Raw genomic sequence first — 288358 nt, 5'->3', positions numbered from 1 at the left:
AGAGGGCCATGAGACTTAGACCTGAGTGCAAAAATGGAGGCTCTAGCCCCTTCCAGAGCTGAGATATCGAAACTCAAAAATTCGGCCTGAAAAAAAAACGACAGTGGTACCCCTTACGGTTTTTTTTTTGGCCGAAAAATTAAGTTTCTCCAATCTTCCCAAATTCTGATAGAGGGCCATGAGACTTAGACCTGAGTGCAAAAATGGAGGCTCTAGCCCCTTCCAGAGCTGAGATATCGAAACTCAAAAATTCGGCCCGAAAAAAAACGACAGTGGTACCCCTTACGTTTTTTTTTTTGGGGCGAAAAATTAAGTTTCTCCAATCTTCCCAAATTATGATAGAGGGCCATGAGACTTAGACCTGAGTGCAAAAATGGAGGCTCTAGCCCCTTCCAGAGCTGAGATATCGAAACTCAAAAATTTGGCCCGAAAAAAAAACGACAGTGGTACCCCTTACGTTTTTTTTGGGGGCGAAAAATTAAGTTTCTCCAATCTTCCCAAATTCTGATAGAGGGCCATGAGACTTAGACCTGAGTTCAAAAATGGAGGCTCTAGCCCATTCCAGAGCTGAGATATCGAAACTCAAAAATTCGGCCCGAAAAAAAAACGACAGTGGTACCCCTTACGTTTTTTTTTTTTGGGCGAAAAATTAAGTTTCTCCAATCTTCCCAAATTCTGATAGAGGGCCATGAGACTTAGACCTGAGTGCAAAAATGGAGGCTCTAGCCCCTTCCAGAGCTGAGATATCGAAACTCAAAAATTCGGCCCGAAAAAAAAAACGACAGTGGTACCCCTTACGTTTTTTTTTTGGGCGAAAAATTAAGTTTCTCCAATCTTCCCAAATTCTGATAGAGGGCCATGAGACTTAGACCTGAGTGCAAAAATTGAGGCTCTAGCCCCTTCCAGAGCTGAGATATCGAAACTCAAAAATTCGGCCCGAAAAAAAAAACGACAGTGGTACCCCTTACGTTTTTTTTTTTTGGGCGAAAAATTAAGTTTCTCCAATCTTCCCAAATTCTGATAGAGGGCCATGAGACTTAGACCTGAGTGCAAAAATGGAGGCTCTAGCCCCTTCCAGAGCTGAGATATCGAAACTCAAAAATTCGGCCTGAAAAAAAAACGACAGTGGTACCCCTTACGGTTTTTTTTTTTGGCCGAAAAATTAAGTTTCTCCAATCTTCCCAAATTCTGATAGAGGGCCATGAGACTTAGACCTGAGTGCAAAAATGGAGGCTCTAGCCCCTTCCAGAGCTGAGATATCGAAACTCAAAAATTCGGCCCGAAAAAAAAAACGACAGTGGTACCCCTTACGTTTTTTTTTTTGGGCGAAAAATTACGTTTCTCCAATCTTTCCAAATTCTGATAGAGGGACATGAGACTTAGACCTGAGTGCAAAAATGGAGGCTCTAGCCCCTTCCAGAGCTGAGATATCGAAACTCAAAAATTCGGCCTGAAAAAAAAACGACAGTGGTACCCCTTACGTTTTTTTTTTTGGGCGAAAAATTAAGTTTCTCCAATCCTCCCAAATTCTGATAGAAGGCCATGAGACTTAGACCTGAGTGCAAAAATGGAGGTTCTAGCCCCTTTCAGAGCTGAGATATCGAAACTCAAAAATTCGGCCCAAAAAAAAAACGACAGTGGTACCCCTTACGTTTTTTTTGGGGGCGAAAAATTAAGTTTCTCCAATCTTCCCAAATTCTGATAGAGGGCCATGAGACTTAGACCTGAGTGCAAAAATGGAGGCTCTAGTCCCTTCCAGAGCTGAGATATCGAAACTCAAAAATTCGGCCTGAAAAAAAAAAAACGACAGTGGTACCCCTTACGTTTTTTTTTTTTGGCCGAAAAATTAAGTTTCTCCAATCTTCCCAAATTCTGATAGAGGGCCATGAGACTTAGACCTGAGTGCAAAAATGGAGGCTCTAGCGCCTTCCAGAGCTGAGATATCGAAACTCAAAAATTCGGCCTGAAAAAAAAAACGACAGTGGTACCCCTTACGTTTTTTTTTTTGGGCGAAAAATTAAGTTTCTCCAATCTTCCCAAATTATGATAGAGGGCCATGAGACTTAGACCTGAGTGCAAAAAGGGAGGTTATAGCCCCTTCCAGAGCTGAGATATCGAAACTCAAATATTCGGCCCAAAAAAAAAACGACAGTGGTACCCCTTACGTTTTTTTTTTTTTGGGGCGAAAAATTAAGTTTCTCCAATCTTCCCAAATTATGATAGAGGGCCATGAGACTTAGACCTGAGTGCAAAAATGGAGGCTCTAGCCCCTTCCAGAGCTGAGATATCGAAACTCAAAAATTTGGCCCGAAAAAAAAACGACAGTGGTACCCCTTACGGTTTTTTTTTGGGCGAAAAATTAAGTTTCTCCAATCTTCCCAAATTCTGATAGAGGGCCATGAGACTTAGACCTGAGTGCAAAAATGGAGGCTCTAGCCCCTTCCAGAGCTGAGATATCGAAACTCAAAAATTCGGCCCGAAAAAAAAACGACAGTGGTACCCCTTACGTTTTTTTTTTTTTGGGGCGAAAAATTAAGTTTCTCCAATCTTCCCAAAACTCTGGATTCTGATAGAGGGCCATGAGACTTAGACCTGAGTGCAAAAATGGAGGCTCTAGCCCATTCCAGAGCTGAGATATCGAAACTCAAAAATTCGGCCCGAAAAAAAAAAACGACAGTGGTACCCCTTACGGTTTTTTTTTTTGGGCGAAAAATTAAGTTTCTCCAATCTTCCCAAATTCTGATAGAGGGCCATGAGACTTAGACCTGAGTGCAAAAATGGAGGCTCTAGCCCCTTCCAGAGCTGAGATATCGAAACTCAAAAATTCGGCCCGAAAAAAAAACGACAGTGGTACCCCTTACGTTTTTTTTTTTTGGGCGAAAAATTAAGTTTCTCCAATCTTTCCAAATTCTGATAGAGGGCCATGAGACTTAGACCTGAGTGCAAAAATGGAGGCTCTAGCCCCTTCCAGAGCTGAGATATCGAAACTCAAAAATTCGGCCTGAAAAAAAAACGACAGTGGTACCCCTTACGTTTTTTTTTTTTTTGGCCGAAAAATTAAGTTTCTCCAATCTTCCCAAATTCTGATAGAGGGCCATGAGACTTAGACCTGAGTGCAAAAATGGAGGCTCTAGCCCCTTCCAGAGCTGAGATATCGAAACTCAAAAATTTGGCCCGAAAAAAAAACGACAGTGGTACCCCTTACGGTTTTTTTTTGGGCGAAAAATTAAGTTTCTCCAATCTTCCCAAATTCTGATAGAGGGCCATGAGACTTAGACCTGAGTGCAAAAATGGAGGCTCTAGCCCCTTCCAGAGCTGAGATATCGAAACTCAAAAATTCGGCCCGAAAAAAAAACGACAGTGGTACCCCTTACGTTTTTTTTTTTTGGGGCGAAAAATTAAGTTTCTCCAATCTTCCCAAAACTCTGGATTCTGATAGAGGGCCATGAGACTTAGACCTGAGTGCAAAAATGGAGGCTCTAGCCCATTCCAGAGCTGAGATATCGAAACTCAAAAATTCGGCCCGAAAAAAAAAAACGACAGTGGTACCCCTTACGGTTTTTTTTTTTTTGGGCGAAAAATTAAGTTTCTCCAATCTTCCCAAATTCTGATAGAGGGCCATGAGACTTAGACCTGAGTGCAAAAATGGAGGCTCTAGCCCCTTCCAGAGCTGAGATATCGAAACTCAAAAATTCGGCCCGAAAAAAAAACGACAGTGGTACCCCTTACGTTTTTTTTTTTTGGGCGAAAAATTAAGTTTCTCCAATCTTTCCAAATTCTGATAGAGGGCCATGAGACTTAGACCTGAGTGCAAAAATGGAGGCTCTAGCCCCTTCCAGAGCTGAGATATCGAAACTCAAAAATTCGGCCTGAAAAAAAAACGACAGTGGTACCCCTTACGTTTTTTTTTTTTTGGCCGAAAAATTAAGTTTCTCCAATCTTCCCAAATTCTGATAGAGGGCCATGAGACTTAGACCTGAGTGCAAAAATGGAGGCTCTAGCCCCTTCCAGAGCTGAGATATCGAAACTCAAAAATTCGGCCCGAAAAAAAAAACGACAGTGGTACCCCTTACGTTTTTTTTTTTGGGCGAAAAATTATGTTTCTCCAATCTTTCCAAATTCTGATAGAGGGCCATGAGACTTAGACCTGAGTGCAAAAATGGAGGCTCTAGCCCCTTCCAGAGCTGAGATATCGAAACTCAAAAATTCGGCCTGAAAAAAAAACGACAGTGGTACCCCTTACGTTTTTTTTTTTTGGGCGAAAAATTAAGTTTCTCCAATCCTCCCAAATTCTGATAGAGGGCCATGAGACTTAGACCTGAGTGCAAAAATGGAGGTTCTAGCCCCTTTCAGAGCTGAGATATCGAAACTCAAAAATTCGGCCCAAAAAAAAAAACGACAGTGGTACCCCTTACGTTTTTTTTGGGGGCGAAAAATTAAGTTTCTCCAATCTTCCCAAATTCTGATAGAGGGCCATGAGACTTAGACCTGAGTGCAAAAATGGAGGCTCTAGCCCCTTCCAGAGCTGAGATATCGAAACTCAAAAATTCGGCCTGAAAAAAAAACGACAGTGGTACCCCTTACGTTTTTTTTTTGGGCCGAAAAATTAAGTTTCTCCAATCTTCCCAAATTCTGATAGAGGGCCATGAGACTTAGACCTGAGTGCAAAAATGGAGGCTCTAGCCCCTTCCAGAGCTGAGATATCGAAACTCAAAAATTCGGCCCGAAAAAAAAACGACAGTGGTACCCCTTACGTTTTTTTTTTTTTGGGCGAAAAATTAAGTTTCTCCAATCTTCCCAAATTATGATAGAGGGCCATGAGACTTAGACCTGAGTGCAAAAATGGAGGCTCTAGCCCCTTCCAGAGCTGAGATATCGAAACTCAAAAATTTGGCCCGAAAAAAAAACGACAGTGGTACCCCTTACGTTTTTTTTGGGGGCGAAAAATTAAGTTTCTCCAATCTTCCCAAATTCTGATAGAGGGCCATGAGACTTAGACCTGAGTTCAAAAATGGAGGCTCTAGCCCCTTCCAGAGCTGAGATATCGAAACTCAAAAATTCGGCCCGAAAAAAAAACGACAGTGGTACCCCTTACGTTTTTTTTTTTTGGGCGAAAAATTAAGTTTCTCCAATCTTCCCAAATTCTGATAGAGGGCCATGAGACTTAGACCTGAGTGCAAAAATGGAGGCTCTAGCCCCTTCCAGAGCTGAGATATCGAAACTCAAAAATTCGGCCCGAAAAAAAAACGACAGTGGTACCCCTTACGTTTTTTTTTTTTGGGCGAAAAATTAAGTTTCTCCAATCTTCCCAAATTCTGATAGAGGGCCATGAGACTTAGACCTGAGTGCAAAAATGGAGGCTCTAGCCCCTTCCAGAGCTGAGATATCGAAACTCAAAAATTCGGCCTGAAAAAAAAAACGACAGTGGTACACCTTACGGTTTTTTTTTTTGGCCGAAAAATTAAGTTTCTCCAATCTTCCCAAATTCTGATAGAGGGCCATGAGACTTAGACCTGAGTGCAAAAATGGAGGCTCTAGCCCCTTCCAGAGCTGAGATATCGAAACTCAAAAATTCGGCCCGAAAAAAAAAAACGACAGTGGTACCCCTTACGTTTTTTTTTTTGGGCGAAAAATTACGTTTCTCCAATCTTTCCAAATTCTGATAGAGGGCCATGAGACTTAGACCTGAGTGCAAAAATTGAGGCTCTAGCCCCTTCCAGAGCTGAGATATCGAAACTCAAAAATTCGGCCTGAAAAAAAAACGACAGTGGTACCCCTTACGTTTTTTTTTTTGGGCGAAAAATTAAGTTTCTCCAATCCTCCCAAATTCTGATAGAGGGCCATGAGACTTAGACCTGAGTGCAAAAATGGAGGTTCTAGCCCCTTTCAGAGCTGAGATATCGAAACTCAAAAATTCGGCCCAAAAAAAAAAACGACAGTGGTACCCCTTACGTTTTTTTTGGGGGCGAAAAATTAAGTTTCTCCAATCTTCCCAAATTCTGATAGAGGGCCATGAGACTTAGACCTGAGTGCAAAAATGGAGGCTCTAGTCCCTTCCAGAGCTGAGATATCGAAACTCAAAAATTCGGCCTGAAAAAAAAAAACGACAGTGGTACCCCTTACGTTTTTTTTTTTTGGCCGAAAAATTAAGTTTCTCCAATCTTCCCAAATTCTGATAGAGGGCCATGAGACTTAGACCTGAGTGCAAAAATGGAGGCTCTAGCGCCTTCCAGAGCTGAGATATCGAAACTCAAAAATTCGGCCTGAAAAAAAAAACGACAGTGGTACCCCTTGCGTTTTTTTTTTTGGGCGAAAAATTAAGTTTCTCCAATCTTCCCAAATTATGATAGAGGGCCATGAGACTTAGACCTGAGTGCAAAAATGGAGGTTATAGCCCCTTCCAGAGCTGAGATATCGAAACTCAAATATTCGGCCCAAAAAAAAAACGACAGTGGTACCCCTTACGTTTTTTTTTTTGGGCGAAAAATTAAGTTTCTCCAATCTTCCCAAATTATGATAGAGGGCCATGAGACTTAGACCTGAGTGCAAAAATGGAGGTTCTAGCCCCTTTCAGAGCTGAGATATCGAAACTCAAAAATTCGGCCCAAAAAAAAAACGACAGTGGTACCCCTTACGTTTTTTTTGGGGGCGAAAAATTAAGTTTCTCCAATCTTCCCAAATTCTGATAGAGGGCCATGAGACTTAGACCTGAGTGCAAAAATGGAGGCTCTAGTCCCTTCCAGAGCTGAGATATCGAAACTCAAAAATTCGGCCTGAAAAAAAAAAACGACAGTGGTACCCCTTACGTTTTTTTTTTTTGGCCGAAAAATTAAGTTTCTCCAATCTTCCCAAATTCTGATAGAGGGCCATGAGACTTAGACCTGAGTGCAAAAATGGAGGCTCTAGCGCCTTCCAGAGCTGAGATATCGAAACTCAAAAATTCGGCCTGAAAAAAAAAACGACAGTGGTACCCCTTACGTTTTTTTTTTTGGGCGAAAAATTAAGTTTCTCCAATCTTCCCAAATTATGATAGAGGGCCATGAGACTTAGACCTGAGTGCAAAAATGGAGGTTATAGCCCCTTCCAGAGCTGAGATATCGAAACTCAAATATTCGGCCCAAAAAAAAAACGACAGTGGTACCCCTTACGTTTTTTTTTTTGGGCGAAAAATTAAGTTTCTCCAATCTTCCCAAATTATGATAGAGGGCCATGAGACTTAGACCTGAGTGCAAAAATGGAGGTTCTAGCCCCTTCCAGAGCTGAGATATCGAAACTCAAAAATTCGGCCCAAAAAAAAAACGACAGTGGTACCCCTTACGTTTTTTTTGGGGGCGAAAAATTAAGTTTCTCCAATCTTCCCAAATTCTGATAGAGGGCCATGAGACTTAGACCTGAGTGCAAAAATGGAGGCTCTAGCCCCTTCCAGAGCTGAGATATCGAAACTCAAAAATTCGGCCCGAAAAAAAAAACGACAGTGGTACCCCTTACGTTTTTTTTGGGGGCGAAAAATTAAGTTTCTCCAATCTTCCCAAATTCTGATAGAGGGCCATGAGACTTAGACCTGAGTGCAAAAATGGAGGCTCTAGCCCCTTCCAGAGCTGAGATATCGAAACTCAAAAATTTGGCCCGAAAAAAAAACGACAGTGGTACCCCTTACGGTTTTTTTTGGGGCGAAAAATTAAGTTTCTCCAATCTTCCCAAATTCTGATAGAGGGCCATGAGACTTAGACCTGAGTGCAAAAATGGAGGCTCTAGCCCCTTCCAGAGCTGAGATATCGAAACTCAAAAATTCGGCCCGAAAAAAAACGACAGTGGTACCCCTTACGTTTTTTTTTTTTGGGGCGAAAAATTAAGTTTCTCCAATCTTCCCAAAACTCTGGATTCTGATAGAGGGCCATGAGACTTAGACCTGAGTGCAAAAATGGAGGCTCTAGCCCATTCCAGAGCTGAGATATCGAAACTCAAAAATTCGGCCCGAAAAAAAAAAACGACAGTGGTACCCCTTACGTTTTTTTTTTTTGGGCGAAAAATTAAGTTTCTCCAATCTTCCCAAATTCTGATAGAGGGCCATGAGACTTAGACCTGAGTGCAAAAATGGAGGCTCTAGCCCCTTCCAGAGCTGAGATATCGAAACTCAAAAATTCGGCCCGAAAAAAAAACGACAGTGGTACCCCTTACGTTTTTTTTTTTTGGGCGAAAAATTAAGTTTCTCCAATCTTCCCAAATTCTGATAGAGGGCCATGAGACTTAGACCTGAGTTCAAAAATGGAGGCTCTAGCCCCTTCCAGAGCTGAGATATCGAAACTCAAAAATTCGGCCCGAAAAAAAAACGACAGTGGTACCCCTTACGTTTTTTTTTTTTTGGGCGAAAAATTAAGTTTCTCCAATCTTCCCAAATTCTGATAGAGGGCCATGAGACTTAGACCTGAGTGCAAAAATGGAGGCTCTAGCCCCTTCCAGAGCTGAGATATCGAAACTCAAAAATTCGGCCCGAAAAAAAAAAACGACAGTGGTACCCCTTACGTTTTTTTTTTGGGCGAAAAATTACGTTTCTCCAATCTTTCCAAATTCTGATAGAGGGCCATGAGACTTAGACCTGAGTGCAAAAATGGAGGCTCTAGCCCCTTCCAGAGCTGAGATATCGAAACTCAAAAATTCGGCCTGAAAAAAAAAAACAACAGTGGTACCCCTTACGTTTTTTTTTTTGGGCGAAAAATTAAGTTTCTCCAATCTTCCCAAATTCTGATAGAGGGCCATGAGACTTACACCTGAGTGCAAAAATGGAGGTTCTAGCCCCTTTCAGAGCTGAGATATCGAAACTCAAAAATTCGGCCCAAAAAAAAAACGACAGTGGTACCCCTTACGTTTTTTTGGGGGGCGAAAAATTAAGTTTCTCCAATCTTCCCAAATTCTGATAGAGGGCCATGAGACTTAGACCTGAGTGCAAAAATGGAGGCTCTAGCCCCTTCCAGAGCTGAGATATCGAAACTCAAAAATTCGGCCTGAAAAAAAAACGACAGTGGTACCCCTTACGTTTTTATTTTTGGCCGAAAAATTAAGTTTCTCCAATCTTCCCAAATTCTGATAGAGGGCCATGAGACTTAGACCTGAGTGCAAAAATGGAGGCTCTAGCCCCTTCCAGAGCTGAGATATCGAAACTCAAAAATTCGGCCCGAAAAAAAAAAAGACAGTGGTACCCCTTACGTTTTTTTTTTGGGCGAAAAATTACGTTTCTCCAATCTTTCCAAATTCTGATAGAGGGCCATGAGACTTAGACCTGAGTGCAAAAATGGAGGCTCTAGCCCCTTCCAGAGCTGAGATATCGAAACTCAAAAATTCGGCCTGAAAAAAAAACGACAGTGGTACCCCTTACGTTTTTTTTTTTGGGCGAAAAATTAAGTTTCTCCAATCTTCCCAAATTCTGATAGAGGGCCATGAGACTTAGACCTGAGTGCAAAAATGGAGGTTCTAGCCCCTTCCAGAGCTGAGATATCGAAACTCAAAAATTCGGCCCAAAAAAAAAACGACAGTGGTACCCCTTACGTTTTTTTTTTGGGCGAAAAATTACGTTTCTCCAATCTTTCCAAATTCTGATAGAGGGCCATGAGACTTAGACCTGAGTGCAAAAATGGAGGCTCTAGCCCCTTCCAGAGCTGAGATATCGAAACTCAAAAATTCGGCCTGAAAAAAAAACGACAGTGGTACCCCTTACGTTTTTTTTTTTGGGCGAAAAATTAAGTTTCTCCAATCTTCCCAAATTCTGATAGAGGGCCATGAGACTTAGACCTGAGTGCAAAAATGGAGGTTCTAGCCCCTTCCAGAGCTGAGATATCGAAACTCAAAAATTCGGCCCAAAAAAAAAACGACAGTGGTACCCCTTACGTTTTTTTTGGGGGGGCGAAAAATTACGTTTCTCCAATCTTTCCAAATTCTGATAGAGGGCCATGAGACTTAGACCTGAGTGCAAAAATTGAGGCTCTAGCCCCTTCCAGAGCTGAGATATCGAAACTCAAAAATTCGGCCTGAAAAAAAAACGACAGTGGTACCCCTTACGTTTTTTTTTTTGGGCGAAAAATTAAGTTTCTCCAATCCTCCCAAATTCTGATAGAGGGCCATGAGACTTAGACCTGAGTGCAAAAATGGAGGTTCTAGCCCCTTTCAGAGCTGAGATATCGAAACTCAAAAATTCGGCCCAAAAAAAAAAACGACAGTGGTACCCCTTACGTTTTTTTTGGGGGCGAAAAATTAAGTTTCTCCAATCTTCCCAAATTCTGATAGAGGGCCATGAGACTTAGACCTGAGTGCAAAAATGGAGGCTCTAGTCCCTTCCAGAGCTGAGATATCGAAACTCAAAAATTCGGCCTGAAAAAAAAAAACGACAGTGGTACCCCTTACGTTTTTTTTTTTGGCCGAAAAATTAAGTTTCTCCAATCTTCCCAAATTCTGATAGAGGGCCATGAGACTTAGACCTGAGTGCAAAAATGGAGGCTCTAGCGCCTTCCAGAGCTGAGATATCGAAACTCAAAAATTCGGCCTGAAAAAAAAAACGACAGTGGTACCCCTTGCGTTTTTTTTTTTGGGCGAAAAATTAAGTTTCTCCAATCTTCCCAAATTATGATAGAGGGCCATGAGACTTAGACCTGAGTGCAAAAATGGAGGTTATAGCCCCTTCCAGAGCTGAGATATCGAAACTCAAATATTCGGCCCAAAAAAAAAAACGACAGTGGTACCCCTTACGTTTTTTTTTTTGGGCGAAAAATTAAGTTTCTCCAATCTTCCCAAATTATGATAGAGGGCCATGAGACTTAGACCTGAGTGCAAAAATGGAGGTTCTAGCCCCTTTCAGAGCTGAGATATCGAAACTCAAAAATTCGGCCCAAAAAAAAAACGACAGTGGTACCCCTTACGTTTTTTTTGGGGGCGAAAAATTAAGTTTCTCCAATCTTCCCAAATTCTGATAGAGGGCCATGAGACTTAGACCTGAGTGCAAAAATGGAGGCTCTAGTCCCTTCCAGAGCTGAGATATCGAAACTCAAAAATTCGGCCTGAAAAAAAAAAACGACAGTGGTACCCCTTACGTTTTTTTTTTTTGGCCGAAAAATTAAGTTTCTCCAATCTTCCCAAATTCTGATAGAGGGCCATGAGACTTAGACCTGAGTGCAAAAATGGAGGCTCTAGCGCCTTCCAGAGCTGAGATATCGAAACTCAAAAATTCGGCCTGAAAAAAAAAACGACAGTGGTACCCCTTACGTTTTTTTTTTTGGGCGAAAAATTAAGTTTCTCCAATCTTCCCAAATTATGATAGAGGGCCATGAGACTTAGACCTGAGTGCAAAAATGGAGGTTATAGCCCCTTCCAGAGCTGAGATATCGAAACTCAAATATTCAGCCCAAAAAAAAAACGACAGTGGTACCCCTTACGTTTTTTTTTTTGGGCGAAAAATTAAGTTTCTCCAATCTTCCCAAATTATGATAGAGGGCCATGAGACTTAGACCTGAGTGCAAAAATGGAGGTTCTAGCCCCTTCCAGAGCTGAGATATCGAAACTCAAAAATTCGGCCCAAAAAAAAAACGACAGTGGTACCCCTTACGTTTTTTTTGGGGGCGAAAAATTAAGTTTCTCCAATCTTCCCAAATTCTGATAGAGGGCCATGAGACTTAGACCTGAGTGCAAAAATGGAGGCTCTAGCCCCTTCCAGAGCTGAGATATCGAAACTCAAAAATTCGGCCCGAAAAAAAAAAACGACAGTGGTACCCCTTACGTTTTTTTTGGGGGCGAAAAATTAAGTTTCTCCAATCTTCCCAAATTCTGATAGAGGGCCATGAGACTTAGACCTGAGTGCAAAAATGGAGGCTCTAGCCCCTTCCAGAGCTGAGATATCGAAACTCAAAAATTTGGCCCGAAAAAAAAACGACAGTGGTACCCCTTACGGTTTTTTTTGGGGCGAAAAATTAAGTTTCTCCAATCTTCCCAAATTCTGATAGAGGGCCATGAGACTTAGACCTGAGTGCAAAAATGGAGGCTCTAGCCCCTTCCAGAGCTGAGATATCGAAACTCAAAAATTCGGCCCGAAAAAAAACGACAGTGGTACCCCTTACGTTTTTTTTTTTTTGGGGCGAAAAATTAAGTTTCTCCAATCTTCCCAAAACTCTGGATTCTGATAGAGGGCCATGAGACTTAGACCTGAGTGCAAAAATGGAGGCTCTAGCCCATTCCAGAGCTGAGATATCGAAACTCAAAAATTCGGCCCGAAAAAAAAAAACGACAGCGGTACCCCTTACGTTTTTTTTTTTTGGGCGAAAAATTAAGTTTCTCCAATCTTCCCAAATTCTGATAGAGGGCCATGAGACTTAGACCTGAGTGCAAAAATGGAGGCTCTAGCCCCTTCCAGAGCTGAGATATCGAAACTCAAAAATTCGGCCCGAAAAAAAAACGACAGTGGTACCCCTTACGTTTTTTTTTTTTGGGCGAAAAATTAAGTTTCTCCAATCTTCCCAAATTCTGATAGAGGGCCATGAGACTTAGACCTGAGTTCAAAAATGGAGGCTCTAGCCCCTTCCAGAGCTGAGATATCGAAACTCAAAAATTCGGCCCGAAAAAAAAACGACAGTGGTACCCCTTACGTTTTTTTTTTTTGGGCGAAAAATTAAGTTTCTCCAATCTTCCCAAATTCTGATAGAGGGCCATGAGACTTAGACCTGAGTGCAAAAATGGAGGCTCTAGCCCCTTCCAGAGCTGAGATATCGAAACTCAAAAATTCGGCCCGAAAAAAAAAAACGACAGTGGTACCCCTTACGTTTTTTTTTGGGGCGAAAAATTACGTTTCTCCAATCTTTCCAAATTCTGATAGAGGGCCATGAGACTTAGACCTGAGTGCAAAAATGGAGGCTCTAGCCCCTTCCAGAGCTGAGATATCGAAACTCAAAAATTCGGCCTGAAAAAAAAAACAACAGTGGTACCCCTTACGTTTTTTTTTTTGGGCGAAAAATTAAGTTTCTCCAATCTTCCCAAATTCTGATAGAGGGCCATGAGACTTACACCTGAGTGCAAAAATGGAGGTTCTAGCCCCTTTCAGAGCTGAGATATCGAAACTCAAAAATTCGGCCCAAAAAAAAAACGACAGTGGTACCCCTTACGTTTTTTTGGGGGGCGAAAAATTAAGTTTCTCCAATCTTCCCAAATTCTGATAGAGGGCCATGAGACTTAGACCTGAGTGCAAAAATGGAGGCTCTAGCCCCTTCCAGAGCTGAGATATCGAAACTCAAAAATTCGGCCTGAAAAAAAAACGACAGTGGTACCCCTTACGTTTTTTTTTTGGGGCGAAAAATTAAGTTTCTCCAATCTTCCCAAATTCTGATAGAGGGCCATGAGACTTAGACCTGAGTGCAAAAATGGAGGCTCTAGCCCCTTCCAGAGCTGAGATATCGAAACTCAAAAATTCGGCCCGAAAAAAAAAAAAGACAGTGGTACCCCTTACGTTTTTTTTTTGGGCGAAAAATTACGTTTCTCCAATCTTTCCAAATTCTGATAGAGGGCCATGAGACTTAGACCTGAGTGCAAAAATGGAGGCTCTAGCCCCTTCCAGAGCTGAGATATCGAAACTCAAAAATTCGGCCTGAAAAAAAAACGACAGTGGTACCCCTTACGTTTTTTTTTTTGGGCGAAAAATTAAGTTTCTCCAATCTTCCCAAATTCTGATAGAGGGCCATGAGACTTAGACCTGAGTGCAAAAATGGAGGTTCTAGCCCCTTCCAGAGCTGAGATATCGAAACTCAAAAATTCGGCCCAAAAAAAAAACGACAGTGGTACCCCTTACGTTTTTTTTGGGGGGGCGAAAAATTAAGTTTCTCCAATCTTCCCAAAACTCTGGATTCTGATAGAGGGCCATGAGACTTAGACCTGAGTGCAAAAATGGAGGCTCTAGCCCCTTCCAGAGCTGAGATATCGAAACTCAAAAATTCGGCCCGAAAAAAAAAACGACAGTGGTACCCCTTACGTTTTTTTTGGGGGCGAAAAATTAAGTTTCTCCAATCTTCCCAAATTCTGATAGAGGGCCATGAGACTTAGACCTGAGTGCAAAAATGGAGGCTCTAGCCCCTTCCAGAGCTGAGATATCGAAACTCAAAAATTCGGCCCGAAAAAAAAACGACAGTGGTACCCCTTACGTTTTTTTTTTTTGGGGCGAAAAATTAAGTTTCTCCAATCTTCCCAAAACTCTGGATTCTGATAGAGGGCCATGAGACTTAGACCTGAGTGCAAAAATGGAGGCTCTAGCCCATTCCAGAGCTGAGATATCGAAACTCAAAAATTCGGCCCGAAAAAAAAAAACGACAGTGGTACCCCTTACGGTTTTTTTTTTTTTGGGCGAAAAATTAAGTTTCTCCAATCTTCCCAAATTCTGATAGAGGGCCATGAGACTTAGACCTGAGTGCAAAAATGGAGGCTCTAGCCCCTTCCAGAGCTGAGATATCGAAACTCAAAAATTCGGCCCGAAAAAAAAACGACAGTGGTACCCCTTACGTTTTTTTTTTTTGGGCGAAAAATTAAGTTTCTCCAATCTTTCCAAATTCTGATAGAGGGCCATGAGACTTAGACCTGAGTGCAAAAATGGAGGCTCTAGCCCCTTCCAGAGCTGAGATATCGAAACTCAAAAATTCGGCCTGAAAAAAAAACGACAGTGGTACCCCTTACGTTTTTTTTTTTTTTTGGCCGAAAAATTAAGTTTCTCCAATCTTCCCAAATTCTGATAGAGGGCCATGAGACTTAGACCTGAGTGCAAAAATGGAGGCTCTAGCCCCTTCCAGAGCTGAGATATCGAAACTCAAAAATTCGGCCCGAAAAAAAAAAAACGACAGTGGTACCCCTTACGTTTTTTTTTTTGGGCGAAAAATTATGTTTCTCCAATCTTTCCAAATTCTGATAGAGGGCCATGAGACTTAGACCTGAGTGCAAAAATGGAGGCTCTAGCCCCTTCCAGAGCTGAGATATCGAAACTCAAAAATTCGGCCTGAAAAAAAAACGACAGTGGTACCCCTTACGTTTTTTTTTTTTGGGCGAAAAATTAAGTTTCTCCAATCCTCCCAAATTCTGATAGAGGGCCATGAGACTTAGACCTGAGTGCAAAAATGGAGGCTCTAGCCCCTTCCAGAGCTGAGATATCGAAACTCAAAAATTCGGCCTGAAAAAAAAACGACAGTGGTACCCCTTACGTTTTTTTTTTTTGGCCGAAAAATTAAGTTTCTCCAATCTTCCCAAATTCTGATAGAGGGCCATGAGACTTAGACCTGAGTGCAAAAATGGAGGCTCTAGCCCCTTCCAGAGCTGAGATATCGAAACTCAAAAATTCGGCCCGAAAAAAAAACGACAGTGGTACCCCTTACGTTTTTTTTTTTTGGGCGAAAAATTAAGTTTCTCCAATCTTCCCAAATTCTGATAGAGGGCCATGAGACTTAGACCTGAGTTCAAAAATGGAGGCTCTAGCCCCTTCCAGAGCTGAGATATCGAAACTCAAAAATTCGGCCCGAAAAAAAAACGACAGTGGTACCCCTTACGTTTTTTTTGGGGGCGAAAAATTAAGTTTCTCCAATCTTCCCAAATTCTGATAGAGGGCCATGAGACTTAGACCTGAGTGCAAAAATGGAGGCTCTAGCCCCTTCCAGAGCTGAGATATCGAAACTCAAAAATTTGGCCCGAAAAAAAATCGACAGTGGTACCCCTTACGGTTTTTTTTTGGGCGAAAAATTAAGTTTCTCCAATCTTCCCAAATTCTGATAGAGGGCCATGAGACTTAGACCTGAGTGCAAAAATGGAGGCTCTAGCCCCTTCCAGAGCTGAGATATCGAAACTCAAAAATTCGGCCCGAAAAAAAAAACGACAGTGGTACCCCTTACGTTTTTTTTTTTGGGCAAAAAATTAAGTTTCTCCAATCTTCCCAAATTCTGATAGAGGGCCATGAGACTTAGACCTGAGTGCAAAAATGGAGGCTCTAGCCCCTTCCAGAGCTGAGATATCGAAACTCAAAAATTCGGCCCGAAAAAAAACGACAGTGGTACCCCTTACGTTTTTTTTTTTTTTGGGGCGAAAAATTAAGTTTCTCCAATCTTCCCAAAACTCTGGATTCTGATAGAGGGCCATGAGACTTAGACCTGAGTGCAAAAATGGAGGCTCTAGCCCATTCCAGAGCTGAGATATCGAAACTCAAAAATTCGGCCCGAAAAAAAAAAACGACAGTGGTACCCCTTACGTTTTTTTTTTTTGGGCGAAAAATTAAGTTTCTCCAATCTTCCCAAATTCTGATAGAGGGCCATGAGACTTAGACCTGAGTGCAAAAATTGAGGCTCTAGCCCCTTCCAGAGCTGAGATATCGAAACTCAAAAATTCGGCCCGAAAAAAAAACGACAGTGGTACCCCTTACGTTTTTTTTTTTGGGCGAAAAATTAAGTTTCTCCAATCTTCCCAAATTCTGATAGAGGGCCATGAGACTTAGACCTGAGTTCAAAAATGGAGGCTCTAGCCCCTTCCAGAGCTGAGATATCGAAACTCAAAAATTCGGCCCGAAAAAAAAACGACAGTGGTACCCCTTACGTTTTTTTTTTTTGGGCGAAAAATTAAGTTTCTCCAATCTTCCCAAATTCTGATAGAGGGCCATGAGACTTAGACCTGAGTGCAAAAATGGAGGCTCTAGCCCCTTCCAGAGCTGAGATATCGAAACTCAAAAATTCGGCCCGAAAAAAAAAAACGACAGTGGTACCCCTTACGTTTTTTTTTGGGGCGAAAAATTACGTTTCTCCAATCTTTCCAAATTCTGATAGAGGGCCATGAGACTTAGACCTGAGTGCAAAAATGGAGGCTCTAGCCCCTTCCAGAGCTGAGATATCGAAACTCAAAAATTCGGCCTGAAAAAAAAAACAACAGTGGTACCCCTTACGTTTTTTTTTTTGGGCGAAAAATTAAGTTTCTCCAATCTTCCCAAATTCTGATAGAGGGCCATAAGACTTACACCTGAGTGTAAAAATGGAGGTTCTAGCCCCTTTCAGAGCTGAGATATCGAAACTCAAAAATTCGGCCCAAAAAAAAAACGACAGTGGTACCCCTTACGTTTTTTTGGGGGGCGAAAAATTAAGTTTCTCCAATCTTCCCAAATTCTGATAGAGGGCCATGAGACTTAGACCTGAGTGCAAAAATGGAGGCTCTAGCCCCTTCCAGAGCTGAGATATCGAAACTCAAAAATTCGGCCTGAAAAAAAAACGACAGTGGTACCCCTTACGTTTTTTTTTTTGGCCGAAAAATTAAGTTTCTCCAATCTTCCCAAATTCTGATAGAGGGCCATGAGACTTAGACCTGAGTGCAAAAATGGAGGCTCTAGCCCCTTCCAGAGCTGAGATATCGAAACTCAAAAATTCGGCCCGAAAAAAAAAAAGACAGTGGTACCCCTTACGTTTTTTTTTTGGGCGAAAAATTACGTTTCTCCAATCTTTCCAAATTCTGATAGAGGGCCATGAGACTTAGACCTGAGTGCAAAAATGGAGGCTCTAGCCCCTTCCAGAGCTGAGATATCGAAACTCAAAAATTCGGCCTGAAAAAAAAACGACAGTGGTACCCCTTACGTTTTTTTTTTGGGCGAAAAATTAAGTTTCTCCAATCTTCCCAAATTCTGATAGAGGGCCATGAGACTTAGACCTGAGTGCAAAAATGGAGGTTCTAGCCCCTTCCAGAGCTGAGATATCGAAACTCAAAAATTCGGCCCAAAAAAAAAACGACAGTGGTACCCCTTACGTTTTTTTGGGGGGGGCGAAAAATTAAGTTTCTCCAATCTTCCCAAAACTCTGGATTCTGATAGAGGGCCATGAGACTTAGACCTGAGTGCAAAAATGGAGGCTCTAGCCCCTTCCAGAGCTGAGATATCGAAACTCAAAAATTCGGAAAGAAAAAAAAACGACAGTGGTACCCCTTCCTTTTTTTTTGGGGGGCGAAAAATTAAGTTTCTCCAATCTTCCCAAAACTCTGGATTCTGATAGAGGGCCATGAGACTTAGACCTGAGTGCAAAAATGGAGGCTCTAGCCCCTTCCAGAGCTGAGATATCAAAACTCAAAAATTAGGCCCGAAAAAAAAAAACGACAGTGGTACCCCTTACGTTTTTTTTTTTTTTTTGGACGAAAAATTAAGTTTCTCCAATCTTCCCAAAACTCTGGATTCTGATAGAGGGCCATGAAACTTAGACCTGTGTGCAAAAATGGAGGCTCTAGCCACTTCCAGAGCTGAGATATCGAAACTCAAAAATTCGGCCCGAAAAAAAAACGACAGTGGTACCCCTTACGTTTTTTTTTTTTTTTTGGGCGAAAAATTAAGTTTCTCCAATCTTCCCAAAACTCTGGATTCTGATAGAGGGCCATGAGACTTAGACCTGAGTGCAAAAATGGAGGCTCTAGCCCTTTCCAGAGCTGAGATATCAAAACTCAAAAATTCGTCCCGAAAAAAAAAACGACAATGGTACCCCTTACGTTTTTTTTTTTGGGGCGAAAAATTTAGTTTCTCCAATCTTCCCAAAACTCTGGATTCTGATAGAGGGCCATGAGACTTAGACCTGAGTGCAAAAATGGAGGCTCTATAGCCCCTTCCAGAGCTGAGATATCGAAACTCAAAAATTCGGCCCGAAAAAAAAAACGACAGTGGTACCCCTTACGTTTTTTTTTTTTTTTTTTGGGCGAAAAATTAAGTTTCTCCAATCTTCCCAAAACTCTGGATTCTGATAGAGGGCCATGAGACTTAGACCTGAGTGCAAAAATGGAGGCTCTAGCCCTTTCCAGAGCTGAGATATCAAAACTCAAAAATTCGTCCCGAAAAAAAAAACGACAATGGTACCCCTTACGTTTTTTTTTTTGGGGCGAAAAATTTAGTTTCTCCAATCTTCCCAAAACTCTGGATTCTGATAGAGGGCCATGAGACTTAGACCTGAGTGCAAAAATGGAGGCTCTAGCCCCTTCCAGAGCTGAGATATCGAAACTCAAAAATTCGGCCCGAAAAAAAAAACGACAGTGGTACCCCTTACGTTTTTTTTTTTTGGGCGAAAAATTAAGTTTCTCCAATCTTCCCAAAACTCTGGATTCTGATAGAGGGCCATGAGACTTAGACCTGAGTGCAAAAATCGAGGCTCTAGCCCCTTCCAGAGCTGAGATATCGAAACTCAAAAATTCGGCCCGAAAAAAAAAACGACAGTGGTACCCCTTACGTTTTTTTTTTTTGGGCGAAAAATTAAGTTTCTCCAATCTTCCCAAAACTCTGGATTCTGATAGAGGGCCATGAGACTTAGACCTGAGTGCAAAAATGGAGGCTCTAGCCCCTTCCAGAGCTGAGATATCGAAACTCAAAAATTCGGAAAGAAAAAAAAACGACAGTGGTAAAAAAAATTTGGAAAGTGGAAAAATTAAGTTTCTCCAATCTTCCCAAAACTCTGGATTCTGATAGAGGGCCATGAGACTTAGATCTGAGTGTAAAAATGGAGGCTCTAGCCCTTTCCAGAGCTGAGATATCAAAACTCAAAAATTCGGCCCGAAAAAAAAAAACGACAGTGGTACCCCTTACGGTTTTTTTTTTGGGGCGAAAAATTAAGTTTCTCCAATCTTCCCAAAACTCTGGATTCTGATAGAGGGCCATGAGACTTAGACCTGAGTGCAAAAATGGAGGCTCTAGCCCCTTCCAGAGCTGAGATATCGAAACTCAAAAATTCGGCCCGAAAAAAAAAAAAACGACAGTGGTACCCCTTACGTTTTTTTTTTTTTGGGCGAAAAATTAAGTTTCTCCAATCTTCCCAAAACTCTGGACTCTGATAGAGGGCCATGAGACTTAGACCTGAGTGTAAAAATGGAGGCTCTAGCCCTTTCCAGAGCTGAGATATCAAAACTCAAAAATTCGGCCCGAAAAAAAAAACGACAGTGGTACCCCTTACGTTTTTTTTGGGGGGGCGAAAAATTAAGTTTCTCCAATCTTCCCAAAACTCTGGATTCTGATAGAGGGCCATGAGACTTAGACCTGAGTGCAAAAATGGAGGCTCTAGCCCCTTCCAGAGCTGAGATATCGAAACTCAAAAATTCGGAAAGAAAAAAAAACGACAGTGGTACCCCTTCCTTTTTTTTTGGGGGGCGAAAAATTAAGTTTCTCCAATCTTCCCAAAACTCTGGATTCTGATAGAGGGCCATGAGACTTAGACCTGAGTGCAAAAATGGAGGCTCTAGCCCCTTCCAGAGCTGAGATATCAAAACTCAAAAATTAGGCCCGAAAAAAAAAAACGACAGTGGTACCCCTTACGTTTTTTTTTTTTTTTTGGACGAAAAATTAAGTTTCTCCAATCTTCCCAAAACTCTGGATTCTGATAGAGGGCCATGAAACTTAGACCTGTGTGCAAAAATGGAGGCTCTAGCCACTTCCAGAGCTGAGATATCGAAACTCAAAAATTCGGCCCGAAAAAAAAACGACAGTGGTACCCCTTACGTTTTTTTTTTTTTTTGGGCGAAAAATTAAGTTTCTCCAATCTTCCCAAAACTCTGGATTCTGATAGAGGGCCATGAGACTTAGACCTGAGTGCAAAAATGGAGGCTCTAGCCCTTTCCAGAGCTGAGATATCAAAACTCAAAAATTCGTCCCGAAAAAAAAAACGACAATGGTACCCCTTACGTTTTTTTTTTTGGGGCGAAAAATTTAGTTTCTCCAATCTTCCCAAAACTCTGGATTCTGATAGAGGGCCATGAGACTTAGACCTGAGTGCAAAAATGGAGGCTCTATAGCCCCTTCCAGAGCTGAGATATCGAAACTCAAAAATTCGGCCCGAAAAAAAAAACGACAGTGGTACCCCTTACGTTTTTTTTTTTTTTTTGGGCGAAAAATTAAGTTTCTCCAATCTTCCCAAAACTCTGGATTCTGATAGAGGGCCATGAGACTTAGACCTGAGTGCAAAAATGGAGGCTCTAGCCCTTTCCAGAGCTGAGATATCAAAACTCAAAAATTCGTCCCGAAAAAAAAAACGACAATGGTACCCCTTACGTTTTTTTTTTTGGGGCGAAAAATTTAGTTTCTCCAATCTTCCCAAAACTCTGGATTCTGATAGAGGGCCATGAGACTTAGACCTGAGTGCAAAAATGGAGGCTCTAGCCCCTTCCAGAGCTGAGATATCGAAACTCAAAAATTCGGCCCGAAAAAAAAAACGACAGTGGTACCCCTTACGTTTTTTTTTTTTTGGGCGAAAAATTAAGTTTCTCCAATCTTCCCAAAACTCTGGATTCTGATAGAGGGCCATGAGACTTAGACCTGAGTGCAAAAATGGAGGCTCTAGCCCCTTACAGAGCTGAGATATCGAAACTCAAAAATTCGGAAAGAAAAAAAAACGACAGTGGTACCCCTTCCTTTTTTTTTTGGGGGCGAAAAATTAAGTTTCTCCAATCTTCCCAAAACTCTGGATTCTGATAGAGGGCCATGAGACTTAGACCTGAGTGCAAAAATGGAGGCTCTAGCCCCTTCCAGAGCTGAGATATCAAAACTCAAAAATTAGGCCCGAAAAAAAAAAACGACAGTGGTACCCCTTACGTTTTTTTTTTTTTTTTTGGACGAAAAATTAAGTTTCTCCAATCTTCCCAAAACTCTGGATTCTGATAGAGGGCCATGAAACTTAGACCTGTGTGCAAAAATGGAGGCTCTAGCCACTTCCAGAGCTGAGATATCGAAACTCAAAAATTCGGCCCGAAAAAAAAACGACAGTGGTACCCCTTACGTTTTTTTTTTTTTTTTTGGGCGAAAAATTAAGTTTCTCCAATCTTCCCAAAACTCTGGATTCTGATAGAGGGCCATGAGACTTAGACCTGAGTGCAAAAATGGAGGCTCTAGCCCTTTCCAGAGCTGAGATATCAAAACTCAAAAATTCGTCCCGAAAAAAAAAACGACAATGGTACCCCTTACGTTTTTTTTTTTGGGGCGAAAAATTTAGTTTCTCCAATCTTCCCAAAACTCTGGATTCTGATAGAGGGCCATGAGACTTAGACCTGAGTGCAAAAATGGAGGCTCTATAGCCCCTTCCAGAGCTGAGATATCGAAACTCAAAAATTCGGCCCGAAAAAAAAAACGACAGTGGTACCCCTTACGTTTTTTTTTTTTTTTTGGGCGAAAAATTAAGTTTCTCCAATCTCCCCAAAACTCTGGATTCTGATAGAGGGCCATGAGACTTAGACCTGAGTGCAAAAATGGAGGCTCTAGCCCCTTCCAGAGCTGAGATATCGAAACTCAAAAATTCGGAAAGAAAAAAAAACGACAGTGGTAAAAAAAAATTTGGAAAGTGGAAAAATTAAGTTTCTCCAATCTTCCCAAAACTCTGGATTCTGATAGAGGGCCATGAGACTTAGATCTGAGTGTAAAAATGGAGGCTCTAGCCCTTTCCAGAGCTGAGATATCAAAACTCAAAAATTCGGCCCGAAAAAAAAAAACGACAGTGGTACCCCTTACGGTTTTTTTTTTGGGGCGAAAAATTAAGTTTCTCCAATCTTCCCAAAACTCTGGATTCTGATAGAGGGCCATGAGACTTAGACCTGAGTGCAAAAATGGAGGCTCTAGCCCCTTCCAGAGCTGAGATATCGAAACTCAAAAATTCGGCCCGAAAAAAAAAAAAACGACAGTGGTACCCCTTACGTTTTTTTTTTTTTGGGCGAAAAATTAAGTTTCTCCAATCTTCCCAAAACTCTGGACTCTGATAGAGGGCCATGAGACTTAGACCTGAGTGTAAAAATGGAGGCTCTAGCCCTTTCCAGAGCTGAGATATCAAAACTCAAAAATTCGGCCCGAAAAAAAAAACAACAGTGGTACCCCTTACGTTTTTTTGGGGGGCGAAAAATTAAGTTTCTCCAATCTTCCCAAATTCTGATAGAGGGCCATGAGACTTAGACCTGAGTGCAAAAATGGAGGCTCTAGCCCCTTCCAGAGCTGAGATATCGAAACTCAAAAATTCGGCCTGAAAAAAAAACGACAGTGGTACCCCTTACGTTTTTTTTTTTGGCCGAAAAATTAAGTTTCTCCAATCTTCCCAAATTCTGATAGAGGGCCATGAGACTTAGACCTGAGTGCAAAAATGGAGGCTCTAGCCCCTTCCAGAGCTGAGATATCGAAACTCAAAAATTCGGCCCGAAAAAAAAAAAGACAGTGGTACCCCTTACGTTTTTTTTTTGGGCGAAAAATTACGTTTCTCCAATCTTTCCAAATTCTGATAGAGGGCCATGAGACTTAGACCTGAGTGCAAAAATGGAGGCTCTAGCCCCTTCCAGAGCTGAGATATCGAAACTCAAAAATTCGGCCTGAAAAAAAAACGACAGTGGTACCCCTTACGTTTTTTTTTTGGGCGAAAAATTAAGTTTCTCCAATCTTCCCAAATTCTGATAGAGGGCCATGAGACTTAGACCTGAGTGCAAAAATGGAGGTTCTAGCCCCTTCCAGAGCTGAGATATCGAAACTCAAAAATTCGGCCCAAAAAAAAAACGACAGTGGTACCCCTTACGTTTTTTTTGGGGGGGCGAAAAATTAAGTTTCTCCAATCTTCCCAAAACTCTGGATTCTGATAGAGGGCCATGAGACTTAGACCTGAGTGCAAAAATGGAGGCTCTAGCCCCTTCCAGAGCTGAGATATCGAAACTCAAAAATTCGGAAAGAAAAAAAAACGACAGTGGTACCCCTTCCTTTTTTTTTGGGGGGCGAAAAATTAAGTTTCTCCAATCTTCCCAAAACTCTGGATTCTGATAGAGGGCCATGAGACTTAGACCTGAGTGCAAAAATGGAGGCTCTAGCCCCTTCCAGAGCTGAGATATCAAAACTCAAAAATTAGGCCCGAAAAAAAAAAACGACAGTGGTACCCCTTACGTTTTTTTTTTTTTTTTTGGACGAAAAATTAAGTTTCTCCAATCTTCCCAAAACTCTGGATTCTGATAGAGGGCCATGAAACTTAGACCTGTGTGCAAAAATGGAGGCTCTAGCCACTTCCAGAGCTGAGATATCGAAACTCAAAAATTCGGCCCGAAAAAAAAACGACAGTGGTACCCCTTACGTTTTTTTTTTTTTTGGGCGAAAAATTAAGTTTCTCCAATCTTCCCAAAACTCTGGATTCTGATAGAGGGCCATGAGACTTAGACCTGAGTGCAAAAATGGAGGCTCTAGCCCTTTCCAGAGCTGAGATATCAAAACTCAAAAATTCGTCCCGAAAAAAAAAACGACAATGGTACCCCTTACGTTTTTTTTTTTGGGGCGAAAAATTTAGTTTCTCCAATCTTCCCAAAACTCTGGATTCTGATAGAGGGCCATGAGACTTAGACCTGAGTGCAAAAATGGAGGCTCTATAGCCCCTTCCAGAGCTGAGATATCGAAACTCAAAAATTCGGCCCGAAAAAAAAAACGACAGTGGTACCCCTTACGTTTTTTTTTTTTTTTTTGGGCGAAAAATTAAGTTTCTCCAATCTTCCCAAAACTCTGGATTCTGATAGAGGGCCATGAGACTTAGACCTGAGTGCAAAAATGGAGGCTCTAGCCCTTTCCAGAGCTGAGATATCAAAACTCAAAAATTCGTCCCGAAAAAAAAAAACGACAATGGTACCCCTTACGTTTTTTTTTTTGGGGCGAAAAATTTAGTTTCTCCAATCTTCCCAAAACTCTGGATTCTGATAGAGGGCCATGAGACTTAGACCTGAGTGCAAAAATGGAGGCTCTAGCCCCTTCCAGAGCTGAGATATCGAAACTCAAAAATTCGGCCCGAAAAAAAAAACGACAGTGGTACCCCTTACGTTTTTTTTTTTTGGGCGAAAAATTAAGTTTCTCCAATCTTCCCAAAACTCTGGATTCTGATAGAGGGCCATGAGACTTAGACCTGAGTGCAAAAATGGAGGCTCTAGCCCCTTACAGAGCTGAGATATCGAAACTCAAAAATTCGGAAAGAAAAAAAAACGACAGTGGTACCCCTTCCTTTTTTTTTGGGGGGCGAAAAATTAAGTTTCTCCAATCTTCCCAAAACTCTGGATTCTGATAGAGGGCCATGAGACTTAGACCTGAGTGCAAAAATGGAGGCTCTAGCCCCTTCCAGAGCTGAGATATCAAAACTCAAAAATTAGGCCCGAAAAAAAAAAACGACAGTGGTACCCCTTACGTTTTTTTTTTTTTTTTGGACGAAAAATTAAGTTTCTCCAATCTTCCCAAAACTCTGGATTCTGATAGAGGGCCATGAAACTTAGACCTGTGTGCAAAAATGGAGGCTCTAGCCACTTCCAGAGCTGAGATATCGAAACTCAAAAATTCGGCCCGAAAAAAAAACGACAGTGGTACCCCTTACGTTTTTTTTTTTTTTTGGGCGAAAAATTAAGTTTCTCCAATCTTCCCAAAACTCTGGATTCTGATAGAGGGCCATGAGACTTAGACCTGAGTGCAAAAATGGAGGCTCTAGCCCTTTCCAGAGCTGAGATATCAAAACTCAAAAATTCGTCCCGAAAAAAAAAACGACAATGGTACCCCTTACGTTTTTTTTTTTGGGGCGAAAAATTTAGTTTCTCCAATCTTCCCAAAACTCTGGATTCTGATAGAGGGCCATGAGACTTAGACCTGAGTGCAAAAATGGAGGCTCTATAGCCCCTTCCAGAGCTGAGATATCGAAACTCAAAAATTCGGCCCGAAAAAAAAAACGACAGTGGTACCCCTTACGTTTTTTTTTTTTTTTTGGGCGAAAAATTAAGTTTCTCCAATCTTCCCAAAACTCTGGATTCTGATAGAGGGCCATGAGACTTAGACCTGAGTGCAAAAATGGAGGCTCTAGCCCTTTCCAGAGCTGAGATATCAAAACTCAAAAATTCGTCCCGAAAAAAAAAACGACAATGGTACCCCTTACGTTTTTTTTTTTGGGGCGAAAAATTTAGTTTCTCCAATCTTCCCAAAACTCTGGATTCTGATAGAGGGCCATGAGACTTAGACCTGAGTGCAAAAATGGAGGCTCTAGCCCCTTCCAGAGCTGAGATATCGAAACTCAAAAATTCGGCCCGAAAAAAAAAACGACAGTGGTACCCCTTACGTTTTTTTTTTTTGGGCGAAAAATTAAGTTTCTCCAATCTTCCCAAAACTCTGGATTCTGATAGAGGGCCATGAGACTTAGACCTGAGTGCAAAAATCGAGGCTCTAGCCCCTTCCAGAGCTGAGATATCGAAACTCAAAAATTCGGCCCGAAAAAAAAAACGACAGTGGTACCCCTTACGTTTTTTTTTTTTTGGGCGAAAAATTAAGTTTCTCCAATCTTCCCAAAACTCTGGATTCTGATAGAGGGCCATGAGACTTAGACCTGAGTGCAAAAATGGAGGCTCTAGCCCCTTCCAGAGCTGAGATATCGAAACTCAAAAATTCGGAAAGAAAAAAAAACGACAGTGGTAAAAAAAATTTGGAAAGTGGAAAAATTAAGTTTCTCCAATCTTCCCAAAACTCTGGATTCTGATAGAGGGCCATGAGACTTAGATCTGAGTGTAAAAATGGAGGCTCTAGCCCTTTCCAGAGCTGAGATATCAAAACTCAAAAATTCGGCCCGAAAAAAAAAAACGACAGTGGTACCCCTTACGGTTTTTTTTTTGGGGCGAAAAATTAAGTTTCTCCAATCTTCCCAAAACTCTGGATTCTGATAGAGGGCCATGAGACTTAGACCTGAGTGCAAAAATGGAGGCTCTAGCCCCTTCCAGAGCTGAGATATCGAAACTCAAAAATTCGGCCCGAAAAAAAAAAAAAACGACAGTGGTACCCCTTACGTTTTTTTTTTTTTGGGCGAAAAATTAAGTTTCTCCAATCTTCCCAAAACTCTGGACTCTGATAGAGGGCCATGAGACTTAGACCTGAGTGTAAAAATGGAGGCTCTAGCCCTTTCCAGAGCTGAGATATCAAAACTCAAAAATTCGGCCCGAAAAAAAAAACGACAGTGGTACCCCTTACGGTTTTTTTTTTTGGGGCGAAAAATTAAGTTTCTCCAATCTTCCCAAAACTCTGGATTCTGATAGAGGGCCATGAGACTTAGACCTGAGTGCAAAAATGGAGGCTCTAGCCCCTTCCAGAGCTGAGATATCGAAACTCAAAAATTCGGCCCGAAAAAAAAACGACAGTGGTACCCCTTACGTTTTTTTTTTTTGGGCGAAAAATTAAGTTTCTCCAATCTTCCCAAAACTCTGGATTCTGATAGAGGGCCATGAAACTTAGACCTGAGTGCAAAAATGGAGGCTCTAGCCCCTTCCAGAGCTGAGATGTCGAAACTCAAAAATTCGGGCCGAAAAAAAAAAACGACAGTGGTACCCCTTACGTTTTTTTTTTTTTTGGGCGAAAAATTAAGTTTCTCCAATCTTCCCAAAACTCTGGATTCTGATAGAGGGCCATGAGACTTAGACCTGAGTGCAAAAATGGAGGCTCTAGCCCCTTCCAGAGCTGAGATATCAACACTCAAAAATTAGGCCCGAAAAAACAACAACAGTGGTACCCCTTACGTTTTTTTGGGGGGGGCAAAAAATTAAGTTTCTCCAATCTTTCCAAATTCTGATAGAAGGCCATGAGACTTAGACCTGAGTGCAAAAATGGAGGTTCTAGCCCCTTCCAGAGCTGAGATATCGAAACTCAAAAATTCGGCCCAAAAAAAAACTACAGTGGTACCCCTTACGTTTTTTTTTTGGGGCGAAAAATTAAGTTTCTCCAATCTTCCCAAATTCTGATAGAGGGCCATGAGACTTAGACCTGAGTGCAAAAATGGAGGCTCTAGCCCCTTCCAGAGCTGAGATATCGAAACTCAAAAATTCGGCCCGAAAAAAAAAACGACAGTGGTACCCCTTACGTTTTTTCTGGGGGCGAAAAATTAAGTTTCTCCAATCTTCCCAAATTCTGATAGAGGGCCATGAGACTTAGACCTGAGTGCAAAAATGGAGGCTCTAGCCCCTTCCAGAGCTGAGATATCGAAACTCAAAAATTCGGCCCGAAAAAAAAACGACAGTGGTACCCCTTACGTTTTTTTTTTTGGGCGAAAAATTAAGTTTCTCCAATTTTCCCAAATTCTGATAGAGGGCCATGAGACTTAGACCTGAGTGCAAAAATGGAGGCTCTAGCCCCTTCCAGAGCTGAGCTATCGAAACTCAAAAATTCGTCCCGAAAAAAAAAACGACAGTGGTACCCCTTATGTTTTTTTTTTGGGCGAAAAATTAAGTTTCTCCAATCTTCCCAAAACTCTGGATTCTGATAGAGGGTCATCAGACTTAGACCTGAGTGCAAAAATGGAGGTTCTAGCCCCTTCCAGAGCTGAGATATCAAAACTCAAAAATTAGGCCCGAAAAAAAAACAACAGTGGTACCCCTTACGTTTTTTTGGGGGGGCAAAAAATTAAGTTTCTCCAATCTTCCCAAAACTCTGGATTCTGATAGAGGGCCATGAGACTTAGACCTGAGTGCAAAAATGGAGGCTCTAGCCCTTTCCAGAGCTGAGATATCGAAACTCAAAAATTCGGCCCGAAAAAAAAAAAACGACAGTGGTACCCCTTACGTTTTTTTTTGGGGGGGCGAAAAATTACGTTTCTCCAATCTTCCCAAAACTCTGGATTCTGATAGAGGGCCATGAGACTTAGACCTGAGTGCAAAAATGGAGGTTCTAGCCCCTTCCAGAGCTGAGATATCGAAACTCAAAAATTAGGCCCGAAAAAACAACAACAGTGGTACCCCTTACGTTTTTTTTGGGGGGCAAAAAATTAAGTTTCTCCAATTTTCCCAAAACTCTGGATTCTGATAGAGGGCCATGAGACTTAGACCTGAGTGCAAAAATGGAGGCTCTAGACCCTTCCAGAGCTGAGATATCGAAACTCAAAAATTAGGCCCGAAAAAACAACAACAGTGGTACCCCTTACGTTTTTTTTGGGGGGCAAAAAATTAAGTTTCTCCAATTTTCCCAAAACTCTGGATTCTGATAGAGGGCCATGAGACTTAGACCTGAGTGCAAAAATGGAGGCTCTAGACCCTTCCAGAGCTGAGATATCGAAACTCAAAAATTCGGCCCGAAAAAAAAAACGACAGTGGTACCCCTTACGGTTTTTTTTTTTAGGCGAAAAATTAAGTTTCTCCAATCTTCCCAAAACTCTGGATTCTGATAGAGGGCCATGAGACTTAGACCTGAGTGCAAAAATGGAGGCTCTAGCCCCTTCCAGAGCTGAGATATCGAAACTCAAAAATTCGTCCCGAAAAAAAAAACGACAGTGGTACCCCTTGTGTTTTTTTTTGGGCGAAAAATTAAGTTTCTCCAATCTTCCCAAAACTCTGGATTCTGATAGAGGGCCATGAGACTTAGACCTGAGTGCAAAAATGGAGGTTCTAGCCCCTTCCAGAGCTGAGATATCAAAACTCAAAAATTAGGCCCGAAAAAAACAACAACAGTGGTACCCCTTACGTTTTTTTTTTTTGGGGCAAAAAATTAAGTTTCTCCAATCTTCCCAAAACTCTGGATTCTGGTAGAGGGCCATGAGACTTAGACCTGAGTGCAAAAATGGAGGCTCTAGCCCTTTCCAGAGCTGAGATATCGAAACTCAAAAATTCGGCCCGAAAAAAAAAAACGACAGTGGTACCCCTTACGTTTGTTTTTTTTGGGGGCGAAAAATTAAGTTTCTCCAATCTTCCCAAAACTCTGGATTGTGATAGAGGGCCATGAGACTTAGACCTGAGTGCAAAAATGGAGGCTCTAGCCCCTTCCAGAGCTGAGATATCGGAACTCAAAAATTCGTCCCGAAAAAAAAAAAAACGACAGTGGTACCCCTTACGTTTTTTTTTTTTTGGGCGAAAAATTAAGTTTCTCCAATCTTCCCAAAACTCTGGATTCTGATAGAGGACCATGAGACTTAGACCTGAGTGCAAAAATGGAGGCTCTAGCCCCTTCCAGAGCTGAGATATCGAAACTCAAAAATTCGGCCCGAAAAAAAAAACGACAGTGGTACCCCATAGGTTTTTTTTTGGGGGGCGAAAAATTAAGTTTCTCCAATCTTCTCAAAACTCTGGATTCTGATAGAGGGCCATGAGACTTAAGCCTGAGTGCAAAAATGGAGGCTCTAGACCCTTCCAGAGCTGAGATATCGAAACTTAAAAATTCGGCCCGAAAAAAAAAACGACAGTGGTACCCCATAGGTTTTTTTTTTTCGGGGCGAAAAATTAAGTTTCTCCAATCTTCTCAAAACTCCGGATTCTGATAGAGGGCCATGAGACTTAGACCTGAGTGCAAAAATGGAGGCTCTAGCCCCTTCCAGAGCTGAGATATCGAAACTCAAAAATTCGGCCCGAAAAAAAAAACGACAGTGGTACCCCATAGGTTTTTTTTTTTTTGGGGCGAAAAATTAAGTTTCTCCAATCTTCTCAAAACTCTGGATTCTGATAGAGGGCCATGAGACTTAAGCCTGAGTGCAAAAATGGAGGCTCTAGACCCTTTCAGAGCTAAGATATCGAAACTCAAAAATTTGACCCGAAAAAAAAAAACGACAGTGGTACCCCCTTTCGGTTTTTTTTTTGGGGGCGAAAAATTAAGTTTCTCCAATCTTCTCAAAACTCTGGATTCTGAGAGAGGGCCATGAGACTTAAACATGAGTGCAAAAATGGAGGCTCTAGACCCTTCCAGAGCTGAGATATCGAAACTCAAAAATTCGACCCAAAAAAAAAAAAGACAGTGGTACCCCTTTCGTTTTTTTTTTTTAGGCGAAAAATTAAGTTTCTCCAATCTTCTCAAAACTCTGGATTCTGAGACAGGGCCATGAGACTTAAGCCTGAGTGCAAAAATGGAGGCTCTAGACCCTTCCAGAGCTGAGATATCGAAACTTAAAAATTTGACCCGAAAAAAAAAACGACAGTGGTACCCCTTTCGTTTTTTTTTTTGGGGCGAAAAATTAAGTTTCTCCAATCTTCTCAAAACTCTGGATTCTGATAGAGGGCCATGAGACTTAAACCTAAGTGCAAAAATGGAGGCTCTAGACCCTTCCAGAGCTGAGATATCGAAACTCAAAAAATCGACCCAAAAAAAAAAAAACGACAGTGGTACCCCTTTCGTTTTTTGTTTTTTTTTTTTCGGGCGAAAAATTAAGTTTCTCCAATCTTCTCAAAACTCTGGATTCTGAGACAGGGCCATGAGACTTAAGCCTGAGTGCAAAAATGGAGGCTCTAGACCCTTCCAGAGCTGAGATATCGAAACTTAAAAATTTGACCCGAAAAAAAAAACGACAGTGGTACCCCTTTCGTTTTTTTTTTTGGGGCGAAAAATTAAGTTTCTCCAATCTTCTCAAAACTCTGGATTCTGATAGAGGGCCATGAGACTTAAACCTAAGTGCAAAAATGGAGGCTCTAGACCCTTCCAGAGCTGAGATATCGAAACTCAAAAATTCGATCCAAAAAAAAAAAACGACAGTGGTACCCCTTTCGTTGTTTGTTTTTTTCGGGCGAAAAATTAATTTTCTTCAATCTTCTCAAAACTCTGGATTCTAAAAGAGGGCCATGAGACTTAAACCTAAGTGCAAAAATGGAGGCTCTAGACCCTTCCAGAGCTGAGATATCGAAACTCAAAAATTCGACCTGAAAAAAAAAAACGACAGAGGTACCCCTTTCGTTTTTTTTTTTTTGGGTGAAAAATTAAGTTTCTCCAATCTTCTCAAAACTCTGGATTCTGAGAGAGGGCCATGAGACTTAAACCTGAGTGCAAAAATGGAGGCTCTAGACCCTTCCAGAGCTGAGATATCGAAACTCAAAAATTTGACCCGAAAAAAAAAACGACAGTGGTACCCCTTTCGTTTTTTTTGTTTTTTTTTGGGGCGAAAAATTAAGTTTCTCCAATCTTCTCAAAACTCTGGATTCTGATAGAGGGCCATGAGACTTAAACCTGAGTGCAAAAATGGAGGCTCTAGACCCTTCCAGAGCTGAGATATCGAAACTCAAAAATTCGACCCAAAAAAAAAACGACAGTGGTACCCCTTTCGTTGTTTGTTTTTTTCGGGCGAAAAATTAATTTTCTCCAATCTTCTCAAAACTCTGGATTCTAAAAGAGGGCCATGAGACTTAAACCTAAGTGCAAAAATGGAGGCTCTAGACCCTTCCAGAGCTGAGATATCGAAACTCAAAAATTCGACCTGAAAAAAAAAAAAACGACAGAGGTACCCCTTTCTTTTTTTTTTTTTTTTTGGGTGAAAAATTTAGTTTCTCCAATCTTCTCAAAACTCTGGATTCTGATAGAGGGCCATGAGACTTAAGCCTGAGTGCAAAAATGGAGGCTCTAGACCCTTTCAGAGCTAAGATATCGAAACTCAAAAATTTGACCCGAAAAAAAAAACGACAGTGGTACCCCCTTTCGGGTTTTTTTTGGGGCGAAAAATTAAGTTTCTCCAATCTTCTCAAAACTCTGGATTCTGAGAGAGGGCCATGAGACTTAAACATGAGTGCAAAAATGGAGGCTCTAGACCCTTCCAGAGCTGAGATATCGAAACTCAAAAATTCGACCCAAAAAAAAAAAAAGACAGTGGTACCCCTTTCGTTTTTTTTTTTTAGGCGAAAAATTAAGTTTCTCCAATCTTCTCAAAACTCTGGATTCTGAGACAGGGCCATGAGACTTAAGCCTGAGTGCAAAAATGGAGGCTCTAGACCCTTCCAGAGCTGAGATATCGAAACTTAAAATTTTTGACCCGAAAAAAAAAAAACGACAGTGGTACCCCTTTCGTTTTTTTTTTTTTGGGGCGAAAAATTAAGTTTCTCCAATCTTCTCAAAACTCTGGATTCTGATAGAGGGCCATGAGACTTAAACCTAAGTGCAAAAATGGAGGCTCTAGACCCTTCCAGAGCTGAGATATCGAAACTCAAAAAATCGACCCAAAAAAAAAAAAACCACAGTGGTACCCCTTTCGTTTTTTGTTTTTTTTTTTCGGGCGAAAAATTAAGTTTCTCCAATCTTCTCAAAACTCTGGATTCTGAGACAGGGCCATGAGACTTAAGCCTGAGTGCAAAAATGGAGGCTCTAGACCCTTCCAGAGCTGAGATATCGAAACTTAAAAATTTGACCCGAAAAAAAAAACGACAGTGGTACCCCTTTCGTTTTTTTTTTTTTTGGGGCGAAAAATTAAGTTTCTCCAATCTTCTCAAAACTCTGGATTCTGATAGAGGGCCATGAGACTTAAACCTAAGTGCAAAAATGGAGGCTCTAGACCCTTTCAGAGCTGAGATATCGAAACTCAAAAAATCGACCCAAAAAAAAAAAAAAACGACAGTGGTACCCCTTTCGTTTTTTGTTTTTTTTTTCGGGCGAAAAATTAAGTTTCTCCAATCTTCTCAAAACTCTGGATTCTGATAGAGGGCCATGAGACTTAAACCTGAGTGCAAAATGGAGGCTCTAGACCCTTCCAGAGCTGAGATATCGAAACTCAAAAATTCGATCCAAAAAAAAAAACGACAGTGGTACCCCTTTCGTTGTTTGGTTTTTTCGGGCGAAAAATTAATTTTCTCCAATCTTCTCAAAACTCTGGATTCTAAAAGAGGGCCATGAGACTTAAAGGAACACTCCGACTTTTTGGGACTTTAGCCTATTCACCATATCCCCCAGAGTTAGATAAGTCCATACATACCTTTTTCATCTCCGTGCGTGCTATAAGTCTGTTTGACGCACCCACCGCCAGCATAGCTTAGCACAAAGACTGGATGTGACTGGTTGCAGCTTTCATACTAATCCAAATGAGTGGCAAAATAACGCAAACGTTTTCCTATTTACATGTTGTGATTTGTATAGTCACAGAGTGTGCAAATATCAAGGCCATATGAGACACAGACATCTTTTGACCGTATAAATACTATATTTTCTGAAGGCGAAGCACTGCTACTTGGGCAGAGTGATAACAATCACCTGAGACGCACCGTGACAAGGAGCAGAGAGTTCGCTTCGCTCAGCGTTGGAATAAAGAGTCAGCAATTACTAACGTTAGATAGAAAAGCATAGTTTATCATGGGTGTTTGCTTTATTGTCTGAGCTGTGACAATAAACAGGGGAGACCAGGTAATACAGTATGTTTCATTGATTTCCAACCAAAAACGCACCCAGATTTATAAATATCACATGAATAAATAATTATTATTACAGGAATCAATATATTTTAAATGCAATTTATTAGCTGAACCAAATGTATTCAACAGTAGCCTATATAATATACAGTATTGCATTACTATAGGGTAGAATAAGAGGAAAGTAATAGCACAAATTGTTTTTGCACAATGAACTCACAGCCTACCGTACCCTTTTGCACGCTCAAGTTCGTTATTTCCATGGTTATTTCAAATTTAGGCTACTAGGCGCGCCGCGCGCAGGGTGCAAGTTCAACGCGGTGAACGCGCTCGTTTTTTTTCCCAAGCGCGTCCGCACCGCATCAAGATAAAAACATATTCATACCCTAATCATATAGTAGTGTCACTAACGTTACATTAGCTCTGGCTAATGGCACTGTTACAGTAGGTCATCTAAAAACATAACGGAACACTTACCTCAGCCGCAGGTGATCCACTTGTCCTGTCTGTGCTATCGATGGGATGGCCGTATCCTTCAGCACATTATGGTCCGTGTGGCAAATTCCATTTTTTCAAAATAGTCGTCCTCATTGAAATGTACCGAGCAAACATAATGTCCCTTGATAATCTTAGGTGTGTTTGGATAAATATCCAGAGTAAGTTAGCCATTTCTTCATCCAGTCAGCGTTTTTAGTTGGAATTTTGTGAAACATGGTTACCTCCCCTGTTTACTGTCGCAGCTATTTACAATAGAGCGAAAACCCATGACTCTAAACTACGCTTTTACTATTTATAAATTGCTGACTCTATTACCCAAACACTGAGCGAACTCTCCGCTCCTCACCACGGCGTGTCTCAGGTGATGCGGTTATTACGCCGTCAAAGTAGCAGTGCTTCGCCTTCAGAGAATAGTTCCTAGGTTTTATACGGTTAAAATATGTCTGTGTCTCATTTGACTTTGTTATTTGTACATTATGTGACTATACAAATCACAACATGTAAATAGGAAAACGTTTGCGTTATTTTGCCACTCATTTGGATTAGTATGAAAGCTGCAACCAGTCACATCCAGTCTTTGTGCTAAGCTAGGCTAGCGGTGGGTGCGTCAAACAGACTTATAGCACGCACGGAGATGAAAAAGGTATGTATGGACTTATCTAACTCTGGGGGGTAAGGTGAATAGGCTAAAGTCCCAAAAAGTCGGAGTGTTCCTTTAAGCATGTTTATGTGACATATGCGAGTCTTTCGCTTTCTTTCAGGAGTTCGTACAACGTAATCAGTATTACTTAACTTTTCCTCAATCACATACGGCCACTTTGCTTGTAGAGCTGAGCCAGGCAAAGGCAGCAATACAAGAAATTGATCACCAGCCTTGAATGAGCGTTGAACAGACTTTCTGTCATATCTGCCCTTCATACGGGACTGGGAGGTTGTTAGTGACTGCTGTGCTAGTTGCCACACTGAATGTAAATGTTCACGAAAAGAACTCACATGATCTAGCACATTCTTAGTAGGGGTATCCAACTGATTTCCAGAGAGTAACTGTTCTTGTAACACCTTTAATGGGCCCCGCAGACAATGTCCAAAAACCAACTCGGCTGGACTGAATCCAAGTGATTCTTGTACCTGTTACGTCCCAGGAGTAAAGTTGTCTAGGTGTAAGGAGTAAACAGTGAAAAGGAAAAGAAAATAAACATGCCTATTCCCGTTCCCAGCCCTGTACGACAGACACATCAAATTTTAGTCCAAAAATGTATTAACAGGATGGGTATAATTATTAAACAAAATAAACAAAACGTAACCACTTAAATTACCTCAGGAGGGGGTTAAATGCCAAAATAACAAACACAAGTACCCTCTGGCTAGTCGAGTAAAACTTCTTAATCTGCCAAAAATAAACAAATGAACAACAGAAAGATACACTAACTCCCTAACTAGCCAAAAAAAAAAACAGGAGAAAAAGTGATACAAAAATGAAAATAGGCACCCACCTCCCTACAGCTCCGTGACCGTGTGGTTTTCAAACAAAAAGATAATCACAACCATAAACACAAAACAAAAAGACAATAGTAGCAGGCTACAACAAGCCTTAGCTGGGTGAGCAACTACAACAATCTTAACACTGCACAACAGCAGGTAAATCAACAGTGAGAAACAATCTCAGTAGACAACACTCTGGAAGGCAAATCTTCTCCTTCTTTCTCCCCACCCGTTTGAATGTTCTCTGGAACTTCTTTTGAGCAGGTAGCGTCTCCCGTGCAACAAGCGGGAGGTATGATCAATCAGCTCTCTCTCCTCCCCACTTGGTAGAGCTGCAGAATTACAGAGAGAGAGAGAAAAAAAAAAACACAGATCCCCAGCACTGCCAAAACAACCACGGAACGTAACATACCGTATTGCGAGCGAACAGCAAACAACAGAAGAGGAACCTCCTCATCCCACTCTTTCTTATGCTGGAGACAGTAAGTTCTAATCATGGTCTTAAGAGTCTGATGAAACCTTTCAAGCACGCCTTGAGACTGGGGATGATAGGCACTGGACACACAATGTTGAATGTTTAGCTCTTTCATTACCTTACGGAACACTCTAGACATGAAATTAGATCCCTGATCAGACTGAATAAACTTGGGTAGACCAAAGGTTGAACAGAATTTTACAATTGCTTTCACAATTACAGGGGTCTTCAACGAACGCAGTGGGATGGCTTCTGGAAACCTAGTAGCAGAACACATCAAAGTTAATAAGTACGAGTTACCAGACTTAGTTCTTGGTAAAGGACCAACACAATCAATCACAAGCTTCTCGAACGGTTCATTCATCACTGGGATAGGCTTAAATGGGGCTGGTGAAATAACCTGATTCGGTTTTCCAGCAACTTGACAATCATGGCAAGAACGACAATACTGGGACACAGAGGACTTCATTCCGGGCCAGAAAAAATGTTTCAAGAGATTAGCATAGGTTTTCTTAATATCTAGATGGCCAGAAAGTTCATGATCATGAGCCACACTCAGCACATAGTCTCTGTAAGACTTTGGAAGGACTACCTGAAAAACAGCACTCCAGTCATGCTCCAAGTTCTCAGGACTCCATTTTCGCATGAGCACACCGTCATCTAAAAAATAAGCAACAGCGTGATCTTGCAGTTCAGATTTATCCACCACAGCAGAAATAAGGGAAGTCAAAGTATCATCAGCATGTTGTGCCTCTACCAACTGTTTTCTGTCAAAAGGAAAGTCAAATCTAGGTTCAAAGCTCAAATTCTCTGTACAAACATCTACAGAATTCTCAACATCTGGGATTTCTGAACTCATGAACGAGTTAGAAAGATCAACTTCATTTTCAAACTTGCAAGCTTGCGCTCGAGTCACAACACAGGAGTGAAATACATTGGGAAATTCCTGAGTCAACACATCATTTTCTGATGCACAAGGGACATCAGTGACCTGGGGAAGACAAGAAACTTTACTTCCGGCCAAATCATTCCCAAGAATAAGAGAGATACCTTTCAATGGTAACTGAGTACGTACGGCCACTTTAACTAAACCAGTCACAATGTCAGAACTTAAATACACAGAATGCAAGGGAACTCTGACTACCCCAAGCTCAATTCCCTGAACTAAAACATCTAAGTTACAGCTAGACTGTGAAGAAAACGGGAGCACATTTGCCAGGATAAATGATTGTGCGGCACCCGTATCTCGCAAAATACGTACTGGCTTGGGTTCCGAGTCAGATTCAGAAAATGACACTGTACCTTCACATACAAAAGGTTCAAACGAGGGATCAATAGATAGCAGCGAATCGGAAGAATGAGTACGCACAAAGGCTACGCTTTTACTCTGATTTTTCCGTTGTAACACAGGACAAGCAGCAATCAAATGACCCTTCTCATGGCAATAGAAACATTCCTTCGACAACAATGAAGAATCATAAGTCTGATCTTTTTGAGCAGTCACTGCATTTTTAGAACTGTGACGGCGATCTACTGCAGTGTAAGGTGAAGAACGTGGAGGCGTACAATAAACTTTGTCTGTGAGCACAAACTCATCAGCAAAGACAGCCGCCTCTGACAGTGACAAAACTTTCTGTTCATTCAAATAAACTACAATCTTTTCCGAAATGCAGTTTTTGAATTCTTCCATTAGAATAAGCTCTTTCAATTGTTCAAAAGTTGTAACTTTACAGGCAGTACACCATTTTTCAAAAAGTGTGGTTTTTTCATGTGCAAATTCAACAAACGTTTGACTGCGGGTTTTCACATGTTTTCTAAACTTCTGTCGATAAGCCTCCGGAACTAATTCGTATGCCCTTAACACGGCCGATTTAACCGCGCCATAGACTTTGCTCAAGTGTCAATGCGGAACATACTTCTTGCGCCTTACCAACAAGTTTGCATTGCAACAATAAAGGCCAAATATTTCTAGGCCACTTTAATGTGGCTGCGATGCGCTCAAAGACAGTAAAATATATATCAACTTCACTTTCTCTAAATATAGGGGCTAGTGAAATTTGCCTACTAACATCGAATTCATGACTTACCGGCGCCGTATGCGAAGCTGAAGAGAGAGGAGGCATCAGCTGGGCTTAGCACAGGAGAGTTTCCCCGTAAATCAGCAGGTGGATGCCGAGCCTGCTCGAGTTTTAGCTCAAGCTCTTTCAGCCGGATGTCTCGTTTTGTCTCAAGCTCAACAGCTCGGACATGTAACAACTGACTCTGGTATTGCTGTTGGCTTAATTCCACTTCCAGTTCTTTCAACCGGATTGCCAACAATTGGTCCTTTGGTGCAGTGGCGGTGCCAGGGGGGGTCTTGGGGGGTCTTAAGACCCTCTCAAAAAACGCTGTGACCCCCCCATTCGACCCCCCACATATATAAATTATAAATAATCCCCCTCATAAATAATTTATTCGACATATAAAAAATATAAACACAAGAATCAATGCCACGCCCCATGAACGTCGCTGCTACACCTTGCGTCATTGTGTTCAAGGCGCTACCGCGAGCTGCAACGAAGCTAAAAATGGATCGCTTTATATAATGAGAGCTGACGGAAATTATAGCAATAGGAGTGAAAATATACCTGTTGCCGTGGAGGGCGAGGCCTGCTTGATGGAGACTGGAGAGTTAAGAGGAGAGAAGTAGACACAGGAGGAGACTGGAGACTTAAAGGGTTAGTTCGGTATTTTACTCTTAAAGCCCTGTTTTAAGATCGTTGCTGATGAAATAGAATACAAAATCATAATAAAATCGCTGTAAAAGATGCTTTCCATGGTTTTATATCGTAGTTTTGTCCCAATACAAGTCAATGTAGTTGTACAAAAACTATGATAAAACCTTTTGGAAAACATCTTTTGCAGCGATTTTTGCGTGAGCATTTCAGTTAACACCTCAGACCACTCGGTAAGTTTCACGTCTTTGTAGACGAAAGTTTATGCGTTTTATGAATGATTGTTCCAGTGCTAACACAAGTTCTCGGGACAGCAGTAGCTAATTTGACCAAATTTCAATCTTAACCATTCTATTTCATCTTAAAACAGGGCTTTAAGTGTAAAATACCGAATAACTAACCCTTTAAGAGCAGCAGAGAAGAGGACATGAGGAGACTGGACAAAAGAGCTGTCAATATTGGTTAGTGAAGTAATTGAGGTGAATCTCTTCATATTGTATTGCTGTTTTTATCATAAATACTATCCTATTCATGTGTACTAAAAATTCATATGTTGCAGTAAATAACACATGTGGAGACTGAAGAGAGCAGAGAAAACGCCAGGAGGAGACTGGACTTTAGATGAGCAGAGAAGATGCCAGGGTCCAATTGGACAGAAGTAGGGCAATCAAAAGGTGGTGAGAATATGAGAATAGATACTATTTTGTGTTTTGTTCATTGTTGTGCTTGAAATAAACTGCAACTTTTTCATGAACATTTTCTCTGCTGCTTTATTCATCCATGTTCGTATGTATCACCCCCCAGCCACCACTACTGACTCCCTCTGAAATTACAACCAATCATCACATTTTGTAAATATGTTTTCTGTAATGGGTGTGGTGTGGCTATGGCAATTAAAGTTCGAGCATATTGTTTGCAAACCGAAATTAATTAAAAACAAAGTAGTTGATATGCTGTGTTGTTTTTGTTGTTAAGTAGCAGTAATATGCAGTTATTAGCCGTGTCAACTGTATTTTTTTGTTGGTTTTCATGAGACCCCCCCCCCTTGAAATGACCAGGACCCCCCATTGCCCCCCCAATCAAAATTGTCTGGAGCCGCCACTGCTTTGGTGCAGGAGGGTTAACAGGATCTATGCAAGCCCCATCATCAAATTTGAACTCTGCCTCCACAGCATCCATATTCACAGATGGTGCTAGAGATGCAACACCCATAACCTCACTTTCAACACCAGGCAAGATCTTTTGTTTTACAAGCTCCATGTGCAGTATGTCCTTAATCTCTCTCTTAAGCGCATTTCGCGGTACGACAATATCAAAGAAATCCGCGATCAACAACAAATCGTCTTTACGACATTTTTCAAATTTCTCCTCTGTAGGAGCGATCGTGAAATTTTCAAGTTCAAATTTTGATGCCATGCCAATCTCTATATTTCCTCCCACACAAAAAGAAAATCCCCAGGCAAACACTAGCAAAACAAATTCGGCTAATAGAACATATATAGCCAAGGGACGAGCCCCCAATTTCATTTTAATTAAACCTCTTTCCTAAACCTTAAACCAAAAGAAACGAAAAAATATTTTTTAAAAAAATACAATCAATAAACTCCCTAACCAAAACAGAGATTAAATGGTTTACAATAAAGAAAATGATGGTGTCAAGCTCCTTACTTTCCCAAAAATCAATCAGTATTTACAATATATACAACCAGGCAAACAAACTGAAAAGGGCAGTCCAAATCAGTATCGGTAAACAGGCAAAGGGTCAAATATACCAATGAGGATATTCGGATACAAATAGTTTAAAAAAAAAATAAACAAACAGTACTCACAGTCTCAATACACTTAACAGTCTCAAATTACAAACTCTCTCTTTCAAATCAAACAAACAAACAAAAAGTCTCAAGTAACCAACTCTCTCTTTCAAATCAAACAAACAAACAAAAAGGTTACTCAGTCTTAAAACTCTTAACACTCAAATCACAAAGTCTCACTCTGCTTCAAAACATAAGATCTCTCCAACACTTCCTGTAAAGGAAGTGATGTCTCTTTTAAACACACGCTGCACCAATCAGGATCGAGCAGCAATCATCGTGCAGGAACCAATCAGATGGGCGTTCCAATCATCCGGCAGGGACCAATCAGATGACGTTCCTAACCAGTCACACTGAGAGACTGACAAAACAACAGAGATAACAAAATACAAACCATAGGGTCGTAACACCCCCCCAAAAAACTACAGTGGTACCCCTGTCGTTTTTTTTGGTGCGAAAAAATAAGTTTCTCCAATCTTCTTGAAACTCTGGATTCTGATAGAGGGTCATGTGGCAAAAATGGGGGCTCTAGACCCTTCCAGAGCTGAGATATTGAGATATTTACAATGGCATAAATGCTACGTGGGATCTCAATATCTCAGCTCTGGAAAGGTCTAGAGCCTCCATTTTGCACTCAGGTCTAAGTCACATGGCCCTCTATCAGAATCCAGAGTTTCAAGAAGATCAGAGAAAATCAAAATTTCGAGATTAAACGGTTAACAATAAAGAAAATGATGGCGTTAAGCTCCTTACTTTCCCAAAAATCAATCAGTATTTACAATATACACAACCAGGCAAACAAACTGAAAAGGGCAGTCCAAATCAGTATCGGTAAACAGGCAAAGGGTCAAAGAAGATCAGAGGAACTAAAAATTTCAATCCCCCCAAAAAAACAACAGTGTCAAAAAACGACAGTGTAAAAAAACGTATATATATATACAAATGTATGCAATATATTTACAATTATGTTTCATGAATCGTAATCGTTTTACTGTCCCTTTTAATGCAAATATTGTTCCATTGTGGCAACATGCCCTGCTTCTTCTGGTTAGTAACCGTAGAAATGTTCAATAGGGTTAGTGAAGTTTTAAGGTATGCTTGCACAGAAATTGACTACCCTGAGAAATATTCACTGGAGATAAACAAATGAAAACTAGCTTCAGCCACTCCTAAATATTTGGATCCAAATGAAAAACAATCTAATTAACCGTTAAATTAAGGTGGGACACAACTCCTGTGCCTGTCACGGAGCAAAAACATGTTTTATTTCACTTCATTTGTCACTGTATGTCACATCCACTCAAGGAGAGACTACAACTTTGAGTATTCAAAGAACGGGTTTTACCTTTCAGTTCGAGGTAGGAAACAAATGCATCTCCCTCATCTTTCAGCTCATGTATACCATTCCTCTGTGGCCTCCTTGGCAAACAATGGAGAGTGATTGCTCAGACAAGCAACCTTTGTTACACACCTTCCTTTACAAGCTCAAGAGCCGTCGCTCAGTTTGTTCCACCACACAATCTCATCGCGGGATGTCAAAAGATCTCATTTGCATTAACACAAGGACATGAGCTAAGGTGTAGCAATTAACCTCGCACAGAATGACATGGACGCGGGGGCTGAGGCATTGGTGGACTGGCCAGACCGAATAACACAGAGTAATGCGAGCTGCTCAATAAGGCATGCAGCCCCTAATAGTTCAGTCTAATTAATGTAGAAGAGCTCTTTTTCTGGCATTTTAATGTCGGTAATAGTCCCTCTTTGTATGTTGGTGTCTTTGCAAAGGTCAAGCAAAAATGGGCTGTAAATTATTTTGAGTCCACCCCAAAATTAGAATTCTGTCATCATTTACTTACCCTTATGTCGTTCCAAACAAGTATTTATTTATTTTATTTTTCTGTAAAGCACTAAATAAGATATTTGGAATATATATATATATATATATATATATATATATATGTGTGTGTGTTTTTATATATATTAAAAATTATCTTAAAAATATCTTTAAAATATCTTTAAAATATCTTACTAATTTGGAACAACAGAAGAGTAATGAGATTTTGATGGTCCCTTTTGAACATCCTGTTGACAATAAGTAACTTTGCATCTACATGTCAACTAACTTACATTAAAGTATTAATAGACTGTCTGCTTAAAGGGTCATGAAACCCCCCTCTTTCAGCTCAAGTCTAGCTCAAAATCTTTTTGAAAAATGCAGCTGAAATGGGCGTGGCTAGCTGTGAGAAGAAGGGAGGGAGTGGGTGTGGTATGACCATCACTGTCACTCTCCCATGCATTTCCACTGTCACTAAAAAGCAATGGTAAAACGTGAGGAAATGCTAGATTTTTATATAGCTGGCAAAGTTAAAGTCTTATGAAGTACACTGACACTTTTTGCATCTGAACTCTTCATATTCAACGCACTTGGACTTTGCACCATGAAAACAAATAGTTTGCGTCCCATGATTGCCTCTCTCATCTAACGTTACTACGCGATATCACAGTTTGTCATGTCTGTCGTTGGAAAGATCCACGTGGTGTCATGAATAATTAAGAGGCCATGTCTTCTCATAGGATAACACCGATGAGTCATCAACGCACTGTGCAGGGCACTGCCACGTCACCCGCTACGATGAAGATTTTAAACCCGGAAGACGAAAAAAGCGGAAAAAAAGAGATGGTGCTCACTGCGGAACATGAAATCCACGGGGAGGAGTCGGATCCAGATCCAACTCCTCCCACCTTACATACACCTAAACCTAACCAACTCCGCCCCCTGATCCCTAAACCCAACCCTAATCCTACCCATCTCCACCCCTTGGATCGTGATCCGACTCCTCCCCGTGGATCTCATGTTCTGCATTGAGGTGCTACTGGAAAAAAACTCAAATTTAACCATTTTAACCTTATTATTAAATCTAACAGATGCTAACATTGTCTCCAATGATGTTCAACACACATACCTCTGTTATAATCTCAGAAAATTTGGTTTGGGGTTTCATGACCCTTTAATATCTGCCAACTCTTTATTGTTATGCTCCTCCAACAGACAATCTACTCAATATAAGTAACTTTGCAATTGCATGTCAACTTATTCTATCCCTAACCCTACCAGTCTACTAATACTCTACTAACACTCTAACGAGAGTTAGTAGAGATGTATGTGCAACGTTACTTATAGTCAACAGAATGTGTTAAAGGGACCATCCAAATGAAGTGAAACCGAGAATTTTTTTTTTTTTTTTTAACTGTCCCTTCAAGTTTTAAAAGGAGGTTTCCCACTCTCAAACACTGTATCCGTCCATCTCTGAAATTGTTGTCCTGTGATCAAGTGCCAATCTCAGAGCCCCTTGTGTCCCCTGGTGACCAACTTAATGCATTACGAAAAAAATTGAAAGGACTCAACCTTCCAGAAAACATTCTAATAAAAAATGTTCTTATTTTACAGGCATCCCACCCTTGTTCAGATAGCCCTTAGGCTGCTTTAATAAACTATAAGTGTGTTAATTAATGCTACGCTAATTGCCATTCACCTTTCATAAACAACTTTCTTAAACTGCTTCATTTTGGTTGAGTCTAGAGAAGTAGAGAATCCAAAGACAATCACAAAAAAACCAACATACTTCTCCCCCTTCAGAGCATCAATTTAGATAAGGCTACAGTTACCTGTCTTTGTCCCATCCATGTAAAGTGCATGCTTTTCTTCAACTCATGAGACGATTATCTCATCAAGCTCTGCAATGATAGACAAATATTGAAGAAAAGTGACTGTATGACATCTCATTTCAAAACAGACAAATTGAGAAACAAAACTTATATAGTACACTGTTATGTGCTCGGTTATGAAATTTTTACACACCTTCCTAAGCTTCAATAGATCTGTGATGAAGAGGAATGGCCAAGGTCCTAAAACATATTGTCCACAAAAAGATAAAGCAATACAACTGTTTTCAGCATTGTTATTAATAAGAGTTTCTTTAGGACCAAATCAGCATATTAAAATAATTTCTGATGGACAATGTGATACTAAAGACTGGAGTAATTGGTGTTGAAAATTCAGCTTTGTCATCAAAGGAATAAATTATATTTTAGAATATATTAAACCTATTATGCCCATGTACAATGTTTTGATTTTGTTTTGGGGTCTACTAGAATAGGTTTTCATGCTTCAAAGTTCAAATATATTTCATTGTTTCCACATATTTGGCATCATTGCAGCACCTTTCTGTCTGAAATCATCCCTTAATTAGGGCACTATTTGAGGGAACAGCCATTTGTAGTGGTGTCCAAAACCATAGTGGATGTTATCGAGTGCACTCATTCAATCCCACACTGTACTGCAATAGCGAGTGTACAACTGATGTACACTCAATGGCTAGAGAACACCCATAATGCACTGATGTAAGGGTTTTGCTGAATGAATTCATGGATGGTGCTGCAGCTGAATCATCTATTCATCCATTTTCCAAACCGCTGGTCCAATGTGGGTACGCCGTTAAATCATACAGGTATAAATTTATTTTTTTATTGATTTTTTAATAGTTTAATTTAAGTTTTTACATGCATGTCTCCATAACAGAGTTCAAGATAAATCTTTTTATTACTTCTGGAGCTAAGTTTGCCAAGTTTCAAATGAATATTAAACAGCACACACAAGCCATACTATGCAAAAGTGGTAGTCCTTCCGAACGAATTCATTCGCTCAGTTGTTTTTATTCACTCCATCGAGTGGACTATATTAGCGTAGTAATCTAGGGAATAGTGAATGAGGGTAAAGGGGTATACGTAGGGGGCGACTTCAAACATAGCTCCAGTCTGTTTAGTTCCTGTCTCTATGAAGTCTCTTCAGAGATGTATAAAGTGCTAGAAACCCAGACTTGAGTAAAAGTACAAGTGCTCTATCAAAAAAAGTGACTTGAGTAGAAGTGCTCTTATAAGCACCACACTTAAGTAGAAGTACTAAAGTATTCAACATTTTTTGTACTTAAGTATTGCAAGTAGTTTATTTTAAAATTCACTACTTAAGTACTAAAAAGTAAAAGTATTGTTTGATGTAATTATTAAAGAAAGAAGTCAAAAGTTTGAACTAGAAATCAAATAAAGTGCTTTGGCGGGATACAAATTTGCTTAGGTGGCCGTATGTCATTGCAGGACAACCCCTGCATTAGTTGTCAATGTCAATCAATACCATTATCCTATAAAACTGGCGTGTGAGGCAGGATGAAAGCCAACTTGCAATGAATGATTCGTACAATTTTTAGAATTGTAACAAGCAGAACATTAAAAAAATATTGAAGTAAAAGTATTAAATTCATCGAAAATATCTACTGAAGTAAAAGTAGAAGTATGAGGAAAAACCAATACTCTGATACAGCATTTTAGTACTTAAGTAGTTCAACTTCGTTACGTTTCTGAGTCTCTTCTTCAGAAATGCCCAATGTGCTCTGATTGGTTGGCTGGACTAGTTTGTGTTGTGATTGGTCAACAGCTTTGAGCGTGTTTCGGAAATGTCACCCTCACCATAACTACGAGTTTGCTACAACTCAACTGACAACTGACATGGTGACACCTCAGTGTGTGTGTGCATTAGACAAATGTAGCATTGAAATTGAAGAAAAATATAAGCAAATATTCAATTTACATATAACTCATTGCCAGCTTAATTAACACAGAGTGATGCCCTCTGACGCAACCATAACCATATAGCTAACCATAATGTTTGCAGTGCCCTTGGTTTCCTTGAGCATACACATATTGTGTTAATCCATGGTTTGTTGCCATTGTAGAAAAGTCTTTCTGCAGTCATCTAATGTATATTCAAATGTATGCTCTTGTCTTGAGCTCACCAGCAGGTTCAAAATATAATTACATGGTGTGTGTGTGACCCTGCAAACAATGCACAATCTAAAGATTTCCCATCTCAGCATAATACTGACTTAAAGCAAGGCCAGGGCCAAGGTAGTCAGCTTTAATACATGAGCTAAGCTGTATTCCCAGGCACTGGGTGTACAATATGGAGACACCTCTTTATTCAATTTGCACTCATAAATGAAAATTCTGTGAGATCTATTTGCATCAATATAGTCAAAAGGATGTGTGTGCAAAAGAACGTTCTGTCATATATTTAATGAGATCTTTTTACAGCTACAAACTTTAAAGTAATAGCATGTTTTCTTAGCATTTAGCATCATAACATGTCACTTCTAAAATGAAATCTTGAGCCCAAATATAAAATAAACCAAGTGTAACATCTCCAGAGTTAGCCATTGATTTTCCCATAATGAAAAACACAATTAGCATTTCTTAATTATGATTCACAAGCGCTGATGTGTTTTCCTGCTTTTTCATCATTCTCCCATGACTGCAACATATGGGGTGAGTTAATCAAGCTAATGATCTAATTCAGTGACTTCATTATTTCATGTAATTCATTTTCCAGGAGGGACTCCTGTTTTCTGCCGGAAAAAAAGACGTGGAACAAAATATAAATAAATAAACACCATTCAAGTAATCAGCCATCTCTGATTCACAAAAGCACACAGGCTTAGACAGGTATTTTTGAGGAAAATAAAAGGAACTCAATGTAAATGGGAAGCACGTTACACAGACAAAAGATACATTTTATCGGCATCACTAATTTGCATAATGAAAGTCTAGCAAAAAGCAGCCCAGCATTAACTAAATACACTACATTAAAATGATGGCCTGAAAACGTATTAGAATTAGTGAATCATCACCTTTAATCGGCTCACTTTCATGAACCAACCAAACGAATCGATTCACTAGAATAAATCCGACTTTCCATGTGGGGAAAGAGAAATTTAGGATGGACCGGTTTATTTGCGTGTATTGGACTTGACAAAGCATCTAAAAAAAGACACATCCATTTAGAATGTACCAACTCAATCGAATAAATGTCTATCCACCTTTTAAAGTAAGAGTGGGTGCAGTCATTTGCAACTTGCTTGTGTGGCTTCCGTTATCATCCACTTCTAGTTATTTCAGCTGTACAAAGCCAGTCCTTATGCTGCTTGAAACTGCAAACTTATTGGTTATATTATTTTAATGTATTATAATAAACACAATGTTTTGTTGTGCAAATTATTTCACCATTTAGCCTAGTTATTCTTTCAGTTATTTACATAGCGGCTAGTTCACATAAAAGCTTACTTCTGCGAACGTATAGTGAATCAAAAGTTATCCAGGGGTAATTCGATGATGTATTGTGTGTGCGCTTAAATACATTTGTTTACGAGTCCTAAAACCACTCAGTGCTCGTGACTTTTTAGCTCTGCCCACGACACGCCTCCTGGAGCTTGACTGTTTTAGGAAAGAAGCGGTACAGCTGTATCTGTTTGTTTATATATATATACTGTAATTCTGATAAAACTAAATACTCTTCAGATATACAAAGGACACAATACTATTCTTTAGGTAAGATTAACACGAAATTGTCATGTGTTTGTGTCAAGTGCCTTTAGTAGTGTCGCTGATGTAGCTGGCCTTCATCACCAACTTGCTTGGTTTTGGAATGATAGAAAGGGATTGCTTGCTGTTTTGATTTCTGCCACCAAGACAGTTTTACAGTTCCTGATAAAAGCACAGTAAACACTCTTTAGCCACCATACTTCAGTTATACATGGCTGGGCAGACATTTCAATGATGTAGCAAACTGCAATCTGAATAAAGCTTACAAAATGTCTTTTTGGCATACACGTATTCTACATGCACCTGGAGAGCATCTGAACATTCAGGGGATGAGAAAGAAATGCATTTGTCAGGGGACTTCAATTTTTTTTTTTAAGTAAACATGCACTTAAAGGAAGTGAAATTAATTTAGCAAAAAGAGGTCTCTCAGAAGAGACATTAGCCACGGCAGAGGAATGATACCCTTCATGTTCAATCTCCCACCGAGTGTCTGAGAAATGGGATTTTTCACTTCGGCATTCAGCGACGTTCTATACATGCCTGCTCGGAATATCTGAAAGAGATAAATACTCTGCTAAATTTCTTTCTTTACCTCTCTTTTTAAGCTTGCTTTAGAGTTAACAGTGCAAAAAAAATGGGAGAATTAGTCATGTACATGGTAATACTCAAACAATGCTTTCTTGCTGGAGCAGTTATCCAAATATGAAAATTATGATTTACTCACCCACTTGACATTCCAAATCATTTTCTTCTTCTTTTCTTCAGACCACAAAAAGGAGAAAAATAGGCAAAGAAAATAACAGATTTGTAACCAAGAACCATCTAGTTTAATTGGTTAGCCAGAAAACTTAAAGGAGCATTTCACTCATTTCAACATTAATCTTTATTGAAAGTCAATTATATATGTAGTCTAAATGTAAAAGAATTTTTGAATTTGGTGCCCTCTTGACGAAGAAAATATAGATATATATAGATAAATATATATATAAGAAATATCAGAAGGGTGCATTTGTATGAAAGACTACAACACCCACAGTGCATCACATTGCACAGCTCTGCAAGCCACACCCACTAACTGCACGCAATCAGAGAAATTATTATTTTGTCAACAAGGCTAACATTAGCTGCCACCAGAGTTTAAAATTCTTTTCACGCAAAATTTCTGGTTAGTTGGCTGTGGCGAGCAGGACAAGGGACATGAGAGCAGCGCGAGAGGACAACGCGAGGCCGGTGGCATGAGTTATAATGAAAGACAGAGACGCACTGACCGGTCTCGCATCTCTCACGGAGGAGCGGGAGCATAAACGGCAGATCGAGAAAGAAACAGGCACGATTATATGTTGTGTGTGGACATCAGTTGTCAATGAGGGGCTGTTGGCTTATATTTTCATTTTGTATTTGTTCATTTTACTATTAAAATGTTTAAATGTTCGCCGATTCCCGCCTCATACTTCCCGCAACAACAAAGCCTGTTAACGTTACATTGGCAAACTCATGAATTACTCCTCGTTTGTATTTCTTTCTAAATATGGTAAATTACTGCATGATACCTGGATGTTCAGTCAGGCGAAACTATGATGGTTCACATCACAACACAAATGTCCATGTGCTCATCTTATTCAGAGATTTCGTCCAGGAGAAATTGCCATCGCTGAAATTCTCTGCAGCAGACAGACTCTATCTGTGTCCGTAGCACGCAGAGAAAGCACATTCACAGCAGTCCACCTCAGCTTGAGTCAGTCCATGATCCTCGATCGCGACAGGCAGCCGCCTCCTGTTCTTCGATCACCCTAAGCTGCTCTTCACTATACTACGGCTCGTAAAGATAGCAACGAACATCGGATTCGAGTAGCAGAATTTCAAAATCCTCTTCTTCCATATCATGTTTTTTCTTCTGTCATTGTCATACAGTATAAGAAGTGGACAGAGCGACCTCACTGGAAATCCATTGAGACGATTGAAGCCCGTTTTTGGCGATTTTTTAGCACTTCCGTCCCTGACGCGCAGACTCAAACAGAGCTTGACGACATAGATGTGACGAGAACAACCCGTCTGTCTTCTAGTGGCCGTGGCATGAGAAATCTGAATCATTCCCTTCTGAAACTTGCAGAAGCGGAGAGTGTGAATAGGAGCTGTCCATGAGCTAGGAGAAGGAGACAATTTTGCTAGGTATTCTGATTAATTATTTTGTCATTTTGCCTCCACGTTTCCCCGATAGCGTGCAAGCTTCTTCTCCTGTCCATACGGTAATCTCTCTACTGTGCGACAGAGAGTCGCATGGCTATGACGCAATCGTTAGCCTACTTTCACTAAAACTGCTTCTACGGGGCCATAACATAAGCTACAAGGTAATGGAGCATTTTATACATTGTCATGTTTCTTTAGAAATAAATAAAAGACAAATGGGGTCTTCAAACGTCTCAGATGTAAAGTTATTCGCTGTCAAAGTGACGCCAAAATGAATGGGAGTCAATGGGAATGCTAACGTAAGTGAAGTTCTGCTAAAAGATGACAGCTCCCGCGAGGGAGCACAATGATATATTACAATATATCATTGTAATACTTCCTATCTCCACAGCACTTGTTAGCTTAGCTTCCAAAAACAAGATGGTGGATATTGATTTTAGCTTCTGCAAGTGAAGTCCCACCTACTGATCTGTAATAGGCCTATAGGGTGAGTGGGTCCCACACCCTTGAATAATAATGAGCTAATGTTTGTAGTCTCTACAGATTTCAACGAAATGTGACTTCCTGCTTATTATGACGCAAAATGACGATTTTTACGTCATAATAAGCAGGAAGTAAAACAAGTCCTAATTTCTCCCATCTCAGGGGAAAATAAGGGAATAAACCATGACCATTCAAAAATATGACTGGGTTTCTAAAGATACAAAGCTTAATGCAAATGAGTGAAGTGTCCCTTTAAGGATAACGTGGCATAAACGTGTGAAAAACATGCTTTGATTACATACATGGGAAAACCTAAAACTTGATTTGAAGAATGGAAAAACTTTACAGGCCAACCAAGTAATCCAACACTAGAAGAACATGACCAAGGATACTCCCTGCATCAGACAGTTCAGCAATAATAAAACATGCTAAATAAGCTGTTACCTCATTATAAGAGTAAACAAAGTATTCAAAGGGGAGCAGATGTCTGAATCACTTCACGACCACAGCTGTTGTTATTATCACCAAATTGTACTAATCCATGTTTTTTTTTTTTTTTTTTTTTTTTTTTTACAATGACTCATCATGATTCATCATTGCTGTCATCATCATCATCACTCTTGAATTCCTCTTCATCAGCACATACCGAATCCCATTCTTTCCGTCCCCGTTTCTGTGCCGGTCTCCTGAAAGTTGCATAAATCACAAAAAGGGAATCGTACGTTGTTTTACAAACCATTTAGAAGCGGCATGAGGCAGCTTAATGTTCCATTGCTAATGTCCCTACCCAGTCATATTCAGTAATGATATAAAATTACTGCCGTCAGCCTGATGATGTTTGCTTTAGGCGCACTTAGACGGCACTGCTTACACTGTAATTATGGGAACAGCACCTCCACCAGGAGGATGAGATGAGAGGAGTGGAGCTCCTGACCTTTCCTGTCCACCCTGGACTCTGTTGCCAAAATTATCTTCCCTCCAACATATGTTCTAAACACATCTGTACTACAGTGCCTCAGTATACAGTCAAACTGTAAATGTAGACATTTTTCCTGTGGAAACTCTATAAGGTCCATTGACAGTTTCTGCAGTGAGCATCTGGCAAGCTGAATCCACAGTACAGTGTCATATTTGGATAGTTTGGGGCATTTAAAGGAATAGTTCACCCAAAAATGAAAATTCTGTCATAATTTTTTCACCCTCAAGTTGCTCCAAATCTATATGAATTTTTTTCTTCTGCTGAACACAAAAGAAGATATTTTGAGGAATGTTAGTAACCCAACAGTTGATGGACCCCATTGACTTCATATATATATATATATATATATATATGAAGAGTTCAGATGCAAAAGCCTCTAAATGCCATTTGACATTTTCTCCTTCAATGATGATTTTTATCAAACTTGTATATTTAAGTTCAGTAATTTCACTTAAATAACAATTAATAGGTAATTATCATTGCCATTTAAGTGAAATTACTGAACTTAAATATACAAGTTTGATAAAAAATCATCATTAAAGAAGAAAATTTCAAATGGCATTTAGAGGCTTTTGCATCTGAACTCTTCATATATATATATATATATATATATATATATATATATATAGATTGTGTTCCATAGTATGAGAGTGGGGCCCATCAACTGTTTGGATACCCATATTCTTCAAAATATTCATACAGGTTTCAAACAACGTTGTAACTTTCCAACTGAGAACTCTCAGAAGGATGCCATTACAAATTTATAAGGGAGGACTTCATTGACTAAAATTAATTTTAACCAGACTCAGAAACACTCAAACCAAGTCCAATCACCAAGGTAAATGCAAACATATTTATATCAGATAAGTCACACCACATCATACAACTAGTGAGTCAACAAGTGAAGGTATACATGTCTGTTTTCTAGTTTGGTCCCAGTTAAGAGCAAAAAGTCCAGTAAACTCTACGTTTCCTTAAATCCATGTTTCATGCTTAAGCCCGGAACACACCAAGCCGACGCCAACTAACTAGCGCTAATGAAAGCCAACTGTGTTGTCGCCTCTCGTCCGCTCTCGCCGAGGTAAAAAGCTGCATTTGAACACACCGAGAGAACTACAACCGACTGTCAGCTAGAATGTGCGTTCTGCGCCTGCGTTTAATGAGCCAACTGTCTATTTCTGTGGATATATTTTAGTCTAAATTCGTCATTAAAAAAGGAAAACCGACGCTGCCGGCTGCAGATACACATAACGTAAACAAAGCAGCGCGTGCTTACCGTTTCGAATATCAATCCTGCTATTCCACTCCACTCACGTTAATATTGAAATATTCGCTAATAACACTCAGGTAAGAAGACGCAACATAAGAACAGCCTTCTATCTTTACCATTTTGACTTCTTTGCTTTCTGTTTTGCTTTTATTACCATGTCGAATCGGGAAAAACAAAGCCAACGAGGACTATTTATAGCCAACGGCACGGAACCGTGCGTATCACACCGAGGAGACTAAGTTGGCCAATGCACAAAATCTGCCAGACGGCCGACCGTCGGCTTGGTGTGTTCCGGGCTTTAGGGTACATTGCAATACTGGTGTCCTTGCAGCACTCAAACATCCCAGATCTCTGTTGATCCACTATATCCAAAGAGGATATTGGCATAACCAAATAGTATCTCCACAAGACACAGTACAGCATAGAAAGGAAGATGTCTCAATCCCATAGCACAAGAAAGATAACTCTGTGGACGCGGTATATCCAAGAAGTCTTTCTAAACAACAATGTACAAGCTAACATTAACACCACACATATTAAATGAGATTGCAAAAACCAGTAAAACCAATGAGTACAACACAAAATGAACAACACTTACTTGGATGAGCTCAAAACAACAGTTTCTCAACCCAATGAGGTTAGCAAAAGGAGGCCATGCTTCTCTCCAACCAAACATACCCCAAATCTACTTCTCCCTGTTTTTTATCCAGAGGAAGAGAAGTCTGGAGACCCCCTAGAGCATAGTAGTAGTACTACTGCTCAAGACCAGAGTAACTGCTCTAAAGGCCGTTACAACGTGAGGGTGAGTAAATAGTGAGATAATTTTAATTTTTTGGGTAATTATCCCTTTAAGTCATACAAAATCTATCATGAATTTCATTGCAGATACTAGTAATTAAAGGGATAGTTCACCTCTGGAAAGATGAATGTGTATATGGTTCATTCATGTAGAAGATATGTGAAAAATATTTTTGAATTTAGAGCTTTCTAGACTGAGAAAAGCCAGAAAATGTATTTTTTGGTTATGTGGATGAAAGACAACAACTCCCAGAATGCAATTGCTTCGCTGCCCTAGGCCTACCGGTAACAGAGCGCAGTAGTTAAACAAGAAGTCAAGGCTACTAGTGAGTCTCTGTTATAAATCTGCCTGAAAATGTGTTTCGAGATCGCCCAAAATGTCTGTGATTCGGCTTTTGCGTTCTACAGTCGCCATTCATCATGTTTACTGTGATGAGCAGGACGAGACTGAGGGCCGTGGGTAGAACGGCCGATGAGCGATACTTGTGAGACGCACAAAAAAATGAAAGAAAAAAAAAATATATAGTTCAAATATTATTTTTTTCTTTTCTGAATTTGATTTTGGATAAGTCATTCAAATAAATGCCACTTGGTTTGATATTTTGTTTTAATGCATTTTAAAGTGCGGGTCAATTGGCCAAATACTTTCCGGGGCCAATGTCTATTACATGTTCAAATGTGAGCTTTAACTCAAGGACTCCAAGACACTGCACTTTAAGAGGCCTAATTAGATCATGTTTGGTTTCTGTGACAATCAATCATTTTTTTTATATATTACCTTCTGATATCATTCTGTTTTCAAACATTCCGTAGCTGGTCTTCTTTCCTCAATACATTTTCTTTCATCACACCGTGTTTCCAGATCAGGTGGTTTCTATATGATAGCTTTCTGCCATCTCAAAAAAGAAAAAAATAATTAAAGTAGCACAATACCCCAAAGAGAGCTGCAGTGCTTTGATGTGACAATAGTCTGAAAAGTGCCCTTTAAAGTATATCTTTCATGACAGCTGCAGTGGAACGCTTTCATTCTACAGCCAGAGTTTCCACATAAACTCGGATAAAACTTTGACTGTTTCCAAAGGACCAAGGAGTGTTTTTCTCTTTTAAATTCTTCTCTTTTTTTAGCTTTCTTACAACATGGGACATATCACATGACCATGGATTGTAAAGTGACCAATGTACTCATTTGATTTGAATACAATTTCAGTGGGTACTGTTAAATGAGTACTATAAATACTATGGCCCTTTTTTTTCCCTTAAAAGCCATTTAAGATCTCTTCCTGAGTGATATAGCTAGCATTTTATGGAGAAACGTATGCTTATTGTTTGGTTTATTGTAGCTTGTAAAGAGGGTCCTATTTTCATTTGAAGATTTCAAGGTTTTTATCCTTTGGTAAGGAAAAGGCAATTACCCTTTAAAGGTCAAGTTGGCAATAATAGAACTTCCTCTGCGTCCAATTTTTTAATGATATATAAAAAAAAAAATGTAAATGTCCGAAGAGGGCAAGTGTGATGGGATTGCTTTCGTGTATCGTCTGTCTGACTAATTTAGCATTAAGCAGTACTGTTGAGATCTGCAGGTTTTTTTGTTTGTTTGTTTGTTTTTTTGCCATTTCTAATTCTATTCTATTTCTAAACATTTGTCTTATGCTGACTTTGTTCAGTAAAAATAATATTCTGGTTTAACATCTAACAATAGTCCTCCAACCCCTTGTTTAATTGTTTCTGAGGGAAAATTAGACTGCACACTCAAAATATGCCACACAGCATGTAGCTTGAAAATACAACATTGGATGAAGTAGAAAAATGAAATTATTAGGTTGCATTTTGTTTTGATAGCCAACTTATATTCTACTAGTACATGTTAACTAACTATCATTAGAGTATTAGTAGACTGTAAGCTTAGAGTTTGGTGTTATGGTTAGTAAGTTGACATGTAGTTGCAAAGTTACTTATAGTCTGTAGAATGTCTGTTGGGGGAGCATCACAATAAAGTGTTAGTGGGTATTAAGCAGACAGTCTTCTAATACTCTGGTAGTTGGCATGTAGTTGCTTGTAGTATGTAGAAAGTCTAAAGCCCTTACAGGTTGATTGAACTTAAAAAAATTATGGAAACTCGTGGCCCTAAAAAAGTTAATTTTGTATCGTTGAAAAAACAGCATATTTTAAGTTTAATGTACTTAAGATTTCAAATGCATTTAATTGAAAACTTTTAGTTCATTGAACTAACAGTTTTAATGCAGTGATTGTGTTTAAAGCTAGGATTGTGTCTTTATTACATGCGAGAAAATAAATTATCTGAAAGAAAAAAAAAAAACATGTTTGAGAGAAAAGGTTTTCATACCAATAGCAAAAAATAATACTATTTGACACTAAAAAAATTTTTGAGAGAAAGTATTTTCTCAGAACATACATTTTAAAATTGTAAAATTAATGTTAATTTTAACTTATACGAAGACTAAAGCTTAGACTAACACTGTTAAGACTTACATATGCAGGATAGTTCATGTAACATCAGGGTGAAATACTATTTAACAAGTGTATGGTTACAAACTGTGGCACTGCTGGTTGCCCCCATGCTTTGTGAATAGGTTCAAATAAGAACTCTACAGCTGTGACGGTGTGTGAAACATGTTTAAAGTTGCATTGATGGATGATTGCAGGTTTACATTTCACTGTAATACCCTATCACATGTTGTGTAAGTGCGTTACCATTGTTGAAGTATATTGCATTTTTATATTTTCATAATGCTATTTGCGGCTACCTGCATTCACCAAGAGACATTGTCATGGCCATCTGAAATAGAACAAATATGTTTGATGTTATAGTTACAAATACTGCTGCATGTTAGGCAATATGCAATGCACAATCTTTGCAAGTATTCCATTGCAAGAATATCCAAAACGAGCAGTCTTAATATAACAAATGACACATTCAAGGTCACAAAGACTCTGGAAGAGAAGTTATGAATAGCAATCTGTCCTGTTGTTTTTGAATGCAGTGAGAGCACCTCTGTTTCTCTGCGAGGGTTAAGGGCCAGCCTGGCTCATGGGATGAGAAGCAGAGCTCGCCACTTCAGCGCAACACCTGCTAAGAGCACAATTAGAGGCAATTAGCCGGGCATGAAAAGGCCATAGCTGGATTTCCAGGCTCAGCTCTAAAATTAATGATGCCTGGCAAAGTGTTTATGCACGTGTATGTGTGTGTTTTTTCGTTAAGTGTGACACTGAGTGTGGCTGGAGGCGTGCCGCTAATTTCAGGCCTTTGTGATCCTCATTCATGGCACTGAGAGATTAATGGCATCATCACACAGAAGAGCGAGGGATCACCATGACGGCAAGAGCCAGACACCACAACGTCCAGCTACATCTGTTCAAATGATGCATTAGCAGAATTGAGAGGCTGCTGATAGTAAGTGCAGAGATGTGAAGCTCACAGACTCCACAAATACATAAATGTAAAAGAAAATGCTACATTTAGTCCTGATTTGCTTAGTGTTCATATTGTCATTTTTAACAACGAACCTAAATATACAAAACAAAACAAACAGCTTTTATGATATATTGCAACGGAATTTGTCGAACATCCTAAACAATGCTGTGTGCTGAGCTAAATACATTATGCACTTGATGTATACATACATATGATAGTATACGATGGAGCTGAGAGCTAATGAAGAGCTTATAAAATGTGTAAAGAGGTCTATGGTCCGTGTTGCGTCCATATTTAGAGCCACGTAGAAGTTTGTTTGGAAGCAGTCTGAGACCCATCGTTTCAGGGGTCTCTGTCCACTTGTTTGGTGCAAACCAGGGCTCAAGTGGTAGCGTTCTCACTTATCTAAATGAATCGCACTGACACAGCTTATCGCACCGGGGTTCATTTTAATCGAACCAAACATGCCAAGAGTGAACACAACCCAACAGTCTTTTGGTAGCATGCAACATACAGAAATAGATACAGATTTGGGATGATATAATGGTGAGTAAATATCAACAGTATTTAAGTGCTTGGAGTAAACTTTAGAAGAAAAGTATAAGTTATGATTCAACATAAAATTGGAAATTTACATTCACAGTCACATTTATGGCCTAATTCAGTATGATATATATAACGGCTGTTTTCACGTTCCCATAAATTCCCAATGGATAAAATCAACTTGCAACTTATAGTATTTTGTTCTAGAATATAGTGGAGAAATTATGGAAGTACAATGGATGGAAAACTTTTCATTTTTAGTGTCTATAATTTTCTTTACTATAAATATTTTATAATTTTGCAAATTAAATGATTATTATTTTTTTTAAATAAGAATTGCACTGTTATACTGTACAATCAACAACTTACTGCAAATAAAATGATAAAATTATTTCTGTTCATAATGTATGCACACATACACTACAGTTAAAACGTTTAGGTAGCCTCTTACGCTCACCATGGCTGCATTAAATTGATCAAAAATACAGTAAAAACAGTAGTATTGTGTAATATTATTACAATTTTAAATTATATTATATAGATAAACTCAGCAAAACAAGAAACATCCGCTGACTTTCAACTGTCTTTACTTTCAGTAAACTTAATGTGTATAAATATTTGTGTGAACATTAAAAGAGTCAACACCATAAGATATAAACTACAAATGTTTCAGAGACATGTGACAAACAGAAATAGAATAATATGTCCCTGAATGAAGGGAGGCTCAAAATCAAAAGTACCAGTCAGTATCTGGTGTGGCCAGCAGCTGCTTGAAGTACTGCAGTGCATCTCCTCCTCATGGACTGGACCAGATCTGCCAGTTCTTGCTGTGAGATCTCACCCCACTTTTCCACCAAGGCACTTGTAAGTTCCTGGACATTTCTGGGGGGAATAACCCAAGCCCACACCCTGCGAACCAACAGGTCCTAGACGTTCTCAATGGGATTGAGATCCGGGCTCTTCCCTGTCCATGGCAGAACAGTGACATTGCTGTCATCCAGAAATTCACGCACAGAACGAGCAGTATGGATGGTGGCATTGTCCTGCTGGAGGATCATGTCCGGATGAGCATGCATAAAGGGTACCACATGAGGGAGGAGGATGTCTTCCCTGTACCACAAGGCATTGAGATTGCCTGCAATTACAACAAGCTAAGTCCGATGGTGATGTGAGGCCTCTGGGGTTTAATATGATTTGGAGGTGGGGGGTCATACACTGCCCTAGACCATGACGGACCCCCCACCTCAAAATTGAACCCGTTCCAGAGTACAGGCCTTGGTGCAACGCTCATTCCTTCGACAATAAACACAAATCCGTCCATCAGCCCTGGAGAGACAAAACCGTGACTAATCAGTGAAGAGCACTTTTTGCCACTCCTGTCTGTTCCAGCGAAGGTGGGTTTGTGCCCATAGGCGAATGTCTGGTAAGGACATGCCTTGGCCTAAAAGCCCTCAGTCCAGCCACTCTCAGCCAATTGCGGACGGTCTGAGCACTGATGGAGGGATTGTGTTACTGGTGTGACTCGGGCCGTTATTGTGGCCATCCTCTACCTGTCACGCAGGTGTGATATTCAGATGTACCGGTCCTGTGCAGGTGTTGTTACACGTGGTCTTCCATTGCGAGGATGATCAGCTGTTCTTCCTGTCTCCCTGTAATGCTGTCTTAGGCAGTGTGGACATGGCAATTTATTGCCCTGGCCACATCAGCAGTCCTCATGCCTCCCTGCAGCATGCCTAATGCACGTTCACGCAGATGAGCAGGGACCTGCAGCATCTTTCTTTGGGTGTTTTTTTCACAGTCGGTAGACAAGTCTCTTTAGTGTCCTGCGTTTTTAGAACTGTGACTTTAAATGCCTACTCTCTGTAAGCTGTTAAGGTTTTAACGACCATTCCACGAGTGCATGTTAATTAATTGATTATGGTTAATTGAACATGCATGAAAAACATTATTTAAACCCTTTACAATGAAGATCTGTAAAGTTATTTGGATTTTGACAACATTATTGTTGAAAAACACAGTCCTGAAAAAGGGACGTTTTTTTTTCTGCTGTGTTTAGATCTTAGCCTAATATTTTATGGAAGCTAATTTCAGGATTCTTTAAGGGTGTTTCTTTTGCAACATTAAAAATGTTTTTACTGTATAATATAATATAATATAATATAATATAATATAATATAATATAATATAATAAAAATAATAATAGTGACATATAATTATTCCCTTTTTTATACTGATCCCAAACTTTTGCATGACAGTGTGCATTTGTTCACAGTTTTAAGCAAGAAAAGTACTAAGTGACTCAAATCTTATTGGATGTAAACTATAGCAAGAGACCAAGTCATTTCGGTTAAAAGAAACGGAAGAGCCACCTGGGCCCCCACAGTCCCTCCCTGTCTATCATCATTAGTCGTCACGGCTGATTCATGAGGCTGAAGAGGTAGCGTAGCTGTAATCAGAAGGTCCTCTACTACTCGCTGCCTGCAGAGCGCGTATAACACTGTGAGTGGGAGTCTGCTTTCAGCCATGCAGGCCCAACACAGGACTCCCAAACCTTCAGCCCTGATGAGGGGAAAGAATGTCAAAGCATTCTGATTACCAGAGCTCTTCAATCAAAGCTCTATATCCGTCTCTGAACCAGAGACGTGATTGGAGAGCCCTGGCTTCCCAGAGATTCTCTCTGATTGTGATTGTGAAATGAAGTGAGCCTTGTGTGGCATGGCTGCAGCTGCAAATTTAAAATGTGTGGCCAAAAAGCCATTTGGGAAATTATTGGTTGTGAATTTCTGACTCAAATTATCAAAACAAGCCGAGTTTTTAACAAAAATTCAAACAAAATGGGTGTGATAGATTGGGAATTTGGATTGGTGTCAGGTGGTGCAGTGATCTAACAAGCCTTTGATGACCAGTCAAAAGCAGCTGAATGCTTGTTTTACATGGATTTTATCAGCCAAAGCTATTCTTCTCCCTTTTAATGCCAACTATCACTGTGTGGTTAGAAAAACAGGGAAGTTACTGGTCTAAATAGTTGATGAGATAGACCAAGAGCTGGTGTGACCGGGGTAGACCCAGTATCACTTTTATTAAACTTTTATGGTTGGTAGACCACCTGAGACCAGCACTAAACTATTTATCATGTTCTAAAAACTACCTGGCATTCATGGTCTTCCCTGTTAGAAGAAAAATAGGCAAAGCACATTGGTACAAAGCTGGTGATCACCAACCAGAAATCCATTTAGCTGCAGGTAATTGGCTTACACTTACAATGATTCCCATGACAATGAGGAATGTATGAGTAGAGAGAGAAAGACACTTAGTTCCCACGTTAATTGTCCCACTGATACTTGTAAATAATGAAAAAAGCTTACAACTCCCAGACCTCCAAGACTGTTGAACCTTGAGAACTTCCTGCTAAACGATTGGATGTAAATGGAAAAAAAAAAAAGAGCAAGGTAAACTTTTAGAAAATGAAAAAGCACTCACTCTCTTACAGACACATACAGTCAAGCCCATTATATGAATTTGAATAGAACATATAATCTCTCCTCATTTTGTGTGGAATAAATGGCGGTATAAATCAACAGCTAGGTTGTCTGGAGCATGATAAATGGATGGGTAGGAAATACTGGCTATACTTAATGGGGTGATTCAATAATATAGGCTATATTAAAGTTTGTTAGGTCATTAGAGCCCATTCTTTAAAATAATTTATGGCTTAGATGCCTTTATTGCTAGTTCTTCAAGCAAAATAAGACATGTGCACATGAAAAGAATATATTCCTGTCTGCAAAGCCGGAGGAACAAAATCAAAAAGAGACAAAAAGCTCTGCTATTCATTGTGCATGGCAGACGGTTCATGAAAAGGAGGTGTTTTAAACGTACATACTGTTAATGGAGTTCCATTTGGTCTTCGTCATGTCCGAAGGAGATGTGCATAACAGAGTGATAAAAAGGATCCCCAACAACTATAATATAAAGGGATAATGAATTGATTAGACTTGCCATTAGTTACCTTCAGAGCTCTTTGAGAATATCGCAAACTTTCCAAAAGCTTGGTGCCTTCCTCTCCCTCTTGGCAGCTGACTCATAACCATTTCTCTCTGGCCAGCTGAGCCTTTCCATTAATACTGAGGGGAAAATTGCCAGAATGTGACATCTGCTTAAGGGCTCTGGAGAGGAAACATGAAATTTCAGCCTTGTTCATCAGTCACTCTCAGACTGTGACTTCGGCAATCAGAGCTCCTCAGCTCGGTTCTTCACGCTGAGAATCAGGCGTGATTATGCCAAAATGCATTAGACAATGTGAGAGTGTGTTTTAGGGACAGATTTTAATCGTATAATTGAGACAAGTTTGTTTGTGAGACTACAAAATGGAGTAATTCCTTTAAGTATGAGGCACTTTATACCATTTGTTTTGCTCTTTGGGTAGTTTGAATGGCAGGTGAGTAAAACGGCAGTTTGTTTTTTTTTTCCCTCTGCAACCTGGGTGTGTTTAGCTGGTTTCCCACATTGTTTGAGAGTTGTTTTGGGCACCAAGGAAACCTGTTTTGGGAAGCCAGCTTACACTTCTGACCACAGGGTTAAAAGGGTTTTTTAAATGTTCACCTTATTATTAACAATTATGGTGGAAAGTAACAAAGAGGGTTTACCTGCATGGGTTTTACCACTGCACCACAAACTTCGTTGAGTCTTTTTTTCCGTCCTGGAGAAGGGCGACAAAAGCACACACACACATCATTTTCAAGGTGAGATGACCACAATTACACAAAATGGATAGCGAGATGCTTCGGTGGCCACCTGCCTCTATAGCATTAGCTCTCATTTCCTGGCATGCGGCACGCACACACACAGCAGGTCAAGGCCCCGACATGTGCATCCACACTCGCAGAGGAAGGTGTACAGGGTGTAGGGTGTTTCAGACCTCAGTAATTGATAGTGACTGGACAGATAGTGGTGAATCGGCCGGGGGGAGGATGCTGTCAGACCCGGAGACAAGAACTCTGCTGAGGAGAGCAATACTTCACTGACTCGCCCTCCCACTCTCATCTCATTCATTAGCAGCCACCTGATGGAAGGCCACTGATCGATCCACAGGGCTTCCTCTACACAGAACCAGAGAAAAAAAGACACCCTATCATTTCATGGAAGCCACTGAGACGAGACCTTTGGGTCAAACGGTGAGAGGAAATTGTATAGAGGGTTTCAAAACAATGAGGCTACATTGAAAATCACATAGATTTTTTTTCTTATTTTAATCTTTAATTTAAGTTTTTAAGATTTTGAACTATTTAAAATAAGGTTCTGTCATAAAGTAAAATAAATTACGACTGTGGCGCCACATCACTGCTCGGCCTCGTTCTGCTCGCCACAATGACATAAGAAGCTTTTTTCTTCAAATCATACTTGAGAACATGATCATCTGGTTTTGCAAGCGTCTTATGGTCAGCATGCAGGACATGGCTTTACCACCGAAGACGGGCTTCATGTAGCTTGTCGGATATTGAGCCAACACCATACCGATGCCAATTGTCATCATTACAGATGTGGTCGAATCGTGTGATGGCAGAGATCCATTGCAGCATTTTTGTTTCCATGACACCAAGGCGGCGTTCTACTTCTTTCATCGCGGGCCAACCCTCAGCGCCATAAAGAGCAACAGGACGAATAATGGTAGATCTTCAACTTCACTGGTCACTGGTCTTCCTATTCCATGAGAAGCTGGTCATCATGTCCAACTTCAGCCAAGCAGTGTTAACACGTAAAGGAACTTCATGGTTCAGACTTCCATCAGCTGCGATCATTTAGCCAAGATACTTGAATGTTTCGGTTCTTGGAAGGTCAGTGCCGCCAATCCTGATCATACCATACTCGTTCATGTCTGTCGTTATGTATGTACTCCGTAATTTTAACATTGAGGTGAGGCCAAAAATTTCCAACCAATTCCCTCCTGCCTGGACATATTCCAGCCCGTTCTCATCCTTTAACATCATATAGAACGCTATATGCAAAAACGGCGCTATACTACGCACATGGCACCCTTTATCGTTAATAAAACACGCGAACCCAAGACGTTATAAATCCTTTAGCGTGAATATGACACGCACACCCTACCCCACACCTAAACTTAGCCCTAACGGGTGCCATGTGCGTAGTATAGCGCCGTTTTGTCATATAGCGTTCTATATGACGTTAAAGGATGAGAATGCGTTGGACATTCTGCTAGAGGCTGGCTTTCTCTTCAGCAGTCAGCAAAACGTCATCCGCATAGAGTTTTTGTTTTTGTTTCTCTTGATGCTTCTCAAACAGGAGCCGGGTCGCGTGAATTGCATCAGTCCTACAATTCTTCACAAATCTGGCTTGATTGACTGAGGCGAATGATGTTACTAAATCGCTCATTCAGGACCCATTTCAAGATCTTCATGGTGTGTGAGAGCAATCGAATTATCTGGTAGTTGACACATTCAGCTGGGTTGCCCTTCTTCTTCCAGACTGGGATGGTTGTGCTGACCTGCCATTCGTCAGGAGACTTCTCTGAAACGACCTACGTCCTGTAAATACCAATGTAAATATCAATATTTACATGTACTGTATGCATTTGGCAGACACTTTTATCCAAACTGACTTACATTGCATTCAAGTTACACATTTGATCACAACATGCATTCCCTGGGGTACTAAACCCATGACATTGGCTTTGCTAGCACCATGCTCTACTGTTTGAAATACAGGAATTTCAATTTTTAAATTGAAAAAATTGGTTCGGGGAAAAAATAAAGGTCCATTTCAGTTCTTTGCGAATGAAAAAAAAATGGCCAGGCATGGTCCTATCTTGGGTAGAAATGTACATTATGTGGTTGTATGGGTAGTGGAGGAGACAGAAAGGCCCATGAGGGGTTTCCATCAGGGAGAAATTACACTGATAGAACATGGGACACAGAAAAGGGAGAAACAGGTCACAGTGCCTGGGGTCATAATGGAAACCAGAACAGGCGAGAGGAGCATTAGTAACCCCAAAACTAATGGTCTGAGCAGAGCATGCTGCAGGCGAGAGAGAAAGAGAGATAAAAAGCAAAAGGAGGGTGAAAAACAGAGGACATTGTAGTGACGGTCTGTTTCTGCTGTGGGCTTTAACAAGTGCTGTGAAAGATCTAAGCGCCAGTGGTTTGCTGTGATGCATGCAAGGTGTTTAAACACTGATGGTTTGCTGTAAATTAGAAAGGAGAGTTGAAAGGAGCAGAGCTCATTTGGTTTGTTCTACCTGATTGTGTCCATTTCAGCAATCACAGAGGGGAGAAACTGGCGCGATGCTGAAGGCAATGTACAGTGCACCGTTGTCGTCAGGGGTGATTAACAATGCTTCATCTCAAGCTGATGAGTGACACACAATACAGCATGGTCAAATCCAAGTGCCTTACGCCTGTTTCACACATACTCCGTTTGCAGTGCGTATGCGGTGAGTGTTGCGGTGCCTGTTCGCTCCAGGAGCAGCACGCGCTAAAGTGCTTTCACATATGCTGCGTTTGCAGTGCATAACTGATCCGCGGCTGTACCACAAACACATAGCCTACTTACTATTTTTATTTCAAATTCAGAAGTAATGCAGCAACTTTTATTCAAATAAAAGTTGTCAGCATTGCGATTCTCTTTGTACACTTTTACAAACTTGAATGGACATATGCTTTAAATGTTTAAACACAAACAACGTAGGCCTAATTCCATGCATTCCTTCTATATATTAAGTTGCTCAAACAAGTGGTCAAATATTTAACCATGTATTTATATTAAAATCGCAAACATTTCAAATAAAAACTTAAAATTGACAAAAAAGCTGCCTTTTCTTTTACATTTAAATTTTAATACAATAAATCCTGCATGTCACAAAGAACTTGTTTTTCTACCTCCACAAATGAGACGAGTATCGTTCATTATGTCCTTGTTGAGGTAAATTGTTCTCCTTCCTTAAAACCCCGGGCTTAAATTAAAAAGATGAAAAGTAGTATTAAAATAAATGCATTTATGGGGAGATTACCATTTTATTGAATTAAATGTATTTATGGTGCACTACATTTTCAAGTCAATCTGTGTTCATTTTGACCACGAACCATACGCTGTCATTTTATTTCTGTGTTTGCAGCACAGCAAAAACAGACTCTGTGAGTGTGCGGAAACGATCTCTGCACTGCTGTAAAAAAAAAGATTACGGACCGCATACGCACTGCAAATGGAGTATATGTGAACCGGGCGTTAGAATGTAAATGAGTGTCAGTACTAAATCTGTCAGTTTATTCAGTTGTATCAAGTGTCTTAACATGTATCAGTTATTTGGCCTACAAACTAACAAATACTAACACTAAACTAAACTAACTGACACAATTATCTAATTAACTACACTGTTAAAAGTAATCAGTTGACAACTTAAAAAAGTGAGAAAACCCATGACCTTAAAATTAGTAAGTAAATGAACTTCATGAGTAGTAAAAATTATGTGAACTTGACGATTCCACAGCTTATTTATTTATTTATTTATTTTAATTACACATGAAGTTTATTTACTTATTTTAAGGTAATGGGTTTTACTCACTTTAAGTTGAGTCAACTTAAGTCAATTTAAGTCATTTTTAAAGAGATAGAAGCTCAACTTTTGCAGAAATTAATTTATTTGGCTCTACTTAATAGCTGTCTAATTAACTGATAATGGAATTCATTTACATTATAAGACACTTGGCAAAATCATCTACCTAACTACCTTACACTGATGCTCATTTATATCCTAAAATACTTGGCACAATTAAACAAACAGCTGTCTAACTATTTAACTAACTTACAGTAAAATGGAATTCATTTACATTTTATGACACTTAGCATAACTAATTAACTAACTTACTGTATACTAATGCTTATTTACATTGTGAGAGATGTGGCATTTAGTATTCAGTTACACTGAAATGGATTAATAGTCTAAGACACTTATTATAATTATGTAATTAACCAAATGGTATCATTTCAAACACCCATTTCCATTCAAAGACAATTGGCACAACAAACTAACTTTTTTTAACTAACTAACTAACTTTAATTAAAATTAATTTCCATTCACTTCCATTCAAATGCATTTACAAATATTTGGCACTATTATATGTCTAAGACCCAACATCTAGCTACTGGGGTGCCTCAGAGCTCAGTGCTTGGACCACTTCACTTTTCCATCTACATGACATCATTAGGATCTGTGATTCAGAGACATGGGTTTTCCCATCACTGCTATGCTGATGACACACAGCTCTACCTCTCATTAGCTAATTAGCTCTCATTAGCCTCTCAGGTAGCTGCTCATATCTCAGCCTGTCTGACAAACATCTCTGGCTGGATGAAGGACCACCAACTAAATGTTGCGATGACAGATCTACTTATGGTCCTGGCCAACCCAACACTTCATCACAACTTCTCCATTCAGCTATAGGCTCATCATATATAACTCCATCAAGTTCAGCCAGGAATCTTGGGGTTATAATTGATGATCAATTGAACTTCACAGACCACATTCCGGGAGAAATCAAAACTGCCGGGTCATGTAGATTTGCCATGCACAACATTAGGAGTACAGTATCAGGCCCTTCCTAACAGAGCATGCTACACAACTCCTTGTTCAAGCGCTTTTTCTATCCAGACTGGACTATTGTAATGCTCTCTTGGCTGGTCTTCCAGCTTGCTCTGTCAAACCTCTACAACTGATCCAGAATGCTTCAGCCAGAGTGGTCAATGAGCCAAAGAGAGAACACTTCACTCCTCTCCTATCAAAATTGCACTGGTTGCCAGTTGCCTTTTGCATTAAATTCACGTCACTGACATTCGCCTACAGAACAACCACTGGCACTGCTCCCTTTTACCTAAACTCATTACTTCAGACTCATGTGCCATCCAGAAACTTGCGCTCTGCAAGCGAATGTCGTCTTGTGATACCATCACAAAGAGGTACAAAATTTCTTTCTCGGACCTTTACCATGTCTGTTCCCTGCTGGTGGAATGATCTGCCCACCTCAACCAGAGCTGCGGAGTCAGTAGCCACTTTCAAGAAACAGCTGAAGACGCATCCTTTTCGGCAGCACTTGATCCAGTAACACTAACTCTTTATTTTCTATTCTATATAACCCATTCAGACCCTGTGTCCATTACAATGGACATCACATGTCAGCCCCCTTTTTTTTAACTTCTGGAGCATTTCACCTAGTTTAAAGCCTGCAGTCCATGAGATTGGACGTTTGTCATCCAATCAAATGCCAGAAAAGCTCTGCATGTGGTAATTATATATAAAAAACACTACATTGAAGAGAAGCATGTCAGCACTTCACTCCAAACACAGAAGCAAGCAACATTTTCTAAGTTATATTTACATTTTGTATATATTTTTTCCAGTATTTCATGGTTTGTATGTAAAATAGAAAGATTGAACTTATTAATTAAAGTTAAAAATCGACTTTAGAATTGCAGATTTTAAATCAGGATTTTTTTAAATGTGTCTGTCCATTAGAATGGACAGTAGGTTTGAAAGCCTGTTACTGAAGTCACATTTTCAGTAATGCTGATTGAAATTTCTTTTATAAAAAAAAAATAATATCACAGTACCGATACATTTTTGAATTTTTTTCATGTGCAGAATATTTAGTTCTGAAGTGCTTGAACATATAGCTGATGAAAATATCTCAGATGTTGACTTTATGTGGAGTAACGAGGAAGATGAAGATGTAAGAAAAATATCCATATTTAAAACTTTATATAGTAAAATAACTTCTGGCCAAAAGAACGCATGGATTTGACTTAAATCTAAAGCACAACTTAAATATTAATATTTTTAATATTTTATATTAATATATATATTTTTATAGATAGATGCACTTTTATGATGCATAGATCTACTTTTATCATGGATAGATGAACTTTTATGAAGGCTAGATGCACTTGTATCATGGATAGATGCACTTTTATGGACTTTCAAAACAAAAACAACCATTTACAGCCAATATAAAGCTTGGAAGGGTCAGAACATTGTTTAATATAACTCTGATTGTTTTCATCTGAGAGAATGTAATATACACCTAGGATGGCTAGAGGCCAGGGTGAGAGGCCAGGTTAAATCATGGGGTAATTAAAATTTTTGGGTGAACTATCCCTTTAAAGGTATAGTTCACCCACAAATTATATTTGTCATCACTTACTCACTCTCATGTTGTTCCCAACCTGTATGAGTTTCATACCATTTTTATTCTGCTGAACACAAAATAGGTATTATAAAGAATGTCGGTAACGAACAGCTGACAGTGGCCATTGACTTCAATAGTATTTTGTTTTCCTATATATTTTCCAAATAACTATATGATATTATTATAATATAAAATTATCATTATTAGTAACTATTTAGAAAATTACAATAATATTTAGCAGTAATGTATCAATATATATTACAGTACAATGCCGTATAATTGATTACAGCAGTAATCAAATTGCGAAATTACGAAATACAGTAAAAATACAGTAAAGTACTATTTTGTAGTTTGCATTACTGATCTTGTGCACTGTAAAGGGAATTACACTAGGTACTGGAAATCGAAATACAGTGACTTGCTGGCAACCGTCCTGCCAGTACTGTAAAAATACAAGAAAACACAGGATGCACACCGGAAATGACTCTAACATGAATGCATTGATTGATTCCTAGGTTTATTTTGTTATGAATCAACAAATGTGCAATATATAAAGGAAAAACCTTATGATTAAAGTTGTAATGTTATAATGTTCAAGTTTTTGATCTAAAAAAAGAAAGATGCACACAGAAAATGACCAGATTGATTGATTCGAAGATATTTAGTTTGTTACAAACAATGTGCAATCTGTAAAACAAAAACCTCAAAATTATAGTTGAAATGGTATACTGCTGGAATTTTTTTGACCTTGAGAAAAAGCTTAAAGTATAGACCAACAAATTTTATGTTTATTAATTTATTTTATGTTGGTACATTTTTCGGAAGTACACCTGTTTTGACCTGATGTCCATTGGAATGGACAAAAAAAATCACAATGAAAGCCATCATATAAAAAAAAAATTTTCATTTGTTTTCATTTATAGAAGCCTCATGAGCTGGGAAAATGTACTTTTATATTTTTCAGAAACTTGAAACATAATTCAGGTCTGAAGGGGTTAACAAATAAATAAATAAATAAATAAATAATACTAAAAATTAATGGAATTGTGTTAGGTGAACCTAAAAGGGGTCATAGCACTTGCATATTGTTGTCCTACTGTTAGTTTCACTACTTTTGTTGTTCTCAATTGTGAGTCGCTTTGGATAAAGCATCTGCTAAATGAATGAATGTAAATATTATCTAATTAAAGGGATACTCCACTTTTTTTGGAAACATGCTCATTTTACCACTGCCCCAGAGTTAAACAGTCGAGTTTTACCGTTTTCGAATCCATTCAGCCGATTTTTTGATATTTAGTAGAATACAGTATCAGTAACCAGACAGTTTCTGGTCTCATTGACTTCCATAGTAGGAAAAAATATATACTATGGAAGTCAAAAAGACCAGAAACTGTCTGGTTACTGATATTCTTCTAAATATCAAAAAATCAGCTGAATACATTCGAAAACGGTAAAACTCAACAGTTTAACTCTGGGGGAGTGGTAAAATGAGCCTATTTCCAAAAAAAAAAAAAGTGCATCCCTTTAAGCAACTTATACTGGCACTCGTTTACATTGTCAGACACTTTACTCAACTACATAACTAACGGTCTAACTCACAAACTAAAAAGTCATTTTACTGGATTCTCATCCTGCACATTCCAAAAGTACATCATTGTCTGATACCGGATTCATTCGGTGTAGTTTACTGCTGGCTGAGCCAAAAAAAAAAGTGCAAGTGCCTGGCTGGGCTTTGTACTAATCTGTGAATTCAGTCAACACAGATCTGCACCAAACTTTATCTGCCTCACTATTTCCCGTTGCACCTCTCCATCTGTCTTTCCAGCCTCATTCTGTCACGTGAAGTGACCCATTCCTCCTCTAGTCCATTCAATCACGCTGAGCCCACACAACAATAACTGCAATATTGGATTTTCACAAGCTTTATCCCTCAGGACAGAAGCTTCAGCGTGAGTATAACACAAACCAGACCAGGTGGGAGGGCAACCGGCCACACACTAGCAAAAGTTATTGACTTGGGGAGAAGACTTCAGGGGACAGTGACATTCACAGAAAAAATATGAACCACAGGACCTGAACAGACAGAATGAAAGAGTGATAGATGTATTTAGGGCTCCATCAATGTCACTGACGTGATTTCTAGATAACAGCTTCACTGATCAGCTATTATCATCACAACATTTATGTGCTGGTTATCTGGATGTTGCTGCATTGTCATTGTGCCATTCACTTAAAGAGAACAAAAGAATAATATATCGTATGGCATTAGGAAATAGGATAGGATCTACAATCTTGTACAATCTGCATTCTCAGCAACATCACTGATAAGATGAAGCACGTCAAGGTGAATGCATTAACAGGAGGGTGTTAATTTTTTATGTGCATGCATTCATGGGAGATTATCCACTTTAGATATACTGATTTTGTTGTGTACTTCAAAACATTGTTGCCAGTTTCTAGGCAACAAGACATACGTAAACATTTTCAGTCGTCCAACAAGCTATCCTTTATGACATCCAGATTTATGACAGTCATAACTCACACTTTGTGAACAAAGCACCACAACTTAAATAATACATTTTGTTTATAGAGGGAAAACGCCTGCTGAGAAACAACACAATAGTGAGATGTAGAATACAGAAAACAGGAAATAAGAAAAATGTGAGATTTCTGTCAAGGCTTCGACTGATCCAGGGGCTTTATAAAATAAGATTATGTGAAGTTAAAAGAAAGAAGAACACTTTTCTTCAAGAAAGAATAATACTAATAGAAGAAGCATTTTCTTCAAGATGAAAATTGTTGTGAAGTTGGATAGTGAAGATGTCTTCTCTTTAGTTTTTTTTTTTTTTAAGCTTGAAAAGAAAGAGAAGCAAGTTCTAAAAACCTGCAATCTTTTTTGCAATCCAATTTGGAAACATGCCTATTTATGAATAGCCTCATCATAGATTGTGATCTGTTCACAAAACTATTATGGAAAGCAAAATAATTAAAAATATGGAAACACTTTATAATAACTGCATGCTATTAATCATTTGTTAAGCATAAGTAAATAGTTAATTCATCATTTATAAAGCTTTAATAGACATTAATAAGCAGTTTATAAATACAACTATAAATGCCCTTTTCTTGATTTATAAGTATATCTATAATACGTTTAATAATTGTATTTTCATACTTTGATAACAATCAAATAATAATTTCTAAATGAAGTATTTGTAACATTTACAAACCAGTTGTTTAAGAGTTGTCAGTCATTCATAAGATCACTTAGAAAGTGTAAGTAAATGTAGTAAATACAGGTAGCTACAAAGCATTTAGTAGTGGTCAGTTAACTATTTTGTGAACTCATCTAAAGTGAGGACTATTCATGCCTTATAAATCATTTATAAAGGAGATTTAATGGCGCATCAATCTTCTAAACTGTGAAATATACCAAACACAACACAGTGATACAGAACATAGAAATATTTACAGCCTTTAAATCGCCTTTATAAATGCTTTATAAGGCATGAATAGTCCTCACTTTAGATGAGCTCACACACATGGTTAACTGAGCACTACTAAATGCTTTATATCTACCCGACTTAACCCTGAATTACAGCATAAATACATGTTAATAAAGCATTTATTAACACACTAAGTAACCATCACTATATGTCTGAATAATAAGATGTATGAATGTACATTTAAATAGTTTATTAATCATTTACTTACACGCTCTAAGTAATCTTATGAACCACTGAAAACTCTGTTATAACTGGTTTATAAAAATGCAATTGTTCATTTAGAAATGATAAACTGATCATTACTAAAGGATGAAAATACAATTATTAAACAAATTATTGATATGCTTTTGAATCAAGAAGAAAGCATTTATAGCTGTATTTATAAACTGCTTATTAAAGTCTATTAATACTTTATGAACGATGAATTAACTGTTTACTCATACTTAATTAATGATTATTAGCGTGTAGTTATTATAAAGTGTTACCAATATATATATATATATATATATATATATATATTTGATCACACATGTCAAAATTTAAACAATTAAAACCGCACTATGCAGGATTTCCATTTTTGTCAAACTGTGACCCCTAGAGTCGCTGTGGAGTACTTATATTGTCGTAAATAGCACTCATGCAGAGATGTCTCTGCACTCAAGGCCTGATCCCCTCCCCCTGTATACCGGTAACTGTTCAGTAGGATGGAAGCTGTAGCGAGTGGAAATAAGGTGTGGCCCCTTTAAGAGCTGCGCCCTGTTGAACTGTCGGCAGTCTGCATTGTATGCGCCCTGAACACCGCATGTATACGGCACCGGGTTGCAATAACGCCCGAAGCTATTCAGTTAAGGTAAAAAAAAAAAACTGCATAGTGCTGCTTTAATATTTAAAAATAAAATCTAATTTATTCTTGTGATGTACTATGGAGCCTCTAAAGGGACGTGGTGATGTAAAATATATGAGATGGGAGGAAAAAAATATATTTCTATGTTTCTATGTTCACTTGCAAAAGTTGTGTGTCCCCTCAAGAAACCTTGCAACACCTTCTCAACATTTTGTGAGAGAACGCAAAAGCATCGATAGATCATTTTTTCTCCCATCTCATATTTGTTTCCTTCACCACCATATACTATCCCATTTTAGATGTTTTTATGTGTTTTTCGCAGCATTCAAACTTAACACCAATGCTGCCATTCAGTGGGTGTAACCACATCGCTTACAGTGATGTGATGTCCATGTTTTCTCTATATAATATATCAAAGTTTTTAAGTTTTTAACAATCAAATTAATATTGAATTACTAGAATGAATAAAAAATTGCATGATCCTTAGATGGTGTTTCAGTGTCAACAGAATCATACAAAAATGTATGTGCGCTAATACAGAATTTTATATTCAGATATTAATTATAATATTAATATATATATGTGTGTGTTTTTTTCATTCAATATTACTAATAAGATCTCAATAATATATATTGAAGTGATTGAAATGCCTGTGCAATAAAAAAAAAAATAAATAAAAAAAACTTGGTTTCCAGTGCAACATGAGTAATCTGAGGGTGTATGTGCGTTTCGTGTGGCTGCTATCAGAGGCACTGTGGAGAGGACAGCAGTCGGGTTATGCTATTCCCCTCTGATGTGACGAAAAGGTCAGTACGCCCTTCCTTTGAAGCCAAGACCACACACACTCTCAGTAGGGTACAGTTCTCTTCACACATCCCCTATCCTATCTGAAACCTTCAAAGACACGCACGTCCTGCCCTTTAATGCCCTACATGGGCCGTGAAAGGAGTTCTGCTTTGGACAGACAGGAACATGATAAGAACAAATAAAAACCAGCATGAGACTGTAGACTGGCATGCTCGCTCGCAGGGGAACATGTGTAGAAAGGACGTTTTGTCAAATCGTTGTTAATGCCACACGAGGGGGAGAGTAATGAATACATTTATTTAGCTTTGAAAGCTAAATGAAGAACTTAAAGCATAGTACAGTTCACCTAAAAATGAAAATAAAAATCATAAACTCACCGACATGTCACTTAAATCCCATGTGAATTAGCGTCTGAGGATCACAAAAGGATTTTTTTCTTATTTTATAGTGTTACATGTTTTGTCTTAGGGTCACCATCCTCTTATCCTATTATATAATACAACAAAAGAAGAACATGACCTGTCAAGTTTCTCAAAGGACAAAAGAAGTGGCCATGTGACTTGTGCACCAATATATTATTTAATCTCACACTAATTTTTGAGGGGGAAAAATAAAAAAAATCAACATGCTTTAAAGAGATTTTTTATCCATGGGACAGTGTATTCATCATTTACTCACCTTCATGTCATTCCAAACTGGTATGCATTTCTTTGTTTTTCTGCGAAACACAGGCGCATGCACACACACACACACACACACACACACACACACTCGCGCAAACACACACACATAGATTTTGAAGAATGTCGATAACCAAACTGGTTGACTTAACTTAAAAAAGTGAGAAAACCGGTTGTCTTAAAATGAAGTAATAAACTTGACAATTCCACATAACTTTGAAGTTTATTTACTTGACAGTTTTAAGGCAAATGGTTTCCTCACTTTTTTTATTAAGTCAACTGATCACTTTTTACGGTGAAGGTGCATACATAGATGAATATGGCACAAAACTAATCTTAAAATGCTTCACTCACTGCTTTTCTCCAAGGTGGTCTTGGCCTGAAAAGGTTTGAAGATCCCTGTTCTGTATGAGGAACAGACAGATATGCAAGTAGATTAGATGACAGACCTTTCATTTTGGGGTGAACTATCCACTTAAATTCAAGCCATCAAGGCTAGTACTTCATAATGTTCTTATCGGTGAAAAGCAACCCATTATTCTTTAAAGACATTCTAAGACCTTCAATTACCTCAATCCGCAATTGAGAGTCCAAATCAGTAAAAACTGAATGGCAGTTGAATGTCAACCGTCTGGGTTCCCATGTGCTTTTCTTTTACCATTGTGTGATGGCATAATCCACACCAGCCTCTCTATAAAAAAGCAATCCTCGTAAAGAGACCCTGAGCTGTATATAAAAGCCCACCCTTATCTTACTTTAGCAAACACAGGGCATAAAAAATTGTCAGACGCAGAGAACACATCTCGCTAATGATGGAGAATAAATACAAGCAAAAGAAACCGCTGCACCCAGGTCTTTTCCATAATGTTGTATTATATTACATACATGGTTCATTTGTTGTGCTGAGCAGTGTTATAATTGCTAAAAATCTTTTCGAGTGAGGAATGGCGGCTTTCAAAAGCATTCTCTTGCTCATCAGATTAACAGATTCCTCTTACAGTAAGTAATCTTAAAATGAGTTTTACAGCAATACAGTGGATGCCTGCCAAGTATGAGAGTTACATTTTTTTAAAGCCGCTCGATGTCACGCTGGTCTTATTGAGCATGCCAAACTAAAGCTTTTCTCTGGTTCACTTAGCTTTTGACAAGCACATAAATGGCAGAGCAAACACATTAGATGCGAACATAAGCAATAACTCAGACGTTCTCTATAGATCTGAAGAAAAATCAATATGCAAACAAAATGATTCAGAGTTACTGCAGTGATGGAAAGAAACTTTAATGAGAAACATTTGAACTTGTGTGGCTTTTGCAATCTCCAAATCCAAATATCTCACATTTTAGAGTAATCTAAGTTGAATTTAGGAGGCGATTGGGGAAGATTCAAGGAGCAGTTTAAGAAAATACAATGTTACAGCTGTTCTATTTCTCCTGATTAAGAAGAAGTTCTGATCGCTTACCCGGCTCGGCTTTGATCTGTCTCAGCGAGTCATTGCCCTCCTCCAGGAATCTTTTCTCTCCCTCACCGGGCCCCTGATGCACAGATCAATTGTTGTTTTTTCTTCAAAGTCAAAGTGAGTTAGTGCTAATTCAATGGAGAACAAGAGTAAGAAGGCCTCTTGCGCTCCTCTTGGGATGTTCCCTCCACCTTGCTGCATACTGCAATCACGTCTCCGGAATAGCAATGCAAGAATACTGTAACCTTCAACATAGTGGAAACACATCATAGATTTATATTCAGACACGAAATTTCATGGATTTGTATTTTATTAGGCATCAGAGTGCTGACAACGACAGGAGGCCGCTGACAGGCTCACTTTCACGTGGGAATATTTTAAAAGCATATAGTTAACCTTACAGTTTAAAAAAAACAAAACAGTCGTCGTTTTAATGCCCCCATGTTGTAGCCAAACTTTGATCTTTTCTCTCTCATTGAACACAAAATGAGATGTTTAATGTTAAGACTATCTCGCATCAATCAATACGCTCACTGTGCTCTCCCAGCTTATTAGGTGTGGAGACATATCAAATCAAAAATGCAAAGGTCTGCAATATTATTATTGACAGGAGATATTGACAAAAGTTTTGGCTCTTTGTCTTCGTCAGTGTGACAGTTTCACTTATTCTCAATGATTATATAGAAAGCACGCTGCAGATATTCAAGGTTTAGTTCACCCAAAAATGAAAATTCTGTCATTAATTACTCATCCTCATGTTGTTCCGACCCTGTAAGACTTTCGTTCACCTTCGCAACACAAATTAAGATATTTTTGATTAAATCTGAGATCTGCTTTACTCCTCAATAGGCTTCTATTGTAATTAAAACCTGCCGGCCCAGAAACTTAGTAAAAACATACAACAGTGGCTCAACTCTAAAGGAATAGTTCACTTTAAAATTATTTTTTGATATGTTTTACCTCAAGGGCATCCAAGATGTGGGCGTCTTTTTAATTTTGATATCTTTAGGTCAAACCGTTGTTGTCTGTCAGTCATATAACGGAGGTATAGGGGGTCCTTCTCAAAGAGCATGCACAGAGAAGCCCAAATTGAACATGATTTTATGACTCGTAAATGTAAGTACACATTGATGGCCTAAGTAATGGAATGGAGACCCCAAATACCTCCATTATATGACTGACAGACAAGAACGGTTTGACCTAAAAATATCAAAATTGAAAATACTGTGAAAACAAAGACACCTACATCTTGGATGCCCTTGAGGTAAGCTAAAACATATCAAAAATTAATTTCAAAGTGAACTATCCCTTTAAGTTTATCAAGCGACGAGATAACTTTTTGTGCGCAAAAAAACAAAACAAAAAAAAAACAATGACTTTTTGATTTCTTCTATGTGGGCCTCTGAGTGAGTTCACATAGTGTAACTGCGCAGCGCTACGTCAGAACATAGGCTCACTATTGGCCGACGCTGGTCACAAGTGTGATGCTGGCCAATAGTGAGATTACGTTTTGACGCATCCATGTTCAAACGACAATGTAAAAATGAATTTTGCATAATAGGTCAGCTTTAAACACGGAATGTGAAGACATGTCACACCAGGGGCCTCATTTATAAAATGTTGCGAACAATTTTACAATTTTATATTTTATAAAGAACGAACGTATGCAAAACATAAAAATAAAACGTCTACGCCTCTCTTCCAGGTGAGAATCGTAAGTTATCTTGAAAATGTGCGCAGCTGAATGGTTTCAGATCTCCGACTTGAAAACGCCCTCTAAATGACACCATTAACATATAAAAGAGCAGCAGTCAACGTCCAAATCCTTTACTTGAGAATGGCGAGTGTCAAGAATTGCTTAGATTTCCAAATACCTCTCCGCCACAAGGAAAAGTGCACACACCTCCTCAAAACCTGACGTGGTTTCCATGTCAGATATTTTTATAAATATGAACGTTGACATGGGATTTAGTATACAAACACTCTAAGATCAAATTTTGCGTACACATGTTTTATAAATGAGGCCTCTGGTTGGAAGTCCATCAAGAATATGCACATATTAAGAAAAAATATGCACAATACAGAGCATAAGAAAAAAAAAAATTCTGGTTAACATTTACTATAAAAGAGCAGCGTGAACATCCTGCAATAGCAGAAAGAAAAACATAAAGGGTTTGAATAGCATGTGGGTGAGGAAATGAGGACAGAATCTCTCATTTTTAGGTGAACTATTGTAGATTATTTAATGAGAAATGAAGGAAAAACGATGAGCTGATTCATAGCCTGAAAACTGAAACAGAATTAGGATGTATGCCAAAATGAGAGCTAACAAATCTGATAGCTAAGACGGGTGGAACAGATATCTCTGAGAGGGAAGCTATTTTTCAAACGGCTTCAATCCACTGAGTGGAAGGATAAAGAAATCTGTGCTTGTCACTGCCAAGTTGATTTCTTATAAACAGGCTTCCCAGAGTATTTTTTCAATGAGGCAGACTACTTTACTACACTAATACTATTATAATAGATTCCTTCATGACAGACGGAATGTGAGTGCAATCTGCAACTAATATAGTATCATTAGCATTCAGAATGTCAATTATATTGTTCAGAGACAAACAGCCAGTGACTCGTATATAACCGCCTCATAGAATTTAAACTGGTCTGAACAAGCACATTTTAAAAAGCAGCACATCACCCTACAGCCACTTTCTTAGTCTCTCGGTTATCCAGGAGGCCTTTCAAGATACGAACGGGGGGAAAAAAAAAAGAGTTTAATAAAGGATCAACACAACCTTATCTGCATGTTCAAAGTGATTTTTTTTTTTTTTTTTGCATGGATCTTTGGTCCCTGAAATGAGGAAACATGCAAAGCACTACTGTGATCTATGAGTTCTATTTTGAACTAATGAGCATAAATGACCCTTCACACGCAACAAGAGAGTGAAGTGTTCAGCCGAGGTCACGTGTGTTAAAATACATGGAAATTGGAGGCTATAAAAAGCAACAGGCTTTCCAAAGTGATGCTGCAACCAGAATGAAGGATCCCAGGGATATCTCGAAGTGATGAAACACAAGCACTGACATGAAAGTGCATATAAACACTCAACAGGTAGCAGATGGATATATATATATATTTCAGAATTGCCTTAAAAAAATGTTTTTATAGTATGTTTGTACTGTATTTTAATTTCATTATGGTTACATTTTGTATAAATTGCAGGGAATTATTCAGTGGCATATTACGTATGTCAACAGAAATATTGGGTTTCTTCCTAAAGCAAGTTTCCTTCTCTGTGGTGTGTGCATAAGAAACCTTTCGGTGCCCTGATTGTAGAATTTGTCAGCTTTCAGAGAATATAAAGAATAAAATAAAGATATGCTATACTAAAAATTACAATTTTGCGTGATTGCAACTGAACCTGTCAATCTAAACCAAATCACTAATTCAATAAAAGGAAACAATTCAAAAGAGTGATTCATTCGCATTTGTACTACACTAGATTTCGTTCTAAACAGTGCCAGAAATTACCAGACATGACTTGCAAATAACTACTTTTTCAATCGAATAGCTTTGCTATTTCAGCCTGTTCTCATCCCAAGGCAACATATCCGATACTTTTGCCAAAGCATAGACATCCAATGCACATGGCACCCTTTAGCGTCAATATGAGATGCAGATATATATGGGGCAGAAGGTGCCTCCTAGTGGTCTACCCTAACCCTACCCCAGACCTAAACCTACCCATACTCTGTGCGTGTTATATTGACGCTAAAGGCTGCCATGTGCGTTGGATGTCTACGCTTTGGCAAAAGTGCCGTATGTGCCACCTTGGGAAGAGAATGCGTTGACTATTTACAATAACTTCACTAGTTGTAACAAGACAATTGTTTAAAACATTTTGACAGTGCTGATAAATGGGTAAACGTGCTTACGGTAAAGGTGACTATTCAAATTAAAAGGGATATCAATCAACTGACATTCGTCAAACGAGAAGAAAGAAATTCATTCAGGCTTTGGACAACTTGAGGGTGAGTAAATGACTTGAAAGATTTGGGTGAACTATGCTTTTAAATACAATGCAATTTTGTGTACGGAAGGAAAAAAAATGTTTAGTGTCTATGCATATGTCAGTAAAAGCATGTGTGGTAAAACTGCTTTTTACATAAAATACATACGAACAGTCATGCGTTTATTGAAATATGGCAAAAGTCTTGTAACGAAAGGCTCTGTATCTAAATCATCTGTATCAATGTTGACATATTTTCCTTCACTTTACTGAAAAATGTTTGCAATACCTTTGTGATCTATTCAAATCCCATTTTACGTGCTACTTTAGAATGGCGAATCATGTTTTCATTAAAAAAGTCTGAAATTTGGCTCAAAATGTGACTTATGATTTTCCTCTAAAAACCTGGAGACTTTAATTAGACTCTCATAAAGGCAAGTCTGAAAGCACAGCTGTTTAAAGACAATCATTTTACTTATGTGACAGCTCTGCACTTCATTTTTGACAGCATTTGTGAATTTGCCAATTTTTGACCATGCACTGTAGCTCCAGCAGTTGTTGGAAGCATCACGCATCTTTTTTCCCCACAATGTAATTGGACTGACCTTAAAAAGACAACTGTATAATTATATAATCACATAATAATGTCACTCTGACACCAGAAAAAAAGTGTCATTTCACTCAAAGCAGAAGAGGGAACTTGATTATGTTTGCTTTTCCTCTACAGCAGGCCAAAGGTAGCCTAACTAATTTAATGAATTATCTAGTGCTGGGAATTAAAATAATTTCATTATGATGAACCACATTTCTTAGCACAGTGTGCTATTCTGAACCATCGAAACAATCAAAACCAATCAAACCACACAAATACTGTAAGTCATTCACATCAGTACACGGTCATTATTAAGGAATTAACCACTGTCTTCATATTGCAAGTCATTAGCAATAGTGTTCTTCACAATAAGTGACTTTTAAGCATGTTACAGCGCACATTATGTGCAGATTCATGGTAATCAAGCATTCATTGAGGATGCAAAGTGTTTGTGATTTGGCTCTTTACAGGCACTTTATTTGTGTTGGAGAAGGCTCAGGAGAAGAGCTCTGTATTTCTCTCAGCCTTCATGGGATAAAACTGTGAAAAATCCATGGCTTACATCATTTAGATTAGTCTGTCCCATTCTACGGTCCCCCGAATCAAATATTACAGCCTGACCATTCACTGCTCCGACAGCCAAGGTCAAGAGATGAGCCGCTTAACTTGATGATGTTTCTCTCACAGAGAGAAAAACTGAAAGTGAGAGAGGCGAATTTGATATATTTAAAATGGATCCACTTTATTACGTCAAACAATATACCTTTTCTATTAACAGAACTTCTACATACATATTAAGTTTTTCAGATGCAAATAGCATATAATGTGAAAAGTATTAAGAAGGAAATATGCGCTCAGCAAATCTGCCTCGCCCCTCTAACAAGTGTTAGCCGCATGACTAGAATCTATAATAGGCCTCATTTGTGTGATAAATCCTTGCTGGATCTCTGGCATTCGATCATTATTCATTTGTCCATAGAATATTGCAGAAATGTAAGACCGCATAGCAAGCTCAAGCGGGAAGCAGGTAACTCATGAATATCATGCAATCAATAATATTCCAACAATATCCCTGCATCTTTAGATAGTGGGTATACAGTAAAGCTTTATCCACAATCCCACTAGAGCAAACAAAATAGCTTACAATACACACACAGAATGCTTTCTGATGAGAGAAGCAAAGGAGATGTGGAGGTCAACTCACCAAGCTCTCACATACCAATCTGAAGCTGAGGTACCATAACCTTGAAGGGGAAGAAGAGGTGGGGGGGAAGATGGAGGGATTGGTTCATCTTGAGGTAATTTCTGATGTCTGCATCTGTCACTGAGCCTGGACTCTCGTCTGGCTTTTGTCACCTAATCATTCAAGCTAACGTTCAGACTGTCATTTACAGAACGTGATCTCACATGGCCCCGTTCAGTCATTTCTTCTCCAATTGTCAGATCTGAAGGTAAAGGGTAGAGACGGGGGCAATCATTCCCGTTTCCAGCTCACCTAATTGGAAATATAAAATGAGGAAAATTAACAGATTGCTCTGAGTAGCAGCGTTGTAAATTTAGCCGTGAACTCCCGGACGCTAATATGGACCTTGGCTCTGAGTCCGGTGTACGAATCCAAGAATGACCTCAGAGAATTACCTTCACCATTTAGGGACTTCTTTAACAAATGATTTCCTTGAAATAATGCGAACTTAATCATTTTAAATGACTCGCCATTTCTTCATAGCTATTGTTACAAAGTCACCGTAGACTATTTAAATGACCTGGGGCCGTATTCACAAAGAATAGGCTAAAAGTAGCTCCTACAGGCAAATTTAGGGGCAACTCCTGAAAAATAATGGGCGTGTCACTCCTAACTTTAGGACTCCTAATGTTTTTCACTAAGAGTAATTCACAAAGCATTTTAGCCCCAAAAGTAGCACTTAAGTCTGGGACAGCTTAAAAGAAGTTGAGAGGACTCCTAACTCACTAAGACCTATTCACAAAGGATTGTAGCGCATATCACCGCCTCAGGGTCCGCGACATAAGCGGGAATGCTGCATTCATCTGCAAACAAATCCTCTCCCATGTCTCACGCTTAGTTTTGCTTGATATCCCAGTGCCGAATTTCCCTTTTTTTATGTTGTTGTTGTTTTTTTCAGCACCAACTAGGCCAGCAGTAGTAGCATAACTCTTTCGTCCAGTGGGCTTTCTTTTCCATTTTGGCGAGTTCATAATCCACCGTCATTCAACTATTACATTATTTCAATAGGAGCAACATTGCTTTAAGTGGTCTATTTAGGCTAACAGGATGTCAATTTACCAAGCAAACGTTAATGCAAGTGTCGTATTTTCATTATTAGGCAAGTGGCGGTTTGCATTAGGGTATTAGGCTACCTTGATTTATTTTAATTGAATTCACGACTTTTCTCTCTCTCTGCCATTTTAGAAGTACACTTCACTGCGGCCTGCACAAACATGTCTTTATATATGCATTTAGATGACATTACTATTATTATTTTGTGTAGGACACAGACACATTTAAATGTCGTAATTCCATGATTTGTTGCGTCTGTGTTATGTTCTGCATGATGGCCCTGTCATCTAACAACCAATCACCATGATTATTGCGAGGAAGCTCGTGCATGCGAATTGACGTCATTTATAGCAACGAAGACTCACTCTTATATAGGAGTTGTCATTTTTCCTTACTAAGAGTAGGTAAGAAAGGCGTTGTGAATAACTTTTAAGAGAAAACTCCTAGTTAAAATATTTTAGTGCGATTTAGGAGTACTAGTAAGATAAAATTCTTTGTAAATACGCCCCCTGATGTGATATTCAGTGTTCACTAGCTTAAAGCGTTAACTAGCTGAAAGCGAATGGTGTTCATTGGGATGATGTGGTTGGTTGGATGGATTTATTTTATGAAGTGAAAGGTAGCTAATTCTTAACATTATTCTCAACTCTTAACTACTTTAAATAAAAGCTCCTCCAACACTGGTGATCTCAGTCAATAACAGAAAATAAATAAAAAATTATAAAGTGTTAATTAACATTATAAATTTAACTAGCATGAAAAGTTAAATAAGGGATGACAACCGTTTTCTTGGCAGTGTTGTGCTTTAAAAGTTTTGCAGTCAAACTTTTGCAGTTTAATTATTGAAATTTGCAGCAATTATTGGGAATAACTCAAGGATTCTTACCCTCATCCCTTTAAATTCATGGACATATTTGTCCTCCTATCAAGCCCTTGGAATACATGTTATTTCAACAATTAAGTGAACTTTCAAAACAAAGTGGCTAAATTAATTCACTCATCTAGTATGTGAACTGTAGATGCCAGATGCTCATTTGGGAGTTTACCAACTGTCTTTTCATTTAGCGTTTTTACAGAGACACACAATCTAATATAGACTAATTAACACATACTGACAGTAAAACCATGGAGAAGGTATCTGGTCTGTTCCGAAGAGAAGATAAAACTATTTAAGCAAGGTAAACAAGCGCTCTCAGGTCAATGCTGCCCATCTGGTTTTGAATAGGCCACAGACTGAAGGACACGTTTTATATGTAAACCATGTGTCGAATTATTTTTGTAGGCAGGCTGCACAATGCAGAAAGAATGGGAACTGAGGGACAGCATTGATTGCACAGTTCCTGTGAGACTTAGATACCGATGGCTGAATTTCCTGAGTAAAACAGTACAGGCACATGGCACAATGAAGAAGAGTCTGACAGTAAATGGGAAAAATATATATACATAAATACAAATCATCATCATATCAATACATAATCTATGGTTGGCCGATGGACACGAATATAAAGTTGGACCAAATTATTTACGGAGAAAAAAACATTGTTGTTTGTAGGACTAATTTATTTTTACCCAACTAAAACTAAAACAACTCAATAGTACACACAGCCCAAAATGAGTTATGCAAGGCTTCTTTATACCAAGTCTGATGTCAAAGAAGTTAGGGTTTATTTAGAACAACTGAACAGTAATTGACCTATAGCCTCTAAAACAGATGAGCTTGGTGTGCAGCGTCACATTTGTTCCCCAAAAAAGTGCCAAAACTTTACACTATGACTCTTTTCCTAATCATCGGAAACACCAAGAGTCCACAAACAAGCTGATTTTAGTTCATGCTGACAACAAAAAAGCTATGACAAATCATTATCAGAACCCTGACTAAAATCTGAGCTCTCACACACAACACACTGTACTGCTCAAAAGTATTCAAAACTAAGAAGACATAGCCTAGCTTGTTTTTTTTTTTAGGTTTATATGTTACATTGTGGGGACCAAACGTCCCCAAGGACCTGAGATCACATACACACACGACACGAGGGAAATGAGTTACTAAACATAATAAATTATATATTTTTTTTGTAAAACAATTTAAAAATGCAGAAGGTTCTGTTTGATGGGTACACTCTTAAAAGAAATGGTTCTATTTAGAACCAGAAATGGTTCCATCCCCTGCTTCATATATGGAACTCCAAAATGGTTCTATATAGAACCATCTTTTTTTAGTAAAAGTTTCTATTGGCCAAGTACGAAACCCCAGGGTTCTATATAGAACCCAGAGGAACACTTTTTTAAGAGTGTTTAAAACCTTTTAGGGGTCCCAAATACGTAGTGCTGATAGAACCTTTTCTTCTAATAGTGTAGGGTTAGTGTAAAGAGACAAAATAGTTTATCCAGTATAAAAACCATTGCATCAATGGAGAGCCCCCACAAAGTTAGCGAACCTATGTGTGGGGGTGTATGTGTTGCTCATTTTATAGTTTTAGATGTCTTTTTCATAGCTGGTTAAAACCACATTTTGAATAAACATGGAAAAAGTTCTGGCTGCACAAGACTACATGCCCAGAAACATGCACTCATTCATTCAGAGTTCGCACAAAACATTTTTGGAAAGTCGGAAAGAGAAGCAAATCGTAACTTCATGGCACCCTTAAGGATTTACAGATTTCTTGTGTTATTTGTTTTGAAAGCAAATATGAATTAAACTCTTGACTTCTCCAGCAAATCAAGTCTAATCTCCATACCTCACAGCAGGATTGTTTGTTGCTCCCAGTTGGTTTGTCCCTGGTTGAACAACTGCTCAGCTCATCTGCATAGTCATCCTGAAGGGAACTTCATGCGCTTTTAGCAAAAACCAGCCCCGCCAAACTTCTCCCCACCTTCCAAATGAGAACCATCCACTTATGAAACATTCATTAATGTGATTCCAACTAATGAATCCGAGTCAACAATGAATTATGTATCGTTTTCTAATTATTCACTGCTTCCCTAATTACGGAATCACACATTGAGACAAAGCATTAGATTACAAGTGTGTTTTTCTCTTGCTGTTTATGAAGACCCCCCACCCCGCCCTTCAATAAAAACAAAACAAATCAAATAACAATGAATATCAGACCCTTCGCACTGAATCACAACCTCAATGAGATCTTTCATTAGAGCTGTTTCTTAGAAATTTTTCTTAGAAGAGGCAAGGAATATTAAGCAAAAGATTCTATTTGTTCTCGCTGTATTGGAGAAACAACTGAGATTTTGAAGAGATCTCATTTGTATTTTATTTCCTGTGGGAACTTAAAATGTAAACCAAACAGAATGCTGTCCTTTATAATATTATTTAACTGAGAAGGAACGAAGCATTTGACGGTCTTAATCAGCGAGTCATTTATTCGTTAATCACATAGACAGTATAAGATGTGGACAGAGCCATCTCATTGGAACTCACTTGAGACAAGAGAAGCCAGATGCGTTTTTGTAAAGTGAGGGATAATGTCAAACAACAACACGATGTTATCGCAGATTATATATATCGCACACCCCTATGTGAGCTATGAAGTCATGATTATGAGAAACTAACTTACAATTGGGAGATATGGTCACAATAACCTTTTTATTGTGTTACTCTGATGCTGAACAGGTTTCTATACATGCCTGTGTGGCAATGATGGACTGAATCTCTGTATTGCTGCTTTCACTGTTTTTGTCCATGTGTGAGTATCAGTATTGATTGGTTGGCGCTTGTGGATATCTCTTAGCATGATGAAGAGTGAGGCGTTACAGCTGGGGAACACTTCTCTAATCACATTTTCATTTTGTTTTACCTAATGGATATTTCATGCTCCCGCTTTTTTTTTTTTTTTTTCGGGCCGGCATTACAATGATTTAAGTGTTTCTTCTCGCCTTCAAAGTGTCTGCTTAGCATTTGCTTTCATGACTGGCTTTATTTATCTCCCGGTTTTCAAAAGTAATTTCAAGTCTTAATGAAATGCATTGGGTTGTCTAAATCCCTTTTTAAAGGGGAGTGATGGATGGATTGATGGGCACTTGAAAGAGTGTGGCCATACGGAGGGGTGTCAATAACTCTATTAGCCTGATCACGTTGCACTGGCCAACGCTTGCACGCATATCGTAATAAATCCTTCTCTAATGCATAAAAGCTACCTTAAAGTGCCAATGATTCTCTAAAAGGCATTGCAAAAGGCATCTCCACCTTGACAAGAGCCATGACGAAATATCCATATGCTCATTTCCATTTCAAAACGATTCCTTGCGCTGGCAAGGACAGAGTGTTAGTCCTCTTAACGGGTGTTTTAGATTTATGTTTTGTGCAAAAACACTGGTATTATTATTGTCATCGTTGCAACATAAATCATTAGAGAACCAGCACTGAACTAAAGGCGTTTTGTGCACTAAATCCTTTAAAAAAAGACCTCTTAATCCATCAAGCTTGTGAAGTTATTAGCGGTACAACCTGTGATGGAAAGAAGCGAGAGATTTCAGAGGGAGGAATAAACCGTCGGCTTCACAGAACAGATGGAAGGGTCCCGTCTTCACAGCCTCCCACATCTTTCAGCTTCACCTCTACTTTCTGATTCCTGTGCTCCTCCTAATGATATTTTCTCAAAGCTGTGACAGACATTAAAGTAGGAAGTGCGTCCGTGGAGGTGGCGGACCCCCCCTCGGACAACAGCTATATTGATGTCAGGTTGATCTAAGGGACGGATGAGGTATTCTGCCATGGCTTGTCCTCTGTGAGAAAGGGGAACAACGTTAGATTTATACCTGAATTCAACCTGGTAAATAATACTGAGACATACACAAACATCCTTCGTACTACTGTACATAAAACAAGTTATTGTGATGCTATAAGCGAAATGACTGGAAGAGGCAGGCAATATCAATGGTTGTGCAAAGGTTCCAACTGTTCTCTGTTAACTTCCACATACCAATAGCCAAAATTAACCTGACATTTTTTTTTTAGTAGTAGTATTTTATGGCTCTTATTTGACTGAAACACACAGTCTCATGCCGGGAATGACTCTTACAGACAGATATAAAGCAGTCTGAGAAAAACCTGTGAAATAGGCCATTAGTGCTGATTTTCCATCTTTATATGAGTCGTGTGCTTTCATTTAGCATCTAAGGGTAGGAAAGAAATGCATGTTTCATGCCCTCACACTTCCTCTTCTGTGTGCCACCGCATCACCCGTCTGATTCCATTTTCCCTTTCATGTCTTGCCAATTTCACTTTTTCCCTCCACACACCTGTTAACCTGCATCTCTTCAGCTCAATTCTGGTAATATCCTTAAAGGGATACTCCACCCAAAAATGAAAATGATGTCATCATTTACTCACCCTCAAGTTGTTGCAAACCTGTAACACAAAGCAAAATATTTTGAAGAACCATTGGAACTTTGGCACCATTGACTTCCATAGTATTTTTTTTTTTCAACTATGGAAGTCAATGGTGCCAAAGTTCCAATCGTTCTTCAAAATATCTTGCTTTGTGTCCGGTAGAAGAAAGAAACTCATATGGGTTTGCAACAACTTGAGGGTGAGTAGCCTAAATTATGACAGAATTTTCATTTTTGGGTGGAGTATCCCTTTAAAGGGTTCATGAACTGGCTTTTTAAATTTTTAAAAAGGTTTCTCATCACGAGGTAGGCCTATGTTATTTAGCTATGCGTGTAATACCAACGCGTTCTCATCCCAAAGCGCCATATAGGACGCTTTTGCAAAAGCGTAAATATCCAACGCACATGGCACCCTTTAACGTTTAATGAGACGCTTCGGTTAATGGTTAAGTTTAGGTATGGTGTAGGGTAAGGGTTAGACCACTAGGGGGCGCCTTCTGCCCAAATATATCTGCGTCTCATTTCACGTTAAAGGGTGCCATGTGCGTTGTATATTTACGCTTTTGCAAAAGCGTCCTATATGGCGCTTTGGGATGAATCGGTGGGAGGGGCTAAACTGGCCGTGTTGAAGTAGGCGTTGATCTTCTTCTGCGGGGGAGGGAGGGGTGTCATTTGCTTATAATCTTATAATATGATGACCTCGTAGATGTCAAAAGCTCAAGGAAAATTTGATTTCTCAGTTCATCACCCTGGATAAATGGAGAAATTATTTATACTTCGTATACTCAAATATTTTAAAATGTCAAAAGAGTCTGTTGTAGTTCTACAAAGATTTGCCTATGCTTAAAATAATTGACATAATGCTTTGAGTCCTATACTACAAGTTATACAAGTCATACCTTACTCAATGGTTTTTTTTTTTTTTTTTTTGTTTTTTCTGATTTTGTCTCTCCAAGAGTTTTTAAGAGAAAAACTATTAAATTGATACTTAAATATTAATGACAACTCCATTAGCTCTCCTGGAAATCAAATTTTCATCTGGGTTGAAATGAGAGCTAAACTCAACATCTTAACGCTTAACATCCTTTCCTCAGCCTAATTCAGTTCATTTTTATTTCGCAACATTACATTGACCAGAAGCACCTTTCCACAAGCATTAAAGATACTGATAAAACAATTGTCATTGCAGACATGATTAATTCAAATAAACCTCCTGTTTAACCCTCTCTAGGCTGTGCTGTGGTGGGGAAATAAAAGATATTTCAATTCAACTCTCCTCAGAGTTGGGATGTCATCCAGTATAAGAAACAAAAATCCATATTTCATTTAAGTACTTAAAATGCTGTTGTGCCGACAAGGCTGGATGGAGTCATTAGGCTGAGGCCCCTGGTTCCTTCGTTCTGGAGAGCGAGCGGGACAGCTAGAACACACACCAGGCAGGACACAGGGGATCAAGGGCAGGGAACGCGTGCAAACACAAGCTCAGGGCTGAGTTATCAGTATTGACTGTGCTTCAGGCAGGACGCCGGAGGATAGAGGGGGCTGTGTGTGTGTGTGTGTGCTAAACGTGTTTGTGCAAACCTCTTTATTCTTCCAACACCTGCTGAAGGTCAGTCAGATGCAGTAGCGCCAATCACCTGCTGGGCGTGAGGTTGCAAAACACATCCCACGCCACAGCCTTCCTTACCCACTGTTAATTGACGGTTGTCACTTCTTAGAGGATGTCAATCAATGCTAATCAGATTTTCTCTCTAATTTGAATCCGTTTATATTTTTTTACGGCGGATGCATTTACAATGTCCTTTTGTGTACCTTCATAACATTGACAAAAGGAATCACGCTGGGGAACCCTGCCATGCCTTCGATTTTCCAAAATACTGTGGAAACACACACTAAATACATTTTACAAAAAACACACACACTCTTGTTCTCTGTGGACTGAATTGTATACTTGTATAGAATATCACTAATACTTTCACGGTCATATTATGATTCTCTTGTTTGATTACATCTGATCTATTTATATAGTTGGTCTGAGCGTAATTTACACTCTTGAAGGGATAGTTCACCCCCCCCCCCCCCCCCCCAAAAAAAAATAAATAAATAAATAAATAAAATAAATAAATAAAATAAATAATCTGTCTATCACCCTCCCTCCAAACCCATAAGACTTTAGTTCATATTTGAAAAAAACAAATGAAGATATTTTTAATGAAACATGAGAGATTTGTCCATGTTCTTACATAATAAAAAAAAGTGTATATTAAGAGAAATACATGTGAATTGAGCGGTTTAATCAAGTTTTGGGAAAAAACATGATCACTTTATATGATAAACAGATTAAATTTAGGCTTTTATTCAGTGCACATACACAGAGAGTAAACAACTACAGAATTCTCATTAGGGGGTAAACTAACCCTTTAAGGCACAGTTCAAATGTATGAGTTTTCTTTGCACTATATTAATAATTAATTGAATCAAACTGCAAATTATGCAAGATCAGAACAAACTTCACTTTTCTGAGCTATTTTTTGTAAAGTGTTTTCCTTGAACATAGTATTTTTTCTTTATAAAATAGTATTGAAAATAGTATTTTTTTACTTTATTTCTTTAAATATATTTTTTTAACTTTTATTTCTTTAATATAAATGTCATTTGTTTTGACATTTTGTTATTGACTGCAAAGACATGCAAACAATACGTGTTGTGAATACTTTTTGGAGCTTCTATAAAGTCATATAATAATCTAGTCAATCTGAACAAGGTTGAAATTACCTTAATCGGCGGAACCTGGTCTGTGTATTTTCTCGCTGCTACCTGAGTGAAACATCACATGCAGTCTCTGAATAAAACAAACACATAATTTTAGGTCCTTTGATTCATAAAAAAAATGTACTTGCTTTGCAGGGAAATATGAACATGGTAAATTCCAAATATGTTATGCAAAGATGCAATCATCTCTTTAACAAGGCATGATGTATCAATGGGGAAGATCTATATTTCTGGAAGTGTTCACAAACCTGGTTAATTAGCAGTCAGATCCTGAAGTCGTCAGTCGTCAACAGTGTTGTGCAAGTTACTTCCAAACTGTAATACATTAGGTATTACTTGTTACTGTTATTTAAAAGTAATTCATTACCTTACAATATTACTGTCCCAGAATTGTAATGCGTTACATTACTCATGTATTACTTTTTAGTTACTTTCACCAAAATAACAAAGTAGAACTTAACTTTTGGACTGTAACGATATGCAATATGAAACCGAAATCGCGATTCGCCACACGACTCAGATCAACGAACCTACAGAATCTTTAAATTAGGCTTTTAGTATTATTTGAAGTTAACATTATAAAGTACGTAGACCTACACCACAAAACTAGTTGAGGATAAATTATTTAAAATTGGGGAAGTCCAGCATTATGGACATGATGACATTTGCAGTCAAAACTTGAAATAAAAATTCTCAGAAAATACATGTATTGAAACGTATATAGGCTACTTCCTTAAAGGACTCCAGACATTAGACAAATATCAGTCTATGTTTTATTTTTAATATCAGGGAAAAGACTCACATTCATGCGTGACAAAAAAAATAGGAGGCAAAATCGATTTTTTGTAATTCTGTTAATTACACTGCGCAAATCGGATGAGGAACGGTTGGCTCTCCAGTCTTGTGGAGTACCGAGGGCACCCCAAATACTGGGATGTGTAGGCTCACTGACTTTAGGTGGTGGAGGTGGAAAAGACGGTTACCACAACTCAATTGGTTCCAGAAAACAGAATAAAGTTTATTTAGATTTTAACTCAGAAGTCAATAAAACAAAAAAAAATCAAAAATCAAAACAGCATAATGCCTCTGGCTTTCACCAATATTACAGCCAACACTTTGTACATAGCCTCACAACAAGCTAGTACTCCTCTCTCTTCCCAAAGGCAAAATGAGGCTCTCTTAAATAGGCCAAAGCATTAAGCCAAATTGGACCATACCAACAATCAGGGTATAACATTAAGCTTAAGGCCACAAATAAGCTCTAATCTAAATAGTAAATAAACATTACATGTAAATAAAATAATAATCATCATATCACCATCATTTTATACCTCATTGATACCATCTACTCACACCCACGACATACATACAAAACATTATTACAAACAAACACCCCTGTGAACAATGCTCTGCACCCTCTGTCCCATGACACGGATAAATACTGCCCCTACAGCGGCGCGCGCATCCGCATAGGAATCAGTTGAACCGGACCGGGATGCAGGAAATGCGTGAGTCACAATATGTATGAATTTACTAGGATTTTAGACAGAAACATTGAGTAAATGGGACATGAACTAGTGGGTACCGCACTATATGTCATGTAGATGGAAAAATAGGAAATTATAAGCAGTGACAAATTAGGTTTGAGTTTTATGAATGAAATTGCGGACTACCCGCGTTACAAACACACCAACTCGAATGAGTTAACGGCGCCTAGCCTCGCGCCAGCCTTCTCTTTACACACACCCCTCCCGACCGTGTTCACTAGCGATCCTTACACCTTCACAAAATAATATAATTAGCCCGGCATCATTTTTATCTAGGAGCATGTGTGTGTGTGCAAATGTGTATGCAAATGTCCAGAGTCTCTCCCGCTCTCGCGTATAATCCTTCAGTCAATGCGGGAGCGCGCAACAGTGAGAAGTGAGGTTCACTTTCTCACATTTCCCTCCCCCTTTGGAGTCTCGACAACAGGGTGGCGAGACAGAAAGTCTGCAACAGTATTCTGCTTGCCTGCTCTGTACTGCACCGTGAACCGGTAGGGCTGCAGGGCTAAAAACCAGCGGGTTACTCTAGCATTGGAGTCCTTCATGCGCCCTAGCCACTGCAAGGCGCGGTGGTCAGTCTCTAGGGTGAAGTCTCGACCCAGCAAGTAATATTTCAAAGTGTCAAGTGCCCACTTCACAGCCAGACACTCAAGTTCTATGGCCGCATATCTGGTCTCCCTCGGGAACAGTTTCCGGCTTATATAAGCCACAGGTTTTTTGTCGACACCCTCTCCTTGGAGCAGCACCGCCCCAAGACCAACACCAGATGCGTCAGTCTGGACAGTGAAGTGCTTTTCAAAGTCAGGGCTTTGGAGAACTGGATTTTTGCAAAGAGTCTCTTTTAAATCCACAAAGGCTTTGTCTTGCTCCTTCCCCCATTGGAGCTGGGTGGAGCTTGACTTCCGAGTCAAGTCCGACAAGGGAGCTGCTCGTCGAGCAAAGTCCGGCACAAATCGGCGATACCAGCCCACCAGCCCCAGAAATGACCTGACCTCCTTCTTTGTCTGGGGCCTTGGACAGTCTCGTACTGCCTCGACTTTGTCCTTTTGAGGCCGGATCACACCACGACCCAGAACATGGCCAAGGTATTTGACCTCATCTTGGGCTATGGCACACTTTCTTGGGTGGATGGTCAGGCCCGCTCGCTGAATGCGCTGCAATATCTCACCTAGATGACGCTGATGCTCTCCCCAAGTGGCGCTGTACACCACTATGTCATCCAGATATGCAGCAGCAAAAGAGTCTGTACCTGCCAACACAATGTCCATAAGTCTTTGAAAAGTGGCTGGCGCCCCCTGAAGGCCAAATGGCATTACCACAAACTGGAACAGACCCTGCGGGGTCCGGAATGCCGTGTACGGCCGGTCTGTCCTGGCCAACGGCACCTGCCAGTATCCCTTGCATAAATCCAGAGTAGTGATGAAGGACGCTTTGCCGAGGCGCTCGATCAAGTCCTCGAGCCTAGGCATGGGGTAAGCGTCAAAGTGGGACTGAGCATTTATCCGCCGAAAGTCAATACAAAAGCGCATAGTGCCATCCTTTTTGGGCACTAGAACCACCGGATTACTCCACTCACTGGAAGAACGCTCAATCACCCCCAATGCCAGCATCTCCTCCACCTCGGCTTTGAGAGACGGCAGAAGACGCTCCGGCACCCGGTACATCCTTTGGCGTATTGGAGTCGTATCTTTGAGTGGAATGGAGTGTTCCACCACAGAAGTAAATCCCGGCTTTTCCTGAAATAGATCAGGAGGGATGATTGCTTCTAGCTCCCTCTGCTGGTGGGAGTTCAAGTGTGATACCTCCAGGGTAGCTGCGGGCTGACTGGTGGGAAAGAATTGTTCGGGACTCTCCTCTTCCTCCATCACCGCCTGTACCCGAAGTTGTAATCCTGGCTGTCCGGCCCTCTCGTGCCATTCTTTCAGGAGGTTGACATGAAAGGTCTGCCTGGGTTTTCTTCTCCCAGGCAGGTCAATTTCATAAGTGGCCGGTCCCATTTTCCGCACCACCTCGTACGGACCCTGCCACCTAGCAAGCAGTTTGTTTTCCGAGGTGGGCAGAAGCAGCAACACTTTCTGCCCGGGGTTAAGGTTCCTCTGCCTGGCAGCCTTGTCATACCAGGTCTTCTGGTGCGCTTGGGCCTGCTCCAGGTTAGCCCGCACCAGCTCCGTCATTTCCTCCATCTTGTCCCTCATTTTGAGGATATGCATGAGGACGCTGTGAGACTTGGGGGTCTGGGGTCCCTCCCAGGACTCTCTCAGGACATCCAAAGGCCCCCTCACCTGTCTCCCATACAGAAGTTCAAACGGCGAGAAGCCGGTGGAGGCCTGGGGGACCTCTCGGTAGGCAAAGAGCAAGTAAGGCAACCAGCGGTCCCAGTCTTTACCATTCACTGCTACAAACTTCCTTAACATGCCCTTTAAAGTCTGGTTATAACGTTCAACCAGCCCGTCTGTCTGAGGGTGGTATGGGGTGGTCCGGATGCCTTTGATGCCTAGCAAGCTATACACCTGTTTTAATGTCTTTGACAGGAAGGCGGTGCCCTGATCGGTTAGAACTTCCTGGGGAATGCCTACCCTAGAGAATAGCTGCAACAGGGCTTGTGCAATTGGACCAGCCGTAACCTTGCGCAAAGGAACTGCCTCAGGGTAGCGGGTGGCATAGTCACATATGACTAAAATGTATCTGAACCCCGTTTGGGTTCTTTCCAGGGGCCCTACAATGTCCATTGCTATGCGGGAGAAGGGAACTTCTATGATCGGCAGTGGCTGAAGGGGGTAAGGGCTAGTTTTCCTCTTGCTGGTGAACTGGCACTCGGGACAGGATTTACAGTATTGCTGCACCTCACTATAAAGCCCTGGCCAATAGAACCTGGCTGCAATCCGCTCAAAGCTTTTGGTGTTGCTCAAGTGCCCTGCCCAAGGGATGGTATGCCCCATGGCTAACACCCTTTCTCTTAACTGCCTAGGAACCACCAGCTGCTCTGCCCTGCCATCTCCTGGCTCATGGTAAAGCAATCCTTCCTTCACTACATAGCCTTCTCCAGACAGTGAAGTAGGCATCCCAGTGGACATACCATCTATTTGTGTGACCCTGTCATATGCTTTCTGCAAAGTTGGGTCCTCTCTCTGCAGCTGCCCAAAATTATCTGGGACCTCACCCCAATCATCCACTGGCTGAGTAAGTTGTCGTTCTTCATTTCTCTCCAAGGTGCCCAATAGCCTAGCCTGCCTCCGCTGTCTTCTGGTTTTCCGGCACCTTGTTTTGGCTGGAGGGGTATTCTCCCCCTCCAAAAAGGGCAACTCTAACAGGCTATTTGGTTCAGTTGTCTCATCTATCTCCCTTTTCTCAGGGTCCTGTGTTTGGCTCTGGGATCGAGTAATGACCATATTCACTGGTCTGCTGGACTGCACTAACTCTGGTAGCACAATAATGTCCTGGCCTATTACAACAGGATGGCTCAGCCTCTCCACTACACCAACCATCATCTGGTATGTCTGTCCTCTAATATATAGGTGTACTTCGGCTGTCGGATACTCATGTGCATCCCCATTGACACACAGAACCTTCAGCTTCCTACCCTGCACAAAGTCCCTATTCTCCACTAAGTGGGGCTGCACAAGTGTTTGGGTACTTCCTGTGTCTAGTAGGGCAGTAGCATCTTTACCATTCACTTGAACCGGCATCGTCTGTAGCCTTCCCCTTACGTCCTCTTCTGGACGAGGAATACAGCTGTGGCTGGAGTGCTTTGGCTTCCTATTCGGACATTCAGGCTTTATATGTCCTTCTTGACCACAAAAATAGCATACCACCGGAGCTCCGGTTCTTGGATCTAGGCTATCTCTGGGCTTAGTTGGAACAAAATAGTTACGGGCAGGCATTCGACTGGGCTCACTAACTTTTGCACCACTCCCCGGACCAAAGCCCTCAGACCTTCCACGGGCTACCGATCTTGTCTGTGACTCCAGACGGAAGTGTTTGTGGGTCTGTCGGGCCGCCATGAAGTTCTCCACCAGTTCAGCCGCCTTCTGACCATTTTGGGGATTGTGCTCCTTAACCCAGACTCGAATGTCTGGTGTCAGAGTGAGGAGGTACTGTTCCATTATAAGTATCTCAGCGATCTCTTCGACCGACTTATTTGCCGGCCTAATCCACTTTTGAAATAAATCCTTGAGGCGGGTGTACAGCTCACGAGGGGTCTCTCCCGGTCTGACATCCGGTTCACGGAACCTCCTCCGGTACACCTCCTCGTTGATTTCATACTTGTACAGTATTGCCTCCTTCACCCTGTCGTACTCCATCGATTGATCCATACCCATGGCCACATAGGCGCTACGGGCCTTCCCAGTGAGGTATGGCACCAGAACCACTGCCCAGTCCTCTCTAGGCCAGCGGTAAGCTGTGGCCAGCCTCTCAAACGTAGTGAGGTACTGTTCAATGTCGTCCCCTTCCTCGTACCTTGGAATGGCTGATCTGGCCCAGGCCGCTGGAGCCGGTGCTGGTGCTGCCGGCTGAGCTGGCACTCCTGGTTGAGGCCCCGGTGGAGCTGTAGGTGGGGACCTCCTTTCTGTCTCCACGTCATCCCTCAACTGGTTCAGCTGCATCTGCACACTCCTCCAGCGCTGCTCCTGCTTGTACGCTTCCCTCTCATGTGTCTGCAGAGTCTTCTCAAGGAGCTGTCGTAGGGTTGCTAGATCAGTACCCTCTGTCTGCTGGTCTCCGCCCAATGCTTGGGCCCCAGCCTCGCCATCTGGGCATTCATCGGTATCCTCAACCTCCTTCGGGTCACCTTTGGCTTTCCGCCTGCATGCCATTCTCTCCCTGGACTGGCACCGTTTTCCTCCTCTATTAGCCAGTGTCGGTCAGCGTACCATCCCACCGCTGCCACCAAATGTGGAGTACCGAGGGCACCCCAAATACTGGGATGTGTAGGCTCACTGACTTTAGGTGGTGGAGGTGGAAAAGACGGTTACCACAACTCAATTGGTTCCAGAAAACAGAATAAAGTTTATTTAGATTTTAACTCAGAAGTCAATAAAACAAAAAAAAATCAAAAATCAAAACAGCATAATGCCTCTGGCTTTCACCAATATTACAGCCAACACTTTGTACATAGCCTCACAACAAGCTAGTACTCCTCTCTCTTCCCAAAGGCAAAATGAGGCTCTCTTAAATAGGCCAAAGCATTAAGCCAAATTGGACCATACCAACAATCAGGGTATAACATTAAGCTTAAGGCCACAAATAAGCTCTAATCTAAATAGTAAATAAACATTACATGTAAATAAAATAATAATCATCATATCACCATCATTTTATACCTCATTGATACCATCTACTCACACCCACGACATACATACAAAACATTATTACAAACAAACACCCCTGTGAACAATGCTCTGCACCCTCTGTCCCATGACACGGATAAATACTGCCCCTACAGCGGCGCGCGCATCCGCATAGGAATCAGTTGAACCGGACCGGGATGCAGGAAATGCGTGAGTCACAATATGTATGAATTTACTAGGATTTTAGACAGAAACATTGAGTAAATGGGACATGAACTAGTGGGTACCGCACTATATGTCATGTAGATGGAAAAATAGGAAATTATAAGCAGTGACAAATTAGGTTTGAGTTTTATGAATGAAATTGCGGACTACCCGCGTTACAAACACACCAACTCGAATGAGTTAACGGCGCCTAGCCTCGCGCCAGCCTTCTCTTTACACACACCCCTCCCGACCGTGTTCACTAGCGATCCTTACACCTTCACAAAATAATATAATTAGCCCGGCATCATTTTTATCTAGGAGCATGTGTGTGTGTGCAAATGTGTATGCAAATGTCCAGAGTCTCTCCCGCTCTCGCGTATAATCCTTCAGTCAATGCGGGAGCGCGCAACAGTGAGAAGTGAGGTTCACTTTCTCACAAGTCTCCATAGAACTTAAAATATTCATTTTATTTTAGTTTTCGTGTTCGCATTTATGAGGAAAAAATAATGTTACAGACGCGACCGCTCTGAACTGGCACTAAAAGACTGCTTTAAAACTTTCACATCTGTTGCCTTTAAGAAGTAAAAGCAGACAATACACTGTAATACAACTGTAATACAAGCCTCACTGAACATGTAACGAGTAAAATATTACTGAAAATTGATTAGTAATGCCTTACACTACTGCGTTACAGCAAAAAGTAATATGTTACTGTAATGTATTACTTTTGTAATGCGTTACTCCCAACACTGGTCGTCAACATGCTGTGTTCTAACTTCTGACGGAAAATGCTTCATGATGATCATAATGAGACCTCTGGCACCAAACCCTATAAGTCTTGGGTAATCAAGTGAAAGACTATACGGCCTGTCTAATCAAGTGTGAGAACTGTGAGAACTAAATGTGTAAACCATGCAAGGAAACAAAGTTTGACTGGTTAGCATGACCCCGTGAGCTTCTGCTGGTAAATGTGGTTATAAAAAGCATCCCTCTAACCTGAAAGATATTCAACATTAGCCATGTATTGTCATATAATGGAAACTTTTCCAAACAACGCACGAATTGTTAATATTTTAGTAGCTGGGAATGTTAACTGGCACCTTTATTGATTATTTATAGGCTTTCTTGGTGTGAACACACTTTCACTGACCTCGTGCAGGCTAATGATCTAAACATAGAGCAGATTCTGTGCTGTGGTTAACAGTAGCCAAAGGCTACTGCTACAATGAACACCAACTTGTTAGGTTTTGTCAGATCATTGTGTTTGTTATGGCAGTGTGTAAATGACTAAACAAAATTCAACAACTTAGGAGGTTGCAAATGTCAGGGTTTACTGGGGCATGTGTGAACTAGCCAATCACAAACCATCAAGAAACAACAGACATCCTTCACCTTGTCTTAAGATGTCAATGTAGAGGAGCACGGGGCACAACGTAACACAGGGCTAGTTGTAACACACTTGTTTTAAATACTTCTGCACATGCCAGCTTGACAAAACTTGTATTTAGTTGCCACTGTATAGAGAAAACATTGCACCAAAATTCAGAAATCTTTGTAAGATATCACAGAACATTTACTTAACCATAGCAAAAGTATTTCTTAAGTTAATTGTCCATCTCTATTTTTTGTTTATTTAAAATGAGACAAATCTGATATTATTTTAATCTCCGACCGGTTGTTTAACAGTAGATATAGTACTTTAATGCTTCGCTAACAAGCAGAAGACACTAGCAGGGTTTAAACCCCAGTTGTACAGTTGGGGCATGTTGTCACACTGCGTTACACTGTATCCCTATTGGAAATTTGCTATTATATTCTATACTTTTATGAATTCTATTGAGAAAACTTGATAAACATGTAAATAAAGACTGAGAGTCAATGTTCAGAAATCATTAATTATTATTTTGTTTTGAACTATGCTGTATAGCTGTGTTTTCCAGTGTGATTGTTGTTAAAATCAAATATTAGAATATTTTTTAATTATTAAAAAATGCCATTATTTTATATGAAAACGTTAATAATTGTATTTTATTAAGAAAATATTTTGGTTTGACATGTATATTTTTCTGATTAGATGAGATAGCATTTAAGCTGTCATATTGTGATGTTACAATGTGCCCCTATTAGAAATATGCTTTTATGTTCTATACTTTTATGACAAGTTTATTTCTATACTTTTCTATTGAGAAAACATGAGAAACATGTAAATAAAGACTGAGAGACAATGTTCAGAAATTATTAATTATTATTTTGTTTTGAACTATGTTGTATAGCTGTGTTTTCCGGTGTGTTTTTTGTCAAACTCAAAAATTTGTTTATTTTTAATTATTAAAAAATGGCATTATTTTAAGCTATATTAAACAAGTTATTAATTGTATTTTATTAAGAAAATATTTTTTTAAAATATTTTTTTATTAGATCAGATAGCATTTTAAGCTGTCTTATGGTGATGTTAGGCTACAATGTGCCCCTCACATGTTACAATGTGCTGTGGGGCATGTTGTCACATTTCACTTCCATTCTTTTGGGGTATATCAAGAAAAAAAGAAATGGAAAAAACACACAATTGTACTAGACGTGGGAAATTAATGTGGGGGGGAGAGAAATACTCCTTAAACCCTAAGTATTTACACAAACTGAGAAAGTCAAAAAGTCTTACGTTGTGCCTCGCTCTCCCCTACACTTAATTATTTAAAAACTTACACCCAAAAGCGATGAATGGATTTCCTTAAAAGAAAAATACTCCAAAAAGAAAAGCTTTGTTCCCTCTGCCTTTGTATCTGAGAATCACTTTAAACAATTAACTATTAAAACCTAGCACGTTCTAGTCTGTTTGCTGTCAGTGGCTCGTAGAGTAAGAGCGCCACCCAATGGCTCACCACATTACTGCAGCATGAACATGGCTGCATGTTAAACAAGCAAAACAAATCCGAGAATGCTGCTTGATCATCTGTTACAAAGAAATGCCATCAGTAGGTTTTGAGACAGGTATATATGGATATTTTAAAATTAAGGAATAAAACACCTTCTTTAAGGGTCTTTTAGTTTACTGAGAAAATTGACCAGAACAAAATGTCTATAGAAAAGACAATAGGACACACAGAGCCAAACTTTGAAGTGAGAATGACAGAAAGGTTGTGGAGGAGTGCATCAATGGTGTACCGTCACCTGCTGACCCAACCTGCTAAAAGATGAAGGCTAGAAACAGAGGTCAAGGCACCTGTATGGATGAGAGACTTAACAGGAAGGCTGGGTCAGAACAGTCATGGAATGAAATGCGATCAGATGACACATTTTGCTCCTCAAGATTTACCACAATGGGTAGTTATCAGCTCAGAATTTCTCTTTATATCAGCATAACAACTCACCCACTTAATGGCTGTGGCCGAAACCTGAAAAAAAAAATGGTCATTTGGTCATTCATCATTTGGATATCCTTTATTGAACAGAAAAGCTTTTTTTTTCTATTTAAAATACAGATTTTTACCATTTACATTTTATCATTTAGTGTGCCAAGAAAACAGGACCACACCTCTAAATGCATTGAAGCAACTGCCATGTGATTGGTTGATTAGATAATTCCATTAATGAGAAATTGAACAGGCATTCCTAATAATCCTTCAGGTGAATGTGTGTAATACTAGGCTATGATGGATCAAATTTGCACAATCACATAAAACCTACTAAATCAGATTGTATCTTGCAATTTTGACAAATCTCTTCCCATGTGTGTGCCATGAGCTCAGACTACTTGGCTGTTGAACATTTATCAATCACTCTGTGAATTCACTGCAGCAAACGACATGGGCACAGGCGGCACATGGACGGACAGCCTCCTGGCCGACAGCCGTTAGCGAGATCAAAGCGAGGGCAGAAGGCATCGGGATGCCTGTATACCCAGACAAGGGACGTGGCTTAACAGATGTGGGTGTTGGTCATTACTATCAGTGATCCGTTTTAATGTGCCCGCTGAGTAAGGGACGGCGGACCAGTGCCATCTGGATAGAGATTCGGAGGCACGCACTCCCACCCTCTGTTTCAGCCCTGGAGCTCAGGGTCTCTCTCCCCCAGCAACAGGAGGGATGCCCAATTTCTGTCCGTCTCGCTCTCTCTCGTCCAACACTTCTCTCTCTCTTTCTCTGCTTCAACTGACCATGAGGAACGAGACATCAGTGAGAGACTAACCGACGGACTTACGTTAAAGGTCAGAGAGAGAGAGAGAGAGAGAGAGAGAGAGAGAGAGAGAGAGAGAGAGAGAGACGGGAGTGGGGTAAGGACAGACAGCACAAACTCATCTAGATGCAAATTCGTCCTCCTAAAAAGAGGTCTGAAGAAAAAAAAGCGGCCAAAGCAGAGGACGAGCAGTCTGCGCCTAATGTACAGAAATAAATGGCATGCGCGTTGCCATGGTAACTATGAAATGACAGAGAGAAAGAGTGGATCCAGGCTAAAACTATCATCTACATGTAAATGATCCTCTTTCTGGCTCCACTGCTCTGCTCTCAATTGATATATTGACGGACTTTTTGTTTTTTTTCTTCCACTGTAAAAATAAACTATGTACCCTGTCAGGAGATTTCACCTCACACACTTTCTACGGAAACCGTGATGCATTTGTTTCACGACTCACTTTATTGAATATTATTGAGTAACATTATAAATGTTTTACTGCGTCCTTGCTGAATAAAACTGTTAGCTTGCTTTTAAAAAGTCATCCTACTGAACAAGTATATGTAATATATGATGTTAAAGGGATAGTTCACTTTAAAATGAAATGTCTGCCATCATTTACTCACCCTCAAGTTGTTTCAAACCGATACGATTTTTTCTTCTGCTGAACACAAAAGATATTTTGAAGAATGTCAGTATCCAAGCAGTTAACTGGACCCATTGACTTCCATAGTAGGAAAAAAAAAATACTATGGAAGTCAATGGGTCTAGTTAACTGTTGGGTTACTGACATTCTTCAAAATATCTTCTTTTGTGTTCAGCAGAAGAAAGAAATCCATACAGGTTTGAAACAATTTGAGGGGTGAGATGACAGAATTTTCATTTTTGAAGTGAACTATCCCTTTAACATGCACACTAGTATTTACTGTACACCATTAACAATATCATGGCCCATGTCCAAATAATAGGAACACCATGGGACTTTGTTGTAGTTAGTCAAAACTGAAAAATGGAAACATTGGCACAAATTAATTAAACCATTGATCCGAGTCAAGGACGATTTTGTAGTGCAATAATGAGGGTTTGAGGGGTTTAATTGACTTCATCATCACTAAGAGAAAAATGCACTGGGAAAAATAAAAATAAATAATAATTATGTCACAAAACTGAAAAGAACATCATATATATATATATATATATATATATATATATATATATATATATATATATATATATATAATTAAAAATAAATAATAATTTTATATATATATATATAATTAAAAATAAATAATAATTATGTAATCACAAAACTGAAAAGAACAAAGAACATGCATATATACATTTTCTAATGTTCTTTTAAGTTTTGTGATTACATGCTCACAAATGTCATTTAACAATGCATTTATGTAGACAAATTCAAGCTCATTTTCTCTTAGTGATGATGAAGTCAATTAAACCCCTCAAACCCTCATTATATATATATATATATATATATATATATATATATATATATATATATATATGCCAAATATTGGTCACGGACAGACACATGTGAGATTACATTACAAATATGAGAAAGCCACAACAGTGAAATCTAAATTTCAATTTGAAATCAAAAGTTAGTTTAATATTAATTTTTAATATGCATAAAAAATAAATTAAAAATGGCACATTTGACACTGAATGAACAATAATTATGTTGAGAAGACACAGATAGGAATCGAAAACCTTAGAAAAGCAAATGCTAAAAAAAATGGCTGGTTTTGCTTGTGCTTAAAATGTATAGACCAGTTTTATGATAAACTGGAGAATTTTTAGTTATTCCATCTGTTGAACGTCACAGAAGATATTTTGAAGAAAGCTGATAACCAAACAGTTAATGAGCCTCATTGACTTTAGTATAGACTAGAGAAAAAAAAAATCAGCAGAAGAAATAACTTTATACAGGTTTAGAACAACTTGAGGGTGAGTAAATGATGACAGAATTTTCACTTTTGGGTGAACTTTAATCGCCAGAGACAGAGCATCTAAAAACAAGATAATAATCAATCTTTCTCTTTACATTATGGTCATAGTTTAACTACTGGATTGTGCTGCCATCACTTGGTAGAATAATGTATTGCAATGAGTGGATTTTATTTGGCTTTCTAAGTGTTCAAAAGAAGTGGGGAAGGAAAAAATCTTTAAATAATAATACTAATTGAATAAATATTATAGAATTGTTTAAACAATTGAAAATAACTGAATTATTAGCACCAGACTAAAAAAAAAAAAAATGCTTCCATTTGGTACAATACATTGTTTTATTACAAAACATTGTCATCCCGCAATTAATCTTACAGTAATTCCAAAGGATCATAGTTTTGACTGAATTTGTCATTTTCCCCCATATTGAGAGTAACTTATCCAGTAAAAGAACAGTAGATAAACCACAAGACACTGTAATGTACCTCTCAAACAGAACAAAGCACAAGGCACTGTACAAGCCCAGCTTTTCACCTTAAAATTCAGACTCTTGGATCTATTGGCGATTTCCAGGTAATAACCAGAGATGAAAAAGTCTGCACACATCTATATTACCGGAGAAAAAAAAGAAAAAAAATCCCAGCCCATGGATTGTGATCAAATGTATGTACTGTAGCTAGTGGTCATTCTCAAACTGACAAAAGCATTACCACAGAAATGGACGTGGACCAAAAAAGGGTAACCACATCAATGAGTTATTGAAATCCAGTGATGCATACAAAAAAAAAAACAAAAAAAACTTGAATTTCAGCAAAAAACCTGTAATTACCTGCTAGCAGCATCTCTGGAGCAAGTTTCTTTGTTTCTCTGCCCCCTCGCAATCTTCTAAAAACATCAATTTAATCCTGTAGAGCCAAAAGGACCATTGACTGACTTTCATTAACTGAATGCCATTATGATTATCAATATCATTATGAATCATGAGTAAACATGAACCAACATTGGGCTGTGACAACACTACATGTTGAGCTTTTCAATGCACACAGAGATTTTTTCAGTTAATTAACATTTCCTTATCCAGAACAGAAAAAAAAGCCAACTAAATCAACCGAATAGCTTGTTCCTGAGTTAAAAGGTCTTTTCATATCACTTTGGAGATTTTAACATTGTGGAATCACCAGAATGACTGGCTTGTTTACCAAAAGATGAATCTGAATTTGTAACAGTCTCTTAACTGAACTGTGATGTGCATTGAAGTCTAAATATTATTACATCAATTTGTTGCTGTGGCATTTTAACACCATGGGGGTGGATTTTAAATAAACAGTCTGCATTTTATGTTTCATGATTTAATCATCATTTTCATGAGAAAAAGTCAGTGCCTGATATTACAGCTAAGAGTAACGTTTATCAAATCTTCTTTAATATTAAAATTCAGCACATGCAGTTTCTTATTCAATTAAGTTATTCCGTATGGTACTTACTTGAACCAATCAGAGACTGTGCTAGTCTTTTTGCTCAAGTGGAAATTATATTGTTTATGGCAAATGCAAGTGTATCAGGCCCAGAGGGGGTTGTAGGGGGGTTAAACATCAAAAGTGCCTGGAGAGAGGAGATGTCCTCCGCCTGTGTCGTTTACCCAGAACCCCAAAACCTCCACAAACATTCAGGTACAAAAGAGGGAATTTTGCAGTAATTCTGTTCAAGTCAAGTTTAGCACGAATGTCAACCCATTCCTGGAGGATAGGCTTGTTTTAAAAAGGGTGAAAAAAAGACAACTCTTTGAACAGAGTCCCCTCTTCTTCGTTCGCAGAGCATCAGCTCAAAGCTCTGTGTGTTCGTCACCACCTGACAGAGAGGAAGAGTGAGGAAGAGCAGAAAGATGAGCAAATTATGCAAAAAATTAGAAGGTATTTGCCACTTTCCACGATTAGGCTAAATTTACACTTCTAAAGACAAAACTAGAGATATGTTGGGCAAACTATTACATATTTATACACTACCAATCAAAAGTTTGGGGTCATTGAGATTTGTTTTTGTTTTTTGAAAGAAATTAATACTTTTATTCAGCAAGAATCCATTATATTGATTAAAAGTGACAGTATTGACGTTTATGTTCAAAAAAATTGTCTGTCAAACAAATGCTGTTTTTAAAACTTTGTACTCAAAATATTACTGAAGAGAAAAACAATATATATATATATATATATATAAGGAATAACTGATGACAGGCCGTTGAATTATTAGAAAAATAATGCACACCCGAGGTGGTAATGCAGTCATGACGTGAAGCGGAGTATATATATATATATATATATATATATATATATATATATATATATATATATATATATATATATATATAGTTCAGTTCCCACAAAATATATTAAATAGCACAACTGTTATCAACATTGATAATAATAATAATAATAATAATAATAATAAATGTTTTTTTGAGCACTAAATCTGCATATTATAATGATTTTTGAAGATGAATCATGTGAAACTGAAGACTGGACAAATGCCATCACAGAAGTTAAATACATTTTAAATTAGAAAACAGTTATTTAAAATAGTAAAATTTCACAATATTACTTGTTTACTATATTTTTATTGAAAATAAATGCAGCTTTATTGAGAAAAACTTCTTTCAAACGCAATAAAAATCTCAGACTCAAAACCTTTGAGCAGTAGCATAAAATAATGTCATAATTGTGTTGTATGTTGAATAGACATTCAATTCATTGTAAGGAAAAACTGAATTGAATTAAATTACTGAACTGCTGAATTATTAAGTCATTTTAATAACCAAAAATGACCCCCCCCCCCCCATCAAAACAAAAGCATTGTTATTTATTTGAAACTAATAAACACAATGTGGACCCTGTATATCTCACAAAATAATAATAAAAAAGTCAAATACAAAGCAATGTATTTATGTGATTTTAATATTTACATTGTTATACATTTTACTTTAATTTGTTTATTGTAAAAGCACATGTATATTAGATTGTTAATCACATCTATACACCACATTAAATTGTGTACAGACGTGCCCTAAACATTGACAACAGGATTGCAAAATAAATAAATAAAGCTGAATAATTATTTTCCCCTCATGAAGTAGACGGACAACATTTACAAGAATTTAAATTCCTATTTTGGACCATAATCATGGACAGAGCCATTCAAAAGATTAAAACATCTCAGTGACAATCACTTCCAAAAGACACAAAATGGAAAAGGCCAGATTGGTCTTACCTGGGTGTTTTCTGTCTGTTTGCTGAAAGCTGTCTGTGGTGCCTCTCTCTTTCTCCCCCAGGAAGTTGTTGTAGATTCTCTTTAACTCTTGGTCATAGCCGCTCCACTCGGCTACTATACGCACAGCAGCCTGCAGCTTCGGCTCTTTAGTCTGTGGGTTGTTGCACTAAGACAGACGAACACAAAGTGTCGATTAATGTCAACAAACATAACATAAAAATCAAAAGAACTCTGAAAACATGAGTTCTAGTTGCTTTTTATGGCAGAAATGTACAATCATTGGGTCACTAAGCATGCACACGAATCGGGGTGAAATATGTATATGAAAGTTTTTACAAACAAATCATGATTAATAAATCAATACCTTTCTTTCTAAAATGTACTGAACTAATACACTCATATGTTAAAAAAAATAAAGAAAATTCACATACACTTGGCCATTTAAACATGTTACAATTTTATACACAGATATAGGTTTTAAATACATATATACTCTGAATACTCTGAATTCATCAACATTAGAACATGGTAATGGACAAATTCATGGGAGTCTGCCTGTGTTCTGTTCAAATGTGAGTATAAATATGAATAGTGTACGCAATTATTAGTGAATGAGACCAATTGTGTGCAGAAAGCAATGGACCTACCAAATCTATAGTCTTGGCTTTCTTTTTAGATGCTTCATCACACCAGGTCTCACACCAAAGCCACTCCTGAGGAAGTGACTTGATTGGCACCTGGTGGATCATGTTGTTGGGCAGATCCTGAGAGAAGAAAAAAAAAAAAAAAAAAATCAATCAATGAAAGGCACACTTGATTGCACTGCACACTAACAACGCCTTTTCTACAGTATGTGGGAAGTGATACAGGAGAACAATTTAAGAAAGAATGTCCCACCTGGTCCAGATTGGACAGGCTATTGGGGTCTTGACTCAGACCCTGGTACTGGCCTCTCAGTCTGTCTCCGGCTGCGATCTTCCTGAACTTTTTCAGATCGACCACATATAGAGCACTGAGGAGCACAAAAAAAAAAAAAAATCATGTCGCATTTATTTACATAGCACAATACAGATTGCTTCAAAGCAGCTCTGAAGTAATAAACAGGGAACATAATTAAAAATGTTCACCCTAAAATGAAAATTAAGTCATCATTTGAAGACCTCCGATGCAAAAGCCTTTAAAAGCCACCTCTGTCAAAAATGAGAAGATAATAATATTGAGCGATTGCTCTCCACACATAGTATACCTTCATCAAGTACTTTCACTTCAAACTCACTAAATCCCAGCCTCAGTTTATTCAGAAATTCCCGTACTTCGGTAGAAACCAACATAGGAGCCTGATAAAAGTTCATATTAAACAAAAAAACTATAGATGGACTTTGAGGCTTTTGCATCTGAAGTCTTCATATACTCACCCTGGCTTTTCTCTAATGCCGTATGCTCTTCTTTCTTTTTCGGACCACAAAATGAGAATACAAAAATAAATACATATAAATAAATAAAAACTCATGCATCCATTCAATGTCAGTGAATAGTGACCAGCATCAAGCTTTTTTTAAAAAAAAGATGTAAAAGTATCACAGACTAATCCCATGTGACGTGCCAAGTGTTTGAGGGGTATATGATAGGGTTTGGTGAAAAAACAAGCTGAAATTTAATGTATTATTTAATGAAAATCCTGATCTTGGTTGTTGTTCCTCTGTGAACAACTGTCTGTTTATGAAACATGAGACACTTTTACTACTAATGAGTGTGTCTCTAGTCAGGATGATACTTCATCAAATTTTCTGATGATACAGCAATATTGAGTTTATTGAATAAGACAATAAAACCCTTGCAGTATTTTTCTGATGTTGACCGGTTTTGTTGGCTGGTGCGACACTAATTCCTCGACTTTAAATGAAATGAAGACTGTTGAAATGATTTTTGATCCTAGATCTGATGTGGACCATAGCCCTGTAATAATCCATGGTAATATTATTGAACAGGTTTCTTTATATAAATACTTAGGAGTTTATATGGACAATTCATTATGCTGGTCTTCTCACATCAACACTCTTTGTTGTAGACTGCAGCAGAGCCTATATTTTCTGCGAAGGTTAAAAGTGTTTGGATTGAACCAGAGGATCTTGTTTCTGTTGTATCAGTCTGTTTTTGAGAGCTTAATAAGATATGGTATCACTGCATGGTATGGAAACCTGACTGTTCAATCAAAATCAAAATCAAAACTCGCACGACTGGTGCACGCTGCTCAAAAAATTATAGGGTGGGATGAAAAATGAATCATACAAGAGCAGTACGAGCAATCTATTTTAAAGCAAGTTAAAAGAATCGCATTTTACATACGAATTTTGATTAGTTACCATCAGGGAGACGATTCAGGGTCTTGATGTGTTAGTCTAATCTTTATAAAAACTTGTGCCAACTGCGGTTCAAATTTAAAATAGAGATTTTCAATGCTGCTAGTTTTTATTATTGGAATGTTGTTATATTCCAATTATTGTATGCTATGTACCGTGTTGAGTGTGATCGAAGTTGTGTACTGGCCGTGTTATGTTGTCCAAGACAAATTTCCCAGGAATGGGATAACAAAGTATAAAGTAAAAGTAAAAAATAGATAAGAACTTTTTCAGATAAGAAAAAGTTGTGAAATATCAAGATAAAAAATTGAACATGAAATACAGTTTACTTTCTTCTCTGAGGTGAAAATATCTGTTGTGTTCATCTCAAGAAGTGATGGAGCTCACTATCAGCTGTCATTCTGACTGTCATCAGACAACTGGAGTTAAGTTCCGGAGATATTCAACTCAGTGATGAAAATGCACAGATATTTTTGGGGATTTCTAGTATTTCTAGGAGAGTGCTGAGGCAAATGCTATAAAATACCTGAACTCATGAGCATCTAGACTGCTCTGCATTTTTAATGACTTTCTTTGAGCTTTTATCTATATTTATTGTATTTATGTACTGTGTGTATTGATGTTGCTTTTGTCATATTATGTGTTACCACCATGGGAAGTACAATTTAAATTTCGTTGTTATAGGCAATGACAATAAAAGGCATTTCAATTCGAATTCAATTCTATTTTATGTCATGTTTTTATTAATCTTGATTTCTCACAACTTATGTGCTTTTTCTGAGTGAGTCAGAGTGAACTGTGGCACTTATAGAGTCACATGAACGTGCAGTCGAGCACGGTAGTCCAACGGCAAAGGTTAGTATTTTCATTAAATAATACATTAAATTTCAGGGGGTTTTTTGTTGTTGTTTTTTTTACAAACCCTAACATATACCCCCAAAACACTTGGAATATATGACCCGTGTTGCATGGGACCATTTTGTGATATATACAATATATGGACTTTATTTTTTTTTTCTCCTTTTGTGGTCTAAAAAAAACAAACAAAAAAAAAACCCCAGGATGAGTAAATGATGACTTGATTTTCACATTTGGGTGAACTATCCCTTTAAATGTTGCAAAATTCTTCAATTATGGAACCAATTCCATTTCAGCGGTAAAGCAACTCTATAGAAGAAAATCACAGGAGGCACTGGACAGGGCTATCATGACTCAACCAAAAATTAGTCAGATTTGATATGTCTCATCATTTCAATTAAAGGTAGACAGAAAAAGCCTATATTTCTTACCTGATGTGGTATTTACGTCCTGCCAAGTGACTGGCCCAGTATCCAGACTTCCAGAAACGGTATCCATCCATCTCTCTTCGGCTCTCACAGAAAGGCGTGTAACCGTACGGCGCCCCCTCCAGATCAAAGTCCCGCAGCTCCTTCAGGTCTGTGCGAACTATCTGTAGGAAAAAAACACAACAACAATCATCAATCCTAGACTGGTCTTTTCATTCACAGACTAATCGACGGAAATAAGGAGCGAAAGGAATCAGGACATGATATGGTAAGACTTAAACCTGCATTTTCCGCAAGAAACTTTTAAATATTTATTGTATATATTTAAACTCCAACTGTATCTTTCTTTACCCAAAGGTGGCAGCAGTGCATCATCCATTGCGTAATGTGCATGATCCTCTCTCCATTTTGCATAACAAACACCCTGGAATACAACTGCCGTGGACTTCCAGTGCAAAAAATAATCTCATAAGGGCAGACTGGGCCTTAGTGCTCACTAGAAACAGGTAGTTATACCACACCAACAGAACTGCACTGCTCTGTTTCTGTACCTGATCCGCATCCACAAAGAGGAACTTGTCCACAGCCAGGGGGAAGAGCACATCGAGGAACAGGATCTTATATCCCCAGATGATCCTTTGCTTTTCTGTCTGCTGGTGAAGCCAACGTGGCCATTTGTACTGCACCAACTCGTACTGGAAACCATACTTCTCTGCCATATATGGAATAAACTCCTGCAAGAGAAACACACAAGTATTTAATGTATATACTGTTCACAATTTAGCATTTTTTATTGAGGCATCAAATGTGACAGCAAAGAAAGCCATTTAAATGTTAAAATAGATTTATATTTTAATTAAATGTACTTTTAACTTTTTATTTATCAAATAAATGTTTTTAAGCACCAACAATGAGCATGATAGAAGCATTTCTGAAGGATCATGTGACACTGAAAACTGGATTAACTGCTACAGAAATGACAGAAATAAATTACATTTGATAAAATAATGCCATTATGCTAATCCAATACCTTAAAAGTTGGAGACAGGTAGTTTTTGAGGAACCAGAACTTGACGGGTGTCTTGGTGTGTTTGAGCACAGACAGCATCATTATCCTGCAGAGACAGAAAGAGGCCAAAGCTCAACACAGAGTGCCTGCAGTGACGAGTTATGCGAGTGACCTTCTAAACTGAGCTGCATTACACAACCAAAAACACTGCCATTAATAAGAAACAGCAAGTCTAGAGATTAGCATTTAAAAAGAGGCATATTCCCTAAAAAAAAAATAATAATAATAATAATTATATATGGAGGAAAATGTCACAAAAAGTCAAGATGCGACCCAAGCTAGGCGGTCACGTAAAGTTATTGCATTTTCTTATTATCTGAAAGTAGAAGATGTATGCATGTCATTTTTCAGTATCACATAAGGGTATACACAAGTCGATTTGTCTGTATTACATGTCAAAGCTATAGCAATAAGATACCATTGCATAAGAAAGATATTAAAGTCATATATTTGTCATTGCAGAAATGTCAAGATCCATTTGAGAACATGAACAGGGCTCTACACTAAAAAAAAAAAAAATGGTCTCTGCAAACAATGGCAGCCCTGATAGATCACTTTTGATAAAACTAAAATGTATTGGTAATGCTGAGGTAGTTTAGGAACATTAAAATATATGAATATAACTTTAATAACTATGACATTCATACCAATTTGAATATATTTTCATGAAAGATCTGTTAAGCTATTAAATGTTTATAATGTTATTGATTAAAGTTATTTTACTGGATGCCTGGATGCATTAAATAAATGAACGGCAAAGGCTTTACTCAAGTGTTTTTGCGTCAAAAATAGCAAGAAAATGTGCAAGAAAGGACTAAGACATCCATCAATATGGGCACAACCAAAAAAAAAAAGAGAAAATGGCATTAAAGATGTGAATGGTCCCATAAGAGGTAGCAAACTTTTACAAAAAAATTGAGATTTTATTCTGATGACATTATAAATGCAATATTAAAGGGACAGTTCACCCAAAAATGAAAATTGTCATAATTTACTCACCTCAAGTTGTTCCAAACCTGTATTTATAGTGTGGGAAAAAAAATACTCGGAAGAAAGAAATTCATACAGGTTTGAAACAACTTGAGGGCGAGTAAATGATGACAAAATTTTCATTTTTGGGTGAAAAACTATTCCTTTAAGTGTATGCAAGTCACTTGCATACACTGGTACACTTGCTTAGGTGTGACCAAATCATTTTTTCCACATTTTCAGTATATTTCATTTGCAATGCTGGCACTGTAAAATCCTACTGTAAAGCAGTCGTTTTACCTGAGGAACCTCTCGTACAAGTGACCAGAGGCCACAGAGAAAATGTTGATGACATCGTCTTTCTCCTGTTTGGGTTCTTCTGGCTTTGAACCACCGGTAAATCCTCTGAAAGAGAGTGGGAAATAACCATTGAATATACAAATATTGTAAGTGAGTGCTAAAGTAGAACTAATCAGGCATGAGAGCTGGTGTTTGTACCTGGTTAGAGATGTCCAGAATCCAGAGTCGTTCTCATGGGTACCATCACTAAGAAGCTCCTCATTCATCATATCAGGCTTTTTCTGCACCTGCAAACATGATATAGGGCATCAAACTATATGCATTAAATCCCACTGCACTAATGCTAAGCACATGTAACTGCAGCACTCTGTGAGCCACTTATGGTTTAAGACAGTGTTTTGGTGGAGACATGGGTGAAAAACAGGTGGTTTCTTAAAAATAATTAATTAGTTAATAAAAATGAGTTACAAGCTAGCTTGGAATTGCATAATAATGCATGGTTTAAATGCAATTCAATAACAAAATGTTAAGAAAATAATGTAGGTAATGATGACTTCCTTGCTACCCAGAATTAATCAAAACTATGCAAACCACCCACTTAAAGTTGGTGACTCATTTAAAAAAAAATAAAATAAAATTTATATTCAACCCGAATGCATTAAATGATCATAAAGTGACAGTAAAGACATAATATATGATAATAATACAAAATGTTCATTTAGCATCAAATCAGCATTTTAGGGAAGACCGGAGATATGGCTGCAAAAACTCAGCTTTGCCATCACAAGAATAAATTGCATTTTAAATGTATATTCAAATACAAAACTGTAACCAACCCCAAATTTTTGAATTTGAGTTAGACGTTCAGCTAGGAACTTGCCCCACTAAAGAAATGCCCCACTAAAATTCTTTGTTATGAGCAAAAACAAAAATTGTAATCAAAAGCAAAATGCTGTTTTACAACCAGTAAGATAAATCAGGGACATAACATTTATTTCTCAATAACCCAGGCACTGGCAAGTGAAGTTAATTTTGATATGTAGTGAACATGACTGCCAACTTTTGATGAGAAACCAATAATCCAAACCCTGAGACAAGCACTGCTGTATAAACAAACGCCCCATGTTGTGTACTTAAAGCCACAACTTGTCAAAAATTCAGACATATTTAAACACTCACTCATCCCAGTCCACATTCTTAATCCACCCACAGCCCCACAGGAAGCAGCAGACCTCACATTGGACACACACCCACACACCTGCTGACGTGTGACAGCTTGTCAGATATTAGAGTATATACTGGAAAAGTGAAGACACTCTCTTGCTCTCCATCTCTCCAGTCGAGCAGAAATAGAAGGAATATCTCACACTCTCTTTTCTACAGCCACCCAAGAACATTCATCTCCGCTAACACCCTCAAAGTAGAGAGACAGAGACCTTTTAAGTGACCTCACCCCGACACCTTATTCAGGCACCCATTACTTACTTTCACTTTAATGATCTTGCTCTTGAAGTTGTTGAGGACGACGATTAAATCATCAGCTTCGGCTGGAGAGTCTGTACCATCGTGACTGTGACGGGAGAATTAAAATAGTTAACAGTCAAATTAAATCAAGTGAAGATACAGAGTTACATTAATACAGACAGATGTCTAACACCACGCTATAATAGGGTACCTGTAGATTTTGTAGATCTCATCCGACCTGCCTTTCCGCAGTCTGAGCATCCAGGCTCCTGGGTTTGCTTTCAGCTGGAAATAACCCTGTTAAATACGATCACAGAAAGGGACATTGATGTCTGAGACCATTTTGGAGGCATTTATTCCCCAGATTCCAGAGTCTGTGACGTCCACTCACCAGGTTGGCCATGACGATGGTGTCGACTATGACAGGGTCGGAGGCTGTACCCAGAGTGAACTGCAGCCCACGAGGTGGCTGACCCGTCGTTACGTCAAAACAATGACCCTCCAGTAATAAATATTCCAACTCGTACTCAGCAGCCACGACACTGTCAACCTGCACAGAAGAGGATATGATGTCATTATTAATGAACACAATAATTAATATTTGCCTATGGTTTAAATTGTGTAATATATACATATCAATAAAACGTATTTGGTACGAAAAACAGTATTGGGAGTTTGTTGTTATACAATAACTGTGCTAAAGAAAACTACTTAAAGTAGTAACGGCCTGGTATACATACACATACCATCAAACCAAAAATTATTCAGCCACCAGATATAACTGCAGGGCAGTATAGTTAATTTATGCAAGTGAGGATCAAAATAAAGTAAACTGTGACATGGTATACACAGCTATACTGTGTAACTCTTTTAGTTTATTCTTAGCTAAAAACACTTAGTTCTTTCTAAAATATATGTGCTCATTAATGTACATTTATTTCGTTCAAGTAATAAAGTATTCTCGTGAGTGTATAATATGCCATTGAAAATACATACGGGTAAGGGGTTCTAATTTCGGTCGCCATGTTGCCCATCCATCTTGAAAGTAAATTAGCCAAAGAGGGACATACCCCTTAATTCAAGCTTCGCCTTTCGCGTTTACGTCTGAGTTAACACTAATGGACGAGGTCGAACTGGAGTCTGGAAGCCATATTAATCTTGGACTACATTGGCCATCGTAGGAGTTAAAACGAAATCGGAATTGAGAGGAACAGAAACTAATATTCAATGGATGGTCATATACCTTTTCACCGCTAGATGGGGGTAAAAATCACACAGTGTAGCTCTAAACATTCTTCATACAGTGAACTACCAGTAAAATTTATTTAAAAAAATTGGGACCAACAATTATTTAGACTATTTGACGTGACCATGTTTTGCTTAAGTGTTTATTTTTAATTGCTAATGCGACCTTATTACACTTGGTAATTGGTTGATCTAAATTGGTTTTATCTAATAGTGTACTTAAATTAGACAGCTGACAGCTAATTTCAACCTAATTCATTTGAGACAGTCTAACAGAAGAATGGTCAAAACCAGTGAAATATCAACTGATTTGATTACTCTGAGTTCTTGTCATTTTATTACCATTTTCTAAACTATAGCAAATAGACTGACAATGTGAGAAATGTTGAAGGTGTCTGAACAAATTTTGGTTTGAGTGTACAAATTTTGGTTTGACTGTTTGTATAGATAGAGATATATATGAAGAGTTCAGATGCAAAAGCCTCTAAATGCCATTTGAAATTGTCTTCTTTAATGATGATTTTTATCAAGCTTGTATATTTAAGTTCAGTGATTTCACTTAAATTTCACTTCAACATTTCTCACATTGTCAGCTAGAGGTCCAGTTGCACCGTAAACCAACTCAATCTCTTCCACCTCAGATAGGTATATACTGGAAGAGATCTTGATGGAGAGCGGGAGAGTCTTCACTCTGATGAGGCGAGTGAAGAAGTAAGTTACTTCTGAGAATATAAGAAGTCCCTGGGCTGGAGGCCCAGTAGCACCGTAAACCAGCTCAATCTCTTCCATCTCAGATAGGGGTATTACTTTATTTTATTTTATTTTTACTCTTAACTGTTTTTATTTATATTGATTGCATTTACTAAATGAGCACTGTGCCACTGTCTGTCCGACTGTTACTGTACATTTTATTTTCGACACTGTATTTTATTTTTATTATTATGATTTTTTTTTTATTCTAAACTGTTTTAATTATTCTGACTTCTTTAATTTCTTCCATGTAAAGTACTTTGAATTGCCACTGTGTATGAAATGTGCTATATAAATAAACTTGCCTTGCCTTGCCTAAATGGCAATGATAATTACCTATTAATTGTTATTTAAGTGAAATTACTGAACTTAAATATACAAGTTTGATAAAAATCATCATTAAAGAAGAAAATTTCAAATGGCATTTAGAGGCTTTTGCATCTGAACTCTTCATATATATATATATATATATATATACTGTATATATACACACATATATACACACACACACACATCACCCATAAGTCATCCCATGTGTTTAAGAGAACAAAATCATCACACAATCATCACAAACAAAATATTTGTAATAACAAATGATGCAGTCGGGGAATTTTTGGTACATCATAAATGACTTGTAGACTTGTGCCTCAGAGCATGCAGATGAAACGCAATAAACTCTGTCATGCTATCTTGCATTCGAATGCCTGGAGTTTGGAAATGCAGTCAAGTGAGACACTTCTGGGATGTCATTATACCAAATCATTCTGATGACAGACCTTGGCTCAGACATTTTAGAATGTTTAAACCAATATTTGCGATGCTATACAAAAATGCTTTTTGTTGAGCATTCAGGAATTTATTCGGTAAATGTGTTTCCAACATAGTTTATGAGCAGGTCTTCTTATCGGATAAAACAAACTGATCCACCTAATGGCTCTTTCAGACTGCACGATTTTCAAAGTAGTCAGGTCGCTGCTCTTTTCACACTGCATGACTATCTTGGCCAGCATTCAGTCGCTGCTGTGTTCACACTGGACGATGGATCGGCGACAGAAGGTTTCACACTGCATGACTTTAGAAAAATCGCCGACAGACTCTGTCTAGCACGCTGCACGCAAACTACATTTCACAACAAACACGCGTGAGATATGAAAAGGAAACAACGCGCGACACCACACGTGCAAGACCGGAGTTCTCACGTGAGACTTTTTTTTCGACCCGGTTGTGGTACAGCTGGTGAAACAGACACGAGTGCTCCTGCCAAATTTCTACTAATTTTTCTTCCATTTATTGTGTCCAAATAGACCGAGAAGAAGCTTTTTTTGTTGAAACAATGCCATATCATGTTGATATGTGATCTATAACTCCTCCCCGAACTCCCTGCTGCTCTGTATCTTGCTCTCTCACTGGCTGCCGGTGATCGCCGATGTAGTTTTCAGTCAAAACACTTTTCACACAGCAGGATTTTGAATCGCCGACAGGTCCAGATATTTAGCATGCCAAATATCTCACGGGCGTCGGCGACTCGTCGGTGATTCTCTCAGTTCGCGTCTTTGTTCATTCACACTGCGTGATTGTCACTCGCGTGAACGAGCGCCGATTTGCCTGTGATTTCGGGCATTTGTCGGCAATTTCTCAAAACCTGTCGGCGAGCCAAAATCGTGGCTAAAATCATGCAGTCTGAACTCGGCATAAGTTAAAAGCATGCATTTTTTATATAAAAAAAAAAAATTGAATTTCGTTTTCATGTAGCATTTTTATGCAATAGAGCAAGATGCCCGTAAAATTAGGTGGATGGATCAATGGCTAATGAGAGTGATCATAGACATCTTTTCATAGGAAGTAGCTAGGTAATGCTGCTATTTTTGCCTTTACTTCAAATTAATCGATGGTGGCGGTGTATGATGTTCACACGAATGAAATCTGAACTAGGAAGAATGTTTAATTTTTTTTATTTTTTTTCTGGAATCAATGATACATGTCTGACCGTTGGAATGAACCAAAAAAACGAGAAAATCGCATTCATGATGATTTATGATCGTGATTTTATTTCCGTTAGACCTTTGTCCACATTGACGCTGATGCATTAAAGTGGAGGGGCTACCCTGTTCCAAGATGGCGGCTCTATTGACGCATTTGTTCTAATGAACTGTTCTAGCCAAGGCGACATCTAGTGTATATATCTATGGGGAGTGATGAGGATTCTTACCTCTTCGAGGTAGATGTTATCCAGATCGTAGCGTGTGTGGACAGACTCAACCATCCAGCTCTCGGGAGTGTTCAGATTGAGAGTAAACAATGGCGACTGAGGCATATCCAAGAACTTAGCTATTGGACCAGGAGCAAAGCTGCTATCTGTTAAAAATGAAATCTCCGACTCCAAGACATATCGATAGAAACTGATGGAAAAAGCAAAATCATGGTGTTGTTTTATCATAAACATAATATTATACAAAAACACCAAAGTCTACACAAAAAGATACATTGTGAAATATTAACTAGAAGATTTAGTGCTTCAGGGTGAATTATGTCTTGTCGTAACACGTCACTGTAGCTTGCAAATTAAATTCAAGTAAACGGTGAAATGTGAAGGTGACCGTGTTTTAAGAGACAGTTTTTCCCCTCTAACCTTTTCAGTGGCAGGTCAGAGAGCTTGGACTGGCAGTTCATGAACACTCGGAGGTTGACGTTGACCAGCTGCTTCAATACCTGAGTGTGCAAACGGGAAGAGACACAAGTCAAGGTACAAACAACCAAATGAACCCACTCTCACCGACAGCTGGTCTCAGATGCAGAGGCAATGCAGACTGACTGTACCAGTGAAATGACCCAGAGGGACACCAAATGTGTGTATATACACTAATGCAGGTATATCCACAATATGTAGGAAAAGCAGGACATGACCCTGGGATCATCATCCTTTGGTCAACATTCCTGTCAAATAATAATACCTTTAACATAACAAAGGGGTCAAAATTGGGCTGGTTATCATGGTTCAACCGTCTGGTTATACAAGTAGCTAAATGTCCTACTTGCCTAACTCGTGTTAAAGGGATAATACACCCAAAAATGAGAATTCTGTCAATTACTCCTGTTTTGCCAAAGCCATAACAAAATATTAATAAAATCTAAGAGATTTCTGTCCCTCCATTTAAAGTATTTTCACACAAAATTTTGACGATACAAAACGTTCATGAAAAGGTCGATAAAGAAATCCATATATATCAATCCATATTAGAGTGTTCTATGTATGTTCTCTGATCAATGCTTATGTGTAAATAAATGCTTAAATGAAATCATATAAAATGATAGTGTCTCTTCAGAAGACTTGGATTAAAGCGCTCGATTCACATGGGTTTCTTTTCTGATCTCTTTATGAATGTTTTAAACTGAGTTTTGGGTGAATATACTTCCCATAGAGATTTAATTAAAAAAATATACATCTTCATTTAAGTTCTGAAGATGAATGCAAGTCTTATGGGTTTGGAAAAACATGAGAGTGAATAATTGATGACAAAATGTTATTTTTGGGCAAAGTATCCTTTAAGTGAAGGTGTTCTCACCAGGAGCAGGGGTGCCAGTTTCTGAGCATCTCTGGTCACTGGATCCAAAACTGCTACAACATCGAAGTACACTTCCTCTTCCTTTGGTCTAATCTTCACAGCACTGTAAAAAGGAAAAAAAAAAAGTTGACAAATTAATTCTGAAGATTTAAAGATAGTCCTGGTATGAGGAAAAGTGACGTACCTGTATCTGTCTTCTGCAAAAGTGTGCTCTATCCTTGCCTCACCTTTAGGCTGGGAGGACAGCAAGGAGTCCACCTTCATCACCAGATCACTAGCTCTAAATCACAATGAAAAATACAAAACAAACACATTGAATAAAGCCCAATATCTACTCTACGCAAGAATGAATGCAAATAATTTGTTGTCCTGTGTCGTCGCAATCAGAAATGTTAGAACACATCGATTTTAAAGGAATCTTGCTGATTCTTTTCAGTTAACAATCATTTTTATTGGCAAAGATATTTGATCACAACCTTTTCACCCCACTGAGTAGAAGTCTGAGTATATTCTCCGAGTATATTCTCTGATTCAATTAATATTCTTTACCTTCTGATTTTGATGCAATTTGATTAATTTGGAACAAATACAACACTGTGGAAGAGAATAATGTAAAATCAGGAAGTCATCACTCCGAATCATATGTTATTATTGGTTTTCAAACAAAAGTAAACAAAAGTTTAGTAAACAAATCACATTATAATAACTTTTGGTCCGGCCAGTTTCAATCCCTTAAGCAGCCTATGGAGGAGCGATCCAGCTCTCAGATTTAATCGAAAATATCTTAAATATCGGAAAATTTGTGTTCCGAAGATTTGTGAACAAGAGTCTTACAGGGTTGGAACAACATGAGCACGAGTAATTACTGACAGAATTTTCATTTTGGGGTGAACTAACCCTTTAACATCACCACAAGAAATATATATACAAGTATATATATATATATATATATATATATATATATATACAAGTATATATATATATACAGTATATACTGTATATATATATATATATATATATATTATGTGTGTGTGTGTGTGTGTGTAACATATGGCGCGTTTTGCTGGATATTTTCACATAGCAGCAAAATAGACTTAAAATACTCCGTCATTTATGGTCATTAAAAAAAAAAATATATATATATATATATATATATATATATATATATATATATATATATATATATATAAAACTGTAAAAGGTCTACTTTATGTGTCCACTTAAAAAAATAAAGAAAAAATGAAGAAAATAAACAGGGCATGCTTTCTGCCTCTCTTTTTTTGGAGCATGTCTCTAAACTTAAACAAAACTCATTGAATACTATTCACATAGGCATAAGCAATATATCATTATAAACATTTACGTCTCTGCTATTAAATTATCTAATTCAAAAAGAAAACAAATATTCTCCGTTTATGTAATCTGTATGAAAATATGTCAGTCGTTCTCATGGCAACTCGCAACTCATGTGAACATTGTCTCAGTAGTGTAATTTCTTGCCCTTCATTTTTGATAAATCACTTTTATTGACACTTATAATAGAGAGGATAACCAACCAGATATGAACCAGTATTACCCACACGAGCACAATGGCTAACCAAAGCTGAGCAAAAGGCAAAGTTTGTTCAAACTCTCTCACACAGGCCTAATGTCAGATTCAAGCACTGATAAAGACAATGACTGACTAACTCTATTATAGCCAACACTTCAATAATCAGCCCTCTAAAAGTTTACTGAGAGGATAATGAACATGGTGTCACCGTCTCAGTCTGCTCTTCCAGTAAATACACATAAAACGCAACATTTATTACGTCTCCGTCTTCAAGGCAGACCGACACACTTCATTAAGAGGAAGTAATTCCTGCAGAAAGTACATGTGTAATGCATCGTAATCCTTCCACAGTTCTGTACTGAACAAGGTCTGGAGCTCTGCTATTGGTTATACATGCAAACGGCAATCATTTGAATACATCAACACAAGTGTATCTGTAACTTGTTAAGCACTGGATTGATCTAGCATACCTGTCCTCTACCATGCCCAGCAGTTGAATTTTGCCCTTGATACGCTCTCCTGATGTCTTTAGGATAATGCTCTCTAGAAGCAAAAAATCATCCTGGTTAAAGACCTCCCCTTCTTCCAATGGACCAATGATCTGCACAGAAAAAAAAAAAAAAAAAAAAAAAACAGGAACCAAAGTAAGAAGAGCTTTCACAGTTTCAGAAGTCTTGCTATACAGTCAGTTGGCCAAATGTCTAACTTACTCTTCCATTACTGATCACAGCCCTCTGGCCCTTCTTCAGTTTGAGGACATCCTGGCAGTAGGCAGAGTGAGCTAATAGGAAGTTCACGTTAGAGGACTCGTATGCGCTCTTAAACAGAGGAACATCCATGCCCTGTAGTGCAAAAGAAAGGAGAGGGATCTGGTTACATTTGTTCTATATTAAATTCTGCAGTTAAAAGTGACATTTGCAGCAGCAACAGTGAAATAACCCAGAGCGCATAATCCATCACAACTGTAAATGAATTCCAGGAGAGCTTATTTTACCCCGACAGCAAACTCCGCAATGTCACTTCCTCCATAAAGAGCCTGTGCCGTCTCTTCTTTAGCCATTTTGGTGATAAAGTTTTTGGCGTTGTTGGAGGTTTGGGTCTGCATAGCTGACCATATAGCTCGAGCAATCAGGCTCTTCTCATTAGACGGGTCCTCGCTGGGATTATTGATCATTCCCAATCGTACATTATTACTGGTTTTCTAAAGTAAAAACAAAAAAACACAAATTTTGATTAGTTCAGAACGTTTCTTCCAGTTCCAGTGTTGTTACTGATAACTAAAACTAATGATAGTTTTGGTTTTAAATGAAATAAAGCTGAAACTAAACAAAATACACATTAATAAAAATAAGAAAAAAATGTTGCAGTGCAAGTACAAAAATTACTGAAACTGATCATTTAAACTGTAATAGAAACAAAATACAGCTAAACAGAAATATATAACAAAAATTATCCAGCAAAATATGTCAATCAGCGAGTCTACACATGCATTTCCAAAATAAACATTCACCAAATGCCAAGAGAAAAATAATTGTATGAATAAAAAATAAAATGTCAAGTTAAATAAAATAAATAGGAATATTTGTGCTGAAATGTGCCTCTAAATATATTTTAAATTATATTCAAATAAATTATAGCTTCTTTTAGTAATTATATTAATTTGTATAAATATTGATACACAAATAACTTAGATTTAATGCCACATTACGTAAAAAAAATACATATTTAAATTAGATTTAAAAACAAGAGTAGTAGGAAAACAATGAAATTGACATTAAATATCCCAGTTCTTCAGACAAAGCTTTTTTAACAGCTGTGACAAAAAAGTTCAATCTAGTACACTGTGAACGCAATTATTTTACAGCTAACATTGATGGAACTCAGTGACAATGGCCTACCATGTGACGTATAGCATCATACAGCAGCTGTCGTCCCGAGGGCTTGTCAAAGTCTCCTACAACCCAGAAAGTCACTGGACGGATGATGCCATCATCTGCAACTCAGGGAAGAACAGACACATTGGCTAAAGGAAATTACACAGGCGATACATGCCGTTTCCTCATGCAATCTAAAAAGGTGAGTGAAAATGATGTGAGAAACTGAAAGGATTCTCGCTTGTCTTAGGTTTTAACAATCCAAAAGGTGTATCTGAAGTGCCCAAGAGGCACACAAAGACAGACAGGCAATTTCAACCAAGATATAAACCTGTAAATGTTTGTAAAAGAAAGGTATTACAGGGGACCACAGGATAGAAAGAGATTCTCTTTCATCCATCACACAGTGACAGTTCAGACAGATGACAAATGCACAGCTGTGCGTAAATCAATAGCAAGCTTCAGAAAACTTCTTCACTTGGTTAAAAAAACAAAACAAAAAAAAACAACCACAACAAAAATAAGATGGTAATTTGAAAACTTGCAGATACACTTAAAAAGGAATATTCTGGGACATTTACATCTGTGGCATGCTGTCAATAATTTAAAAAATAAATAAATGTATTTACAGGCCCGCACTTAAAATGGAAGTCATCCAAGCACCACTGCCAGACTTCCACAGTATCCTACTATCATGTTTATACAGTCAAAACAGCGCTACAGTAAAATAGATATTTAAAATATTTATAGATGTTTTTTTCAAAGATGTTGCACACTGGCCTGCTAGGCTGCCTTCTACTATAATTGTATTCTTTCCCACGAATGCATTTCCCATTTGTGTACACAAACTGAGACAACAACAACAAAAAAATTTGCTATGGTAATCGACAGCATGCCGCAGATGTGGTACACAGACATTCAGTTTTAAATAAGCCGGAATATTCCTTCAAGCAACAGAGAGCGTTATGTTACTGATGGTAATGTAGGCGTTTTCTAACAATATCTGCACTCCAGCACAACATGTTTAGATGAGATCTATGAGAAGCAGGCTGTCAGTTAAGTGACTATAACAGCTCAATGCAATTACCAGAAGCATCCCTGGTTGACATCCCTGAAAACAGCATTCAAGAAAAGAAGAAATGAAGAAGCAAATAAAAACAGACAGTGGTACACACACAGTTTTGAGGTGTCTAAAGCTAAGAGTTTGCTGCAATTTATTCTGTTTCACACTTCACAAGTGTTGTCCGTCAGATTATACAATGAAGCCTGGTGAGGTTAAAATAATCTTGGTAAAAAGCCAAAGCAGATTGTATGCGAGTAACGAGATATTTGTTGCATATCATAAAGAAAACAAGTTAATTTCAACTACTATTTATCAGTGATCATGTCACACTTTGCAAACTGGCACTGCTAATTTCACTTAAGACAAAAAACTTTGTCTCGGCAAAACCGCAGTGTTCACCAGACAATTAATGTAAGAAGGACAGAACAAGCTAAGAATTGCAGATTTCATTAAAGCCCCCATAGAGAAACCCTCTATTGTTCATGTTTATGTAGGCCAGAGATCAGCGGCAGGTTGGAGTAATAGCGTTTCTCATGGAAATCAATAGCAACAACCCCCTCACCTTTCTTTGTCATGTAGTTCATGCTGTTGGCCACCGCTGCGTTCTTGTCTTTGGTGTCCAGAAAGAGGAAACGTGCATATTCGTCGATAAAATGATTGTCTGGAAAAGAAAAGACTTGTTTTGTTTTTTTTGGAAGTCAGGCCATGCCAAACACTTGGGGAGAAAATTAAAATACGGTTGTGTTTTGTTCTCAGTTAGAGGTACATTCACATTCCTAATTGAATCCAACCAAAGTAATTTTGAATGCAGCTATTTCTGAACATCCAGTGCTATTGGAGTTCAGATTGAAATGAGTCTTTTTCTCAGCTTCCTGCAAGACTGCAAATATACTATTCAAAAGCTATTAAAATTCAGTTTTCCTCGCGAAAACAAAGCAGTTTATGAGTATCATTGCCGCAGTCTCATTTGTACGTCTTTGCAAATAAATGGGCTTTCAAGAACAAACAAGACATTTAGCACAGAATTCCCAATGAGGCAGATATTCATTCCCGAAAGCCTGTGAGAGCATATATGTTGTGTATCTCAAACTAGCTCGTTTACATGAAGAACAAAAAATATGATTCAACAGAAAAGAAACAGCAAAACACTGAGAAAACACAATTTTGTGAGGAAAACAGTCAGACAAGAACTCACTGGTGGCAGAGAGGTCCAAATAATTCCTGCTGGTGCTCAGGATTCTGGAATTGATTCGTGGGACAACATTGGGCTGATTCATGATAAAATCCACCACATCATGGTCACTGTTCAGCTCACCCTAAAAAGATTATGAAAAGCATTTCAAAAGATGACGCTGATAATAAAGCATAAACTGTACTTCAGACAAATGCAAAAAAAAAAAAAAAACATGCATTAATAAATAAACTCTTTCCGACGGATGGATGGATAAAAAAGGACACCACAGAGACTATGGGTGACAGACATGTAATTCTCACCAGATAGACAGTGCGCTGAAAAAAGCTGGTGGTCTCCAGGATCTTGTGCATGATGACTGTCTCTAGTTCATCGGGGTCTAACTGCTCACGTTGTAAAGGCATTCCATTATACAACACTACGGGCAGTGGGCCAACACCAGTCTGTTCATAATATGCCTTTCCCTCCTGTGGAGACATAGAAGATATTACCTCAGTAAGGGTTATAGTTACTGGTAGACACTAAGAGCTATTAGCACAGGAACCACCTCTGGCTGACATGCGGAATTAGGTCTCTTTAAGCATGGATATGACATCTGAGATGGGATACTGCTGAAATATTCAAAGCACACACACTAGAAAAACAAATCCCTCACTTTTCTGTTGTTGTCATAAGCAGAGTCAGGGCCCAGGATGCTGCTGATCTCTACATAGGGATATCTCTTCTCCAACACACCCACTACATGCTCCACCTTCAGTTTGCCTCCACTGGGAACTTTGTTCAATATCTGAAAGACAGAAGATGATCACAACATATCCCTGCTAGTCATGTCATTCTACTGTACTGTTCATTAAAATGAACATTTTTTTAGTCCATATCTGTTAGATATACATGCCAGAGTACTTGAAGCTGATATACATTAAAAATGTATAGTCTGGCTCTTTTGGACAAACAGACCACAGATTCTGAGGACTCATCCTTCACTCACTAATTTAGTCCAAACAAATGCTCTCTAGTATGAGAATGTCTCTCCCCCAATACCACCTACTTCTGACAATCAAAAAAAAAAGGGGGGGGGGGGGGGGCTGGGTTATGGGGTAATAATAACCGTTTAAAACTGTACTCTGTATGAACTGTAGTTACATGACCATGTCAATCCTAATACAATGGAAAACTCTAATCTGTCTACAACTAAATTGTTGTTGTATGAAGCACTGGTGATTATTTTGACTTACAGATATGATAGCGTCAAAGGCCATTTGTCTGTCTACGTCATCAGCGATATAGTTGAATGCTCGAAGTAGAGCAACACCAGCATCCTGCATCCCATCAACATCATCAGAATCATTCACCACAAACACCACTCCAATCCTGCAGAGAGAAACAGAGAAATTACCAGAGAAACAATACAACTCCACTGACATGCTACAGAGTGACAAACCACTTTAAGCCTATATTGAGAGTGTTTATATATATATATAAAAAAAAGGTTGATTGAAAATTAGCCCATGATTTACATACCTAAGTCATCCTAGGTATATATGACATTCTTCTTTCAGGAAAATACAATTGGAGTTAAATTTAAAAAAATTCCTGGCTCTTGCAAGCTTTATAATGGCAGTGAATCAGTCTATCCATGATAAAAGTGCTCTGGGTGGTTAATAAAGGCCTTCTGAAGTGAAGCGATGCGTTCACGTAAGAAAAATATCCACAATTAATAAGGGTATCACGATTTCGATCGAAATGAATTCACAATCCCCATGTCACGTCCGTTCTTCTTGCCAAGCAGAAAAAAACACGCATGTTGAAGTGCTGCGAGTCTATGGTCAACCTCCTCTAACTTAGCTACAGCCATTCAAAAGATAGCATGGCAACTGTAGATGCAGGAGACCCATCGACAGAACTTGAACCCCCTCCTCTTTCATTGAAGTTTTTTTGATTTCCAGTGAGGTATGTTGAGAACGTTCGAGCTTCAAAAAAGCCCCAGTTTGCAGGCAACCCAAGTCTTGCGGAAGTTCCGGAGTCTCCTACATATTGATTGCGGCTCCCTGAAGCATGCAAATTAGTTAAAATCTCCCGGAATCTAGAGTGAGCAAGAGCGAGCGTGCATGCCGAGACAGAAAAAAACTGTGCTCCAAACCGTATTGCGCGCACGGCAAAGAGGGAGAGGGCGAGAGACCTTGTGTGTGTGCCTCATGAAGCGCGCTTAAGACAAGAGAGCAGCCTGATTGGCCGATTGATAAAAATCGAGAATCAAACCGTGACCTTAGAATCGAAAATGTAATCGAATCAAGGATTTGGAGAATCCTTCCCCTAATTAAGTCTTTATTGACTAAAATAACTATCTTCCAACAGACGGCCTAGTACACAAGTCGACTTACGCCAAAAGAGTTTCGACTTATGCTAAAACGATGTATGACGTGGATGGAGGAGTAGCGTAGGCTTTAACGCCTCTTGCGGTTCAAACAAACATGGATGGGCAATAAACTCAAGCTCCTCAGACATTTCTCTTTAAAAATTTACTCCTAGAATGACTTGAGGGTGAGGAAATCAGTCTAATTTTCATTTTTGGGTGAACTTCCATTTAAGTGAGTAAAAAAAAAAAGTATAGGGCTTTTCTGCCATAGTTTATATATTAAGAGACACATGGGGTGAAAATGACATTGTTAAATGACCAGATTTGATCTAGTTGTAGGGTATATTATAAATAATTATGACTGAGGGAGTACCATGGCTCCTATGCATTATGAGCGTGTCTAACCACTGTGCCAAAGCTCTAATATTAACTCACAACTGAAAAATTCATCATGTTCTTGTCATAATGTTCGGCCTACTTTGAGACTGACCTAAGTGGTATGTTGTTGCTGTAAAACATCTCAGCCACGCTGATCAGCTCAGCCGTGTTCTCATGGGTCGGATCCAGAATCATCACCTGTCAGAACGACACAAGCACATGCTGTAAAATGATTTGCAAAATTCAGATCTAAGTGGGGTTTACATTGTGAATTGTTAATGTCTGAAGGAAGCAATGTTTCCACAGCACCTGCGATACTCACCAGATTATGGAAATTCTTGCGGATCTGTCGAATGACTCCAGGAAAGGTGGGCCGCAGTAGCTCCTGCACATTAGAGGGCCAGGACGCATATTTTCCATCTGTCTCCAGGTTATTAATCCACTGGAGAAAGCGAGAAAGTAGGATTATTATCTCTCTGAAAACAGGTTTACATAAAAAAATAAAAATAAAATGTGGCTCACGTTAACAGCAGGGCTGCGGATGTCCACGGCATAGTCAGAGTCTGAGGGCTGGACGTTGAGTTTGAGGATGTCGTGGATGTAGGGTGTGTCAATGAGCAGACTACGTAGACCCTCCATGACCCTTGCCTCATTCCTCAAAATGTCAAAAATGCTACAAAAACACATGATAAACATTAGCAAACAGATTTCACTTTATGGTAAAGTTGTTGTTCTTTTAAGAAATTAATGCATTTATTTATCAAGGATGAATTACATGTATAAAAAAAATACAGTAAAGACATTTATAATGTTAAAGAAGATTTCCATTTGAAATTGGGTGGATGGGTGGGTGGGTGGATGGATGGATGGATGGACGGATTTAATTACAGAATTAATTACATTTTCTAAAAATATATTAAAATAGGAAACAGTTACTTTTAATTGTAATAGTATTTCACAATACTGTATTTTTGATCAAATAAATGCCATGGAGAGCATACATTTTTAAATGAAACCAAAGTGTTGAGCCTAAGTGTATGATATATATATATATATATATATATATATATATATATATACACATATATATATATATATATATATATATATATATATATATATATATATATATATATATATAAAATCATTTAAAACATTTTTTTTTTACTTTTGCCAATAATATATACTAAATATAATAAAATATTATAATAATTTATTGTTGTGCGTTTATAATATAATATATTTCTGCTAAATATACCATATTTTATAAATGGAGTTGTTAGATATCCACTAACACATAAAACAAATTAACTACTTTATAAAAAAAACAAACAAAAAAAAACAAGTTTCTTACCTGAAAATATCCTGCACATCCAGGTCAATATGGAGTCCATTTATGAACAGGGCAGAGTCTCCTGGCTGGAGACCTAACGTCCCCTTAAAATACTAGAGGAGACATGAGAACATGGGACATTAGGTATGACACTCCTAATTAGCTCTAATATAACCAACCAAGCCCTGCGCATTGCTAATCCCTGGATGAAATATGTTTCTGTCACTTCATAGATCAGAACAGAAGTTGAAAGAGTTGCTCAATATGATCTATAATGCAAACAGACCCTTGAGCCTCAGGCCATGTCCACTCTATATATATTCATGCTTTTATCCGTGGCATTCATTTTTGTTATTCACTAAAGGCACATGCATTAGGGCGAGGGAGCTCATTAGAGAAACTTAAAGAGCCTCTATTCGTCATGTTTCCCAGCGTGCAATTACATTGAGGAATGAGGAGCAAGTCTGTTACACGTCCTCATTACGAGAGGCAAGAAACAACTTTAATCACAGAAAGGAAATGACCTAAACAATGAATGAAGCCACGTATAAACTGCATTAGGCGCAATTACTTCATCCATTTCCTTTTTTCGGTGACAAAACAAAAGCATTTACACACGTTCCGATACAGAGGAACGGGAGGAAAACAATCAGAGGGGTGTAGAGGAATGAGTCTCCATTCCATTACCTCAATACAACCAAAACACTTTGCAACTGACAATCCTTTCATTTTTTTTTAACACCAGTTTTAATATATGAGAAGAGAGAATCATCATAAAGACAAAAACAAAGGCAAAAACAAAGACAGGGCTGGGCTTTTTTGAATCCATTATCACAGCAGTGCAGACGAAAAACATAGTGAATGAGAACATCTGCTGACGCAACAGCTTTGAAAAAAGGACTTAAGGAACAGGAAGGGAAAAAGGACAAAGGTGGACCTCACCTTTTGATTTTCCTCAATCTCCTTACGGATCTCTGAATTAACCACTGTTTTTGTTAGGGACCTGAGAGAGGAGAGAGACATGTGAGCTTTTACACTGAAAATGATTAATTAGATCATCATAGCGATTCATTATAATCAAACCTTGAATGCAAGCCTAGAATAATCTGCATAAAAATGTCTGTGCTGAGGGTTTTAATAGAGATGAGATCGACGTCATGAAAGTCTGCATTCAGAAAGCTTTGAATAATTTTTTTTTTTTAAAAAACCTCTCTCTTTAGAGTCGCTGAGTCAGAGCTGCAGTTAATTGCTCTGGGTGAAACATGACTGCATATTATCCTCCACAGTGTCAAGGATCACTTAAACAAAATAGCATTTTAGTGTGGTGGTGTGGGCAGAATTTTTGAAATGCATGTGCCAAAAAAAAAACATCTGTGGCTGCACTGTCTGGGCCAAATAATGCATATTACTTTCATCATAACTGCTGATGGGTCATTTTTTTTTTCTCCTTAAAAGTGTTAATTAAACCTCTTGGAAGGAAGTTGAATCTCATTTCCTTTCAAAACTTCCAGCTTGGAGAAAACTTTTTTAATGACTTGAGTGGCCTACTGCCAGAATTTCGGAACTGAAAAGCACTTACAAGAACCAATTCAAGAGGATAAAAAAAAAAAAACCACACACAGAAAAGTGGCTTTTTAAAGTGAAATATAAACTTCACGCCACACATAAACATGTTACGTAACACCTGGTTATTTGGCATCAATTTACTACTTTTGCTAAAAAAATAAATGCTGTGCAAAGTGACAAAGTCCATGCCATGCCGTCATTACAAGATTGCGGCATGTAAATGTTCATGAGCTCGTAGAATCACAACTTACAAACTGGTAATTCACTGAGAGCTCCGACTTATACCACATGACAACTGTAGCACCTGACTGCTGCAAATAATTTTGGTGTTGATAGTGTTTCCTATGGTTTTGGAAGAGTCTGACAGTGGTGGAGGAAGTACTGAATCTCAGTACTTAAGTAAAAGTACAAATACCCAGATAAATATTTACTTAAGTAAAAGTAGAAGTAACAAAATGACAACCATACTTAAGTAAAAAGTAAAAAGTATTTTATTTTAAATGTACTTTAAGTTTTAAAAGTAAAAGTACTTGCATAACAATTTATTATCTTAATGTCTATTTTCTAATGATTAATAAAACATTTAATTCTAACTCATTCAACCTAATAGCCTACTCCTATAATGATGTTCAATAATGATGGAAAAAAATGTCACCATTTCTGAAACAAGCTTGCAATTAGGCAATATACACATCATGCTTATCCTTACTATATGTTAATAACTATGTTTGGCAGTAAACGAGATTAATTTATGGTGTAATTATGAACCTCTTGGCTTGAGTTGCACGATAAACACACTGCGTGTGAGACGCATTTAGTGTGACCGGGTTGATATACTGTATCTATGGCAACCAAACGTCACTGGTGAGACAAACGTGCAACGAACGGACGGTCAGATTACGTTTTGGCAGGGGAAAAACTGATCAGAAAATGTAACGAAAATGTAACAGAAGTTGTAGAAATGTAGTGGAGTAGAAAGTATAATAATTGCTGCAAAATGTAACGAAGTAAAAGTAAAAAGTATACACTATTTATTGTACTTAAGTAAAGTAAAGATACGTGAAAAATGTACTTAAGTAAAGTAACGAAGTATTTGTACTTCGTTACATTCCACCACTGGAGTCTGAGGACATGAACAGCACCGAGTAGAATGTCAAGTGTTGTCATCTCGTAAGTACGGTAATTACGACATGACATGAACGCAGCAAAAATACACCGCTAACAGGAGAAGGATTTCAGACGATGATATTTCAAAACAAAATGTCAAACTAAGAAAAGAACAAAGACCTAGAGGAAACAGGATTTTTTTGTTGTTTTTTTGCTTTATCATGTCTGGTTAGGACTGTAATATATACAGAGATAGTTCTTTACCTGGCTTTGGTAGGGAAGTTCTGGCTCAAATCCTTCATGACATTGAGAGCGTCCACAGAGGGAGCTGCCAGTATACGGGCGGCAGTCTGAAAGCTGAGATCTTGAGGAGAATAAAAAGCTAATGTTATTCAAACTTGCATTTCTGCTCTTGAAATATTCAATATTCTTACCTGTATACAGTAAACCAATTTATTTAATTCTACATAAAATAAATTTGATGTGCCAAAACACTTTTACAGTACTGTTGGGAATATTGCATGTTGGCTCGGAGGTTTTGCTAAATGTGACTAGTCTCTGATGAGTTTACCTTGATAGAGCAGTAATGAGCTCTGGACCAGAGGGAGTTGTGTTTGACAACTGCACAAGCCAGCAGAACCACAGCTAATTAAGAATGTGGAAACGGTCCGTTTGCATATTGTCAGAATGAGTATTGAGCAACCTGAGTGCTCTTTTAGTCACATGTAATACAATAATTGAGTTTGAAAGGCCTTGATGTAGTGGAGTTTTTATAAGTGTGCCAAATATACATTTAAGCAATGGCAAGAGAGGCTCTGCTACCTTTAATAATAAAAAAAACCCACTTTCATCCAACAGGAAGGCATTACATAAAAATGTCAGATGACAGCAGTTCCACCAGTTCAGAAACACCCACCCTGCATCTGCCAAACTTTAAGTGGCGCCATCTCATTGGTGCTCTCAACCAAATGGTTCCGGAGCTCCTTCAGCTGTTCCTTAAGTTCAGGATAAATGGTCCTGACAAATACAACGTATTTTAATCTCAAATATAAGCAAGCATTTTAGTCAATGGAGAGATCGGTTAATGAAAAGTTCATTTACTTGAGTTTGCCAAACAGAAAGCCTTGGACTTCATCCACAGAATCATTTTCACCTATTATGGTAGCATTCCCATCAGCTCCAGCTGTGGAAAGTGGAGAAAAGAGTTTGCTAAGAGTTAGATTTCTGTATTTAAATTATACTAACATCCAATATAAAGACTGCTATCATACCCTGAACTTGTGTGTCATCTTTGGCTTTGTACTCTTGGTTTTTGATGGCCAGTTCCACTCCATATCCAGAGAGGTACACTTTACTCTTGCTGGGGTTCTGCATGGGTGATAGAGTATATGGAAAACTTTTTTAATCTTAAAATGAAAAGACAACATTAGTTGCATTTGGATTTAACCTATTTTACTTTAATGTATTAAAAGTTTTGATTCTTACAGAGAGAAAGTGCCGTAAAACGTAAGTGATCAGGCCCTTGTTGGCTTTGGCCAACATCAACTGATGGAATCTGGAGAATTCTTTGGTGCCCAACTCAGCATAAAGAATCACAACCGGTGCATCGGGATTGGCTGAGGGGAATTTGTGATCACCTTTGAACAAGTATGGCTTTGGCCTAAAAGTAAAATAAATAAATAAACAGTTTAGGTTAGCCATCATCTCATTTGTGTATAAGAGAAAATGTATGTTTGCAAATTTGTTTATAATAGTATAAATATTAAATGTTTAAAAAAAAAATGTAGTTTTGGATGGAATTTAGTATGTTCAACATTTAGACTTTCATTTGCTAGCATCTGTACAAATATTAAGAACTACACTAGAACTACCGGAAATCTATAACTACTATAATGGCCATAGCAGTCACACTGCTCATACATCATTTGTATATAATTTCAACAAGCTATATCAAATCTAAGAATAGATGGATCTGTAATGTTAGGATAGGTAATAATAATCATCAGAACATTTATTTATTTCTTTATTTATTAACATTAATTTATTTCTAATGTATGTGATATATATATATATATATATATATATATATATATATATATATATATATATATATACACACACACACACACTGTATATAAACATACTGTGTATATATATATATATATATATATATATATATTAGAATAACTTACATATATTAGAATAACTTACAAAAACAAAAACATCACCAATATGTATTTAAATGCATAGATAAAACCTATGCACCCCAAACTGGCCAAAACAGTTATTCTGACAGTCATGGGAAAATAATATGAAAATATAATAAACTACGGGAAAATAGTGACCAATGTTTGTTTTAGTGAACAAAAATATTATGCTGTATAACAGTCCACACTGTGCCATCTGTTGCTGTTTCATGCTGCTATTGGAGGATTTAGTGGGACACCTTCATCCAGTGCCAGGCTGAGTGCTCTTGTGGTTGGCACAGCTGATGATCCAGGATTTTGCCCAATTTGGTTTTAGATAAGACTAAAGAAAGACTAAATAAAAAACTATAAGAAATTGTTGCTAAGCAACAGTGATGCATCTTCAAGAGCGGGAAAAAAGGAGCAAATGATAGACGGTCTGTAATAATAATAATGCATACAGTCAGTATGACTATTATGGCCATTCAAGGTGTTTTGTAATTTTAATGAAATAACAATGATAGAATAAAATAGACACATTTAGGAAAAGTCAGGGTCCTATAGTTACATGGGTTTTATGTCAACAAGTCAAAAAACAGTCAAACTGACTGCCTTGGTAGTTGTAGTGTTAACTTAATTTATGTTTATTAATTCTAGCACTACAAATCTGAAAGTGCATTATTTACTTTTTCAAGCATACCAAATATTTTGTCGATTGAAAAGGAATTTTAACAACATTTTCAAGCATACCAAAGATATTGTCCATTTAAAAAGGAATTTTGTGAGTCACTCCACCAGATTAACTCAAATATTTTGGTGGAAATTGGTAAATTCATTCAATGTTTTTTCAGACATTTTTACTTGAGCTTTGTAGGTCAAGTTGGATGGAAGGCCGCAGCAAGTCTTGCTGTTACTCACCGTTCTAAGGCATTATCCAGCATGACTTTAAGTCTTTCAGTATCACAAGATGTCTGTCCATGTACGTTGAAGAACGCTTTACAGCCAGACGGAGGAGGCTCATTAGATGCGATCTACATGGACAAACAGCACATAACACGTCGAGTCAAACCGGTTTTCTCCAGACTTACTTTGAGTTTACAAGTGTGGAGAGGCATCACTAACCTGCTGGCTGGAATGGACGGTGGATGAGTAGGCCCTCAAAGATAAGGCGAATTTCATTAGGTTAAGCTGCACTGGGCTCAGCAGAGCACTGGCTCTCTTCAGGATCAGATCATAGTAAGCCTGATCCGTATCTGAAATATAGACACCAGTCCTGTAATCGGATTGGCCATCCACATTTCAAGAGCATCAACACAAATAATGTTGGTGCAACAGGAACTATTTTTATTAACTGTAATAAATTAATTTTAAAGAGTTAGTTAGAAAATTTGCAATCAATTACTTACCCTCATGTCAATCCAAACAGACAAGACAAGACATTTTTATTGAAATCTGAGAGATTTATGTCCCTCATTTGAAAGTCTATTGGCACAAAACTCTGAAGGTTCAAAATGTTTGTATAGATTGGGGTTTAGCGGCTTAATCCAAGTCTTCTGAACAAGTTCGCTGAACAGTGTTTATATGTGAATAAAAGTTTGAATTACATCTGTTCATCGTTTAAAGCGATAGTGTTGCTTCAGAAGACTTGTATTAGATCGTTTAATTCGTATAGATTTAGTTAATGATATCTTACTGATTGCCTTAAACCGTCAGAGTTTATGGTGACAGAAATCTCACAGATCGCATCAGCTGACTCTCAGTGTCTACCTATAGGAATACGACGCCTATCATTATATACATCGGGTAGCTAATTACCCTCCTCCATCCACCAGCTCCTCCTCTCTTCAGTCAGGATTTGGCATTCTGATTCTCCTTGAACCAGAATAAATTCTCAAATTATGTTGTACTTTAAAATCTTAAATTTATGATAACTGCAATATATCCAGAACAGAACTGTACCGCCAATCCAAACTGTGGGCTAACTGACAATCATATTTGATGATAGTGGTCCTGACAGAAAAAGTGTTATGGTGGGTTGGGATCGACATGAGGGTGAGCGACTGATGTAAGAATTTTCATTTTTGAGTGAACTAACCTTTTAACGTTTGGTATAGCAAACAACTGCATAAAAGCATGCAATATTTTAGTATAAATATTCAGTACAACAGCACTCTTGCACATGTGACATTACTTAAATACCAAATATAAGATCTTAAAGGCTTCATAACAAATAAGCAAACAGGCTGGCAAGCATTTGCATGAGTAAGAAGTAGTAGTAAAAGTAAAAGATGGGATTTATATCAAATATTACCATCATGGTCATTCTCAATATTTTGATTAGCTTCTACAAAGTTCCAGAACTTCTCCTGACTCTCTTCAGCAAGAAACTCACTGTAAAATATAATGGCATTTTTATTAATAGTAAACGGGAAGATAACACTATATATTAAACATGCTGTCATCAAGCAAACCTGGCCTCCAGCAGGAGTGGTGTAGAGGGCCATTTAGTGGTCAGTGTTGTTGTAACGGCTTTTGAGTCCCCACTGACAGAGTTGACAGAGCCCAGAGCCAGCAGTGCAGCACACAGCATCCACATCTTCCCACAAAAGCCTGAGAAAATGAAACCGGTTAGTCTCTGCTTGAAGAGGGGACTCACAGAAGTAATAACACACCAATAATGCTCCAACAGCTGGAGTAGGTAAACATTTCAAATATGAAATAGAAAGTGAAACAAACTTTAAAACTGTTCCTTTTAACTACTTACAATACAATAAAAAATGACACAAACTGACCAACAAACTATCATCATAATAAGCATTTATATACAGGGTCTCACTCTCACAAGGGTATTTAATGATAGCATTCATACGTTTCTGTTTGTTTTGTATTTCGCTTCATTTGACAGCACGATCTGACTCTCAGCTAATCAGAGCTCTCAGCGTGGACTTTAAGATTTGCGTCATCCAATCAGCGTTCTCGTCGCGCTGTAGTTCCGGGTTCATATTAACTTCCTGCATTATAACCAATTCTTTCAAAGGATATTTTACGAAGATAGATTACATTTTTATCTAAATCGTCAAACTATCACTAAAATAAAATGAAAAAACACCGAGTAAAAACAACTGGTATCATATTATGACATATTTAATCATAATGTGAACGATGTATAATGAATTTAGCAGATTACGAGAAAGAGGTGCGATTTATTTGAAACATGATAATTATAAAATAATATAAAGAAACTAATCTAACAAGAAGAGTCGTTTAAATTAGCTTTTCTTTGTAACCCACTGCCAATATAACGTAAGCTGTGCAAGCATGACTAACGTTAATCACATACATTTGATTTGCTTCGACCCAGTTGCAAAATGCATGATGTGACGTATTCATACAGACTATTATCGCAATAAATGTAATGTGACAGAATTATGCTGAGGTTAAAGCGAGTAATCATACCAGCACCGGCTTCTGAATCTGCTTCGTGAGTTGCCATGTTTGGACGGTGTAAGTGGTCCATTCTACGGTTCATGTGTGGGTCCTGCTCTCTATGCCTTTGCAGAAAAATATAGCTTTAAGCATATGCAAAATGCCACATCATGCTATAAGTGTCACAATAACAACTCTAGTACTAAAATATAATATCTTATTGGTTGAAACATTATTAAAATGATCAAAAAGAACAACATACTGAATTGTTTTTCGCTGGCTTTATGCTAGACAGCTTATGTGCCATATACGCCATTTTGGCTCAAGAAGACCGCGCCGGAGCCTTTAAAGGGATAGTTCACCCAAAGTTGTTCCAAACATTTATGAATTTCTTTCGTCTGCTGAACACAAAACAACACATTTTGAAGAATATGGAAACCAAAAAGTTGATGGGACCCACTGACTTGCGGTCTTACGGTCACTTACTTCATGGTCCATAAAATGTTTGGTTACCCATGATATTGAAAATTAGCATGAGAATTAGCATGTTTAATTTGTGTAAAAGTACGTTTAAAATATATACTGTAAACAAAGATATTAAAAAGAAAGTTTATTATTATTATTATTATTCATCAACTATTCTTTGATTGCAAATTGTACTCATGTAGGCCATTTTATTGATTGTTTCTAGCCTACTAAACACATTTCTTGGGAGAACTGATAGTATTACACTTACTTCACAATATATCACTTTAATATGCATCCATTAAATTAGAAAATCATAACATTGAACAGATCATCTTATACCAAACTGATTCTGAAATCACTTTGTCAAAGTCAGATCAATTAGCATAACAACCTTTCATCTTCCCTTACACACTTAAATATTGTTTTCACCTTCTCCTGAACTCAAACACACCTTGTGCTATAATTCACCGCCCCTTGGGAAAATTCAGCCTAAAAACAGGGGTTTAATGATTGGTTCCACTTAAGTATACCCTTTGATTTCCCATGGGCTTGGTCATCCACATTACAATAAAGAGGAGGAACAATTCAAACAATAATGCTTAATTGTTAATTATGCAAACTTTCCCTGAATTGAGCTGGATGATGACACCACTGTTTTCTGCAGAGCTGCTTTACCTGATTCAACAACGTCATCTCATAATGATGAATAAGTAGACTGAATAAGCACAATATGGTCTTCTGTTGAGTTGCTTTACAGCAGAATTTATCTCATATTTGAGGAGGTTTGTGTCATTGATCATTATTATCCTGGTTATCCCTGTAACACTTCCAATCTAACAAAAGCACTATTTAAATAAATGTGGAAATAAAGGCTATAACTTCAAAAAAGGCTTTATTCAGTTGCTTCTTTTTTGTAGAATTGACAATTGATTTTATGAAGCAACACAAATCTCTCATTGTAAATATATGATTCTCAATCATCTTGTCAGAGGAAATAAACATTTTAATATGATACATATCCCTTTTTGGGATTCGCAAAGTTGCATTTTACATGTTCACCTTGCATTACAAATGTTCTAAATGCTTTCAGGCTGTTAGCAAAGATCGGAAACTTGGGAAGATGTTTTATTACTAAAAATCTACATCAAACAAAAGACTAATTGCATAGCATTTTGAGACATGGCTTCCAAGCCTTAGGCGATTCTCATATTTGCCAATTCGTCCTGCTCCTGGGAATTAAACAGCCTGCAGAGATGCTCTGATGCTGCTATACAGTTCAATGCCACTGCCGGGTCAGATGCCATAATACGTGCTCTCTTTTTTTTATCAATATCGGACATGATTGGATGGATCTGCTTGGCTATTACCACCCAAGCTGACAAGGGCATGCTTGATATTTCAGACGGATATACATGCTTCCATTGGCCTTTCCTGGGGTAAAGCAACACACCCGGTGAAATTGTGGCAGAAATTGCATGCTCTGGCATCAAATTAAACTGTAGATCAAGTGTGACAGGTCGAAGTGTGCTTCTAAGGCGACAGGGAGCCCTGGGTGCTTTATGGGGTCAAGGTGGCTCCATTATGCATTAGCCCGTGGATGGAAAAGTAGGGCAAAGCTGCTCTCCTCTTGCCGCAGTAGCTGTTAACCTTTCCGCTGGATCGCCCACCTTTTTTCTCCGAGGGGGCTGTAAAACCAGCAGCCTGCTGCAAAAGGGGTCTGCTCGTAAAAATCAATTACCATGATTAAGAGGTGATTTGCAGAAGTCCTTCAAAGCCAACAATGGGATTCAGAACAGAGTTTAATATTCTGTCAAATTTCAGAGAACAATGTCATCTCTCGACACTAAATTCCTCAAGAAAATAAGTGCAATGAAGCACCCGAGAAACAGATTTCGAGGGGGATAACAATGGAGTTTGAACGATTTTTCGAGAATGTGACATCATGTTTCCATGGCACTAACTTATATTCCCCAGGGCTAAATTATATGTCTCACTTTTAAAAGTCAAGTAAGGCCCTCGCGCATAAAAGGTGAAGTGGCCACATCAGTTCCACATCATACACTTTGTGCATTCAAAAGCTCAGAACCAAAAAGCAATGTAAATTACACCGGCAATTGATGACTAATGATTAGAGATCAGTGCAGCTAAAACCTAATTTACTGTGACCAGATTTAAACAAAGCCATTTGATGTGATTTTGCTATACGATCATGGTAGGAACCCCTTTACATGCTGAGAGAGAGGTGTCGCCTCCCTCAGTATTATTATTTAGCTATTATTATACATCTATAAATGCTGGTTTGTATCAATCCATGTTTTTGGTCAGATGTTGGCATAAATAAAAAATTTAAACCCAACGGTTGGGTTTGTCTGGCATTTTTGACCCAAACATGACCCAAAAATGTCTACTTGAACTAAAAATAATTAACTGAAATTAAATGGAGTATTAAAAACGTATTTTATTTCAGTTGCCAAGGATACATTTTATTTCCTTTAAGTTGAAGCAGTAAAATAACTAAGTAAACTAAAACTTCCTCTTTGGAATATAAAAGATATGCTCTTTCTCCTTCTTTATGTGTACAGGTGTGACGTAATGACGCAAAAGACATGCTCGAATCTCCCGTGGAACATTATTACAAGCTAACTGTTTTGAATCGAGCTAAGGCAAGCAGATAGTTTTAAACACTGGCTGGTTATGTATTTTCTCACATTTATTTTGGATAATTTTTTTACCGAAAAAAGCTACAGACTGATGTCACGATGCAATAATGTAGGATCCGTAACTCATAAACAGTCCAGGCAGGGGCCAACATCCTAATAAGAAATCCAAAACAATAACCAGGCAAGAAACAGAGATAAAACAGACCTCAAAAGTTGTGTGATGAATAACAAGGACTCCGTAACAAACACAAAACAGGCAGGGTATTTACACAGAAACTAACAATCATGATGGGAAAACAGCTGGGTGCAATGAATCGTGATGAGAGCAGACAAGGATTGTGGGGAATGCAGTTCCTAACGTGAATGACACCGTGGGGGAAGAGAACCACTAGTGGATCCCATGGAACAAAAACCAACACTGTGACACAACCCCCCTTCTACAGGCGCACCAAAACACAACTACCAAACATAAGAGTCTAGGAGGGAGCTGGAATTGTGGATGGTCAGGGGGAGGGATGGGGGGCCAGGTCCTTGACGGGGAACAGGAACAGGGAGTGACGGCTTAACTGACGGCCAGGGTGAAGCAGACAGTCCAAGCGTCCAAGTCGAAACAGACGACCCATTGGATGGCCAGAGTGAAGCAAACAAGCCATCGGGCGGCCATGTGGAGACTTATTCTCGGCGGTTAGAGCGAAGCAAGCTGTGCAGATGGCCAGGGCAGAAATGTCAGTCCATCGGGTGGCCATGGCGGAGCCCTTCTTAGGTGCCCATGGTGGAGAAGACCCTTCGGGCGGCCATGGCAGAGACTCAAGAACAGACACGGGCTCAGGAACAGGAACAGAAAAGTTATACAGGTAAACATTATATAAACATTTTTTTTATTTAATTTATTTTTAACAAGTTGAACTCTAAAACAGCTAAAAAAAAAAATAAAAGCCATAAATCTATACAAATTGTGTTCCAAATTTGAGTTTGATATCTCAAAAAATGAGCTTTCGGTAAGAGTTTGTTTGGGCGCAGTAACAGATTTTCCCCATTGGATGCTAGCAAAACGCCACTGGTGCACACAGTGATTGGATTTGTTATGTGCAGTTTTTCTCTGTCAATAATATTACAAACACACACATCCAATTGGTTCTATAATATGCCAAAGCAGAAAACAGGAATAAAGCGAGTATTTGCTTTATAGGCCAAACCTGAAAAAATGGCACCATCTGGTAAAAAATCTCTTTTGCATCATTTTACAGTTCAATGGCCCTGGGATTCAAAATTGCATTTTAATGGGCTTCAATGGGGACATTTTTGTCCAAAAGTCGCTGAGAGGATTGTGTACCTAGTGCAAAAAAGATTTTTGCAAGGAAATGGCGGTGCAATAGTAAAATTTATAAATAAATACATACCTGTGCCAAATTTTATGCAGTAGCATTAACACAGGCAGAGTGAAGAAAAAAAAAAACTGAAACAAAACAAATGTGAACTAAAATTGTCAAAGTTCCCATAACTTGACTTTCTTTTTTTTTTTTTCAATTAAGCATTAAGTTTATTTACTTAATATTTTTAAGGAAACGGGTCTACTTCATTTTTTGAGTTAGTGAACTGAACACGTTTTACAGTGAGGTAACTAAATTTAATTAGGGTGAACTATCTCTTTAAAAAACTTGGTCCACTCCAGTGCTGAATATCCTGGATACATGCTCGGATAATTTTAGGCTCTTTTTGTTTTAATAAATTTGAAGAGCTGCTGAAGCCAGTGGTTAATTTTTGAGCTCAAAACAAAAGTATGTTGTTTGCCTTCATCGTCTAGATTTAATATTATTGTGCAGAGCTATAGAAATTATCCTCATTCTTTTACAAGCCACTTCATCTTCTCTTTATATACTGCATTTGTAATACTGGAAATTCGTATTATATCCTGGCAGAACAATGGCCCGGGTGCAAGTGATTCTCGTTGTGGCTCTTGTCCAAGAGACACAGTGTGGCAATTCATTACCCCTGCAGAACTCAGAGGAGCCGGAGTGATTACCCCCATCCATTTCAGACAATAATGGCTGCTGATACGGTGCTTCTCTGCCGTTCAATTCAACAGGACAAAGAAGCGTGTCTTGATATCCGTGCCAGGAGATATTTTGTAATTACCAGGGAGAGCGCTCTCGTCTGAGTCAGCTGCTTCTGTAGCGTAGCCGAGGCTTCAGCGCTGTGTGTGGTGAGATGCTGCCTGTCAGCTCTGTGCTCCTGCAGTGCATTTTCATTTCCATCACTTTTGAGTTGGGAAAAATATCGAACTGTCAATATATCAAAATGGAGATCATAGTAAATATATTTTTGAATGTTTTTAAAAGTCTTCTGCCCAACAGGCTGCATGCAATACAGTAAAAATAGTAATATTGTAAAATATTATTGCAATTTAAAATAACTGTTCTCTTTTAAAATGTTTTTAGAATTGTAAAATTATTTATATATATATATATATATATATATATATATATATATATATATATAATATCTTTTCTAAATGTAGTTTGAATGAACGTTGCCAGTTTTGCCATGTCAAACAAGAAAAACTGGCAATTATTTAGAATGCCAGGTTTATATATAAAACTGGCAATATATATATATATATATATATATATATATAATTTCTTTAATCAAAATATGTCAAACTAAATGTCTTGTTATCGCTTCATAATTTAACAGGTTTTCATGGTCCTCAATATCACCTTCCATCCTGTAATATTTCTTTAACAAACAAAACCTCCGATCTTAATGACATGTTCCTCCAGGAAGTCAAATTTCTTCTAAGTATGAGCTATGGATTTTATTAAAGAAATCTGAATAGATATGTTACGTAGGGTTAATGCAGTTGTAATCAATATTATTCATATAAAATGTTTCCCCAATTTCAACTGAAAATGCAACTTTTAATGATGTCTGCAGTTTTAAAAATACATAGAATCCCTCACAACACCATAAATATGCAAAACTGGTGTCGAGGGATCAAGGGCTTCATTAGTTGCACCAGGTTTGATTGAGCTAGAACACATGAAATATCTGAACTGGCTAGGTTTGTTTAGTTTCACGTTTCACTGCATGTTAGACATAAAAGTCAAAAGAATGGCCCAACAAGTTAAGAGAAGACCTGGAAGATTCTACAGTGGCGATCACAGTCACCTGATTTGAACCCAATAGAACATTTCTGGTGGGATTTGACCCAGGCGGTTGAAGCACGCAAACCTTTTTGAACTTTTGAACCTACTGAACTGGAGGTCATTGCTAATGAGGAATGGGCTAAGATTCCCCAGAAATGCTGCCAGAAGCCGGTGTCTGGTGGTTATGCATCTTGTTTTCAGCACGTCATAACAGCATTTTCATTCATTTTCACAAACTGTCAAAGAAGAGTCAAATTGATTGTCTATATTGATGTCCACAGATGTTAAAATGAAAATAATCCATAATATATCTTAATTGTGCGACACTTTCCCCGAGCACTTCCGTAATAAATGAAAATAAAGACAAGAAGCATCGACATGTTTATATAAAAATGATTTTTAATGGTGTATTTGACGATCCATTGTTGAAATGATGAGAAAAAATACCCAGAGCAGATGAATCGGATGTGATGAATAAATGAACCCACGAGCAGAGCTCAAGGATTCGCTAGTGCTGCTCTCGCACTCAACAAACACACATTCTTTCAAAAAGTGTTTGAGTCACTTTGCTAGACTCACATAAGGTCAGACACATACTCTACAGTAGTAGGTGAAGGCAAATGCATCTAGCTTAATTTTAAATACTGCTGTGTTGTTAAAATTCATTCAAATGTTTGGCATTCTCAGAATTACCACAAGAGGCGCTATAGTCAAGTCATCTTCATTTATATAGCGCTATTAACATTAACAATGTAGATTGTTTCAAAGCAGCTTTAAAGAGATAAACTTAATATAATTTAAGGTAACAGAGATTGATACTTTCTCATTGTTACTTACTTTCTTACTTACTTACTAAAGTAAGATTGTTACTTACTTTCTATAGCTTAACTGTTGGTCCGTTTTCTTTTTCAGGTCAACTACCGTCAATGGCTGAGCAATAGTTTGAAGGGAATCTAGCTGAGCAAGCAAATAAAAATTAAGCCATCAACAGTAGCTAGTTACCTATCAGTTTTAGGCCCCGTTTACACGAAGGGAAAACGCAGATATTTCCCTGCGGATTGGCCGTTCTCGTTTGCACGAAAACCCTGTTTTTATCACAGAAAACGGTTATTTCTAAAAACTCCGGCCAAAGTGGAGATTTCTGAAAACGGCGGTTATGTGTTGTCGTGTGAACTCGGAGAAACGGCGGTTTTTTTAGGTTCTCTCTTGTCGATTCTGAGGATTCTGATTGGCTTGCATGGCTTTATCCTTAACCCCTACACTGCCGCCAATAGGTTTGGCATAGTTATGATGGCGCTCGATGGCGTATTTATGTGGGTGTGTGAACGATGTTATTTTTGAAAACGGAGAGGGGGAAAATATTCGTTTTGCTAAATACCCGGCTTTGTGTAAACGTGGCCTTAATGGCACAGATATTTAAAGGTGACTTTGTTGCCCCAAGCTTGGAGTTTTGAGGTTTGTTACTGCCACTGTAGAGTATGTTTCTGACCTAATACTTGACAGTGATCAATTTTAAAGCACAACAATTCTCTACTCTGATTAGCTGTGTGTCATTGTTGAATTAAGACTTAGAAACATTTGGTCACCAAACTATTTTGCAATGAGACCAACATTTACTACAACCCACAGAGGATTTCCATTAAGAGAGCATATCAGCATTACATCAAGATATTACTAAAGGGCTTCATCATTCATGAGTTATGCAGATCGTTCATGATAAGACGTTTGTTCCTGTATAACACAACAACACTCTATGTTTGGTTAAATATGCAGTAGGTGAAGAGTAGTCTGTCTTTATGGTTACTGAGAAAATAAATTCCCATTGCAGAGCAGTAAGTAAAGTAAGATGTCCCTCATAACACCTTAAGAGTCAGTTAAACAGGAAGGACACATTTCCAGTGGGGTAATTCATCTTGATACCTTATTCGCATACTGTTTACTGATGTTGTTGTGTGTAGTCATCAACTTAAAGGGACAATACGCCCTGAGAAATGACAATAGTTTCACTATATTTACTCACTCGGGTCATTTCAAAACTGTATGACTTTCTTTCCTCAGCGGAACTTCAAAGAAGAGGGTTTGCAGGATGTTCATGTTGCTCTTTTATATACAATGAAAGGCAATGAGAAATGGAGCTGTCAAGCTCCAAAAGTATAAAAAAAAACTGTCAAAGTGACTTGCAAAACACTTGAATACTTTAAATATAGTGCACAAGTCTGTATGACTTTATACATTTCTGGAAATTTTTAGTCATTTCTCCCCACTTACATTCATTAGTATAGAAAAGAGTAGCTTGAGCATTCTGCAAACAACTCGTTTTTGGGTCATACAGAAACGAAGTAATGACAGAATTGTCATTTCTCAGGGCGAACTATTCCTTTAACAACAAACAACTCAAAGTTAACACATATATGCATAAGGAGAGACATGTTACATCATTCCTCTCTCCTTACTGGCTATAGTTTCAGTCCCTGAGGACCATGGCAAGAGATTGGTCATGAAACACAAACTTGCATACATTCGAAAACAAAAAAGTAACACCCAAACATGCTTGCATACTCAAAACAGTCATCCTCAATAGAATGCTTAAAATCTCAAACACACACAGTCATCCTCCATCTACCCGCATACTAAATAATGAGTAGTCTCTGGGAATTGGGAATGGTGGTGACATTTATAAAGGCTGCGCTTGCTGCTTCTTCCTTCTGCTTGCGTTTCACGAGCTCTCTCTTTCACATACACATACACACAAACTCTACGACGCTCCTGTTATTGTTGACTGACATACAGGCGCCATTATCGAGTCAATCGCATTTAGAGAGCACGACTTTGCTTGGAAACGCAGAGCCTATCCTTACTAAGGGTAAAATAAGACACAGTTTCCTCTTTGGATCTCCACCAGTTTCGCAACTCGGCTACCAAGAAATGGCCTGGATTGGGTGCTGATGACAATCTAGAACCTAGACATCTGTCTGATCGGACAAACATTCCTCTCACATTCGGCAAGGTTATATTAGTACACTTAGCTCGCAGGGATTTTCTCGTACAGTATGCTGAAAGCTTAAATAATGGCTACGGTCCACATGTTGTCTGTCCGTCCAACGAAATTTGCAGCCGACGTGCAAATACACACAAAAAAGGACAATAGAACAGACCTCTTCAAGTCATCTCTGATTATGAAAAGCTAATAAATTGCATCCAATAAGTGTTAGGCAGCTCTGTTGGTCTCAGTGCTGTGAGTTTTACCTCTTTGAGGGACGAAAAAATCCCTTTTTCAATGAAATCAGACCATAACAAACTAAAAAAATAAAGAGACAGACCGTTACCGTCACAAGTTCATGGCTGAAATGGCAGCAGACATTTAAGCAAATACCTCTATACAATTTCATTCGGTTCATTATTTTAAAATCTGCAGTGAATATAATTTCGATAATTTTTATGTTTTCTTTCCTTCTGTGGGCGATTGCGCCTGTAGAAGTCTTCACCTCTTAGTTTTAAGTCTCAGTGCTTTAAGTTAGTCAGTCACATTTCTGACCTGGCACGCAAAGTCTTCGCGCCACCAATTGTCCTGCATTTGGAGTCCTCCCACTCCGAGACGACCGAAGGATATCCTGGAGCACAACAGAAGGGGGGAGGGCCGTATTTGATGGTGGCTCTAAAGTTCGGTCCCTTTCTCGTTTGCCATCTTTCTCTCCCGCTTGATTGGACCTGGGGATCACATTCTTTTCCTCCTCGTCAACCTGTATTTTCCATCCCCCTCCCCCCAGCACTGCTACCAGCGGTTGATGATGTGATTCATGTAGTCCTCTGTGGGCAATCGGGACCCTTCAGACTCCGGCGCGTCATCCCTGAAATTAGGATCAGAGCTGGGCGTCCGACGAAAGGGAAAGAGGGCGGGCTGGTTCTTTAGGCGTTGCTCTCTTCGCTCCAGTTGTCGCTTGTACATGTAGCGCTGCTGAAAAAGATCCCTGGCGTAGTCATACAACTGCATGTCCAGGTCGTTCAGCTCCTCGATCCGCTGCACCGTGTCGTTGTCCAGGTCCACGCCAGCAGCCCGCGTGCTGTTGTACTGCATGAAGGGCCGGATGAACTTGAGGTGGAAGGTCCGTTCGAACAAGTACTGCGTTTTGCGCTGGTACTCAGTCAAGCCGAAGAAGGCCATGTCTCGCAGGTTCTTCTTGGCCGACTCGAGTAGCACCTGCGCACGCTTCTTCTCCGGGATGAAAGACATGTTGTAGCAGCCCACCAGGCTGAGGTCGGCTAGCATGCGGACCTGTCGGTTATTCGCCAGGTTGTACGGACAGTCCATGAACTGCTGTAGCGTGCAGCCCGACCAATCGGTGCCCTCGTAGCAGGGGGGCAGCTCCTCCGGCGTGGGGGTTCGTCCGTCACACATGTGTAGGGAGGTTTTCCACGTGGCCCCGCGCTGGACGTGTCGCCATTCGCTCAGGTAGCGAGACACGGGGTCTCGTAACAGGGTGATGTAGTAGAACTTCCTGTAGGATGAGAATGGAGGGAGAAATGATTAGGACACAAGCAAATTGAAAAATACCTGAATCAAAATAAACCAAGTGCACACCTCAGATTTCACTTGGGTCTACAAATATATATATATTTGTCATTTAAAATTTTCGGTAAAAAAAAAAATCTCCACCTATGCCGTTTCTCCGATTTACATAATATTTTGTATTCATCCACTAGACTAGAGAACCTCACAAAAAAAAAAGTTTTCAAAATTTGATTCGTCAAGTCATTTCAAACATATTTTTGGGTGTGGTCTACAAGAACTAATTGAACTATATCTTTTGAACGGAAAGTCTAAACTTAACAAAACTTAAGAAGACAATATACCCATGTAGAACGGCTAGCATGAACTTCCCCTACCCTGGCATTTTTTCGAGAAGCCGTTAAACTCGGATGATTGCTTTTTTTCACAATTTCTGTTTCATGCAGACTGATGCCCAGAAGTCATGAAACAAATCGGTACATGCCTGCAGGTCGTCTATACCAGTGGTTCTCAAACCTGTCCTGGAGGACCCCCAACACTGCATGTTTTCCCCATGATAATGAGCTGATGAGTCGAATCAGGTCTGTTTGATAAGGGAGACTGTTGGGGGTTCTCCAGGACAGGTTTGAGAACCACTAGTCTATACAATGCAGACTATTAAATTTTGTGAGAATTGACCACAAGATGGCACTGTAATAAATATGTTAATGTTTCTGATTATATGCCAGAATTGTACCTTATAACTCAAGAACTTCCTGAAAAAGGCAGTTTTTGGGAAACAACTACTAACTACAAAACAATTGCTGCCGAAAATTGCTGCAGGCAATGTTCCAGTTATTTAAATATTTTGGTAACAATTGACTTAAATGTATTTTTCGGGGAATATTTTTCTTGACCTCAACTGCAGTGGTACAAATTGAATTTGTCATTAAAATGACAGCCAATGTCAAAACCAACCACCTGACAGTTTAATGTTATGTTAACCCATAAAGCTACGGGGTTTCTTAAGTTTGATAATTAATCTGCTATGTCAGGTTTATGACAATTTATGTTGTCTTGGTAATGTCAAGTTGTCATTACCAAGTCACTGACAGGTTATGATGTACTGGTTTATGTCAAGTTGTCTTAAAGACATCCATCTCAAACAATGTCATATTTGGATAAAAAATGTAACAATTAAGCGAATGACACTTAATGACAGTTGTCTTAAACATGCATAAAACCTTCATATTCATGACATGTGTCATGTCATGATTATGAAGATGTCATGTCAGTCTTATGCACACCCCTTCAAGTGAAGTGTTACCAATATTTGTTACTCATCAAGTGCTTAAAAAAACTACTAGTCAATTTGTTTAGGCAGACCACCAACTAGTCAACTTTGAAAATCCCTAAAACTAAAATATTTCGATTTAACAGATGGGAAGGAATACTGTGTGGAGACTGTGTCTGACATTTTCTGCACATTACATTTTTTATTGGGTTTTATTGACTTTTTTTCTCAAACTGGAACTACATTATTCACAGCATAAATATCTGTATTGCAGTAAAGGACCAACAGCAGCCACAAATTTTACTGGTAGGTAAGAATTATAATTCCTCTCGCCTCCAGCATAAAAATAATTTCGCCGCGTGTGAACACAACCAGTCGTAAAGGGGAATTGAACTGTAGAGCTCTTGATATGCTTCAATGAGACTTCATAATGCATATGAAAAAGAGCATAACTTGTCCCACAACACCTCTCTTCCATTCTAAACTTGCACTCCAACACCAAATTAGTGAATTCTTGGATGCGTCCCTCTTGTGCACTTGAGCCTACGTGGTGCAGAATGAATCAGACATTAGTGTAGTGAACGGCGGAGACTTATTTATTTTAACATCTCTAGTAAAGATGCATGAATTTATTCATCCGTTAAAGACAGGGCTGGAGACGGCAACAAGTCAACTATGCACAACATTGACCCTGAGGGTAAATAAACCGACAATTTGCCACATTCTCTCTTTTAATCAGTATATTCAACAGTAAAAACATCTTTACATCCTAAAAATAACATATATTTACTTACGAAAAAACAAACAAAAAACATTCTGTGTTAAAATCAAGCTGAGTATTATGTACAGTGATGACCCAGTGGGAAAACGCAAAGAAAATGAAACTGAAAAAACACTCTCTCAAATACAAACAATGAGGTAACAAATATTTAACTAAGAAAATTACCATAAGATACTGAAATAATACTCTCTCACTCAAATTCCTTTTCTTTCTCTTTGTATGTTTCGGTAAAAACATGCTTAAAGAAAGAAATATTTACCAGAGAAGCAAAACTGCCATAGGATGTCAAAAGAATATTCTAAGCTATCAGTTAGTATTACTATTCATATGGCAATTCAGTCACTGCATGACATCTAGAAAATCGTCTACTATATTTAATAAAATGTAACATTTTTTATCAACAGTCAGTTGTCAGTGGCGAATGATACATTTTCACTGCAAAATGGAGGCTAAAGGGCTATGCCTAACAAGCCAATGTTGCAAATGTTGACTCCTAGGTAGTGTACATTTTTTTGTCTTTTCTTTTTTTTTGTCAGCATTTTTGTCAGAGTAAAATCTTCACATTTACAATATAAACACATTCTCTCACTACAGTCTGGCACTTATGACTTGCACCCACACGCAATGACACACATACACACAGTTCAAATTCTGCTAAAACATTCAGTGTATATTCTCTCACACAGAGTTCAATATTCTACAGTGTGTCGAAGCCTGTGTTAAACACCTCCATCACACTCAATCTCACTATTTCTTTGTGAACATCACTCTATTCTTATTCTGTTATCTTTCCGTTCTCCCTGTCTGTTCATACATACGTCTGTCCCTGACAGATGATAGAGTTGGGAAAAACACAAAAAGGACCAACAAAAGAAAACAGACAGCATTAAAAGACTGGACAGGTTTTCTTTTAGGATACAGGATATAACAGAAATAATATGCAATATAAAAATATATGTATGTATGTAAAAAATATATGTACATTGTTTATAATATATATATACATTTAAAGTTGTAATCTACTGTATATGCATAACAGGGGCCAACAGGCATAAGGGCACTGACATGTTTGATTGTACACACAAACATGCACACACAATAACTGCCGAAACTGAACACACATAAAGATGTGTATTGCCAACGGCATGATGCAGTTTAATGTTCTCTGAAAGAGCCAAGAGAGACGGAAAAAGGCTTAAACACACACACAGAGCGCAGAGCTGGGACTGATGGCTCACGTCAAATCAAATAAGCTGAGCTGTTCTAATATACTGCAGCATTCAGCATAATTCTAGCAGAGACCCATAAAGAGAGAGAGAACACAATCGTTTAACCAGAATGTCTATCCTGACAAGTACCAGCCTGGAAATAAACAATCCACTGATTTCTCCTCATAATGAGAGTGGTGCGATTGCTCTTTCCTCCTCTTCTTTGTTCCGTTTAATATATTCACTCCTGTTGGTTTACACGCTCAGCAACACCCTATCCGATGACCTTTTTCCTCTGTTTTCAATCATCGTGTGTCTAAAGCCACACTCCTGTGGGGCATCGCTGGGTCGTGAGTGGCTTACTAACATGCAGTTCATGTCATGGCCACTCGGTGGTGATATACACACAGAATTCTGATCTGGATCTTTCCGTAACTAAGACGTACTTGCATGCACTACAATTAAACACAAATTTAGAGCCTCACTATCGGTCACATTCAACTACACTCCACCGAAGCAGGATTTCTTTATAGGATGCTAAATGGCTAGACTGTTGTTGAAGGGAACTATACGTGAGAAACAGAGGAGAGAGGAAGGGAGAGCGAGAAAGGAGGGGGAAAGGGAATTGGTGGGTCGGGGTCATTGTCATTGCCCTATAGTGCGACAGGGAAAATGACAGAAAATTGCTGGCACAAGCATATCACGACACCACATACGCAAACTAAACAAGACTTTTCCTGTATAAGTTCTTCATGCGTAGCCACAGACAAACAGCCCGAGCAGAGGGCACAGTCACAGTCACCACCACACGCATGCAAGTAGGGCTTGCATTTTGGGGAAAAAAAGGAAACCATGAAAAAACAAGCAAACAAAAAACTGACTGCTATATTTAGTTTTTCTAAAATATATTGCTATTTAACAAATACAAATTCTAGTACTCATTTTAATCTAGAGTAAGGGTGATTTTGTTGGGAGCAAATCTGCATTTAAAATAAATACAATAAAAAAAAAATTATAAAATAAAATACTTTTTTTTTTTTTGCTCTGAAGACGTAACGGCAAAATCCTTTTAGGGCAGAGCAAATTATGAAAAGCTTTACTGTAATATTTTTTTTTCTTTTGAAATTGTAAAAAAATGTTGAAGTATATGTTAAAAGAAAATAGTACGTCAGACTTTCTACTTCAGTCTAATTTCATGTTTCATTCAATGTGTTTCTTACCATTTTGTTGACATTTTTTTGTGAAATTTACTAGGAATTTCTGAGTCAAAATAGTTTCAAAGTAAATCCTGCACCAATTTTTTTGTAAAGTTGAAAAAAATACCTCTCTACTTGAGTTTTCATTTCAAAAATATTAAACAAAATATTAAATATATTGTTACAACGCTATTGTACTCTAAAATAAAATAAAGGATAAAATACAGTTTATTTTACAGTAAAATTAGAACACTAAAATTTACATCCTAATTTCTGTTTTTTTTTTGTTTTTTTTTATAAAATATGTACCATTGGTTTCAGGGTGTAGCTCTGCACTTTGTTATAGTATACATTTATTTAGTATAATAGTATACATTTATTTAATTATCAGAGTCTGCACGATTTTTGTGAGGAGTGCTACCCATTAATATCAGCACCAGTTCTTGTATCGTAAATCTGACTGTGAGGGAATCTGGGGAAATCTGAGTCTCTCTGCAAAGCGTCATTTGAAATTTATGAACAATTTCCTCAGTCACAAAAGCAAACACCTGGAGGGAAGCAGTGCAGCGGAGTCACAACTCGCAAAAAAACATCCTCGCTCTACATCACTCACACTCAAATTGTTTCACATCATCATTAGTGTGTAAATCATGACGATTACCAGGACAGGCACAGTTGAGTAAGATGGGACTGGAATGCCATGGAGAAGCTCAAAACTAAATGTTGTACTTTCTAGGTGGTTCAACTCAATGAATATCCCCAAACATGGCTCAGATTCCTCATTCGTTGAACAATTATTGCACCCAATTAACTGTCCACCAAGCAAACATTTAATCAGATCACTCAGAAAAATAAACATAAAACACCCTTTTTCAATAAAGAATTTCATTTCACAAAACAATGCAGGAGTTCTGCTGCAAAGTCGAATACTTCGGATCAGGGGTTAGTTAAAATCTCTCACCGCAGGTATCCTATGAGCAAGTATAATGGTGATAATTGCCTTAGAAAACACCACTAATTAAAATCTATTAATACATGATGATGTAGTCATCTTCAGAGACTCCGCTGTAATGAATGTGTTTGGGTAGCACTTTAATAATAACATCATTTAGTAGTTCAACATGCACCTGAAATAGGGTTCTCCTCAACATTTGAGGCCCATCTTAATTCTCGGTGACCTGTCATGATAATTGCCGTTCTCATCATTTATGCAAATGACTGCTGATCGAGTCCCTTCTGTTCAAAACCTGTTTAGAACATGAATGTAAATCTTGACCTCTTACACTGTGCTATCCGGCATGTCGAATCGAACGTCAATCCTCGTAAAAGTGAATTGCATCTTCAGCTGAACCAAACCCCTTGACGATAACAGGCCATAAGATGCACCATGAGGACATGCTTCTAGCACAGAAACACAATCAATCCCAAAGAGGATCTACATGTAAAATCACTGCTGGAGATGAACTGCAAGCCATGTCTGTAAAGACTGCGCTTCGATTAAGGAAAAGTGGTTTAATGACGTGTAATAGTTCTGAACTGTCAGACTGTTTTCCATTTTTTGAAAATGGCTGAGGGCCATTCAGTGCTTCAAGCTCCAAGCTAATGGTCAGTTATGAAGAAAAAAAAAAAAAAAAGAAAATACATGAACTGGTGAGGTAGCAGTTTGATAAAAAAAGAAAGAAATATTATTACAATTTAATAATAACTGTTTTATATTTCTATATAAAGTATTTACAACTGTAATTTATAACTATAATTATTGCTAGTATTATAATTTACGTAAAAAATACAGACTCTGAATTTTCGGCATAATTCTTTCAGAAATGACCCTTCATGATCCAACACAATTCTACAGAAATCATTCAATATGCTGATTTGCTGCTCAAGAAACATTTATTATTATTACCAATGTTGAAAACAGATGTACTGCATCATATTTTTGTGGAAAATGTGTTTTGCCGGATTCTGTTGAATAAAAATATAAATCTTTTACAACATTGTAAAAGTATTTACTATCACGTTTGATTAATTGAAGTAAAATTATTAATTCATAAAAATAAAACAAATCTTACTAACTCTGTAGTCAGTAGTGTAACTAACTCAGGCTGTATTTTCTCAGTTTCCCACCTGAAAACACACATTTTTCACAGTTTCCCAACACACACACACACTCTTGTACATCTATCTTTGTGAGTACATTCATTGAGACAATGTCATTTTTAGCTTCTTACCTTAACCCATGCCCAAGTGTCTAACTCGAACCCTAACCTTATCCCTAAAACTCGAGTCTTGAACCTAAAACAGGTATTTAAAGGGGTCTCAGAAAGGGATAATCAGCCAAAATGTCTTCATTTTACTCTCTTTGTCCTCACTCCGATGGTCTAAAACTCAAACCAGTCCTCACAAAGATAATTTTACAAGTACACACACACACACACACACACACACACACACACACACACACACACACACACACACACACACACACACACACACACACACACACACACAGTGTTTTCAAATTGCATGGGTATGTACATTCTATAGACATAATGCTTTTTATACTGTACAAACTGTATATAACACAACACTCACAGAAAACCTTTACATTTTTACATTTTCAAAAAAAAAAAAAAAAAAAAACATCACTTACTCTAGTATGATTTCTAAGCAGTTTCCTCATAGGAACCGAACATGTCAAGGATTTCAGAAATTACCATCTTTATGGGTACATATTTTGTCCCCACAATGTAGGGTTTACCAGAAACCACACACACCAAAATGAGTGACGTCTTTAATAAGACCTCCATGCATCCTGACTGAAGACTGATGGAGAAATGTAAGAGATTTTGGGAATGTTATTAAAAAAAAGAAAGAAAAAAAAAGAACATACATCCATACATTTTTTCTTTTTTTTTTTCTTGTCAACAGATCTCTCTCTGTAGGTTTAACAAAGTCACTCACCTCAGGCTTGTCTGGATATGCAATAACAACATGTCTGAAACCGTTTCAGTACAGCAGGGCAGAAATCTCTCTCTCTCCCTTCCAACTCAAGCCCTAAGCTAATTAGGATGTGCTGATTGATTAGGCTGCAATAATTAGCTTTTGTGATGTAAATGAAGCTCCCGTTGGTCTGAAATTGATTAGCCACTGTCTGTCCCTGGGGATGAGGCGGATTGAGAGCCACCGCTTACGTCCATCTCTCTCTCTCTCTCTCTCTCAGGCTCAGACTCTCAGTGTTTGTAATCAAATACGATAATGGACTTCAGTGAAGTGCAGTAAAAAAGAAACTATCAATGTCTAAACAACTAGATATTTCCCTCCACTTTGAATTGATATGATGGTACAGCCTGGGAGATCTAGTGGAGAAAAATGGAACTGTTTTGTCCCCTAGTCAATTTGTTTTAGTTTTTTTTACTGTAACTGGCCACTAATTTTATGCATTTTTAATCACTTTTTAATCATCAATCAACCACTTTAATAGACCTGTGGAATATATCCCTTGGTTACTAAAAGATAAAAGTACGCATTTCTATTTAAAGGGTAAGTAAACACCAACAACTTTTTTTAGTTGTTGATTCACTAAAAAATCCCCTCCTCACCCACCAATGCATCCATGGCAATGCACCACCCAACCTTAAGGAACTTCTCACCCAGCAAACATCAAGCACAAACCTCCGCTCACAAAATGGCAATCTTCTCTGTCCACTCAGAGCCAAGCTCCGGACCATGGGAGGCCGTGCTTTCGCCTCAGTTGCCCCGCGACTGTGGAACCCTTTGCCAGACCACCATCAGTTGACCACTTTTCTAGAGACTTTTCTATTTAAAAATAGCTACAACTAATGCAGAATTTAACTGTTTTTACATTTTCTTCTTCTTGCCCGAGTTTTTACTTTTGAAATATGTTTGCTGTAGCACTTTGAGATTTGTTCGCAAATGAAAAGTGCATTATAAATAAAATATATTCTTATTAAATATATTAAAATAAATTTTCTTCAAATCTTTACAATTTTTAATAAATACATTCTTTAAATTGTTAGTCTTTCATACTAATACATTTTGATAATAGCCTGGCTGAAAAAAAATACACCCTTAAAAAAGCAGAATTAATAATTAGAAAAGAATTTTAAAAAAGTTAGATTTACATTAAATAGAGCATGTTACAATGCAAGGCGCTACTGAAAGACCCCAAGACCCAATAAAAACATAAAATTGTCAGGGGAATCTGAGATACTGCAAAAAGGTTTGTGTGAGAGAGACTCGGAAAGCAGGACTGAAAGGCAGAGAGCGAGAGACTGTATGTTGTTTTCCTGTCTGGAGAGGAAAGGCATGTCCGAGTTCTCCTGAGGAAGGAACTGGAAACTTTCACTCAACCAAACTCTGACCCCAACCTGAGAGCTCATCTGTGAGTTTTATTCTTCCTGTTTCTCTGGAGTGAAGCCTGAAAATACACCCAAAATAACCACAGAAAATCAGCACAGAATTCCCTCTACTGATTATCCAATCAGAGATGAGAAAAGTAGCATTGTGAATTCATGGATACAACATTTGAATTTTTGTTTTAACCAGCTGTGAAAAGTGATGAGTAACAAAACGTGTTGTTGCTTATTTGGCTTCTATTTCTGTATCACTGCTGTAGACTACTGTATCTTAAGTCAACTAGTAGTCTGCAGCTTACTTTTCCGAAGACATGTCTAAAAATAAAGGAGATTGTGCCTTTTCTGTACAGCTTTGGAACTATCTGCCATCTCATATAAAGACTGCACCTTCATAAACTGATTTTAACACTGGCCTTTAGCAGCTGTAGTGTTATTGCATTGTTTATTTGTGGTCTTATGATTTATGGATACTTGTTCACACTTTGTACAGCACTTTGGCCAACAGCTGTTGTTATTAAATATGCTCTTTAGATAAATATGACTGACTGACTGCAGTGAGTAGCCCCGCCCACTATCAAATATGAAATCTCATTGGTTCAAAATCTAACTTCGAACAACTGTACTTGCTTGTTGCTGGAAACCTGCCATCACACCTGGTTATGACACAGTGCCAGGCAATCCTAGAATGCACTGCCACAAAAGAAAATTATTTACAAATATACACGTTTTAATCCTAACGCACGGTTAATTAAGCATAATCGTCAACAATATTAGAGAATAGTAGATAATATAGTATAATAGATTTATAAGCACGTTCATCTGAAATACCTAATGTTGTTTTCCCTCCAAAAAACATAAAAGTGGAATATTCCTCATTTTGAGCCAGTAAAAAGAAAACTGGGGAGCAATATCACAGTATGTCTTGAGGTTCACTATGAATTCACTCATTGGCAGGTGTGGACCCTGGATACACTGCATCTCTGGGTCTGTTTCCTGAACACCTGGTCTCGATACGTTTTGGCTGGTGGACTGGTGTTTTAGTCAGTGCTGCGGTTTGTTTGAACAGGGCTTGGTGTATTAATATTTGTACCCCAGTGACTGATGCAGGTGCTCTATTGGCCAAACACAATGAAGTCGATCACAACTTACAGCTGTGCAGCAAACTCCTCAACCTCTTGCTTTGAGGAATGACATCAGAAAGTGGCAAGTTAAGACAGATTAACTGTAGGACACACATACACACCCGTAACATGCACACAAACGCACTGACTCCTGGGAAAAAAAAAATCTGTATCTAGGGCTCAAACACATTCGCACTGACCGGTGTTGCATCACACCAGTGGAATGTTTTGAATGGAAGGAACTTTGAGTTCAGCTCAATGTAAACGTCCTGGCGACTGCCAAATATTCCCGAGTTATAAAGAAGTCTTTCCGAACTGCTGTCACCACAGGGATCAGGATTCACAATCTTCAAACAAACGCACACTACAGAGAGTTTGAAGTCATGACAAAAAAATCGTAGGTAAATAAACTATGCTTCAATTGTCTTCATACAACTAAACACAGCAAGAAACTAATTATAGTTTGGATAACAATGTCAAATCTGTCCAAATTCTGGCTCGGAGAACTTTACTTTGCTTTTCCTCAAAATTATCTGCAGTATTTTAAAAAGTGGTTCATCCAGTGATAAAATCAATCATATTTTAAAATGACATTGGCTAAATAGGAAAACTATCCTTTATAAATACACAAACAACAACAACAACATACTGTAAGCATGTTCTTACATGCTCTTCCTCAGACCCACAGCCAGAGGCCAGGAGCAGCAACACCTTCACTGCTGGTCAATGAACTTTAAATTATCTTAGTACACTGACTGTACAATAATTTGTTGCTGCATTAAAGCTAGGGTATACGATTTCAAAGATTGTTCATTATTAATATCCTCGTTTAGATGCTGGTTATGGTTATATAGTACAATCCTAACAATATAAATAGAAAAAAGAACGAAAAAAATCCATTCACTCTATTGGCTGTACAGCCGCAGAAAAGTTGACCAATGTAAGCTTTGCGGCCGCACAGCTTATATTGGTCAACTGCTCTCATCCAATCACCAGCTCCACTTGAAACTCTGCCTGGCGCTCGCGTCTCCAACCCTACCACACCCGCCCCCGCCCCCCTCCGTGCGCGAGCAAACAGCTGACAAACTGTCTATGGTAGCTAGCTAGTAGCGTCAGATCAGCAATGGATAAAGCAATGGATAAAAATGTAAACGACAACAGCAAGCGGCCCCTGCTTGCCCCTACTGTAAAGTTTGGACGAAAGAGAAAGTCTGTGGAGGAAAGATCAGAGATTAAAACGAAATGTGAAGAACGCCGGACTCTAAGTAGGATAAATATAGCGTCCTTCATTGACCGTTGGAGAAAGCTTCAGGGAGATCTGGGACTGAAAACGACGCTGACACGGATGACTTTTTGTTGAGCAGGTAAACATTTATTTATTCTTTTATGGTGTGACGTGTTACATGGCTTTTTATCAGTTTGACAACTTGCTCATGCTGCCGGTCGGCATTGGAATGTTAGCCGTTTAGCATCGCCTATCACGGGTCAAAGTAATTAAATTTCTTGTTCGAGGTTTCTGTTCGAGCCGATCGGAATTTGAACAAGATGCGCTGCGTGCTGCATTAACAATTACTGAAAACCTTAACAATACTAGTAGTATTATAATGATGGTGGGGAGTTTAGAACATTTCATGTGTTGCTAATCTTGCGTTGACGTGAACTCAAACGTGACATACGTCAGGGATCAGGTAGCACAGAGGGGAGGGGGGTGTGTTTGGAGGAGCGGGATGAGTTTTTTAAAACTTCCCTACCGTCTCGACCGATTTTTAACATCGTATACCATAGCTTTAAATTAATAGGCCTATAATCCAAATGGTTGTCCAGTCATATCAACTGTTAAACCCCGAGTTGTAATTAATTGCTTTGACTTGTGAAAGTCAACATGTGTGACTGTGAAACTACATAGTTAATGAAAAAAATATATATGTTGCCATTAGTTATTGATCACATTTCCCCCAGTGTACTTCATTGTAATTGTAACCCTCTTTCTCCGCGTGCACTAGTTTGTAGCATCACCACCGGCCACCGCCATTGCTGCTCTCCAGTTTGTTATGTATCTTCGTGGGTGGTCGTAGAGAGCTCAGACACATAGGGGTTTGCGATCGTGGCTTGACCGTTTATTCCACATCACGATATCTATAACGTTGACGACATGAACTCAGCTTAAGTTTTAAACTAGCAAAGTACATTTGGTTTGTGGTCTGGATCAGCACGCATTGTTCAACTGACAGAGTTAACAGTGCCATGCAGGATGTTTTAGATGAGGCATATGAGAGGAAGAAACCACGGTATGCTCATCTGGCCACTGAAGCAGAAGAGCGAGGATGGAGAGTCTAGGTTTATCCAGTGGAAGTGGGTTGTCGAGGATTTGTGGCACACTCTACAACCCGGTTCATAAGAGACGTCAGATTCAGTGGCCAAGAATTGCGTCTCATAGTAAAGAACTTATCTGAAGCAGCAGAGAGGAGCAGCAACTGGCTGTGGTTTAGACTGAAAGACTCTAGCTGGCTCTGTACAGTTTGCAACGCTATGGTTTCATAGAATTCTTGAAAAACTCAAATAATCTGTTGGTTTATTTGCATATTTTGCATAGTAATTATAGTTATTATGTTCTTGTGTATATTCCGTGAATGAGGGTTTGGTGTTTGTAAAGATATTGTGTTGTGCGGTAGGTAGTATGCCATACGGAACCGTTGCCACTGAACCTGCTTTATTGACGACAGTGGGGCTTCGACAGCCTTAGTCAAACTGGTTTGAGATTGTGATATTATGGTTAGAGATTGTGATATTATGGTTAGGTCACATGTGAACTACAAGGAAGGAGCAACCTCAGCAGCAGGAGGGATGTAAAGATCAGTAAGAGTTGAGTGGGGACAGAGACGCTGTTAAGCCCTATTTAGGTGTCGTGAGCTAGTCGACGAAACACTGAGGATGGAAGGTGCTTAAAAAATAGCTTTAAAAAATATTTAAAAAAACTTGCTTTACTTAATTTACACTTGAGTACCTATTATTTCAGAATGCAATATGAGTTACAGGAGGTCACATCTACAGAAGAGTCTGCACAAAGCAGTGATGCAGAGGTGGGTTAGAGCCAGACCGATATATCGGCCGGCCGATATTAGGCATTTTCCAAAATATCGGTATCGGCAGTTATAATGGCCGATAAATTAATATTTAAAAAATAAAATAAAACATGGACAAAACAAGCTTCAATCATCTCTCCTTGGCCTGTTATATTGAAAATGTATGTTTTACAATTTGCAGTATGATGTTATCTATTGCTAAATTATGGCTCATCATAGACTAGCTAACCACAAAGCTAGCTAATGCCACTATCATCAGTGGAAGACCGCTAGCGTTAACATTAATGAGCTTGGAAACAACAATGAACTTTTTCTGCCTAAATAAAGTAATAATTACTGTATTTATAACTAGCATATCTCTAGTTACAGTCCCTGCATTGTAAAATGTAAGTTATACTTGCGAGGAGTGAACATTTAGACATAGAGAAAAAGTATCATACGTATCTTGTCCAGAAAAGTTAGCTTTTCTTTTACACATGTGTGAAATCCAACAATATTTAATAAAAAAATGTACTTTTCCTTTTAATTTTTGATGCATAAGCCATGTGTTGACAGGTTCACCCCTACCTCGAGAAAATAGAGTATTTTGAAAATACATGACAACTTAAAGAAAAAAAAACAAACAAACTGGCACTTGAGATAGATAGAGTTACTTCATAGGAACTCCAGAGTAAGTGCTAATATATTATTTCACACAGAGAACTATTGCTGACTTTGCATAATATCTCTTATTACAGGCAAAAGATGACTATCACTAGCTTTTCTTTACAAAGAACAATTATAATAAAAGTCAGGGAATTAAACATTTGTCTTGTCTTTTACTAAACATTATTGATTTTTTTTTTTTTTTGGCCCATGCAATGTCACAGGCCCTGTGAGGTGCAACCCTCAGGCTTTTCAGACACTTTAGTTAGGTTAAAGTTCACTTCATTGTGTGCCCTTATCCTGGCTAGAGCGACATTCTAAGTGGTCTGGGGTTTGGGTCAGGGAATGGGGTCATAAAACACCTGTCTCCAAGCAGGATTCTACTGTAATCACCTGCATAACAGAAAAATTCAGTTCTGTTAGGATAAGCATAAGTGTATGTAATATGTGATATTTATATTTTTCCTTACTACATTTAAATAATGTGCATAAATCACTTAAAATCATGCACAGATTCTGGCCATATTTGTTATATGGAACATCTAAGAGCTTTTAGTCTGTCAACTGCCTTTTTAAAATTTGATATAATATTACTAATCTTGAGAAGAATCACAATAGTAACTTGCCTGCACTGTTACTAAAGTCCAACAAATGAATAATGTAAACGGCATCCTCATGAGTCGTGAGAAAAATCATATCACTCAAAAAGTAGACTATCGCGCTGAGCTTAAAGACTTCCTATATCACCTCCGCTTATAAAGCCGCAATCTGATCCTGTTAACATGAAATAAGCATGCTCGCGATCTTGTGCACCTGTTGCTATGACTGCAAGTCCAGGATGAGTGTCAAAGAACCATACAATCCAAGATCATGTCAAATCGCCAACAATCAAATCCAGCTAAGTGAGTTAGCGACGTAAGAAGAACGGGTCCCAGAGCTTCATTACACCATAACAGACTCTGAGCTGAAGAAGAACTTTAATAATATATGTGCATTAATCCTGAGTGGTGGCCCACAGGTGTGAGTGAGAGAGAGAAAGAGGGGGGGCAGAGGCTGTTGTTTTGTGGCTTGTAAGACTCAGCGGTCTTTCTCCTGCTGGGGTCTTATTAGAGAGACGGTACATGAGATTCTGCTGCTTCACGCTGATATGAACCGCAGGTACTCTTGATAATTGGCGGCGCTTGTTGAGGACATGTCACACTCTTATCCGATAAGGGAAAAATAGCATTTTACTTCTGCCAGAGAAAAGAACCATTATACCATTCATTTCAGAGGATAGGGGCATAATAAGAAAAAATAATGAACTTAGATGTCATGTCTTATATAACATGTTTGGCCACAAATTATGCATAAACACACACAAGCTCTTCTCCAAATCCTAGTGACCTGCCTGTTGAGATACACAGCTGTTAATAACCACATATATGTGTCACGGATAAGGATGTCATAGCATCCCAAAATTTCTGTCCATGTGTTGACAGAAATATCAATTATAAATGCAAGTATATTTCATTACAGATAGAAAACAGTTCTAAATAAAAACGAGATTTGAGCCAACATATTTGTGCTTGCTATACATTGCTTGGTTGTTTACATAGAACTTTATTAAATAAACAAAAAATAATTTTGGATGAACCATCCCTTTAAGTAAGGAAATAATAAGAAAACAGCAGTTTAGCGGAATTTCATTCTTAAAGGATTAGTTCACTTTTGAAAAAACTTTTGCTGGTAATTTACTCACCCCCATGTCATCCAAGATGTCCATGTCTTTCTTTTTTTTCCCATATATATTTTTTCTCATATAATGGACTTCAATGGGAACCAGATGGTCCAAGGTCCAAAAGACAGTTAATAACAGTTTCAGATGCAGCTTCAAATGTCTTTAAACGACACCAGACGATGAATAAGGGTCTTATTATGCGAAACGATCGGTTATTTCAAAACTTATTCCAAAAATGTAACTTTTTTAAGGACAAATACTAGCCTTTCTCTATTCTGTGAGGCGCGTTTGTAACGTCACGTAATACATAATTACGTTCAAAAGGTCACGGGCGACGTAGCCGGAAGTACAGAGTCAGTGTTTACAAGTTGAATGCATAGGTTGAACGTGCAAACTAACTCAAACGCCGTTTACAAAAAAAGGAATTAAAAGGTAAAACAACGATGTCGGACGATTTTGATTCTGTACTTCCGGCTACGTCGCCCGTGACCTTTTGAACGTAATTATGTATTACGTGACGTTACAAACGCGCCTCACAGAATAGAGCAAGGCTAGCATTTGTCCTTAGAAAAGTTACATTTTTTGGAATAAGTTTTGAAATAATCGATCGTTTCGCATGATAAGACCCTTATTCATCATCTGGTGTCGTTTAAAGACATTTGAAGCTGCATCTGAAACTGTTATTAACTGTCTTTTGGACCTTGGACTGTCTGGTTCCCATTGAAGTCTATTATAAGGAGAAAAATCCTGGAATGTTTTCATCAAAAACCTTAATTTCTTTTCGACTGAGGAAAGAAAGACATGGACATCTTGGATGACATGGGGGTGAGTAAATTATCAGCAAAAGTTTTTTCTAATGTGAACTGTGAACTAAGTGGACTAATCCTCGAGAATCCCTCCCCTGGTACCTAAAATGAATAAGCAGACGTTCACTAGGAGCAGCAAAGGCTTTCGTATGGTCAGGAGACCATCACCCGACCATGGCTGTATTCTTGGGCAGACAATTGACACTTGACAAGAACATACATGACCATCATGCAGACACACGCACACACACACACACCATGGTCTCATGGGAATTTGACTGAAAGGTACAAGGACACCACGCAGAAGCTTTCAGGGGGCTGTTTTGGAGGACACGTCAAATTATGCCACCTCATTCCACAGAACTGACGGCTGTCATGGAAATCCTTCCCCTAAAATTCCCATCTTCCTCCTCACATTCATCTCAATCAGACAAACCCTCGGCCCCTCGACTGACTTGCTGACTGACAGTCACAAAGTTAAAAGCCCTTATAGACTACAGACAAAAAAACCCATAGCGTACAGCCGAGCTCCTCATCTCCCTGTTTACATCCTCTAAACACTCCTCTCATCTCCACACAGAGCCCATTGACTCCTCTTTGAGGAGCGTGCATGTGACGGCTCTGAAAAGAGAAGGTTGACTCACTTCGGGAAATCTGTCTATTTTCACACTGAAAAGAAAAGGGCTCCTGACGACGTTCGCTTCAGACGCAGCCAAGTTTGGCCACAAAAGGCCCTAATTTGGAAGGAACTTGAGAGCCAATGGAGCTTGAGAGCATTCCCTCGGACCCGGCACTTGGCATCGGACTCGTTCTGTTCTGAGAGAGAGAATGAAGGCTGACACTCAGTGCCATCTCCGTGAGAGCACTATAGATGACAGGACGGGCCGCTGCATTTGAGTGACAGGTTTCTTTTCAGCAATCACTCTCCATTGAGACGTGAACACAGAAAGTGGAGACGTCTCATTGTAACAATGACTGCTGATGAGGTTCCCACAGGTCTACTACCACACACACACATGCACACACATATTCTTCTACATCTATCTTTGTGAGTACATTCATTGACACAATGTCATTTCTAGCTTCTTACCCTAACCCATGCCCAAGTGTGTAACTCGAACTCTAACCCTAAACCAAATTATAACTTTATCACTAAAAGTCTTGAACCTCAAACAGGGATTCAAACACAGCCAGTAGTGATAAAATCCCTATTGTATCTCTCAGACTGTATTTTCTCAGTTTCCCAACTGAGAACACACATTTTTTTCTCAGTTTCCCTACACACACACACCTTAATTTTTAGGTTGTAATTTTGTTTCTTTCAATCAGGGATGCACCCATATAACATGTCTGTGCCGATACCAATATCCAATTATTTGGAATGACATCTGCTGATTACACATTTTTAAAACAAATAATATATAATTAGGGATGTGTAATAATTTATCACGATTAATCGCATCCAAAACAAAAGTTTGTGTTTACTGTGCGTGTGTGTACTGTGTATAATTATTTAGTATATATATACAGTATATATATATATATATATATATATATATATATATATATAAATACACACATATGTATATATTTAAGAAAAAATATATATTTATATATTAAATATTTATATATAATATAAATTACAGTATATAAATGCAAATATTTCTTAAATATATACATGCACATGTGTGCATTTATATAAACAAATGAATTATCCACAGTACACACATATTATGTAAACACAAACTTTTATTTTGGATGCGATTAATCGCACATATTTTTCCATGTTTCAGTGTACCTGATCTCAGTTATAAACAGAAAACACATCACTCACATTAACATTCATAACTCACATTAACAGAATAACTCTTAACAATAAGGTTTCATTTGTTAACTGTATGAGTACATTAAGTAACTAACAATGAACAATACTTCTGCAGCATTTATTAGTTAATGTTAATCTCAACATTTACTAATACATTTCAAAAGTTGAAGAGAACCTATTATGCCCTTTTACAAAGTCTTGATTTTGTTTTATGGCCTACTAGAATAGATTTTCATGCTTGAATGTAAAACAAACCCCAGCATATTTTCACTTATTTTACATTATAGCAGCACATCTCTTCACAGTCCATTAGAAACGCTCTGTTTAGTTCATTTTGGAATGTCACACTCTTTCCCATAACCGCATTAGATCCATAGACAGTAAAAGAAATAGACACAGCGACCCCATAGATTTCAACGGTGAAAGTTGAAGCCCATTAGAAGCACTCACTTCCTGATAGCCAAGGCTCAAACTGAGCTTGACGACGTAGATGTGACGTGAGCAACCATTCTGACCTCCTAGTAGCTGTGCCGAGACAAATCCGAATTGAAACTGAAACAAATCTGTTGTTGAAATATTTTGTCCTGTTACTTTTATGAACTCTCTCTCTATGTGCTTCTCCCTTGACTTTATGCCTCAATGTCCACCCGATTGCCTCATGGACTGTAAAAGATTGCCTACGAGCTTATCCTCCTGATATGACAGAAAACAGCTTCTACAGGGCTATAACGTAAGATACAAAGTAATGTCTTTTATCCATTGTCCTGTTTCTTAAGAAATAAATAATGGACAAATGGAGTCTTTGGACGCCTCAGATGTAAAGTTATTCTCTGTCAAAGTGACGGCAAAATGAATGGGAGTCAATGGAATGCTAACAGCAGGTGATGGTCTGCTACAATGGCGGCACCCAAGCGAAGGTTCAGTTTCAAAAACAACCTCTTTTTGGCCCTGATCCTCAACTGTTTTTAAAGGGAATGTCTAATGCTATAGCATACATTCTGACTTATTTATACTGTTAAATAAAGAGTTGGATTCTCATGCTAAGCATGGTCAAATATATATACAGTATATATGAAGAGTTCAGATGCAAAAGCCTCTAAATGCCATTTGAAATTTTCTTCTAAAATGATAATTTTTATCAAGCTTATATATTCAAGTTCAGTAATTTCACTTAAATGACTATTAATAGGTAATCCTCATTGCAATTTAAGTGAAATTACTGAACTTAAATATACAAGCTTGATAAAAATGATCATTCTAGAAAAAAATTTCAAATGGCACTTAGAGGCTTTTGCATCTGAAGTCTTCATATATATATATATATATATATATATATATATATATATATATATATATATATAAATGAGTTGGATGTATGACGGAGTATTTCTGTGCCAAATAAACCTTCAAGATTTGTGTAGGTTTTGGAAATTACCCTGTATGACGCCAAAAAGGGCGTAATTCCTTGTAAGGGCACTTCTCCTGGAAGAGAGTGCACACACCAACCAGAGCTAGAGCGAGAGCAAGAGCAACGCCCATCAACGTGCAAGTTTGGGATACGGAAGCCGTCGGCGCTGCACGGCACGCCTCCAGGAGCTCGGCTGTTTTCTGAAAGACTCGGTACAGTGTATCTGTCTATTATAAATCTGATAAAAAATAAAGACTCTTCAGAGATATAAAGGATGCAATATACACACCAAAAATGCAGGGTTGCTATAACCCAAGTTTGATTTTATTTTATTTTATTTTTTTATATAAAAAAATTTTAACCAAACAGCTGGGTTTGTCCATATTTGACTCAAATTTGGGTTGAAACAATCCAGCATTTTTTAGAGTGTAGGTACTCAAGATTAACATGAAATTGGTTATTTCCCATTTAAACAATCACTCAAAGTGGGATAGCGAGGTTAACTGCTTTTATGTCTGATAGCGATTTTTTTTCTGATACATCGGTGTATTCCTACCATCCATACATTTTTGCTTTCAATGAAGCTTCGTTTCTTCTTCAGACTAATCTTCCCTCACCTTTTTGGTCCCCTGAGCCGAGAGTGAGTCATGAGGCCCGTTCCATCTCGAACGGTATAATCATTCTCAGCCGCAGAACTCTCATGATGTACTGATGTAAGATACACTTCTGGAGAATATGTGTGCCGCTCGTGCCGCAGCTGTTCTGTGCCTCATGGGGCGTGCTATCCACAGGCAGTCGGTGTTCTCTTATGAATTAGTCCTGCCACTAAAATGTTGGGCTGTCATTTATAATGTGCTCAGACGTCTTCCACTCAACATATCTTGTGAGTCATTTGGAACCCTGTCTGTTAGCGCTCCCAAACACAACTAGAGATAAGACAGAATTGGGTGGTAAAAAACTGCTGACTGAAATTTCATCTTTGATTTCATGAAGACACACTCATAATTCAGATGCTCAGAAATGTGCGCCCACACATTGGATATGAGCACACAGAGTTTCCCAGCACAAAAGGACCGTTCTTGCAAATACTGTCAAAACATGCCATATCTCACCTCCGAATCAAAAATACAGAACTCTGTTTTGCCTAATAAAACGGAAACCTATTTTTTTAGGGCATCAACATGACTGTAATTTATCTGCTAATTAAAAATAGCTGTAAACAAAGAAATTAAAAAGTATTTCAGTCTACAAGAAAAATGTGTTTTATTTAACAGGAAGCGGGTCACCTCCTCATGAGTGCTGCCATGTTGACGTCATGCAATTTACTTCTACTATTACTAACAAAGGCACAAAAGGCACAAACGCGCGCACACACACACACACACACACACACACACACACACAGAGGCGAACCAACAGTGAGTGGGGGCCCCAGGCAAAATCAATCAATGAGGCCCTTCACTCTAAAAAATGATGGGTTATTTTAACCCAATTTTGGGTAAAATATGGACAAACCCAGCCATTGGGTTACATTTTTAAATGACATTTTTTACCCAATGGCTGGGTTTGTCCATATTTTACCCAATATTGGGTTAAAACAACCCAGCATTTTTTAGAGTGTTCTAAAATAGTTTTTTTTGTAAATATTTCTTTGTTTCCTATAGGCTAGAGATATAATTATACAACATACAAAAAGTAGTCAAACACATCTAACAGAACAAATTGTTTATTTTTTTACAACATTAAAGTACTTATGTTTTATCAAGATACAATATCATTCTCAAGGTACAGTACATAAATCTTCATATTTATAATCTATTGTCACCTTAAAAACACTACTTACGAGCCTTATACGGAAAATGCTGTCAGCTGCGTTTCAATAGCCCTGCAATTTGCGCAAATTGAAATTGCAAATTGAAAATACGCTCAATGGAAACACGTCAATTTCGCAAAAACTCCCGTTTATCGCAAAAAGGTTTTTATGCTCTCATGAGGTTTTTCAGGCAATTCGAAAAAGGATTTTTCCGCAAAACTGCAATGGAAACGCGGATTTTGCGCATTTACAGTCACCTGACTTAGAAGACGGAGTGTGTTTTAGGTCCGTGTCCGCAAATAATAATAATAATAATTATGATCATTAGCCTATTATAACATTTATTAGTCATAGCCTATAGAAGACGCTTTTATCAAAAAAAAAGGAACAAAGCAATTCGTCACATCTCATTCATAGTACAGGTTGGACAATAATAATAATAGGGCTAGATTATCACAAATAAACACTCGATTTTGTCCAATATCCAAGAGTGTGTGCGGAGTTTGGAGCACGCACTGGATGGCAGACAGACGCGGGCGCGCCGTGAACACTTTCATTTTCCCATCAACAGTGGAATCAACTTAAAATACTCTATCATTTCTGGTTATACAGAAAATAATAATACATTATTCGCAACTACTTTTATTTGCGTAATGTTACAATAACAAGAAAACGTTGTGCTTTTGTAAAATAACATAAAACAGTCAGGTCCGCTTTATGATCTTCGTGAACTGGAGCGCGAGACCTGAACCAGTATCCTTTATAGACTAAAGCTTGAAATGTCCACTTTAAAAAGAACAAATTCGAATCGTAAACTAATACCTTCTGATTATGTAATCCGTATGAAAGGTGCCGTTCTCTCTAAAGGTCTATCCGGAGATTATGTTTTTAGCTCGTTATTTTTTCAGACGCATAATAACTCTCCTATAGCCACAGCACTGCAGGAAAAATATCATAAATATCCATGTTCTAATTTGGCCTTAGAAAACTAGTAAAATCAAACATTTTCCCCATATTAATTTGTGAATATTTTAAATGTTTTAAAGGGGGCAAAAAGTCATAAACAAATATCTGAAAATTTGTTGAGATGTTATAGCGCAGCTATGGTGTGGTCAAACTAAAATGTTGGTGTTCAACTTTGCATTTTAAAAATACAACAACCGTTCATTTTTCGTTTTGCAACGGCCGTTTTGACATAATGTTCTTTATTAAATTCTTCTTCTTCTTTTTTTATTTATTTATTTATTTTTTTAAGAAACAATAGCCTAATTACAGGAATAGCCTCTCTAAACTTCAAAGAAATACCATCAAGACATTGAAGCAGAAATAAGGGAGAAACGCAGGAACTCCATGACTTTCCCTGCCATTAATGCTTGAATAACACACGTCTCCTTCCATTAATAATAATTTCTAGTGCGGTGCATATCTGTGAAATAGGTAAACTTACCAACGTCCGTTGCCATGATTTTTGGAATGACTTATCGCGAGAGGAAAAAAATACGTTCGGTTAATGGAAACACCGTCATTTCGCAATAGTTTTTTATCGACATTTGGAAAATATTGTAAAAGTTTTGCGCAAATCTGTAGGCCTAGCCTAATGGAAACGCGCAACGTTATCGTTTTAAAGATCTTTACAGAAAATAAATGCATATGTTTTCTGTAAAGATGCTTTAAAACGATATGTAATGTTACTAGTGAGAATATGTGAACTGAACAACGAAACGATTTTTTTGTCATTAATTAGCTAAGTCAATCAATCATCATCATCTCATTCTCCATCACTTAGCCTACCGCAGTCCTGTTTTCTCTTCTCCACTTCATCTTACTTTTTTTTTCACTTCTGGCTGCCAGTTGGATATGTCCTCTGCATGTTTAATACATGAATTCATGCATTTTCGGATATGATTTTCGGTTTCAGAAACGCGAGCAAGCGCTGCGACAGTTTGAAAAAGGCGCCAGAGGCGGCGAAAGCATAAGCAGCCTCGCGAGTCGCGAGAGAGGGGGCCCCACTAAGGGGGATGCCGAGGTGTTTCGGTGTCACTGCGTGTTATATTAATACGAACATTTTTGATTGTTTAAATGATCGGCCCTCGGGGGCCCCCTCAAAATGCGGGGCCCCAGGCAATTGCCTGCCTTGCCTGCCCTATTGCAGCGCCTCTGCACACACACACTGCCATTCAAAAGTTTGGGGTCAGCAAGGTTATTTTAAAGAAATATTCAGCAATGATGCATTAAATTGGTCAATAGTGAAAATGAAGACAATGTTACAAAATATTTCAAACTACCTGTTTATCAAAGAATCTTTAAGAAGTGTAACAGTTTCCACAAAAATATTAACCAGTACCACTGTTTTCAACCTTGATAATAATAAGAAATGTTTCTTGAGCATGAAATCAGCATGTTGGAATGATTTTTGTGGGATCATGTGAAACTGAAGATAGGAAAATTGCATTTTGTTGTGTCTATATGCATTTTGTTGTGTATTTGGAGTGTTCATAAGTACATAAAATACTGTATTAAATTATTCTCTTCAGGTGCTTCGTTTATATCTTTATATTCTGTTTTGGATATATTTTGCAACCTGTTCAGAATTGTCTGTTCTCTATGACGTTTTTTGAACAATTACGTCACAGTATTTGCAGCGGAACTGACAAATAAGGACATTGACTACCGACCCAACACTTCGAGCAATCCGCCATTATTATTTCTCACTACGATTTTGTAGTCCAAGCTCAATTATGCAAAATTTATGAGATGGAAAGTCAAAATGTTCGGTTGTGGATGTAACGTTAGTGACTGAAGCACTTCAAGGATTCCCACTTCAACAACATCCGCCAGTATAAAGAAGGGTTTGCCGATTGACTTCGTCTGAATGAGGGGTAATTTCCTTCTATCTTTGGAGATGACAACAGAGCATTTTGGTAAGCTGTAAATATCGTTAATAAAAATAAAGTACTTTAGCAGGTTTAGCAGTACCTTTGTACTTTCTTTGTTTTTGTTTTGAAGTAACATTACACGTCTGCAGTATAATTGTTCCTAAGTTTCATCAATGGTCACTTAGCTGCTGTGTTTTCTGATGCTTTTCTAAATGCATCATATTATCAATACAGATTTTTAGTGGTAAGATTAAACCGTAGTCATTTATCTTGTCAGTGTGCTTGTTTTAACAAGAGAAATAACGTTAGTCGACTTTCATTTATAACACAACACAGTTACAGTACGTACATACCACTGCAATACATCATATGAAGACGTTGTTCTGCAGGTTCGTCATTGTATTTTTCAACTCGCTCGCTCTGGCTCGAACATGTAAGGCTTGAAGGACAAGTCTTCCGCTGTTGACATTTTGTTAACGTGTGAATAAAAATGTTCTTTGACGCTATATAATCGTAAATCTCTAAGAAAACTACAAATATGGCTGAACGGGGTGGAGTTGAACCGAGTGTGAACTCAGCGACCTGGAGAGCGGGGGGGGGTATGACACATCTCCTTCTTATTTAAAGAGACCACTTCAAAACGAGTTGCTCACAGACGCACATCAGAAAAGGGGTAGAAAAGGGGCCTGTGGAGCTATAATAATGAGGAATTCAGACCCAAGTATTGCAATTATGCTTTATATAGACCACAAATGTATGATTTATATGTACAAATGAATGATTTAAAAGCATCCTTTAACATTTTACAATATTACTGTATTTTTGATCAAATAAATGCAGCCTTGGAGAGCACAAGAGATTTCTTTCAAAAAGAAAACAAAAAATTAACCAAACTCGAACTTTTGTTTACCTAACACACACACACACACACACACACACATGTTCATGTATCTTCATTAGTTTATTTGACTTACTTGACCTTACTCTCTCTGACATGCGCATTTCCTAACATTAAGTTAATTAAACACCACAAATACGCAGTTCAATTGAAAACGTTATTACAATGGGAACAAATATTTGTACTCTCCAGCACTACCCAACACACACAACTGCAGGCTCACAAGCCTTTGAAGTGTCAACAAGAAGAGAGTACAACAGAAAAGAGAAAATCCACAGTGTCAGTGTGTGTGTGTGAGAGAGAGAGAGAGAGAGAGAGAGAGAGAGAGAGAGAGAGAGAGAGAGAGAGAGAGAGAGAGAGAGAGAGAGAGAGAGAGAGAGAGAGAGAGAGAGAGAGAGAGAGAGAGAGAGAGAGAGAGAGAGAGAGAGAAAGAGAGAGAATTTCAATTAGCTTTTCTAATACCAACAGAGGGGCTGGGCTGGCAGGCGGAATGATTTATCAAAGTTATTGCTTCTCTTAATGAGAAAACATGTCACACGCAGTGCTTTGTAGAATGACAAGCTAAAACCAAACAGAGGAAGTTAAAAAAAGGCCCTTTTTTCTTGAGGCTAAAAAAAATATACAAACACACACAACCGGAGGCAGACACTCTATTAACGTAATAACAAAGCCCTTCTTCTCAAAGCCGAGGTAAATATCAGGCCGGTGCACTCTTTTCATAATACCGAACCCGATATCAGAATATTAATTGCACTTTACATATTGTCATTTCTGTTTGTACGTTTGCTTTTAATAATCTGCCAATGGAGAAGGCAAACTTGTGTGGGAGAGTTTTGTCGCTGGCAGAAGCACAAAGCTGTGATATAACTGAGACAAAGACTGTAGTACTACAGTGAGGAGGAGGCACATTTTTACATTCACAGATTCACTGCCACATTCATGCAAAATGTTGACAGACTTTCCCCATAGGAAAGAATTAGTACTGCTTTAATATCCTAAACTGTTATGTGATGAATTAAATATAATAACAAGATTATAAGTTCTCCAGATACCAAAGTTTGCTATAGAAAGACATGGATTTTAAAACGAACTTAACGGTTAGTCATAAAATTCTTTATGTTATCGAAAATGGCATTGTTAATGAATTTGGTCTTGGTAGAACAGATCTGCTACGCGACTGCTAATAGAGAGCCCGATCTCATGAAAGTTCATATCTATAGCATGAATGTCATTCTCGTGCCATTTATACGGCAAAAATGTTTTTTTTTTTTTTTTGCGTGTATATGGTACGCGTTTTTCCCGTGCATATGATACTCTCTTTATGGCATATAATACGCACTAACCCTCCCCCTTAAACTTACCCAAGGGGTTTTCAGTGCGTATGCACGGATAAAAAACCAAAACAAAACAAAAAAAACCAAAACAAAAAAACGACAACAACATTTTTTGGCATAAAAATGCCATGACATTCGCGGTATAGATACACACTTTCATGAGACTGTGTTGTAATAGATACACAGACACGCTGCTGTTAGAATGTACGATAGGCTGCAGATGATTAGACAGATAAATCTTGTAGCAGATCTAGGCATGTGGAGCTGGGGAGGAGGACGGTACCAGACTATTTTAAATGGTGTATTTTAATATAATTAATAGGAGAACCATCTAACACAAAGTTGATACTTCAATAAAAAATTTTAAAAAGCAACATCTGCATAATCCCTTGCTTTTACTTTCTTTTGTCACGGAAGACTACAATATGAGAAGAGCAGCAAAAGATGGATGTCCAGTGTCTGATAATAAGAGCTGGTCATTGCTTGCTTGCACCATTGTTTGCGTCTGTCACTGCGAAGCTGCTTTGATACAATCTGTATTGTAAAAAGCGCTCTATAAATAAAGGTGACTTGACTTGACCACTCACTTGAGGATCCAATTCACGGAGACATGGTGTTATCATCTCTACGTACAATCCTGATAACAATGAAGGCAAACTTCAACACAAAAAGCAATTATAGGCAAATGGCAACTATAGGGCTCTCCACAAGGCTAGTGGGAGACCAATTTGAACTAGCACAAAGCAGACTTTCCTACAAAATGAATAGTGAGGAATATTGTTATTGTTATAGGCAGAATCAATCTAAAGTCCAAACTGACACACTGAGTTGACTGCAAAAAATAATAATAATAAAAATTCTGCACATTAAAAATCTGGCCTTGTTTATCATTTAAACCAGTAAACAGATTAAAATTGCAAAACAAAGGTGGTTCTGGGGTGACAATGGGCATCCGATATAGAGCTATAGAAATTATGAAATTTTGTACATAAAATTCAATTAAACTTTTTTTAAATTACACTGGAAATAGTATAGCAATAGTGGTATTAGTATTTGTAATGAAAATATGTTTTATATTGGATTGTATTATAACATTGTAATTTAACATTGTAAAATTGCAACCTTTTTACAAGTGATTTCAGACTTGTAAACCCTATATAGGTTGAATCCTGTTTGGATTAACTTTATTTATATACTTTTATGGAACTTTAAAGGTGGCATATGTAATAATTGAGGTAACAATATACGAAAAATGAGCTACACGCATCAAAAGAATGAGAAGAAATAAGTGCAAAGATGTCATTAAAAAACTGACAAGTTATAGTGCTGCCGAGATATTAACCTGAATTAGCATGCTAAATTACTAGCCCCGGCCCGGCAGGTATCGTAATACCAGTTCCGGCCATGGGAGGCGGTATGCGGACGGGCAACGTTAGCACCAGCCAAACTGCAATAGACGAGTGAGTCGCGCTCGCGCCGGCCGGCTTGTGTGTACTTGAACCTGATGTCAGTCGTGTGGAAATACAGCCAATTACTACATTTCAGTTCAGGGAAGAGTTCAAAAAATGATTGGTCGACATTATGCATGAGGAATACATTTTGGTAAGTTGTAGCATACTGTATCTTTCACCAGTGTTCGTGTTCTTTTTCCAGCTAGTAGAGACGATCGGTTCACGTGCGCTAGGGATCTGTAGTGTAACATGTACAAGCGCCAAAACGGTATTTATTCTTTGAATTGCGTAATATAATTGACTGAATTTGAGAGCTTAACTAACCTGCTTGCTAAGTGTCAATTGCGTGTGTCTCACGGTGAATTCACGGCGCTAGCTTGATCAACATCAGCGAATGCTGTCTGTCAAATTAATTCACTAACAATAAAAGTGTAATATGAACAAAACGAATACCATAAACTTCAAATAATTGCCCAAGCTTTTATTTTCCCATACCGTCGAAATGCACCAGCTTGTTTTTGAGATCTATGAGGCGGTCTTCATCATTTAGTGTTGAGATTCATAGTGTTTAGTTTAGTTCACTCTAGTGTTTAGTTCATTGAGTCTCTGATCTCTAAAAATCTCCAAATGTTCCACGTGAAACTGCGGTCTTCCAACCTTTTACTATCATGTCAAATGATTTGAATAACATGCGCGATGGTAGGAGCACAAGTCATTTTTTGGAGGTATACTGCCCCCATCTGTTATGGAATATGGAGTAGGATTTGATTTATGATGTTATATGGCACCTTTAAACACGTATAATACCTAGAAATGCCATATCCATATGCATGGACTTGGATTGAAACTATAACACTTCTCTCCACATACTAAAATAAATAAATAAATAAATAAATAATTCCCCCTCTCTATTTCAAACCTCTTCTTGTGTCAGTCTGATCAAATTCACATCATAAATCAAGTCAAATTACACGAGGCTTGTGGAGTGTGTCTACCCAGAATCTTTGGTAAGGTCATTTCCTCTTCAAAAGGACAAAAGGTAATACTCCACATTCTCATATTTTCAGAATCACACTCATTTCAGCCATACCCGAGGACACATGTGCGGCGAAAGCAGCAGGGGGGCTGGAGCAATTTCCACCAGGGATCCTTTTCGACAGATCTGCTGTGTGTGGATTGATCATGAAATAAAACAGAAAACTCTATGAATTCACAGCATATATTTATGTCATTCCACCATGTAGAGGACGGGCAACTTAAGAATAATAAAAAAAAATAAATTTAAAAGTTGAACGTTTTGAAATACGGAGAGAACGTTGTCACTGGTGCCGGAGGGAAATCTGTTCAAAAAGAGGATCTGATGTCTGTCAGAGCGTGTGTAAGGGCCGGGAACAAATACAGTACATGAGCAAATCAAAACTACAAAAGTAGATGTTTCTGCACTTTGCAGAAGGGTCCATTTCCACTGGCTCGAGCGGGATTGTCTTTAACAGATGCCACCCCATGGGCAGATCCGTTGACACTGACTGACATTTTGCCTTCTGCTGCCGTCCCGAGTGCTTATCCCAGCTGTGACCCACATACTGTACTTAATCCTACTACTACAATTCATATGCACTTAACCACAAGATCCACTTTCACAAGCACACAAGAGCTTGTTTTAGGGAAAAAAAGGGGGAAGAAAGTAGGGTGTGTGGGTAATATTACTGAGGTTATTGACTGTGCAGGAAGAAAAACTGTCCGAATTGGGAAATCTAATGGGAATCAGGCTAAGTTTTAGTGCATAATTCAGGAAAAGGAAATGCAAACATGCCCACAAAATCAGTGGAAGACAAGATTTGCATGGTGCTATCCATCTTGAAGGTTGGAGTATGATTACGCTCAGAAAACATAATCTTTTCCATCATTGTATTACAATTTTAATAATTATTTCTTTCCCTAACAAAAAGAAATGTACAGCTGTGGCACAAAAATAACAAAAAAACAAAAACAAAACATTTTGCTCCTATGCTCACCAAAGCAACATTAATTTGATCCAAAGTACAGTAATATTACAATTTCAAATAACTGCTTCCTGTTTTTAATATATTTTACAATTGGTTTTATTTATGTGACGAGAAAGCTGAATTTTCAGTTTCACATGACCCTTCAGAAATGATTCTAATATGCTGATTTGGTGCTCAAGAAACATTTCTTATTATTATCAATGTCGAAAAGTTGTGCTGCTTAATTTTTATTTTATTTTTTTAAAACCATGATGAAAAAAATGAGGATACTTTGATGAATAGAACATTGTAAAAAAAGATTGATGTAACTACTTGATGAATAAAAATAATAATTAAAATAATTAATAATTAATTCTAATAATTAACTTCTCTGAGCGATAAATGAGCCGAGTTAATTTAATAATTTGATGATGTAACGGGACTCGTTTGCATAGAAAGGAGGTGTGTTTGCAGAGTGAAAAGAATGAAAATAACTTATTACTATAAAATAACTACATTTTATATGTTCCAGTGCTATTTAAATTCATTTCATGCCTGATTAAACAAGATTATGGGTGGTTAGTGAATGACACATGTTTCTACAATGAAATACCACAAGCAAAACTGCTTAGTGAAATGATTTTCACCAAAGTCACCACAGTGTTTCCACATGAAAACAATTATGGTGAGGGGTTGACGTCCTAATCTAGATGACCAGCGGTGAACTCTGCACTCCTGAACAACAGAGATGGAGGGTGAGAGAGAATGAGAGTGAGAGAGAATTTCTCAGACAGGCTGGTGGAGGGTGAAAGCCCCAGTGGGAGGGCCGGCACTCTCTTGCTTTTCCTTCCTCCCCTCACTGCACTGCTGTCTACTCTTACGCCAATGAAAACACCACTGAACGACCTCACCACAAAACACACTACATACAGGCATGAAAAACTATAGCATCGTGTTCAAATCAGTACTTATAATATATTGCTTATGAGAAGTACATTCTTATTATCAGACATTACATACTTATCACATCATATACTGTAAGTCTAAACTAGGCTAGATGCCAGACCGAACTCCGCCCACAACATTTTTTGGTCAGGAAGTTCGGTTTGGATCCATTGAGGAGTAATTATGATCGGTTCAGAATTAATCGGGCCAATCAAATTGCCAGGGCGGGCTTTATACAATGACCGACAGATGATCTGCAGTGCAGTTACGTAATCATCACGTTATCAAACAGCGCTTGGGTTCAACTGGTTTCCCTCAAAGTGGACTGCAGCTGGAAAATTGAGATGTATAGATTTAGCTATTGAGTCTGTTGTAAAAGAAATCGACAGTACATTCATTTTAAAAGACGAACAGAGAACTGCAATCAAGGCATTTGTCAATTGGAAAGATGTGTTTGTCAATGAAAACCCTGTGGTCGTTGTGGTTTCTCCTTTGGTCGCACTCATGGAGGACCAAGTAAAAGAAGTAACACTCATTATTTTACTACTTCTTCCAGTGTGCGTGTAGTTGAGTTCTGTTGACAACTTTGCATAGCTCACAAAAAAAAAAAAAAAATATATATATATATATATATATACTGTATATATATATATATATATATATATATATGAAGAGTTCAGATGCAAAAGCCTCTAAATGCCAATTGAAATTTTCTTCTTTAATGATGATTTTTATCAAACTTGTATATTTAAGTTCAGTAATTTCACTTAAATAACAAAGAAATTACTGAACTTAAATATACAAGTTTGATAAAAAATCATCATTAAAGAAGAAAATTTCAAATGGAATTTAGAGGCTTTTGCATCTTAACTCTTCATATATATATATATATATATATATATATATATATATATATATATATATATATATAATCTATTTATATATCAAATAGAATATGAGTATGAAAAAGTCAGGCTAAGTCTAAAACATTACAAAATATATCTATTCTTCTACCAACATACCATACCTACTATTGTTAATGTTACTACAACAAAAAGTGGTAACTTACATTGCTTGCATTAAGTACCACTGAAATAAACACAAACACCAAATAAAATTGACTAGCCATTTAACAAATCCAACTATAAAAAACAATAAAATGGCAGACACATTCAGAAAGCTTCTCACACTGCTTGACATATGGCTTCAACAACAACTGCAGCCACAACAGTACTTGAGCGAAAACTATAGTTTCCGCGGTACATTCCGGAAAGAAATCCAAGCTCAAACAGCCTAACATTCTCTATACTTCATATCTTGTTTCTTTGTCCTCTCTGGTTGTAAAACAGGCCGAGGGGCAAGCCACATTTTTAATTTGCCATGAGGGAATTTGGGAAACTCTTGAGCCTTCGTGCAGTAAAAACCCTTCAGCACTTTAAACTTCACACCCTCTGTCTCAGCCTCCATTTCTCCCACTCTCTGAGCTGAAGTTTCGCTCTGAACCCCAGCCCTGCTGCAGGGCAAAGTCCTGTCTACTCCGAGCACACTCTCGCCAATGTGCCATGCATTAAGATCTGTGCGTGTGAAGTTACGCCTGCCAGTTTTGCTTAACATTTTATCACTTATCATGTGGAAACACGCCGTCTCTTCTTCGCAGCAGATTAAAAAAAGCTTGTCCCTGCTGTAGGACACTGCACGCTTCTGTCGGCCTTATTGCTTGACTTTTCTGTCACTCGTCTTGAAAACTTCTGTCGTGATGTAGTTCAGGCAGGGCATGGCATCTTAATGAGCTAGATATTCCAACAGATTTTGATATGAGTGTGACTGGAATAGACAGACTGGGCAAACACACACAGAGTTGTGTTTACGCTCCTGAGGCGATGTGAACCTGAGTAACTGATGTAATTATCTGAGGTCGCTCTCAGCTGCAGGTGGGCTGCACTCTCCAGACAATTATGCAGTTATTCCCGAGGAACTCGTTATTGGACCGTGTTAACTGTGTCTGTAATTGTGATATAAACTGACTTAATGATTTCATCTCTGCAGCTCTGGACACCCTAATGAAATGAATTGTAATTATTTGAAAAATTCAAGTGTAGGAAATTGTTTAAAATATCTAAACATGCAAATCACAAAACAAGCATGGAATACTGGCTGATCAATGGAGACTTACCAATAGAACGGTTCTATATTGGTTTTCGAACCAACATTAAAGTGCCCCAATTATGCTTTTTTGAATATTACCTTTCATGCAGTGTGAAATACAGCTGTTTGTGAATATAAAATGTCTGCAAAGTGTAAAAGATAAAAGTGTTATTGTATCAGTAGTGTTGGGTTCAACTCCATGTTAGTCAAGTCCGTGTCTTTAACCAATCAATTCCGAGTCGAGTCTGAGTCCAACTAAACAATAGTGTATGCCATTTTCCTTTGCTTATTAACTTCTCAACTTATAACAAACAATGTCAATTTGAAATGTATCTTAAACAAACCTCGGTTACACTTTATTTTAAAGGGATACTCCACTTTTTTTTTTTTTTACCACATTTTACCACTCCCCCAGAGTTAAACAGTTGAGTTTCACAGTTTTCAAATTCACTGTTCTATATTTAGAAGAATATCAGTAACCAGACAGTTTCTGGTCTCATTGAATTCCATAGTAGGAAATATATATATATATATATATATATATAATGGAAGTCAATGAGACCAGAAAGTGTCTGGTTACTGATATTCTTCTAAATATCAAAAAATCGGCTGGATACATTCAGAAATGGTAAACCCAACTGTTTAACTCTGGGGGAGTGGTAAAATGAGCCTATTTCCAAAAAAAAAAAAAAAAAAAAGTGGACTATTCCTTTAAGGTGTCATTGATACAGTCTAATTACATATTTAAGAATAGAGTAATATTAATTAACTACATTTACTTACTATAGCGTTAGAGTTTGATTGAGGGTTAGTTGCATGTAATTGTGCATAATTTACTTTTATTACTATGGTAAGTATATGAAACGTGTAATAAGGACACTAAAATAAAGTGTTACCCAAACCTCTACTGCATATCGCCATTTTAAATTTCACACCATTTTATAATTAGTATTCTGCTCAACAAATTTAAAGTCATGTAATGGAAGTTAGGGCCAACTTGATTTCTTTATTGTGACTTTTCTGAGTGAAACAGCTTTTTGAATGTAAAAAGCTTTTGGCTGGGACTTGACTTAATCCATCAATATAAATTTATGAATTCAAGGCAGGGGGTGGAAATCAAGGAAGTTTGGTGAATGGAAACTGAAAATGCAGTGGTACGGGGACAGACCGACAGTCTTTACAATGGCATGCACAGTGAATAAAGGTCTTACATGTAAAGGTAGCTATATGGCAGAACGTACTGAGCCGATCTGGCCAGTGACAATTCCGTCAACTGTCCCGATCTTTCACTGAATCCCTGGACTCGGGAACATTTTTCAAGTGCCACATGCTCAAGTCAGAGTAAAAATCTGATTCTGTGACAAACCCAAATCCTCGAGTTGTACTCGAGTCCGAGTTCAATTACCCCAAATCTAGGTATCAGTCGGAATTGTTAATATAGTACATCCCTGTAACTGCAATGACATAAAACACCAAAATGTATGTGTATTTCTGCATGTGTCGTGGGAGTGTAGAGCAGGAAAACTGCCATTTTCTTGATGCAGCTACATCTGAAGTGAGTCACCTCTTCATTTGATGAAATAAACCCAAGCCCATGTGTGAAGAAAAAGAAAGAGGAACAGGACAAAGATGTGCAAACACACACTTAATCACAGACAAACTCAAACACACACTCACAACACACACAAAGAGAAAAAAAAAAGCAGGAGACTGAATTATGTTTCATTTTTCAGCTTCGGATTTGCAAGTAAAATAACCTCCCTGCCAAAACGGAGCGTCTGAATGCATTACACGGGGACAGGTTTATCCTTATGAATACACGCGCATGTATAAAAAAAACTCTGGGAGTGCTTGTGTGTTTGTGACAGGCTGTGTGTGACTGACAGCTGGTGATTTATCTACTGTAGTAGACCCATGCTGATGACAGGATACTGATTTATGGCCTCCTGCATCCTCATGCATATGAATGTTAGTGTGGATCTGGAAAAGGGAACCTTATTTACACTGCAAGCTTTTATTGAAAAGGGAGAAAGAGATGGGAGTTTATTTGACCCCAATAACAGACAAAAGCCAGACTGCCATCCAAATATCATCAACAGATTTCACAATTTAAATTGATCTCTCCAAACCTCTCAATATCATATTCAGAGACTTGTGGATTCATTCAATGAGCACAACAATTTCATCAACAAATTAAAGCTGCAAGCAGCGATGGGCGGGCCCTCGCACCTGTAGCACGTCGGGGTCTGAGGCGGCCGCGTTGCATTTTCTGCAGCTCAGCCAGTGCGGCTGTGTATTTACTACGCTGCTTCGTTAAAGGTCACTTCCTGTTGCCAGCAGGTGGCACTATGACTGTGGGTGAATGTCGGAATGTAGATTTGTTCAGGGTGGGACTCTTGTCAAAGGTGTAAAATTTCATGCATATCTGGGCTTTTACAGTCAAGTTACTACAACTTCCTGTTTCAAGGCGAATCATCGACGCCACGGACACGCCCATCGACGAAAACCCGCAGATAGCACAACTTTACATCGTCAATGCCTTTAGAAGGCACAGCAGAAATGTGAAGTCGATCCGACTAAAGCCCTAGGAGGAGTTAGTTAAAGTACGTAATGAGTAAATCATCCAAAAATGGCAGTAAAATTAGAAATGGCCGACTTCCTGTTGAGTTTAAGGCATCGCTCCAAGAGGCTGTTTTGTGTGTCTGTCCATGGTAGATGTACCACAGAAATTTCTTACATGTCGGTCAAACATGCGGCGGGGGCTGCTTCGTTAAAGGCCACTTCCTGTTGCCAGTAGGTGGCACTATGACTGTGGGTTAATGTCGGCATGTAGATTTGTTCAGGGCGGGACTCTTGTCAAAGGTGTAAAATTTCATGCATATCTGGGCTTTTACAGCCAAGTTACTACAACTTCCTGTTTCAAGGCGAATCATCGACGCCACGGACACGCCCATCGACGAAAACCCGCAGATAGCACAACTTTACATCGTCAATGCCTTTAGAAGGCACAGCACAAATGTGAAGTCGATCCGACTAAAGCCCTAGGAGGAGTTAGTTAAAGTACGTAATGAGTAAATCATCAAAAAATGGCGGTAAAATTAGAAATGGCCGACTTCCTGTTGAGTTTAAGGCATCGCTCCAGGAGACTTTTCTGTGCGTCTATCCATGGTAGATGTACCACAGAAATTTCTTACATGTCGGTCAAACATGCGGCGGGGGCTGCTTTGTTAAAGGCCACTTCCTGTTGCCAGCAGGTGGCGCTATGACTGTGGGTGAATGTCGGCATGTAGATTTGTTCAGGGTGGGACTCTTGTGAAATATGTAAAATTTCGTGCAGATCTGGGCATTTACAGCCAAGTTACTACAACTTCCTGTTTCATGGCGAATCATCAACGCTTCGGACACGCCCATCGACGAAAATGCGCAGATAGCACAACTTTACATCGTCAATGCCTTTAGAAGGCACAGCAGAAATGTGAAGTCGGTCCGACTAAATCCCTAGGAGGAGTTCGTTAAAGTACGGAGTGTGTAAATCGTCCAAAAATGGCCTCCAAATTCAAAATGGTGGAATTCCTGTCAAGTTTAGGGCATCGCTCCAAGAGGCTGTTTTGTGCGTCTGGTCATAGTAGATGTACCACAGAAGTTTCGTACATGTCGGTCAAACAAGCGGCGGGGGCTTCTTCGTTTAAGGTCACTTCCTGTTGCCACTAGGTGGCGCTATGACTGTGGGTGAATGTCGGCATGTAGATTTGTTCAGGGTGGGACTCTTGTCAAATGTGTAAAATTTCGTGCAGATCTGGGCATTTACATCCAAGTTACAACAACTTCCTGTTTCATAGCGAATCATTGACGCCACGGACACGCCCATCGACGAAAACGCGCAGACAGCACAACTTTACATCGTCAATGCCTTTAGAAGGTACAGCAGAAATGTGAAGTTGATCCGACTAATTCCCTAGGAGGAGTTTGTTAAAGTACGGAGTGTGTAAATCGTCCCAAATCGGTCGCCAAATTCAAAATGGCGGACTTCCTGTCGAGTTTAGGGTATGGGTTCTTGAGGCTTTTTTGTACGTCTGGTCATGGTAGATGTACCACAGAAATTTCGTACATGTCGGTCAAACATATGGCGGGGGCTGCTACGTTAAAGGTCACTTCCTGTTGCCAGCAGGTGGCACTATGACTGTGGGTGAATGTCGGCATGTAGATTTTTTCAGGGCGGGACTCTAGTCAAATGTGTAAAATTTCGTGCAGGTCTGGGCATTTACAGCCAAGTTATTACAACTTCCTGTTTCATGGCGAATCTTCGACGCCACGGACACGCCCATCGACGAAAACGCGCAGATAGCACAACTTTACATCGTCAATGCCTTTAGAAGGCACAGCAGAAATTTTAAGTCCATCCGACTAAATCCCTAGGAGGAGTTCGTTAAAGTACGGAGTCTGTAAATCGTCCAAAAATGGCCGCCAAATTCAAAATGGCGGACATCCTGTCGAGTTTAGGGTATGGGTTCTTGAGGCTTTTTTGTGCGTCTTGATATGATACACGTCCCCACCAAATTTCGTGCATGTAGGTTGAACGTGGACGAGGGGCTAATTTTTTCCAATTTTCTAGGTGGCGCTATCGTGCCATTTTGCCCCGCCCATCCGCGAAACCCACAAAATACGAAATTTTTCACCAGTCCTGACATGCGTGCCAAATTTGGTGAGTTTTTGAGCATGTTGCGGCCCCGAAAATGGCACTTACTTTGCAGAAAAAATAATAAAAATAAAAAAATTAAAAAAAATTAAAGCTGCAAGCAGCGATGGGCGGGCCCTCGCACCTGTAGCACGTCGGGGTCTGAGGCAGCCGTGTTGCATTTTCTGCAGCTCAGCCAGTGCGGATGTGCATTTGCTACGCTGCTTCGTTAAAGGCCAATTCCTGTTGCCAGCAGGTGGCGCTATGACTGTGGGTGAATGTCGGCATGTAGATTTGTTCAGGGCGGGACTCTTGTCAAACGTGTTAAATTTCGTGCAGATCTGGGCATTTACAGCCAAGTTACTACAACTTCCTGTTTCATGGCGAATCATCAACGCCACGGACACGCCCATCGACGAAAACGCGCAGATAGCACAACTTTACATCGTCAATGCCTTTAGAAAGTACAGCAGAAATTTGAAGTTGATCCCACTAAATCCCTAGGAGGAGTTCGTTAAAGTACGGAGTGTGTAAATCGTCCCAAATCGGTCGCCAAATTCAAAATGTCGGACTTCCTGTCGAGTTCAGGGTATGGGTTCTTGAGGCTTTTTTGTGCGTCTGGTCATGGTAGATGTACCGCAGAAATTTCGTACATGTAGGTCAAACAAGCGGCGGGGGCTGCTTCGTTAAAGGCCAATTCCTGTTGCCAGCAGGTGGCGCTATGACTGTGGGTGAATGTCGGCATGTAGATTTGTTCAGGGCGGGACTCTTGTCAAATGTGTGAAATTTCGTGCAGATCTGAGCATTTACAGCCAAGTTACTACAACTTCCTGTTTCATGGCGAATCTTCAACGCCACGGACACGCCCATCGACGAAAACGCGCAGATAGCACAACTTTACATCGTCAATGCCTTTAGAAGGCACAGCAGAAATTTTAAGTCGATCCGACTAAATCCCTAGGAGGAGTTCGTTAAAGTACGGAGTCTGTAAATCGTCCAAAAATGGGCGCCAAATTCAAAATGGCGGACCTCCTGTCGAGTTTAGGGTATGGGTTCTTGAGGCTTTTTTGTGCGTCTTGATATGATACACGTCCCCACCAAATTTCGTGCATGTAGGTTGAACGTGGACGAGGGGCTAATTTTTTCCAATTTTCTAGGTGGCGCTAGCGTGCCATTTTGCCCCGCCCATCCGCGAAACCCACAAAATACGAAATTTTTCACCAGTCCTGACATGCGTGCCAAATTTGGTGAGTTTTTGAGCATGTTGCGGCCCCGAAAATGGCACTTACTTTGCAGAAAAAAGAAAAAAAAAAATAATCCTAACAGTTTCAATAGGGTCCTCGCACTGTTAGTGCTCGGGCCCTAATAATAATCCTAACAGTTTCAATAGGGTCCTCGCACTGTTAGTGCTCGGGCCCTAATCAGGTGTGTTATGCGCACTCTATTTGCAATTCAATGTATAATTGTATAAAAGACCCCCATAATGTGTCGCAATCCGAGTGTTTTCTACATACTTGCTCTCACCATATATATCGTTGTCTATCACAGCGTTTCTCTTTTTTGCTCACGCTCTCAATCACAGTGTGAGTGGCTGGCCTAGAGGTGATCAGTCTGCAGCCAAACTTGTTCAGCCTCCACACATTTTCAGAGAGCTAAAATACAGCTGTCAGCAGCAGCCTGCAGGGAGCCACGCTGAAGAGATGAACATGCCTGATTAAGATTTTAATTAATCCCAAAATATTGTGATTGCCTGTGAGACTGATAAAACTAAAACAGGGTTTCGCAACATCAAAAATATAAGCGATGACAAAGCAACCCTCTCAAATTTTCACCCCATCCTTCACAAACTTCTCTCACATCATCGTTTTAACTCTATAAGGATGCGTGAACAGGTGGAGTGAGAGATGCTTATTCTATCACTCTCTTTCTCTTTTTCTTCAGATCTTGGATTTTAAGCTTCTTATTCATTTGGTAGGGAAGATACGCTAATCCAAAGAAAAAGCATATTTACACAGGAGAAGTAGAGAAAGGAGATGAATTGAGTTCCAGATATCTCTGTGGTGCCATTCACTTAGTATGCTTGCGAATTCTCCAAGATAACACAAAAAACAAAGAAAGACATGTACCTGATAAGTAAATGATTACAATCCATTCAACGGGATTGTTTCATAGCAGCTCTAAAGCAAGTCTCCAACATTAGCAAAATACAATGTAACGCTACGCTGAATAAACTGTTTTTTTATTGTGAAACAGCTAATCCTTTAATGAATTGACAGCCTATTCACTAATTTTTAACATGTTTCCCCATAACTATTTGTATGGATTGATCTATTTTTGTTTTTACACTGAACAAAAAATTCTGTTTTATTAAGAGAAGTCACAGACAATTTTGCGTCAGACAGGATTCAGTTTTACAGCACTTATTCATTTGTATGGTATCTGCAAACCGTGGTTCACTGTCGCACATTGAAAGAAAATCAATGACGGCGAGGTTGAAATGCGACTGGTTATCAAGGCATACGTGATCCAAGTTGATCATTAAGATTTTTCCAATAGTACAGCCACAGCTTATGCCCCCCAATAATTAAAATACCTCTGATAGTTCACCCAAGCATAAATGTTCTGTTGTCATTTACTCACCCTTATGTTGTTTCCAAACCTGTAGAACTTTCTTTTATTTAGAACATTTTGACAATGAAAGCCAATGGGGGTTCACTCTTCTTATGGACCACACAGACTTTAATAGTATGGACAAAAAACAGCTAAAATATTCATCAAAATATCTGCTTTTGTGTTCCACATTAGAAACTAAGTCACACATGTTTGTGTGAGGTTTGTCACACAGGTTCACAGGGTGAATAAATGAACTTTCATTTCGGTGAACTGTCCCTTTAAATCACACGATTCATATATCCATAGAAAACAAAACAAAGGGCAGTAAAACCTCACAGATGGAGATAAAAGAGTGATGTACATATGCCCTCTTCTTAGATAGTGCCTCGTTTAATCTGTGTTTTGCATTTACACTCCATGTAAAGAGCAATGCACCCATCCCCCACTTAAAAAATGAATGAAATAGAAAGAAAAATGACAACAAAAGCAGCGAGCTGGTTGAGGCAGAGTGCTAAAAGGATTAGTATTGCATGTCAGCTCTCCATTCATGGGTCACCCACAAGTGCATTGTGGGAGGGCAATTCTCCAGTTTTTAAATGAGACAATAAGACAGAATTGAGTGATGGGACGATTTTTTAGAAAACTGGCTAATCTCAAAATGAGGGGATATCTGCTGGCAATTTATACTGGGTGGGTGAGCCAGTGCCAGACGTGACATGGGGAACTGTAGGCTGGCAAGAGCCTGGTGCTCAGATACTGGAGCAGAGCTTTTCATAGTGTTAACTTTGGCACTGGCCATGGAGAACTACCTCAGTGCTATAATTATCTGATATCAAACACATGCACAAATAAATATAAAAACAGAAAAAAAGTTCTACAACTGTAAACTGAAAATTGAAAGAGAGAAACCATAAGCTCAGATTACTCCGGCTAGTTATCCAACAACAGACTAGTCAGTTAAAGTGCCCCTTCAGATATTACCTTTCACGCAGTGTGTAATATTATAGTTGTTTAGGAATGTAAAAGGATCTGTAAAATTTTTAAAGGTCAAAGTGCTCGATCAACAAAGCTATTGTGCCTTATGAAGTTCTTGTGCAGTAAATTTGCTTTTCAAATCTCTGTGAGGTCTAAATGAGATTTACAAAAGACAAAAAAAAGAAAGAAAAAAGTTGGCACATGTTGGCTCCAAAAACGTGAAAAAATGTAATACTCACACACATGTGGTAACGTTTCGAGTACGTACCACCTGTGTAAGTCTATTAAATTTTTTTCCGATTTTTGGAGCCAAGATGTGCCGACTTTTTTCCTTTTTTATACATCATTTGTTGTTGAGCACCCAACTTGAGCAACATAGTGTTTTGCTATGGGTGAATGTGAGTGCTTTTGGATCTGATTTTACTAAATGGGATTTACAAAAATCTAATCCATTAAAGATGGGACAGTACCCACTTTATTTGGGCCAACTTGCTCCTCAGAATCAAAATTATGATTAATTATTGATGTATATATTTTTCTACCAGATGTTCAAAATATGTAGTTTTGCTTTTTATATTATGTAGGTCTCTGGCTAGCCAGCTAACTTGTGTTATTACCGTCTTACTGAAATAATTCAGCCGTGGGCCATTAAAGGTCCCCTGATATGGGGTTATTTTATTATTGTAAAATGTTTCCTGGGTTGCCCTTATAATATTAGTATGTTTTTTTAGATCAAAATAGTCATAATTTAGAAATATTTTTTCTAGCCTCTGTTTGAAGGGGTGTGTCTGCAGTGGGATTCAGTGTAACCGGCCACTGCTATGATTGGCTGACATGCTTGCATATGAAATGCATGTGAAACTCTCTCGAATACTTTTACTACAGCTGTTATACGTTTTTACTATTACAGCTATCGAGATTAACGAATCGTTAGAAGTTCTTAAAGTATTTAGATCTATTCCCATCACATAAAATGTTGCCGCGATGAGCATTGAGCAAGCAGATGACAGACTGTTGATCGCGAGAATGAAGATCTTATCACCGTAATGCAGTTTCTGCACTCTCTCTAATGCTTTCACCAATGCAAATACGATGATGTACATACAGTAAGAGCTTTGTTGTGCAGTGTAATGTGAATCATTGATTTCATTACAAGATGTCCAGATAAACTTGCGCTGCTGTGTGGAAAGATTGTTCTTTGATCGCTTTCTGTATAAATTGTTATTATTTTCACCGTTCTAAAAGAAACGATGTGAAGTGGAATCACTGGCTTGACTTATGCATAAACAGTATTGCACGATTTTGAGAGAAAGATTACCTGTCTGAATTTGAACAATTAGGCTATACATCAGAAATTGTTGCTTGGTAGCTCAATCTTTTTATTTTCAGATGTTCATCGAGGCCAGCTCTGTATTGGCCCAAGTTGAGGAAACAGTCATCGGTGAAATGTTTGGACAATACAAAACTTCGGGAAGTTGTGTTGGCGTATTTCCAGAGAAAATAAATTAACCCGTTGTTTCTTCAGAGGCTCAGATGAAGGAACTAAAAAACACTTCTGTGTTCATTTGTAGGCCTACATCCAAACACTGATCAACTTCCATGCTTTGCTCATATACAAATTTTCCTTTATGACCATGAGCAGAATATATATATATATATATATATATATATATATAAAAAACAGTTCCAAAGGAACAACTCCCTATCTCCCTATCTTAAAACAAAAAACAAAGTCAAAGCCTGGCACGGAAAAGCAGTGAGCCAGAAATCCCAAATGTTATCAGTTACCTCAGCTTTAATACCTGTCTATATCTTTCACACAAAACACAAATGGCACGCACACAAATACACACCAGTCAAGGACAATACAATAACACATCATAACTAAAGCTTGTATCTGTAATAAAGTATATGGCAGAAACCTGATACAGCTACAATATCAGTTGGTAATGGTATTTTAATGTACACCACGGGACCAGTTGTCATTAAACAGATGGGATAAATTCTGAGCTCATCTCTTACAAGGCTTTACCGAACCTGATAACCTCACTATCATAACAGAATAAACAAACAAAGATCAGAAGAGAATGGAATTTTCTGGCCTGGTACTTAATAATAATTTGCATGTCACAATTTTTATTTTTATTTTTTTGCAGTACTGATGCACATCACAAATTCCTGTGAAGTCTATTAGAAAAAAAGAGGAGAAAGGGAGTGAGAAGATGTGTTTGAAGTTGGTATAACAGAAGTTGTGATAATTTCTTCCCTTTTGGCACTTATATCCGAGTGAAATATACACTCAAACAAGAATGTAGGAAGGAACTTGATTTTGTCCAAGGGGAAATGATTGGCTTGTTGGATGTGTTTTTAATTTGGTCCTGCTATGATCTCATGTAAGTGACAGGTTGTCCTGCCCTCACTCACGCCAGTGAACGCATCATCAGAAAAGAGAAAAGATGTCGCTGCAAGAGAGAGGGGAAGGTACTTAAATTAAAGAAATTATTTAAAAAAAATAATGATGTGCACGGATAAAACTCATACTAAACACCACAATGTTCCATTCTGTCCATTTCGATTTCATGGTGACTTTAACAGTGGTGTCTCCATTTGCTTGAGGGCAGAAAAGCATTTGTGGTAATCTCCAAAAAAGCAAACCAAGGCAGGCCTGACAGGTTGATTGTTAACAAATGGCAAATCTTTTCAATCCTTTTTGGAAAACACCTGCGTCTCTGATTTTTGCAATTGGACACATGTGGACACAAGAGATGCACAAACATGGTAATGAACCACACATTCCCCGGAAAAAGAACACATTTCTGTCCTCAGAATCACTTTAATCTCATCTGGACTCTTCTCTTGTAGTGTGTGCAGTGTGTGGATTTCTCAGATGTTCAAGAGTTCCTGTGTCCAGGCTGTTTTTAACAAGCTCTGACTGATTTCTTTGAAAAGTCTTGGTCATTCAGCTCCAAACTCAAGACCAAAGAATTCAGAGTTTCGAAGAAAAGGCCATAATGTAACTTCAAAAGTTTGATACAGTAGCGCAGGATTGAAACAGAAATAAGATATGCAAGACAACAGAGATTTGCAAAAGTAAGAAAATGCAAATCCAGGAGTTGCAACACATACACAAAAAAACAATTAGAATTGACATCTTGGTGCAAAACTATTTGATGGCAGAGTTATTGATGTGAAAAGATGGTTTACGAACTTGTTTATGTGCTGTAACAGAAAACTAATGTATATCACTCAACATCACAACAGTGAATGAGTTCATCATTGTAAATCATTTTTATTGGTGTATTTATGTACCTGATAATAACTAGTTTATTATAGTTTTCCCACAATGTAATATGTATATCGTTCAAAATTTTGTATGTATTTTTTTTTAAAATGAAATTCATACTTTTATTCAGCAAGGATGCAAAAATGAATCAAAAGTAACATTAAAAAAGCAATAAATTATAAATAAATTAAAGATAAATAATTTCTGAACTGAAGCCTGGAGTAATGGCAGCTAAAAATGAAGCTTTACCATCACATGAATAAATAACATTTTAAAATACATTAAAAAATATATAATAATTGTAATAATAGTTGACAAATTTTCAGTTTTTACTGTATTTTGATCAAATAAATACATCCTTGCATTAAAGGTTGTATTGCATTTAACCCTTTTTCCACCAACATTTTTGAACAGCAACATGTATAATAATAATACATCAAATATGAAAGAAACTTTCACCAGAATTGTGTGTGATATTGGTAAACGACTGCTTTTCACCTCCAACCAAAGGTTTCCAGAATAATTGCCTCATCAAAACCAGCGTCTGCCAATCAATTCTTCAAAAGTATATCTGTGCACCCCAAGGCACCAATTCCTGTTCAAATCTCCACCATCTTGTACCAGAGAGCACTGCGGCCAACAGTGTTCCCTCATGCCTGAACTTGCTGCCCTCTCATTCTCCGCTGCAGGCTTTTAATGAGACAGACGGACAGGAATAGTCCAGACGCTCCTGAGACAGGTACTTTCGTAATCAGCCTTTATAAGGAGAGGGATCCGCCAAGGCCTGCCCACGTCCAGCTCTGCTGTAGAAGCATCTGCAGTGCCAGATCGATATCGTGCCTTAGGATTCAGACGAGTGGGGTTAACGGAGATAACCGGAGAGAGGAGAATGGAGTGGGAGAGCACTTGAAGGGTGGAGAGGTATGAAAATAACATGCAGGGTGGCGTGATGAGCAAAGGGAGATGACAGAAGTGCAGAAAACAGGGTGCATGAGTGTGAGAATAAGGGAATACAGCGAAAATCAGAGGTAGGAAATAGACTGGACTGAAATAGCTCAGGTAGAATGATTAGGAGAAGAAACTAAAGTAGAGCTGCACTATATAGAAGAGACATTCGGAGATGTTGCGAGCAGGACCTGTGTAAACGAACATACAGTGCCTTCACTCTGAAACCAGAATTGCATTTATTTATTGCTGGCAAACTGATAAAATAGAAGCTTGATGGTATACCTTTGAAAATTGAGACAAATGTACTGTCATTTTACTTTTTTAAAAAAAAAAAAAGATTTACAGCACAATATATTTCTAATTTTATATAGTCATGTTGACTTGGTCAAAAATGCTATTAATGTGGCCTATAAAAACTGAAAACTGGAAAAAGTGGAAAGAGAGAAGAAAAAAAAAAGTTCACGTTATGGTTTTAGTTGATTCTTGTAAAGAGTAAATCCAAGTATGAAAGCCTAGTCTTTCACAAATCATTCAGCCCTAAAATATGAAAGCTCATATGATTCACCATAAGAAAAAAAAATGCTTTGTTAAATCACAATTATGACATAAAATGTCAAAATTGTGACACAATAGGTTATAATTAAGAAATCAAAAGTCAAAATTATGATGTTAAAAGTTATAATCATAACACAAAAAGAGAAAATTGCAGCCTACTAAAGCAAAATTAGATACTAAATTGAAATTGAGATGACTTAGAATTCAAATGTACGACATACTTTAACGGTCATATTTATGACAGGAAAAATCATGACATACTAAGGAAAAGTTTTAGCATAAAAAAGGCAATGATCATTATTACATCACACATTTATTCTCATAATTCAGATTTATTATGTATAAGTTTTGACTTTTACCTCATAATTATGAATTAGTATGTCATAATTTCACTTTTTTATGAAAAACTATGATTTTCCAGAGCATGACTTTTTTGGGGGCTTCCATACTAAAATAATAATAAAAAATCATGCCCCAATCATTCTAGAATGATTCATTTGTTTCCCAGGTGAACGTTCCTGTATTTCTCATATCACAAAAACCCAATTGCGCAATGTCTTTTTTTTCCTCCAATATTGTGCAGCCCTAAATAAAAGCGACTGCAAAAAGAAAGGACGGTTTGTGAATGTCAGTGAGCAGAAGTGCGTGTGGGCTTCATACTTCACTCTAACACAGGCACAGACCACCCAAACCTTCACAGCGCAGGCCTCCTGACTGCAGAACACCGAAACAACAGCGGCTCTGACACCTAACTCTTCCCCTGCAGGCCACAGCGGACCAGGCTGATGGATGAGGTGTTGATGGGAAGACCAAGTTCTTCTTTAGAGGTTTCAGAGAAGAAATAAAAAAGTGTGACGAGAGAAAGGGAAAGGGAAAGAGGCAGCAGGATGTTGAAAAAAGAGAAAAAAGCTTTTCGAAACCTAATTCTCACCTCAGCGCCCCCGAAGACCGAAGACCTAGAGGCCATATGCTATTGTGAGGAGTACAAGACTTCTGGTGAAATGATCTAACATTTAATATGTTCCTTGTAAGGCATTCTGAGAGGACTTGTCAAATGCATCATCTCTGAAGCCAATTAAAACTCAAAAGCCAACAGCATCCTGTTCCCTGATCACAAGTACGCAGCTTAAGTGATGAGTGTTTTCATCGAAAAAAGCAATTTTTAGAGATAATCTGCAATATGGTGCTAAAATTTTGGCAGCAGCTGTTTTTGTGATGTTTATAGTTTTTTAAATGTTTTGAATATGGTAAGATGTTTACACATGTGTGATGTTTAACAGGTGAAACATCTCAGAGTAAATTCTAAATTGCTCATTTAACGGGAAATTTTAACTGAGGCGTCTCAGTCAGAATAAATGACTTATCTCATGGGCAGTTTAATTTTTTAAGTAATTTTTGTGTGTGTTGATGGAAGCGATCTAGTCAGTGATCATCGTTCTGAATCCTATCTGGATGTAAACACCCTTTTCTCAGCTATTTACTCTAAATGTTTTTTTTTTTTTTATGAAACTTAGTGTTGATTAAAAAAAGAAAGCAGTGGCTCTGTTCTTTAATTTGATATATTGCATGTTCATTAAACAAAATATTGTGAGGGCAATGACATTTTGTGTGAAAATGGTCAAAAATGCTAGCAGTGGCTGGCAACTTTAAAAAAAAAAAAACATAGCGGGAAATAGTTTTTGTTTACACATGTCACCCTGCCGAACGCATCAACTTCCCAAAGAATTTCATATCAACTACCCTCATACGGGCATATACCGAAGTTTTCCTTTTAGTGTTTCCTCCCAAAATGAACAGTATTCAAGGTAAAAATGTTACAAGGAAAGCAAAGGAGAGCGAAAGTGTAACAATCAAATGCTGAATGTGGGTAAGACCCGTCAACAAATGCAATCCTTTAAAAGCCTCTTATTATGCATGTGCTTTACTGATCCTGCATTTCCCGACCCATCCGAACAGGCCAGAGTTATGGTGATGACTGCACCCCCATTGTGGCCGCAGTGGTCCATAATACAGACAATCAATAAGTGCCTGCGTTTACGCTGCAGCAAAAATGCCTTTTGTCTCCAGCGATCGGGCTGCAAAACAACCCCAGAGTAAATCAAAGATCATCTACGGCTCGAGAGAAAGCTGAACTCAACTGCCCACAGGTCATTCCCAATCCATGCAGTAATTAAAGTGCTGCTTTTGTCCTTTCTCTTTCATTCTTTTGTTGTTAAAAAATAAATAAAATAAAAAAACAAAAAAATAGAGTAAAGAATGCTTTAAAAGACAGAAAACCAATAGGCAAACGTATAGTCTAATTTCTGGTATTGAAATAGTGGCTTATTATTAATGATAATACTGCAAACCGAATGAGATGAGGACCATGTGCACTTTTATATAATAATAATGATAATAATAATATATTTACATAAATATACTTGATTATAAATAATATTATTATTACAAATTTAAAGTATTATTTGATTATTATAAACACAACAACAGTAATATTAATTTGTTAAAATGTACTGTATATGTATAAATACATTAACATGGCTTTAAAATATATTTATATATATTTATTTATATAATTTATATAATATTATATATAAAAATAAATGTATTAATTAATTTATTTAATTAAAAAAATATTATCATAAAAACAAAAATAAAAATATACTTGAATATGAGTACTGATATTTTTCTTTTAATAAATTGTCATTTTAATCTAATCAGGCTACGCTTTTCAATCTGTTCTCCATTAAACAATTAGTTCTCCATTAAAACTTCAATTTGTGGATCTTGACACCTTCCAGACATTTCTTATGGCTTTGAATTGAAGACAAATAAAACCAGGCAGTGTAAATACGATGCTACAAGATAACTACATTCCACACTCGGCTTCGGATGAGTGCTTTTTGGGCATCCCGCATGATTACTGAAAAATTGTGCTGAAATTAATTAATCATCGATAAAATCAGACAGATCATAAATGAATAATAAACATCTCTACTATGGAGACCACAGCCTTTATTTTCAATCAATCATAACCACCGCTCCATCTGAGCTGGAAAACTCCCTCACATCCGTCAGACTAATGGACCGACCTGCATACAAGCTGGATCTACAGACATCACTGCGGCTCTAAATTATGACCAAAACTGCATTTGTGCAAATGCTCCCCTGATCTGAAAATCAGCTTGAGAAGTCAGCTCAGATCAGAAAGTGTTTTTGCTGGTTTTGTTTTTGGCCTACGACAGCAGGCTCCGCATGCAGCGTCAGCATGCACTGCCATGGCCGATTACTCAAAATCATTTATACTCTCCTGTCTACTCCATTAACCTTTCATCAAAGCTTTTATCACCTAGCTGTTTCACCTAATTGTACGGTCCAGAGTAATTGTATCCACTATTATGCTAAAAAACAACCACTCACATTAAAATCAGTCGAAAACGACACAGTAGAGGCTCTTCGCATGACACACAACCATTGTTTACTCTACGATCAATCCCAAAACAACATTTCAAAAGAAACTAAAAAGAGAGAACAGGCAAGTAAGCCCTCTAAACCCCTTTGACAAATTGACTACATGTGGAGACCTATCAGAGCATGTTCTCTTTAAAGTATATATTTGTCATTGGAAGGTATTATTTGAGAGCTTAAGTGCTTTATTGACAGGACGAGGACAGTGAATAGTAGGGATAAGAAAATTATTATGGGGTGAGGTAGTCCATATGTGCTGAATGACGTCTAATGAATGATGTCTTAAAGGCTCCGTTTAAAGAGGGACAGCGTACAGCCTGAGATTGGAGATCAGGCGTTCTAAAGTGTCTACAGCAACTTCCATGATTCCAAACCTTCTCCATCAAAGCAAATTGCGTTAAGTGGAAGTGTTGTCTTGTCATATCAAGTGTCGTCTCCAATTCAACTGAATTCACCCAGCTAAGAAGACGAAAAGTCTACCCAGTCCACTCTTTGCAAATAAAGCTGCCAAAATCGGGTGTGATAAATAATAACATTATCACGTGATGTCCACACTTATAGTATCAATATATATATATATATATATATATATATATATATATATATATGAAGAGTTCAGATGCAAAAGCCTCTAAATGCCATTTGAAATTTTCATCTTTAATGATGATTTTTATCAAACTTGTATATTTAAGTTCAGTAATTTCACTTAAATAACAATTAATAGATAATTATCATTTCCATTTAAGTGAAATTACTGAACTTAAATATACAAGTTTGTTAAAAATCATCATTAAAGAAGAAAATTTCAAATGGCATTTAGAGGCTTTTGCATCTGAACACTTCATATATATATATATATATATATATATAGGGTTAGTTAGGGTTAGGGTTAGTTTACCCAAAAAATGAAAATTCTGTCAGTAATTACTCACCCTCATGTTGTTGAAAACCCGTTCATCTTCAGAACACAAATTAAGATATTTTTGATTAAATCAAAGAGCTAGATCACTCCTCCATAGGCTTCTTAAGGGATCAAAACTGGCCAGCCCAAAAGTTATTAAAGACATCGTTAAAATAGTCTAAAAGTGACTACAGTGGCTCAATCTTAAGTTTATCAAGCGACGAGAATACTTTTTGTGTGCAGAAAACAAACAAAAATAACCCCTTTATTCAACTATTCATTTCCTTCTCTGTTGGTCTCTTTATTTTACGTAGTGAAACTGCGCAACGCTATAGGTTGTTCGTCAAACGCATCACAAACATGACCAGCGTCGGCCAATAGTGAGCCCTGCGAAGTATAACACAGAAGCTTTGCGCAATATCTCTATGTGAAATCTCGAGGGCAACAGAGAAGGAAATGAGTAGTTGAATAAAGTGAATAAAGTGGACATGCGAGAACCAATGAGGTTCATTCTCCCTGTGTTAGTCTGCACGCTTGCGCTTCCACAAGAACCAATGAGGTTCATTCTTGTGTTACACAGCACATTTGAGCTTCTGCATGAGGTTTGTTCTTGCACTTCAAGAAGGTTCAGTTGAGCTTCTTTTTATGTTCATTGATCAATGTTTAAATGTGAATAAAAGCCTTAATTGAATCTGTTCGTCATATAAACCGATCATGTCTTTTCATTAAAATTTGGACTAAACCGCTCAATTCATATGGATTAGTTTCTCTAATCTCTTTATGAACTTTTTGGAGGATCAAAGTGTCAAGTTGCATAGATGTCAATGGAGCGACAGAAAGCTCTCAGATTTCATCAAAAAGATCTTCATTTGTGTTCTGAAGATGAAGTCTTACGGGTTTGGAACGACGTGAGGGTTATCAATTAAATGGCAGAATTTTCATTTTGGTGTGAAGTAACCTTTTTAACAATTTTGATGAAATTAATTGATTATTAAACTAATTTTGGTTTCTGTTGCATCACTACACAATGGTAATTTGTTCGGCGCAAGAAACCCTGACTAACATAATGTGTGCTTCAGGGCACTATGACCATGTAGAAAATGGCCCCTCTACACAGCTCCTTAAAATGGGGACAAAAGCAACATAATCCCCTATATGGTGCAGAGACATGGGCCACGGCCTAAAACAAATGTAACGGGGGGAAGGGTTGCGTAGTTTCCCCTCAAAGAACTGTTCAGGAGAGAGGTTCACTCACTTTGTGGAAGTAAGAACTGTTCTATCTGCCCCATGGGAGTTTACATTGTGAGCAAGCAGCACAAAAACACCGACATCCTTCTCATATTTAAGTGCACACGTTACCCAGCTCTTTGCTGACTGTCCCAAATTACATTTTATCGTTGCACAACCACACTTACAGTACTAAATGATCTCAAAAAGGATTGTTTGCTGAATGAACTCGGACTTGTTTGCATAGCTTAAAACTATGACTTGGCCGCAAGCCTAAACATGTGATTGTGTGTGTTTGTTGACTGGAGTGTGGACTGTTTTAGTGCTGTAAAATCTTACCTGTCATTCAGCCAAAGAAAGTGTGATGAGGGAGGTACAGCATGCAGGCAGCGACATGAAAAGAGAAAGAGAGAGATATCAATTAACACAGCGGAACAGAAAGCGGCATTGTGTATAATAACATAATATTGTGTTTCGCCAGCTTTCCTCTGGGTGTCAGGGGCCAATTGTGACCCAGTGGGGCCTCCATTTCCACATCCTTACATCATCAATTTCAGCTGAGAGGCGATAGAGCACTAAAATCGGTAACAAGATATTGCTTTGAGACAGACCACATGCTCACTCCACATCAAACAAAGGACAGTGTATAATAATAATGGAGGGGGAAAATAGTTTGGCCTAACCTCCAGTGAAATGTATATCACCTACTTGACAACAATGTCAGTTCAATGTTTAAAAACTAGAATAAAAATAGCAAGTAAAATCACATAAAAATAAAGAAAAGGTTAAAACTGTATTTAAAATAAATAAAATAATATACTGTGGGGAAAATAAAAAAACTCTGGTCATATTTAATTTTTAGGTACACTAAAAGGCAGAAAATGATGGAAACGAAAGGGAAGAACTTGCTCTAGCTCTCTGTACAAACCAATCCATTTAATCGATGGATTTAACCCTAATAGATCTGCACATGTTGCAGTGGCAATAAGGGTTCAGAAGGTGAACTGCAGGTGTTGGTATAAGCAGGAATGTGGATCCAGCATAGGCAGACGGCTATTTCCAGAATAAGGGCAATGCCAATCACTGTTTTTGTTTTTTTAATGGAATGTTCTGGAACCTGTTCTCTCATGCCATACCACCTGGAGGCACACCAGCTAAATGTCTTAAACAAAAGCAGAGATGGGAAGGAACCTGTGCATAACAGAAAAGAGAAAAGAGAGAGATAGAGAGGCCAGTTTAAAGTAGGATTCCCTTCAATGGTTCAGGCATGAGAGAGATTTGACTCAATTTCACTAATAGGATGAGTGTGTGTGTGCGCCTGTTCTCAGCCACCTGCTAAGAAAAGCGTCCATTGAAATAAATGATAGACTGGAAAAATAGGCCTACTCGAGAAAAGGCAACAGCCATCAAGCTGAGGAACTGTGTGACAGGACTCCTCAATCGTGAGACAAAAGGTCCAGGAACGACTGACCCGAAATTTTCAAGTTGTTTAGGAGGATACTTGGTGTTCATATTTTGAAAAATATAACAAGCTGACAAATTCAGATGCCTGGATGAGTATCTTTACAGCCGTTTGATGTTTGCCAAGTAATTTCATCATTGTGATAAATACGTCTATACACCCTAATTAGAAAAATATATTGAGCATTCACATTATATTTCACAACGATTTCAAGATGAAGCAATAGAGTGAATATCAACTTTTTCAAAGTAAACTATGCCTATGCTGTGCATTCAAACATTTTAATTTACTTCACCACAATGGCTCCAATGACTACAAAAGCCTCTGTCTGTACATGAAACAGACCCATCTTGAGTGAATGCACAGTGTTATTCTTCCGTCCACTGCATAAGGAAGCTCCATTTTCCAACATATTATCTCTGACTGAGTGATCACACCTCATGAATAATCAGAGTCCAGCCAACAGCCATCATCTCCAGCCACAAAGCCAGGGTCACCAGATGAACAGAGTGTTATGAAGAAGATGGAGGTTGGATGGGTGGATGAACAGTGGAGTCCTGGAGGCCTACACGAGCTTTGACGTACTTAACAGACCCTTAATGAAGCTAATACTGAGACAGATGGTGCTGTTAGAGAGAGCAAGACCAGAGACTTGGAGCCTTCCGGCAAGGATTAACACTTGGATTTGACGCAGAAAGCCAGGAACATTAGCAACACAAATCCACAATGCATTGCTTCAAAATACTCAAGCCTTACCACGTGATGCTTTTCAGGTTGCAGTTTCTTTTCTCCTTCACAACCAATGTAAATGGTCCTTCGTAACATGAACAAGTATTTGGAAGACTGGGATAAAGGAAATTACATGGCGTACTGCTAGGCTTATTACTGCTAAGAGGAGATGCAATTTCTCAGCTCTTTATGTGGGTTCTACATGGATTATGATGGAGGCCGTCTGACTCACAGTAGGCTACCTATAATCACTTTCCAGATCCACTCGGAAATGGGCACTTGCAAATTATCTAAAAGTTCTTAGTGTAAGAGAGTCATTTTTTTTTATTTTTTTTTTCCTCAGTGGAATTGCTTTGTAAAAATCTAATTCATTTTTAAATGATTCATTGTCTTGATTTTGAGATTAACTGTACACTGGCCCTGTCACATTTTTTTTTATTATTATTATTCTCTCTTTATTGAACATGTAAAAAAAAAAAAAACACAACACAACAGCAAAAACTGAATAAAAAGTAAAAATAAATAGTTAATCATCAACATCAAGAAAAAAAAAGATCATCTACAGATGGTCCAAACAACAATCATGTTCAAAGGGGATAGGAAGAAGTTAGAATAACTTTTCTTGTCCTATCCCCACTTCAATAATATTTTAACTACTTAAACTAACTAACATTTGAAAAAGATAAATAAAAAAATAAAAAATAAAAAAAATAAAAAAATAAATAAATAGATAGAAACTTCTATATATGCACAAAAAATTATTTGTGCACAAAAAAAAAAAACCCTTTACCGCAATTTACCCCAAAATCTGAATCTTTAAGATTTAATTCAATATGAATAATCGTTATAATAACCATAAATATTCCTAAAAAGGAATTACGGATATAGGCTCTGTAGAAATTCATAAGAAAAAAAAAAATAGATTACCAAAAAAAGAAAAGAAAAAGTAAACGAAAAGTAAAAACTAAAGCAAAATTATATATATATATATATATATATATATATATACAACTGAAAAGTAATTATAATAATCTTACTGCCTTCTCCTATTACAACAAAATTCAAACAACCAAACACAGCTTTTCTAAGAATGTGTCCCGCAGGTCTCGAGCTGACATTGTGACCACTCCAGCATTCAAAGCCGTGATGGATCCATCATTGAGATGTGCACAAGTCGCTGCATAGCCTTCTGCTGACACAGTGCAGCCTAAGGGGAGTAGGGGACTGTTTTCTTCCTCCGATCCACTCATGTCTGTGCATGTTCACACGAACAAAGGCTTCCCTCTGACACGGTGTTTGATTAACTGAGGGATGATCCTCTTCACCAATCCAATAAAGTGCCACTTAAGGGATGGACATGTTGTGGCTGTACCTGCCAGGCATTTGGGAGCAGATGGACAAGCCATGCCACCTCGCTGCGGTAATTACATCTTCCTAATGGGATGTGGCCTTGGCCCAAAATGGCCGTCTATGGATTCATTGGGAGCATCACCTAGTCGAGCTACAGTTTCCGCCTGACAGATAAGGATCGGCTACACAAGGACTAGATCAAAGGGCAAGAAAGATGGCAGCGGTGCAGTACACAGTGAAAAGGACAGCATGATCATCTCTATCGTCTGTCTCATTTAGTTTTAAGTTTGTATTGCAGTTTTATATCTGTGTCTCTTTTATTCCTTGTAAAGCACTTTGGTCAACCTCGGTTGTGTTTTAAATGTGCTCTATAAATAAATGATTGATTGATTGATTGATATCGCAGTCCAAAAGAGGAGGGTTTTTCTTTTTGCTCCAAAGTTTAGAGTGGAACAACTGATCCCACTGTAACAGGATGTCCTGTAGACTAGGGCAAAACAGGATGTGAGGGAAGAGATGATGATAAGAACATGGCTTCAATTTCCTGTGTAAATCAAGCAATGATGATGTGAAATAATTCAAAAATACCAAAAATTGGGGGCAAACAATGCAAGCAAACAAAAGCCAAAGATCTTCATATGAACTCAAATATTTCTCATCCCATATACAGGGATCAGAATCTCAGAATGTTTTGATCAGTTACCAACTTATCAACTTGATGAGCGATGGGCAAAAATATCATTACAATATTTGTCTCCATACCATTTAATATCGATATTACAAAATTCATTTCATACCATTATTGGAGAAGAAAATGCATTCCAAGAACAAATGGTAATGAAAACTTTTATGGAATCATTTTTATTGTTTCCCAAATTCTGTGTTTGTGTTTTAATACAAATGGTGAAATAAATTGATAAAAAATGTAAATTGGGTTAGGGTTAGGGTTAAATTGCAACCTTTTTTTTTTTTTTTTTGTCAAATAAGGTTACGCACAATAGAACTTGTATATTTAAAACATGGATGTAAAAAATTGTGGTTGTGTGATATTACTTGAAATAATAATAATTGTTATTATTATTTATCTATAAATATCATATATAACCTCTCATCTTCTTCAGAAAATTCAACAAATCTAAGGAGAAACATCCGAGACATACTTAATATTTAATACTTAATGCATCCAACTATACAACACAATATATTTTCTGAGCAATACAAGTAACCTCTGATCAATAAATGTGTCTCTGGATAGGTGCAATCATCTATCTTTAATCAGTTTTTTTTTTTAAATAACAATAATAATAATTTAGGGAATTTAGATTCATTTTGAGAATGACAAAGTTAAACTCTGCCTTGATACTGCAGAAAACTTCCACACAAACAGATTGGCAGATTCTCTACAGAAAGAGGGACAAAACAAAACGCCTATTCAGGACAAAAAAGCTAAAACCTACAGCAGAGCTTTTGTCAGCATCTACCGCAGGTCTGTTAAAGAACCCAGCCAGGCCAAAATGTTCGAGGCTGTCTATTTTCCACACTGACTGCAGTCCCTTTGGGGCTGGTAAACTGAGTGGAGGGGAGGAAGGGTGTTTCATGCAACATGTTCAAGTCTCTGCTCCATGCCCAATTAATCCTGAATCGGTGAGGTGGGGATTCTGCCAAACATGTCTCTGTTGCATGGCAGGGGCTTTTGGGCTAATGAACAGGGCTGAAAGGGGCCGAGAGCAGGGGGAAAGCCCTCCCTCGTCCTGGGAAAGGTTTAGACGGAGGGGTGTGGGTCATCAGGGGGTTGGCCCCCTTTTTCACAGGCCTGCACTAGATTTAACATCAGTTAATGAGAGACTGGGTCGACATGATGTTATGGTAACGTTTGACAATCATTACATCAGGATTAGAGCTCGGGGGATTACATCAACCAAGCATTACAGAAAAATCTGGCTGAAGGCATAAACGTTAGGCTCAGTTTCACCCAAACATGAGATCAACGTTGCATAAACATCTGTATTTCACAGCGGAGTAAATAAGCAAATCTGCAAAATCCATTTATTTACTTGGAGATTCACTGAATAGACGATCTAACATCGTGGTATAATGCTGATTATCACAAAAATATTGTTTTCTTTGAAAAAGCATAAAGGCACATTCAATGGAAGTGGAAGTTTAAATGTTAAAATACTAAAAAGTATAGCCACAAAGACAAACATTTTGCGTGTTAACACAATTTCAGTGTCTGAAATTAACCTTTTCTGTGGTTTACTTTTAAATTTAACTTCATTGTCATACAAAAAGCCTAAAACCATAAAATGAATGCAAAAAAAGACATCTTAAACAAAGTTATAGCTCAAATATACTAACATTTTAGCAGAATTAATGTAAGTGCTTTTACGAAATGTATACATTTAATTATCCAAAACTGTGCAACATTTACTTCCATTTTAAGTGACTCAAATGCTGTCAGTTGAGTCAAAACAGTCAAAAGTGAAAATCCAGTCATTATTCATCCCACGCCATGTTTTTTCAAACCTGCATGCAAACAATTTCCATTGACATCTCTCAACGACTTGAGGATAAGTGAAGAAGGATGATCACTTTTTAAAATTTTTGGGTCGACTTATGTCACATTTGTATTATAATGTATATTTGGCACAAAGTGGATCCAAAATCCCATGCTACCTCGTCTTAGTTTCTGTAAGACTCTTTTCTCACATTTTTTTTCTAGTTAACATCATACTTCGGTGGGCATGTGGGTATCTGGGAGTTCCACAGAAAAAGATTTGCATGTATAATAGAGAAGGAAGAGTGCAAGAGTGTGTTCGGGTAGCTACTGCCAAAATGACATCATGATGAGGCTGCTTACAACATCAAAATGCACACAAATACACACTTAGAAACCCCTCAGTAACAGTGCCAAGCAAAGATACGTGACCAAATATTGTTTGAGTGTGCAAAAACATTGTGAAATATTCCTGATGCACAGAGGGCTCATTATGAGAGTGAATGCGCTCTTACACAGCTGTGAGTGAAAGAAGCCCATTGTAGCAAGCTGCATTAATCCGAGACCACACTGCCAGAGCCTAGGAGAAGAGGGCCCCCCCCGACACCTCGGTTCCGCTGGCCCTTTTGTGACTCGCTCTGCCGGCCTATGTGGAGACGCATTACCTGCTTTGTTTGAATCGACTATCCTACCGTCTGCAATGACCCACTTTTCAAACGTCTGTCTGAGGCCCCAAACTGAATCATTACTGCAAAAACAGCAGTTTCGAATGAGAATAACAGCTTTGCAAGGCTAATAATGAGTTACTTACGTACAGGGAACTTACTGATAATGAGCTTTCTGGGAAAATACACGTTTTTCATTCAGTTATCAAAAAACTGCAGTAAACAGACTGACAAGACGAGCTGTTCTCTCTGAATCTCTTGTCTCTTGCACTTTCACACTAAAATCCTGTCACTTACACCAGTGGCTTTCGATCCTGACCCTGGAGACCCACCGAACTGGATGTTCTTCAACATTTTGGATGTCTCTCTTATTAAACAGACCTGATTCAGATCATCAGCTCATTAGGAAAGAGCTTTGTGAACTGATCTGAATTTGTCAGAAAAGAAAGACATGAAAAATGTGCAAAGCTGTGGGATACAATAACTCTCTCTATTCGAGATTGGTGGTTAAGAAGTCACAATGTGACCGTGCTGTTCTGGTCAATCCCCACCCTGCAGTGTACTGCTGTCACGGGTCTGAACACAAAGCTAGAGGACAAAGTGTGTGCTTTGACTCTGCTCTATCCCAAATCATTCTCTTAAGCTATTCAGCTGTTTCTGTTTCTGATTGAAGCCAAGACCTTCTGAGAGAATGCTCTTGCCACATTTCTACTAGCTTATCACATTTCAAAGTATCCTCACATGGCTAGATAATAGTGTAGGGATTTATTTAGTTATGACAAGTCTGTGCTTTTTGATAGAAAAAAAAAGTATTGAAAATACAATCGGGGGTTAGCATGATTATAATGATCAGATCTAGAGATTTCCACGACGCATGTGCGAGAACTGAACTGAAGTAGTTGAAGGAGATCGCAATTCTCGCACATGTGTCGTGGAAATCTCTTGAACTCTCGTCTCAGGCCTACAAGGAAGAAAAGGAATAGTCAAATAAAGTCGTTATTTTTGTTATGTTTTTTCGCACAAAAAGTATTGAGAAACTTATACTTGATCCACTGTTGTCACGTGGAATATTTAAACATTTTCTTCATTGACTTTCTGGGCCGTCAAGTTTCGATCCCTTATGCAGCCTATGTAGCAGTGATCCACCTCTCAAATTTAATCAAAAATATCTTCATTTGTGTTCCGAAGACGAACGAAAGTCTTACGGGGTTGGTAAGTAATTAAAGGGTTAGTTCACCCAAAAATGAAAATTAAGTCATTAATTACTCACCCCCATGCTGTTCCAACCCCGTAAGACCTTCGAGAATTCGAGTTTATCAAGCGACGAGACTACTTTTTGTGCGAAAAAAACACAAATAACGACTTTATTCCACCATTCCATTACTTCCTTATGGGCGCATGCGCGAGAACTGAGACGAGGACGTTCTCATTCGTCTACTTCTTGTTACCGGCTGCTCACCGCTTAGGAGTTTTACCGCCACCTACCGTATAAGATGATGATCCATATATAAGGCGCTCCGGATTATAAGGAACACTGTCGTTTTTTGAGAAGATTAAAGGCTTTTATGTGCACCTTATAGTGCGGAAAATACGCAAATTGAAAAGCGTATGTACAGCGCGCATCTTCCTCTGCTTGTAAACAGAAAGTTTTGCGCTTCCAGCTATATCAGCACATCATCTTATACGGTAGGGGGCGGTAAAACTCCTAAGCGGTGAGCAGCCGGTAACAAGAAGTAGACGAATGAGAACGTCCTCGTCTCAGTTCTCGCGCATGCGCCCATAAGGAAGTAATGGAATAGTGGAATTAAGTCGTTATTTATGTTTTTTTCGCACAAAAAGTAGTCTCGTCGCTTGATAAACTTATAATTGAGCCGCTGTAGGCACATGGAATATTTAAACCTTTTCTTTAATGACTTTATGGGCCGTCAAGAGCCAGTCCCTTAGGAAGCCAATGGAAGAGTGATCCAGCTCTCAGATTCAATCAAAAATATCTTTATTTGTGTTCCGAAGATGAACGAAGGTCTTACGGGGTTGGAACAGCATGGGGGTGAGTAATTAATGACTTAATTTTCATTTTTGGGTGAACTAACCCTTTAATGACTTAAGTTTTATTTTTGGGTGAACTAACCCTTTAAAGTTTTAAAATTTGAATTGGCCAAGTCGAACTGAAATTCGAATAGGAATTGCAGGGAGTGTAATTCACAGAATTAAAACTCATAGAAATTCAACAGTTAATGGCATTCTGGGAAAGGATAAATTGGTTTCATCTAAGGGGATTAGTTCATAATGCCAACAACAATTCCTCTAGCTAATGTTATTGATGCAAGATAAACACAGTCAGCAAAACGGCAGTAATCTCAGCCACATCAGCTTGGTCCTTCAACCTTAATTTCCCCCCTCAGATCAATAAAGTCTGTCTGAGGTGGGGTTTTTTATGTTTACGCACACTAATGAAAGTCAAAAGTTCAACTATTAAAATATTCTTTACCTTTTAGGAAAGTTTTAGAAAAATGAAACAAACACAGAGTAATCAACACCTAATGCATTTTCAGCACTATCAGCTGAAGCAAAGCAATGAACTCTGGGGAAAAAAAAGTTCCAAATAGATCTGATTTTACAGAAAAAGAGCGTCAGGCTGTCAGGACTCAGCTCTGTGCCAGTGTGCATATGGGCCTGCGGGCAGGATGGCGGTGATGAGCAGTGGGAGCGGCTAATCAAGAGATTAAGGTCAGAGTGATGAAAGGTTACACTGTTGAGGACTGTGACTCAGACCCCAGGGAACATGGCCAGGTAAGACTAAACTGGATCTGAAAGCAGGACAAACAGTGGGAGACTTAAAAGACAGAAAGAATGGCGCATTCCACTTCCTCCATGACAGTGATGCATTAAGGCAATAACGTGAGACGGTACACAATACAGAGCCAATAATCAAAATAACACACATCCTATTACTGCTCACAGAAGACCCTGTGCTGTTTTATTGCCATTAAATCCATACATTAAAGAATTATAGATAGATAGATAGATAGATAGATAGATAGATAGATAGATAGATAGATAGATAGATAGATAGATAGATAGATAGATAGATAGATAGATAGATAGATAGATAGATAGATAGATAGATAGATAGATAGATAGATAGATAGATAGATAGATAGAACGATTGGATGGATGGATGGATGGATGGATGGATGGATAGATGGATAGATGGATAGATGGATAGATGGATAGATGGATAGATGGATAGATAGATAGATAGATAGATAGATAGATAGATAGATAGATAGATAGATAGATAGATAGATAGATAGATAGATAGAACGATAGAACGATAGATAGATAGATAGATAGATAGATAGATAGATAGATAGATAGATAGATAGATAGATAGATAGATAGATAGATAGATAGATAGATAGATAGATAGATAGATAGATAGATAGATAGATAGATAGATAGATAGATAGATAGATAATATTGCACTCTAGAGTGCACTCTAGATAGATAGATGGATAGATAGAACGATTGAATGGATGGATGGATGGATGGATGGATGGATAGATGGATAGATAGATAGATAGAACGATATAACGATAGATAGATAGATAGATAGATAGATAGATAGATAGATAGATAGATAGATAGATAGATAGATAATATTGCACTCTAGAGTGTCTAGAGTGCCAGAGGAACAGATATCAACACTGCAAAATGTATTAAAGAAGCATCAGTAGGCAACAGATGGTGTGACGATAATAATTGGCAAGAAGAAGAGGAAACTTAGAGATAAAGCCATTTAAGATAGCTTTAATTATATAACGTGGACAAATCAATGTTTTGTCAATCATTGTAGGGCCACTTTCTAGAAAAAAAACAGAGACGGAAACAGACGGAGATAAAGAATGAAAACGCAAGAACAGAGGAAGAAAATGACAGAGCAAAGCCTTTGCACCATCATATGACAATCCGAGTGATTTGACAGACTCTGACAGGCAGATTCTATCCACTGAAACGTAAACCAGCTTAGGGGGCCATTTTCCATTTTTATTCCTAAGCTTTGTGACCTTCTTACCCTCCGGCCTGCCAGTAACCATCAAGACACCCCTCCTGCACGGACATTCACTTAACAGATGCTTTCCTCGGATGCCCCCCCCCCACCCCCCACCCCAGATTAGATGCTGAGGAATTCCAGCATAAATGCAGCTGTCAGCTTGGCTCTCCTTCCCGCCAGACCGTCCATCTCATGGATAAAGGAGAAAAAAGACAGATCCGGAAAAAGGCTCAGATGGCAGTGTGGATCCCCCTGAGGGGAGGCCCTGTGCTCCTCTGGCCCGGCCTGCTTTAGCCTTTTAGAGCTCTTTCCTTATCCCTTACGTCACCTTCTTGATGGACAACGAGCTGAGAGTTTCTGACAACAATGTCCTCAACAATGACTCCTCTAAACCTTAATTGCTCCAATCAGTCTATGCTAATGCTGATGTCTTTCAGGTACCACAGTACCACGCCAATTGGGATTTAACCTCCTGCATGTGACGTTCATCTGTGGCTAATCAAGATCTTTGAGTATCTCCGAGTCCAAGTATCAAGAGCCTCATTGCCTAAAAGACTGAACAGTCATCCCTAAATCCTTTTCTCTCCCTGAAGACCCCTCTCCTAAAGGCTTGGGTTTTAGGGGTCTTTGAGAGGAGGGGAGGTCCTGACACTTAAATGCCTTGCTGAAGGGTTAATGAGGGTTTAGAGAAGGGGGTGGCTCTCATTTAGACACTTTCATTTATTGAACCATTATGGGGAATTATTGCAAAGCTGAAAGAATGGGATCCAGCCTTTGGGCATGCACTGATTCTGATCGCATTTTCCAGGTGAGGAAGCCTTGGGTTAATATGAAGAAAATTGGTCACATTAAATCATAGACAAAGGAGCCATAATTGGTGCAATTAAAGTGTGAGATTTGGGCAGCTTTGCTATTAGTTCCTAAATTAATCTTCGTAGTCTAGGCCATAGGTTTAAAGGAACACCATTCAGACACACACGCAAGCGCACACATACACGTCTATATTACTAACAGGGGACTATCGCTCTACACTGGCCAAGAGGGGACTAGTGTTTCTGGTCATTTTGAAGAAACAAAAATGACATACAAAATTTTCTTTTAAGGTCTTTTTTCATTATGTAACTTTAAAAAATATATTTTTTTTTTTTTTTAAAAATAGGTAGATAGGTAGACAAGTACACAGGCTAACACACACACACATAGGGGACTGCAGAAATATGGAATTATTGGCGTTTATATATATATATATATATAGTTAAGCCCCAATAATGCCAATTTTGGTAAATGTCAACTTCGTATTTCTGCAGTCCACTCAGTGTTCCCGGACCCCAGTTTGTAAACACCATGGCCCCTGACCTAATCTGTGTAGTCCAGTGGGCCATTGTTGATGGTTTATACAATTAACTTGGTCCCAATCCCTCACCATTGTTCTATTGAAACAAAAAAAAAATTCTGGAAAACATGTTAGAAGCGGCTTAAAGGAGGAGTTTTCAAACTTTTTGATGCCAAAGACCTCCATAAAGTGTATGATTACCACTTTGCAAGAGTCCCCTTCCCTAAAACAAAGGCAGCTATACATGTATACTGCGCAACAGACAGAGATACCAATATGAATATAGATACTCCGCAAAAGTCAGGTTAGAATAAAAACTGAACAGAAACATTTCTGAATAGCAATTGTTAGATTTCTTAACAGAACTTCATTTTTTGTACTTTCGAAAACTAGGATCATCAATGGTCTTTTCCCAAATTCCAAGCATAGGACACCATACTTTTCTACATGTCATGTTAATAGATAGAGAACAGAAATAAAATTAATAGAAAACAGAAATGAAAGGCAATACACTAATAACCTTTCAGCTGCTTTCTTTTCATTCATTTTTGAAAGTCTTTCTACAAAATTTCCACAGACTAAAGGGTTAGTTCACCCAAAAATGCCAAACCCCCTATGCTGTACCAACCCCGTAAGACCTTCGTTCATCAATGAAACTTCAATCCTTTAGGAGCCTATGTAGCAGTGATCCACCTCTCAAATTAAATCAAAAATATCTTCATTTGTGTTCCAAAGACGAACGAAGGTCTTACGGGTTTGGTACAGCATGGGGGTGAGTAATTTTCATTTTTGGGTGAACTAACCCTTTAACATTCCAATTTGAAAACACTTGTCTCTGAAAACAAGCTATGGTAACGCTAGCAGAGCAAAAGTTGCAGGTCATGCCTCGAGGATCCTGTGCAAACAAGATAATAAACGCTATTTAAACACATGTCTCCTGCATAAGGACAGCATTCTAGAGTCTCATCCTGCAGTGATGTCTCACAAGCACATTCCAAGCATGAACAATCAGTGATATAACTCTGAAAGAAAACACAGACAGATAGAGAGAGCACAACCAGATATTACAGTACTTGCATGTCAGTTTCAAAGCCAAGCTCGCAATGTCTTTATACAAATTCTGAGCGGACCGTTTCAAAGGTGATTAAGATCACCTTTTTTGCAGTCTGTAACCCAGCAGCCTGAGAGAGCTGAAACCTGACGATGACAACAAAGAGGCTGAAAGTGTCACTGCTCTCTAATGTCACAGGACAGCAAGATAAATGCTGAGACACCTGGTTTGTTGTTTGGGGACCAACAAAAGCCAAAACAAATACATCTGCCTTATTAAAAACATACGCAGAGGGAGAAAGAGCATTTGTCGGGAAATTAAAACAAATACAGTGCCTCAGAGAGTGTGTTTAATCACACAGACTCAGGTCTCTCTGAGGAAGTAGAACTGATGGTCGGGGCAAGGAGACGAAAGAGGCTGTGGGACCGATGATACATTTAAAGTAGTGGAACGAAAGAACGACTCCACCAAAAAGAAAAAAAAAAATATTTATTTCGCCGAGGTGGAGGTCGTGTGAAGGGAAACCGAAAGATACTTCGGTTCGGAAAAGTGTGTAGAAAGGATATGTGACTTGGTGGGTATTTAATCATACATTTACAAGGTGGACACACTATAAATGGCATGCTCCTTATTGATCAGCTCTCCCATGGCGAACGTTCACTGAAAAAGGACTTTCACATTGATTCTGAGAGTTCTTTGAAGAAGAAAAAATAATAATATGAACTACACGAGTGAAAGCGATTGACTAAATAGAGAGGAGAGCGAGATACCCTCCAAGAGCTGTTTTTTTCCTCACAATAGATGGTGGTGCAGCCTTATTGTAGGTCTCATCACAGCGAGGTGAATAATAACATGCAAATCGACCAGCACGCTCTAAAAGTGGAAGCCAGCCAAGCATTTACTGTTAAAAATCCCCATATTCTTCACTCTCATGCTAAATTTGCGAGCCTATGTAAACATCTATTTTAGTCAAGCTTGAGAGGCTGAGAGAACAGAGGGACTGTTAATATTCTCTGCCTTATTTATATTCATAGTGGGACAATGCTTGAGGGAGAAATGCAGGACAAGGAAGATGACGGAAAAATTCGAGAGAACGAGGGAGAGCAAACGAATGCATAGAGCCTAGCGGGAACAAGTAGAATATGTGACTCGAGGCAGAGTGGGTAGAGCTGAATGTCTTTAGAGAGCAGCATTGGAAGAGAAAGACAGATAACCGGAGGAGAAAACTCAAAAGTCGATTCGTTCTCGCTAACCCTGGCCATCTTTGTTTGGCCACAAGTTTCCAAAATTATGTAAAAAGTCCAGAGGATAAGAGGAGTTAGGGATTCGACACTCCTCGGAGTATGAAAATACAGACTAATCAAACTTTCATGGCAGACAGTGGATGAGGAGAAGTTTCTGCGCTCATCCCGGGAATAGCGTCTGAATACAAAAAAAAAAGGGAAAATTCGAGATCAAATGCATGAAGGCCAGAGATCTTTTCAAACTCTAAAGCCAGAGGGGCTTTTTCAAACTCTCACATCCTCTAAAGCAGAAAAAAACCCTCAAATCCATGTATGTAAATGGCGGCGCCATGTCAAGAAGCTGATTTGAACGGTTGTGGCAACCAGAGAGTGGAGGTTATTCATGTACTCGGGCATCTGAGGTAGACATCACAATTGGGACTCCATGCACGTTACCAGGGCTCTCCGTGTACGCCTGCGGCTCCTTCCCTCGCTGGAGCTCTCAAACTAGGACAGAGTCTGAATTCACCAACTATCCTTCTCAAGAGCACTCAAGAGCAGAAAGGTTCCTTGGATTGGGACATTTGGAGATGCACTTTTTTTCAGAGCATTTGGTACATGACTGAATGAGAATGAGACAGATGTGCGTTTGATTTTAAGAGATGTCAGTCGTCTGGAGATTGCTGCAGTAGCAGCTCACAACGTATAAAAAGGATATGAAGAGTGCTTGCCTGAAGCACAAGTGCTATTCCCATTACCGGTCTTTCCTCACTCTTAGGACCCGAAAAATCCTCCCTCTAAATTAACCTTCTTTCGACTTCTTTCGACCCAGCGATGTGACGGAGGAGGTTGAGGCGATCCTAGAGGTCCTGCAAATGAGTGAAGTCATTATTCGTGACGGGCTCTCGCTGCTCTCGCCTGTACCTGAGCGGCTGAGAGAGAGTCAAGCATCGCATCACATTTCCATGGCAACACTGTTGTGACAAATGGAAAACAATGGTAAATGGACTGCATTTATATAGCGCTTTCATAAACCCAATGGCCACCAAAGCGCTTTACAATTTGCCTCTCATTCACCCATTCAAACACTCGTACTGCATCGAAGTAACACAGAGCAGTGTTGGGCAAAATTAAGATATTAAAAATGGGCTTTCTTTTCAGTGCATGAGTTTGAACTTTTAATGATTTGGCCACACCCCACCAGAAGATAAGCTGGAATGGGATGAAGTGGAATTCATTAAATGTTAAAGGTGCTGTAGGACATGGGGAAATGCCTGATAGCACTAAAAGCGTACCTCCCACCTTCCCTGCAAATCGCCTTCCAAAGCCACGCATCCTGAAATGAAAGCATGAACGCGCACAGCCAAGAAGACCGGAGACAGAGTTGCTGCAATATCAATATCATGTATCATTTACCGGTGAGAAAACTTTATAGCACATTTAGTAACACTACAATACCAAATGTAGATAAATTCTTAAAAAACTGAATTATAAGCAGCAAGTTTTCAATTTGTTCAGCTAGCAAAACTGATGAGATGAGAGTCTGCTTGGCTCCGATGAAGATCGTAGAAGATTGTCCTTTGCCAGTGCCACTTGTTGTCGGCTTAGAAGGAAACTTTCCTTCTTTGAAAGTTGTTGCTGCTTGCCTGCCATTCTCGCTCTGCACAGCGTATGTGAACGACTTATTATGTTTGCGTGAATAGCCTGCGCAGTGGTATGCAAACAAACACACATTGACCGACAGGGAACCCATGCTATAGGACTGTTCGGGCGCAACGCAACGATTGAACAAACATTTTATGATCCCACGCCTTCCACAGACAACATATGAAGAGTTCAGATGCAAAAGCCTCTAAGTGCCATTTGAAATTTTGTTCTAGAATGACCATTTTTATCAAGCTTGTGTATTTAAGTTCAGTAATTTCACTTAAATGACAATTAATACGTAATCTTCATTGCCATTTAAGTGAAATTACTGAACTTAAATATACAGGCTTTATAAAAATGATAATTTTAGAAGAAAATTTCAAATGGCACTTAGAGGCTTTTGCATCTGAACTCTTCATATATTTATTGAAATACATATAAACCGCTTAACATAGTGATTACTGTCAGGATATGAGGACACTTTCAACCAGCATAACAACAACAACAGCAACAAATCTGCAGAGAATCACGTATGGCACCTTTAATTTATAAAAATGGGTAACACTTCACAACAAGTTATCATTAGTTAATGCATACACTAAAATTAACAAACAATGAGCTATATATTTGATACTTTATTTATTTTATATCTTTGTTAATCTAGTTATTAAAAATACAACTGTTCATTGTTAGTTCTTGTTAACTCAGGTCCATTAAATAATATTAGCAACTTTTGATTTGAAGAATAAGTTAGTAAATGTTAGAATTAACATAGAAAGAAAGCATTTATTTTTATCTTGTCTGCTCACACAAGATTGTCAAAATGCCTATGGCGAGTATCCTCGTAAACCTAGTCGGTTACGTCTTGAATGAACGTAAACAATTATGTTTACACATAAATAATACACATATGTAACACTACATTGAATCAGTGCAGCTCTTAAAGTAACAGTAGCCTAATAAAACTGCTGCTGTCTTTGTTTTTAATGTTAATCAGAAAACAAAGGCTATTTTACATTTGATTATCCAATTTCTGTACCTGAAAACTATTCTTAGACCTACTTGGAAAAAAAGTAAATCACTGTTTATTTCATTTGTATGTCTTTTAGGCGAATGCCAAATGGTACTTCAGTGCTGAGAGTCACATATACGTCCCGATTTCAGACCATTAGCACTGTGGTCACCATCCACAAATGTGCTGAGCCGCTCAGATGAGACTCACAACATAGGTGAATTTACAACAGCAGAGCTCTACGTCCTCCTCATTTGTGTGGTGCAGACATGTTTGCTGCCAGCTGCAGTCTTTAGTATACCAGTCAGACAGTGAGAGACGCTTCACTGCCTGCATCCCTCCAGGATTGATTTCACTGCTTACATATTAATCAATATCTTAATTAACAACACAATATTACATTATTTCATAAAGGAGTGTCCCAGGTTCAAAACAGTTAAGGTCTATTGACAGTATCTGTGGCATAACGTCGATCACGGTTACCTAGGAGTGCTATTATAATTTTTATTCATAAAAATAAATCATGAGAACATGAACTTCATCATTGCATTTGCAGGAATGGTAAAATGTTTCTTATTAACTCATGAAGTAGCCTAATGCAATATTTGTACTCTAATAGCTTACCTTTCCCCACACATAGGCTATGAACTGTGATCATGCACAACGAAAACACACGCTATTAATAAATGAAGGAAATTAATCAACCTCTCCTAAACACGGATTGATTGCAAAGTTAAACCATGACAGAATTATCTGTGGTAGTCAATTCGCCTCATTCACGCGTCTACTACGCTAAACGCCTAAATTGCGCCGCAGGACATCTAGACATGCGTAAACGCGTCTTTACAATGACTTAACATTGAAATCACTCACGTCAAACACTCAAGAGTGAGCGAGTAATCAAAAAACCTTTGCTAAGTGTAACACCGTATTTGTAACTTCGGCCATTCTCGGTGGTGTGACTGGGACACTAAATCTGCTTGTTATCATAGAAACAGATAATCAGATTGTGATGTTTATTCCCGTTTCAGTAATATGCTGAATATGCTGCCGTCCTTTCGACACGCAGCTCCACTGCTCAGCGGACCCGTAACTGTCTTGCAAGTGTTGATAGGCTATTACTCGTGAGATCAGATAGGGCCGTGGACGGGACATTGAGTTGAATGGTGTTTACAGAGAGGCTGCGGCAGCTATAGTAGAGCCAGCCAAAGTAGCAAAAATAAAATTGACTTGAATTACACCCCAACGCACACATGGTGTGGGGGATGTTTTCTTGGCACACTTTGGCCCTTTTAGTGCCAATTGGGCATAGTTTAAATGCCACGGCCTACCTGAGCATTGTTTCGGACCATGTGTATCCCTTTATGGCCACCATGTAATCATCCTCTGATGGCTACAGGATAATGCAACATCTCATAAAGCTCAAATCTTTTTTAAACGGTTTTCTGTTACATGACAATGAGTTCACTGAACTAAAATGACCCCCACAGTCACCAGATCTCAATCCAATAGAGCATCTTTGGGATGTGGTGGAACAAGATAGCCTAGAAATCTAGACGCACCCTAGCGGCAGCAAAAAATTGTTTTGTAGCAAAGTGTGGTCTAGCAACTCCCATAGACATTTTAGCTGGAAAACCCCAACTCTGGTAGGGCCAATCACATCGTGTATAGAGTCGGCGGGTGGGTTTAACAAAATGACGACAGAGTTGCGACGGTCAGAGCCAGCTTGGACATATTCGGTTTTAAGTCGTTGATCCTCGGGTGCGGCCGGCGCCACGCGCGCTGTTACAAAAAGCTGTGGCAAAACGATCAACTTGGTATTTGCAACTTTGTATTATAAATATTTGCCACGCTCGTGCTGTGTCGTCGAAGATAAAGGCTTTACTCGGTGCACGGACCTCTCCCGAATCATCTCCAACACTCCGAAGCACCACTACTCCAGCTCCGTTTCCCTCGTAAGCTGATATTAGTATTTAAACATTCTCTATGATATTATTTTTTTAATGACACACTGTCTCTTTCTCTCTCACACACACACAAACACACACATAGGCCTACTGTCCCTTTCTCTCTCACACATATGTAGCCTAGGCTAGTTATAAACTCTTTAGACTTTTAATGATTAGTGTTTTATTTTTAAAGTTTGTGGGTCGTGTAAAAAAACAAAAAAAAAATCCCTTATTTTGGGGATGGATTCCGGGAAATCTCCCTTATTTCAATGTTCAATGTTGACAGCTGGACTGGATACGGTAAAAGTTTAATATATAAACTTACTCCGCTGAGTAAGTCACCTTCTTCTTTGCTCTGATTGGGTGTAGCGCTATCCAATTGCGTGCAGAGAGAATTTGAAAGACAACCGTTTATCCCACCCCTCGGATTGAGCCCTGTCAATTAAGAGTTTCCAGACCTAACATATTGATGTAGGTCTGGCATGCCAGGCTAGGAACAAGAGCTTCGTGCCCTGGATGTGCATCCCAGAAATCTCCATCAACTGCAAGATGCTATCCAATCATCAATATGGGCCAACATTTCTAAAGAATGCTTTCAGCACCTTGTTGAATCAATGCCACGTAAAATTAAGGCAGTTCTGAAGGCGAAATGGGGTCAAACACAGTATTAGTATGGTGTTCCTAATAATATTTTAGGTGAGTGTGTATGTATATATATATATATATATATATATATATATATATGTACAGTATATGTATGTATATACATACTGCAAAAAAAAAAAATTACAAATCTGTTTGGGTTTAAATAGACAAGTGCTTAAGAGTCTATGATTGGATCATTGTTTGCTTTTGCTATGCCTGAAATGTGTTAAAAGTACTTCCAAAAGAGAGAGAGAGAAAAAAAACTTTCTTTCTTACACAACTTTACGTTTGATGTGTTTGTTTACAGAATATGATGAATCTCAGAGTCAGTTTCCTCCTTCCAAAACAGAACACACACATATACACATAAAATTAAGTGGAAAAACATCTTATCAAAACATCTTCTGGATGTGCAAAGCTCTAGCCAGTTAAACATTAAAAAATGCTTCCAGGAAAAAACACCAACATTCAAATTGAACAATAATGAAAGCCGACGGCTTTGCCAAGACATAAGCAGAAACATCTGTGCCCGACAATGTAATTTATTCATTTATAGTCAGCTGAGAGACAATATTTTGATAAAACAAAATTTTCCCGCAAGAATGACACAACGAGAGAATCGTGCTCACATGTGCCACAGCAGAGTTCCTGTAGCAGGTGGTCTCTCTCTCCCTTCCCTCGTTTCCACAAAGACTGTGGGGGAAAAGCTAATGTGGTGCACAGAAAAAACGTCAAGAAGAGCCAGCAGATAAAATATCTTCATTGGAAGGGTTGGAGAAAAAAAAAAAAAACTTATGCAGTTTGACATTTGAGAATGAGCATTAACAGATTGGCTATTACTGCTGGAAATGGCCAATAAAATTCAAGACAAGAGATACAAAGTGAGACGTATTTATGCGTAATACCCTGCAGTATCGCAAACACACACACACTAATGTACTTGTGTTTCTGGTTGGGATATTTTGCATGTGCCATTTGAGGAACTCAAGGTGAAAGATGCACTTTGCTATTTTAATGATGCACAGCTGTCTAGGATGATAGACACAAACAGTGCACAATTGGAGTATTGTGTCGAGATACAGTATCATGATTAGGATAGGTTGCAAGTTGCAACACTGCTATATTGTTTTACTACATACTAAAGTACTATAAAGTATGTACTTTCCCATGACCCCTTTATTGTGAATAGGAGAAAGTTAGGTAAAATTAAGGATTTTTTACTCCAGTAATCATCTACTGTATATGATACTGAGATGAGATGTTATGCACAGTTTCTATGATGTCCACCAACAAATGAAAATAGCATCTATAAAGAAATTTGACTTTTTGAAGAAAGTTCTTGAATACTTTCCCCACAATGAAAAGGGAGATTAATTGAACAAAAAAAACAAAAAAAAATTTACTACTTTATTTTCACAAATCAGCCATAAAAACCCTTATTAAATATTCAGAAAGTGTGAACAAAACGAATACATTTTTTTTTTTAATTTAATAGTATCAAAGAGATAAATATAAGTTCAGTTTTCTATTAGTAGAAAAATTGTTTTGTTAAGTAAAATGATCTTTAGCCAAATAGCATAGTTTTTATACTCTGGCAAATCACCAACATGTTTAATACATTTTAAGACCTGGATACATTTGTTTATAATTAACACAAAACTATTTTAACTATAAAATGGACCATATAAAAAGGCATAACTTTTAATGTTCTCCTCTTAATCGCTGACAGCTTTATATGATGGGTCCTTTCAACAAGATCACATCAAAAATGGTGTCTCCCCTAAACAAGCTTTAGTAAAATGCAGAGAACTCGCTTTCATGTTGAGAAACTCTGTTTGAGGTGAGCGAGGACTTGCCACATGAAAGAAAATGTAGGAGACAGAAAGAGAACAAGAGAGAGAGAAACAAGTGAAAGTGTCAAGAGAGACTTTAAGGCAAATATATTAGTGCTTGCACAGGACCTGTGCAGATGTAGGAAATGCAGACTATTGAGAACGTCTTTCACTATTATTCACAGAGGAAAAGGGATCAGGGCAGGCGTGAGAAGTGAGAACAGACTGGCTCAAATGTCCATCCACACCCGGGCACCAGCTGACATGAAACGAACACATTAAATGAACACAGGAGTATAAAAAGAATCCATACAACTTGTGCACTATATTTCAAGTCTTTTAAAGCCATTTAATATATTAGCTTTCTGTGAGGAGAACAAGCCAAATTGTGCCTGTTATTGACTGAAAGTATTCAATCGCACACTTTACAGAAAGCAAATTTGTCAGCACTGACACCAAAATTATTGCTTGTGAATAACCTATTTTTCTTCTATTGCTGGAATACAGTTCATATTATGTCCATGTGCATTGTAACATTTGGATAAAAGCGTGTGTACTCTGTGTCTAGTTTTACTTGTTTACTGTGTCCACTTTCTTTTTTTATTCAAATTTTCTTTATAATATAATAAAGTATTTGTTTTTTTCACAGATTTATCAAGTTCTCCAAACATATTTATAATTATTTTATTAAATATTATTTTAAATAAATATGAATTAAAACAACAATGTTGCACTTTGCATGTGTTATTTACTGTCACTAATTTAAGATTGAATTGACAATCTTCCAAAAAAGAACAAACAAATTTAATTTAGGGTTTTCATTCTTGCATGAACTATCACTTTAACAGACAAGCAAGCAGACTAATTTGGATCCACTCACTGTGAAACGATGTGACAAACCATCAATCATTTAGGAAACATTTAATAGGATGCTTTCAATTTCAGATCCCCTTCCCAGAATTCTCAGCTGATGTGACTGACAAGTCACAAGTCTCCCAAGTCAGTTAGAGCGAAATTATATATTCCACAGGATGTTTCAACAACCCCAGATCAACTATGAGCCAGAACGCACAGCCCTGGAAAAAACAAAACAAAAGAGCTTTGTTTGGCAGGTCTCTAATCAGCAGAAGATGGGGTGTGTGAGCGCCCCGAACACCTCTCTCCGTCCCAGACATAATTTAACATCTCTCCTAATTACTGCATCAAGGCATCACAAAGAAGAGCTTTAGCTCGGTGCAGTATACCAGACTTTCATTAAGGGTGGATGAGAAAGGACATGAATATGAAGCATTCGCCTCCATTTCAAAAGAATTTCTTTTTTGTTCTTGAAAGAAATAAACATGAGACACAAAAATTGCTCTTTCCAAAATCATACACGCCTCTCTCTTCTAATATCTGTGAGCGTGTTTGACAAAACATGAATCAACACAAGCGTCCCAAAGGGTTGAGGTGAACTAGGAAAATCAGCCAAGAGTTGGCAGTTCATTATTCCAACCAACCTCTCCACCTACATGCAGGTTAATGTACCAAGTGGTAACGGCTGAGACGGAGCCTAAAAGCTGCCGCCGGCACTTATCTGGCTGTCAAGGCCACGGCAGAGACATCTAAAGGGAAGGTGTAATGTTTCAGAGACTGAAGGCGCAAGCCTGCCCACCGCCTCCCCTCAGAAATCATTAAACTGTCTGTCACATCTAGACAAAAGAAGTGCTCATTACAGCGCGCAACAGTGATAACGTAATGTCACGGTGAACACACCCAGTCATTGGCTTTCCCTGTTTCAACTCGGATACATAAAATGCAATTTTATGACCCGTAAAGTTACACAACAAAGCCATTAGGGACCAAAAAAGCAAAGCAGCAAAAAAAAGAAAAGAAGGAAAAATAGATTAAATGAGTAGTAAACATTGAATTTAATGCTTGCATTCAGCCTTGAAAAAAAGAAGGGGAAAAAAAGATAAGAAAAATTTCTTTCTGTAATTTAAACTTCTAACAAAAAGAGATTAGCTCTTATGTGAAAATTACTGAGTAAACACACTTTGTTCTTGCTTTTTTAATCAATTCCCAAGTTATTTGACATTAAAAAGAGTGCACAGAAATAATAAGAGACAATTTATTTATTTTTCTTTTACTCAAGAAAATTAGTGGTGATTGCATAGGCATACTAATGTGTTTCTGCTGTTTAAGGTGTTGTTAGGGTGTTTGGGAGAGTTGCTAAGGTGCTTTGGACGGTTGCTAGGTTGCTTGCTCGTCGGCCCAAGCCAAAAGAACCGAACCATCAATTCTCCTGGATATTCTGTTTGCATTCTTGTAACTCAAACAGTATGGGTTTGAATCCCAGGCAAACTAATAAAAATGTATACATTTTAATAAAAGTCAAAAACAATTAATACCATACCTCTCCTCAACAAACTGACTTATTTGAGAAATAAATGCTCATAGAAAAGAAAAAAAAGTATTAAGGTTTAGTATTTATTGTAAGTGTTTTGAAGAACAGGCTTGAATTGCACCTCAGCAAAGCAACCATGAAAAAGACGAGTCATTAATAGAATCTTAATCAGTGAAAGTGGATTAGACGAACTTCAGTGATATCCATCAGAGAAACACCTGATGACAAAGAGACTCGCGGGATTTCTCACTGCCAGATACACACGGTACAACCCCTCAGAGACATGATAATAGAATGATTCTGTTCTAGCTAACGGCTTTAGCTTTCAGCCTGTGGAGATTGGCTGAATTTCCAGTTCAAATGCCTCAAGGGAATTGACTTTAAAGAAAAAGTTGAACAATCTTTAAGTCGCTGCCAAGTTTCAATAGTTTTATCTTCTGACATCAGAAGAAAAATGCCTTTTGGTGCGAGATTAGAGAAGATCAATGCTAACCACCAGTAAGCACATGCATTGACATCTGTAAAGGAGTGCAACATCTAGAAAGCATAACAGTGTTCTTTCAAAATCGTGTTTAAAGTAAATCATAAATGTCATGAAAACATCTATTGAATGTCGTTTTAAGATCCAACAGGGAACACTTTAACAGATTAGCAGACGGTAATATCTACAAAATATCATCTTCCAGGCGAAAACGCAAGCATTTCACAGACATCTACGAGTTTCGCATTTACTTCGAGAGTTTCCACTTGGAAGTACCTCATCCATCCCCTCCGCATCTTTTTCATTTCCTGTTCACCTGGTTTTGGGAGGAATGTTCCGAGCAGGCTGAGCAGCAGACGAATGTATACATTCAGTAAAACTGTCTTGTGAATTCTTTCAGGCAACATCTGCTTTGTGTTTCAAGTCTAAAACCCAGCAGGAAGCCATTCCGTAGTCCCGGTAAATTATGTCAACGTGACTTTCTGCCCTCTCCTCTACCACCTGCTGCTGGACATAAAGATGCCAGACATTGTACAGCCCAGACAAACATAAAGAGATGGCAGATATGTTCGCTTTGGTACTTTATATGTCTTTGCACACTTACATATACACATGCCACACTCATCTATCCAACAAAGAGACAGATGTACTCAAGCACAGTGCGAGTTAGAGCCCAGGTGTGTCTCATTTCTGAGTGCAATGTTCTGGGCAATGATAAGTGTGAGATCTATCCCAGCATGCATCTGTCTGACACCTCTCCTTTGGAACTGGGAAATTCATCTCCTCAGTTTTCTCCAGGATACCTCCAGCACACCGCCTTGGAATGTGCATGCGGAGACTGACCGGGGGCCGGAACACCCTCGCCGTGGAGGCTTCTTCCCTTTCTGCCAGCGTCTCAAGATAACAATAATAATAACAGACCCATAAAACAAGTGAGCCTGTCAGACCGGCACAAACTCTTTAACTCAAACAGACCCCTGGTCTGCATTTCAACACAGCTGCCGCAACACAGAGTGAATAATTAATGAATTTCTGAAATAACATGCATGATGCCAGATATGAGGTAATCTACTGACCTACTCTTACATGGAATTATGAAGGCAAAGAAATATCTCTTCCCTACATAACAAAACTAGGACCAATACAAATAAAGTTGTGTATCAGACCAAAGCTTTTTTTTTCAGACAAAGAGATGAGACAAAAGGGGCTTTTGCACCAGAGGAACCTTTTCATATGGCACCTTTCCACAGCATGGTACGGTACAGCACGGTTCAGTACGGCACGCTTTGGCACTTTTCCACTACATGGTATGGTACGGTATAGCTCGCTTTAAATGGTACCACCTCTGTTGAGGTTCCAAGCGTACCGTATCGATTCTAAAATGTGACATGAAAGCACTGCAGATCACTGATTGGTCAGACAGAATCGTCACTACCAGCATCATTATATTTGCGAGACATTAAACCCGCTAGATTTAAACAGTAAGTCAGTCAGCCACCGCTGTAGCACCTGTTTTAAAAGGACTTGCTTGAAGAAAATAGAAAGAAAGAAAGAAAACTTCCAAAAAAGTAATGGCTGAATCGTGGTCATCGGGCGAAATGCAGATGTTCTACTAGTTGGTTGCCGAGGAGCGGATAAACTTGAACGATTTTCACGCGTTCTCACCACAGGAACTAGAAACGGTTTTAGTTCTAGGAACTCCTTTTGGAGCAACTAATTTAGCTCCTACTTCAGTGTAGGGTCCAAACCAGCACTATAGGAACTACAAGGGACGTTAGTGTATCCTGATTGGCAAAACACATGTGAAATACCACCATCCACCATTTTTTGTAAAAAAAAAAAGCTGTGTAAACACACAGATTAAAGCCTATATACTTACTCCACGGACATGGAAAACAATTATGCAACACTAGACATAAACCGCACGGCATAAGCTAATATCTTTTCATATACGGCTACTTTCTATGTATAACAGTACAGTATATCTAAATACGTATTAGACAGGAATGCTAGACAGATCGTAATTGAATGAACACGGAGAATGCTACACTGTTTGTTTGCTCAGGCTCTGGAGTTTATTTGCTCAGGCTCTCAGCGCCGTCAAAATAAAGGTCCGCCGCGGAGTCAAAAGAAAAGTCACAACAACAAGCGTGGCTCACGTCGCTTCAGAGTTCCTACTGGCGGGGCAAATCCAACCAGGGAAAAGTTCCTGAGGGAACTATTAGTTCTCAGGATGGCTAATTCCTGGAACTAAGTTCCTAGAACTACACGGTGCGAAAGCAACTAAAATTAGATTTAAGGAGAAAAGACAAGAGAATGAGACATTAAGACACAAGGTGAGACACAAGATGAGATTTAAGGAGAAGGGGTGAAAGAAGAGGTGAGATTTAGAAAAAAAGAGGTCAAATGAAAAAAGAAAGAAGATCTTCTCGCCTCGAGGCAAGAAGAGAAGAGGTGAGATAAGAGACTAAATTATATGAGAGAGAAGAGAAGAGAAGAGAAGAGAAGAGAAGAGAAGAGAAGAGAAGAGAAGAGAAGAGAAGAGAAAAATCCAAAAAAGTAATGGCAGAATTGTGGTCAGTGTGCAGATGTTCCTCTAGTTGGTTGCCGGGGAGCGGATAAACTATAACAATTTTGGCAAGTTCTAAAAACTATAAACCACTACGGCATACGCTACTATTCATATACGGTACTAAGAGAAGAGAATAGAAGAGAGAACTCCTCTGCCAGGTGTTTATCATGTCTCTGTGAAGGGACCCCCATAAGTGCTCACGTCTTTCCCACGACAGAGTGTTTATTAGTTTTGCCCTTTCAGAAGCTCTGCTGAGGGACCCTCCGTGATTAATGTTTAATGAAGGAGCTGACACCACTTCCAATTCAGCCCCTGTCTACCTGAGACAGATACCCAGAGCTCCAAGTAATTGAAGTCACAATGAGTCTCCTTTGACTGGGAAAAGAGGAGAAAACAAAAGCCATCAAGGGAGGAGGAAAAAAGTTCATAAAAGAGAGCAAAAAAGTGAAATTTAAGGACAAAACAAAACACGTCGTAGTCAAAAACTGTTAATGTAATTCAGAAAGTTACTCAACTCATCCAACACCGATTGTCTCTATTTTTTCTCGATGGAGGCCTCTCGAGAAGCAAAGATGCCTACCACCACCATATAAATCTCTGTGTAAGTGTGTATTCTTGTACATATGGTTTATAAGGACACAAATGTCTATAAAATGGCATGGGTATTAAAACAAAACACTTCCAGTGTCCTTATAAACCAAATGGCTTAAAAACATACAAAATTGTGTTTTGTTTTGTTTTTTTCTTGAAAGTCAAAAAACTATTCTGTGAAGGGTAGGTTTAGTGTAAGGGGACATAATAGTTTGAATTGTCTAAAAACCATGACGCCTATGGAGAGTCCCCGTAAACCATACAAGTGTGTAGGAGTGTGTGTGTGTTCCATGAAGGCAGTGAATCTTCAGTTCCTACAGTGGCTAAAGGTTAACAGCTATACACATGAATAACTAGCCCTATGACAGCCAGCTTTATGATTATAAATCACACCCAATGCAGGTATTGACAGCACAATAGAGATAGAGGTTGTGGGTGAAACGAACAGCTCAATTGCAGATTCAGTTCTGGTCTGCATTGATTCAGTCTTAAGGTATTCAGCTCGGATGAACAGGTTCTTTTTAGTGAACCAATAAATATAGCATGACCAGTGTGGGCCAATTGCTAGAGAAACTACTAAATATGAGATGTAGACGAGCCAGACACATACCACTTGGTTAGGGATGCACCGATACCACTTTTTTGGAAAACGAGTACGAGTACGAGTACTTGCATTTCAGTACTCGCCGATACCGATACTGAGTACTTAATAAAAAAACAAAAAAAACATGATTTAAATATTTTTATATACGGGTTTTTAGGTCCTTGATTAAATTACTTGGGTAACACTTTATTTCGATAGTCCACTTTACTAACTAACTTTTCAATTACATGTCAACTAACTGTCATTAGAGTATTAGTAGACTAGAGTATTAGTACGATCAGCTTAATATCTGATAACACTTTATTTATTTGGTCCCCCAACAGACATTCAACTGACTATAAGTAACTTGGCGACTACAAGTAAACTTATTCTCCTAATCCAAAGCCATTCACTTTGAAATTGTTCCACACCAGTGATGCACGGGTTGATCCAAAATGAGCGGTTACCCGCAGTTACGGGTCATCCAAAAATATTTTTAATGATATTCGGGTCGCGGTCGGTCAGGTCGTTTGGAAAAAAATGCCAATTAAACCTTTGTATTTATATAGTACTAGATAGAATTTTCTATGAAATATATAGGCCGAATTTATTTATTGGCTGAATAACTTGCACGAAGATGACACACAAGCTCAGTCTAAACAGTTCTCAGTTCTGTACTGGTGTGATCCGAGAACCGCTGTACCTCTGCGTTCGTTACTATACGCGGATGCGCAGTATCAGCAGTATCAACAACATGTCTCAGTTCAGTGAACTGTTAGAGTTACTGGAGTAAAATATAATTCGGGATATTGGTTTATTTCAACTCGGAGGGACTGTCAGGCATGTCTGAAAGTGAGTAACTGTAGTAACTTCACTTGTGGATCAGCACTGACGCAAGACGTGAACTGATGCGAATGATTCAGTTCGATTTAGCGTACTGGTTCGACCGGTTCATTAAAAAGAACCGATTCGTTCACGAACCGGCCATGTCTATGATCACTAGTCTTCAGAGAGATGGAGGCGGCAAGAGAAAAGGTGAAGACTGGGGAGTGGAAGCTCCGCAAATACACAAATAGAAAGAGTAAGTGTGGGAGACATTTACCGAAATAATGAAAGATGATGACCAAAGTGCTGCCGTTGTTATATGTAGGCTACGTCTTCTTGCGATGCTGTGTTGTTACACGTTTATGGCCCAATGACGCTACGAGCATGTACTACTTTTAAAAAATACGGTCAGGAAGAGGGTCGGGTACAATATTTTCTTACTTTTTTTGCGGTCCGAGTAGCGGGCGGGTAGTTGAAAACGTTGGTAGTGTGCGGGTTGTTTATACATTGACCCGCGCATCACTGTTCCACACGGCTGACATGTCTCCCCATCTCCCCGCTCTGAGCTGCAGCCGGAGCCTGGGGGTGGGCACTCGGCGCCTGTGATTAACCCATTTCTCAGAACATGGTATCGGTCCCCGGTATCGGGGGACTTTTAACGAGTACGAGTACTTTAGAAAATGTGGTATCGAGGCCGATACCAGATACCGGTATCGGTATCGGTGCATCCCTACACTTGGTGTTTTAATCCACCTTTTTTTTCTACTTTCAACTGTCCTGATTTGTTTGAGAGAAGGTTTTTTTTTTTTTTTTTTTTTTCAGATATTTCAATCTAATGGACAAATTTAGCTAGATCAATTTACATATTAACAAGGCCAGAGACGACAGAAAAACATTTGGAGAGCATAAGCTTTCGTTTCTGCTCTGATAGCTGCAAGAACACGCCGAACGCTGTGAGTGTGTGTTCGAAACCAGGAATGGCCAGAGAACATCGTGCTTGGTGTGTTTAATGTTTAAGTCCTGTCTGGCTAGCGCGCTTCCCATAATGTTTGCACATTAAGTCAGTAGGTGGAGAGCAGGCAGTCTTTTGTGGCTGACCCTGAATTTAGCGCTGACCCTGAATTTGGTGTCACCCCTTTGTGATCTGATCAATCAAAGCGCATCTTAACACCAGTGGTAAACGGGGCCTTAGGAACCAGATCTTTTTAGACAATCAAAAACACAGAGCACAACCAGTGTGGGTCAGTTGGTAAAAAGACAATGACTCTTATGAACCGGTTCTTTTAAATAGATAAAACGTATGCAATGTGATCAGTGTGGGCCAGTTCCTAAATAAATGACTTTTATAGAAGGGTTCTTACATATGAACCGATTTTTTTTATTTTTTTTTATTTAATCAAAAACATTCAATTTGATAGGTGTGGGCCAAATCTTATTTGCCAGTCATTTTTTGTGAATGAAGAACAAACCAACGCATTCTCATCCTTTAGCGTCATATAGAACGCTATATGACAAAACGGCGCTATACTACGCACATGGCAACCGTTATCGTTAATATAACACGCGCTGTGATGGGTAGGTTTAGGTGTGGGGTAGGGTAGGGTAGTCTCATATTACGCTAAAGGATTTATGACGCCTTGGGTTCGCGTGTTATATTAACGATAAAGGGTGCCATGTGCGTAGTATAGCGCCGTTTTGTCATATAGCGTTCTATGTGACGCTGAAGTATGAGAACGGGCTGTGTAGCCTGATTCCTGAAATAAAATAATTCCATGATCCAGTTATTTGAATGAATTGTCCGAAAACAGTTGCTAATTTGAATCGTTCAGCATGAGCAGAGAGATCATTTATTTTATACAGGCAAAAAGGATGTTATTATATCTAAAATATATTCAAATCACCATTGTCAACATGTTTTGAGTTAAAGTAAATGGAAAGCTGGTTTAATGGGCTTAAATCCCGATGAAAATAATTCAAACCTATGTATAAATCCTGTTTCCCCGTTAACACCAACTTATCGTAAGTTTTATCTTGGTTTCTGGTCTGTAAAATGATCTCATGAGCCAACATGGCTGAGCATTCTTTGTTCTTGCGAGCTAGCCGAGAGGCTCACAGGCTTGAGGGGCAGTGATGTCTGTCGTTGTGATATTGACCCTGCTAAGCTGTCAGCAAGCCCTCATATCTTCTCCCTCATCCATTCATCCCCATCCTTTCTTCTTTATAGGAGGAAAAGTACAAAGCAGATCTCTCTCTACACATGGCCTCACACACAATCGGAATGAGAAGAAGGTGGCACGGTGCCTGTGGATCTAAGACGCCCATTGGACGCCTATAAAAAGTAATGGACAACTGCAGATAGCTGATGTGGCATGAAGATTTTTCTCCGCAAGAGACAGAGAGAGTAGAGAGGATTAAGAATGTTAAAGTAAGGCTGCACAGCATATCGAAAGAAACGCAATATCACCATATGGCGCAGACTGCGATTTAAATAAACATATGCAAACTTCCCCAAAAAACTAAAATCTAAATATAGCTATTCAAGTCATCTGGTGAATATTCCTGTATTTCTTCAAATCGCAATATATACAGTTTATACATGCCAGAAAAGTAAATATTGCAATGTCAGTTTTTTCCAATTTTTTTCGAGGGAAAGTTCACTTAACATTCAAACCTCTTAACCCTCGTGTTTTTCAGATTATGAGGAACATCGGGGTGAAAATAGTCTCGGCCTCAGACGTCACACACGGATAGTTGGTTGAACGTCTGATGCATATGCCACAAAAAATTAGAAACACTTCAGGAGTTTCAAAGTCGCCATCTGATTGGTTGAATTCAACGAGATTTCTGGGAGATGAGTGTGTTGCGTTCTTTAACAGTTCGCATTGAAACAAAGCTGTTGAGATGCCAAACCCTCTCATGGAAAAAGAAAGCCACTTCACATACTTAAATAGTCACTAAATAAAGCCACTTCACAAACATAATTAAAGAGCCAATGCCTTGAACTTCACATACTTTTGAAAATCCAACATTTAGTTGATCCTGATTAGCATTCATTGTCACAGTTGTAAAATCTTTACTTTTATCCAATGATGTTGAGAAAGGTAAAGTGATTATAACTTTCATTATCTAAATGTGCAGGTTAAATCCAACATTTTCAAAGGACACCAGTTCAAAGAATGAATAAGAGGTTTAAGAATAGAAACAACTTTTCAACAGAGAATAAAGAAAAGAGATGTTTCTCTAATCTATAGTTAATAGTTAAAATGAAAAACTGTGACAATGAACGCTAATCAGGGTCAACTAAATGTTGGATTTTCAAAAGTATGTGACGTTCAAGGCATTGGCTTTTTAATTAAAATACATCCACAAGTTTGCATTCCCGACTTTTAACGCCTCTAGAGATGCCGCTGAACAGAACGAACTGTGATTGGTTGCTTTACGTCAGTCAGGCGGCATCTGGGCGTCCATGGACAATGAAAGCTGCTATGGAGTCCAGACCTTTTGCAATCAGTCTGAAGGGATGGCTAGGGTCCAAACAACAGGAACAAAGAATCTCCCACTGGAACCAACTCTAAATTTAATTTTAGGTAGCAGCACCTGCAGCTAATGGCAATTTGAATGAATAATAATTAAAAAAAAGAATTTAGGCAAACAAACACCATTCTGCAACATCTTCGCCAGTCTCATTCTCTCATTTGAGGGCTGCTTCACTTCTGTAACTCAGTAAAACGTACTGTAACAGTTGTCCTACATATAAAATTCTACTAGAAGACGAAATGCATTGAGTCAACCGCTCATAAAAACTCAAAGACGTCTACGTCTGACATGCGCTCTAAAATTGTAACAATATTCTTTTCACAATGTGACCCTTCAATACTGCATTTGATACGACCCGTAATCGCAGACTGTTTGCTCTGTGGAAGAAAAAAAAATTGGGTTAGTCAAATTAGCAGGTTTCATTCCATCAGTGTTCATGATTATTTCATATTCCGCTGAATATTGCAGGCAGGGTGGAGGCCGCCAGGACATTAACTATTAACACACTGCTGAGGCTCAAAGGCAAGATGCTTTTATTCGAAGCTGCATCCTCGAACGCACAGTCTAGCCTTCCTAAGATGGGTGCCTGGGGAGCTGTCACAAGCTTCAAGAGTGACGTTAACCTGAATGGATTGGGGAGAGAGGGGCTTGGACAGAGCTAATGACGCCGCCTCAGGGATGATCCTCATTGTCATACTTGTTTAAAAATGCACACAATGCGCATGCGCACCTACATGCAGACACATCTATCGACTGAATGCACAACAAGCCAATAATGAGAAGACTGTCCATCATTTAAATGATCTTTCTGTGTATGAGATCTACTCAATCATGTCAGAGGTCAAAGATGTAAGTGTAAAACAGCTAAATAGGGTCCAGATGAGGGCTGGAACTAAAAATATTTTCGTCCAATCTATTAATCTTCAAACAAGTAATAGTTCAATTTACCTCAAAATGAAAATTCTGTCATTGTTACAACTCTGTTTGACTATGTTTCTTCCATCAAACTCCATACCACTCAAGCTCTTACGTTTTGTGTCTACTGAATTTGACAGCTTTGTGTAAGGAACAGACTAAAATATGCAAAGATTCACTGAACATCTCCACTAATAGCTCTCAATACAAATACTGATTAAATAAAATAAAATAATGAATAAAATAAAATACCTGGTTCTTCTCCGCTTCTTCCTCTAAACTTCATTGGGCTGATCTGTCAACAATTCTGTCTTTTCACAGTCATCCCCAGTGATATCCCCTTATCCAATGTAAATGCAGCAGTAGTAGTCAATGAAATAAGCATAAGCAGTGTGTTAGTAGAGTGGTATGATACGTGAATGTGTTGTATGCATTCCCCTCAATCTGTCAATCATGGTTGCCATTCTCCTATCTGCCCATTCAATTCTGTACATCTAGCCTGAGGATGTGCTGAGTGCTTTGGTCTCATCACGGATGTGGAATAACAAACACGATTGAACCAGGCCATGTTCTGCCATGATGACTGTTTAGCACAGCTCTGGTCTGTGTTTTACATCTGATGTAAATCGACCAATGTTCATGTTCAAATGACCATTGGGGCATGCAAATCTAAAAACGGTCATAAACGGACGTAACAGACGTATCTATCTATCTATCTATCTATCTATCTATCTATCTATCTATCTATCTATCTATCTATCTATCTATCTATCTATCTATCTATCTATCTATCTATCTGTTTGTCTGTCCGTTCATCCATCCATCTATCTGTCTATCTGTCTCTATCTATCTATCCATCCAACCATCCAGACAAATATCTTTCTGATTTTCTAATAACTTTGTAAATGAAGCTTAAGACTGGCTGTGTCCGAAATCTCCAACTACTCACTATATAGTGGACTATATAGTGAGCTCGCCCTTTTTTTAGTGCTTTTCGAATGTATAGTGATGATTATTATACCCTATATAGTCCACTCAATGTATTCCAGAATGCATTTTGAAAAGTAGTCTACAACAGATGGTCACTAACCCAAGCCCTACATACCATCATGCATTGTGCTGATCTCCCACTACTCACTATATAGTGGACTATATAGTGAGCTCGCCATTTTGTAGTGCTTTTCGAATGTATAGTGATGATTATTATACCCTATATAGTCCACTCAATGTATCCCAGAATGCATTTTGAAAAGTAGTCTACAACAGATGGTCACTAACCCAAGCCCTACATACCATCATGCATTGCGCTGATCTCCCACTACTCACTATATAGTGGACTATATAGTGAGCTCGCCATTTTGTAGTGCTTTTCGAATGTATAGTGATGATTATTATACCCTATATAGTCCACTCAATGTATTCCAGAATGCATTTTGAAAAGTAGTCTACAACAGATGGTCACTAACCCAAGCCCTACATACCATCATGCATTGCGCTGATCTCCCACTACTCACTATATAGTGGACTATATAGTGAGCTCGCCATTTTGTAGTGCTTTTCGAATGTATAGTGATGATTATTATACCCTATATAGTCCACTCAATGTATCCCAGAATGCATTTTGAAAAGTAGTCTACAACAGATGGTCACTAACCCAAGCCCTACATACCATCATGCATTGCACTGATCTCCCACTACTCACTATATAGTGGACTATATAGTGAGCTCGCCATTTTGTAGTGCTTTTCGAATGTATAGTGATGATTATTATACCCTATATAGTCCACTCAATGTATCCCAGAATGCATTTTGAAAAGTAGTCTACAACAGATGGTCACTAACCCAAGCCCTACATACCATCATGCATTGCGCTGATCGTAAAAATAGTGGACGGGCGACAGAAATGACGTAATCGACGCCGGCGCCAAGAGACGATTGAGTAGTGTCCGAAAGTGGCGTTTCTATTATGCTGGTGAGCTCACTTTATAGTGCTCTACTCCCTACCCCCCTACATAGGGGGTAGGGAGTAGTGGTTTGAGTGTAGATTTCGGGCACAGCCACTGAAAACTAGCAACTAGGACGTTGACAGTTTTGGCCAACCAATCAGATCAAAGACAGCATCGAGATCTCATCAGACAGTCCATGAATAGGTCATGGTTCTGCTGTCTGAGGCCGAGACTAGGGCAGTTATTTCACAAAGCTGAAACCCTCAGGTAGATGAGTGATGAAACTGCTAACACCTGTTCTCTCTCTCTCTCACACACACACTTAAAGTGCTTTAAGCTATAGTTGCAAATGGGAATGAACAAACACATACACATATACAGTAATGAGCTCCACAGCTGTTCAGCTCCTGGCTGGGTGTTGCTCCGATTGGGTAGGGTAGATGTTGGCAATCTCATCTTACCTCTCGACTGGATCTCAATTAAACGTTCTTCTGTTTGCACAGCAGCTGTTACTGCAAAACTCAGTCCTTTTCACACACTGCTAAGTACACATACGAGTTAACAGACTCAATATGCCTCTCTTTAGCTCACGTACATGCTCAAATATAATGAGGTATACACACGGTAGGACAGGTATATGTTTCCTTCCCAATAGAGGCTTTACCTTGATTATTCAACACCAAAAAATAAAAAATAAATACATCAATCTAATCTTGCCATTTTCCCTTCCTACCATTAAAGTTGCTCATCAAACTAATCCAAATCCATGTTTTCATCAAAGTACTCAATTTGTACAAATGCTAAACAGTTTCCCTAAGGATCTCAGAGAGAAAGAGAGATCAAACAAGCTGTATGTATACCTGAGAGAACAGGTAGTAATTCGTTCTCATAAAAAAAAAAATGTCTCTTAGATTCAGCTCTTCAGTTTTATAAACACACACACACACACACACACATACAACAACAACAACAAAAAAAGTTTTGTTTCACCACATAAAAATCCTCTAAACTCAGAAACCTGCCATTTCTCACATAAACTGCTCTTCTGGTGGAGTCTCTATGAATTTATTATGAAATGATTGTCACTGCAGTGAGAGTTGAGTTGCTCCTGAGGGGAGATGGGAAGACAATGAATGTGAGGAGGGAATTGATGGAAGTACAGGGTTTTCAAAGGTCAAGAATGTCTAAAGTAATAGTCTATGTGCACAGCCATCCACATGCATGCACAGTGTTCTTTGATTGCATTATTGCAATTAATTCATAATTACTGTAATGACATTACATGACAGAAAAGAAAACAGAACGATAGACATAGTAATAGAATGATTGACAGGATGATAGACAGCCAGATAAACACACAGACAGCCAGACAGGCAGGAGGACAGACAAAATAATAAACTGAAAGAGAGACAGACAGACAGACAGAGCAATAGACAAAATGATGGATAGAAAGACAGACAGACAGACAGAATGATGGACAGACTGACAGAATGATAAGACCGGCAGAAGGATGGATAGACAACAATATTCAGATGGACAGACAGAATGATAGACAGGCAGAATGATGAAACCTAACGATGGTTAGACAGAACAATAGTAAGACAGACAGAAGGATAGGCAGGCAGGCAAAACAACAGACATAATAATGGATAGACAGACAGAATGACAGACATACAGTCAGAATGATAGACAAATGGATGGTCTGATGGATGGATGGAAAATTTTTATTTCATTTCAACTTTGTGTGGGTGAGGCCAATTCATTAAAAATTAAAGTTTGTGACCTTTTGTCACAAAAGTTTGTAAATGTGTTTTTTTTTTTTTTTTTTTTTTACAATGTCAGCAAAAAAAAAAAATCTGGACACATCCTGGAGCTGAATACCTCCACTGTCACAACAATGTGTCTGAGCATCTGGGAATATACAGAGTGCAGCAATTAACTGTGCTGAGAAGGGAATCACACTGGAGAATTCACAGCATCTTTATCATGTCTCCCAGTAGTCACAAGGTGGGAATAAGAAAGCAGTGGGACACATGGTGAAGGGAGGAGCTGGTTGAAAGTTAAGCCAACATCAGTGGGTTTCTCTTGTTTGACTAGTTCACCCCTACTTGAGCACACTTGAGCACAAAGTGCCACCCAAGGGAGGGATTACACTCAAAAGACATAATTACTGAACAAACATATACTCACACAATATCAGTCTGCAGTCCATTAATGACACAACAGACAGAATGGTGTAAATGGATCACTGTTAAATAAGCTATTTTGAAGACCACATTTTGTACAGTAATTGACTTAACATTAAATGGTTTAACTGGTTTTATCAGTACATGAGTGTTAACTGTAGTTAACTTACAGAATTTCTGAAGAAAATTTTCAACAGGTAGGCTATACCTTGAAAAACAGTAATGAACAAGAAGTAAAAAATAAAAAAGTGGATTCAAAGGATTCGAGTTCGAGTTTTTCAAACACACACACACACACAGACACACACTCACCTAAAGGATTATTAGGTACACCATACTAATACTGTGTTTGACCCCCTTTCGCCTTCAGAACTGCCTACGTGGCATTGATTCAACAAGGTGCTGAAAGCATTCTTTAGAAATGTTGGCCCATATTGATTGGATAGCATCTTGCAGTTGATGGAGATTTGTGGGATGCACATCCAGGGCACGAGGCTCCCGTTCCACCACATACCAAAGATGCTCTATTGGGTTGAGATCTGGTGACTGTGGGGGCCATTTTAATACTGTGAACTCATTGTCATGTTACAGACAGAACAGAAAGACAGAACAACAGCACGAGGAGCTTCTTGGAAAAGGGTAAAGTTACCCACAAGGGCACAAATCATTTTTAATAAGAGGGGCAGCAAAGAAAACCCTGTAATATGCTTGTCTTTTCACCGGTGAAAGAGCCTCAGTTAGGAACCAAAAATTGGATAAAACTTGTATCAAACAGGTACAAGAGAAAATTGGTGGAAAATGGTCAGCAATTGTTTGTGATTGTGTATTTTTATAGCTAAAGCTATTATTTATCAAAACAATATTACTATTTGAAGCTCTGCTATGACAGAAAGGTGGAGAGTTCAGTTTTTCAGAGGTTCCTGTTGTCACCAGTTCTAGGTTTGACAAATTGCAATAAGATGTATATTGATTTATGTGATTAATTGTATTATTCGTGATTATGTAATTAATTTTATAATTTGGTTTCAACAGCTTTGTCCGTCCCTAATGATAAACAGTTAAAAACTCCTTGCGAAGATCCTTCCCTTCAGCCCCACAGCTCTCCTCTCCTCATTGTTCTCATCCCTCTCTCCTCTACGGCATCCTGTCATGCTTATCAGATTCACCTATGAAATGAGATACTGCCGATGGGCGTTGTTATGACCCCTATTCCCTCTTTCTCACACCCCCACACCCGCACTCACACACACACACACAGCAAAGCATATAATAGAAAGTGCCTGGTTAAGTAAACAGATAACCGACTAATAGGTTCTAATGGATAATAAGGCTGTACTGTATATCTGTGGATTATTTACTTTATTTTTAACTGTCAGTTATAATAAATTGGTTCAAAGCACTGACTTGATTTATTTGCACTATCACTCAAATATGGATCAAACAAAGAAGTAAATAAATCAAATTGATTACATTCATTTATATTATTTACACCTGCACAAAAAATTTAAAAAAATAAAATATATATATTTAAGAGATTATCATGGTTTGTGTCATTAAAAATGTGTTGAACGCATTGATAAAAGTAATATGTCATGTGTGTGTAAGTAATATGTAATATGATTAGATTTATCTATATCGCCCACCCCTAAAACAGAGAAAACTCATGGGGTTGGGTGAGACAAAGGAATCTGTCATCATGTCGTGGTGCTGGTCATCTCAGAAACATTAAATTACACTTACATAACCTTCATTACGTAACTTTTTCATTACTCGTTCTTCAGACTGTCCCTATAGTGTACAGATTAATACAGCAGCGTTGAAGTCGCTGTCCCTGACCTCACATTGTTATTTGGCCCAACTAAACCTCAATGTACAGTAACCCAACCCACAGCATACCGAAAGCTCATCATGCTGATAAAAGCACATACCATTACTTTATTTCATAAATGCCTTTTCCTCTTTCAGCACATATTTCTCCATCCCAAAAGACAGCCCTTTATAACTCAGGCATAAGACAAGTATGTAGGGAAAATGTCCTCTGTATGGCAAAATCTCAGACAAGCCCACAAGCCCAAATTCTGTTTTGATAATCCCATCCACTAAGGTTATCCTTTTAAATCATGGAGAGTTGTAAAGTCGTGGTGGCTTTCAAAAAGTTCCAGAAAGATGTGGGTGGAATCAGACAGCTCAGACGAGACAAGGACATGGAATTCAGACTTCACACGACAGAGACATATAATGAAACAAGGATGGAGAGGCTTACCTGTGAGTCAGCATAGGGTCAAGATCACGGGTGGGCAGGACAGCACAACATAAAAGAGAGAAGAGAAAGAAGATCGAAAGTTAAAATATGTCATGTGGTTTAAAACAACTTGAAGTAGAGTGCAACAATGAGCCACGGCTGCGATAAAAGACAACGCGTGGTAAAGAGTATGAATCATGAATGTACTGCAATGAAAATTTTCTTCCAGATGGAAGGCGGAAAAGAAGGATAGTGAGTGAGTGAGAGAACTTTTTAAAAGGTATTACTTTACTTGGTATAATATAATATAATATAATATAATACAATACAATACAATACAATATAATATAATACAAGTACCCATGGAATGACGCTCTATATAAGCACGATTGTGATTCGGCCATAGGCAAAGCACGGTTAAGAGTGTAATATTGTGTTTATACATCAGTTCAACAGCACAAGAGTGTAAATAAATTTGAAACTACAACAGAGTGTCTTTAAAAGCCCACTTTTATAAGGATCAAATCAAAGAATTCAAAACTCAATTTAAAAGTTTAACAGTTGAGCCCAAGCCTGCATTACTAATTCTGAAATTTCACTTTAGAACTGAAACTTACTGTATTATGTAGAGTACAATATTATGAGTTTGACAAAGCAAGTGTATTATCTGTATCTAGCTGATATTCTTTGGTCAATTTTACATTTATATTCACAAAATTTCTTTGAATATCCGCTGAGAAAAGCGATATCTTTGCAAGTCAATGCATTTGTAAGTTGCATCTTATTGTTTACAACCTTGTTTCAGTTTCTGTCAATATAAAAGTCTTTCCTACCGACTCACTCGTAAAATATTGGCTGCCATCTAATGCTGTAATAATGTAGCTCAATACGGAATAATATTGTATTGAATATGTTATTGAAAAATAATGTATTATTTTGTGCGTTTCAGTTTTGTTCAATGCAATACTGCATGCGAAGCAATAACAGTATAAGAGTAATAGAGCGAAGAAAGAAAGAGCGAGTTATGATGTAGGGGGTTTCTAAAGGGGTGGTCTAGGCGAGGCAGTGTGAGATATGGAGGTGTTCTTCCAGCAGGCTGCTTCCTTTCAGCTGTCATCTGTCTCTGTCAGCGCATGAATTCTCATACACGACTCTGAGCTCAGCAGAGCACAGCTGTCTGCCCTCTCTCATGACAGCCAGCAGGACAGCGTGATGCCCGTCACCGCTCCGACACGGCACACACACACACACAGAGAAGAGCTACACCTGATACAAGGTGTAGGCCTGAATGAAATCTGCACACATTTTTAACATTTGGGGGGGGGGGGGGGGGGGGATCTGCAGAATTCTGCGGATTAGACTAAAAAATGATGAAAAATGTTTTTAGAACAAATTTTACTGAGCTTTAACACTTTCAGATTGTTTCTCTGCTGAAGCTATTTCTGTAGCGGACAAACACAGCTGTACTACAACAGATGTACAGTACTTTTATAATTGTCCATTGTTTGTTAGGCTTTATGCTTTTCTGTACAACTGGCCAACAGGACTACAGATGAAAACTAGCCCTTGCCTAATTCTGGCATTTTACAGGTGTACTGTTGTTAATATGCACTAGGGGTTTGAACAAGGGATGTTAACGATTAATCGATTAATTGTGGATAATACATTTAATCGCAAAAATGTATCGATCGTCAATTAAGCAGGATCATGCGCGTGCTGCTCAACCATTAAACACGTAAAGCTAGCGCACCTCTTCCGAGTTCCTCTTCGTCAGCTCACTATGACGTACGTTAGAAGCGATTCTGCCGAAAGGAGATCTCGCTCGAGAGTCCATCTACTTTTAGTGTAACTAAATGAGCCAAGATCTCTTTGGTCTCAATGTGCAGCTCGTTCTCATCCTTTAACGTCATGTAGAACGCTATATGACAAAACGGCGCTATACTACGCACATGGCACCCTTTATCGTTAATATAACACGCGAACCCAAGACGTTATAAATCCTTTAGCGTGAATATGACACGCACACCCTACCCCACACCTAAACTTAGCCCTCACAGCACGTGTTATATTAACGATAACGGGTGCCATGTGCGTAGTATAGCGCCGTTTTGTCATATAGCGTTCTATATGACGTTAAAGGATGAGAATGCGTTGCAATGTGACCACAGAGAGTGAATGCTCACAAGATTGCACTACCCTCTGTGTGTAGCCACGGAAAATCCCCTGTGCGCTTCAGCACCACAGACAGCACTTCTAGAAAAGCAAACATGATCTGACCCTGTGTCATTTTCAAGATGTCATGCAGTGTTTCTGGATGCGGTCAATGTCGGACTCCGGCCGACGGTCATGATTGCTGTATCACGTGCTTGGGCTATAGGCATGCTGAAATGATGTTCGTGGATGACTCGAGTTCATGAGACCGCTTCAGCATTGGCTTCACGGCCAAGTCCCTAGATGAGCATGGCAGAGCGTCACGTCCGGCACTTCACCCCACACTGTCGCCAAACTCTCAGCCCGTGGTTGGACCCCGTTCCTACGGCTAGGTGTTTCCCTAGTACAAGTGTCCAGGCAGGCATGCTGTGATTTTCACAGATGCCTCTGCCACTTGCTGGGGGACCACGTGCAATGGACATGCATTTTCAGGTCTGTGGACGGGGGCCTCAACTGCATTGGCATATCAATTGCCTCTAGTTGCTCAAAGTACGCCTTGCGCTGGGCCGCCTCAAAGGGCCGCTATATGGCAAGCATGAACGGACAGCACTGCAACAGTTACAGACATCAAACATCAAGATGGTCTACGCTCTCGCCGCATGTCACAGCTCATTCGCCATCTCCTCCTTTGGAGGAAGAAGCATCTAAGGTCGCTTCGTGCCATTTGCATCCCTGGCATGCTCAATCGTGCAGCCGACGAGCTCTCACGACAGCCTACGCCACCACGGTAGAGTGGTGTCTCCATCCCCAGGCGGTCCAGGGATAGATCTGTTTGCCTCTCCGGACTCGAACCATTGCCAGTTGTTTTACTCCCTGACTGAGGGCACCCTCGGCACAGATGCACTGGCACACAGCTGGCCCCGGGGCTTGCGCAAGTATGCGTTTCCCCTAGTGAGCCTTCTCGCACAGACACTGTGCAAAGTCAGAGGAACGAGGAGCAGGTCTTGTTTGTTGCACCGTATTGGCCCAACCGAACCTGGTTCCCAAGAACTCATGTTCCTCATGACAGCCCCTCCCTGGTCCATTTCTCTGAAGAAGGACCTGCTTTCTCAGAGACGGGGCACTCGATGGTACCTGTGTCCAGACTTCTGGAAACTCCATGTCTGGTCTCTGGAGACGACATGAAGATTCAAGGTGATCTACCCCAGGCAGTGGTAGACACCATCATTTCTGCTAGAGCCCTCTCACTGAGGCGCCTCTATGCGCTGAAGTGGAACCTGTTCATTGAATGGTGCTCTTCCCCCGAAGATGTCCGATCAGTCATGCTTTCTTTCCTGCAAGATGAGTTGGAGCGAAGGCTGTCTCCCTTCACCCTCAAAGAGTATGTTGCCCGCTATCCCCGCACATCACAATGCAGTTGAAGGTAAGGCATTGGGAAAGCATAACCTGATTGTCAGGTTCTTGAGGGGAGTGAGGAGACTGAATCCAACTTGTCCCCCATGGCGTCTGATGCCAGGCCTATACTTGTATGTTTTGTGGAACCTGAGCTAGGCTGGATGTCCATAAGTAGTGGTCCCTGTGGCAAAGCCATACAGTATGTGTATTCCTCCAGTCAGCTCCCTGTGGACGAGCCCATGTTTTTCCCATGTCGTCTCTACTTGTGTTATAATAACATTACTATGACTGGGACTGTTATGTAACATAACATTATAAAGAGAAGAATATTGTAATAAAACATTGTGAATTATTTGGGTTTAGTTGCCGTGTTTCATCACGTTGCTCCAGGAAAAGAGTGTCCACAACATGAGTCATTCTGAATGGCACATATATTATTTATATATGAAAAACCCATCTCATTCATTAGGTGAGGAAACAAGTGTTTTGAGCAGCATTTGCAAAGTCAGACCCTGACATGCTATTGGCCATAGCCTATGCCACTGTAACAGACACATATTGCACTATTAAGTCTAACGATCAACCAATTCATTTATCATTAATTTAATAATGATTGATCATAGGAATTTGTGAAAATGTACATCCCTAGTTTGAACTGATTTCAGTTAATCTTGGGGCAAGGAATGTGTATAACCTTGTGAAAGAAAGCAGTTTGAATTGGCAGAGAGCTTCATGCTGAATTCAGTGTAGGTCTATGCGCTCCTCTCAAAGAATATCAAAAGAATCCCTCATAACTATGCACCGCCACTGTGTGGGATACAGACTGGGTCACTGTGGTGCCAATCTGAGTCCATGAACTGGAAATAGTATTATGTCTTCCATATGTAGGCAACAAACCTCAAGCCAAGTTTGTGTTATTCCTTTGTTGTTATTTTTCAGCAAACAAAGACGGATTGTATTCTCATAAACACCAAAGAACAGAGTTTCCTGTTCAAACCAGGTCAATACTTTATCCTCCAGCTCCACCCCATAAATCTAAGAAACAGTTGCAGGTCATCTGTACGCAAAACAGCCATTACAAAAACCTAAATGCCTCATCTTAATGTGGGTGGCACTAAATTTCACACAATAAAAAGAACAGAACCCTAATAAGTGTAGCCTCAGAGCTAAAATAGTTCTGAAACAGACTCCAAAAGAGGGAAAATATCTCTTTTCCCCCTCTGTGTTTGGCCCAGAGCCCTTTATACACATACTTCAGCCAGACCTCTAGGAGTTTACTGCATAATTACAGTCAAAAACACAGGGGCTGATATATTAACAACAGCTACCGCTGGGCTGTGACCTTCTCACTCCTTTTGAAGTGTGCAGTGAGCGAGAAAGGGAGAGAGAAAACTGAAAAAGAAAATTAAAGTTATTTCGGATAAGGTCACACAGCTCCCACAGCTGCTAGCTACAGTATGTATCTGCCATCTATGTAGCATGTTAATTCCTGCAGCCTGAGGGGCTTTTTGTAAAATACAATGCCATGTGTGTATACTGTATATAGCTGCATTTACACAGTAAGGCCAAATAAACTGATCTGATACATACCTATTTTTTACCTGTCTGTTTTTAAATCGCTTACATTAAGACATAACCAACAGTGTTAACAAGTATACACCGCCAAGACAGCATGACAATGTAGTTTTATTAGTCTTTAATTTTATTTGTTTGGTATGTAACAGAATTTTTCAACAAAACAATTATATACTGTATAGGCGTGTGAGCACAAGTTCATTCACATAGTGCTTTTCCCACACCCCAGTAGTTTCAGTTTCACTTTAAACAAATGTGTTTCGGCTTGGCATTTATATTAAATGTTGTTTATAATGAATGCCACTGTAATTTCGTACTTAAAATTTTCATTCCTGTTCTGTTCTAAATAACATTACATTTAATTTTTTTTTTTTTTTTTTTTGAGTCAGGAACTAAAATACATGTTTACAACATTTGTAATGTTTGTAAAAATTCACATTTTATTATTATTAAATACAGAAATGTTGTAAAATACTAAGTGAATGCACTTGTTTTTTGTTTGTTTTTAAAGTCTCTTTTCAATTAGTCCCAAATTGGCATCTGAAAAGGGAAGTCTTTCTAGAAGCAGAGAGATTATTTCATTACAGAACAATTAATAAATGATGCACCTTATTAAATTCTATTTAGCTTTATTTTACTTCAACCTGCTTTATACATCCACGCCATGTAGGAACTTGAATGATCGATTTTCTTGTTAAAATCCTTTAAAGTCATGCCAATAAATATTTATTGACTCTGACTCAGAGAGAGAGAGCGAACTATTAAAAATATGGCACCAAATGTATCCACACACTTTCTGACCAACATCCTGAAAGCAATTACTAAATAAACAGAAAAAGCAATATACGTATGGGATTGTTACACATGCACTCTGTTTCCCTAGTAGTTCCCATATAGAGTAACGTTCCTTTGTCTTTTTGATACTTTTGTAATTATTAACATGTATAAGTAAGAAAATGCTTATTAATCTAGTAAAACACTGCAGCTGAGTACATTTTCTCAGTCTGTTCAGTTAATCTGTCATAATGTATCACATCTGTTGTGAAACCTGCTAAAACTGAAGAGATCTCGAAGGTGATGTCACTTAGCAACTTCATTTTCCACATGGCTGTTTCCTGGCTCCGCTTCGAGCACGCTAACAGGATACCTGAGCAAACGAGTGAATGTGACAATAATATCAGAGTCCTTTTATGACAAGCAAACACTTTCGGTGCCATTACCGTATCTTTCACCTTAACCTGTCATTACTGTGGGAGTGCGGCTGGGTAATAATTAGGCTTATTTTCTTCATTCAATCACACTCCGCTTGGTCGCGCGAGGGGCTGGGGTGGGCCGAACGGTCCCCTGGCTGCTCCCCACAGCTGTAATTTGAAGCTGTTTGCATGTAAATGGACTTGCGTCTGCAAGGTGTGAAATCAAGCCGTTCGGGCTGCCCCTCCTGCCAAATGCAATTACATGGACTCACGGTTCAGCCGAGCTGTACCTCCTCGCTAAACGCCGGCCCGGACTAATTGTACAGAGCCGTTATGGAACCCAAGATGAAGGAGGAAAAACTAGCAGGATCCTCGAAGCTAAAAGCAGTCAGTTAGAAATGCAATTACAGCTGAGGAGAGGACGGCTGGGCCGACAGCAGAGGTTACAATGACTGAGGCACTTGGTGTGTGATAGGCCATTACCGGCCCGCATGATAGTTTCAATCAGCGCATAATAGCCGCGCATTCTGATGAAACGACATTTTTTGCAAGCGACATATAAATCGCAATTATTTTTCATTATGTAATAGATGTTTTGCAAGTGGCTGATGTTGTGGAGGGCCCTAGAGAGTGTGAAATGGACTTTTTCCTCTGTCTGTTGCCTTTAAAGTCACAGCTTGTGCACCGAGAGGATAGTCTCTAGAGAAGGGGTCGAGATCAACTGTCATTTTCCTGTGAATTCAAAGTGATTAGCCACATGGCATTTACAACTAAGGTGATTGGCTTCAAAACTTAAGTGGTTCCTTTAAGATTTCTCCAGGTATAAAGATGAAGGATGATATGCGTTTGCCGTAGAGAAGTTATGTGATTATATTAATACGTATACATAGAGTATTAATATTTATTATCTGCTCTGAGACACTGGTTTCCCATTTCTAGTAATACAGTTCCAGTGGGGGTCCCCGGCCTGTGTTCGTTCTTGAACCGTTTCATGAATTTCCACTGCAGAAAAGGGGGTTCTGGGCTGGAAAGTTCAGTTCAACTCCAGCCCTAAAAACGTTGCTCAATGGAGCTAGAGTGGAGAAATGTTGTCGCTGTCTATGGCAGGCTCGTTGAGCAATGTAATAACGTTGCTCTGCATTTCTGAAAAAAAAAAACACTGAAAAAAAGTGCTGTACTGCCTTCACAAACACCAGAATGTGCACTGTTTGATTTTAGACTGGTTATAGTCAGGTAAACAACACGTAGCAGAGTTGCGTGGCCATTTGTTCCTGAAGCCTGTTGAAAAACACGGCCGGTTGACGACAGGCACCAGTTTGCCTGGTCGAGAACTGACTCTGGCTCCACAACCAAACCCATTTTGTAGGAAAAGGGGAGTAACATTACCAAATTATAAGCTGCCATTATTTATTTTTAAAACACAGTACCACACTCACTCTGAAGCGCAGTACATTTATTTAAAGGATTAGTTCACTTTTGAAAAAACTTTTGCTGATAATTTACTCACCCCCATGTCATCCAAGATGTCCATGTCTTTCTTTCCTCAGTCGAAAAGAAATTTAGGTTTTTGATGAAAACATTCCAGGATTTTTCTCCATATAATGGACTTCAATGGGAACCGGATGGTTCAGGTCCAAAAGATAGTGTTAATAACAGTTTCAGATGCAGCTTCAAATGTCTTTAAACGACACCAGACGATGAATAAGGGTCTTATCATGCAAAACGATCGGTTATTTCAAAACTTATTCCAAAAAATGTAACTTTTCTAAGGACAAATGCTAGCCTTTCTCCATTCTGTGAGGCGCGTATGCAACGTCACGTAGTACGTAATTACGTTCAAAAGGTCACGGGCGACGTAGCCAGAAGTACAGAGTCAGAGTGTTTACAAGTTGAACGCATAGGTTGAACGTGCAAACTAACTCAAATGCCGTTTACAAAAAAGGAATTAAAAGGGAAAACAACGATGTCGGACGATTTTGATTCTGTACTTCCGGCTACGTCGCCCGTGACCTTTTGAACGTAATTATGTATTACGTGACGTTACAAACGCGCCTCACAGAATAGAGCAAGGCTAGCATTTGTCCTTAGAAAAGTTACATTTTTGGAATAAGCTTTGAAATAAACGATCGTTTCGCATGATAAGACACTTATTCATCATCTGGTGTCGTTTAAAGACATTTGAAGCTGCATCTGAAACAGTTATTAACTGTCTTTTGGACCTTGAACCATCCGGTTCCCATTGAAGTCCATTATATGGAGAAAAATCCTGGAATGTTTTCATCAAAAACCTAAATTTCTTTTCGACTGAGGAAAGAAAGACATGGACATCTTGGATGACATGGGGGTGAGTAAATTATCAGCAAAAGTTATTTCAAAAGTGAACTAATCCTTTAATTAAATCACAGCATTTGTGATAAGTTTAATTGCAATTAGCCTAATTGTGCAGTCTGATATACATATTATCAGCACAGTAAAATTGCACAATAAAATTGGACATTGTACATTTACTGTACTTTTTAAGAACCGAAATAAACCCTGCAAGCTACACAGAATAAAATGGAAAAGATCTACAGGAACCACAAGGGGAAGAGCCTCCAACATGAGTATTAAAGCACAGACTGACTGAATCACACACAGATTCAGAGGTTATGAGGCATTCTGAACTACAGGGAGCCCATGGAGTTAAGAAAACAAACAGCACTGTGCAAGTCGAAGCAGGCCCTGGCATGCGAGCTCTAAACAACACACCACAAAGAGGTGAAAATGACCCCAGAGACCCTCTCTACGCCTCCTTCCTTCCGTCCCTCGTCTCTGGTTTTCAGGCTATAGCACATTAAAGAAAAGGGATTATTGAAAAAAGCACAGACAACTTTTTTTTACAAAAGAAAGTACAAGTACTTTGAAGAGCTCTTACTTCTGATCTGTACCTGAGATGTGAGCGGTAAAGTCTTTCCCATATGCCACTCTCGGCCTCAAGGCACGAGCATGCGACTGCTGTAATTTGCTTTAAACAAGGCAATGTGCAATGAAGGTAAATTGTGCAATGATAATGGTTTTCAAAGCCTGGATTTGTGTGTAATTCAAAATAAATGCTATGTTTTTGATTAAGGTGGGCCTCGGGAATCTTTAGTTCAGGAAGGTTCTGTGGACTAAACACTGAGGACGGAAGGTGCCCACTTGAAGACCCTAGAGATGTCCCCTACTCGGCTAAATTTATATGGTTGACGTGCTGATCCACTGGGGAGACTGCACTGTGTTTGCAGCCGTCGTGTGTGCTGACGGGCCAAGTGCAGCCGTTAACGCTAAACAGAAGGAGTCTAAATGGATGGAGAAGCATAGGTTACTGTAAAGCTACGTCTTAGTTTGTGCTTATCTTGGTGAAAGCCGAGTACAAAGTTTTAACATTACTCTTGTGTAATGGAAATCTGGCAAGTTCCTTAAATAAACTTTTCAGCAAGTGCTAACAGTGATAAAACCTCTTTGAAATCTTTGATTATCCATTTTGTATTTCCATATTTGTATCTGATAAAAATCCTGAAATTTTAGCAAAGTTTATTTTTCTTAATTTTATTTTTATATTTTTCCCCAATTATTTCTTAATTTCTGCTTATTCAAGTAGCTTGATGGCAGCAAACTAAACTGTTCAAATTCAAATGCCAACTGTACTAAAGAAGTGTTTTCTGCTTTTCCAAAAATACAATAATCAAATAAAATAAATACACTGGTCTATACAATCGTTTATATCATTCCAGCATGTGCTCACAATAAGAATAAACTAATATATATTCTAAATATTGATTGCACGTCTCTGACAAAACTTTAAATCATGGGTAAAATGTTGTTTGACGGGAGTGTGTGTAAGTCTCTGAAATCCATGACCTGTAATTGGGACGTCCTTCACAATAACAATTCACGCAATGCTAACAGGATTGAGGACAGATTATGAGGGTGCAGAGGCTAACTGCGAGTTCTTCAATCTAACGTTTGACCACAAATAACCTCAGATTACACCTACTGTGCACTCCACTCTGTTCATCCCCCATCACAACACCCAATTACATAGTTCACTCACGCAGAGGGGAAAAAACAGCACGATAAAAAAATAGCGCTGAATGTGTAAATGCCCATTTTTTTTCTGCTAGTGGTTAGCGACAATCAGCACTCTGTGCGGCTGCTGTTTGTGATTTGTAAGGGCTTTTTTATAAGTGTTGCTAATTTGTGTTGTCACAGTGACGCCTGCTAAATCGTACTGCCTAAATCTGAGAGCAACGCGCTGAGAAGGGGGCAGGATGATCTAAGCACTCATTTTGCTCAATGTCCAAACAGATGGAACAGAAACAGATTTTGCGGGCATGGCCCTTCCCCCATTTCTCATTTGATGTGTTTGGTAATGCTCTTGACCAGGATCAACAAGAGGATAAGATCTTTCCTCATATGTTAAAGTGCTAAGCTATCTACGGGCTGAAATGGCTCTTGCTGCAAGTTTAATCATTAATCATTAGGGGTGTAGCGATACTCTCATGTCACGATTCAATACATATCGCGATACTGAACTCCCGATACGATATTATTGAGATACTCCAAGACATATGGTAAAAGGTTAACAAAAAATGTACTGTTGATTAAACTGCAAAATTTGATATTACATTGTAGATTTAAATGAATACCTGTAGGCTTGGTGACACCAGAATAACAATATTCATGATTCTGAAGCTGAAATTATTGAGTTATTGTAGATGAATTAAATAATTTTAGCCACTTTTTACTGCTAACATCGGACATTTGGCAATATCAGGACCCAAAAATATTCCGCCATTGCATTATTATACATTATAATCAACATTATATATATATAATAATATATATTAATAATCATCATCAATGATTAGAAAAGTTTGATCAATACAAGACAAAGTATTTTCAGACTCTTCTGAGCAAAATACATACAGTATATCAATTAACATTAAAATAAAACATTACAGATAGGAAGTTTGTGACAATACAAGAAATACATCGCTTCTGTTATTTTGTTAATTTATTTTTATTTTATTTGTTACGCCAATTTTAATAGCAACCAGAAGGGATGCACTGATACTTGCCAATACTTGCAAAACTATTAATTTTATGTTATGTGTATGATAAATAAATAGTTGATATTATATTTGTTGTCTAAATAAATGAAACACTTTTGAAACACTTTTAAACTACATTTAACAGTGTTATTAAAATCATTACTGTTTTTAAAGAACTTTTAAAAGCTAAGTAATCTAAATGGAAATAGAAGAAATGCACAATAGACATCATATAAACTGAATGCAAAGACTGAAGTGATGTCAATGGAAAAACAAAAGTATTTGAAGAAGGTATTTGGCTACATTTTCTTTGGAATAACATTCCCTGTTCCTCCCAAATTCCCAGATTCATACAAAGAAACTGCATTTCTGAATGAAATAAACAAACGATTTATGTACTATAAGGATATAAACACACTCTGTCCAAAACTTCAAAGACATTCACATTAAATACTAAAAAAATAAAAATAATCACTCTACTTATAGACAACATTCTAATCCACCCAATTAAAATTAATCCACTCAACAAAGCAAAAATTATAATTACTTTCATACAAAAGCAATGGGTTACACGAGGGGGGTGGTTTATGATGCCTTTTCATCTTGCATCCATACGCCACCACACAGAACACTGATAAATTATGTACTTTAAGAATTATTTCTGCTCCAAAACAAATGTTTATACATGTACAAAAATACAACACATACACAAACGGAAGGCATGCAAAGTGCAGAAGGCTATCTGGCTGGGAAATGTTCATGGGCTCATTAAAATAAGGAAAAGACCAAACTTATTTTTAAATCCTTTTGTAACTTTCCAGAAAGCCTTCCCCCCAGCGGAGAACCTTCAGAACGCTCGCCAGCTCTCAGACATGCCGCAAGACGGCAGATGGAGGGAAAGAGAGAGCAAAGGGAAGGCAAGATAAAGATAAAGAGAGAAATATGAGATGAGAAGAAAAGGACAAAAGCATGCATAAAATACAGGAAATGAAGGGCACAGGGAAAATGAAAGCGAGGAAAAGAGCGGGAGAAGCATCAAAAGAAGGAGAGTAGAAGAGAAGAACAACAGTGTTGGCTAGTTTGTAGAAGGAAGGCATTTCATGTGAAATAAACGGTGACCAACAAGATGAAACCGGTTTCACTTCCCTTCTCACCTCTATGGCACCTGTGGTTATGGTGAAGGGATTGTGTACTATAGGTGTTTTATTATAAACACTCCCAAAAAAGACTAAACTGTGAGAAGAGGTGACAAAAGACAAGCACAGAAGAGTCAAGGCGAGAAGAGACTCTAGATGAGAACTTAATGAGATAGAGCAAGAAGAGATGTGAAGAAATGGAACAAAAAAGCCAAGATGAGACGAGGAGAGAGGATAAGAGACTAGACGAGGTGAGAAGAGATGAGTTGAGAAAACACAAGGCAACAAAAAGTTATGAGAAGAGATGAAGCAAGAGATGTGAGAATAGATGAAAACAGAAGAATTGAGAAAAGAAGCGATGAGCTACAAGAAAAGATGAGCTGAGACAAGGAGAGGGCAGGCAAATAGACCAGGCAAAGTGAGAAAAATTGAGAAGAGATGAGACAAAAAGAGAATATGTCAGAGAGAAAAGAGATCTTGAATGATAACATCTTAGAGAGATAGAGCGAGAAGGAGGAAGAGAGGTTTTGTTAAGCGGATATCATAATTACAATCTGGAATTGGAGCATCAGCAGTAAAGGAGCGACCTCTCATCCATCAGTGTGTGCGTGTGTGTGTGTGTGTGTGTCATCTTCACCAGAGGGCATTTTCAGAGTACCCACACCAGCTGGCACTAAACTCAGCAGTATATCCAGCACTTTCTTCTGGAAAAGGAAGGAAAAAAGGAAGAAAAAAAGAAGGAAAAAAGACCATGATAAAGACAGCGCCATGGAGACTCAGCCCTGTTAATTCAGTCCAACAATGTCCACCTACAAACTGCCACTCATGTTGATCATTAAACACCCCTTGATCTCCCCCCACCACATCCACGGGCAGGAGTTTTCTACAGGACACAACCAACCCGGGGTATTTTTATCTGAGGTAAGACTGGAGGAGACCTCAGGACTCGGTCCCAGGCCTCCATCACTGATGTCGTTTTCTTTAGACGGAGCAAAGGATTTAAATGAGGCAAAACTCGCTTAAAATCCTCCGCCTGATGCTTACCTCATGCCAAGCTACATCATTTGCATTGTGTCTAAAATGATAAAATACTCGTTTCCTCTTTGAACAGCCTATTTCATTATTTTCAGCATTTCCAGTGAACTTGACAGTTGTTTCTTTTGAAAGCACAACACAATAAATGTGACACCTCCTCACCAGTCACCACATATTATCGTTTCTTTTGTTAGCCGTTTTGTAAAGACAATGAAAAAAAAGACTTTAATGAGAGAAACAATTGTAACAGCTTTTTTTCAACAATTATGTTATGACAACAAATGCATTCAAAGTCAAAGAAATTACCTAGACAATTGGTGTAAAAAATAAAATGAAGACTTCCGAGTGATAACAGGTGGGGGTAACTATTTCTGAACAAACATAAACGCACATCTTATACCACAGATTGCAGAGAGCAAGGTCACTTCCTCTAAAACACTTAGCCAGTTTTACTTCAGTGCAGTCCTTTTCCATTTGTACGCTCAAAATACGAAACCCTAAGATAGATCAATCTATTGATTTACAGCACAAAACATTACTGAAGAGATGGAGCGCAACCAAGGAGACACAATTTGTGACCCCTCAACCTTACGACCCCCTCTTAACTCACTCACTAAGCAAACCCCCTCCTCCTCTTTCAGTGAGAGAGTTCCTGAGTGCTGGACAAGCCGCTCTCCAATCAATTAGACAGAGTGAAGAGCTTCTAAAGGCCAGTGTGTCAATGAACTCTTCACCTCCATGACACTCCCTTCAGTCTAACTCACAATCCTATGGAAGCTTGTTTCCGTCACCGAATAATGCAATTTAAAAGACAATTGCAACTTTTTGTCTTACAATTCTGAATTGCGAGATATAAAGTCAGAATTGCTTGATATAAACTCAGAATTCAACATTCCTTTTCTTACAACTGCAAGTTTATATATCTGCAAGTTTATACAATTGCAAGTTTATATTGAGCAATTCTGACTTTATTAATCCCAATTGCCTTGTGTAAATACAACAAAATCTTTTAGAAAAAAAATCTACAACTTCACAATTGTTGTCCATCCATCCATCCATCATGGATCAATCAATCAATCAAATTAATAAATAAACAAACAAACAAATGTATACATACATGCTTTTCACTACTCCCATAGTGTATGATTGACAGAAATATATATATATATATATATATATATATATATATATATATATATATATATATTTGTTAGTTTGGTTTGTTGTTTTGTTTAAAAATGGGGTAAAAGGCTCACCATCATGGGGCAAAAGACAAAAAGTATTTATACAAAACGAGTTCCAATTTGTTTTCTACTGTCCATTTTATTGTGAGCACCGTGCTTTTTTGTTTTGTAAGATAAAATCAGAGATTGATTTGGTAAATATAGATGATGTTCAAAGATTGAGATGGCTGTTTTGTGAAACAAAATAACCAATAATCTTGAGAAGATCATTACTCTTTATCAAGATGATTTAGTTGAGGATTTGTTTGTATGCTGAGTGTGTGTGTGTGTGTTCATATATTTCATTTGTATATGCGACCGGAAAATGTTTGTAAAATAAGTTTGTGGTGTCTTGTAATCCCATGTGGGATGGGCAAAGTGTTTGGCATGACAGAAATAAAATTTAACAAATAAAGCTAAACTAAACAAATAAAGTAATATGTTTTGAATATTAAAAGTTAATACTTGTTCAAAACAATCACTTTAGCAAAGTTTGTACTATTTTCTGTTTTGATAAATAAAATAATTGATTTTTGTTCAATAAATATATGATTCATTAAAATGTTCATTTTAAAAATACCGAAACATTTTTTTTTAAAAGTAAAGATTCTGAAAACACTGAAGGAACTCCTGTAATAATTGAATATAACTTTACAGTAGTAACAATACATTTGATGTGTTATTTTATGATATGATTAATAATATTAATGACTTGTGATTATCTCTAAGGCGGACACCCAGCTTAATATCTGAATCTTACCATGTCATGTCAACAAATGAAAAATTCAGCCAGCTATTTATTATCATGTTAATTATTGTGCCTTTCGCTCCAACAGAAGGATACACCTTTTATCCCAAATACCGTATTTTTCTTGAACAAAACTTAAAATCATTAACAAGACCTGTCTCAATATAGTCAATAATTTTATCAATTCTCATTTGCTACATAAATCTGATCTAATGTTTAATGTTTTTTTTTTAGTTTAAATTATTCGCAGAATCAACTTTGTGTCTGCAAAGCATCAAGGATCATCCAAAGTTTTTTAAGAAGAATCTTTGTGCCATCTAGTTTGAAGGATAATGAAGTCGAACGTGCCTTTTACTCCGATGCGTCTTTATAGCCCTGTTGCACTCTATATCATTGTTCAATTTTAAATGAAAAAAATAAATAAATATATGGTGTTTGACTTCTGACACCACTGCAGCCTCTATCTTCATGTTTCCAGATATCTGAGTTAAACCAACTTTAAAACCATGAAGAAACATGAGGAGCTCATTATCTGCCCACGCCAACCACAACTAGTTATATAACAGCACATGAAGGACTGCAACATTATCAGCTAATTAAACATCTCTTTTTTATATCATTTTTAATTGAGGTGCTTGTAAAGCAAAAGACAACACCAGCAAAGATTAAACAGCATTCTGTTGGGATTCTTGAACAGTCTCTAAATACAGTGAGAAACTACTGTAACTTAACCACTCTTTAGATAACTTTATGCAAACCAAACAATGTAACCAACAACCATCACTAATGAAGTATTCACCGCAATAATGCAATCTGACCTCACGTGTACACAAAAGGTGCACTACCTTGAACATAAACACAGCCAAGCCGTCACAAAGACAAGTAATCAATCAAGAGCTCAGCTCCTCATTATAAAGTTATGTCTCCAAGCAACGGTCCTCGGCTCTAGTTTAAGAAAGCTCTTAAATTGGCGCCGAGGCCTCTGGCTTCTTTTAAATCATCGTTTCCTGGTTCCGTTATAAGTTACCTAATCCTGGGTTCAACAATGATCCATAATGGGTCACTGTGAAAGGTTAAAATCAACTAATGAGGAGCCAGAACGGCTGCAATGGAACCATTGCAAGGTATATTAATGGTGCTAATGAGGACTTTGTTCACCTAAGTTTCCTCAAGCCGCTTCCCTGTAGAGTCCATACAGTCTGACCCTTTCCATTGAACCAAAGAAACTGCGAAGCAAGTCTACAGGGAAAGAGAGCAACGGGAGTGCAGTAAATCCACCGAGATCTTTTGAAGTTCAAGCTTTAGACACTCACACACAAGGTCTCAAATGCAGTTTGTCTGTGCCTTCAACAACTTTCGCAAGTTAAACCATCACATGTATCAGCTGAACTCATATTTTTGGCATGTGCTCTCTTTTTAGCCATTACAAATTGTCAAAGAAACCTCTTGCCACAAGTTGAATTACCCAGCCACTCTAACGCTATGACTTAATCAATACCTTCAACACGAGAAGAAAAGATTTACGCGAGGCCTTCGAGCGAGTTTTTAACCTTGAGAGACGATTTATATTCAAACTGAAATGTTTTACCTAAATCAATTGGAGATATATTTCTTTTTGTTTTCATCTTGTTTACACATTTTGTTCATTCACTAGAGGCTCGGAGGGCATAAGATGTCTTTAATGTGGGGATTTTAGGTATAAATGCAATTTCCATTGTAAAGACAAAACGTCTTCTGGTGAAGAGATGAAAATTGGGCTCCATTTGGTAGTGTCGAAAAAATAATGTGGCAATTTAGCATCCAAACACATGCAAGAACACCAGAAAAAAGCAAAAGGGAAAGAGAGGACAATGTGTACCCAATAAGATGTAAAACAGTGTCATAAAACATTGTAGATCTATCCAGATCTGTCAGTGAGAAGCTCATGATGCTGTTGGCAAACACGACAATCTTCACAAACAAACTGTATAGGTGCTAATGAATGACAGGAGAAAAAAAACAGTATCTGTCAGCATGTTTTTGTGCACATTAACCTGTCAATTATTCTTCTGAGAGTTTGAAGTAAAAGAACAAACTTTGCATTACACACCTGAAGAAAAACACAAAACATTCACAGACACACAAATATAGAGCTTTTCAATTCTCTTTGTAGAAAAATCAATTCACAGGAGCCGCTAGCTATTGCTAATCAAGCTCAAGGAAGTGGTTTGCCGAAACAATTTCATAACCACTTCATTTTTTTGTTCCTTTGTGTTCACTTTCTACATCTCCTAAAATGTGGGGACTAAAACATTTAGAAAAACTAATTTTGAAAGTGCAGAATGATCATTAGATGTTGGGTATGGATTTCTCATTTCCCCTTCTCCTCCCCATCATTTCCTGTCCTCTCTAAACAGTCAGTTGATCGATTCATTTTTGTGCATCACTTCAAACTATCCATTGCAATGAATCAAATTCAAACTCTGATTCAATAGTTTCATGCAAAAAGTTTCATGTATGTCCTTGTGATGTACACTCTAAAAAATGCTGGGTTGTTTTAACCCAACTTTGGGTCAAATATGGACTAACCCAGCCGTTGGGTTAAATTTTTACATTACATTTTTAACCCAACATTTCGGGTTTGTCCATATTTGACCCAAAATTGGGTTAAAACAACCCAGCATTTTTTAGAGTGTAGTTTTTTCAAACAAAAATGCATGTAAATACTGCTGTTTATGTTTATATTGGTACATATAAATGAAAATTGTCCAAATTGAATATGAAGTAAGGTTTATGACAACTCTGTCATTAAGTGTCTTTCGCTTAATAATGACATTTTGAATGCAAATATGACATTGTTTAAGATGTCTTTGTAAGGACATCTTGACATAAACCATAACATCATATCCTGTCAGTGTCTTTGTCATGACAACGTGACATGAATTTAAGTTAAACTGTCATGTGGTTGGCTTTTACATTGGCTGTCATGAGGCCATTTTAACTGTGTCATGAATATTTTTCGTAACCTCAACTACAATGGTACTAATTGAATTTGTCATTAAAAAGTTATAATGGCTTTATGACAGCCAATGTCAAAACCAACTACCTGACTGTCAATTGGTTCATTTAGATGAAAAAGAGTAAGAGTGCAAAAAATTCTCTTTAAAAATCACTATTACAAATTTGAAGGGCTGTCAAGATTTTTCAAGTCGACTGATATTTCTAATTTATCGGAAAATGGTTTGAGATTCAGAAGAGAGAAAGAATATTATAACATTGCTAGCATTGTTCTACATTACAGAGAAAAACCAAACCATAATATTGGTTTGAAATATAACACATGAAGCTTGCCACAGCGCACCAGCAAAAGTAATGATTATGAGACTGAAAATTAACAATTTATTAATAAACTAGTGATTTCTGAGCCAGTTTCAGCTGCAAAGTAGTTGACTGGTCATATCCACAGTATGGCTGTTTGTTTTAGATTTGAACTGATGGATTTAAAAAAAATAGACATTTGAATATGTCTATAGAAATATTTCTGATACCTTTGAGGCAAATATACACTGAGATTGGGTTCATTCTTGTAACACGCTCCAGAAAGAAGTTTATTTTCTATAAAGCACAAAAGCACAACGTTTTGTTGTTATTGTGAATGTACACAAATTAAAGTAGACCCTTCTAATGGTTTCTTACTCTTAGCTGACTATGAGAGTTCTTTCCGCTGCAGAGGTCAAAAGGAAGTGATGGTTCCGGCACTTTGGCAGTTGAATATCATGCAGTAAGTGCGGCAGCCTCCATACTCCCCACTAACACTAATATGTGCCTAATAATAGCGCACATTTATCCTGGTTATGTTTGAGCTATACTACTTGCATGTTTTAAATGATAAGCCATATTTGAAGTTGATGAATGACAGGCCAACCTTTAGATTTCCTGCCTGACGCACTGTAATTAACACATGGACCGGCTGTGTTAAGGATCTGTCCTTCACGGACTGCGTGACTTCGCAACTTCCAGTGGAGTTTTTTTTTTTCTTTTTTTCTGTGAATAACCCTCTTCTCGTTGACTAACGTTTGGTCGACTATGAGGGGGCAATCCTTCAAATTAGTAAATGAAAAATGACTATTGAAATTCTTAGTGGCAACAAAGCAACTTTTTTAGGAAAATACTGTATTTTTTTGTTCCTCTGAAACAATTTTAACATTTCAAAAGAATAAAATACAAATTATAAAAGTCAAAATAGTGATTTTTGTTTGCAATATCACCCAGCCCTACATTGTGCTTATTAAAAAAGTGAACAGAAGCCAAAAAGATGAAATAGGTCCACAATTTGCCCTGAGAAACACCCAAAAAAATTGTCAAGAAATCATCTTTGCGTCATCTACTCATTAATGGAAAAGAATGTCTGCTGAAACACACACACACTCAAAAAAAAAAAAACACCTCCTTTTTTATGGAAGAGAAAGAGACCAGGGAAGAAGGATGTGATGCATGGATTGGTTCAATCTTTTCTAGCAGATAAAAGTGCAGACAAACTCCCTATCACTCTCAACGCTTTTAATCTTTTATCAATCCGCAGCACGCTTTCAAAACACGCAGAGCGTTTTAACAGGTATTTATTCTCTCCCCTTGTGGGTACTTTCCTTATCCCTGTGCACCCACTTTAATTGAAATTGAAAGTGTGTGACAATACCGTGAGCTCGCCGTGCCCCTGAGAATGACACGATGATAACGGTGTACTGGGGAGGAAGAATGCTTGTATTAATATTTAAGTATCGTGGGTCGGTGTGGAGCCGTCACCGAATCGCAATAAGCGGAGTATTAGATTAACCAGGCTTTGTGCGCCCTGTTCTCGAATGTTTGAAGGTGAAATCACACACTAGATGAGAAACCTTTACTCTAAAGGCTCTCCAAATCAGATGAGCTACAATCTGAGTTAATAATCCCTAGTTTACACAATATATATATATGGGTAGTGATTTATCATGCAAACAGCAGCCAATAGTAGTAAAGAAGAAACAGAAAATATGTATAACTCTTTGTCAGAGATAGTTTGATTCAGACGTGAGAGATCCCCCACATAACCAGTTCCCCATCCCATTTGAGGTTAAGTTAAACCTATGAACTAGACCTATTATACACCACATCCTGTTTCCAGCCCGTTTAGGAACTAAAACTTGCACTTAAAATGTTTTCCTGCAATTTGTCATATGAGAGCCAAAGCAGACATATAAAAACCAGCTCTTAACACCCTTTCTAAATAAAGCAAACAGAGGAGATGTCAACCTACTCGACTCCGTTTAAAGGTATCATCAGTGGGAGACTGTCTAGAAAGCATCATCCTGTTTCCATCTAAACCAAGGTTAAACTCTTTCATTTGGCCTCTTTCTCTCTCAATATATGAGAGGATATAGACTCCAGCTGCAGTGGGAAAACAACCAGTCTATTAAACGCACAACAACCAGTGGTATCAAACTGATTCTCTGCAAGATAAGGGGCCCATTCTTGACATATGGATGCTCTAAGTGGTTGCAAACAACACGAGACGACACAAAACATACATGTAGAGAAAAGACATGCAAAAAGAGACAAAAGTGCATTGTGTGTTTCAAATGGGGTCTCAGACAAAGAATCCAGGTGGGGATTAGATAAAGAAACAGACCCTTTTCAACCCGTTGTCTCCCCGGGGTAAACGGGAGGGATAGAAAAGCCGGATAAACAGAGGATGAGATGGAAGGGGGTGAAGTCTAGTTAGTGAACATGTTGGGATCTGCGACTGTTTGCACAGTTCCACAAATCAAATGTAGCCGACACACACTTACTGTGCTCATCTGTGGAAGAGCGAGAGGGGCAGAGTGAGTTGACAGCGAGGTGAACAAAAGAGAGGAAGAGACATATCATCATGGTTATTGGTCCTAAAGACATGGTTGAACCAAAATGTACCTATACATGTGATTTCCCAGCAGTCCAACAGCTACAACCTTCCCTTCAAGGTGTCAATCAGTAAGCTGTCATTAGAATAGCCAGAATTGAGAAAATTGAATGGCCATAAATATTTATTAATGGGCATGAAACTGTACTTTGCATGATTTAAAGGTACAATATGTAACTTTTGGTGCTCTTGGGGTTAAACACAACTGCTAATTATTAAAATTTTGAACAAAAAAAGTAAGTGCACCACACTATAGGTCAGTATAATGGTGTTTTTGTTTTGTTTTTTTATGAATACTTTTCATTCGTAGGAAATTTCTATTCATGAAAGAATTCAGTTTCCACAAAAATATTAAGCCGCACAACTTGTTTTAACATGAAAATAAGAAATGTTTCTTGAGAAACAAATTTTGAATATTACAATGATTTCTTATGGATCATGTGACAGAAAACAGGAGTAATGGCTGCTGAAAATTCAGATTTGCCATCATAGGGATAAATCAGTTTTAAAAATATTTGGACAACAGTTATTTTAAATTGTAATAATATCTCACAACATTACTATGATATATTTTTTTTATTAAATAAAGAGAGCATAAGCGACTTCTTTCCAAAAACATCAACAAAATCTTACTACCCAACCATTTTAACGGTTATATTTTGTTGTACAAGGGTATATTGAAGTTATTTTTCCAAATATTTGCAGTAATTCACAGATCAATGTTTCACCTAAAATTGTATATCGTATTAAATTGCCAAACACTTTCAGTTGAAAAAAAAAAACAAAAACATTTTTTTATTCTTTTAAAGAGTAAATTTTCCACTGAGGTAAAAATGTCTGACACTATGCCTGTACAGTGCTGTTTTAGCCATGAGACTCACAGTTTCCCCATGGCTATTAAGCCGTGACCCACATTTATTTCTCAAAAATGGTGGACACAAACTCATGCGATACATGAAAAAAAGTTGAACGATTTACACTTGCAATCTTGCAATTAATTTCTGAAATCCTGTAAGACATACAAAAAGTCTAAGGCAAAGCTAAAGAGGTTAAGACATCATCAAAATATGCAAATGTATTATCTAATTGCTGCAATTGCCTCAATAATCAAGCGAAATGCAATTCAAAAGCAAAAAAATGCAAGACAATTTGACAAACTTGAGATTAAAAGGGGGAAATGTAATATTTTAAACAGCTGCCATTGACAAACATGTATTACTTCATTATAATAAGTGACATTATAGCCACTTACAGCATTGAGGATAATTAAATGTAGTATTGTGTAGTACTCGAGTCAACACGTGGGCTGGCATGTCATGAAACCATACAATGATAACTATAGCATCCCCCACACAGCAAAAAGTGAATAATTACACTGCCATTTCATCTAAGAGCAAACAATAGAAGGATATGACAGGGTCTACAGGGTTTATCTTGCAGGCCAAGCTAACGTTTACAACCCTTTGTTGAATTGACATATCAAACAGCAACCGTCTGTTTGGGGTCGGAGATAAAAATCTCTAATGACAATAACAAACGTGAACTACTCTAATCAAATAGAACACAAAGTTGCCATATTGACATCTTTTACAGCCTGAACCAGAGCAGGGTAGTTGAACAGAGGCCAAGGCTAAAGGAGTGTGTGTGTGTGTCCACTTTAATTATGTTAATGCAGCACTCCGGCTCGGTGAGAGTAGTATTAGTCAGTGGGCAGGGCCAGAGAGTGAACGGAAAACCATATGGAGCCCTTTGCCAAAGTTATGTTATACAATCTGCTGCAGAAAAGCTATGCTAATTCTACTGACGGACCCATTTCACACTACAGGACGCCTGGCTGAGAGGCCGAGAGAAAGTCATTTTAAAGAGCGGAAGGAAACATGCTGGGTGTAAATGAGTGAATAAAACAGTGAGTGAAGTGAAAGAAGAAATAAGCAGAGTAAATAGCTGAATAATCTGAAAGAATCTCTATCATATTTGAACTATATAAACAGCTGTTTGACCTTAATTTTAAAAGAATGCACTTTATATAAACAGTTTTATCTAAATGTGGTTTAGCTGTAAATTGGCGATATAAATGTATAGTGATCATGCCAATAAAGCATTTTAAAACTGAAGGGGGGGGGAAATTTAAAACTTAGAGATCTGTAATAAATTCATACTTTTATTCAATAAGAATGCATATGAACCAAAAGTGCAAGTAAAGACATCTACAAACAATTTAATTTTAGCTCCAATTTAGCATATTATATTTGAACAATTTATATGTTTTAAAATAAAAACAATAAAAACACTTGGTTTGACTGACTGACTGAATAAAACAGTGAGAACAAATGAACAAGAAAAAAATGAGAGAGAGGTTAATTAGGACATGAAAGAGACCAAGAAAGAAGACAGGGGTGGAAAACATTTTTTAAAAAGTACACCGAAGGAAAACGAGGACTTTTTGCTTAAGGTAAAAGTTCAGAGGTGACTATCAGAAGAGTTAATATGGGAGAGACAGAAGCGAGGGCGCATATGCCAAAGAACAAAACCTGACGAATGAGGGCCATGTGTGTTTGTGTGTTCAGCAGCTTGATTATGAGCCTCTGTTTATGTTTCCAGCAGCCCAGTGTAGACGGGCTACCGCACAACTCAACTCCCACAACTCCCTTCCGCCCCCCTCAGACACAAATCACCCCCACGGCTCCTCGCGGCCCCCGAACCCGGATCCCGTTTCGCTCATGTTCCCCTTTCTGCTGCCCGGTGAAAAGAGTTTCCCTGGTGAGAGACTGATGAGTTACGCCTTCTTTTGATGTCAAGAGTTTGGAACACGCCTGCTCAAGCACAAAGGACAGAGAGAGGGAGAGAAGGGGGAAAACAGAGGAGAGAGCTGCTTAACAATTTTTCACACATGCTAGCCTTCCAAAAGGGCAGAGGGGGGGGACAGAATTCCATTCCGAGCACCGTGAGGAGCAGAGTTAAGACGGATGAATGAGAAGATAACGGCCCTGGAGCACTGAGGACTCCAGCACAATCATCACACTCTTCTTTTTATTAGCTGCTTGTTTCACGCAATGCCATTGCCAGGGTTTCAACCAGAAGAACCCAGAGGAAAATTTATTGCTCCAAGGTTGCTCTTTCATTGCTCAGGCGCTTAATGGAGTTCACAGTGTGTCATTCAAACTTGGTCTAGTAAGTTTCTCCTAAAATTATTTGGGAGAAATACATTTAGACTTTTTGACACATAGTAACAAAATAAAGCTATGGAGTCAAATATGGATGGTATATCTTCGACTTTTGATTGCTAATTTTGGTGTCAGAGATTCAAATTAAAGTTCTCACCAGACCAAATGTCCTGTGGCCAGTTGCATAAACTTCTTAGACTAGTCTTAAAAGTTAGTCATTTCATTTTTTTTTCTCCAAGCAAAGGCATTTATAATATTATATATATTTTTTTCTATTTAAAATATATGTTGTTTTTATTCATTTTCATTTATGAAACAAACAAAAAAAAACGTTAAACTGTTTTCAACACGATAATAAGTTTTGATAATTGATAATAATGTTTGTTGAGCACCAATTTAGCATAATTTCTGAAGGATCATGTGACACTGAAGCCTGGAGTAACGGACGCTGAAAATTCAGCACTGCCATCTCAGGTCTTTTTTCAAAAACATTAAAGAAAAAAAAAACAGCAATTCAAAACTATTCAAAAAAACATATTTTATTTGTTTACACGCATGTCATATGACCATTAACGACATCAGAGAAACGTGAACAGAGTTTGTGGATAAATAATAATTTAAAATCCCAGGAGTTACTTCAAGTAAGTACACTCACCTAAATGATTATTAGGAACACCATACTAATACTGTGTTTGACCCCCCTTTTGGCTTCAGAACAAATCTCAATTTCTATGTGGCATTGATTCAACAAGGCACTGAAAGCATTCTTTTGAAATGTTGGCCCATATTGATAGAATGGCATCTTGCAGTTGCTGGAAATTTGTGGGATGCATATCCAGGGCACAAAGCTCCCTATCCACCACATCCCAAAGATGCTCTATTGGGTTGAGATTTGGTGACTGTGGGGGCCATTTTAGTATAGTTAACTCATTGTCATGTTCAAGAAACCAATTTGAAATGATTCGAGCTTTGTGACATGCATTATCCTGCTGGAAGTAGCCATGGGAGGATGGGTACATGATGGCCATAAAGGGATGGACATGGACAGACACGATGCTCAGGTACGCCGTGGCATTTAAACAATGAGGCCTAAGAGGCCTAAAGTGTGCCAAGAAAATATCACCACCATATTAAACCACCACCACCAGCCTGCACAGTGGTAACAAGGCACGATGGATCCATGTTCTCATTCAGTTTATGCCAAATTCTGACTTTACCATTTGAATGTCTCAACAGAAATCGAGACTCATCAGACCAGGCAACATTTTTACAGTCTTCAACTGTCCAATTTTAGTGAGCTCTTGCAAATTGTAGCCTCTTTTTCCTATTTGTAGTGGAGATGAGTGGTACCCAGTGGGGTCTTCTGCTGTTGTAGCCCATCCGCCTCAAGGTTGTGCTTGTTGTAGCTTCACATATGCTTTGCTGCATACCTCGGTTGTAACGAGTGGTTATTTCAGTCAGAGTTGCTCTTCTATCAGCTTGAATCAGTCGGCGCATTCTTCTCTGACCTCTAGCATTAAAAAAGGCATTTTGGCCCACAGGACTGCCGCATACTGGATTTGTTTTCCCTTTTCACACCATCAACACACCGTCTGGCACCAACAACCATGCCATGCTCAAAAATGCTTAAATTACCTTTTGTTCCCCATTCTGACATTCAGTTTGGTGTCTTGACCAGGACCACACCCCTAAATGCATTGAAGCAACTGCCAAGTCATTGGTTGATTAGATAGTTGCATTAATGAGAAATTGAACCGGTGTTCCTAATAATCCTTTAGGTGAGTGTATTTTAGTTCAAAGGGTGACAAAAAAAGTTTGGGAATACATGTACTAGGGAATTTGAGGTGATACTTAAAACATATCTGCAAATGGAGTTAAGTCTCCAGAGATGTGAGCAATATTTGAGTATTAAACTCCCTCTTGGTGAGCTAAACAGAAAAAAAATATGAGAAGAGAAGCAAGCACAATTTTAAGTCCATTTGCTCCCCATCTAATCTTATTACTATGCAAGAGAAACAACTAAGATGTTACAGAGATCTCATTTGTGATTTGTCTTTCATACACAAGGGAATAAAAATTAGATAAAGACAGAGAGACTCAACTATACGAAAACAAACAACCCCAAGCAAAACATTTGCATTTGTTTTGCATCATTAAAATCAGTGGTGCACAAGGGAAGAAACAAACACTGTTGGTGAAGCCCTGATCTCTGACAGCACAATGGCTCAATGACCTTTAACAAAGGGCATCAGCATATGAAGAAATATCCCTCAGAGGATGAAGATGAAGATCACATGACATCATTTGAGCCTAATCACTGTCCTATCGCAGATAGAGATCTGATCTCTTCCTGATAGTGGCCATTTACTTCCTGACGCATCACTTCCTCGAATCGCAGGAAGCTTAAAAAAGACAGAGAGTAAAACAACTCACTCAGACATTTTGAGTGACTAATTTATGCTACTAAACTTCCCCATGCTACATTTTAAATGCCTGAATAAATGCTCCAACAATGCTACTATAAATCATATAATTACCCATTATATGCATAAGGATCAAAAAGCGGCAAGCTGTGTGAAAACAAATACCCAAGTCTATTACAACGCATTACGTCTAAATCTAATAAGCAAAACATGTCAGATAGCACTCCGACGGTGAATTTTACCCAATGCACTTTCGTCGGTTCAAATGTTCTGCGAAACACGAAATGTGCATTAGCCGTCTCCAGATGATTCAGCACGCTTGTCAATCAGATGCGAGGTGACTGATGACGACGTGAAAACAAACACGGTGGAGAGAGAGTAAAAGAGAAAGAGAAGCGCATCATCTTCGACCCTACAAGTCGGAGGAAGTGCTCTTCGGGGCAGGCCTCGAGTGCACGGCAAAAAACATGTTGTTATAGTAAGCTGTTAAGTGCACTTTAGAGTCTTGGAGCTTGAAAAGCTCGAGTTGCTCTGTCAAAATGCTAAGTGACTGTGAGGGCGGACACGGCGTATCGCTGAGAAACACTTCGCCATAGTCGTCTTTCTTCTGTCAGACACCTTTTCCTCTCTCTCTTTCTCTCTTCACTAGCATCTGCTAGTAGAACTCAGCTATTAAGCGTCAGGACCACCTTAGCCAAGGTCGAGAACTTCACACCGCTTTTTCAAAGTCACAATCACGTCATGTAAGGCTGACACCTTGTCGTAACCAGGCTAGGCCAGGCCAGGCAAGATGAAGCAACATGCTTGCAACAACTACAGGACGGTTAGTTCATTAACACAATTACTGATGAAAAAGGCCTACTTCTCAAAAGTTTGAGGTCAGTAAGTTTTTTTTTTATACTTTTATTCAGCAAGGATACATCAAAAGTGACAGTAAAGTCATTTCTAGAAGTTACAAAAGATTTCTATTCGAAATAACTTCTGTTTACTTTGAGAGAAGATTTTTGGGTGGGGGGAGGGGGCAACACACCTCTTTTCAACATTAAAAAAATAAGAAATGTTACACTCATTAGAATTAGACACTAAAGACTGAAGTATTGATGCAGAAAATGCAGCTTTACCCTCAAATGAATAAATTCAATTACATTTTAGAATATATTAAAATACAAAAAGTGTAATAATATTTCACAATATTACCATTTTTGATGGATTGACGGACGGATGGATGGATACCACACAACTAGCACTGCATTCTGTGACAAATCTGTCACAAATATGTCTTGACTGGTTAGATCACCAATTGCATAAAAACAGCATAGATAAATCGCATCTAAACAACCATCAACAGCACTTATGTTTGCAAGAATCCGTTGCAAAATCAGCAGAGAAAGAATCCAACATGCCCCTGCATGTCCACGATTAGCATTTTCCCACAATTCAATTAGCACGCTTGTCAAGCAAAGGGGGTGGTTTCACACGGCCTGTTTGATTCCAGCTACAGTGCCTATAACAATCGCAAAGGCTTACTGCGCGCATCTCACAAGGATACAAGATTCAGGTGAAATCCAACCCATCTCAGTGACGTGGACATCAGGAGGGACTTGTGAAGTGTGTAAAAAAAAAGAAAAAAAATGATTCAGACAACAGAAAACCACAGGGGACACCCCCACTCATGGCAGGCAGACAAATACTTTCAATACATCACCATACAAACAGAAAGCAAAAAAAAAAATGACATCTCATTGTACTCTTGCCAAGTACGTGCACTCCTTCATTCTTTCACACACTCACTCTTCATTTCCTCCTCCTTCCATCTCCCTCCCTTACATTATGGCTTTCTGTCAGTGGATATAAGTTTTTTCTGCTTCCTCTGAAACCTCCCTCATTTCTCTTCTCTCGTTGATGGCAAATCATCTTCTGTAATGGACTGAGATGCTGACAGCCAAAGGTCACCTGATTCATGTCACAGCGACAGCTGGATTATGACGGAATACCCCCCCATCACACTCACCTCTCCTTGCATTATTCACTTCATCCCTCCGTCTTACTCAGTTTCTAATAGTCAGAGTCACTTTCTCTCTCTTTTACACATTAATTCATTCTCTCTCCTCTGTACAAAAGCACAGGATTCACTTCCTGTGTACAAGCAAATCACATTAACTGGTGCAAATTGTTTAAGTAAATCAGCAAATAAACCTGCAAGAGAGTTGTCCCTCTTTGCTGAGTGCTCACTTGTAAGCTTACAAGACTTTTATGATTTTCCATGACTTTTCGGGCTAGTAAGTCACAATTCTTATGGGACATTTATGAAAACTAGGCTGCTATTATATATTATAATAATAACACATTATAAGTGGATTTCAGGGGGAAATATGGCACCTTTGATACAGTGTGTAAAAATGAACTTATTTCTTATGCTGCATCCAACATGGATAATAACTCCAGAGGTATTCAAGTAAAAGCCCATATTAAGAAGCAGTTCAACACTACTCAAGTGATGGAAATCCTACCTCATATGCAAAAACCTGCATAATTCTTGACTTAAGATGTTTGCTATACTGCAGAACACTTCAAATGTAAAAATGAGTGTTAAATACGCCCTCAAAAGCATACTAAATCTAGCCCAACATAACAGTGTAAAGAAAAAGCAAAGAAAGAACACTTTCAAACTGCGTTTTAGGAAGAATTTGACAAGGTCAGCAGATCCGGAGGAAAAATATGTTCTAGAATGTGAAAGTTAAGCGTAGTCAACGCTCCGACCTCATCTTTCAAGAGCGAATCCATACCGAAACGCCTGGCCAATGACTCCATGACTGTGGTCTTCATTGGTTTTACCAGAAGCTGCCGTGTGATCTACTAACAAGTCAACAAAGCACTTGTGAGTCATCCATCATGTTTAAGAACTGATATGGAGAGTATCAACGTCTGCTGAAATGTCAGCCCTCAAATAAAGGCTGTGGAGCAGTGAGTACTCAGTCTACCACTGGAGTCACTTTAAACCTAACAGAGTGAATCACAAGAGCTTTCACCACAAAGGACCCCATTTGTATGCACTTATTTGACTTTTCACCACTTTTACTGACAGGGATAGGCAATTGCTAGTTGGGGGGGGGGTGGAGGGAATGGGACTAAGACTATTTAAATGAAAACTGAAAAAAAATTAAGCTTTAAAAAAATAAAAAATAAACAAATTACGAATTAATACCATAATACTAAAAAAAAGAAGCTACACATAAAACAAATAAATAATAGCTAATCCAAATGAAACAATTAATTAATACTATTTAAATAACACTAAAAAAACAACAAGGTCAAATTTGGAATTTGGTGAATTTTTGATCACACATTTCAATCAATGTTAATGTATTAATTAAGAACAAATGATCAATATAGTTCTTATAAATAAAAAACGTATACAAAATAAAGCCAAAACAAATAAAACTCAACAATATAAATATGGCTTAATTAACATCAACTTTTGTTGTGTGGAAAAGAGCAGCCCACACATTCTGAAAAACATCTCCTTTTGCTTTTCACAGAAGAAAAAGTCTTAATTTGTGAATGCCACAAGGATTTTATTTCATTTTTATTTCATTCGAGGATGACAACCATTTAACACATCAGCCAAACATTAAAGATAATCCTTACTACTTTAGAAACTCATTCGAAAGCAAACGCCTCCCTCCCTCACTGAAAAAAAAAAATGCATATGCAACAGGGTGTGCAAATTAGACAGCAATAAAAAAAAATACAAAGCTAAATTTGCGCGATTTATAGAAGTCCATCAGAATTTCAATCTCAGCTTGTTGTAGACGCAGGGTGAGGTCGTTTAAACCAACAATGACCCCACTTTTCCATGCAAAAGAATGTAAATCTTTCTTTGGAAAACACAAGAGATTGTTTTTAAGAGGCCTCACATTAGCAGCGATCCCATCTCCCTCCTGCTGCGCTCAGAGAGACAGAGAGAGAAAAGGGGTTTTGTGGGCTGCCTCCTATAGGGCCACTGACATGGGACGACTGACGGGCACAGATGTGAGCGGGAAAAGATTGATGCACTTCATATGAATAGTTCATTAAATAAACATTCTTAAACATAAAGCCGCTTTGTGTCAATACAGATCTGTAAACTCACTCAAGTGGGAGTATTGCATCTCTAATGTTCAGGAAACAGACACTTCTTGTGAACAAATCTGTTCAGAATGAAAATATACAATGGAGTTCAAGTGAATGACTTTTGTGTGAATGACTCAAAAAGAACTGTGGCAGTTACACTGATGTTTAACTCTACACTTGCCATTGACAGAATTCTTCTTTTTTTTACACAAAGCTTCCCTCGTCATTGACAGAATTTCCCAGCAATCCATGTTTAATGTTTCACGACCATCAAACATTCAACATCATATCAATCAAAACAGCCACATTAAATGTTGAACCTATGAAAAACTATATGACTTTGCAAGGTTTGGGGGTGTTGATGGAATCCATCTACTCAATCTATGTTTAAATCATTGTTCTGAATCCGATCTGGACATAGTTTTTGACAAAAAACGTGATAATCTCAGCTTTTTGTTCAATATGTTGTTTTTTTAACAACCACATTCAAATGTTGAATGAATCTAGATTTTTTATTTTATTATTGAAAAGCAGAGACTCTGTTCTTTCTTTTGATATATTGCATGTTCAGATACTCATATAATAAAATACTATGGGTGCCAAGAAAGTTTTTCGGGTTAAAAAATGCTGGCAGCTTTATAAAAAAAAAAAACAACAACAAACAAACAAACAAAAAAAGAAAAAACCTGTCAGAGAAAGAGATAATTGTTGGAGTCTGGTGGATAATACAATGGTACTTCTATATGACAGTAAAGTCTCTAATAATTTGATTTGAATATAATATAATTTTAAAATTCAAATAATAAAGTTTTGGACAAAGAAATTGACAATTTATAGTTTAAAACACTTGAATATCCTGGTCAGTAAACTTCCTATGTAAGTGCATTACTTTAAACAATGTTTAACTGTATTAAATTGACATATGGGTTGAAATTATTTTCTATTGTAAATAGAAAACTTGTTTTTTTTTTAAATAGAAACAAAAATGTTTTCAAAGCAAACCATGAAATAAACTGACCGAAATAAACACCACATAATGTTTCTGTAAGAGTGATGCTGGAATTGTCTGTTATACTCGCTGAATGATTTACTGAGGTTTATTTGCTTAGACTATCCCAGTCAGACATTGCTAATGTGTAACCGATTGTACAAATTTATGAGGCGTTATGCAATTTCTCTTTGCAAACAAACATACAGGAACAAAGTGGGAAAAGCTGCTATCTTGGAATTCTCAAGGCTGAGTTTGGACTCAAACAGGGCTTAATAACACAGCAGGGTTCTCCCTCCACCACCAGAAAAGCATCAAGGCAGAGCTCTCTGCAGACCGTGAAGCATGCTGGGTAATTCCAGAGAGGCTTTTGTTGAGCAGCGGTCAGATGAGGTCTATAACAGGTTCCCAGGAGAGGGACACACAAGAATAGGAGGATGTGGAGAAGCAGAGAAGTTTGGGAAAAGTATCCTGTAGATGAGGGAGGGAAAAAAAAAATCAGCACCTCTTCATTCATTTGGATTCCGCTTTCACTCGGCTCAAACTCCAACCTGTCTCACTCAACTCCAGAGACTCAAAGGAAGAATCTCGCTTCTCTTTCTCACTCTTCACCCCTCCTCTCTCGCTCTCTCCTCTGCAGAGGCAATAAATCAAGCCTGTGCTCCCTCTCTCTCGCTCTTACTTTAGTAGATAACGCCGCACTGAGCTGCCAGCTCACTGGAGTTGTCGACAGCATGGCCGTATCAGCAGAAAAACGCATAATACAAGAACATCATGTGCCATAATACGGCCACCACAAATAAACTTTCCTCGCCAGTTCAGTGCTCTCTAGAGTGGGGCGGTACAGGACACGGGGGAAAGGGCGTCTTAAGCCCTACTCGCACGAGACAAGCATGGGGATTTAGCATGTCATGTTGAAATTATGAAGCAAACTGTCTATTGTTTTTTCGGTTAACTCTTCTAATTTAATTTGACCTTCGTTGAATGGCATAAGTAAAGCAAACGCTCTCGTGTACACCTTCCTTATAACCGATTTTCTGGGGAAAACAACAGCACGCACGGCATCCTATCTAAAAAATTAAATCAATTAGGACAGTCTGATGATGAACTTCCCAAAATGGTAATGTAAAAGCATCCTTAGTTAATGCCTTCTCTTAATTATATAGTTAATATTGTAATTTAATTATTTACCCTATATATCATACTGTAGCATCCAAAACACATCATTTACTAGGACACCCATATCTTGACAATAGATGCTGCAACTTGGCAATTTCTACAAAGATCCCAATCCCATCCAAATCAGTTAGTTCAATTAGACATCTGACCTTAATAGTCTCAAATAACTCAAACATAGCTTTAAAAGAATTCGAACAACGCCTAAAGTTGGGGTCTATTTATGATAGTCCTTTACGATTGTTACTTGTCAGACTGTACGAACGTGATCATAACTGTAAGCCAAGTCACACTGTGAGATCTCAGTTGTCATAAATGTCCAGCGGAGTCTCATCCCAAGACGTCATATAACTGACGTCTTGGGACGTCTTTTGACCATACGTCAACATCCGCCGTTTTAGGGTACCCTTTAACGTCGGTTAGATGACGTTATCGAATCCTAACCCTACCCCCGACCTAAACCTACCTCGTCATCTAACTGACGTTAAAGGGTACCCTAAAACGGCGGATGTTGACGTATGGTCAAAAGACGTCCCAACACGTCAGTTATATGACGTCTTGGGATGAGACTGTGTTAAAATGTCAGAATGTATGGCAATTAAGACGTGTTAAAAACTGACCAATGCAAGAAAACTTGTCTGGAGTTTTACATCATCAATCAATGACACGTTTGGTGACAGTGATCTGCATTACACGCGGGATTGAAATGGTGGCTACCAAGAAATCTCTATCGTTCATTTTGGTCATGGCTTGTCTTGAATAACGAAGACAATTTGTAGGCATACTGTAGACGTAGGAGAAGTCAAACTGCAGGACTGTGAGTCAAATCTGCTGACACAGCCAACATTTCAGCTGAGGTAAAATTTGACTGCAACATTCATTAATCGGCGTAAGGTGAACATGTCAAACTAACGAACAAAGACTTCAGATTTTAGCCCAGGATCAGAGGAATCTTTTAGGATTTGCGAAATATGACGGCCAAAATCGCTGTGTGCAACCGGCTTCAGACACTTTTTGCGCACTATTTTTTTTATTACATTTCATACTCATCATTGCACTCTACTAAAACAAAACCTGATGTCAAAAGGTCTGCACCACTGCACCATCAAAAAACTTTCCACAACTCCAAGATGTTTGGCACGTTCAATGGATACTTATCCGATACACCACCAAGATGCATAAATGATAGATCAACTTGACCTCTCTTTACCATTATCAAAGAGCATCAGAAGATCCCCGGGAGATATCTTTGAAAATGGATCAATCCATTTTCCAAACTTTACAAAGGCATGCACAATGTTTAACTCAAATTCTTGAGTTTCAAACATTTTAGAAAAGACTTCAAGCTTTATCCCTTTTTTTTTGGGGGGGGGGGGGGGGGTAAAAATGAATGAATCCCCATAAAATGTGCAAAATTTGTAAAAAAAATTTAAATCTCACAATTTATAAAACACAAGTAAGATCAAAGACACTAAGATGCACAAAAGTCTTTAAAAACATTGGTTCATAAGAAGCAGCTTGTTACATGAATGTTGTGTGGTTATGCAAATTCCCTTTTAAAGACTGCTTGTTAAGTGGGTAGCACTGCACTAAAAATCATTAACCTGTGCTTTTACAGAATAAAATAAGACAGACAAGAGAAAAACTCGTGAGCCTAAAGTCATTAGTAAGAAACTTCTGTTCCGTTGTTTTGCACAGTTACTTATTTTTAGTATTATATGTTATTACATACAATAGTACTGTGGATAATTAACTTGTATAAGAGAAATTAAGTGAAAGTAATTGTGAGTTATTACAACAGTTTGAAAGTGTGATGCTCTGCTCCAGCTCTGCTTTAAAAACATTTAAACAAATATATTATTTATTACGCAAGAGATAACGTACAGTCATCCGGTCATTATAATAAACCCAAACAGGGTGATCAGGATTTTTGTTTCAGTCCAAAGCAGTTTATAATTCATAATCACACTCATTACATGGCTGCTTATCAAATAAATACATAAATGAACATAAAATATAAATCTAAGTTTAAATTGTTTTATGGGTTTTCCAGTCAGTTATACAGTGCTCCTATGAAATTGCAGTTGAACATTTAGAATCCATATAGTTTACCTAGTTCATATAAACGGTTTTCGTCAGTAAAACTTTTGGCCATTGCATTTTTTTTTTCACACGCTGTCTTGACACTTCATGAACAGGCTTCTGAGGCAGCCTGGGATTGTCCAGAGTTTTGAAATGAACAATATCCTAATATCCTAGACGATATAAACAATATCCTAGATGGCCTGAAGAAGGAAGTCTTTAAGAAATAGTGAAGACGCACCTGCTTCAGCTATTGGTTGAGGGAAATTGAGAGTCTCAAGGCAGAATTCGGGGGTTTGCAAATTAACACTCGGCAGCGAGCCAATTCGCACAGGGAGAGTGGTGGAGGCCCTAATTATGAATTATAAAAATGTTTGCTAATTAGTCATTGCGTGGCAATTTGTCCACAGCATGCAAAAATCAATTTGGTGCTATCGCCGAGGGCTTTACCTGGCAGCGCGGCGCACAACAAGACTTCAAACCCAATGTCCGTCATAACGCCAGCAACGTTTCGGCAGGAGCCACACTGGCTAAAACTGGAAACTGAAGAAAATTAGAACAAGATTCCAAATCACACAAGAATAATAAAAAAAAAAGTAATGAGTGAAAAGCAGAGATGGCCAGAGAGAATATTTTTAAGCAAGTGTTTTGTAAACAAGGACGTAAGATAGCAGGAGCGAGAAGAAAAGAAAAAAAGACCAGAGCAACCATGTTCACTCTAGCATTAGCAGCGGAGTTGTGTTCATCTTCATGTATTCATTTATGCTAAACACAAAGGGCAGGCTGAAGGGTGGTCAAGTCTTTGTTTATTAAAAAGCCATTAGAGATAGAGGAGGCACTGAAGCGTTCAATCATGCAGTGCAGACATTAGGTCCAGCTCAAGGGCACGTTTCTCTTCACGGGCCACGGGATCTATATTATCAGACAGCAGCCTGGGAACTTCCTTTGTCTCATTCATATTAATATGCATGAAAAGTTGGGAGACTGACCTGGCTGTGAGGTAAAACAATAATAAAAACATTAGGGGGAAATAATCAGATATGAATACTGTATATACAATGATAAAGAGTGACCAAGATATATATATATATATATATATATATACTATATATTAATACTAGATTGTAAAACACAGAGATGTTTATGTGAACAACACCAGATGACTTAAAGTAGTTCACTATTTAAAAAAAAAAAAACTTTTGCTGATCATTTACTCACCCCCATGTCATCCAAGATATCCACGTCTTTCTTTCTTCGGTCGAAAAGAAATTAAGGGTTTTGATGAAAACATTCCTGGATTTTCTCCATTTAATGGACTTCATTGGGAACCAAACGGTTCAAGGTCCAAATGAGAGTTACAGTGCAGCTTTAAAGGGCTTTAAACGACACCAGACGATGAATAAGGGTTTCATCTAGTGAAATGATCAGTCATTTCAAAAATAAATAAAAAAAGTTTAAGTTTTATAAGCACAAATGCCCGCCTTGCTCTGTTCTGTGATGAGCATTTGTGGCTCTCCTGTTCAAACTCGTTCAACAAAATGAACAAATCTTTTTTTCGAGTCATGACTCGAAGGGTCCTAGATAAAACCCTCATTCATCGTCTGGAATCGTTTAAAGCCCTTTGAAGCTGCATTGAAACTCTCTTTTGGACCTTGAACTGTTTGGTTCCCAATGAAGGCCATTATATGGAGAAAATACTGGAATGTTTTCATCAAAAACCTTAATTTCTTTTCAACTGAAGAAAGAAAGACTTGGACATCTTGGATGACAAGGGGGTGAGTAAATTATCAGCAAAAGTTTTTTTTTTTTTTTTAAAAGGTGAACTACTTCTTTAAGGCCAGTATCATCTTTACACATGTAAGCTACGATCATAAAGTAAAAGAGAGAGGAAGCTTCTCCAGGTAAGCACTTTGTTTTGTGCTAGAACTCAGCGTCCTTGGCTAATTTAGCATGCTGATCCTAAAACACTGTCAGCCTGTCACGACCTTGCCTTGAACTGCCCTAGATCAGTTCACACACACTTATAATCTCTGTTAGCACTTTGTCTTCACACAGTTGAGATGTCAGATGACAAAAAAACACTCTCTCTGAAATGTGAGTGATAGCACCTCTTAGCGCAAGACGTTCTTTGAAAAAGGGAGAAAAAAACAGCTTATCTAACAGAAACACTATTGAACGCTGTCGAGCAATTACCAAACCTCCACAGACAACAAGCAGAAATGGGCCAAGATAATCAGCAAAGAATGAGGTAAACAAGAAGCTTTCAGTATCAGAGCCAGTGATATGAAAACTGGCTTTCATCCTATAATAGAAATGAAGTGAAAAGGTATTTTTGGCTATATGCGCACATCCAAGGGATTTGGTTACATGTATTCAGTCAATAGGTTGACTGATTGACTAGTCAAATGGAGCAATCCCAATATAATTTGGCTGATTTTTCAAGCTCACCAGAAGCCACTTGGACATGTTCCTTAGTGGCCATTTATAGATGAGTTGTGCAAATTAGGAAGACAAAGCCGGTGACAAAACAGAATGCATCTCAACTCAAGGCATCTTAAAAACAATTAGAAAAAAAAATATATATATATAAATTACATAAAATATTGTAGATATTTATTTATTTTAATGTTTTGTTATGATTGACCTCAGCATGGTATCACAAAGCAATGCTATTTTAATACTGCAAATGGTAGGGTGGTCACATTTACAGAATTAACAAGATAAAACATAAATGTTAACATGAACAATAGCAAAAATTTAAGGCCAGTGGCATTTTTACACATGTAAGATTACACTCAACTTTTTTTTTTTTTTTTTTTTTTTTGAGGCATGACGTCCCAAAGTCTGAATGTGCATGGCTGATACCACAGTACCGTACCGTGGATGAATTTAAAGGCCCAACTTTTCTGAGAGGATTTTACAGTGCGCAAACACAGCATGCTAATTGTAGCTAAAAATATTTTAAATAAAAAAGGGATACAACAGTCAACTTTGCTAAGCATCTATTCAATAGTCGGATGAAGTGTCCCATCCTTAGGCTTAGAATATCTAATTGCGAATACAAGTTTAAAGATTAATCATATCACAGTTTGAACTGAAAATGTAGATAGGAGGCAAACATAGAAATCAAATGTTCTTAGATCAATTTGTCCGAAAGCACGGGGTGATTTCGCGGTGGGCGGGCACAGATTCCACATTACCACATAACGGGCTTTGAGCAGCCTGTATTTAATCCACACTGATCTGATGGGATTAACACATCGAGGTCAGGCTACTGCTATCAGGCCTGGCTCCAAGCTCTTTTTCTTACCGGCCCGGGATAAACTGGCCCGTCAGAACCTCTGCTTTCTGCTCCAGCAGATCTGGAGACCGCCAAGCCATCTGGTTCAAGCTCCCAGAGCCAGAATCCGGGTTCACGCGGAGAGCTGGAGGATTTTATAAGCTCCGAGCTACTGACCTCCAAACCACAAACATCACACAATCGCTAACCACATCAGACTATAATTTGTGGAGCGGCAAACCTACAGTACACTCACACACTCTTAAGCAAAGGACCAGATCTATAAGAGTCACAATGAGGCTCTTTAGTCCCCACGGCCAAATGTGGAGGACACAGTGTTTAATAACTGACAGTAGTAAAGAACATCATCAAATATCAAGCACTGCTTGCTACTGATAATTTCATTACGCCAATGGTGCTTTGGGCTTCACACATTTGTTTCACTCGATCATCTACTGTGCCAAAGTAAACAACTTCCAAACTCCACCTTGAAGAAATATGGAGCCGACTGAACTTCACAAGGTATGTTTGCACTCACTATTTTTTGTCATTAGGAATGAATCCAATCCATTCTGTTCATATGAACCCTAAATGTTGCAATCAGATTAACATATGCCAAAGGAAACGCATCCAGTTACAGTTGCCACATTCAGAACCAGAGAAAGCCACACGAGTATAATTGGTGTTTTTCCCTTGATAGCATACAGTAACTAAAAAGAAAGCTGGCATTTATCTCAGAAGACATTTTTAAGCAAATATTTAGTCTCATCCACCGATCAGTCTGTAAGACATGAGACGAAAATAAACGTCTGCATGTTCGTATGACATAAAACTTATCTAGCATCACAGCACAGCACGTGTGAAAGGTATTTTTGAATTCAATTAAGAAAATTGTTTACATACCGGTAGTCATTTTTTTTTTCCTGTTGATCGGATCATTTCAGTTCTACACCAACCATTTGTTCTGAATTTAGATCAAGCTCAGTCGGATCGACTGAGATGTTTACATGAAGACCTTTTAATCAGACAATCCAATTATAGACAGATTTTGAATATATAGCAACATGTTCTTCGCCTATAGCATCATTACCTGTACACAAAGACAGTGAGTGTGATGATGTCCCACATATAGTGACATCATCGACATCATCTATAATCTACAGCGAGCAGGTCTGAAGGCTTGAGGTTTAAAAAATTAAATATTGATATATTAAAATAAATATTGTTATTCATAATACAGCAGGCAGTTGTCCATTAGAAGGGCCAGCCATTTTATAAATTACAGTAAATCTTCCATGAAAAGACATTCTCTCTAATGTTCTAGTCACGCTTGGGGTAAACTGTGCGGCCCATATCCATAAAGCCACAGTGTGGAAAATTATCTTGCCTGTTTGATTAGACACTGACATCGCTGAAGGAACAGGAAGAGATATGGAGAAAGAGAGAGAGAGGGAGAGAGAGAGAGAGAGAGAGAGAGAGAGGAAGCTGAAAAAATGAGTGTCGATATATATACAAAATTAAAAGAAAAGACTGACAGTACCGCAGGATTTTTATGTGCAAGTTTATTGAACTTGGACTCAAAATCTGCTGCAATATCTTTAAATAGACAGGACATGGGGGAAAAAAAGTGACACTAAGTGCACACGTCCCAGAATCCTCTCTCATCACTTATACACATGCACACAAACACACATGGGCATATTCCTAGAAGAATACATACATTACAGATGCTCAGATCTGGGTTGGTCCCTAAGTCCATAAGACTAATACTTATAAATAAAATAAATGAAAATAAATAAATAAATAAAATAAATAAATAAATAATATATATATATATATATATATATATATATATATATATACACACACACAAGTAAATAAATTAGTAAAATATGACTTAATTTTCCTATCTGAGTAATTTCCAATTCATTTATGCCATAGCTTTTTTAGCTTTTATAGCTATTTTGTCTGTTTTAATAATTACAGAGGACACAGATCTTTCTCTTTCCATGATCTGAAGGCAAGCTCATATAGGCCTAATATGATCATTTTCAAATGACTCTTTGCAGCTCACAACTGCATGCCAATAAAACGCGCAATTTCATTTTTCCCGAAAATAATCACAATAAAATGTCTATAGTCTAAGAAACAAGTTAATTGCTTGATCACTGCACCAGGTCTCCTAACCAGGCTGCCCCCAACTGAGACTATCTTCATCTATTAGGACTAGAAACGGGAAATCACGGCAAATAGATTACTTAAAGAGACAATTCACAAGTAAATTCACAATTCGCAGCTATTGTATGGCTAGTATTTTGGCTTAGCATTTGCATTGGGATTTTAACAAACCTAAAGATACTGAACCTAAAGGCACAAGGATATGTTCACAACCTGATTGGTCAACTTTTATTGCACCTATATTTCACAACGGAACTTACCGAACATCCTAAACAATGCTGAGTGCTGGGACAAATGTGGTGGTTGTGCATAACTTATAGTACATATGATGGTATTTTGACGCGCTGGGAACTCCTGAAGAGCTTATAAAATGTGTAATGAAGTCAAAACAGCGGCAGGAATTACTCCATCACACACCCAAACGAAGATCTGCTGCAAGGAGACGCGGTTCCGATGCCTGTACTGAACTGTGATGGGCAACATCACGACTATGACGAGAAAAAACAGGTATGCTTCAGCATTATGTCCTTTTTAGCGTTGCACTTCCCTTCATATCCCATCATTGGTTCGTTCAGATGTCTTTGGTCCATGTTGCGTTCATATTTCATTCGAACATTGTTCGTTTGGACACGGTCTCGGACGGTCCACTTGTTTGGTGCGCACCAGAGTTCGATATGCTTATTTAAATGAACCGCACTAACAGAACAATCACCCCAGGGTTCATTTGAATCGAACCAAACACGTGTTTCTAAAAAAAAAAAATAATAAAAAAAAAATAATAATAAAAAAAAAAATGAATCGAACCAAACATGCCAAATGTGAACACACCCTTCATTACACTGTTAAATGTAATCTTTAGCAAATCTAAAAATGAATTTTCATACTGTACATTAGTGGATCTCGATTCAACCTTTGTGTTTCAATGCCTTCCTATTGTCTACAACAATATTTGAAGCACCCACCTCTCACCCCACTCAAAATATGGTATAGCTTGGCTTAACTAAAAGGATTCGTTAAAAATAACCAAATGATAAGAAATGTCTTGATTTCTAGTAGTTGTAGCCTTTTTTCACACTTATTTTTTTTTCTAAATGTTAATCATTTTAATTCAAGTAATGATGCCTAAATTTACTGGAAGAATTTTTAACTGATTATTTTTGTGTGTGTGTGTATGTGTTTTATTTTTGTATTCCTTTAGACAAAATATTACAGAACTTTTAAAGCAATGATCAGCCATAACATAAATATCAGCTTATCATTATCTGACAGAATTAGTTAAGTAACATGAGGGGAAGTCAATGATGGCAGATTTTTATTTTGGGGTGAACTGTTAAATATTCAGCAGACCCCTTTCTACTGTTCTTACCAAGCCTATTGGTCAAAGAGCAGACGCAGACCCTTCATTAAACAGATTACATACTGTCTAGAGCAGCAGGGGCAATGCCTGGTAGTCCAGCGGGGAGGAAAAAAAAAAAAACATAACTGCTGGTGGCTGATTGCACACGCCTATCACTATGGGAAACATTCTCACACCTCACACCCACACGAGAAGCCACTCTCCTCTAGTCTCCGTTCACTGGTCAATCTGAAACCCCTGTGCTTCATGCCTGAGAGCAACACACGCCACTCGCCAGATGGCTTCCCAACTGCAACCGGTGCTTCAATGAGAACGTGGTGATACACATCTCGTTAGGCAATTAAAAAGCCCCCATCTCATGTCTGCCAGGTCCCCGGGGGAGCAGCACGACGTGAATGCGATTTGAAAAAATGTGACTGGAAATAACAACAATCCGAATATAAGACCTACGTGTAATTAAAAAAATAATGGTCACGAAGAGGAGAGCAAGCAACGCTTCCAAAGTCTCAGAAACCGAGAGATTTAAATGTAAACAAGCCTGTTAAACATGTCTAACAAGCAAAGCATGCAGATTGGCACAGCTGTCAGATGGCTTCCTGCCTGTTGGTGGGAATGGCGCTGGCTTCTGTGAACTGTAACTTACTGGTCTGACAACAGGTGTTAAACCCTGTGCTGTGGCTCCTAATCTAGAGCCAATAAGCAGTTAAGACTGAAGAGTTTAAGGGTGAGTCCACATCTCAGAAAATTTTTGAATAAAAAGGATTTCACAAATGTGACAAATAAACTTTAATTGTCAAGCTGCAATTAAAAGGATAGCAAATGTAACCAATCAACAAAGTGTGATTCACAAACAAGTGACTTGTCATTATTAACAAATCAGTCATATAAAAATGACATATTTCTGAAAATAATCAGAAATATTACAAATGTAAAATAAGAAATAAGAAGGTGCAGTAAGCGTTTTCGGAGAAACACCGAAATTGAAATCAATCCAAACAAACTTCTGATTGGCTACAAGCTATTGTTGTGCTTAGCTTCAACAGCGTTTCTTAGAAATTGCTTACTGCACCTTTAATGCACATCCCTGTGAAATGTTCAACCACTGCAACAGGTTGAATTGACAACTGTGATTACAACCATCTGCATCGAGCAATTATGAAATCTGGTAACTAAAAAAAAAAAAGGTTTGTTTGTTTGTTTTTACTCATATAAGTGAGCATATATTTCTTTTTGAAAAACAAGTTTAAAAACACATCATGAAGCCCTATAGAAAGACAAACAGCACAGCAAACCTCAGCCGTTCACAATCTCCACAAGAGATTTCATGGGTCATAAACTCCCCCCTTTTCTCAGCCTTCAATATGACCACCATCATGATTCAATTGCCTTATTTTAGTAGGTTAATACTTTCTATTTCTTTCTATTTTATATTTTTCTAAAGCACCCAAAATCATCAAATTCTGAGCATTTTTACCAATACAAAAAAAAAAAATAACTTTTTTTTAATTTAGCTAGTTTCACAGCTTCAATGCACCCTGCATTGGTCCTTTGAATGTATAACTAATGTACAAAAAAGAGTGCTTAGTTAGAACTGTGCAACAAAGCAGCATATCAAATCCGAATTATCTACGCACAGTATTTCCCATCTAATTATTAGAATAATGCAGATATTAAAAATGAGAAACGACAAAACTTCTAACCTCTTTTACCACTGACCCTGTGCTAATTTCACAGACAGAACGAACATGTACACGTGTGATAAATTAGAGAAGAACAGCATTGGTGTGGTCTGTCTGCCTTTATCACAGGAGAGATTAATCAAGGAGAGGAATGTGCATCCATATCAGTGCTGCATTCCTAAGGTCGCCAAAAGCAACAAGACTAATGGCATCGCTGTGATACGAGGGATGTTTTACACTCGAGGGTATGTTGGATCTAGACTGTGTTCTTTTAGGTAGAGGAGTCGGGCTGGTGATTACTTGCTAAATCTGATCTGATGTATTTGACTTTGCAGGGCTTAGATCATTTAATCCACAAAAATCCTATTAAAAACTAAAACAGTCTACATGCATGGCTCTGAGATGGATTTCACATTGTTGCAAAAGTAAACATAATATCACGACCAATTCGTACGAATTCGTACGAGTGATTAAAAAGTGGCTAATTCGTACTAATTCATACGACCTCACTCGTACGAATTCGTACGATTTGTCCAAACCCACGGGATGGGTAGGTTTAGGGGCGGGGTCAAAAAATATGTACGATTTAGCAAAAACGTACTAATTCGTACGAGTGAGGTCGTACGAATTGTTACGAATTAGCCACCTCGTAAAATTCGTACGAATTCTCCACAAACAGTAACTAACTCCTTATAAACAGGCTGAAACGGAATCTAAATGGTTTTGTGTCACCATCATATGTAAGCGGAGAAAGATAATTAAGTCAAATTGACACTTTTTATCCAGAATACAACAAGTTGACACTGACTGACAACAAATGGCCAGTTATTCCTGACATGACTGCTATGGAGTGTCCTGATGTGGGGAGTTCTGTAACCACTATCCTGGCAGCCAGTACACACAGTGTTTACAAGGGGCTGTTTTACAACAGTAATTTTCCACCTCCATCATTGGAGAAAACGCAAACATGCAGAAATTGAAACTGACACAAACATTTGACACAGCAAGTCCTGTCTTCCACCTAGGAGAGGAGAGGACCCATGTTCACTTCACAAACATTTAGACAAACTGTTAATCCTGTAATTATACAGTAAAGCTGTGGTAACCATCCAAGTAAAAGCCAAGACAGAACTAAAAATGAAATCACAGAAAAATTTTCTAATGTGTTCATCAATTTCAGTATATCAGATTGTAAAATACTGTGGTTATTGGTTACCATGTTCATTTTTTGAAAGGCTGTCATCCAGTTTCATAAGACAACAGAAATTGCAACTAAATAACATTGTGGGCTTTTTGCACACTTGAAACCGTTGACCCTGGTCATTGTTAACCCCAGGTAAACTTAATCCTAGGTTATCTTGTTTCGTGTTGTTCATGCTTTACCCCGAGTAGTCAGGTTTCCGATATCATACTGTACATTTATAAACTTTGGGTTGGCTTTCTTATTCGGTTAAGATGTTAACAACACTGTTTTGATGGGGTGGATACAGCACGCGACCTGTTTTAAAAGACACTTGCCCCTCCGTGGAAATGTCACCTAGACCCACTTGTCTTACGTCTTCTATCATAGGCTACTTTCTGAAATATTTTAACCGTACAACTTAAGAAGTTTAAACTCAACAGCTCATTAAAGTTTTCGCGACGTAGCCTCAGCTCGTGAATATAATGAGGCAAGTACTAGGACAGTTTATTTGTTTGTTGCCGAACAACAGTTTAAGTTATAACATGGCAAGTAGTGCAGGGTTTGACAACCCTTTTTACAAATGTGAAACGTTTCTTTACCCAGGCTTGAAACTGGCCTTACCTGCGGTTTCAACAAAAACTCAGTATGAAAAGCCCATACAAGTGAAATATGGGTACCCATTTGTCGATATTATGTTTGGTTATATTGCGCATTGGCATATTCTTGACTCACTAAAGTTTTTCTACACACTGCTGTCCCCCAAACCCCATTGAGACAGTATTTTGTGACTGCAGCCACCCCAAAATTATCGGTAAACTGCTCACTGGATTGAGGCAGACATTATTTCTCCCCAAAAAAAAAAAAAAACAATTCTACACGCATCACCTTTGGTTTTTCATCCGGCTCTCCTTTTTGTTCAAAACCCCCGGAACGCAGTTGGTCAGTTCGGTCCAGTCCGCATGTAAGCCACAACTCCAACCGGTAGAGAACCGAGAGAAGAGCCAGGTCTCTTTCCTATTGGGTCGGTAACAGGTACACTTCTTCTGTCCCGGTCTACAGTCGCACGGAACCTCCAGCCTGACATTCTGGACCAGGTGTCTCCCGAACGTGGTGCCGCCGGTCTTCTGGATGTGGAGGAACACTATCACATCATCTCCTTTGATTTCAAAATCCAAGCTCCGCTCCAGGTCCCTGATGGGGAAATAGTATTTCTTCACGTAATGTGGATCAGGAGTCGGGAAGAGATCCGCATCGTCTTCCAGCATGTACCCGTGCGGCGAGCCGAAGTTCATCATCCCCGGGGCCACGTACTGATACAAAATCAGCATGAACAGAACTGAGCCGACAACGATGAACAGAAATTTACTGCTCCTCTCAACCATGTTCCTTCCAGTGAGGAGGTTCATGTGTTACCATTTCCCGGTTGCCTGTTTTTTAGGGTGTCTCCATATAAACACACGGCAGTCAGAGTCAGAGCATCGCGCGCGGAAAGTGAATCGTCAGACACATTGGATCAGAATGAGAACGGTCGGACTCATTGCATCAGAAGTATTGCAGTATACGATCCAGTACGGCGCGGTCTCCCTCTTTCCACCACTGTATGACACAGTGTGTTTAAAGTCCTCGACACATCGCTGTGAAGCTCCTCCAGCAGCGTGCACAGCGACACCCACTTTCCCAACACACGCGCGCGCTCCACACTCTCTCAAACACAAATGGGCACAATATTTAGTTTCCTGCGAACGCCCGCTATCCTTATTGCCTTTTGATACATTTCTGTAAAGACAGCAGCGTTTCCTCACGAGAAGCCAAGCAGGCAGTGCCTCCTCAAAAAAAAAAAAAAAATTGACCGTATAAAAAAATAAAAATAAAATATTTTCTTAACAGGAGCAGGAATCTGCCTTAACGCTTTAAACTGACTAAACAACACCCCTTTACACACTATATTATGAATTTAGAAATTACTTGAATAAAAAAAAAAGGATACATTTGATGAGACTTTGAATTAATAAAAAGCATGTTAATATAAAAAGTATAATTATTAAAACATAAAAACATCTTAACTATAAAAACGCAAGAAAAAAATTATTATATTTCTATATTTCTTTTATATAAACATA

General features: G+C 38.5%; 2 protein-coding genes and 1 long non-coding RNA gene across 7 annotated transcripts; all 3 read right to left on the bottom strand.

Moving 5' to 3' along the window:
• Nucleotides 1-46071: 46071 nt before the first annotated feature.
• LOC148981430 (uncharacterized) lies at nucleotides 46072-54082 on the bottom strand. Its single transcript, XR_016168624.1, has 4 exons — nucleotides 53991-54082; nucleotides 51790-51829; nucleotides 49198-49232; nucleotides 46072-49026 (listed from the first exon to the last, which is right to left on the bottom strand). It is a non-coding gene; the product is annotated as an uncharacterized LOC148981430 (long non-coding RNA).
• Nucleotides 54083-105164: 51082 nt separating this feature from the next.
• On the bottom strand, nucleotides 105165-139270 carry uggt1 (UDP-glucose glycoprotein glucosyltransferase 1). Of its 5 annotated transcripts, none has more exons than XM_089131135.1 (41): nucleotides 139176-139270; nucleotides 138191-138329; nucleotides 138031-138110; nucleotides 136842-136972; nucleotides 136638-136750; nucleotides 135019-135193; nucleotides 134805-134901; nucleotides 134635-134716; nucleotides 134450-134550; nucleotides 133798-133897; nucleotides 131803-131863; nucleotides 130882-130973; nucleotides 130050-130200; nucleotides 129850-129969; nucleotides 129640-129725; nucleotides 128029-128164; nucleotides 127449-127580; nucleotides 127096-127260; nucleotides 126797-126917; nucleotides 126164-126262; nucleotides 125626-125649; nucleotides 124563-124657; nucleotides 123659-123865; nucleotides 123375-123506; nucleotides 123135-123265; nucleotides 121297-121392; nucleotides 121113-121215; nucleotides 120179-120258; nucleotides 119759-119948; nucleotides 115946-116104; nucleotides 115766-115851; nucleotides 115576-115660; nucleotides 114289-114377; nucleotides 114091-114195; nucleotides 112783-112867; nucleotides 112304-112486; nucleotides 111756-111916; nucleotides 109004-109118; nucleotides 108754-108870; nucleotides 108107-108272; nucleotides 105165-106693 (listed from the first exon to the last, which is right to left on the bottom strand). In XM_089131135.1, exons 1-41 carry the CDS (start codon nucleotides 139246-139248, stop codon nucleotides 106668-106670), a joined length of 4689 nt encoding a protein of 1562 aa, XP_088987261.1. In that variant the 5' UTR covers nucleotides 139249-139270; the 3' UTR covers nucleotides 105165-106667. The 5 variants fall into 5 exon arrangements, with proteins under 5 accessions (XP_088987261.1, XP_088987262.1, XP_039510657.2 ...); XM_089131136.1 differs by lacking the exon at nucleotides 139176-139270 and adding an exon at nucleotides 138589-138702; XM_039654723.2 differs by lacking the exon at nucleotides 125626-125649.
• A 6526-nt stretch (nucleotides 139271-145796) lies between these two features.
• hs6st1a (heparan sulfate 6-O-sulfotransferase 1a) lies at nucleotides 145797-287942 on the bottom strand. Its single transcript, XM_039654655.2, has 2 exons — nucleotides 287124-287942; nucleotides 145797-149915 (listed from the first exon to the last, which is right to left on the bottom strand). Exons 1-2 carry the CDS (start codon nucleotides 287642-287644, stop codon nucleotides 149192-149194), a joined length of 1245 nt encoding a protein of 414 aa, XP_039510589.1. The 5' UTR covers nucleotides 287645-287942; the 3' UTR covers nucleotides 145797-149191.
• Between the last annotated feature and the right edge of the window lie 416 nt (nucleotides 287943-288358).

This window comes from Pimephales promelas, chromosome 5 (genome assembly GCF_988280905.1).
Source record: "Pimephales promelas chromosome 5, fPimPro1.hap1.1, whole genome shotgun sequence".
NCBI lineage: Eukaryota > Metazoa > Chordata > Actinopteri > Cypriniformes > Leuciscidae > Pimephales > Pimephales promelas.
This window is presented reverse-complemented; position numbering and strand designations above follow the sequence as displayed.

Bases quoted from the DNA above. Each gene is read 5' to 3' on its own strand.
- uggt1 (XM_089131137.1), bottom strand. From the start codon at position 139,248: ATGAACCGTAGAATGGACCACTTACACCGTCCAAACATGGCAACTCAC. The intron at 129,970-130,049 runs GTGAGCCACATT...CGCTTTCTCCAG, and splicing joins TCCGCAGCCCTGCTGTTAAC to TGGATTAATAACCTGGAGAC. The intron at 125,650-126,163 runs GTGAGGGGGTTG...TGCTGTTTTCAG, and splicing joins GAACTACATGACAAAGAAAG to GGATGTCAACCAGGGATGCT.
- hs6st1a (XM_039654655.2), bottom strand. From the start codon at position 287,644: ATGAACCTCCTCACTGGAAGGAACATGGTTGAGAGGAGCAGTAAATTT. The intron at 149,916-287,123 runs GTGATGCGTGTA...CTCATCCTACAG, and splicing joins AGCCGGATGAAAAACCAAAG to GAAGTTCTACTACATCACCC.